We start from the raw sequence: 288358 nt of genomic DNA, 5'->3' as shown, positions 1-288358 counted from the left end.
TGCATATATAAACAATGCAGAGCTAGGTATAGATCTATAATTATATATACAAATTTCACATATGCATTTCCCTCTGAAACATTTGCAAATCCTCTCTTTCTATATATGCATTTCCCTCCTGCAATATTTGCAAGCCCTATATATCTATGCTTATATCTAGAGACATCTCTCTCTGTATATATATATATGTGTGTGTGTGTGTGTATGTGTGCATTTCCCCTGTGATATTTGTAAGCCTTATATATCCATGTTTATATCTATCTAGGCATCTCTCTCTGTATATATATGTATGTGTGTGCATTTTCCCTGCAGTATTTGCAAGCCTTATATATCTATATTCATATCCATCTAGACATGTCTGTATATATTTGTGCATTTCCATCTGCAATGTTTGCAAGCCCTGTATATCTATATTCATATATCTATCTATCTAGACATCTCTCTATATATAGATAATTATATAGGATTTGCAGAGCCTTGCAAACATGTGAGGGGTAAATTCATATATAAAAATAATGTATACATATAGATACAAATACACAGATACATGGAAGTCACTAGATATCTATCTATCTATCTATATAGGATTTTCAGAGACTTGCAGACATGTGAGGGGAAAATTCATATATAAAAATAATGTATACATATAGATACAAATACACATGGAAATCACTAGATATCTATCTATAGGATTTGCAAAGACCTGTAAAGATATGAGGGGAAAATTCATATATAAAATTCATATATAAAATTAATGTATATAGATAGATAGATATACAGGTACATGGAAATCTCTAGCTATCTATATGTATATAGGATTTGCAAAGACTTGGGGGAATTCATATAGAAAATTAATGTAGATAGATAGATACAAATATAAAGGTACATAGGGATTGCAAAGGCTTGCAGGGGGAAATGCCTAAATATTTGTAGGAGAGATTAACAAATATTTCAGGGGAAATACTTTTATAAGATCAATGGATTTTTTTCTTCTTCTTCCTGACTTGCAAGGGCTTCTCTCCCTCTCCTTTCCCTCTTGGTTAAGAGCGAAGGAGGCTTTGGAAAAGAAAACACACTGATAAGGGAGGGGAAGAGGAGAGGGGAATATATTGTATAGTGCAACCAAATGGCCCCTAGGCTCCGCTGCATGGCCTTGACCCCATTATAAACCAAGGGAGGCTTTTTCAGCTCAAAAAAAGTGCTGAAAAACTTGCTTATCTTTGTGTATATACAGTAAATTAAAAAAATGCTAAGCATTCTGTTGTCTGTTTTGCAGAGGAAACTGCCTGAACAGGACATTGCGCAGGGATCTTACATCGCCCTACCGCTGACGCTGCTGCTTCTTTTGGCTGGTTACAACCATGATAAGGTAACACATTTGAGGGAAGCGGGAGATTATTTTTTTGCTTCACCCAACCCATAACATGTTAGTATTCGTGCTGAGAGTACAAGCTGGATTTCGGATGCCCAAAGTGGTATGCGGAGGGAGACAAGTAAAGTAGTTCTGACCTTGTGGTTAATATCTTCTGTAAGAAAGTAATACTGCAAATATAAGTAAAACATTTGCAAATCCTCTCTTTCTATACATGTATTTCCCTCCTGCAATATTTGCAAGCCCTATATATCTATGTTTATATCTAGAGACATCTCTCTATCTGTATATATATATATATATATATATATATATATATATATATGTGTGTGTGTGTGTGTGTGTGTGTGTGTGTGTGTGTGTGCATTTCCCCTGCGATATTTGCAAGCCTTATATATCCATGTGTATATCTATCTATAGCTATAGTAGTTGCACAGGCCATCTCTTTGATTTGAAACACTGCACTTTATTCCTCTGCCCCAAAGCATCTTAGAATATAACATTGCATTTTAGTTCTAGTGGCCCCTCCAGGCCACCCTCTCCTCCATCCCAGTGGTCTTTTTTCTTTTCAGATTCATGTTATTTGAGTGATTATATTCCTTCTGTTTATGTGATTATTTTAGTCAATTGTTATTTTTTTGTTTTTGTTTTTAATTCTTATAGCGTTGTATAGTGTTTTCAGTGTTTTATTGTACAAAGTTTTATGCTGATTTTATATTGGAAACCGCCCTGAGTCCCTTTCGGGAGAGAGGGCGGTATACAAATAAACTTTTACTTACTTACTTTTCTATCTAGGCATCTCTCTCTGTATATATGTATATGTGTGTGTGTGTGTTTGTTTGTGTGTACATTTTCCCTGTAGTATTTGCAAGCCCTATATATCTATATTCATATCCATCTAGACATGTCTGTATATATTGCTTTTTTGACTTTGTGTTGTACTGTACATTATTATTTATTGTATTGTTTAATTGTATTGTGATATGTTGTTTTATATTTTGCTATACTGTATTGTCCTGGGCATGGCCCCATGTAAGCCGCCCCGAGTCCCCGTTGGGGAGATGGTGGCGGGGTATAAATAAAGTTTTATTATTATTATTAATATTATTATTATTATTATTATTATTATTATATTTGTTTGTGCATTTCCACCCATAGTATTTGCAAGCCCTGTATATCTATATTCATATATCTATCTAGACATCTCTATATAGATAATTATATTGGATTTGCAGAGACTTGCAAACATGTGAGGGGTAAATTCATATATATATCTCGAGTATGTATGGTATATCCAGAGCTACTGCTCCTGATGGCCAAAGGGCAGCTTCTCCTTGTTGGAGACCAAAAAAAGGATGCGGAGGGAGGCAAGTAAAGTAGTTCTGACCTTGTGGTTAATATCTTGTGTAAGAAAGTAATACTGCAAATATAAGTAAAACATTTGCAAATCCTCTCTTTCTATATATGCATTTCCCTCCTGCAATATTTGCAAGCCCTATATATCTATGTTTATATCTAGAGACATCTCTCTCTCTGTATATAAAGTTGTCTTCCTTTTCACCACTACTACATGGGTGCAGTGAAAAAGTAGAGAGAAAAGACTAGGTTGGGTTCGAAATCGTGTTCCTGTTGTGTGGTTGGGTGTGGCTTTCGAGTGTGACAACGAGTCCGCCTTTGCTTCTTCTCCTCTAGTTAATTCCTTTGCTGCTGCAGCTGACAAGCCGGCTGCAAGGGGTGCGCTCCCTGGGTCAGGCGGGCTCCGACGCCGCGGGGCTGGAAGATGCCAAGAGGCAAGCCAAGAAACAGAAGACCAGGCGGACGTGAGGCAAAGGAACTCCGGCTCATTTGTTTTCCATTGGCAAGGCTGCTGGAAAGAACCCAACCTAAGACGGGCTTTATTTGAGCCCTTGACTCATTGTTGTTCCATCAATATTTCATGGGGTTGACAGAGCATCGCAGCTGATTTCAAACATCACTCAACTCTTTTTGTGTCATAGAAAAAAAAATGGGTTTGGGGACGGTACATTGTTATTGTCCATTTGAGCCTGGCTAAGAGAATGACCAATAAAATTTGATCTCGCCTCCCAATTTGCGTTGAGATGGTTTTAATATTTGTCTCTTAACTTTGCAGCTCTTTCTGTACCTTTCATGACATTCCTTCCTGTTAATGTGGGATTTGTGTATTGATAGTGTTTAAATGCAATTTGTTTCTTGCCTGTATTGCATCATCCAGCGTGTACTATAGTCTGGAAAGAGTTAATTACTTAGAAGCTGTGTTGACCTTGATGTGTGGCTGGAACTAGGGAGTATCCAGACACAAGTGTGTGTGCATACTGATTGCGTCGGTTCAGTCGAGATCTGTCTGCTTAGGAGTTGAGTTCTGTCTGCCTAGAGTTCAAGTCCGGTGTTTATTTATTTATTTATTTACAGCATTTATATTCCGCCCTTCTTTCTCACCCCGAAGGGGACTCAGGGCGGATCACATTACACATATAGGCAAACATTCAATGCCTTTTAACATAGGACAAAGACAAACAACATAGAACCGAGCGGGCCTCGAACTTATGACCTCCTGGTCAGTGATTCATTGCAGTTAATTGCACTGGCTTGCTCTCCCGTCTGCGCCACAGCCCCGGTGTTCATCTGTCGTCTTTTGTGTTGATTCAGTAAAACTTTGTAAATAGTTTTACCAACGTCACTGAGTGTCTCTTCGTTCTGCCTTGCCTGTATTGCAACTGATTGCATCATCCAGAGTGTACTATAGTCTGGAAAGAGTTAATTACTAAGAAGCTGTGTTGACCTTGATGTGTGGCTGGAACTAGGGAGTATCCAGACACAAGTGTGTGCATGCTGATTGGGTCGGTTCAGTCGAGTTCTGTCTGCCTAGAGTTCAAGTCCGGTGTTCATCTGTCGTCTGTTTGTGTTGATTCAGTAAAACTTTGTAAGTAGTTTTACCAACGTCACTGAGTGTCTCTTCGTTCTGCCTTGCCTGTATTGCAACTGATTGCATCATCCAGAGTGTACTATAGTCTGGAAAGAGTTAATTACTAAGAAGCTGTGTTGACCTTGATGGGTGGCTGGAACTAGGAAGTATCCAGACACAAGTGTGTGCATACTGATTGGGTCGGTTCAGTCAAGATCTGTCTGCCTAGAGTTCAAGTCCGGTGTTCATCTGTCGTCTGTTTGTGTTGATTCCGTAAAACTTTGTAAATAGTTTTACCAACGTCACTGAGTGTCTCTTCGTTCTGCCTTGCCTGTATTGCAACTGATTGTATCATCCAGAATGTACTATAGTCTGGAAAGAGTAAATTACTAAGAAGCTGTGTTGACCTTGATGTGTGGCTGGAACTAGGGAGTATCCAGACACAAGTGTGTGTGCATACTGATTGCATCGGTTCAGTCGAGTTCAGTCTGCCTAGAGTTCAAGTCCGGTGTTCATCTGTCGTCTGTTTGTGTTGATTCCGTAAAACTTTGTAAATAGTTTTACCAACGTCACGGAGTGTCTCTTCGTTCTGCCTTGCCTGTATTGCAACTGATTGCATCATCCAGAGTGTACTATAGTCTGGAAAGAGTAAATTACTAAGAAGCTGTGTTGACCTTGATGTGTGGCTTGAACTAGGGAGTATCCAGACACAAGTGTGTGTGCATACTGATTGGGTCGGTTCAGTCGAGATCTGTCTGCTTAGGAGTCGAGTTCTGTCTGCCTAGAGTTCATCTGTCGTCTGTTTGTGTTGATTCAGTAAAACTTTGTAAATAGTTTTACCAACGTCACTGAGTATCTCTTCGATGGTTTCGATCCATCGAAAGATCTTAAAGTTGCAAGTGAATTAATAACCAGAGATATCAGGCCTCACATGGCTAACAAATGAACGTACTTATTAGATATGATGAGACAGCTCACCTTGTAATAACTTGAGAGTGCGATCATTGGAAATGTTTCTTTTTGATCGAGACATAAGATACTAAGCTCAGAAGACATTGGTTCAAGAAGCATGTTTCTAGTTTCCTTTTTCTGAGTGTGAATTACAGCAGAAGTCATATCTGCCACGTGAAGTCATTTGTCAGAGCAAAGCATAGCAAATTAAAATTAGACACCTTCTCTTTCCCAAGAATTGACGCTCCCGACACGGAGTGAGGTTTGTTTTCAATCAAAGCACAGAGTCCTGTTCTCAGGGGAAGGAGATCCACTCTTTTCTGTTCTGGGGAGAGATCGATTTGACAGCCATAGAAAACCATTGACTTTTCTTTTTTGCAGAACAGATGGAGAACGTCTGCTGAGATGTGGACGCTTTTTCGCAGGCATATACCGTATATACTTGAGTATAAGCCGAGGCACCTAATTTTACCATAAAAACTGGGAAAACTTATTGACTCGAGTATAAGCCGAGGGCGGTAAATTTCAGAAATAAAAATAGATACCAATAAAATTACATTAATTGAGGCATCGGTAGGTTAAATGTTTTTGAATACAGTAGAGTCACACTTATCCAACATTCACTTATCCAACGTTCTGGATTATCCAACACATTTTTGAAGTCAATGTTTTCAATGCATCGTGATATTTTGGTTCAAAATTTGAACCAATTACAGTAATTACTACAGAGCATTATTGCGTATTGAACTACTTTTTCTGTCAAATTTGTTGTATAACATGATGTTTTGGTGCTTAATTTGTAAAATCATAACCTAATTTGATGTTTATTAGGCTTTTCCTTAATACCTCCTTATTATCCAGATATTCGCTTATCCAAGCTTCTGCTGGCCCGTTTAGCTTGAATAAGTGAGACTCTACTGTGCTGTTTACATAAAGCTCAAATTTAAGATAAGACTGTCCAACTCTGATCAAATCATTATTCTCATCTTCTTCAATGTAAATGTGCTTATGTATCCTTTGAATAATAATGGAGTAAAATAATACATGTAATAATAATAATTATTATTATTATTATTACAGGAAAATAACATGTAATAATAAATAGAGTAAAATAATAAATGCAATAATAATAATAATATCAGAGTGAAATAATAAGTGTATTAATAATAATAATAATAAAAATAGAGTAAAATAAATGTAATAGTAGCAACAATAATACATAAAAATAATAAATGTAATAATACCAATAATAATAGAGAAAAATAATTAATGTACCACATATTCTCGAGTATAAGCTGACCCAAATATAAGCTGACCAGGACCCTCACCCGAGTATAAGCCGAGGGGCTTTTTCAGTCTAAAGACTCGAAAGAACATGAAACGGGTGCTTCCACACAGCAGCCTGGACATCCTCAAAGCATATTTGATTAACAGCTCTCGCGCATGGCTTTATTTTCATTATACAGTCATCCAAGCAAGCGGTAATAAGCCAACGACAAAGCCCGGCTTGCATCGACCAAACTAAACAACGCGTTCGAGTTGAGATATGCTAATGACCCACTTGAGAGGAGAACGCATTCATCTCCTATCAACTCCCCTCTTCCCCAGCGCCGAAAAATAGCTGGGCGTAATGAACATTTGTCAATAGGAAGATGACAAGGGAATTCGTGGCGTCGTCGTCTCCGGAATTAGCCGTTTTGCTCGCTTGTTTACTCTACAAAATGCAAAACAATGATCAGTCCCACTACATTAACTGTGTTGCAATTAACTGATCAAGAAGATAGGGGATTGGAAGCTCACGGCAAATTCTGCATTTCGAAGATAAAGTAGAACAATGACAATAATACCAATTAGAAAAGCTCTGGATAGCGCGAGAGCAACGACGGTGAAAATAATATATATATATATATATTAGGCATGTCCGATCAATGAAAAAAAATGTTTCAATTCTCGTTTCTAAAGTAGGGGGCGCTGGCGCTTCGATATAGAAAGTATTTCCGATTTTTTCACCCAAAAAATTTAGATATTTCCAAAAATTCGTAATGATTCTAAATGCTTCTAAAATGGCGGACGCGCATGCGCAATCGCCCCCAAAAGAAAGGAACCGGGGGGACTTTTACAGGGCTCTCCCGCCCTCATTTCTTGAGCTATCCTTATCAACCTTACCCCCACCTTTGCATCCATCGTAGAAGCTTCTGATTGGCCGGGGCGCAGCAGCCATGTTAGGCTGCTCTAAGCTCCCATTCTAGGTAGCTTGCAGAAACAAAATATTTTTTAAAATATTTTTAAAAATATATTTTAAAAATTTGGGGGGGGGGGGAAATTAATGAAACATTAAGAGACAATTAGAGAATGGGCCAACAATGGTTCGAATTACATTGCTGGTTGCGCTGTGAGACAAATGTCTCGGAATGCGTATCAAAAAGTGAGAACAATCCGAAATAATTCCGATATACGATTCAAAACGATTTTTTTGGACATGTCTAATATATATATATACTGTAAGAGGGCCACTAAGCACCATGCGCCACATGTTCCCTGCCACAGAGCAGAAGGTACCTGTAATTGTACCATTGCTGCATTTGTACTCTACCAGATTTGCATGTTTTTTCAACATTCAGAATAATGCCATTATCGCCACCCTATTTGTCCCATGGACAGAGGCGGTCCAACAATGAGGCGAAATAGGCAGTCGCCTGTGGCGCAAAACATACAGGGGCGCAGTCTGCTTCTGAAGCGTGGCCATAAAGCCCGGAAAACTTACAATAACCCATAGGAGAGATAGTTTGTGAATGGGTAGGAAGGATGGATGAATGGATGGATAGAGCGACAGAATGGATAGCAGTACCTACAACTCCCCAATGTCCAGACCAATTCCCATCAAAACCCACCAGTATTCTGTACAAATTGTCGGATCCTCTTCTCCCAGTTGTGCTGTGGGTCAGTCTTCCACCAGAAAAAGCACCAAGACACACGCTGGTAGATTCCAGCAGGTTTTATTGTACAGAATACCAGAATCCACTCTTTGGCCCATTTATATAGGGGCTCTCACATACCAGAGGGAGATGTCAAAGATCGGAGATCATGACATCATGTTCCAGAAGTATTCTTTCTTGACAATTCGTCCACATCCTCTGAGGATGCCTGCCACAGGTGTGGGTGAAACGTCAGGAGAGAATGCTCCTGGAACATAGCCACACAGCCTGGAAAACATACAACAACCCTGAAAGCCTTCGACAACACATAGATCCACTTTAACGGCCTGGGTTCAATGCTATGGAGTCCTGGGGGTGTCGTTTTGCAACTCTTTTGTGTCTCCCATGCCAAAGAATGCGGGTGCCTTATCAAACTACAAATCCAAGGATTGCATAGCATCGAGCGATTAAATGAAATAAACACCGTAAAGCATTGATCCACGGCCATTAAATGTGAGACGAGGTCCCTCGTTGTCGGTTTCTCTTCTCCCAGTTGTGCTGTGGGTCAGTCTTCCACCAGAACAAGCACCAAGACACAACACTGGTACATTCCAACAGGTTTTATTGTACAGAATACCAGAACCTTCTCTTTGGCCCATTTATATAGGGGCTCTCACATACCAGAGGGTCATTGAGGTTTTATGGATTGTAAGGTTCTCTTCTCCCAGTTGTGCTGTGGGTCAGTCTTCCACCAGAAAAAGCACCAAGACACAACGCTGGTAGATTCCAACAGGTTTTATTGTACAGAATACCAGAACCTTCTCTTTGGCCCATTTATATAGGGGCTCTCACATACCAGAGGGTCATTGAGGTTTTATGGATTGTAAGGTTCTCTTCTCCCAGTTGTGCTGTGGGTCAGTCTTCCACCAGAAAAAGCACCAAGACACAATGCTGGTAGATTCCAACAGGTTTTATTGTACAGAATACCAGAACCTTCTCTTTGGCCCATTTATATAGGGGCTCTCACATACCAGAGGGTCATTGAGGTTTTATGGATTGTAAGGTTCTTTTCTCCCAGTTGTGCTGTGGGTCAGTCTTCCACCAGAAAAAGCACCAAGACACAATGCTGGTAGATTCCAACAGGTTTTATTGTACAGAATACCAGAACCTTCTCTTTGGCCCATTTATATAGGGGCTCTCACATACCAGAGGGTAATTGAGGTTTTATGGATTGTAAGGTTCTCTTCTCCCAGTTGTGCTGTGGGTCAGTCTTCCACCAGAAAAAGCACCAAGACACAATGCTGGTAGATTCCAACAGGTTTTATTGTACAGAATACCAGAACCTTCTCTTTGGCCCATTTATATAGGGGCTCTCACATACCAGAGGGTAATTGAGGTTTTACGATAAATAAATAAATAATATTCAAAATATATTGACTTTAGAAAACTGCCTGGAAGCAATACGTTCCGAAACGTATGATACCAACAAGCCTTTTAAAAAATGTGACATGATGATGATATCCTTCAGAGTCTATGACGTCCTATGCTAATGATTTGGAACGGTTGGGTTCATCACCATCAGTGCTATTTTCATCTGAGAGCTCGTTTTGGATTGACGCCTGTGACTGAAATGTGATGCTATTTGTTCATGGTAAAATATACATGATATGCAAAGCGACACATGCCAACTCCGTTTTGGGTTGCAAACGGATCCTGTAAAATAGATGACGGTGATGAATATTAATGAAGGTTAACTTTGAAGGGAATCGCTATAAATATAAAACGGCGGAAGCTGGGCGCAAAGGGCTTGCATAGAAATGACGAAAATAAACAAAACCTTTTCATCAACTAGCTATTAATTATTCACCGCCGGCTTGAAACGAAATGACTGGCTTTTACGACATTGACTTTATGAGATTCTCTGATTACTTCGTGATGCAAAAGATCATTCTCTGTGACTCGGTCTGATACTAGGGTTGGCTTTGTTCTTGGATAGACACTAGGCATGTCCGATCGATGAAAAAAATGTTTCAATTCTCTTTTCTAAAGTAGGGGGCGCTGGCGCTCTGATATAGAAAGTATTTCCTATTTTTTCACCCAAAAATTTCAGATATTTCCGAAAATTCGTAATGATTCTAAATGTTTCTAAAATGGCGGACGCGCATGCGCAATCGCCCCCCCAAAAAAGGAACCCGCCCTCATTTCTTGAGCTATCCTCATCAACCCTAGCCCCCACCTTTGCATCCATCATGGAAGCTTCTGATTGGCTGGGGAGCAGCAGCCATGTTAGGCTGCGCTAAGCTCCCATTCTAGGTAGGTTGCAGAAACAAAAAAAAATTTTTTTTTTAAATATTTTAAAAAATATATTTACATTTTTTGGGGGGGGGGGAAATTAACGAAACATTAAGGGACAATTAGAGAATGGGCCAACAATGTTTCGAATTACATTGCTGGTTGCACTGTGAGACAATGTCTCGCAATGCGTATCAAAAAGCGAGAACAATCCGAAATAATTCCGATATACGATTCAAAACGATTTTTTGGACATGTCTAATAGATACATGACATAGGCAAGCTGATAGATAGGAGCACACAGCATAATAATAATAATAATAATAATAATAATAATAATAATAATGGAGCCTCCGGTGGCCTAGGGGATAAAAGCCTTGTGACTTGAAGGTTGGGTTGCTGACCTGAAGGCTGCCAGGTTCGAATCCCACCCGGGGAGAGCGCGGATGAGCTCCCGCTGTCAGCTCCAGCTCCATGCGGATCCAGCCGTCCCCTGGGCAACGTCCTCGCAGACAGCCAATTCTCTCACACCAGAAGCGACTTGCAGTTTCTCAAGCCACTCCTGACATGAAAAAAAAATTAACGAATTAATTATGAATATTCCAAATTTTCGTAAAGTTTCGAATTTTTGTGTTTCAAAAACTGGAAATGATTTTAGAAACGAAGCGCCAGCGCCCCCGACTTTGGGAGCGAGTATTGAACCATTTTTTTTTCAATGTTTCAAATTTCTCAATTTTCATGCCTAATTTCCTATGTTCGGCACGTCCCGTCTCATGTCGTCTTTTGGCTTCAGTAACAGAAATTTTAAAAAAAATCAGTCGTGTCTGGGCAAGGAGAGGATATTTGAACATTATTAGCAGACAAATGTTGTTTAATCAGCTACACAAAGGGATCACACAGCCACTCTGATCAGATGGAGAAAGGAGACGTTGGTGGCAGTTGTGCGGCTTCAAAGAGAGCAACAGATGCGTTACGAGAAGGTTGAGAATAAAATCAAAAGCGTCCCATTCTGTGTAATGTATTCAGCTTGGTATGCTTTTGTAATCCAATTTGCCGTATGTCACGGGGTATGAATTTTCCGGATGTATTCGGTGTTGTTTCTTGTTTTATAACCCAACTAGCTGTGCCCGGCCACGCGTTGCTGTGGCGAAGTATGGTGGTATATATTACAGTAGAATTTCACTTATCCAACATTCGCTTATCCAATGTGCTGGATTATCCAACGCAGTCTGCCTTTTAGTAGTCAATGTTTTGTAGTCAGTGTTTTAAATTCATTGTGATATTTTGGTGGTAAATTTGTAAATACAGTAATTACTACATAGTATTACTGCGCATGGAACTACTTTTTCTGTCAAATTTGTTGTATAACATGATGTTTTGGTGCTTAATTTGTATAATGATTACCTAATTTGATGTTTAATCAGCTTTTCCTGAATCCCTTCTTATTATCCAACATATTCACTTATCCTGCCGGCCTGTTTATGTTGGATAAGTGAGACTCTACTGTATATTGATAATCTTATATTATTTGCTTAGAACTGGATTATATGAGGCCCCTTCTTCACAGCTGTATAAAATGCACACTGAAGTGGATTATAGGGCAGTGTGGAGTCAAGATAATCCAGTTCAAAGCAGATAATATAAGATTATAAATGGGTTATATAGCTGTGTGGAAGGGCCTTGAGTCTACACTGCCATATAATCCAGTTCAAATCTGATAATCTGTGGAAGAAGCCTAAGTGAGGCCTAACTCTGCCTGTCCCCGGGCTGAGTGGGTTGCTAGGACACCAAATGGGCAGAGATTAGCCCTCTAACTGGCAGCAATTGGATAAAAACAATTATTAATTTCCCTCTAATTAGGACTTTAATTTTCTTTTCTTTTTGTTGTATCAACCTAGAGGCATGGATGATGGGTTGTGTTGTCAAATTTCGACATTGTGGGGTGTTTACTTTTGTTGTTTTGTCCGCTGCCGTGATGCCATCACTCTTTTATATATATAGATGAATATATGTACACAAATGCTACCACGTACTTTAAGAGAAACCCTGGGATTGGTTGAGAATTATGCAAAGAATTAACCTGAAACTAGTTGGCAGGAGAGATGCAAAAGAGATCGAAATCCTTTAGCACAGGAGTCAGAAAAAGTGAACGGCTTTTGGTGTGTGTGTGTGTATGTGTGTGTGTATGTGTGTGTAAAATGCATGTTTGCAAGGACACATGGTTTATTCTTAACCTGATAATTCATTTTATGAGATTAGGAACACAGAAATATTTGTGCCAAGTTTGGTCCAGATCCATCATTGTTTGAGTCCACAGTGCTCTCTGGATGTAATAATAATAATAATAATAATAATAATAATAATAATAATAATAATAATAATAATAATAATAAGTTTATTTATTAGGCATGTCCGATCGATGAAAAAAATGTTTCAATTCTCATTTCTAAAGTAGGGGGCGCTGGCGCTTCGATATAGAAAGTATTTTCGATTTTTTCACCCAAAAATTTCGGATATTTCCGAAAATTCGTAATGATTCTAAATGCTTCTAAAATGGCAGACTCGCATGCGCAATCGCCAAAAAAAAGGAACCCGGGGGGGGGGGGACTTTTACAGGACTCTCCCGCCCTCATTTCTTGAGCTATCCTCATCAACCCTAGCCCCCACCTTTGCGTCCATCATGGAAGCTTCTGATTGGCCGGGGAGCGGCAGCCATGTTAGGCTGCGCTAAGCTCCCATTCTAGGTAGCTTGCAGAAACAAAATATTTTTTTAAAATATTTTTAAAAATATATTTTAAAAAATTTGGGGGGGGGGCAAATTAATGAAACATTAAGAGACAATTCGAGAATGGGCCAACAATGGTTCGAATTACATTGCTGGTTGCGCTGTGAGACAATGTCTCGGAATACGTATCAAAAAGCGAGAACAATCCGAAATAATTCCGATATACGATTCAAAACGATTTTTTTGGACATGTCTAGTACCTACTGGTGAATTTCAAAATAAAAAAAAAACCATAGGCTCCCATTACTGGCCTAAATCCATTCTGTTCTTTCCCCCATTTGGGCCATTATAGAAGCCAGGTGACCCCTTCCCATGTATTTATCACAGCTCACGAAACCATCTCCAGTCGAACGAACATACTAACCATAAAACTTTCCAATTAATTCATAACTTCCTCGCATCAAATATAAATTACTTCCTTTAATTGCCTTATATGAATGCATAACTGAAGTGTTTTGACTTGCCCAGAACTAATCATCTGTCAAAGAGATATTTTGCAGCCAAGCAGATAGCTTAATTGGATATTTAATTTAACTGTGGGGCTTTTGTTCTTCCATATTTCATGTTTTGTTGCTTGATATTTTCTTCCGCAGCCCATCATTTCATTGTCTGCCTCTCTGTGAATGTTTTGTCATTCTCAGGAAACAAGCCTGTGTGTTATTGGCTTTTAGCTGCTCTGTGTAATTTTTTTTTCTCAGCCTCCTAAAATGTATGATAGACAGGTGAGGAAAAGCACGTTAATTAGACTCTTTTTGAAAATATTTGAACGTATACTCAAGGATGAAATATGCATGTGGCTACTGTGTAAGGCAACGATGGGCAACCTTTGTGCTTGGTGTGTCAAAATTCACCAAAAAACCTAGCATGACTTGGGTGGTGTGTCACTTCGAGGAAAAAAAACGATTTTTTGGACATGTCTAATAGATACATGACGTAGGCAAGCTGGTAGATAGGAGCACACAGCATAATAATAATAATAATAATAATAATAATAATAATAAAACATAATTTCGCAATATGTATAGTTTAAATAACAAAAAATGTATAATTGTAATATATAACTATTTAATAAATCAAAAACTATTTACTACCATTATTTCCATGTACAACAATCTATGGTACCACTTGCAATTTCCACGCTGATTTCTCTCTATTCTAGTTTCAATGTAGTCATGAATAATGAATAATATAATACAGCAGAGTCTCACTTATCCAACATAAACAGGCTGGCAGAATGTTGGATAAGTGAATATGTTCGATAATAAGGAGAGATTAAGAAAAAGCCTATTAAACATCAAAATAGGTTATGATTTTACAAATTAAGCACCAAAACATCATGTTTGACAGAAAAAGTAGTTTATTACACATTAATGCTACGTAGTAATTACTGTATTTACGAATTTAGCACCAAAATACCATGATATATTGAAAACATTGACTACAAAAATGCGTTGGATAATCCAGAATGTTCGATAAGTGAGTGTTGGATAAGTGAGACTCTACTGTAATATACTACAATAATAATCGTACTGCATTTTCCAACCTCGGCTTATACTTGAGGCAATAAGTTTTCCCAGTCTTTTGTGGTAAAATTAGGTGCCTCGGCTTATATTCGGGTCGGCTTATACTCAAGTATATACGGCAAGTTCAGGGTCTTCTATTTTTCCAAATCTCTTCTAATTTCTCCTCGTGGTGCTTTTCATAGGGATTGTTTGGATGTAACTGGGGAACCCGGCTGTGGCGCAGGCGGGAGAGCAAGCCAGCTGCAATGAACTGCAATGAATCACCCTGACCAGGAGGTCATGAGTTCGAGGCCCACTCGGAGCCTATGTTTGTTTGTCTTTGTTCTATGTTAAAAGGCATTGAATGTTTGCCCTGAGTCCCCTTCGGGGTGAGAAGGGCGGAATATAAATGCTGTAAATAATAAATAAATAAATAACACCAAAATCCGAGGGCCCTTTTTTCTTCCCAGCAAGACGTATCCATGATTTGTATTCTTGACGTTTTCAATGGGTTTTCTCCGGCACCTTCGGCCGCCTTGATTGATTTCGTGCACGGGAACGCTCCGCAAAATGATACAGCGTAGATCAAAAGCATGGAAGATAATTTTCACTGAAATGTGTGAAGCTGAAGATGAGTTATGAATCTTTGCTTCACAGTTTACGGAGCACAATTTCATTTAAAGCCCAAATCTGTCACTCCAGGCGTTGTTCATCACAAGGCGTCCAATAGACCCAAGAAGATGAACATTGTCAAGTCAAAAGGAGCAAAGGCGATAAAACAAAAACAACCAAAAAGCACTACAGAGATGTTATCTCAAATACTTAAGAATAAGCTAAACTCGAAACACTTGTGAGCCATAGGAACATTTTCCCAAAACGATGCAGACGAAACTCGCAAGAAAGCTATTTGTTGGTAAGTTACGATGCAACAAGCCATAGAAGGTGCTGTGATATCGAGGCCGAAATGAATACTCGATGCATATAATAATAATAATAATAATAATCTTTATTTTTATACCCCGCCCCATCTCCCCGAAGGGACTCGGGGTGGCTTACATGGGGCCTAGTCCGATAAAACAATCAAATATCAGTAACACAATAATAAAACAATTATACCAATAAAACATCAATATCAGTAAAACAATCGTTAAAATCGACAAGAAGCATACAAGAAGCATACAATATTAAAACAGGAGACTAATTCATAAAACCCTTACATTCCACAGGCTTAGGAATTACTTTTGCTCCTCATAAATCCATATTTGATTACTGTGCTTGATTTGCAGATAAAGAAAGAGATAATTGCAAACATGATCTAATTTGTTTGAAGCCTTTTTTTTTCTTTGCCACTATCACCTCTTTCAAAAGAAGTGAATTAATTTTAAAGTGTTGGCTTGGATGCATAGCGGATGAGTTACGGCTGCCTTTCATTCAAACCAACCAGAGACAATTGTTAGTGTTATTGTAATATGGAGTGAAATGGTTAATCTATTATTGCTGTGAAAGTGTACGTATTCCAGCAATCAAGAGGTTAATTGCAGCGAGCCCTGATTGATTGCTGAAAGGGCAAACAGCAAAGACTTCCGTTTGTGCTACTTGACAGGAAGATACATCACAAGCTGTGGAATGTAGAGGAGGTGCTACAGTGCAGAGAGAACGGACTTTGTGAGAGACGGACGTGCTCCATGTTTGTACGTGTGGATGCAACATGTGTCCTGAAAGCTTTGGCCAATTAGCACTGTAAATAATGTAAATAAAGCTTCAGTGCTGCTGGCTTCAGCAGAGAAAAATAAGTGAAGTTGTCGTTCTTGGTCGGTGCCACTTTCACCATTTGCAAAGTGGTCTGATAGGTGAGCTGAGGTGGGACCTGTGGGTTGCAATTGTCTGAGAACGTGTGTGAAAGGACTGTAAATCCCATCATTCCTAGTCCATTGTGTTACCAGGTGAGAGTATAGCGGAATCAGTAGCATCCAGTTAACGCCATGTGCAAAAGACTCAGACCAGGCAGAGGAATTGAAATGAACAAAGGAACTTTACTCTTGCTTGTTGAGTTGAAATCAAATAACCCAGTTTTGCAATCTTACAATGTCCATGTAGTTGCATAAGATCAATAACCAATCAATCAGCATCAATATATACAGCATAGCATATACAAAATACTACTTGACCGTAGCTAAAGAGAGACTGCCTTTTTCTGTGCTCTCTCTTCAAGCTCAAATTCCAACTGACAATCCCAGCCACCTGCCATCAAACAGATACATTGTTTTAGGCGTGGCCTTGCCTCTGCACAGCTGAGCTCTTTCGCAGAGTTCCCTTTTGCAAACCAACTTTGCAAGGATTTCTTTACACACACACACATATAGCAATTTGGCGCAATACATTGTTCCCTCAAACCATAGTAGGGCGTAAAGTGGGTGATGGAGAGTATGTTTTCCAAGTTTGATTTTGATCAGTCATTGGTGTGGGTTACAATTGTCTGAGAAAGTGTGTGAAAGGACTGTAAATCCCATCATTCCTGGTCCGTTGTTCCCTCAAACGGCAGGAGGATGTAAAGTGGGTGATGGAGAGTATATGTGCCAAGTTTGGTCTTGATCAGTTGTTGGTGGGGGTCACAGTGCTCTCAAGAAGTGAGTGAAGGTACTGTAAATCCCATCATCCATGGTCTGCTGTCCCTCAAACCATAGTAGGGTGTAAAGTGGGCGATGGAGAGTATGTTTTCCAAATTTCCAACTGCCATCCCAGCCACCTGCCATCAAACAGATACATTGTTTTAGGCGTTGTTGATCAGTTGTTGGTGGGGGTCGCAGTGCTCTCAAGAAGTGAGTGAAGGTACTGTAAATCCCATCATCCATGGTCTGCTGTCCCTCAAACCATAGTAGGGTGTAAAGTGGGCGATGGAGAGTATGTTTTCCAAGTTTGATTTTGATCAGTCATTGGTGTGGGTTGCAATTGTCTGAGAAAGTGTGTGAAGGGACTGTAAATCCCATCATTCCTGGTCCGTTGTTCCCTCAAACCACAGGAGTTTTTATCGGAGATAAAGCAGTATATAAATAAAGTATTGTTGTTATAGTAGTTGTTGTTACTAAACAGTTTCCTGATGAAGCAAAATGAATGACGGGCGGAAGTCTGTCTCCATCATTTGAAGGGCTCCGTGATGCTACGTTATTATTATTATTATGTTGTTATTGTCATAATAATAGTAATAACGTAGCATCACGGAGCCCTTCAATGTTGTTATTGTCATTAACAACGTGGTTTGCGTGTGACGAGGTCCAAAGAAAGAGAAAGATTATAACGTAAGTGACACCTGTTGAGCAGAAGTGTTCTCAGAAGAAAACTCAGCCTTGAGCAAGTCAAGTGTCGTAATGCCAAGCCACTCCGACGTATAATTTCCTTGCTTCCTTTATCACACACAAGATGAAAAGCCTCGTTGCCAGTGATGTGAAGAACAAAAGCGAAAAGCAAACAATTCCTGAACCCAGCAGAAGAAGGAGTGTCAACACACTTCAGCACAAGGGGGAGAAATCCACAGAAGAGGCATTTTCCTCGTTGCAAAAATAAATATGCTCGTTAGCCTGTCAACACTCATATTCATTTCAGGGATGGTTGATTACAGAGAAGTCAAACAAATGAGAGACCGCGTTAAACGGAGACGCAAGGCTAAGAAGGAACGTTTTCTCTCCATAGATGATGCCTCACTGGAAACAAAATTTGATTATTACTGTGCCTCAAACCCCATGTGAAACTATTTTAAAAATCAGCGTGCGCTATCGCTCTTTTTTTGTCATGATACAAAAAGGGAAGAAAACGGAATTACGCCTTCGCTTGAAATGATTCCAAGGCTCTTGCAGTAGTTTTTGTTAGCAGATGTGTGTATAGCGGAACCAGCAGCGTCCAGTTAACACCATGTGCAAAAGACTCAGACCAGGCAGAGGAATTGAAAGAACAAAGGAAAACTTTACTTGTTGAGTTGAAGTCAAATAAACAGTTCAGCAATCGTTCAATGTCCTTGTAGTTGCACAGGATCAATAACTAATCAATCAGCATTGAATATATCCAGCATAGCAGATTTAAAACTGCTACTTGACCGTAGCTAGAGAGCCTGTCTTTTCTGTGCTCTCTCTACAAGCTCAGATTTCCAACTGACAAACCAAGCCATCTGCCAGCAAACTGATACATTGTTTGAGGCGTGGCTTGCCTCTGCAAAAAGCTTAGCTCCCTTTTTGCAGAGATCTCATGCAAGCAACTTTGCAAGGATTTCTCTACACACACACACATAGCAATTTGGCGCAATAGTTTTTAGGGCATATGTCTGTATCTGACAGCAAGAGACTTCGGAACTTAATTTCCAATGTTTGACTTGAGAGTTGAGAGAGAATTGTCCTGAATCAATCTGTCAACCTTTTGCTTGTGAAACTCAGTGGTTGCTGTCACAGGACGTCCGACTCTTTGTTTGTCACACAAGTCAGATGTTCCCACCTCAACATCTTTAGACTTACTCGCCCAACGACGCACAGGACTCACATCAACACAATCACCATAAACATCTTGCATTCTCTAAGGAATCTCCTTTGGGGCGACATCTTCTGTTGTCAAGAATTCAATGACGGCACATTGCTTAAGTGGCATTGACCGGCCATACTTTGCACTTTAACAACACAACCATTCAATGCTAAGGCTTCCCGTCTGCGCAGGGTTCTGGTGACACTTTATTGTTTGGCCATTAGACATATTTATGCCCTCACTTTCAATGATTTTTCATTTCTTCAATGCCACAGTCGAACATTTGTGTGCTTTTGCCTTTGTCCTGATGTCTTGCTCCTGGGCTGCAAGGATCAGGCCTTCTGTCTCCTTCTTCAGGGTCCCATTCATGAGCCAGAGCCAGGTCTTCTCCTCATCAGCTTTTCCTTCAATTTTGTCAAGGAACTTTCCATGCAATGTTTTGTTGTGCCAGCTGTCAGCTCTAGTTTGTAGTGCGGTTTTCTTGTACTGGTTTTTTGTCTGCTGTGCTTTGAGGAGTTTCTGATTTTTGACTTCAATCCAAGCAGGTTCTTCACTTTGCTTTCCATCTTCTGCCAGGGCATGTTCTTCTTCTTCTTCTGCTTGTTTGACTTGTAGGAGTCCTCTGCCCCCAGATCTTCTAGGCAGATATAGCCACTCAACATCCCTGCGAGGGTGCAGTGAATGATGAATGGTCATGAGTTTTCTTGTTTTTCTGTGCAAATTGTCCAGTTCCATCTGTGTCCAATTTATGATGCCAGCAGTATATCTTATGACAGGTATGGCCCAGGTGTTTATGGCCTTGATGGTGTTGCCTCCATTGAGCTTGCTTTTGAGAATTTTTCTGACCCTTTGTGTGTTCACATGTTCATGCTTGATGTTGTCCAGCTGTAATATGCCCAGATATTTATAGGCCTCTGGCTGGTGACACTTTATTGTTTGGCCATTAGGCATATGTATGCCCTCACTTTCAATGATTTTTCCCTTCTTCAATGCCACTGTCGAACATTTGTCCAGACCAAACTCCATGCCGATATCAGTGCTAAAAATTTGGACAGTGTTGGTCAGAGACTGAATTTCAGTTTCCATTTTCCCATACAGCTTCAGGTCATCCATGTACATCAGATGCGAAATTTTGTGAGATTTCTTAGATGTTTGATAGCCGAGATTTGTTTGTTGTAAGATTGTTGACAGAGGGATCGTGACAATAATGAAAAGCAGCGGGGACAATGAGTCTCCCTGGAAAATTCCTCTTCTGATTTTCACAAGTCCATAGCTTTCATTTCCAACAAACAGTTCAGTTTTCCAGTGCACCATCATTATTATTACTTTAACAACACAACCGTTCAATGCTAAGGCTTCCCCATCTGCGCAGGGTTCCATACTTCGCCCTTTAACAACACAACCGTTCAATGCTAAGGCTTCCCTGTCTGCGCAGGGTTCCATACTTCGCCCTTTAACAACACAACCGTTCAATGCTAAGGCTTCCCCGTCTGCGCAGGGTTCCATACTTCACACTTTAACAACACAACCGTTCAATGCTAAGGCTTTAACAACACAACCGTTCAATGCTAAGGCTTCCCCGTCTGCGCAGGGTTCCATACTTCGCCCTTTAACAACACAACCGTTCAATGCTAAGGCTTCCCCGTCTGCGCAGGGTTCCATACTTCGCCCTTTAACAACACAACCGTTCAATGCTAAGGCTTCCCTGTCTGCGCAGGGTTCCATACTTCGCCCTTTAACAACACAACCGTTCAATGCTAAGGCTTCCCCGTCTGCACAGGGTTCCATACTTCGCCCTTTAACAACACAACCGTTCAATGCTAAGGCTTCCCCGTCTGCACAGGGTTCCATACTTCGCCCTTTAACAACACAACCGTTCAATGCTAAGGCTTCCCCGTCTGCGCAGGGTTCCATACTTCGCCCTTTAACAACACAACCGTTCAATGCTAAGGCTTCCCCGTCTGCGCAGGGTTCCATACTTCGCCCTTTAACAACACAACCGTTCAATGCTAAGGCTTCCCCGTCTGCGCAGGGTTCCATACTTCGCCCTTTAACAACACAACCGTTCAATGCTAAGGCTTCCCCGTCTGCGCAGGGTTCCATACTTCGCCCTTTAACAACACAACCGTTCAATGCTAAGGCTTCCCTGTCTGCGCAGGGTTCCATACTTGGCACTTTAACAACACAACCGTTCAATGCTAAGGCTTCTCCGTCTGTGCAGGGTTCCATACTTCACACTTTAACAACACAACTGTTCAATGCTAAGGCTTCCCTCCAAATGGAACTGTAGAGGAGAGTCTACTGAACAAGCCAGGAACTGCCTCAGACCAGGACTGCCATCTGTTGAGTTATGAAGGTGGAGGCATTACTTTTCATCCAACCCTCTTATTGTTGCATCCAACAGGATTGAAATAGTGACTTTCTTGCTTGCTTTACATTCTGCGGATGGAAGCCCCAGGGAACCTGTTGTTTGGCCAACCTCAGTGAACATGGGTCGTGTTCATAGAAATTATTACATTTGCAATCTTTTCAGGCAATTGGAAACAGGCGGAAATGGAGGTTTTCACCCCAATGCAATAGTCTCCTTCCCTCCCACCGTGTTTGCTTTCTTGCCTTCAGTTTCCCCAGAAATGCTCGCTTGAAAGCCCTTTGGAAATTGAGTGTAGTTGAGGATGTTGCTGGCAGGAGAGAAGAGCTCCCATAGTAGAGAGTATTGTCTATATTGTTTAGAAAAGAGGAGCTTTTGATTGTCTCCCCTGAGTCTATACCGTTATGGAAATTAGTTCCTCACCTTGGCTCTGAAAAGCCGCAATTTATCATCTATGAAGACGCAATGCTTAGGCTGTTGTTATGGAAACTGTCTTACTTTTCCCGGCGTACTCAGATCCCCGTCTCTTCATCATTCTTGCTTTCCGATTGCGGGGATGGTGAAGGGCTGTGGAACTTCTGAGAATTTCCAGAAGCTTGGAGGAGACGGAAAAGAGGCATTATCGCCCTCTCCAAATATCTGAAGGACTGTCATATACTTATTCTTGGCTGTTCCAGGACAAGAACCATAAGAAGGAACTGCGGAAAAAATAGATTTCAATGTAATTGATTTCATCCAGAGAGATCTCCTAACAGGGAGATTTGTTCAATAGCGGAACGTGAGTGCTTGAGATGTTTGTTGACTCTTTATTAGTAGCGCTTTAAGCAGGTTTGGGAATGTCCCATCCAGACAGTGCCTTTATCCTAGGAGCTCCCGCATCAAAATGGAAGTTTTCCCTGAAAACGCAGGAGCAAATGCTACAAAGGCCAAAAAACACGAGATTTTAGGTGTGGGGATATCCCGATTATGGGCGGAAAATGCGGATATACGAATCTCTGTATGTCCCTACACTAAGAAAATACGGGATTTTTTTATGTTGGTTTGTTCCTGGGTTATACAAGTCGGTTCATTGCTGCCTAGCAACACGACCCGGGCTTCTCCAAGGTGCCGGGCACTTGCGAAAGGGAAGCACCCAGTATAGAGAAACCTGGGCCACGCTGCTGCCTAGTAACGTGGCCCGGGCTACTCCAAGGTGCCAGGCACTTGTGGAAGGGAAGCTCCCAGTTTAGAGAAGCCTGGGCCACGCTGCTGCCTAGTAACGCGGCCCGGACTTCTCCAAAGTCCCAGGCACATGCGGAAGGGAAGCACCCAGTTTAGAGAAGCCTGGGCCACGCTGCTGCCTAGTAACGTGGCCCGGGCTTCTCCAAGGTGCCAGGCGCTTGTGGAAGGGAAGCTCCCAATTTAGAGAAGCCCGGGCCACGCTGCTGCCTAGTAACGCGGCCCGGGCTTCTCCAAGGTGCCAGGCACTTGCGGAAAGGAAGCTCCCGGTTTAGAGAAGCCTGGGCCACGCTGCTGCCTAGTAACGCGGCCCGGGCTTCTCCAAGGTGCCGGGCACTTGCGGAAGGGAAGCACCCAGTTTAGAGAAGCCTGGGCCACGCTGCTGCCTAGTAACGCAGCCCGGGCTTCTCCAAGGTGCCGGGCACTTGCGGAAGGGAAGCACCCAGTTTAGAGAAGCCTGGGCCACGCTGCTGCCTAGTAACGCAGCCCGGGCTTCTCCAAGGTGCCGGGCACTTGCGGAAGGGAAGCACCCAGTTGAGAGAAGCCTGAACCATGTTGCTGCCTAGCAACATGGTCCGGGCTTCTCCAAGGTGCCGGGCGCTTGCGGAAGGGAAGTACACAGTTTAGAGAAGCCTGCGCCACGCTGCTGCCTAGTAACGTGGCCCGGGCTTCTCCAAGGTGCCGGGCGCTTGCGGAAGGGAAGCTCCCAGTTTAGAGAAGCCTGGGCCATGCTGCTGCCTAGTAACGTGGCCCGGGCTACTCCAAGGTGCCGGGCACTTGCGGAAGGGAAGCACCCAGTCTAGTGAAGCCTGGTCCACGCTGCTGCCTAGTAACGTGGCCCGGGCTACTCCAAGGTGCCGGGCACTTGCGGAAGGGAAGCACCCAGTTGAGAGAAGCCTGGGCCACGCTGTTGCTTAGTAACATTGCCCGGGCTTCTCCAAGGTGTCAGGTGCTTGCGGAAGGGAAGCATCCAGTTCAGAGAAGCCTGGGCCATGCTGCTGCCTAGCAACGTGGCCTGGGCTTCTCCAAAGTGTGGGTTCTTGCCGAAGGGAAGAGTCTCGTCCCTCCGGCAAGCATGTTGGATAATACGGTACACCGGATAACCAGAAGTCGGTTAAGTAAAACTCTACTGTATACCCTTTTTCTCTTTCCTACACCTCTGTGACCATACATGTAAAGAGAAAGATAGAGCTACGTCACAAAAGGAGTGCAGTTATCTCTCATTATGTTACAATCATTACACAAGTTGTGATGCTTTGCTATTTGCCAAAAAGATTAAGTGTAAGGAACATGTTGTTTGTCGTTAGTTGACTCCATATTCTGATTGTTCCATATTGTTGTGTGGATTATTCTATTTATTTCAGAGAATGCGATCTGCCTTCTGTTGCCAGTTAATTCCCACCCATTGCCCCGTATGTTCCCATCTCTCAATGCACAAGCATAGCTTTGCTCATAATAATAATAATAGTAATAATAATAATGATAATGATGCCTCACTTCTGCACCAATCTATGAGGCAATGACGAAACCATCCCCCTTGCTTCCCAAATGTGAACAGCTGCGCACGGAAAGGGTACAATTGTTTTGCCAAGTTAATCTCCTATGATTTACTGCCTACGCCTAATCTCTTTGGAGGCTGCTATGAATATTGTAATACCGTTTTGCAAATTACCGATGGGTTGAAAACGGCTGAGGAAAAGTTGCTAGAAACTTTCTGGAACTTGCAAATTGCACACTTGCCTGGAGTAGAAGGAGGGAGGCACGGAGAGAGCGATTGAATAAATATTCTTGTTTTGTTCTAGGAATGACAAAAAGATTCAGTGCTTTTCTCCAATATAGTCCACTCTTTTCCTACTCTGTTATTTTTTGGAAGGCCGCCTTTGTTTGCTTTTGCCTTTGTCCTGATGTCTTGCTGCAAGGATCAGGCCTTCTGTCTCCTTCTTCAGGGTCCCATTCGTGAGCCAGAGCCAGGTCTTCTCCTTATCAGCTTTTCCTTCAATTTTGTCAAGGAACTTTCCATGCAATGTTTTGTTGTGCCAGCTGTCAGCTCTAGTTTGTAGTGCGGTTTTCTTGTACTGGTTTTTTGTCTGCTGTGCTTTGAGGAGTTTCTGATTTTTGACTTCAATCAAAGCAGGTTCTTCACTTTGCTTTCCATCTTCTGCCAGGGCATGTTCTTCTTCTTCTTCTGCTTGTTTGACTTGTAAGAGTCCTCTGCCCCCTGATCTTCTAGGCAGATATAGCCGGTCAACATCACTGTGAGGGTGCAGTGAGTGATGAATGGTCATGAGTTTTCTTGTTTTTCTGTCCAAATTGTCCAGTTCCATCTGTGTCCAGTTTATAATGCCAGCAGTATATCTTATGACAGGTATGGCCCAGGTGTTTATGGCCTTGATGGTGTTGCCTCCATTGAGCTTGCTTTTGAGAATTTTTCTGACCCTTTGTGTGCATTCTTTACTGACTACAGTCTCCACATGTTCATGCTTGATGTTGTCCAGCTGTAATATGCCCAGATATTTATAGGCCTCTGGCTGGTGACACCTTATTGTTTGGCCATTAGGCATATGTATGCCCTCACTTTCAATGATTTTTCCCTTCTTCAATGCCACTGTCGAACATTTGTCCAAACCAAACTCCATGTCGATATCAGTGCTAAAAATTCGGACAGTGTTAGTCAGAGACTGGATTTCAGTTTCCATTTTCCCATACAGCTTCAGGTCATCCATGTACGTCAGATGTGAAATTTTGTGAGATTTCTTAGATGTTTGTTAGCCGAGATTTGTTTTCTGTAAGATTGTTGACAGAGGGATCATGGCAATAATGAAAAGCAGAGGGGACATTATTATTATTATTATTATTATTATTATTATTATTATTATTATTATTAGCAGCAGCAGCAGCAGCAGCAGCAGCAGCAGCATTTCAGGGTATCTCTTGTCTGACCCCTTGTAATTGAAAACTAATTATTAATACGAGTACTTATCCACTAATTTGTCTCTGGGAACTCAGAGGGAAAGCGGAGATTCACAGTTCGTGCTCCTTCGAAACCTGAAGTGGGATGCCTTGGGCTTTTGTGTTTGACTCCTTCCCTTTTCATCGAAACAAAATGAGAACGAGTTCAAGGGGAAAAAACCCCCATCAGCCTGCCGACTGGGTTGGGGCTCATTAATTTTTAATCAACCTTTACTCACCATGGCTTTGGAAATGAACCGTTACTAATGGCCAGTCATATGTCAGTCTAATGAATAAGATACGGGCTTCCATTAAAATAATGAAATTAGCTTGTTTGGAATTTTGTTACATTTCCACGGCACATAGCCCCGGGTCATCACAGCGTAGCTACATTCACTTACATCCAAGTTCGGTTCATTTACCAAAAGCAGGACAGTCTGGAACCGCGGATGTCACCTTATTTTCTAAAAGTGGGCCCAGAGCAAGGCATGAGCAACGTATGGCTCTCCAGATGTTGCGGCATTAAACTCACACCGTCCTTCACCATTAACATTGATGTCTAGGGCGGATGGAAGCTGTGGCCCAGGAAGAACTGGAAAGCGACTACCAAAAGAGAGAAATGCCTGCAGATTCTCCAATCGCTGGGTTTCCCCGATATCCACCCCCTTTCCAGAAAAAAATACTGTTGGATTTTGGTTGTGTGTATATGAAATGTAAATCAAGTGTTTCTGCTGTTTTGCAAGTGTGTGTTTCAGCAATGAAACAGTTAACAGCAGGCCAGTTTGACTGACAGCCTGCTGTGACCTACGAGACATGATTTCCGGCCTTGGAGGTCGGAACTTCCTTCGGACTAAGGAATGTGTTTTCTTATCTCTTGTTGAACTGTGTGAGAGAAGAGCCGAGCCGAAGAATGCCGGCTTCTAGCGATGGACTTTGCTGTTTGTAAATATCTCTGTAAATATTAAATAGATGTTTAAATTTCAGACTGCAGATGTCTTTGAGTCTGACTTTGGAGGAATTGGTGAGGGCAGAAATTCACCAATTCATCAGGGTGCTGGTCCGGAGCATGATTGATCGATGGTGTTTGAAGAAACCCACTCAACACGCATCCTGACCCCTGGCACTGATCTTGACAAATATTACCTCAGGGCCAGTCCAACATGGAGGCCAAAGTAAGTGTCCGCTTGTGGTGCATTGTCCCTGGGGGCGCTGTTGAGGCGCCCCCACGACGGTCGGCGGCAGCGGGGACCATCGGCTCGCTGCCAAATGAGTAAGGCCTCACTCTTCTTGTGAGGTCTCACGAGGTTTCGCGAGGTCTCGCGAGAAGAGCGAGGCCTTCCTGGAGGCCTTACTCTTTGGGTGGAGAGCGAGCTCTCCAGCAGCTGGAGAGTGCGCATGCCGCCCAGAAGGTGGGCCCACACCTTCCGGGTGTCGTGTGCGCCTCGCCCACAGCTGCCAACCCCGGTATGTAGAAGCGGCGCATTTTTTGTGTGGGGGGGGGGGGTGGTGCGTGGCTACCAGGTTCGTGTACTAGGCAAAATTACCTAGGTCGGCCTCTGTGCCCCCTTGAAAGGAGGGCGTGGCTTAGAGGGGTGGGCGTGGCTCCTGCTCAAGAGGGCGGGGCTGAGCCCCTCCCTTAGTCCAAGATGCAGGGCTTGGAGGGGGAGGTGGGCGGGGCCACAAATGGGCAGCCAGGACTGGGATGGGTGGAGTTACGAGCTCTGAGGCAGGGCTGTGCTTTAACAACACAACCGTTCAATGCTAAGGTTTCCCCATCTGCGCAGGGTTCCATACTTCTCACTTTAACAACACAACCGTTCAATGCTAAGGCTTCCCCGTCTGCGCAGGGTTCCATACTTCGCACTTTAACAACACAACCATTCAATGCTAAGGCTTCCCGCCAAATGGAACTGTAGAGAAGAGTCTCCTGAACAAGCCAGGACCTGCCACAGGACTGCCATCTGTGAGGAGTTACGAAGGTGGAGGCATTACTTTTCATTCAACCCGTCGTAGTTAGTATAGTATAGTATATTATAAAAACAAGTCTCTTTCCATGTGTGGCTCTTTGCAACGGCTGCCACTTGCGCTCTTCCTGAAAGGCTACCATTCCCAACAATCCTGGAGGTGAAATTATATCAGATATCACAATTTTATTACAATGTCCATTACAGAAATATATAACCAATGTCCTAGGGAAAGGCACAGTTTCCTCCATTGGAGCGGAAATGTGTTTCACTGATTTGATGGTTTGTATCAATAATAACCCCAAAGAATGCAAAGCTGGAAGCTGATTTCCGCACGCTGAATGCGATTGAATCCTCCTGCTTGAGGGGAATTTTGACGAAAACGAGCCGATTTGCGCGACACAGCTATTAAGAAATTTGGAAGGCGAGGTGACCGAGATGTTGATCTCCTAATAGGCTAATAAACAGCAACAGGCCTGCCAAGCTCTCCGGTAAAGAGATAATTGTCAAAGAACAATGGCTATTTCAACCTCCAGCAAACATCTTTACTAGACTGAAAAATCATGCGCATATGTTGGGTTTCAGTAAGAATGCCAAATCAATTTTGTCTGTGCATTGAGCTTTGCGTTTCCTATTTTCTTGCATTAATTCCGAAAAGCCAGTCTGAATCCAATTTCAAGCAAAGCGCCAGGGAGGAATACTTTGCGAGGCCGGGACTGTTGTGCAATTGCGACTCTTCTCTAGGCATATTAAGATAGAACACCCTCTCTCCCATTTTAATATTTCACTTTTTAACGTGAGAAGCGGATCTTTGTTTTTTTAAATTTTGCGTTCCCTCTGGGAACGTTAGCTTGTCCGCCTCATATGCCATTGATCTAAATGTCATGTTTTTGCAGCATTGAAAATACTACGAAGCTCACCCTTTTCTGGCTCATCAAGTAGACTTGTTTTGGTTTCATTGTGCTTTCTTGTCTCAGATGGGGTTCTTTGCTTGTTTGGGGCCGGGCTGTGGCACAGCTGGTTAGTAGCCAGCAGCAATGAATCACCACTGACCGTGAAATCATTGGTTCAAAGCCCAGGTCGGGGTTAAAACCCCCGACTGTTAATAGCCTAGCTTGCTGCCCACCTAAGTAGCTCGAAAGCAGATAGTGAGGCCATTGGTTCGAAGCCCGGGTCGGAGTTAAAACCCCCGACTGTTAATAGCCTAGCTTGCTGCCCACCTAAGTAGCTCGAAAGCAGATAGTGAGGCCATTGGTTCGAAGCCCGGGTCGGAGTTAAAACCCCCGACTGTTAATAGCCTAGCTTGCTGCCCACCTAAGTAGCTCGAAAGCAGATAGTGAGGCCATTGGTTCGAAGCCCGGGTCGGAGTTAAAACCCCCGACTGTTAATAGCCTAGCTTGCTGCCCACCTAAGTAGCTCGAAAGCAGATGGTGTAGCCATTGGTTCGAAGCCCAGGTCGGAGTTAAAACCCCCGACTGTTAATAGCCTAGCTTGCTGCCCACTTAAGTAGCTCGAAAGCAGATGGTGAGGCCATTGGTTTGAAGCCCGGGTCGGAGTTAAAACCCCCGACTGTTAATAGCCTAGCTTGCTGCCCACCTAAGTAGCTCGAAAGCAGATAGTGAGGCCATTGGTTCGAAGCCCGGTTTGGAGTTAAAGCTCCCGACTGTTAATAGCCTAGCTTGCTGCCCACCTAAGTATCTCGAAAACAGATGGTGTAGCCATTGGTTCGAAGCCCAGGTCGGAGTTAAAACCCCCGACTGTTAATAGCCTAGCTTGCTGCCCACCTAAGTAGCTCGAAAGCAGATAGTGAGGCCATTGGTTCGAAGCCCGGTTTGGAGTTAAAGCTCCCGACTGTTAATAGCCTAGCTTGCTGCCCACCTAAGTATCTCGAAAACAGATGGTGTAGCCATTGGTTCGAAGCCCGGGTCGGAGTTAAAACTCCCGACTGTTAATAGCCTAGCTTGCTGCCCACCTAAGTAGCTCGAAAGCAGATGGTGAGGCCATTGGTTTGAAGCCCAGTTTGGAGTTAAAGCTCCCGACTGTTAATAGCCTAGCTTGCTGCCCACCTAAGTATCTCGAAAACAGATGGTGTAGCCATTGGTTCGAAGCCCGGGTCGGAGTTAAAACCCCCGACTGTTAATAGCCTAGCTTGCTGCCCACCTAAGTAGCTCGAAAGCAGATAGTGAGGCCATTGGTTCGAAGCCCGGTTTGGAGTTAAAGCTCCCGACTGTTAATAGCCTAGCTTGCTGCCCACCTAAGTATCTCGAAAACAGATGGTGTAGCCATTGGTTCGAAGCCCGGGTCGGAGTTAAAACTCCCGACTGTTAATAGCCTAGCTTGCTGCCCACCTAAGTAGCTCGAAAGCAGATGGTGAGGCCATTGGTTTGAAGCCCAGTTTGGAGTTAAAGCTCCCGACTGTTAATAGTAGACATGTCCAAAAAATCGTTTTGAATAGTATATCGGAATTATTTTGGATTGTTTTCGCTTTTTGATACGCATTCCGAGACATTCTCTCACAGCGCAACCAGCAATGTAATTCGAACCATTGTTGGCCCATTCTCTAATTGTCTCTTAATGTTTCATTAATTTTCCTCCCCCCAAATTTTTTCAAAATATATATTTAAAAATATTTTTTAAATTATTTTGTTTCTGCAACCTACCTAGAATGGGAGCTTATTTGCAAATTTGATGAGGATAGCTCAAGAAATGAGGGTGGGGGAGCCTGTAAAATTTCCCCCCCTCGGGTTCCTTTTTTTTTTTTTTTGGCGATTGTGCATGTGCGTCCGCCATTTTAGAAACATTTAGAATCATTATGAATTTTTGGAAATATCCGAAATTTTTGGATGAAAAAATCGGAAATACTTTCTATATCGAAGCGCCAGCACCCCCTACTTTTAGAAACGAGAATTGAAACACTTTTCCCATCGATCGGACATGCCTACTAACTCAACCTACTGGAGGCGTTTGAGGGGACTGACTCACCAGAGTGGGAGTTGTAGTTTACCCTCCAGCCAGAGAGCACACTCAACTCCACCAATATGCATCCAGAGCAAACTTGTCCAACGTAACCAACTTGAAGTAGTGATGGAGTCTCTTGGGGTTAACCAGGCATGATGTGAGTTGTAGTTTACTCACAACCTTATGCATTTTGTACCATTAAAAAATCGACTTTTTCAAATAACCCGGACGACGGACCCAAGCTAGTAATAAATAAATAAATACAAAAAGGGAGAACATTTTTCTGCGATGTAACTTGCACACATCTAGGTGGCAGTCTGACAACATCCATTCACCACCACAACACGTTGGAGACAAATTGAGTCGAGTTTTGCAAGATGTGAGTGTGAGAGTACGCAAATGACAGACTCACATGTGCTGAAGACAAGGGCTAGGTTGATAGTAAGTGAGCCTATAATCTCATAATAAGCTTTTTTAAAGGTAGAGAAATGGTTTCCCACAGCTTTCTCTGTTGCAATCAAAGTATATTGAGTAGAGATGTGCATGACATTTTTTCCTACATTTCCTTCTTGCTATCGTTTTGTTTCGACCGTTTGTCTACACAAAATGAATGATGACATTTTCGTAGGAAACGAGAGGAGACACGAAAACGAAAGCCACACAGTGACCGTGCTTGCTTTCGTTTTCCTTTCATTTCAGCCCCATAACAATAAACAGGTACTGACATTGCAGCTGATGTGTACCAAGGGGTGTCAATAATAATATTAATATAAATGGCGATAGTTATTCTGGGACCGTAAGCTGAGTCTGGGAGAGGAGTGCTTCCCCATTACATCAGATGTGTGCCAATGGGTCTTAATTATATATATATATATATATATATATATATATATATATATATATATAAACGATCGTTACTCTGAGAAACTAAACTTGTCTGGGATTTTTTCCCATCTTTTTTCCGATAGTTATTCTGCAACCCTGAGCTGACTCTGAGAGAGGAGTGCCTCCCCATTACATCTGATGTGAGCCAATGGGTCTTAATAATACGAGGGTTATCCAGAAAGTAGATTACGTTTTGGAATTAAAAATGAACAAAGTATAGGAGAAAACATTTACCATATGCAGTTGAAAGCCACACCCAAATACCACTTCTCAACATAATCGCCATTCAAATCTAGGTACTGATCATAGCGATGAATGAGCTTGGCAATTCCTTCCCCACCAAACTCTGCCACTTGCGTCCTCAACCAGCTGGAAACACAGCGTTTTGCCACACCCAAATACCACTTCTCAACATAGTTGCCATTCAAATCTAGGCACTGATCATAGCGATGAATGAGCTTGGCAACTCCTTCCCCACCAAACTCTGCCACTTGCGTCCTCAATCAGCCGGCAACACAGCGTTTTGCCACACCCAAATACCACTTCTCAACATAGTCGCCATTCAAATCTAGGCACTGATCATAGTGATGAATGAGCTTGGCAACTCCTTCCTCACCAAATTCTGCCGCTTGCGTTCTCAACACAGAGTTTTGGCGACGATGCGCAGCTGCGGGAAGGGGTGACCGGCTGGTTGAGGACGTAAGCGGCAGAGTTTGGTGGAGAGGGAGTTTCCAAGCTCATTCATCACTACGATAAGTGCCTAGATTTGAATAGCGACTATGTTGAGAAGTGGTATTTGGGTCTGGCTTTCAACTGCATATGGTAAACGTTTTCTCCTATAGTAGTTGGGAACCACTAGTACCCATAGCCAAATTCTTGCTGGGAGATTCTAGTAAGTGTAGCCCAAAAATAAGCTTTTCTTCTGCTTTGGAGAGCTATGCCAGCTTGAGTAGTTAATACAAGACTATAGGGACAAATCATGTGCCCAATTATAAGTCAACATCCAGTGTTGCTACTTGGGTTTGGATGGGAATATTTTAATAAATCACTCAGAAATAATCCTTGGAATGTGCTCTTTAACGACCACTATTCACTTTTCCACACAATCACCAGACAATGGGATACATTTCTGCCAGCAATGAACAAGTTTTCTGAAGCCGTCACGGAAGAAGTCGACACTCTGTTTCCGCAACCGGCGTCTCACAGGACCCATCGTGCACAGATCTTCCGACAGCCAAGCAAAGCAAGAATGTGACCCACACGTTCTTGTGAAATGCCGATGATGCTTGGAATTTCTCTCTGAGCGATACGACAATCGTCCTGAATCAATCTGTCAATCTTTTGCTTGTGAAACTCAGTGGTTTCTGTCACAGGACGTCCAACTCTTTGTTTGTCCTGCAAATCAGTTGTTCCCACCTCAACATCTTTAGACTTACTCGCCCAACGACGCACAGGACTCACATCAACACAATCACTGTAAACAGCTTGCATTCTCGGATGAATCTTCTTTGGGGTGACACCTTCTGTGGTCAAGAATTCAGTGACCGCACGTTGCTTAAGTTGCATTGACCGACTGACTGTGCAGGTTCCATACTTGGCACTTTAACAACACAACCGTTCAATGCTAAGATTTCCCCGTCTGCGCAGGGTTCCATACTTGGCACTTTAACAACACAACCGTTCAATGCTAAGGCTTCCCCGTCTGCGCAGGGTTCCATACTTCGCGCTTTAACAACACAACCGTTCAATGCTAAGGCTTCCCCGTCTGCGCAGGGTTCCATACTTCGCGCTTTAACAACACAACCGTTCAATGCTAAGGCTTCCCCGTCTGCGCAGGGTTCCATACTTGGCACTTTAACAACACAACCGTTCAATGCTAAGGCTTCCCCGTCTGCGCAGGGTTCCATACTTGGCACTTTAACAACACAACCGTTCAATGCTAAGGCTTCCCCATCTGCGCAGGGTTCCATACTTGGCACTTTAACAACACAACCGTTCAATGCTAAGGCTTCTCCATCTGCGCAGGGTTCCATACTTCGCACTTTAACAACACAACCGTTCAATTCTAAGGCTTCCCCGTCTGCACAGGGTTCCATACTTTGCACTTTAACAACACAACCGTTCAATGCTAAGGTTTCCCCGTCTGCGCAGGGTTCCATACTTTGCACTGTAACAACACAACCGTTCAATGCTAAGGCTTCCCACCAAATGGAACGGTAGAGGAGAGTCTACTGAACAAGCCAGGACCTGCCGCTTGTTGAGGAGTTACGAAGGTGGAGGCACTACTTTTCATTCAACCCTCGTACATCACTTTATTGTTTGGAAAGCCTCTCTTCCACCCGACATGTATTTCCCAGTCGACCCACTTCATCCTTCTTGAGCCACAACAATTGAGAGTTGATGCCACGGCTCTGTGTCTGGCATGCTTGGTCACAGGTCCTCCTGTGCTTTGATTCAATTTAGCAGCTAACTTTGTATAATTAGCCGCTAATAGCGAGAGCCGAGGCTCCTACGGTGCAAATTGTTTCTGTATTGATCCCAGCCTGCATTGTCAGCAGTCTGAAGAGACTGAACTTTAAGTGCTTAATTCAGCCGTATTCAGCCGATAATTTTGTCTCTCTCCTTCCAAACAAAAGTGCCCTTGCTTGCGCTATTTTTCGGCAAGTAATAAAATCAATTAAAACCATCGCCACCCCTATCGGAAACCCAAGACTTAGCTCCTGTCCAAGACATTTGTAAATGCCAAGGTGTCCCAAGAAAATGATTTCGGGTCCATTACTAGAGAAATGAAGGTCTCTTTGGGATAAATAAGGCAATCGCAAGATACCACAGGAGGGACAGTTCAGTCTATGAATCGGAGCACAGATATTCTCCTGATTTCCCAGTGGTTTTTGTGGTCTGCTCGGAAAACGTTCCTACAAACATCTTCGTGTTCAGAATAGGAATAACTGTTAGGGATAACTGTTAGGGGAGCAGGAAAGTGTTCATGAATCTGAGGGTGAGTTGGAATCCGAGGAGGAGATTTTGCAAGTACCTACATTTCAGGAAAGGCGAAAGGAAACAGAGCAGAGACGTCGTTCAGCTAGAATAGCTTCCAGAAATGCAGGTTCAGCCAGCTCTTGCTGGGAACAGACTGACTCTAATGCCTAAGCCTTCGCTCCCCTTGTGCCTGCTTTGAGTCTGCATCTGGGAAACAGCTCCTAGGGGAGCAGGAAAGTGTTCATGAATCTGAGGGTGAGTTGGAATCTGAGGAGGAGATTTTGCAAGTACGAGCCTAATATAAACTGAGGGACCTAATTTTACCACAAAAAACTGGGGAACCTTACTGACTCGAGTATAAGCCGCGGGTGGGAAATGCAGCAGGTTACTGGCAAATTTCAAAATGATAATAGATCCCAATGAAATTATATTGAGGCATCAGTAGGTTAAAGGTTTTTCAATATTTACCGTATTTCAAAGAAAAACAGTAAACTAGCTCTGTAAGTGGAAAAGTAGGGTCAAGAAAAACAATATGGTATGAACATAATAATAATAATAATAATAATAATAATAATAATAATAATAGTAAACTTCATTTGTACCCTGCCCTATCTCCCCATGGGGACTCAGGCTGGCTTCCAACATAGTAACAGGCAAACATTCAATGCCTACATAAACAATGCAGAGCTAGATATAGATCTATAATTGTAGATACTAATTTCACATATGCATTTCCCCCTGAAACGTTTGCAAATCCTCTCTCTCTATATGTGCATTTCCCTCCTGCAATATTTGCAAGCCCTATATATTTATGTTTATATCGATCTAGAAATCGCTATATGTGTTTGTGCATTTCACCTGCAATATTTGCAAGACCTATATATCTATATTCATATACAGTAGATTCTCACTTATCCAAGCTAAATGGGCCGACAGAAGCTTAGATAAGCAAATATCTTGGATAATAAGGAGGGATTAAGGAAAAGCCTATTAAACATCAAATTAGGTTATGATTTTACAAATTAAGCACCAAAACATCATGTTACACAACCAATTTGACAGAAAAAGTAGATCAATATACAGTAATGCTATGTAGTAATTACTGTATTTATGAATTTAGCACCAAAATATCACGATGTATTGAAAACATTGACTACAAAAATGGCTTGGATAATCCAGAGGCTTGGATAAGTGAGGCTTGGATTAGTGAGACTCTACTGTATATCTATCTAGACATCTCTCTCTATATATAGATAATTATATCTGTATAGGATTTGCAAAGACTTGCAAACATGTGGGGTGAAAATTCTTATGTATAAAAGAATGCATACACATAGATACAAATATACAGGTACATGGAAATCTCTAGATATCTATATGTATATAGGATTTGCAAAGAGGGGGGAATTCATATATAAAATTAATATAGATAGATAGATAGATATAAATATAAAGGTACATAGGCCGAAATTTCATTAGATTTTTCCACTTTTCCAGTATATTTTTTGAGAACGAAGAGGAAACCTCAAAATAGCCTGTCATACAAAGCACTGACGGTGATGAGAGAAGTTTTTGGAGTCTCCCAATTAGACTCTGTGAAAACTTTCTTCCTCGGTGTAATTTAATGATTGCATCGTTTCAGCCCCGTCTCTCCGTCCATCCGTCCCTTGGTCTTGAAAGGAGGTTTTTTTGGTAATCAAAAGTGAGGTGGCCGGCACAGCAGATGGTGCTCTTTCCATTATCTAAATGGTCCAAGAAGGTCACATTGGCATTGTGTTCCTTCTCGGTCTTTCTCCCTTTCTGAAAGCACAACGAGTTCCGAGGCTCAAAGCCTCTGCCCATTAAATAAATAGCACTTAGGGACTTGGAAAGGCTGCTGCAATTTGTCCGGAGGGAATCTTTTCTTCCTCGTGTATTTCTAAGGACAGGCCTTTCCTCCTTGGGTTCTCCACACAATGCTGCTGCCGTTCACAGTGAACTTTCAAAGGAGTCATTTTCTACTTAGTTTCCAAACCTTAGAGGCATGTGAAAGGTCTAGCAGAAAAAGGGAGAAAAAAAGAAATGCTTGAAAATAAGAAAAGTTCTGCATTCCCCAATCCAAAATGCAGACTGTGCAAGGAAACCGACGAAACCATGGATCATCTCCTCAGCTGCTGTAAGAAAATCGCACAGACAGACTACAAACAGAGGCACAACTACGTGGCCCAAATGATTCATTGGAACTTATGCCTCAAGTGCCACCTCCCAGCAGCAAAGAACTGGTGGGATCACAAACCTGCAAAAGTCTTGGAAAATGAGCACGCAAAGATACTGTGGGACTCCCAAATCCAGACTGACAAAGTTCTGGGACACAACACACCAGACATCACAGTTGTGGAGAAGAAAAAGGTTTGGATCATTGATGTTGCCATCCCAGGTGACGAAAAACAACAGGAAAAACTCAGCCGCTCTCAGGACCTCAAGAGTGAACTGCAAAGACTCTGGCAGAAACCAGTGCAGGTGGTCCCGGTGGTGATGGGCACACTGGGTGCCGTGCCAAAAGATCTCAGCCGGCATTTGGAAACAATAGACATTGAGAAAATCAGGATCTGGCAACTGCAAAAGGCCAACCTGCTGGGATCTGCACACATCATCCGAAAATACATCACACAGTCCTAGACACTTGGGAAGTGTTTGACTTGTGATTTTGTGATATGAAATCCAGCATATCTATCTTGTTTGCTGTGTCATACAATGTTGTTGTGTCAATAATAATAAGTGGCGCAGTGGGTTAAACCGCTGAGCTGCTGAACTTGCGGACTGAAAGGTTGGCAGTTTGAATCCGGAGAGCAGGGTAAGTTCCCATTGTTAGCCCCAGCTTCTACCAACCAACAGTTCCAAAACATGCAAATGTGAGTAGATCAATAGGTACCGCTCTGGTGAGAAGGTAGCGGTGCTCCATGCAGTCCTGCCAGTGGCCACATGACCTTGGAGGTGTCTATGGACAATGCCGGCTCTTTGGCTTAGAAATGGAGATGAGCACCAACCCCCTGAGTGTGAGTAGATCAATAGGTACCGCTCTGGTGGGGAGGTAAGGGCGCTCCATGCCGTCATGCCTGTGGCCACATGACCTTGGAGGTGTCTACGGACAATGCCGGCTCTTTGGCTTATAAATGGAGATGAGCACCAAGCCCCAGAGTGTGAGTAGATCAATAGGTACTGCTCTGGTGGGAAGGTAACGGCGCTCCATGCCGTCATGCCAGTGGCCACATGACCTTGGAGGCGTCTATGGACAACGCCGGCTCTTTGGCTTAGAAATGGAGATGAGCACCATCCCTCAGAGTGTGAGTAGATCAATAGGTACTGCTCTGGTGGGGAGGTAAGGGCGCTCCATGCCGTCATGCCTGTGGCCACATGACCTTGGAGGTGTCTACGGACAATGCCGGCTCTTTGGCTTAGAAATGGAGATGAGCACCAACTCCCAGAGTCGGACACGACTAGACTTATATGTCGGGAAAAACCATCTTCATGGCAAAAAGATAAGAAAGAAAGAAAACTCGTTTGAAGCCGTGCAATGTTAGGTTCCCATTGAATGCGTCCCGAGACGGCTCTATTACTCTCCGAGAATTGTCTGGTTTCGGGTATCGAGCCGGAATTGGCAACCATGATCAGGAAATCCATTTCTGACACAAAAGGGGTAATAAGGCTGTAAATCGGAAATGAATTGGAAAGGCAGATAATTGGATCGATGGGCTGCTAATGATGATATCGAACAGCAGCTTTCCTGTTGGCTCTGCGATATGATATATAAAGGAATGAAGCCTGTTCTGAATGGTCTGACACGGGCGGGATTGTTGCAACCCTGCAAAGTTGGAAGAGTTAAGATGTCTCAGGTCCCGTCTACTCTGCCAGATAATGCAGTTGGAAACTATATTATACTAGCTGTGCCCGGCCACGTGTTGCTGTGGCTGATGGGAATCCTTGGTTGGCCAGGTGGAATACCACTGAATAGCCTTGCAGCCTCAAAGCCTGGCCGTTTTCTCTCAATCCAAGAGCCTGGCTCCTTCCTTTGCAGGGGAATCCTTGTTTGGCCAGATTGAATTGCAATGAATAGTCTTGCAGCTTCAAAGCCCGGCCGCTTTCTACCTAAGGCCATCCTTGCTAGGCCAGGTTGAATGCGATGGAGAAACCTCGTTTTATCAAAGCCTGGGGGTTTTCCATCTAGTGGAAATCTTGGTTGGCCAGGTTGAACAGCACTGAATAGCCTTGCTGCTTGCAAGCCTGGCCGCTTTCTCCCTTGCGGAATCCTTGGTTGGCCAGGTTGAATAGCATTGAATAGCCTTGCTGCTTGCAAGCCTGACCGCTTTCTCCCTTGCGGAATCCTTGGTTGTTCAGGTTGAATAGCATTGAATAGCCTTGCTGCTTGCAAGCCTGACCGCTTTCTCCCTTGCGGAATCCTTGGTTGGCCAGGTTGAATAGCATTGAATAGCCTTGCTGCTTGCAAGCCTGGCTGCTTTCTACCTTGCGGAATCCTTGGTTGTTCAGGTTGAATAGCATTGAATAGCCTTGCTGTTTGCAAGCCTGGCCGCTTTCTACCTTGCGGAATCCTTGGTTGGCCAGTTTGAATAGCAATTAATAGTCTCGGTGTGGCACTGTGGCAGGTATGAATGCTTCAATTAGGCACCTTGATTAGCATTTAATGTCCTTGCAGCTTCAAAGTCTGGCTGCTTCCTGCCTGGGGGAAATCCTTTGTTGGGAAGTGTTAGCTGGCCCTGATGGTTTCCTTTCTGGAATTCCCAATTTCCCTGCTTTCAGAGTGTTGCTCTTTTATTGACTGTCCTGGTTTTAGAGATTATATTGTTCTGTATTTTTATACCACAGTAATTATTAGGCATGTCCAAAAAATCGTTTTGAATCGTATATCGGAATTATTTCTGATGGTTCTCGCTTTTTGATAGGCATTCCGAGACATTGTCTCACAGCGCAACCAGCAATGTAATTCGAACCATTGTGGGCCCATTCTCTAATTGTCTCTTAATGTTTCGTTAATCCCCCCCCCCAGTACCCCCTACTTTAGAAACGAGAATTGAAACATTTTTTTCATCGATCGGACATGCCTAGTAATGATTACATATTACATAGGAAGCTCTGGCGTGGAATGGTCCATGAGGTCACAAAGAGTCGGAGACGACTAAACGACTGAGCAGCAGTCGGTGAAGATGCACCTGAAGTATTGCTCTAGACATCTCCACATTAAAGGAAAACTTGCTTGGGATGAGCAGCTGGTCTTGGCTGTAAGTCATTTTTATGTCAAAACCCTGGCAAGTAATTGCTTTAAAATCCTACTTTATTGCCGGCTCATGGTTTAATCTCGCCGCGGACGTGAGGCACATCGGGAGCGGAGGCAGAAGGCACCTGGAAGCCTCGCCCTCCCCTCCCGCCCTCGACTTCGAGCCTCTTCCCAAGGGCAAAGCCTCCTCCCAGCTTTCACGTTTTGGTCGGCACACTCTAGCGGAATAATTTTTATACATTAAAAGCACATTCTTGGTATTGTGTGCTCTACTCGGACTCAGTTTATTGAAAGCGACGTTCGGTTTTCTGACGGCACATCTGGCATACCAATGGGGACAGACTGATGGAGAAAGGCAGCCATCTAAATCAGGGTTTGCAATGCTCTTGCTCCCGAGCAGCGGCTTTTACAGGAGGAGACGTAGATCATAAATTCTACGGAAAGAGAGCCGGGCGTTGACAGAGTCAGCGAGAGGAGATACTGCTGAGTGCAAAGCATTCATGACAAGAGTGCGCACTACAGGCTCGTGTGGAAATTAAGTCTTTGATTTACTGGAATGCTTTCATTCCCCATATGCCCAAAAGAATAAGGTTGGCTTTGACTCCCGATTTTATAAATTGCTTTGGCATTTTAACACACCAAGACGTCTGATTTTCGAAGCGAGCGCTTTGAAGCTGAGTCAAGAAAATATCACGTGGGAAAGGTGACTTGCAGATAGACTTGCAGATGACAGACGGACACAGGACTGTTCTGTTCTCCAACAGAACCTGACTCGAACTCTAGGCAGACAGAACTCAACTGAACTGACGCAATCGATATGCACAAACACTTGTGTCTGGATACTTCCTAGTTCCAGCCACACATCAAGGTCATCATAGTAGAGTTGCGCAGCAGAAGCGTGGTGGGCCCATAACCAAATTGTCAGAGTATTTGCAGCGCAGCAGTAGTTGGATGGAAGCAGTGGAACGCAGAACGAAGAGACACTCAGAGACATTGGTAAAACTATTTACAAAGTTTTACTGTATGCAGTAGTAATCAACACAAACAGACTTGCAGACAACAGACGAACACAGGACTGCTTTGTTCTCCAACAGAACCTGACTCGAACTCTAGGCAGACAGAACTCAACTGAACTGACGCAATCGATATGCACAATCACTTGTGTCTGGATACTCCCCAGTTCCAGCCACACATCAAGGTCATCACAGCTTCTTGGCAATTAACTCTTTCCACACTACGGTACATTCTAGATGACGCAATCAGTTGCAATACAAGCATGGCACAAATTGCATTTAAACACTATCAATACACAAATCCCACATTAACTCTAGGCAGACAGAACTCAACTGAACTGACGCAATCTGTATGCACAAACACTTGTGTCTGGATACTCCCTAGTTCCAGCCACACATCAAGGTCATCACAGCTTCTTGGCAATTAACTCTTTCCACACTATGGTACATTCTGGATGACGCAATCAGTTGCAATACAAGCATGGCACAAATTACATTTAAACACTATAAATACACAAATCCCACATTAACATGGATAAGGGTGAACTACAACTCCCAGATCTGAGTTCAATCACCCCCAAACCAGGCCTGTATGCACAGTTGGCCATGTTGGGTCTGTGTGCCAAGTTTGGTCGAGATCTGACGTCAGCTGGCTTCAGTGCTTTCTGGATGCAGGTGAACTATAACTCCCAAAATCAAGGCCCATTCCCACTACCCCCTGTAGTATGTTCAGTTGGTCATGGGGCAAGAGGGCGCACTACAGCCTCGTGTGGAAATTAAGTCTTTGATTTACTGGAATGCTTTCATTCCCCATATGCCCAAAAGAATAAGGTTGGCTTTGACTCCCGATTTTGTAAATTGCTTTGGCATTTTAACACACCAAGACGTCTGATTTTCGAAGTGAGCGCTTTGAAGCTGAGTCGAGGAAATATCACGTGGGAAAGGTGACGTGCCATGAAGTGGTGGCATCCTCACAGTGACCAAGGGACCATTGGCCAGTGGGGAACAAGTGTCTGTTGCTCCTGAAAACCACGCTGCAGCCCCAGACTATCAGCAGAGCAAGTCGTTTATTGAAGAATAGATGCAGTTATTGCTAACACTTAGAAACAGATGCAGTCATTGCTAATAGTCAACACGGATTTACCAAAAACAAGTCATGCCAGACTCATCTGATCTCTTTTTTTGATAGAGTTACGAGTTGGGTCGATACAGGGAATGCCGTGGATGTAGCGTACCTGGATTTCAGTAAGGCCTTCGACAAAGTCCCCCACGACCTTCTGGCAAGGAAACTAGTCAAATGTGGGCTAGACAAAAGTACGGTTAGGTGGATCTGCAATTGGCTAAGCGAACGAACCCAAAGGGTGATTCTCACCAATGAGTCGTCTTCATCATGGAAAGAAGTCACGAGTGGAGTGCCACAAGCAGGGCTCCGTCCTGGGCCCGGTTCTGTTCAGGATCTTTATTAACGACTTAGACGAAGGGTTAGAAGGCACGATCATCAAGTTTGCAGACGACACCAAACTGGGAGGGAGAGCCAACACTCCAGAAGACAGGAGCAGAATTCAAAACGATCTTGACAGACTAGAGAGATGATTGGCCGAAACGAACAAAATGAAGTTCAACAGGGACAAATGCAAGATACTTCACTTCGGCAGAAAAAATGGAAATCAAAGATACAGAATGGGGGACGATGCCTGGCTTGACAGCAGTGTGTGCGAAAAAGACCTTGGAGTCCTCGTGGGGAGGAAGGGGAACATGAGCCAGGAATGTGATGCGGCTGCTAAAAAAGCCAATGGGATTCTGTCCTGCATCAATAGGGGAATAGCGTCTAGATCCAGGGAAGTCCTGCTCCCCCTTATTCTATTCTGCCTTGGTCAGACCACGTTACCTGGAATCACACTGGGTCCAATTTTGGGCACCGCAGTTGAAGGGAGATGTTGACAAGCTGGAAAGCGTCCAGAGGAGGGCGACTAAAATGATTAAGGGTCTGGAGAACAAGCCCTATGAGGAGCGGCTTAAAGAGCTGGGCATGTTTAGCCTGCAGAAGAGAAGGCTGAGAGGAGACATGAGAGCCATGGACAAATACGTGAAGGGAAGTCCTAGGGAGGAGGGAGGGAGCTTGTTTTCTGCTGCCCTGCAGACTAGGACACAAGGGAACAAGGGCTTCAAACTACAGGAAAGGAAGGAGATTCCACCTGAACATCAGGAAGAACTTCCTCACTGTGAGAAGGGCTGTTCACCAGTGGAACTCTCTCCCCGGGGCCGTGGTGGAGGCTCCTTCCTTGGAGGCTTTGAAGCAGAGGCTGGATGGCCATCTGTCGGGGGTGCTGTGAACGTGATTTCCTGCTTCTTCGCAGAATGGGGCTGGACTGGATGGCCCAGGAGGTCTCTTCCAACTCTACGATTGTATGATTCTATGATTCAGGGGCGGTTCAACCGTAAGGCAATTAGGCAGTTGCTTAAGGCACCATCATCTGGGGGGCGCAGTTGGGGGGGAGCTTCGGTGAGGTACAGCAGTGAGCCTCAAAAAAGGTAGGGCCCTACCCTATTTTTTTATTTTTCAGTTATTTGTTTGGGTGCCATTTTTTTCCATTTCCGGCGTCTGGAGGCTGTGCTTGACTCCGGCCATGGGAGGTATTGTCACTCCATTGTCCACGCCGAGGAGCTTTGTTGTCCTTAGATTGGATAAAATTGCCTTATGGGTGCCTTTTATAACCTCCCCGCTTTTAAAAAGCGGTACCTATTTATCTACTCACATTTCTTCTTTCCATCTGATAGGTGGGTAGGGAGCTGAGGCTGATGGCAGGTGCTCACCCCGACCCGGGCTTGAACTGCCGACCTGTGAATGCTGAGTAAAAATGTAATTCCCCTTGGTTTGTTAGCCTGTGTAACTGTAGATTGTTTGTGGATTCAATGTAGTTATATGTTTGCATGTCCAACGTTGTTCTTTGTGCAAGTGTATACATTCTGATACCTATGCTTTAAAGTTATTTAAGTTATTCATAACAGAAGCTTGTCTGTGTAAATCAGTGATCCCCAAAGTGCGCGATACCGCCCCCGGTGGGCGCTGGAGAGATCCAGGGGGGCGGTGATGGCACCTATTAGGACACGGGGGCGGGGCCAGGGGAGGGGCGGAGCCTCTTCTCAAGAGCCTGAGACAGGGCTGAGCCTCTATACCTCTCCTGAAAGACCTTTTAGGACTAAAGGGCGGGGCTAGGGAAGGGGTGGGGCCTCCTTCCAAGTGCCAGAGACAGGGCTGAGCCTCTATATCTCTCCTGAGAGGCCTTTTAGGACTAAAGGGCGGAGCTAGGGGTGGGGGCGGGGTCTCTTCCCAAGAGCCTGAGACAGGGCTGAGCCTCTATATTTCTCCTGAGAGGCCTTTTAGGACTAAAGGGCGGAGCTAGGGGTGGGGGCGGGGCCTCTTCCCAAGAGCCTGAGACAGGGCTGAGCCTCTATATCTCTCCTGAGAGGCCTTTTAGGACTAAAGGGCGGAGCTAGGGGTGGGGGCGGGGCCTCTTCCCAAGAGCATGAGACAGGGCTGAGCCTCTATATTTCTCCTGAGAGGCCTTTTAGGGCTAAAGGGCGGAGCTAGGGGTGGGGGCGGGGTCTCTTCCCAAGAGCACGAGACAGGGCTGAGCCTCTATATCTCTCCTGAGAGGCCTTTTAGGACTAAAGGGCGGGGCTAGAGGTGTGGGCGGGGTATCTTCCTAGGAGCCCGAGACAGGGCTGAGCCTCTATATCTCTCCTGAGAGGCCTTTTAGGACTAAAGGGCGGGGCTAGAGGTGTGGGCGGGGTATCTTCCTAGGAGCCCGAGACAGGGCTGAGCCTCTATATCTCTCCTGAGAGGCATTTTAGGACTAAAGGGCGGGGCTAGGGGTGGGGGCGGGGCCTCTTCCTAGGAGCCCGAGACAGGGCTGAGCCTCTATATCTCTCCTGAGAGGCCTTTTAGGACTAAAGGGCGGGGCTAGGGATGGGGGAGGGGCCTCTGTAACAACACGGGGTGGGGTATAGAGGTTCAGCCCCGTCAGGCACTTGGGAAGAGGCCCCGCCCCCTCCTCTAGCCCCGCCCCCTGTGTCCTGGCAGGCACCACAGGACAGGGATAGAAGCTCAGCCCTACCTCAGAGCTCGTAACTCCGCCCATCCCAGTCCTGGCTGCCCATTTGTGGCCCCGCCCACCTCCTCTCGTAGCCTTGCATCTTGGACTAGGGAAGATGCTCAGCCCTGCCCTCTTGAGGAGCCACGCCCACTCCTCTAAGCCACGCCCCCTTTCCAGGGGCGCTGAGTCATATTTTTTCTGGAAAGAGGGCGAATAAGTTTGGGAACCACTGGTGTAAATGGACACCCCGCCACATACATGCATACAGATTTTCACTTTTATTATTATGTGTATAGATTTTAAAGCAATGCTTGTGTGCACTGAAACGAGGTGTCACCATCTCAGACACGTATGGAATTTGGAGCATTTCAAATTCCGGATAGAGAACGTTCAACTGTAATTAATTTTGGTTTAATACAGATTCTATTATTTAAAAGGAGGGAAGTTATTTCCAAATAACGCAAAAGAAAGATTGTTGAAAAACGGTGCCACAATCTTCTCCAAGTCCTTTGAGAACCTGTCTGTGCTTTGCAGTCAGCACGGCGGCCACACACTTAACCCTTCGGCTTTTGTCAAAACTTTCTTTCCTCCCTCTTTGTCGGCAGGGAAGATTAAAAGAACGGGAGAACAATGGCAGTGGAGAATAATTAAAGAAACTTTCTAGTTCACAGGGAACTTTTCTCCCAATTTCGGCAACCTTCGTTGATTAGCAATGACCTAACGCAGCCCGGTCTCCATAGCAGCAACGGCTGGATTCATTATTTGCAGGTGAAATTACAACCCCCTGCTTTCGGAAAAAAATGGAAAAACTGACAGTTTGGGTGAAATTATGAATAAGGAGATGTGGGAATTGATGCTTAACCCTTTCCTACCATTATCTTGTACGTTGCATTCTCTGAACTCCATGTGGATTAAAGATATGACTAAGTTAGAAAGAAACTCGCTAGGAAATTTGGAACAATTATCATTATTTTTTGGAACATGGAAATCTCCATCACTTTTTAAAATTTTTTTACTAGCTGTGCCCGTCCACATGTTGCTGTGGCTTATGGGAATCCTTTGTTGGCCAGGTGGAATAGCAGTGAATAGCCTTGCAGCCTCAAAGCCTGGCCGTTTTCTGGAGTAGCTGGTAGGCATGTCCAATCGATGGAAAAAGTGTTTCATTTCTCGTTTCTAAAGTAGGGGGCGCTGGCGCTTCGATATAGAAAGTATTTCCGATTTTTTCACCCCAAAATTTTGGATATTTCCGAAAATTCGTAATGATTCTAAATGTTTCTAAAATGGCGGACGCGCATGCGCAATCTCCAAAAAAAAAAAAACGAACCGGGGGGGGGGGACTTTTACAGGGCTCTCCCGCCCTCATTTCTTGAGCTATCCTCATCAAATTTGCAAAGAAGTTCCCATTCAAGGTAGGTTGCAGAAACAAAATAATTTTTAAAATATTTTTAAAATATATTTTTAAAAAAAATTTTTTTTGGGGGGGGGGAAATTAACGAAACATTAAGAAACAATTAGAGAATGGGCCAACAATGGTTCGAATTACATTGCTGGTTGCGCTGTGAGACAATGTCTCGGAATGCGTATCAAAAAGCGAGAACAATCTGAAATAATTCCGATATACGATTCAAAACGATTTTTTGGACATTTCTAGTATGTATGTCTATGTGCTAAATGTTTTGATACGGCTGATGGGCTAATCGATAAAATGTGATTGATTGATTGATTGATTGATTGAATTATATACACAACAAATAAATAGCGGAGGCTTGAAGAAGGTTGTGATTTCCAACATTATTATCCGTAACTATAAAGCCTGTGGGTGCTAGTTCTAGTTGACTACTGTTATTTGCATAAGACTACCAAGTCGCTTTTTGCACCTCGTTTTTAATGGGCATGGCGAGGAACGACAACTCAAAACACGTCTCTCCATCCTGGGAGCAGCTTTATTTGTTGAAGCTGACAGATGGCAGAGAACATTGTTCAGATCATTTTTGGAAAATAATACATCCCTTTTCTTTCTTTCTTTCTTTATAAATGGGTTGGAAAGAAAGCAATATTGACAGCTTTGTCCATCTCGAGTCCAAACTAAGCTCACGCCTTGAGGCGTTTTGGACGAGGAGGGATGAAGATACTGATGAGGATGTCAACTGTGGTCTAATTTTGGTTTGGAGAACAGAAGAAAAAACACAGCCATATGGAAGGTGTAAAGCTAAGATTCTGCCTTGGAGCGGAATGGAGTGAGCCAGAAATAGTGCTCGCTTGGGAGGAGACTCTTTGGCCCATAGTTTGCAACATATGCAGAAAAGGCCGGCGGAGAAATAATGCCCAGAAGATGACACTCAGCAAGAGGGCACTCTGATCTTTGTAAATTCACAAAATGCTTCTTCCCTTCATTGCAAGTGATCAAACCTGAACTGGGATATATATCATACTAGTGGGTCCCTTTCCAGGTGTTTTGGCCGACGACTCCCAGAAATCCCAGCCAGTTTACCAGTTGTTAGGATTTCTGGGAGTTGAAGATAAAAACTTCCGAGGATGTAAAATTCCAAAACTCCAAACTCCAAAACTCCGAACTCCAAAACTTGGAACTCCTAAACTCTGAACGCTAAAACTCCGAACTCCAAAACTCCAAACTCCAAAACTCCAAACTCCAAAACTCGAAACTCCAAAACTCGGAACTCCAAAACACGGAACTCCAAAACTCCGAACTCTAAAACTCGGAACTCCAAAACTCGGAACTCCAAAACTCGGAACTCCAAAACTCGGAACTCCAAAACTCCGAACTCTAAAACTCCAAACTCTACAACTCCGAACTTCAAAACTCGGAACTTTAAAACCAGGAACTCCAAAACTCGGAACTCCAAAACTCGGAACTCCAAAACTCCGAACTCCAGAACTCCGAACTCCAAAACTCCAAACTCCAAAACTCGGAACTCCAAAACTCAGAACTCCAAAACTCCAAACTCCAAAACTCTGAACTCCAGAACTCCGAACACCAAAACTCCAAAACTCCGAACTCCAAAACTCCTCACCCATGATGCCTTTTATTTTTTGCTACCATGAGCGCTGTTGGATCTTATGTTTAAGATGTATCCCATCGATCTCCATCCCACATTGTTGGCGGAAGTCTTAATTAAAGGCTTAACTGAAACATGCAGAAATTCACACGGTTATCGTGAAAATAAATGGCTCTTTGCCTCTGAGCCAACAGCTTTTTATCAAAGTCAGACAGAGAGGTCTTGGAGGTGCTCTGTTCGTGGAAAAAGTTCTTGCCCTCTCAAATTAATTTGGATAACAAATTAGGATTACAAACAGGGAATTATCCAGGAAAAGTTGCCACGGTGGATACAAGGTTTTAAAAGATAATTATGCCAGAGTGGCCGAGACACCACAGGTTAAGAAGCTAAATATGTTAATGTAAGATAAAGCTAAGGAGTAAAAAAAAAGTTGCTAGCTTGTATATATGTGTGTTCTTTGAAGTAGAGAGTGTTTGAGGATCGGGACATCCGTAGGGAGACCAAGGTGCTTGTTTACAAAGCTATTGTCCTCCCAACTCTGTTTTACACCTGCGAAATGACTACAGATGTCACACTGGATGGATGGCCCATGAGGTCTCTTCCAACTCTACGATTCTATGATTCTGTGAATCCTTTGTTGGGAGGTGTTAGCTGGCCCTGATTGTTTCCTTTCTGGAATTCCCAATTTCCCTGCTTTCAGAGTGTTGCTCTTTATTTACTGTCCTGGTTTTAGAGATTATATTGTTCCGTATTATTATACCACAGTAATTATTTCATATTATATTTATATTTACCATGAGGTCTCTTCCAACTCTACTATTCTATGATACTGGAGGGAGAAAGGGAGAAGAAGCTAACTCTGACCGGGATTACAGTAGAGTCTCACTAATCCAAGCCTCGCTTATCCAAGCCTCTGGATAATCCAAGCTTTACCTCTACTGTCTGTCTGTGTGTGTGTGTTGTATGTTTAATAATAGCATTGAATGTTTGCCATGTATATGTGCATTGTGATCCACCCTGAGTCCCCTTTAGGGTGAGAAAGAAGGGCGGAATATAAATACTGTAAGTACAGTAGAGTCTCACTTATCCAAGCCTCGCTTATCCAAGCCTCTGGATAATCCAAGCCATTTTTGTAGTCAATGTTTTCAAAACATCGTGATATTTTGGTGCGAAATTCGTAAATACAGTAATTACAACATAACATTACTGCGCATTGAACTACTTTTTCTGTCAAATTTGTTGTATAACATGATGTTTTGGTGCTTAATTTGTAAAGTCATAACCTATTTTGATGTTTAATAGGCTTTTCCTTAGTCCCTCCTTATTATCCAAGATATTCGCTTATCCAAGCTTCTGCTGGCCCGTTTAGCTTGGATAAGTGAGACTCTACTGTATTTACCATGAGGTCTCTTCCAACTCTACTATTCTATGATTCTGGAGGGAGAAAGGGAGAAGAAGCTAACTCTGACCAGGATAACAGTAGAGTCTCACTTATCCAAGCCTCGCTTATCCAACTTTCTGGATTATCCAACGCATTTTTGTAGTCAATGTTTTCAATATATCATGATATTTTGGTGCTAAATTCGTAAATACAGTAATTACTACGTAGCATGACTGCCTATTGAACTACTTTTTCTGCCAGATTTGTTGTATAACATGATGGTTTGGTGCTTAATTTGTAAAATCATAACCTAATTTGATGTTTAATAGGGTTCTCCTTAATCTCTCCTTGTTATCCAACATATTCGCTTATCCAATGTTCTGCCAGCCCGTTTATGTTGGATAAGTGAGACTTTACTGTATATACCCATTAATCTTATAAAAGCATTTCCCCCTGAAATATTTGTTAATCTCTGCTACAGATACATAGGCATTTCCCCCTGTAAGCCTTTGCAATCCCTATGAACCTTTATATTTCTATCTATCTATCTATCTATCTATCTATCTATCTATCTAATCTCTATATGTTTGCAAGTCTTTGCAAATCCTATATACATATAGATATCTAGAGATTTCAATGTACCTGTATATCTGTATCTATGTGTATACATTATTTTATATATGAATTTTCGCCTCATATGTTTGCAAGTCTTTGAAAATCCTATACAGATATAATTATCTATATATAGAGAGATGTCTATATTTATTTATTTTATTTACAGTATTTATATTCCACCCTTCTCACCCCGAAGGGGACTCAGGGCGGATCACATTACACATATAAGGCAAACATTCAATGCCTTAACATAGAACAAAGACAGAGACAAACACAGGCTCCGAGCTGGTCTCGAACTCATGACCTCTTGGTCAGAGTGATTTGTTGCAGTTGGCTGCAGCTGGCTGCTCACCAGCCTGTGCTACAGCCCGTAGGGCTTGTAAATATTGCAGGGGAAATGCACACACACACACATAGAGATTTCTAGATAGATATAAATATAAATATATAGGGCTTGCAAATATTGCTGCAGGGAAATGCACATGTATAGAGAGTGGATTTGCAAACATTTCAGGGGGAAATGCATATGTGAAATCAGTATATATAATTATTGATCTATATCTAGCTCTGACCGAGATTACCTTATGCATTTTGGACAATTAAAAATGGACTTTTCCAGTTTTTTTGGGGTTACCCAAGCGAGGCTTAAATGAAAAAAAAGTTGAGAATCGTCTTGTCTCCTTGTGTGATCTAGATTGTGGAGAACAGGGTCTCAGTCAATAACTATTAGTTCAAGAAGCGCTGGTTGTGTTAACCGCTTGCTTAATTTTATGTGTTTTCTTCCGCTGATGAACCCATAGGCTACGTAGTTAATCGGTTCCCTTAATTAAGCAAACCTCAGAAGGGAATCGTTCCTTGGGGAGAATTAGATATGGAGAACGACACCCTTGTAAATCAGAGAAGTAATAACCTCGGAAGACAGCGTGCCATGAGACGGGACGTTATTCCACCTCCGCCTTGGGTTTATAGATGCGACTTGTCACTTTTAACGTTGTTCTCTAACCTTAGTAATTTTCTCTCCATCTAATTTTTATTTCCCCAAGGGTTTGCCAAGGTTAAAGTGCTAGGACGGCAATGGCTGCTCTCTTTGCTAAAGGACAATAAATGGAGATCACTACCGTTGGTAGCAAGCAAGGCACCGGCCAGGACTATTTATATGTAAATAAGCAGAAGGCCTGATTGACTCTCATGTGATTATTAGCATCTCATTTCCAGTGAACCACATAAAATTAAAGGCCATTGGTGAAGTTGTGTGCCTGCCCGTGTCTATTTTTTTCTTTTTGCTTGCGGATTGCAAGAGAAAACCTGGTGTAACTACGTTCTTTACGTTCTTTATTCTAATTGGACTTTCTTCTTGTTTAAGGCAATTTAAAGCCAAACCTAATTGTTGCTGCTATTTATATTCCGGCAAGTTTTGGATGCTTCAGAAACATACCGGATATACTCGAGTATAAGCTGACCCTAATATAAGCAGAGGCACATAATTTTACCCCCCCCCCAAAAAAAAATCTGAGGAAACTTACAGACTCGAGTATAAGCCGAGGGGTGGGAAATGTGCATTTTCCTCCAGCAATATTTGCAAGCCCTATATATTGCAAGTAACTGAAAAGTAAACACTGATAAGGGAGGGTAAGATGAGAGATAAATTCATCAGATACTGCAAGTAACGTAAACACTGATAAAGGAGGGTAAGATGACAGATAAATAGATCATGTATTGCAAGTAATGGAAAAGTAAACACTGATAAGGGAGGGTAAGATGAGAGATAAATAGATCAGATACTGCAAGTAACGTAAACACTGATAAAGGAGGGTAAGATGACAGATAAATAGATCATGTATTGCAAGTAATGGAAAAGTAAACACTGATAAGGGAGGGTAAGATGAGAGATAAATAGATCATATATTGCAAGTAACGGAAAAGTAAACACTGATAAGGGAGGGTAAGATGAGAGATAAATAGATCAGATACTGCAAGTAATGTAAACACTGATAAAGGAGGGTAAGATGACAGATAAATAGATCATGTATTGCAAGTAATGGAAAAGTAAACACTGATAAGGGAGGGTAAGATGAGAGATAAATAGATCATATATTGCAAGTAACGGAAAAGTAAACACTGATAAGGGAGGGTAAGATGAGAGATAAATAGATCATATATTGCAAGTAACGGAAAAGTAAACACTGATAAGGGAGGGTAAGATGAGAGATAAATAGATCATATATTGCAAGTAACGGAAAAGTAAATACTGATAAGGGAGGGTAAGATGAGAGATAAATAGATCATATATTGCAAGTAACGGAAAAGTAAACACTGATAAGGGAGGGTAAGATGAGAGATAAATAGATCATATATTGCAAGTAACGGAAAAGTAAACACTGATAAGGGAGGGTAAGATGAGAGATAAATAGATCATATATTGCAAGCAACAGCTTCCAGGTTCCGCTGCCGGCTTGAACTTGACCCGATTATAAGCCGGGGAGGCTTTTCCAGCTCATAAAAAGGGCCGAAAAACTTGGCTTATCTTTGAGAATATACGGTATAGGGTGGGGTGGGGGGAGCATGGGTTGATGAAGTGGCTCCTTGGGCGCTGCTAGTTATATTACAATTAGGTTTAATTCTGTTACTGCTACGGTTGTATGATTTGCTTTATTGGATTTTAATGATGATTCTGTGTTGTTTCATATATATCATTAATGGGAAATTGTTTGTCACCTTGAGGTCTCATTGTGAGCCAAAGGAGAAAAATAAGGAGAAAACAATATTTAATGAAGAGGTGTTTTGTTTTGTTTTGTTTTGCTTTCCGCAAGGTAAGGTTTCAAATTGTCTGCAGCATCAGAGAGGGATGTTATTGCGGCTGAACTTGGGACCTGGGACTCTCTGGCAGGAGGGCCTCATTTCTGTCAAGTTGCAAATCTATATTATAATAATAATAATAATAATAATAATAATAATAATGCATTATATTTGTATTCCGTCTATAGAGGATTTTGTGGGAGAGGATTTTTAAAATAGCCAGAAATGCAAAGGCTTTTGTTTCTGCTGCCACCAAAAAGTAGAGGATTCGAACTCGCTACCTCTACCAGTGCTGCCACTAGGCATGTCCGATCGATAAAAAAATGTTTCAATTCTTGTTTCTAAAGTAGGGGGCACTGGCGCTTCGATATAGAAAGTATTTCCGATTTTTTCCCAAAATTTCCCAAAAATTTCGGATATTTCCGAAAATTCGTAATGATTCTAAATGTTTCTAAATTGGCGGATGCGCATGCGCAATTGCCAAAAAAAAAAAAAGGGAACCGGGGGGGGGGGACTTTTACAGGGCTCTCCTGCCCTCATTTCTTGAGCTATCCTCATCAACCCTAGCCCCCACCTTTGCGTCCATCGTGGAAGCTTCTGATTGGCCAGGAAGCAGCAGCCATGTTAGGCTGCGCTAAGCTCCCATTCTAGGTAGGTTGCAGAAACAAAAAAAAATTAAAGTTTTTTTTATAAATATATTTAAAAAAAATTGGGGGGGAAAAATTAATGAAACATTAAGAGACAATTAGAGAATGGGCCAACAACGGTTCGAATTACATTGCTGGTTGCGCTGTGAGACAATGTCTCGGAATGCGTATCAAAAAGCGAGAACAATCCGAAATAATTCCGATATATGATTCAAAAAGATTTTTTGGACATGTCTAATAGGCAAACATTCAATGTTGGGCTGTGGCACAGCTGGTTAATAGCCAGCAGCAATAGATCACTGCTGACGAAAGATCATGAGTTCAAAGCCCGTGTCAGATTGAGCACCCAACCGTTTAATATGTCAGAATATTTGCAGCGCAGCAGTAGTTGGAGCGCAGAACGAAGAGACACTACGAAACATTGGTAAAACTATTTAAAAAGTTTTACTGTATGAAGTAGTAATCAACACAAACAGACTTGCAGACGACAGACGAACACAGGACTGCTCTGTTCTCCAACAGAACTTTACTCGAACTCTAGGCAGACAGAACTCAACTGAATTGACGCAATCGGTATGCACAAACACTTGTGTCTGGATACTCCCTAGTTCCAGCCACACATCACGGTCATCACAGCTTCTTGGCAATTAACTCTTTCCACACTATGGTATATTCTGGATGATGCAATCAGTTGCAATACAAGCAAGGCACAAATTGTATTTAAACACTATCAATACACAAATCCCACATTAACAGAATAGCCTAGCTTACTGTCCACCTAAGGAGTTTGAAAACAGCTGCAGTTGTGAGTAGAGAAAATGTAGGGAGGTTAATTTAATTTACGACACCATAAAACTGCCGGCGAGCCAAGAACAAGGAGGAAATACTATGATAAAAAAGGACTTGACGTCATAATGAATGAAGCAACAGCTCCCCTTGTGGCTGGAATCGAGCATGACCCCCTGAAGCCGGAAATTGGAAAACGTTGAATTACCTCTACTGTCTGTCTGTGTGTGTGTGTTGTATGTTTAATAATAGCATTGAATGTTTGCCATGTATATGTGCATTGTGATCCACCCTGAGTCCCCTTCAGGGTGAGAAAAAAGGGCGGAATACAAATACTGTAAGTAAATAAATAAATGCCTTTGCAGTCATATACAGATTTCTTTTCTTTGGAGCTGATGCTACTCCTTTGTGAGCTCTTTTTTAACTTAAAGGAAAGATAAACTTTACATGCCATCGGTGCCCACACACTGTTTTCCAGCGTTAGCATGCCGGCTGGAATTGTGTTTATATGGAAATGTTGCCTACTTAAAGGAACCAGCTGTGAATGCACTCAAATTGCTTCTACAGGCAACTTGACGAGTAAGCTTATTTTCTCCAAAATATGTTTTGGATACAAGCTGGCCCAAAACGATTTCTTTAGAAAGTACAACAGCTAATAAAATTAGGACATGATTACGGGGTGGCGGAGCAGAAGACAGCCCGCAATATTGACACATCAGAGTTTACAAAATAAACTTCTGCATCAAAGCATCTAAGGCAGAAAATAATTCCGAACAGAAACCCACATTAGCAGGACACGACAGTTTGGTAAAATAAATTAAGAAGCAGTATGTGCCATTTGCTCTGTTTCTTGGATGCTGGAATGTAAATGGAATATTTCCAATCTGTGCACCATTGTTGGTTTCCCATAATTGTTCACAGATTTCAGTTAGAACTAAAAGTAAATTCTGTATAGTCTGCAGCTTGAAGGAGATCTATTGAAAGAAAGATCTATCTGTTCTTGGTGATTTATTATGGTTGGTTTAGCGTTTGTCTTTAGTTAATTTTTGATATTAATAAGAGTTCACGGTCTGTGCCACAATCTGCTCCTTGTCTTGATTCTGAAGAGAAGATGGAGCTTCTTCAGCTTCCAACTATGAAATCCATTTCTATGACAGCCATCAGGTGATGCCCATGTATATAGTCACTTCTTGGGTTGGAATGTAAATGGAATATTTCCTATCTGTGCACCATTGTTTGCTTTCCATATTTGTTCACGGATTTCAGTTAGAACTAAAAGTAAATTCTGTATAGTCTGCAGCTTGAAGGAGATCTATTGGCATGCCATCTGTTCTTGGTGATTTATTATGGTTTGTTTAGTGTTTGTCTCTTGCTAATTTTTGATATTAATAAGAGTTCACGATCTGTGCCACAATCTGCTCCTTGTCTTGATTCTGAAGAGAAGATGGAGCTTCTTCAGCTTCCAACTATGAAAGCCATTTCTATGACAGCCATCAGGTGATGCCCATGTATATAGTCACTTCTTGGGTTGGAATGAATAATGTTGGAAATAGCAACCTCCCAAGCCACTTACTATTTGTTTGTGAATGTGTATATTTGGTAACCTGAATTCTATGTGTATGTTGATTTGCCAGTTTATTTAACTCTTTGGTGTGGGAGGAGTTATAGATATGTGATTACAATGAGCATATGCAGACTCAAAATTCCATTTTGTATTCAGTATCTACGGACATCCTGACACCTTTTGTCCTTTGCTGAACGTAGCATTTATTGGATTTTCCTAGTGGGTCTTAGTGAAAGACTACGACAAAACATGTGGTCCTTCCAATGGGGGGAGCTGCGCATGCGTCAACGAGAGTAGACGTGCCTAATTGCTCTCCTAACTATAAAGGCAATTAAAGCCTCAAAAAGCCCATAAAGGGTCATAAATCTCTCCTTAACTGGAGTCCGGATCAAAGGAGAAAAGAGAGAAGGCTGGGAGGTCACAATCAAAGGTGACTGAAGCCATAAATCTCAGAATCCAAACAGAAGTTCGGACAACTGTGAGTATGGCGGACAGAAAGGAGAAGGAAGGGGAGGAAGAAAAATTGAACAAAATTATAGCTACATTGGAACATCTTAAATTAAACATGGAGATTTTAAGACAGGGAAATGAGCAGACAAGAGAGCAAATCACACAAATTAATAGCAAACTCGGGCTGATAGAGAATAAAGTGGAAGAATGCCAAGAAAAGTTTAAGGAGGCAGCAGCGGAGATCAGAAGACAAAAAGGTGAATTAATCACTCTGAGAGACATTAATAGAAAACTTCTAGATAAAGTTGCTGACCTCGAGGACAGATCCCGAAGAGCCAATCTGCGTTTGAGAGCAGCAGGAGAGAGTCTTCAGATAAAGGAGAATCTGAAGGGAGTTATAACTGAATGGCTTACAACAAATGCTCAAGTCCCATCGCAAGGAATCGAGAGGATACATTGGGCTTTCAGAGGAGGCAGGAAACCCAAGGATATTTTGATACGGTTCACAAGGGAGGCTGAAAGGGACATTGTTTATCGAAAATTGAGGAAAATGAAGAACCTGACCTTGGCTGGCAGTAAAGTATGGCCACTCCTGGATTTATCTTCAGAGACATTGGGAAAGAGAGCAGAAATGAGGGAAATTACAGGAACTTTGGAAAGGAAAGGACAACGTTATACCTGGGCTTTTCCAGCCACCCTAATTGTATATAAAGACAATAAATTATATAAAGCTTCCGACTTGGAAAGTGGGAGGAAAATGCTTAAACAGTTAAAACTGGATACAGATGGAAAAGAAACAGATGGTCTGGAGGAGGAATCAGATAAGACCAAGGACAAGCCGACTGGACAAGAAGCATCGAGGGAGCTGGAGACTGCAGAGAGAGGCGGACCAACAGAGACAGACTTACTTCAGAGTCTATTTGCAATGGGAGATCCAAAGGACAGGGAAGAAAAGAGAACTTTAAGGAATTTGAAGGACCTGGATTTAGAACAAATTAAATCTATAGAAAAACAATTAAGAGATCTTAAAAAACAGAAAATTAGAGAGGAGAATAGAAGAATTGAAACGAGATCTTGTACAGAGACTTAAGAATGAACAGCCTAACATTTGTGGAATAATGAAATTTGGACAAATGGGGTTAAAGGGGTAAAAGATGATGCAGGAGGGGAGAGCAGTGGATGGCAACGCAGTCACCGGTGGGAGGGAGTCTGGGAATGGAAGAGAACAAAGGGAAAACTCTTTCAGGTCTCCCTCTGATGGCAGGAGGGAGAGGTCTGGACTCTGGGGGGCATGGGGGAGGATGGGAAGACAAGCAGACAGGGGAAAGAAACTACAGGAGGGTAAATGCAAATAATACCTGGTTATGGGTGAAGTAGTAATAATGTCTCATAATGTTAATGGTTTATCAACTCCACAAAGAAGGGCAAAAGTTATGAAAATGGTAAAGGATTATAAAGTTGGCATTCTGCTTTTACAAGAATGTCATAAGAGAAAGGACCATACTCCATTATTTAATGATAGGATTTGGGGACAGGTGTATGAATCGAGAGGTTCAAATAGAGCACGGGGTGTGGCAATTTTAATTAAAAATACAATAGACTTCCAAGTGGAAATGGTAAAAAGGGATTCAGATGGGAGATGGGTAATGATTAAAGGGAAAATTGAAAAAATTAGAATCACTTTAGTGTGTATATATGCCCCAAACAAAAATCAAAAAAAGTATTTAAAAAAGCTATTTGGGGAAATTGATAAGTTTGCACAAGGAGAAGTGTATTGTGCAGGAGATTATAACCTGGAATTGGTAACAACAAGGCAAAATAGTAATAGAAAGTTAAATATAAGGGAATACAACATGAATGATTTATTAGAAGGGGAACCAGAGAATAATAGATGGACATATTACTCGGGAAGACATGACACATATAGCAAAATAGATTATATTCTGGGGAAAAATACAAACCAATCAGTGATTCTAGAAGCAAAAACACTTCCAATACATTTATCGGATCATGCACCATTAAGAGTAAAAGTAAAATTAGAAATAGAAAGAAAAGAAAGAACCTGGAGATATAACACAGTTTTAAACAGTAGAGAGGAAGAATATGAAACAATTAGGAAAGAAATAAATAAGTATTTTGAGACCAATGACAATGGACAAGTAACTAAAGATATAATTTGGGATGCAAGTAAGGCAGTGATAAGGGGTCACTGTATAAGTTTAGAGGTAAATCTTAGAAGAAGATGGAGGAATGAACAGGATAAGAGAATAAAAGAAATAGAAACCCTGCAAGACAAACATAAAAGGACTAAGGATAGACAGATTTGGAGAGAGCTAAAGGAGAAAAAAAACCAATTAGAAGCATTTGAGGAAAGGAATATAATAAATAAATATCTATACGTTAAAAGCTATTCCCAAAGTTGGAATATAAAATCAATGAAGAGGATGGCTTACTATTTGAAAAAGAAAAAAGAAAAAACATGGATAAAGAGATTGAAAGACGAAAATGGGAAAGAACAAGAGGAGCAAAGTAAGATTAGGGAGATAATGGCAAAATATTATAAAAATCTATATAAGGAAGAGAGGGTAATGCAAGGGAACTTAAATATCAGAGAAAAAATTGCAGAGGAAGACAGAGAGTTATTAAACCAACCAATAACACAAGAGGAAACAATAAGGGCAATTAAAGGGTTAAAGGGAGGCAAGTCACCAGGGCCAGATGGATTTCCAGCAGAATATTATAAAGCATTTATGGAAGAGTTGGCACCACACCTAACAGAATTGTTCAATGAAATATACACTAAGCAAAAAGTCCCCCTAACATGGAAAGTATCAGAAATTATAACTATACCCAAAAAGGGGAGAGATTTAACACAACCAGGGTCATACAGACCCATTAGTCTATGCAATCAAGATTATAAAATATTTACAAAAATTTTAGCAAAAAGATTGGAAACAATAATGCCAAAAATAATCAAAGAGGATCAATATGGATTTGTGAAGGGAAGAAAAATTGGGGATCCAATAAAAAATGTAGTAATTGCAATGAATCATGCAAATTCGAATAAGAAAAAAATGGGAATTCTCAAATTGGATGTTTACAAAGCATTTGATAAAGTCAATCACAATTATCTGTTAAGATTATGTCAACAGTTGAATATGGGGGAAAACTTTTGCAAAACACTGCAACAATTGTACAGCAACTGTAAAGCAAAAATAAGGGTGAATAATGGAAGGACAGGAGAGATACCAATTTTAAATGGTACAAAACAAGGTTGTCCATTATCCCCCACTTTATTTGTAATAGCGATAGAAATGCTAGCTGAAAGTATCAGGAATAGCACCAATTGGACAGGGTACAAAATAGAAAAGGAAGGAGGACAAAAGGAAGAAATAAGGCTTAATTTCTTTGCCGATGATGCAATGATTATTACAAGTCAACCGTTAATTATGGTAAAAGATATTATTAAAAAACTGGAAGAATTTAAAAATATATCAGGACTATTCGTTAATATTAAAAAGTCAGAGATACTATGTCTTAATACCCCACCAAGGGAACAACTGGAGATTAGGAAAATATCAGGGTTAAGATTAGGATTAAAGAAGCTGAAATACTTAGGAGTATGGATATATAAAAACCCAAAGAGTATAGTCAAGGGGAATTATAAACAAAAATGGAAGGTAATAGAGAAACAGTTTAAGAATTGGGAAGGAAAAACATTAACAAGAGTGGACAGAATAAGGGCACTAAAAATGTTTATAATACCAAAATTGACATATTTATTTCAAACATTACCGAACACAGTAGATAGGAAGACACTAAAGACATGGGACAGGAGAATAAGAAAATGGGCAGTCGGAGGAAAAAGGCCCAGAATAAGGGACAAATGGTTAAATGCAAAAGAGGAAGAGGGAGGCTGGGGGATTCCAAGTTTAGAAGTCTATCATGATGCGTTTCAAATCCAAAGATTATTGGAAATACAGTATACTAAAAAAAAATGGGCAAATATGGAGAAGATAATAAATAATACTAAAGAAAAAGAAATAATATTTAGGGAATGGAGTAGGAGAGAAGAAGCAGAATTTAAGGAACCTTTTAAAGGAACAATAAAAGTGTGGAAAAAAAGAAAGAAGAAGCTAAGTCCAGGCAATGAGAATAAGATGGCAACTATATGGCAAATTAATTACAATAACAACGAAATTATAGGCAGAACATTGAGATCAATTGAAAGTAGAGGGAAAAGGTTAGTGGAGGATTTGTACACAATAGATGGAGACCCTGTAGAACAAAAAGAAATTCAGAATTGGATAGGATCAGGGAATTGGATTCAAAGCTGGGCTATAAGACAGGAAATTTTTAGATTGAGAGAAAAAATTAGAGAACAGGACAGTCCGTTTGAGAAGGTGATTAGGAAATGTTTGAGAGAGGAAAAGAAGGTGGCAGGAGATCTGTATGAACAAATTATAACGGTAAAAGAAGAAATAGTAGAGGAAATTTTCCAAACATGGAGAATGGACATGGAAATTGAGAGGGAAGATATACAAAGGGAAATAAGTAATATAGCAAAAGAAAAGTACAATGTATTAAGGGAAGCAAGAAGGAAAATGTTACAAAAATGGTACAGAACTCCTGCACAACTTTCACGGTTTTTACCAGGGATGAAAGATAGGTGTTGGCACGGTTGTGAACAAAGAGGGGTGTTCAATCATATGATATGGGAGTGCGATCGGGTGCAAGAATACTGGAGAATGATTGAAGGAGAAATCAATAGAATGCTAAATCTACAAATAGTAATAGTTAATAGAAATGTACTACATGCAAGGATAACAGAAGTGAAGAATATACAAAAAGAAAAAATGATTGACAAATTAATAGCATGTGCACAAATTGTTTTAGTGAGCGGTTGGAAAGATAAAACAAAATGGACTCTGACGAATTGGTATAAGTATATAATTGATATGTTAAATGTAGAAATCACAAATTGCAAATGGAATAATATAGATAAAATTGAAAATATTGCAATAATCAAGGGGATGTGGGAACCAGTTAAGAACTATTTAGAGAATGTACTAAGATGTGGAGTGGAAAAATTAAGATTGAGATTGATATTTCAAATGTAACTTCTGTAGTTTGTTGTATAAAGTGTATGTACAAGGGGGGGAGGGTGGGAGGGTGGGAGTGGGATAAGATGACAAAACAACAATAAAAAAAATTAAAAAAAGAAAAAAAAAATGTGGTCCTTCCAATGTAGTTGGACCTCGACCCCATCATCCCTAGTAGGCAGCATAGCCAATGGTGAGGAATCCTTGACTTGACCGTCTATCATTTGGAGTTCTCTACTTCATGTTACACATTCTATTTATTTCCCTCTTTAGTTCCATAATATCTGCAATCACATTTAGAGACAATACAGAGTAGCACTTGTATATAATCCCCATCTTTTCTTATTGTAGTGTGTGCTTAGTCACAATTAAGCTATTATTGATGCAATGTTTAAATCATTTCTGCATGAATGCTGCCCAAGAGCGAGCTTCATAAAGCTCTTCCTGCTGATTGAAAGGGACAAAACAATGGAAGGGCATTTTATCACAGGCATAATTGTGTGTGGTTATTACAAAGATGAAACGAAGGACGAATGACACTTGCAGTTTTGGGTACATTTTTCCCGTTCTTCTAAAGCAGGCCTGGGCCAACTTGGGCCTTCCGGGTGTTTTCGACTCCAACTCCCACCATTCCTAACAGCCTCAGGCCCCTTCCTTTTCCACTCAGCCTCATACGAGGGTTGAATGAAAAGTAATGCCTCCACCTTCGTTACTTGGGTTTGGATGGGAATACTAGACATGTCCAAAAAATCGTTTTGAATCGTATATCAGAATTATTTCGGATTGTTCTCGCTTTTTGATACGCATTCCGAGACATTGTCTCACAGCGCAACCAGCAATGTAATTTGAACCATTGTTGGACCATTCTCTAATTGTCTCTTAATGTTTCGTTAATTCCCCCCCCCCAAAATTTTTTAAATATATTTTTAAAAATATTTTTTAAAATAATTTGTTTCTGCAACCTACCTTGAAAGGAGCTTAGCGCAGCCTAACATGGCTGCTGCTCCCCAGCCAATCAGAAGCTTCCATGATAGATGCAAAGGTGGGGGCTAACGTCCTCTGCGTCCACATGGAAGATTACCATACAAGCCTGGTGTGTAGCGATTGCGCATGCGCGTCCGCCATTTTAGAAACATTTGGAATCATTACGAATTTTCGGAAATATCCGAAATTTTTGGGTGAAAAAATCGGAAATACTTTCTATATCGAAGCGCCAGCACCCCCTACTTTAGAAACGAGAATTGAAACATTTTTTTCATCGATCGGACATGCCTAGGAATACTTTAATAAATCAAACGCAGAAATAATCCTTAGAATGTGCTCTTCAACTACCACTATTCACTTTCCCACATCATCACCAGACCATTGGATACATTTCTGCCAACAATGAACAAGTTTTCTGAAGCCGTCACGGAAGAAGTCGACACTCTGTTTCCGCAACCGGCGTCTCACAGTTCTCTCAACACCCGACAGCCAAGCAAAGCAATCATGTGACCCACGCGTTCTTATGAAATGCCGATTATGCTTGAAATTTCTCTCTGAGTAATACGATGATCGTCCTAAATCAATCTGTCAACCTTTTGCTTGTGAAACTTGTTAGTTGCTGTCACAGGACGTCCAACCCTTTGTTTGTCACGCAAGCCAGATGTTCCCACCTCAACATCTTTAAACTTAACTCGCCCAACGATGCACAGGACTCACATCAACACAATCACCATAAACAGCTTGTATTCTTTGATGAATCTCCTTTGCGGTGACACCTTCTGCCATCAAGAATTCAATGTCTGCACGTTGCTTAAGTCACATTGACCAACCGTCTGCGCAGGGTTCCATACTTCGCCCTTTAACAACACAACCGTTCAATGCTAAGGCTTCTCCGTCTGCGCAGGGTTCCATACTTCGCCCTTTAACAACACAACCGTTCAATGCTAAGGCTTCCCCATCTGCGCAGGGTTCCATACTTCGCCCTTTAACAACACAACCGTTCAATGCTAAGGCTTCCCCGTCTGCGCAGGGTTCCATACTTCGCTCTTTAACAACACAACCGTTCAATGCTAAGGCTTCTCCGTCTGCGCAGGGTTCCATACTTCGCCCTTTAACAACACAACCGTTCAATGCTAAGGCTTCCCCATCTGCGCAGGGTTCCATACTGCGCCCTTTAACAACACAACCGTTCAATGCTAAGGCTTCTCCATCTGCGCAGGGTTCCATACTTCGCGCTTTAACAACACAACCGTTCAATGCTAAGGCTTCTCCATCTGCGCAGGGTTCCATACTTCGCGCTTTAACAACACAACCGTTCAATGCTAAGGCTTCCCCATCTGCGCAGGGTTCCATACTTCGCCCTTTAACAACACAACCGTTCAATGCTAAGGCTTCCCCATCTGTGCAGGGTTCCATACTTCGCCCTTTAACAACACAACTGTTCAATGCTAAGGCTTCTCCATCTGCGCAGGGTTCCATACTTCGCGCTTTAACAACACAATCGTTCAGTGCTAAGGCTTCCCTGTCTGCGTAGGGTTCCATACTTCGCCCTTTAACAACACAACCGTTCAATGCTAAGGCTTCTCCATCTGCGCAGGGTTCCATACTTCGCGCTTTAACAACACAATCGTTCAGTGCTAAGGCTTCCCCGTCTGCGCAGGGTTCCATACTTCGCTCTTTAACAACACAACCGTTCAGTGCTAAGGCTTCCCTGTCTGCGTAGGGTTCCATACTTCGCCCTTTAACAACACAACTGTTCAATGCTAAGGCTTCTCCATCTGCGCAGGGTTCCATACTTCGCCCTTTAACAACACAACCGTTCAATGCTAAGGCTTCTCCATCTGCGCAGGGTTCCATACTTCGCGCTTTAACAACACAATCGTTCAGTGCTAAGGCTTCCCCGTCTGCGCAGGGTTCCATACTTCGCTCTTTAACAACACAACCGTTCAGTGCTAAGGCTTCCCCATCTGCGCAGGGTTCCATACTTCGCCCTTTAACAACACAACTTTTCAATGCTAAGGCTTCTCCATCTGCGCAGGGTTCCATACTTCGCGCTTTAACAACACAATCGTTCAGTGCTAAGGCTTCCCTGTCTGCGTAGGGTTCCATACTTCGCCCTTTAACAACACAACCGTTCAATGCTAAGGCTTCCCCATCTGCGCAGGGTTCCATACTTCGCCCTTTAACAACACAACCGTTCAATGCTAAGGCTTCTCCATCTGCGCAGGGTTCCATACTTCGCGCTTTAACAACACAATCGTTCAGTGCTAAGGCTTCCCCGTCTGCGCAGGGTTCCATACTTCGCTCTTTAACAACACAATCGTTCAGTGCTAAGGCTTCCCCATCTGCGCAGGGTTCCATACTTCGCCCTTTAACAACACAACCGTTCAATGCTAAGGCTTCCCCATCTGCGCAGGGTTCCATACTTCGCCCTTTAACAACACAACCGTTCAATGCTAAGGCTTCTCCGTCTGCGCAGGGTTCCATACTTCGCCCTTTAACAACACAACCGTTCAATGCTAAGGCTTCCCCGTCTGCGCAGGGTTCCATACTGCGCCCTTTAACAACACAACCGTTCAATGCTAAGGCTTCTCCATCTGCGCAGGGTTCCATACTTCGCGCTTTAACAACACAACCGTTCAATGCTAAGGCTTCCCCATCTGCGCAGGGTTCCATACTTCGCCCTTTAACAACACAACCGTTCAATGCTAAGGCTTCTCCATCTGCGCAGGGTTCCATACTTCGCGCTTTAACAACACAACCGTTCAATGCTAAGGCTTCCCCATCTGCGCAGGGTTCCATACTTCGCTCTTTAACAACACAACCGTTCAATGCTAAGGCTTCCCCATCTGCGCAGGGTTCCATACTTCGCCCTTTAACAACACAACTGTTCAATGCTAAGGCTTCTCCATCTGCGCAGGGTTCCATACTTCGCGCTTTAACAACACAATCGTTCAGTGCTAAGGCTTCCCTGTCTGCGTAGGGTTCCATACTTCGCCCTTTAACAACACAACCGTTCAATGCTAAGGCTTCCCCATCTGCGCAGGGTTCCATACTTCGCCCTTTAACAACACAACCGTTCAATGCTAAGGCTTCCCCATCTGCGCAGGGTTCCATACTTCACCCTTTAACAACACAACCGTTCAATGCTAAGGCTTCCCCATCTGCGCAGGGTTCCATACTTCGCCCTTTAACAACACAACCGTTCAATGCTAAGGCTCCCCCATCTGCGCAGGGTTCCATACTTCGCACTTTAACAACACAACCGTTCAATGCTAAGGCTTCCCCATCTGCGCTGGGTTCCATACTTCGCCCTTTAACAACACAACCGTTCAATGCTAAGGCTTCCCCATCTGCGCAGGGTTCCATACTTCGCGCTTTAACAACACAATTGTTCAGTGCTAAGGCTTCCCTGTCTGCGCAGGGTTCCATACTTCGCGCTTTAACAACACAATCGTTCAGTGCTAAGGCTTCCCCATCTGCGCAGGGTTCCATACTTCGCGCTTTAACAACACAATCGTTCAGTGCTAAGGCTTCCCTGTCTGCGTAGGGTTCCATACTTCGCCCTTTAACAACACAACCGTTCAATGCTAAGGCTTCCCCATCTGCGCAGGGTTCCATACTTCGCCCTTTAACAACACAACCGTTCAATGCTAAGGCTTCCCCATCTGCGCAGGGTTTCATACTTCGCCCTTTAACAACACAACCGTTCAATGCTAAGGCTTCCCCATCTGCGCAGGGTTTCATACTTCGCCCTTTAACAACACAACCGTTCAATGCTAAGGCTTCTCCATCTGCGCAGGGTTCCATACTTCGCGCTTTAACAACACAATCGTTCAGTGCTAAGGCTTCCCTGTCTGCGTAGGGTTCCATACTTCACACTTTAACAACACAACCGTTCAATGCTAAGGCTTCCCTCCAAATGGAACTGTAGAGGAGAATCTACTGAACAAGCCAGGACCTGCCGCAGACCAGTTACGAAGGAGTTACGAAGGTGGAGGCATTACTTCTCATTCAACCCTCATATTTGGCAAAGAGAACCAAATCTGTCCATCCACACTTGCCTCAAACAGACAAGAGTTCTCTCTCCCACCCTGGACTTTCTAAGTAAAGGCTCACTTGCTGTGAGCTAGATGCTCAACTATAAGTATCCTTTTTTTGTATTTTGGATGCTCTGTATTTTTGTGTAGTTTTCATCAGTTCTAGCAAATGGTGACGCAACTTCTGGAGGGTCATGCAAATCCGACTCCTGGGCTAGTCAATAACGCACTGCCCCTTTGTGCCGATTTCTTGTATTTCTTTTATTTGAGCGAACCTGAGGTTCTCAGATTGTTTGCTTCTGTCTGCAGCAGAATATTTGTTTAATACAGGAGAGCCTGAAGAGAACATGCAGCGAGCGTGGCCATGAAGTCCTATCATATATTTAACCACTCATTTCTTTATAGTCAAGAAAAAACATAAATTACAGCATGGCTGAAATAGCCACTATAGATCCCAAGTTGTGTTTTTTCCCCTTAATGGATTATAATTTAGAGAAGGAACATACTTTGCTATATAATTAATGGAAATTTAAATTTACCATTTTAAAGTTTCCTGTGGGAAATTTTCCATGTCAAATCAATTTGTAGATGGGACCCACAAGGCAGAAAATTGCAACCACTTCAATCCATTTTTTTGCGACAGTTGCCGGAGGTTTAATTTTCAGCCGCTTTCTTTGATGGCTTTGATCTTCAGTGACAGTGTTAACTCCATTTGGTCCTCAGAACTGCATTGATTTTAAGCAGCCTTTTGAGATAACCACACTAATTATTTTGCTGGAAGTTTAATTAAATCTTTTCACCGAGGAGTGAAATTTCAGCTCCTCCCGCCCCTTCTTTCTTTTTCTGGAAAAGTGTTAAACATGATAAGGCATGTAATCTGAGAAAAAAAGACAAGGGGACAATGAAAGCGGTACAAAAATGCATATATTGATATATATTAATTATATTAATATACGCTGACCCGCAGTGAAATTTTGAGAGGAAGAGGCCTAAAGACAAGGAAGAAGGCCAACTTTGTCATTAGGTCAAGCAAGGCAGCGTCTCCTAAAACAGAAAATCCCTAACAGGGCTGATACTAGGCATAGCTTTCAACATCAGATGGGACTTAGTGCCTTTAGATTTCTTAGGACCTTCAAGATGTTTTAGTGTAGATATTAGGTATGAACAGAAAAGTTGGAATCATTGTTAATCATAAATTCGTATCTTTTTGGGTTCTGAATGGAGTTCTGAAGTGGTTTGACCCTTCCGAATTGATCTTCTTATTCGAAGTGTTGCAGCCCATTTATTTAATGGCCTCAGAAAACCTTCAGATATACGATCGAGGGCACTTCTGCCTGGGAAGGGAAGGAGACGGAAGGAAAGGTGAACGTTTTCCCAACTGTGTAGTTAGAACAGGGCTAACCCTCATAGGAAGAAACAGCAGGCCGTCTTGAGACAGCATGGTGTCTCAAAACAGCCCACTGGTGTACTGGTTTGAGAGTTAGACTACGATTGTGGCTTGATTCCCACTCAGCCATGGAAACCCACTGGGTGATCTTGGGCAAGTCACACACTCTCAGCCCCAGAAAACCCAATGAAACAGGAAATAACACTTCCAAACCAGGATCAGATTTTTGTTATTATCAAAAATGATTTTTTAATAAAAATTTTGAAAATTTGCCAAAAATCTGAGTATAAGTCAAATGTTCTTAGATTTGGTGAGCTAACAGTGGTAAATGTGTTGTACCACTGTAGCAAATTTCATTAGGATAGGTCAAAATCATGAGGGAGAGAGAAGCCCTTCAAGTTTCTCCATTGACAATAATGTTTCCCTTCATGCACATCCGCCATTAACAAGGTACATACAAAGAATCTGAACTTTTGGAAAGTTTTGAACTTTTGCTTCAAAATTCGGAAATGACTTTAGAAACGAAGTGCCAGCACCCCCTACTTTCGAAGCGAGTATTGAACCATTTTTTTCATGGATCGCACATGTCTAGTAGATATAACAGGGACCTGGCAAAGGAAGACTACATGTTGCAAAGACCTCAGCTTGAAAACAGGGTGAGAAAAAGCTTGTTTTAGGACCACAGTGGATCTGTATAGAGTTTTCTTCGGCTGAAGGTTAAAAGATTTGAATAATTAAATTAACTGAGGAAGTTATGCTAACACTCTGTGTCAATGTATTCCTAGGGAATGATAAACAGAACAAACAGTGTTCCTTCTTTAATTCCAGGCCCATGCCCTTGTTTGCATTTCTCTAATACTCGAAGTGGAGCTATAATGCTGTCGTGGCTTCTTTTTTATTTACTTCTATTTACACCAGTAATTGTTTTAACACTTAATTAAAATGGAACCCAAATCATTACAAAAGAAAGGGGATTAAGCACTGCAAATTCCACAAAACTTCAGAGTATTTTTAAAGACCTACTTCTATATCCTTTACGCATTACTCAGTACTGAACAAGTATAATAAAAAGTTACAAAAACAAATTCTTGATCACTTGATGAAATGTGTTCTATTAAGCGAAAGCTTCAGAACATGTTTTGGTCAAATGGATTAAATGATGGGCATCAGTTATTGGTTGTAGCACGACTTCTTTTGAAGCGCTCTAATGAATCGTTTTCTCATGAGAGAAAGAGTTTTCTCATGAAAGAAAGACCTTGGATTTTCCTTAAATGCCTGGTCCTTCTCTGCTATGAGCCTGAGATTGGGCCCATTCAGCCAAGTCATTGTCCCTGCACCTGCTTTGCCAGAGGACTCTGAGTTTGGGCCTGAGATAGAGCCAGAGTCTGTTCCAGTGGATTCTGGGACCAGAGACAGAATGGCTGCAAGCAGGCATCTTGAAGCACATTCTTCTCCACAATCAAGACCACTTCTCCAGGTGCCAGATGGACATTCTAGTTTAGAGGAGGATAATGTGTTTGACAGGAGGGAGGCGATAACTCACCGAAGGAGGGAATGAGAATGTTTACAGAAAAATAAACGACTTCTTTTGAAGCTCTCTAATGAATAGTTTTCTCATGAGAGAAAGAATTTTCTCATGAAAGAAAGACCTTGGATTTTCCTTAAACGCCTGGTCCTTTTCTGCTATGGCAGAGGTGGCAACTTTGCAATTCAAGAGAGAAAGATCTTGAACTGAAGACCTGGATGTTTAGGTTGGCCTTTGGTGAGACAGTCACTGGATGACCAGCCCTAGTTGGCATTATAACTCTATCCTGAATTTTATTAGGTCCCTTTTATTCTGGTATTTTAACTGATGATGTTATTTTTATATTGCTGCTGCAGTCCCCCCACCAATGAAGTCAACTGAATCGTACTTGGTGGTTGATTGATTTACTGCTGTATTAACTCTTGTTTTATTGTCTTACTATGTTTTATTTTTATTTTTATTGTATATTGTTCAATGTATTTATGCTGTTGTCTTTGTAAATTGTGCAAGTTGGGCCTTGCCCCATGTGAGCTGTCCCGAGTCCCCGTGAGGAGATGGTGGCGGAGTATAAATAAAATATTATTATTATTATTATTATTATTATTATTATTATTATTATTATTATTATCCTTGCTCCGTGTTCCTGTATCTTTGGATTTTGCTTCAAGTTCCAGCCTTGTTTGCCTTTGAATCCAGTTGAAGGTTCCAGTAACTTTGCCATTTGGATTTCTATTACTTTGGATTATTTGGGAGTTTGATCCTGCATTTCCTGTGGTTCCACTTTGTTTCATGCCTTGGAATTGAATCTTGTTTGGACTATTCTTGATGCTTTTCGTGGGACTGAGTTCGATATCTGGTTTGGACTATGTTTTTTTGAGTGACTTTCCTAGACTCTTGCTTTAGGATTTCAAGTATAAATCCTTAGGAGCAGTTTCCCAGATGCAGACTTGAAACAGGCACAAGGGGAGCGAAGGCTTAGGCTTTAGAGTCAGTTTGTTACCAGCAAGAGCTGGCTGCACCTGTTTCTGCTTTATAGCCCCGAGTCCCCTCACAGCTGCATTTCTGGCAGCTATTCTAGCTGAATGACGTCTCTGCTCTGTTACCTTTCGCCTTTCCTGAAATGTGGGTACTTGCAAAATCTCCTCCTCAGATTCCAAGTCACCCTCAGTTTCATGAACACTTTCCTGCTCCCCTTCCTCTTCTGAAGAAGAGGAATCCCTAACAAGGAGTGACTTGCAATTCCTATGATGGAGAGAATAGGAGAAGAGCATTGCTACTGCTCTTTTAGCGAGATAAGCAACTCAGCATCTACATGATGCTGCTACTAATTATTAATTTGGAAGCCCTAGGTGTGCTTTGCTGAATGAAAGAGAAAAGCATTCTTTTCCTCCCGGGAGGTTAGTTCATACCTACTGCCACGAGTCTCTTAATAAAATTATCTGAAATTAATTAGCTAATGCCACCTTAGTTCTTTCAACTATAATCCCGTATCATAAAAGCATCATATTCAATCTGGCACCAAGCTGTTCGCAGGAGAAGCCTGGATCTAAATTAGCATGTAAATCACTTCTCAGCCCCTGAAAAACGGTCGTATCCTGGCTTGTTTAAAGTCATTGCTAATGATCGGCGTGCATGCGATGCTATGCTAGCGCCTGCCAGAAACAAGCATGTTTTCACAGTAGCAGGATATTGCATGCCTTCCTGGCATTTCCAAAAGATCCGAGGGAGACATTTCCACTAAAATTACTAGTGAGCTATTTTCAGTTGTCAGTGGGTGAATCCAAAGAAGAAGAACATATGCTTCCTATAGTTGTGAGAGAGTGGAACCACACTCTTTAAAATGTTAAATGGATGTTCTAGTTAGCTCTCAGGAGGGGAAATCATTTTTCTGTCCTCCACTTCACTTGCTCTTCTTATTAGTTTTCTTAATGGGGGAGTGATGAAGATCATGAACAGTCCTGTGTGATGTTCCCATGGGTATGCACATTTTAAGGAAGGGTTAGAGAGATATCTCTGTATTTCCATCTTTTCACTATGTGCCGTCGCGCCTGGGGCTATAACTCTTAGCGAGAGAGGCATGGACGTGACATCTTTCCCCAGGGGATTGCTTCTTGCCTTCCTTTAGGGAAACTGGAACTCCCAAGGACCAAAACACGGTAGATAACTCAAAACTGGTTTTATTGTCCATAAAAAGTTATCCCAATAAGCTGGAGGTTTCAAAGGGGTAAAGGAAAGTATAAATTACAGTCTTTGGTTGTCTTAAGTCCAAGGAGCTCTGCAGCTGAGAAGCTTTTCTAGGTCCCTGTCTCTCAATGGCTGTGAATGCTGGAGCAATCCTCAGCCTCAGTCCAAATGGTCTATGTTTGAAGACACAGTCAGTCTCTGATTGTCTTGAGTCCAAGGAGCTCTGCAGCTGAGAAGCTTTTCTAGGTCCCTCTCTCTCAATGGCTGTGAATGCTGGAGCAATCCTCAGCCTCAGTCCAAATGGCCTATGTTTGAAGACACAGTCTTCCTCTGATGCCAAAGGACTGATTTGAAGGTGCTTGAGACTCCTCAACGTCGTCCAGGTTGGCCCTGGACATGAAGCATAAGTCTCAAGGGTAAGAACCTCAGAATTGGTGCTGAGAGGTAACTTAATCAAGGGCTTTTAGAGCCAAGTCTCTCTCTCACGTCCATCTGGTAGAAAGCTTGATGGTGGAATGAAAAAGGAAACACTGTCCTACTCCAGGAAGAGGTGGAGCCAACAATTGAGCTGAGGGAGCAATATAACTGGTGCAAACAACATTGACTGACAGTTATAAATAACCAATCAATCCAACTACATTTACAGGGCAAAGGCAAAACCAGGCATGATACAACAATTCAAATCTTGCAACTTACAGTTCGACATATAGATGGTGCCACTTGTGCCGTCACAGATTGGCTCTTTGAACTGACTAACCACCGGTTTTCATTCTTCCTGCCACTGGAATCCCCGCTTGTAGGCTGTGATGTCAAGGGAAATCCCGGCCAATCCGGGAGCAGATCCTAGCCTTCCTTGTTTTCAGCCAATCAGGAGAGGGAGCGGGAAGTCTGAATAGCTGTCAGAACTGTATACAATGTTCTGCATTTCTCTTTACGTTTACGCTTGTACATTTTGAAGCAAATTGCTTGTTCTTGCATTCTTCTGGGTTGAATCATAATAAACCTCCAAGTGGGGAGCATGTTTCTCTGTCCTGGCTGATTTGGTTTAACAGATGGATCTATTCACTGCGGTCCTTGCCAAAATCACTACAATTTAAAAACGAGAGTCCAGCTTTTTCTTCAGTCAAAAACCTTGCGGGATAAATTTGACAGAGCAGATAGACCTGTTGCCAATGTAAAGTTGTACGTGGGCTCCAAGCCAACCTTCTCCTTTGATGCCACAAGCATGCATTTTGCTGCCCCGTTTCCCCGAAAATAAGACAGTGTCTTATACTAATTTTTGCTCCCAAAGAGACGCTAGGTCTTATTTTCAGGGGATGTCTTATTTTTCCACAAAGAAGAATTCACATTTATGGTTGAAGTTTTAAAAAATGAAAATGTATTATCTACTGTACAGTAGTTGTCATCACAAAGCAGCATAACCAAACTGTGAATCCTTTCAAGAATTTCTATATTATATTTTATTGCTATACTGTTTTAAATTTCTGTTAGTATGTAAATGTATGTTGTTGTTGGGCTTGTCCCTGTAGAAGGTGCCCTGAGTACCTTCTGGGACATGGAGGTGGGATAGACGAATAAAGTTATTATATTCTTATTGACACAACGACGTTGTATGACACAGCAAACAAGATAGACATGCTGGATTTCGTCTCACAAGTCGAACACTTCCCAAGTGTCTAGGACTGTGTGATGTATTTTCGTGCAGATCCCAGTCGGGTGGCCTTTTGCAATTGGCAGATCGTAATTTTGTCAATGTCTATTGTTTCCAAATGCCGGCTGAGATCTTTTGGCATGGCACCCAATGTGCCCATCACCACCGGGACCACCTGCACTGGTTTCTGCCAGAGTCTTTGAAGTTCAATCTTGAGGTCCTGATAGCGGCTGAGTTTTTCCTGTTGTTTTTTGTCAATGCGACTGTCACCTGGGATGGCAACATCAATTATCCAAACCTTGTTCTTTTCCACAACTGTGATGTCTGGTGTGTTGTGTTCCAGAACTTTGTCAGTCTGGATTCGGAAGTCCCACAGTATCTTTGCGTGTTCATTTTCCACGACCTTTGCTGGTTTGAGATCCCACCAGTTCTTTGCTGCTGGGAGGTGGGACTTGAGGCATAAGTTCCAATGGATCATTTGGGCCACATAGTTGTGCCTCTGTTTGTAGTCTGTCTGTGCAATTTTCTTACAGCAGCTGAGGATATGATCAATGGTTTCGTCAGCTTCCTTGCACAGTCTGCATTTTGGGTCATCAGCTGATTTTTCGATCTTGGCCTTAATTGCATTTGTTCTGATGGCTTGCTCCATCATATATTATTATTATTATTATTATTATTATTATTATTATTATTATTTCTTGTTACTACCTTTATTTCCATGTACAACAATCTATGGTATGTACATTTACCGATCCTGCATGCTTCCAAACAAAATCTTTACTAGGTCTTACTTTTGGGGAGGCCTTATATTTAGCAATTCAGCAAAACCTCTACTAAGTCTTATTTTCTGGGGATGTCTTATTTTCAGGGAAACGGGGTAGCTGCAGAAAATGAAACTTGGGACGTAGCTCAGTTTCCCTTTGTTAAGTTATCTTTGTGACAACTGCCCTCTAAATGGAAGTTGAAGCAGCATTCTATTTAACTGCTCATGGAAGCATTCAACTGTGAATCCTTGGGACGTCTCAGCCTGTGAACTATTGATGTTTTGCCATATTTCATTATGATCAATGAACTCATGTGCAAACAACGAATTCTGAAATCCTCCAGAAAAAAAGGCAATCTGTTTTGACAGTCGAAGAAGAAGGGAGTGGGCTGAAGGATTGCAAATACAAACACAGTCTGCTGCATCATGATTGAAGGGCCTTCTCCGTAGATTATACAGTGACCTTCAAAGGTCTCTGTATAACTAATAAGCACCTGTTTTAAAGTCAGCGGCAGAGGTTTGCTGTTATGCTGTTTTTTCTGTCTTTCTGACATTTTGGCTGGACAACTTTGACACTGCTGCTGATGTATGAGCATCATATATACACAAAACAATTGGAATATGAATTATTTTAGAAAGAAATGGGTTATTTGTTAAAAGCAAGTTCAATTACAGCTTAAGGATCTTCAGTTTCTTATTCTTCTAGATCAGGCATGGGCAAAGTTTGTTGGTGGCTGGGTGTTAGGGATTCCTCTTTCTGCAGGAAAGTGTTCATAAATGTTGGAAAAATGTCATCTTGTACTGCTTAAGTCTCTATGGTTAGATTTTTTTTTTTCCGTGTCAGGAGCAACCGGGGTTGCTTCTGGAGTGAGAGAATTGGCCGTCTGCAAGGACGTTGCCCAGGGGACGCCCGGATGTTTTGATGTTTTTACCATCCTTGTGGAAGGCTTCTCTCATGTCCCCGCATGGAGCTGGAGCTGATAGAGGGAGCTCATCCACACTCTCCCCAGGTGGGATTCGAACCTGGCAGCTTTCAGGTCAGCAACCCAACCTTCAAGTCACTTAGTCCACTACGCCATCTGGGGGCTCCTATCTATGGTTAGATAGGAAGCCTAGAAAAAGAGTTAGGGACTTTTGGAATGTTTATGGCCCTAGAGAAGAAGCAACCCATGAGGCTTGGTCGCCATTCCTACTTCCTGCTTTGTTCCAGAGAGAGGACGCACTCTGTCCGCTCTTATAGTCAAGATGTAGCTATCTATACCTTTGTTATTTTGATCCGGCTATGTGTATTAGAACAGGATAGATTAGCTAGTTAGTTCCGAACCTTTTCTATCGACCAATGGATTTCTTTTTACCTCAATAATTGCTTTTAAACTTTAAAGCTAACTTTGCATTCCTTTGCCTTCCTGAAGACACAGAGGCCTTCCAAAACTCACACCGCATAAGTCTCACCGCTGCATTTTTCTCTGCTATTTTAATGGGAATTTACCTGTTCTAGATGTATGTTTAGTACATCAATCACATAACTAATACACTTTAATAATACCCTTTATTCATTTGTACTATATCCAGTATTCTTATTATCCACTCTTCGGGGGTTGGGAGTCTTTTTCCTTTCCAGATCTTTGCAATTGTTAATCTTGCCGCTGTGCTTAAATAAAAAAAAATATTTTATGGACAAATCTACACAAAAAATAAGAGAAGGGAAAAATAAAACAGACTGGACAAACTTTACAAAATTTCTAACAAAAAGAAGAATGGATTTTTATGATAGACCTGTCTAATGTATAAAGCAGATTAAACGGAATACATAAAGACACAATTAACAAAAGAGACAACTCCGAAGCCAAGATGGGAAGTATAATCCGACATAGGCAAATATTCAAATATTCAATGCCTTTGCAGTCATATATAATGGGACAGACAAACACAAACAAAGGCAAAGGCTTCTCCTTTCATTTCTGGCTTCTGGAGGTGTTTTCCTCTATTTTCAAGCCGAGGAGCCTACGTTGTCATCTCCTGGTCGTGTGGCTGGCAAGATTGCTTGGAGCGTCTCTTTGCCTTTTCCTGCCAAAGCAGTACCTATTTATCCACTCACATTTGCATGCTTTCAAACAGCTAGGTTGGCAGGAGCTGCAGCTGACAGATGGGTGCTCACTCTGTCTGCGGATTCGAATTGCCAACCTTTAGGTTCAGCAGCACAAAAGTTTAACCCATTGTGCCTGCGGCACCAGTAAACTAGATCCCTGAGACCTTTTTTGTTTGTTTGTTTCACAGTTGCATTCAACATTTTTAATTTGCTAATGTAATGCATTTCAGTGCTGTTTTCACTAATATCTGCATGAAATTCTTGTTAATGCAAAAGCTTTTAGGCATTTCGTTAGACAACAAAGTGTATTCGCAACATAACCGCTTATTTTGGAAAGTGGCGGATGGTCGTTTTTGCATTTTTAAACATTTGTTCCCCATTTACCTAATTACAATTCCTCCCTTCCAAATGCGTATTAGCTTGGTTGGCTTAAAATATGGCACAATGGAGCTGATAAATAAGGGAGTGGGACTAAAAAAGCCTGCTTCCAGCAGATTAAACACCAGTTGGATCACCACTTTGGAACATCGTTCAATGCGTTTTTCTCTCTCCCTAACACTCTCCTTTCTTTTCCATGCGTGTGTTTACTGTCAGAAGCAATGTGATTATTACACAGTTGCTCATCTTACTCGCATATTACATGGAAACAGAGCAAAGAAGTGTCTAGAGATCTGCCAAAAGGCATGACAGATGACGGTCGCTTTTGGCACCCCGAGGGCCTTCCGCAATCCACATGACCTTGTAATTCCACCCTGAAGTCAATATGTCAGCAAGGAGACGAAGTGACAGACACTCTGTTGGTCTGAAGATAGAAATCAAACCTCTGTCAATACTGCTCTGTTCCTATTGCAGCCTGATTGTTTTGGGAATTGGGAGTCTCATAAATAAAGGTCAGAGATTACATTTCTTCTGTTGAAACAAACATCTTATTTTAGCAACATCATGGAGTGGTTGTTGTGGTTCAGTCCGATGATGAAGGGGGATTTGGGTTTCAGCAGGTTGACCAAGGAAATGTTGAAGGCTCTGAAGTGTTAGAAAGGCCATAGGCTAGCAGGGAAACTGAAGTTAGTGATAATCTTTTCACAGGATTTTGAATATCAACAAAGTCCAGGTGGCTCTGGCAGCGAGGCAGAGGAGTCTTCCTTAGATAGAAACACAAGATTAAGGTTAAGAGTTTATCCCAGATGTGCTGTGAGAATTGCTAATAAACAGGTGGGAACCAAAGCTCAGATGAATGTTTTTCTAGCTTGTAAGCATGGTTAAAAAGGGTGAAACAGGGAAAGATTTCAGACGGAGCAACGTTGATTTTGGAAGCTTAACTCCTGCCTTGTCTCTGCTCATGGAAATAAATCCTCGCTTTGGTTCCTGCCTAGATTCTATGTTTGGATTGTATTTTGATACTGTGGGACTTCCGAATCCAGACTGACAAAGTTCTGGAACACAACACACCAGACATCACGGTTGTGGAAAAGAAAAAGGGTTGGATCATTGATGTCACCATCCCAGGTGACAGTCGCATTGACGAAAAACAACAGGAAAAACTCAGCCGCTATCAGGACCTCAAGATCGAACTTCAAAGACTTTGGTAGAAACCAGTGCTGGTGGTCCCGGTGGTGATGGGCACACTGGGTGCCGTGCCATAAGATCTGAGTCGGCATTTGGAAACAATAGCCATTGACAAAATTATGATCTGCCAACTGCAAAAGGCCACCCTACTGGGATCTGCACGCATCATCCGAAAATACATCACACAGTCCTAGATACTTGGGAAGTGTTTGACTTGTGATTTTGTGATATGAAATCCAGCATATCTATCTTGTTTGCTGTGTCATAATAAAATAATAATAATAATAATAATAATAATAATAATAATAATAATGGGATCTGCACGCATCATCCGAAAATACATCACACAGCCCTAAACGCTTCGGAAATGTTTGACTTGTGATTTTGTGATACGAAATCCAGCATATCTACCTTGTTTGCTGTGTCATATAATAATAATAATAATAATAATAATAATAATAATAATAATAATAAGTAAACCAAGCAGTCAAAGAAGAAGAACATGCCCTGGCAGAATATGTAAAGCAAAGTGAAGAACCTGCTTTGATTGAAGTCAAAAATCAGAAACTCCTGAAAGCACAGCAGACAAAAAATCAGTACAAGAAAACCGCACTACAAACTAGAGCTGACATCTGGCACAACAAAACATTGCATGGAAAGTTCCTTGACAAAATTATAAAATAATAATAATAATAATAATAATAATAATAATAATAATAATAATAATAAAAATCTGGACTGCTAAACGAATAGACGAATGAAACAGATGAAACATATACCGTGCACATCACTACTAGCTACCTATGTGGGTTCTTCTTTTCCCATTTACAACACAAGAGACCAAAACTGTTTGCAGGCTAGGACTCGGCTCTTTGGAGAGCTCCTTAAAGCTCTGCTAGTCAACCAGAGTGGATTCTCCATCCCACAGAAACTGTTCACTACCACCATCCTCCGTTATATAAGCCATCTTTTCCATCTGTAATATTGCGCAAGTTGGAAGACAGAAAACAACAGTGGTCTCTTCTGAGGAATGTTATGAGGTGACCTTTCAGACCTCTCGAAGGTTCGTAAGTGCTGTTATTGAATATCTGGAAGGGAGACGCACTCTCCGACAGGCTCGGAAGTGCTGTGTTCATTGACAGCTTAGCACAATCAGCGCCGTCCCCGCTGGGGCGTTCTTTCAAAAGGTCATGTATGAGCTGACAAGGCTGTCGCTCAGCTCTTGAGAACAGTCGGAACCAGATCTTATCATGACTACTTGGCAGAAAAATCTATGAGCTGTTTGGGAGCGTAATATTCTTATTGCCGCCTGGGGCTGCGGGTGCTGGAAGGCTGGAGTGGGGGCGGGAACATAATAAGAACGGGATGGCAAGAAGGTGTCGGGAAGGATGTTAATGTGGGATTTGTGTATTGGTAGTGTTTAAATGAAATTTGTGTCTTTCCTGTATTGCATACAGATTGCATCATCCAGAGTGTGCTATAGTCTGGAAAGAGTTAATTACTAAGAAGCTGTGTTGACCTTGATGTGTGACTGGAACTGGGGAGTGTCCAGACACAAGTGTGTATGCATTACTGATTGCATCAGTTCAGTTCTGAGTAGAGTTGAGTGCTGTCTGCCTAGAGTGAGAGTCAAGTCCTGTGTTCGTCTGCAAGTCCATTTGAGTTATTACTGCTTAGAGTAAAACTTGTATATAGTTTTACCAACGTCTCTGGGTGTCTTTTTGTTCTGCGTTCCACTGATTCCATCCAACTACTGCTGTGCTGCAATTACTCTGACAAAAGGATGTGTCCTCAGGGAAGGCTTTGACTTTAAGCCAGGGATCAGCTACGCACGTCGAGGTGTTCACTGTTGGCGAAAATCATCCCTACAAAGCAGAGCAGCGTAAAAACACACCAACACAAACTAGACAAATGGAAAGAAGTAGATCCCAATATCATTGGCACACTACATGGTTTGGATTCAGGCATCAGCCAACTTGCCTGTTAACCAAGTTGAAGCCGATGAAGCCAAGTATGAAGCCGATGTATCGCTCTGATATCAGAACCTTTGGAGGTGATGTGGAATAATGCTCTGAGCTGATGCCTCCCATGCAAGACCCTTGTAGTGCGGGAAAGCCCCCCTCCCCAAAGAAGGGAAAGAACTCTCCACATCGTCCCACCGGCTTCTCAATTCCCAATAATAATAATAATAATAATAATAATAATAATAATAATAATAATAATAATAATAACAACAACAACAACAACAACAACACAGCAGACAAAGAATCAGTACAAGAAAACCGCACTACAAACTAGAGCTGACAACTGGCACAACAAAACATTGCATGGAAAGTTCCTTGACAAAATTGAAGGAAAAGCTGATAAGGAGAAGACGTGGCTGTGGCTCACGAATGGGACCCTGAAGAAGGAGACAGAAGGCCTGATCCTTGCAGCCCAGGAGCAAGACATCAGGACAAAGGCCATTAATAATAATAATAATAATAATAATAATAATAATAGAAGACCTGGCTCTGGCTCACGAATGGGACCCTGAAGAAGGAGACAGAAGGCCTGATCCTTGCAGCCCAGGAGCAAGACATCAGGACAAAGGCAATTAATAATAATAATAATAATAATAATAATAATAATAATAATAATAATAGAAGACCTGGCTGTGGCTCACGAATGGGACCCTGAAGAAGGAAGGAGACAGAAGGCCTGATCCTTGCAGCCCAGGAGCAAGACATCAGGACAAAGGCAATCAAGGCCAAGATCGAAAAATCAGCTAGTCCCACTTGCTGTCTACTGCAAATCCTCCAGTCTGCCACATCTTCCTTGGATTTCAATATGTTCTATCCCTCAAATTGTTCTTCCATCCAAAAGCCAAGGCCCACCTGTTGGCCCCATTTTAGGAGGCAACCCCTGGCGGTGAGACCAGGGAGAAGCCTGTTGGCAGAAACCCAGGCAAATTATCAGCCTGAGCTTCCTATTGTGAGTGAGTCCCTGCTGTGGCGAGCATACAGATCAGGCCCAATTGAAATCAGCCAGCAAGCAAGGAGAGAAGGTGATTTTCAGCCAAGGAAGATTTTATTATCTGCAGATAAGATGCTAGCTAGTGATTCATTCACAAAGTGGATAGCATACAGAATACAGTTTCACAGCACTTTTTATACACAAACTGGCACAGGCTGCAGCCAAGCCTCTCATTCCAACCAGTCACAGAGAGGGGCTTGGCTCACTGGCCAGCGTGGACTGGGACAAGGGATGGTTAAGTGTCGATAAATGAGGTTCCTTTTACTGAACAGAAAAAATAACAAAGTGATTGAGGGCATTTCTGTCCCTACTCAAGAAGGCTATTGTCTTATGAGATGAACATGACCTGGCCCATTAGGAGGGCTGGCCTGGCCATTCCAGAAAAACAAAACATCATATATTAATACAATCATGCAAAAAATGACAGAGGATGGGTTTTGGCTGTAGACATTCAGATTCCTTCCAATGTGAGAGGTCCCATTCATCAAAGGCGCAGGGTGGTGAATGGCTCTTTCCCCAAGGGGCAAGGGAGAGGATTTCCCCCGCCTAAATAGAAGTATTGTGTTGCAATGTCCAGGTAAAGTCCAAAAATATAGGTGAAACCGGGAACTTGATGAAGAAGTTCCCAGCTTAGTTTGTTTTTCCCAGGCTATACAATTGTGTGGGATGGAAGACATCTTTGCGTTCAGGAAGGCTAATCAAGGTGGACAATTGCAACATTCACACTTGCTTCAAACAGACAAAGGTTCTTTCTCCCAACCTGGACATTAGTCCACAGGTATATTCACTTGCCTCATTCCCACAGATCTCTGAACAAACCTCTGAAGATGCCATTATCCACAAATGGAGGTGAGACATCAGGAGAGAATGCTGCTGGAACATGGCCATACAACTCGGAAAACTCACAGCAATCCAGTGATTCCTGCCATGAAAGCCTTTGACAAAACAATGATAATATAAATTACTAGCTTTGCCCGGCCACGCGTTGCTGTGGCTTATGGGAATCCTTTGTTGGCCAGGTGGAATAGCAGTGAATAGCCTTGCAGTCTCAAAGCCTGGCCGTTTTCTGGAATAGCTGGAGCTTTTTGTTGTATGAACATAGAGGCATGGATGAGGGGTTGTGCTGCCAAGTTTAGTGTTTCTGGGATGTGTAGTTTTGTTGTTTTGTCCTAGGCCGAAATTTCATTACCCTTTTATAGATATACTAGCTGTGCCCAGCCACGCGTTGCTGTGGCAAAGTGGTGGTGGTATTGGTTAAAAGTTGTTGTGGGATTTTTATTTGACGTTATTTGTATTTTTTTAATTAATTTTATTGTAACTTATCTTTTTTATTTATTATATTTTATTATTTTGTTGTATTATTTTTAGTTATTTTGTCACAGTATTTTATTGTATTAATTTTTTAGTGTTTTTAATTATTTTTATTGTATTATTTGTATTTATTTTATTTTTTATTCTTTTATTAACACTGGGCTGAGTGGGTTGCTAGGAGACCAAGTGGGCAGAGCTTAGCCTTCTAAGTGGCAGCAATTGGATAAAAACAATTATTGCTCTCCCTCTAAGTAGGACTTTATTTTTCTTTTCTTTTTGTTGTATCAACCTAGAGGCGTGGATGATGGGTTGTGTTGTCAAATTTCGAGGTTGGGGGGCCTGTAGTTTTGTTGTTTAGTGGGTCGCCGTGATGCCATCACTCATTTATATATATAGATAGATAATTAAATATTTGTAAATATTCAAGTGGGCGTCTTTGGATGAGATATTATTGTACATGAATCAAATAATAAAATAAGAAAAGATTGTTGCACATGAATAAATGTAGATGGTTGAACATGAAAAAAGTTACACCCCCCCGAACATAAACCCTAATGGAGCAGAAATTATTATAAGACCCGGTCTTATTTTAGGGGAAATACGGTAAAATGCCGATTGATCAGCTCTGCCCTGACAATTCCCTCCTTATGAGGCTTAGATTCTTGTATTAAAATGATCCATTCAAACTCGATGAAACAGATAGAGCAAAGTTTCTAAAGACCTGCCTGCCATTTGCAGGAGCGATAGAAAGGAGCTCGGCAATGTATAATTTACGTGGCTCAAAGCAGAGGCTATTGAGTGTCATTCCACCCAAGACGTGACGTGCAAAATCCCTTGAGTGACATGAAAAGACCTGTCAGAGCTGCGTCTTCCTTTGGAATGTGACGGGTTTCGGGCAAGATCGCGCAAAAGCTTTTTTGCTTCATGAAAAGGTGTCAAGCACACTTGTCAGGCCCGGCACATCTGCTGCGCATTTTAATAGGCCTCTTTTTCATACGAACCTGTCGTTTCGCAGAGATGTTGTGACAGGGCGATGAACTGTTAGACAGATTAACATTTTTGATGATGACTTCATTCCCTCCGACAACCCTTTCTTGCATGATGGCTTCACTTTCTGTGGGGGATTTTCCTTTCTGAATAGAAGAACAAACCCTAACTATCTTCTTATGCTCAATAGGATCTACTAGGCATGTCCGATCAATGAAAAAAAATGTTTCAATTCTCGTTTCTAAAGTAGGGGGCGCTGGCGCTTTGATATAGAAAGTATTTCCGATTTTTTCACCCAAAAAAATTGTATATTTCCGAAAATTCGTAATAATTCTAAATGTTTCTAAAATTGCGCATGCGCAATCACCAAAAAAAAAAAGGAACCGGGGGGACTTTTACAGGGCTCTCCCGCCCTCATTTCTTGAGCTATCCACCAAGTGCCGGGTGCTTGCCAGGAGGTAAAAGTCTGCACCGGTCGCGTCTCATCCCTCCTGACAAGCATTCGGCTTGGAGAGGCCTGCTGCTGCCTAGAAAAACAGCTGTTTTTCTAGGCAGCAATGCGCAGGGGGCCTCTCCAAATGCCAGGTGCTTTCCAGGAGGGAGAAGTCTGTACTGGTCAAGTCTCGTCCTTCCTGGCAAGCACCCGGCTTGGAGAGGTCTGCTGCTGCCTTGAAAAATGGCTGCTTATTTAGGTAGCAATGCGCAGGGGGCCTCTCCAAGTGCCGGGTGCTTGCTGTGAGGGAAAAGTCTGTGCCGGTTGCGTCTCGTCCCTCCCGACAAGCACTCGACTTTGAGAGGCCTGCTGCTGCCTAGAAAAACAGCTGCTTTTCTAGGCAGCAATGCGCAGGCGGCCTCTCCTAGTGCCGGGTGCTTTCCAGGAGGGAGAAGTCTGCACTGGTCAAGTCTCGTCCTTCCTGGCAAGCACCCGGCTTGGAGAGGCCCACTCCGCATTGCTGCCTAGAAAAAGAGCAACATGCAGCAGGCCCCTCCAAGTGCCGGGCACCTGCCAGGAAGGGTGAGATGTTGGCGTGTCGGCACTCGTGGAGGACTCGGAAGAGGGGGCGGGACTTGTGGAGGACTTGGCAGAGAGGGCAGGACTCGTGGAGGACTCAGAAGAGGGGGCGGAACCCGTGGAGGACTCGGAAGAGGTGGCGGGACTCATGGAGGACTTGGAAGAGGGAGCGGGACTCGTGGAGGACTCGGAAGAGGGGGCAGGACTCGTGGAGGATTTGGAAGAGGGCGTGGAACCCGTGAAGGACTCGGAAGAGGGGGCGGGACTCATGGAGGACTCAGAAAAGAGGACGAGACTCGTGGAGGTCTTCGCCCCTCTTCCGAGTCCTCCACGTTTCCTGGCATGGCCCAGCTGGAGCAGCAGGAGAAGCTGGACCTGGCGAGCGAAGAGTAAGAACAAAATACTACGATCAAAAGGACTTGGCGTCATAGTGGATAAAGCAACAGCTCCCCCTGTGGCCAGAATTGAGCATAACCTCCTGAAGCCGGAAGTTGGAAAATGTTGAATTACCTCTGTTGTCTGTCTGTCTGTGTATTGTATGTCTAATAATGGCGTTGAATGTTTGCCATGTATATGTGCATTGTGATCTGCCCTGAGTCCCCTTTGGGGTGAGAAGGTCAGATATAAATACTGTAAATAAATAAATACATAGATTGGGGGGTGGGATTGAACCCCTAAACGGCCCCCTTAGCTACAGGCTTGCATGGGGGAGAAATGGAACACTCTTCATGCTCCTGTCTTTAGATATCTGCCCATTTGCATGCAGACCCAACGTTTGAGATGTCTAGAGTCCTGGTTAAACAACTGGGATGGCTGCCATTTGGGCTGCAATTCACTGTTATGTGATGTGAATGTTGCTGTGAAATGCCTCAAGGAGCCCGCAGCTAATCGTTTTACTTTCTTTCATTAGCTCTGTTGTAATAGAGTGAGTTTATGCAGTCATTGTCTAGTTAAGATTCCACAGTCCTTTAGCTGCATTATTTTGCCGTGGAAAAAACCCACATTCACTTCTGCCGTGAAAGTTAGATGTGGAAATAATTCCCCATTCTCATGCATACTCATGCTTTCTTGAGCAGTACCAGGGGGCTGGGATATTACTGTGCTGTTAAATAGGCTTAAGATCATTAAAGAATTGCTTGCTTGCATCCTTATTTTATAAAGCCTGAGAAGGAAAACATGCAGCCAATGTTGGAAGTCTCTGGATGTGTTGGACTACAAGGCCCGTCATCCTCAGGCAACAAAGCCATATTGGAGGGGTTGTCGATACTGTAAAGCCACTCCAGTTGCAACTGGGTAAAGTTAGCTTGGTTTTGTCAAGATCAGTGCCAGGGGTCAGGGTGCGTGATGGTTGGGTTTCTTCAAACACCATTGATCAATCATGCTCCGGACCAGCACCCTGATGAATTGGTGAATTTTCTGCCCTCACCAATTCCTCAAAGACATCTGCAGTCTGAAGTTCAAACATCTATTTAATATTTGCAGAGATATTTACAATTGCAGTTCAACAGAGAGATAAGAAGGCACATTCCTTAGTCCGAAGGAAGTTCCGACCTCCAAGGCCGGAAATCATGTCTCATAGGTCACAGCAGGCTGTCAGTCAAACTGGAATGCTGTTAACTGTTTCATTGCTGAAACACACACTTGCAAAAAAGCAGAAACACTTGATTTACATTTCATATACACACAACCAAAAATCCAGCAGATTTATCATGGCTGAAATTGGGAGTGGCTTCAGTTCAGGCAACCACAAAATCCATAACACTATGCGTGAAGTCTTGGCTCTGCCTTTTCCTCTCCTTTGCTTTAGTTTCCCCTGTTTATAGGTTTCCCCAATAGTGTTCCGAATTTGGAAGCAAAAAGTTCAAAACTTTCAGAAAGTTCCGATTCTTTGTATGTACCTCGTTAATGGCGAATGTGCATGCGCATGAAGGGAAACATTATAGGGAAACCTGAGAGGCCCTTCTCTCCCTTATTTTTTGACCTATCCTAATGAAATTTGCTACAGTGGTACAACACATTTACCACTGTTAGCTCACCAAATCTAAGAACATTTGACTTATCCTCAGATTTTTGGCAAATTTTCAAAGTTTTTATTTAAAAAACCCATTTTTTAATAATAACAAAAATCTGTTCCTGGTTTGGAAGTGTTATTTCCTGTTACATTGGGTTTTCTGAGACTGAGAGTGTGTGACTTGCCCAAGATCACCCAGTGGGTTTCCATGGCTGAGTGGGAATCAAGCCACAGTCGTAGTCCAACTCTCAAACCAGTACACCAGTGGGCCGTTTTGAGACACCATGCTGTCTCAAAATATCCTGCTGTTTCTTCCTACGAGGCTTAGCCCTGTTCTAACTACCCAGGAGAGAAAACGCTCACCTTTCCCTCCGTCTCCTCTTCCCTGGCGGAAGTGCCCTTGATCGTATATCCGAAGGTTTTCTGAGGCCATTAAATAAATGGGTTCCAACACTTCAAATCAGAAGGTTAATTCAGAAGGGCCAAACCACCTTGGAACCCCATTTGGAACCCAAAAAGATACGAATTGTTTTACGATTAACGACAATTCCGACTTTTTCGCTCATACCTACTGATTATTGTCTGGTAACCCTAGGCCCAGGCAATCCAAAGCAGGCATCCTTAGCACCTGAATTCAGCAGTATTCTTAAACCACAAGTAATAATAAATGTAATAATACTAATTAATAGAGTAAAATAACTAATGTAATAATACCAATAATAATAGAGAAAACTAATAAACTAATAAACTAATAAAACTAATAAAACTATCTCTTATTTATTTCACTAAATCTATCTATACTTTATTATTGTAATGGTAAATCAATTTGTTTTTGAATTAATAAATAGAAGCTGGGTTAAAGGTCAGGAGTTCACCCTGACCCGGGCTTCGAATTCTCAATTTTCCAGTTGGCAAGATTTATTGCAACTTCTTTATTGGCAGATTAATTTTTATATATATATACTCTTTATTAAGATTTACCATTACAATAATAAAATATTGTGGGAGGGCTATCACCCTGCTCTAGTTTTTCAATGAATATCTCATTGAGCAATGAGCAATATTTTGCTCTAGTTTTTCTCATTGAGTCCAAACCTATTTAGCATAGTTTGCGTCACAAAAAAGAAGTGTCAGGAGGAGAACAACTACTTTCAAAGTAAGTACAGGAAATAACACTTTCAACCCAAGAACAGAACATTTCACCAATTTTTGTTACATAATGTAATCTAGGCCAGGGTTGGTTCACGAATAAAAAAATTAAGGCAATGAGCAAAAGGTCTCCATGTGTAATAAAACACGAGGTTGCCCCACGTTATGACGGCTATAGATCTTCACATATTATGCCATCTTTCAGAGCACGGGTCGGAATCCAAAATTATGCCATTAATGTTCCCATAAATATTACATTTCTCATTTCTCGCGGAAAACAGAGGGCCTTGCTTGTGCCGATAATGTTGCTGGGACCAAAAAGCATCTACTCCCCGAGGCAACAAAGGATTGAGGAAGATCATAAATCAAAAGTTGTCACTAGATGTGGTGTTTCAAAATCACTTTAATCTTCACATTAGCATTTTTGTTATTAACTTGTACGTCATCATGTCTAGTGTAGGTTTTTTTTAGAAACAATTTATCATAAAGTCCAAAGCACAGCTGGCTCCTAAATTATACTTTTTGGCCCAGAATCTGAACGCAGACAGGTAGCCCCATGTTTGCCTTCATAATCTGTCAGAACGAAAAATATGGCTATCCTGAGACGTCTTTCTCTACAACTGGTATCATCTCCAACGCCAATGACAGGAAAAGGTCAGTCTTCCCAAGAGCCCGAGACAGGGCTGAGCCTCTATATCTCTCCTGAGAGGCCTTTTAGGACTAAAGGGCGGGGCTAGGGGTGTGGGCGGGGCCTCTTCCCAAGGGCCTGAAACAGGGCTGAGCCTCTATATCTCTCCTGAGAGGCCTTTTAGGACTAAAGGGTGGGGCTGGGATGGGGGTGGGGCCTCTTCCCAAGGGCCTGAAACAGGGCTGAGCCTCTATATCTCTCCTGAGAGGCCTTTTAGGACTAAAGGGCGGGGCTGATTTGGGGGCGGGGCCTCTTCCCAAGGGCCTGAAACAGGGCTGAGCCTTTATCTCTCCTGAGAGGCCTTTTAGGACTAAAGGGCGGGGCTGATTTGGGGGCGGGGCCTCTTCACAAGGGCCTGAGACAGGGCTGAGCCTCTATATCTCTCCTGAGGCCTTTTAGGACTAAAGGGCGGGGCTAGGGGTGTGGGCGGGGCCTCTTCCCAAGGGCCTGAAACAGGGCTGAGCCTCTATATCTCTCCTGAGAGGCCTTTTAGGACTAAAGGGCGGGGCTGATTTGGGGGCGGGGCCTCTTCACAAGGGCATGAGACAGGGTTGAGCCTCTATATCTCTCCTGAGAGGCCTTTTAGGACTAAAGGGCGGGGCTAGGGGTGTGGGCGGGGCCTCTTCCCAAGGGCCTGAAACAGGGCTGAGCCTCTATATCTCTCCTGAGAGGCCTTTTAGGACTAAAGGGCGGGGCTGATTTGGGGGCGGGGCCTCTTCACAAGGGCATGAGACAGGGTTGAGCCTCTATATCTCTCCTGAGAGGCCTTTTAGGACTAAAGGGCGGGGCTAGGGGTGTGGGCGGGGCCTCTTCCCAAGAGCATGAGACAGGGCTGAGCCTCTATATCTCTCCTGAGAGGCCTTTTAGGACTAAAGGGCGGGGCTAGGGGTGTGGGCAGGGCCTCTTCCCAAGAGCATGAGACAGGGCTGAGCCTCTATATCTCTCCTGAGAGGCCTTTTAGGACTAAAGGGCGGGGCCCCATCTCCGGCACTTGGGAAGAGGCCCCGCCCCTCCCCTCCCCTGGCCCCGCCCCCAAATGCACCAGTGGCCATCACCGCCCCCCTGGATTGCTGCAGCGCCCACCAGGGGGCAGTAGCGCCCACTTTGGGAATCACTGGTGTAGACGAACAGTCGAAACGAAACGATAGCACAAAGGAAACGAAGGAAAAAAATTCGCGTACATCTCTAATTACTACCATGGCTAAAGTGAGGTATTTTCTTGCTTTCTGACCAAATCTGTGAAAGCATCTCATTTTCCCAGCCCGTCAATAGGGCCGTGCGGTTTGTGAGGCTATTTGCGCACAGCTGCTTTGAATGCCTAGTGTTTGGGGAGTCAAAGGGGGAATGCAACAATCAATGTAGCAAGCGCTTTGGAATCAGCAGGTGTTTGCATCACAAAAGCATTTGTTTGTTGTTTGTGTTGACCCAGGCCACTTCCCTCAAATGCCAATCGTCTTGTTTTCAGGTTTTTCCAAAAGTCCCTGAATCGGGTCAGCTAACCTGTTGATGGTGTTGCTATGGAAGCCATTATGGGAAGAGAGATCATAGCATTTCAAAGCATAATAAATCCCCTTTGCCTGATTTGTGATCTGTATCCTTGTTTCTCCCCATTATATAATTTATAGCATTGCCAACCAGTAACCTCTAACTTGTAAGATAACAGAGGGGCAGAAAAGAAATCAAGATCTCCCCATGCCTAACAGGCATTTTCTAGAACTGATGTTCTAGAGCAGTGATTCCCAAAACGGCCGCTACCACCCCCGGTGGGCGCTGGAGCGATCCAGGGGGGCGGTGATGGCACCTATTAGGACACGAGGGCGGGGTCAGAGGAGGGGCGGGGCCTCTTCCCATGTGCTGGAGACAGGGCTGAGCACCTGAGCTGCCTGTTAGGACACAGGGGGCGGAGCTAGAAGAGTGGGCGTGGCTTCTTCCCAAGAGCCCGAGACAGGGCTGAGCCTCTATACTTCTCCTGAGGCGCTTGTTGGGGACACAGAGGGCGGAACTAGGAAAGGGGGTGGGGCTGCCTTCCAAGTGTCTGAGACAGGGCTGAGCCTCTATATCTCTCCTGAGACAGGGCTGAGCCTCTATACCTCTCCTGAGACAGGGCTGAGCCTCTATACCTCTCCTGAGACAGGGCTGAGCCTCTATACCTCTCCTGAGACAGGGCTGAGCCTCTATACCTCTCCTGAGACAGGGCTGAGCCTCTATACCTCTCCTGAGACAGGGCTGAGCCTCTATACCTCTCCCGAGACAGGGCTGAGCCTCTATATCTCTCCCGAGACAGGGCTGAGCCTCTATACCTCTCCCGAGACAGGGCTGAGCCTCTATACCTCTCCTGAGACAGGGCTGAGCCTCTATACCTCTCCTGAGACAGGGCTGAGCCTCTATACCTCTCCTGAGACAGGGCTGAGCCTCTATACCTCTCCTGAGACAGGGCCGAGCCTCTATACCTCTCCTGAGACAGGGCTGAGCCTCTATACCTCTCCTGAGACAGGGCTGAGCCTCTATACCTCTCCTGAGACAGGGCTGAGCCTCTATACCTCTCCTGAGACAGGGCTGAGCCTCTATACCTCTCTTGAGACAGGGCTGAGCCTCTATACCTCTCCTGAGACAGGGCTGAGCCTCTATACCTCTCCTGAGACAGGGCTGAGCCTCTATACCTCTCCTGAGACAGGGCTGAGCCTCTATACCTCTCTTGAGACAGGGCTGAGCCTCTATACCTCTCTTGAGACAGGGCTGAGCCTCTATACCTCTCTTGAGACAGGGCTGAGCCTCTATACCTCTCTTGAGACAGGGCTGAGCCTCTATACCTCTCCTGAGACAGGGCTGAGCCTCTATACCTCTCCTGAGACAGGGCTGAGCCTCTATACCTCTCCTGAGACAGGGCTGAGCCTCTATACCTCTCCTGAGAAGCCTTTTAGGACTAAAGGGCGGGGCTAGGGGCGGGGCCTCTTCCCAAGAAATTCTGTATACCTCCCTGCGGTGCTTGTTAGAACACAGGGGTGGGATATAGAGGCCCACCCGCTCCTCTAGCCCCGCCCCCTGTGTCCTGGCAGACGCCACAGGACAGGGATAGAAGCTCAGCCCTGCCTCAGAGCTTGTAACTCCGCCCATCCCAGTCCTGACCACCCATTTGTGGCCCCGCCCACCTCCCCCTCCCAGCCCTGCATCTTGGACTAGGGGAGAGGCTCAGCCCCGCCCTCTTGAGCAGGAGCCACGCCCACCCCTCTAAGCCACGCCCCCTTTCCAGGGAGCGCTGAGTCATATTTTTTCTGGAAAGGGAGCGGTAAGCTAAATAAGTTTGGGAACTACTGATCTAAAATATCAAGGATGGCAATTTTTACAGCAATTTTTACAGCCCCCCGCCCCTCCCGTCAGTTGCAAATTTGAGACTAATTCTGTTTCTAATGGAAACAGCAAGATTAATACAGGCTCAGGTGAACTCGGCAGGGAAATGACATTTTCATTATTGATTTACTGGGTGTGAAATTTCTACCATGGTGAACAAGTCATGAACAGCATGCTTTTCTCCCGTTCTCCATAAATATCCTCCCTGCCAATTAATAGCAAGGCACAGATGGAATTGAGCATCCACAGATCAAAATTGCTTGAGTTTTCAAAGAGGGATTCTGTAGCACTTGCTTAGAACATATATATATATATATATATATATATATATATATATATATATATATATTCTATTATTCTATTATTATTGTAGTATATTATCATATTATTACTATTATATTATTATTATATTATTCATTATTCATGACTACATTGAAACTACAATAGAGAGAAATCAGTGTGGAACTTGCAAGAGGTACCATAGATTGTTGTACATGGAAATAATGGTAGTAAATAGTTTTTGATTTATTAAATACAGTTATATATTACAATTATATATTTTTGTTATTTAAACTATATATATTGTGAAATTATGTTGTTGTTTTTTTCTTGAAGTGACACACCACCCAATTCATGCTAGGTTTTTTGGTGAATTTTGATACACCAAGCGCAAAAGCTTGCTCATCATTGTTCATTTGGACTGAGGCTGAGGATTGCTCCGGCATTCACAGCCATTGAGAAAGAGGGACCTGGAAAAGCTTCTCAGCTGCAGAGCTCCTTGGACTCAAAACAACCAGAGACTGACTCTGTGTCTTCAAACATAGGCCATTTGGACTGAGGCTGAGGATTGCTCCGGCATTCACAGCCATTGAGAAAGAGGGACCTGGAAAAGCTTCTCAGCTGCAGAGCTCCTTGGACTTAAGACAACCAAAGACTGTAATTTATACTTTCCTTTACACCTTTGAAACCTCCAGCTTATTGGGATAACTTTTTATGGACAATAAAACCAGTTTTGAGTTATCTACAGTGTTTTGGTCTTTGGGAGTTCCAGTTTCCCTAAAGGAGGGCAAGAAGCAATCCCCTGGGGAAAGATGTCACATCCATGCCTCTCTCGCTAAGAGTTACAGCCCCAGGCGCGACGGCACATATATTGCAATCTGCCCTGAGTCCCGCTCAGGATGAGAAGCGCAGAATATATATACAGTAGAGTCTCACTTATCCAACACTCGCTTATCCAATGTTCTGGATTATCCAACGCATTTTTGTAGTCAATGTTTTCAATACATCATGATATTTTGGTGCTAAATTCGTAAATACAGTAATTACTACATAGCACTACTGTGTATCGAACCATTTTTTCTGTAAAATGTGTTGTATAACATGATGTTTTGGTGCGTAATTTGTAAAATCATAACCTAATTTGATGTTTAATAGGCTTTTCCTTAATCCCTCCTTATTATCCAAGATATTTGCTTATCCAACATTCTGCCGGCTCGTTTACGTTGGATAAGCGAGACTCTACTGTACTGTAAATAAAGAAATAAATAAATGCACCGTCTTCTAAAAGTTTAGCTGCAGGCTATGGATCTGGGTTCTTGACGGAAGCAACCCAGAAGCTAAGAAAAAGCAAACCTCCGTCGATCCTTGTGTCTGCTTTAACCAAAGCCCAAAAAATCACATCAAACCTGGCGAGAGAAATGCAGCACGGCCGTGAACGGATCGACGGGAATGAAATGACAAAGGAGACGCTGTTTTTAATTTAAATTGGGATTGATCTCGGTAATGAGAAGCAGGGAGCAAAAATAAATAATATAAATGGACTTAATCAGGATGCAAAAGGAGTAAAGCAACCTTGTACAGGTCAAACTGATTTAGCAACTCCTCGCCCAAGGCAGTCGGGATAATATATCCTTGGCGAAATTAAAAATAAGAGGCCGCAGAAATGTTCGTGCTCGTTCTGGTCGTTCTTTAGGTTTCCGACAAGAAGAAGGAATAGAACTGTATCTGGTGGAATCGGATTTGTATTTGGTGAGGTGCCGATTCTATTTATCAGAGAAGATCTTGTAAAACTACATCTCCTGTGATGCCATAGCAATGAGTCATAGTAGTTAAAGTGATGTCGAACTGCGTTCACTCTGCAGGACCGAAAAGTGGGAAAGAAAATGAATTCAGCGAAACACAAATTTGCAAATCCAATTTGCATAATTTACTGTCGGGATTTTTTTTCTTCATTTCTTGATGTGAAAAGCAGGTATGGATGCAAATGCACATACCCAAATAGCTCTAACAAAAGCCTATAATCTTGCATATTTTATGAATTTCATTTTTTAAAAAAATGCACAAAGCTTAACTCTTTTTTATCCAAGAAGAAGGAAGTGTTTTGCGTGCAGGAAAAGTAAAAATACATCACTATCTGGGATGCATTTACAGCAGGCATGAGCAAACTTGGGCCCTCCAAGTTTATTTCTACAAGTATATGTCGAAATTAATTTATAGAAGCTTTACCACAGTTTCTGAATCAAGGTAAACCCTGCAGTATAATAAAGCGTCACTCAGGCTTCTGTAACAGTATCTTTACTTGGACTTTGTTGAGGGTTGTAGAAATAAATATATAGAAGCTTTACCACAGTTTCTGAATCAAGGTAAACCCTGCAGTATAATAAAGCGTCACTCAGGCTTCTGTAACAGTATCTTTACTTGGACTTTGTTGAGGGTTGTAGAAATAAATATATAGAAGCTTTACCACAGTTTCTGAATCAAGGTAAACCCTGCAGTATAATAAAGCGTCACTCAGGCTTGTGTAACAAGTAACAGTATCTTTACTTCAGTTCAAAAGTTCAAACAGGGCAACAAAATATATAGCAGTCTTTCTGAATTTACACAGAGAACATAGGGAATAAACAGTCCCTTTAAATATGCCTCATTTGCCTTATAAATAATCAGGCTTCAGAGAGTATGGCAGCCATTTCCTCCCTGACCATTTTCAGTCAGAGCTCTTTTCTCTCTCCAAGATGAAAGTGGCAGTTAAAACCATTTGTCTCAGCACCAAGCTAGAGACAGCAGCCAATCAGAATTCTGGCTCCTGGCTGGTTCAGCCAATCAGCTGTCGACACATGTCCTTTCCCGTTAACTCAGCACATCATGATGCCTCTTTTACAAATCCTCACAGATTTCAGCTCCCACAATTCCTAATTGCCAATGTTTGCTAAATGCATGATCTGACTGGCCTCGAACTCATGACCTGTTGGTCATAGTGATTTATTACAGCCGGGTGAGATTTCATGATTGGGAACATTGGGTTTAGCTTCTTCGTCTCGCCAAGTGCACAGATACACAGGCAGCCTGTTGCCGATATCAGCCACCCGCCTAACGCGACTCGGTATCCACACTTTTGGTTTCGTTATCCGTTGATGTTTTACTCAAAAGGTGGGGAATCCTGAGCTGCTGAACTTGTTGATGAAAGGTCGGTGGTTCGGATCCGGGGAGCGGAGTGAGTTCCCGCTGTTAGCTCTAGCTTCTGCCAACCTAGCAGTTCAAAAACATGTAAATATGAGTAGATCAATAGGTACTGCTCCGGCAGGAAGGTAACGGCTCTCCATGCAGTCATGCCAGTGGCCACATGACCTTGGAGGTGTCTAGGACAACGCCGGCTCTTGGGCTTAGAAATGCTGCATATACACAGACCATTCTTTGTAGTTATGGTCATTTAACTTCTCAATCATCGTTAATGAGTTTGAGGCAGCCATCCTCTCACCTTCCGGAGACCCTCGCTCTCGAGTTTCAGCCCAGTCACTGATGGTTCCACACTTTCAGTAGCTTCTGGCAAGTCCCCCTCAAGCTTCAAGATTTGTGGCTCCACTTCTCACTTCTGGCTATTAATCAGTCAGGCTCCAGCACGCCCCGCTTGCAGCTCTGCTTCTCCAGGAATCAATCTTCCACCAAAGACGCTCCAAAGCAGGCTCACCAGAACAGCGGGTCCCGTCTCTGGTCACACTCGCAGCTCCAACTTTTTCTCCACTCCAAACTCCAGAATCAGGTCCAGTCTGTGAGAAAAGACTCCGGGGAAGGGGAGTGAGATAGGGCAGAAGGACAACCGGATAGGGTTGAGATGGGTAGCTTAATTCTACTAGTCAGAGGAGATGCTGAAAGCTTTTAATCTCAAGTCCTTGTTCAAATACCCACTTGGTATTGCTTGCGTGCTTTAAAGCCAGTGTTGGTCACCAAAGGATTAGAAGTTTGAGTATTTAAAAAATACAGGCGGTCCTGTCTCCTGTGTCAATATAACAATATAATAGTATTGTTAACAGGCTTTCGGAGACTGAGTTCCCCATCTCCATTATAGTCTTTGTATCTACGACCATTTCCTCATCTGTTGTACTTTATTACACCCCACCTATTTATTATAGTCACATGGTCCACCCCATCCCAAGTTGCTTCCCTATTGACGGTAGCACCGTTTAACTACAGTAGAGTCTCACTTATCCAAGCTAAACAGGCCGACAGAAGCTTGGATAAGCAAATATCTTGGATAATAAGGAGGGGTTAAGGAAAAGCCTATTAAACATCAAATGAGGTTATGATTTTACAAATTAAGCACCAAAACATCATGTTATACAACAAATTTGACAGAAAAAGTAGTTCAATACACAGTAATGTTATGTTGTAATTACTGTATTTACGAATTTAGCACCAAAATATCATGATATATGAAAAAATTGAATACAAAAATGGCTTGGATTATCCAGAGGCTTGGATAAGCAAGGCTTGGATAAGTGAGACTCTACTGTATCTTGTTTACAATACTCACTTACTGCACTTTACCCAGTTCGTTTTATCCTTTTTACTTGAGTGCCAAATCCATGTTTTTATGATGTTTATTATTTTTATATTTTAAAATGTTCATTTTAATTTTTGTGTTGTATTTTTTTATGTTGTTTTATTTTGCTTTGTTACATGGGCTTGGCCCCATGTAAGCTGCCCCGAGTCCCCTAGGGGAGATGGAGGTGGGGTATAAAAATAAAGTATTATTATTATTATTATTATTATTGACACAACGATGTTGTATGACGCAGCAAACAAGATAGATATGCTGGATTTCGTTTCACAAAATCACAAGTCGAACACTTCCCAAGTGTCTAGGACTGTGTGATGTATTTTCGGATGATGCGCGCAGATCCCAGCAGGGTGGCCTTTTGCAGTTGGCAGATCGTAATTTTGTCAATGTCTATTGTTTCCAAATGCCGGCTGAGATCTTTTGGCACAGCACCCAGTGTGCCCATCACCAGCGGGACCACCTGCACTGGTTTCTGCCAGAGTCTTTGAAGTTCAATCTTGAGGTCCTGATAGCGGCTGAGTTTTTCCTGTTGTTTTTCGTCAATGCGACTGTCACCTGGGATGGCGACATCAATTATCCAAACCTTGTTCTTTTCCACAACTGTGATATCTGGTGTGTTGTGTTCCAGAACTTTGTCAGTCTGGATTCGGAAGTCCCACAGTATCTTTGCGTGTTCATTTTCCACGACCTTTGCTGGTTTGTGATCCCACCAGTTCTTTGCTGCTGGCAGGTGGTACTTGATGCATAAGTTCCAATGGATCATTTGGGCCACACAGTTGTGCCTCTGTTTGTAGTCTGTCTGTGCAATTTTTTTTTATTATTATTATTATTATTATTATTATTATTATTATTATTATTATTATTATCTGGTCCAGTCTAGGATCAGGCCAGTCTAGGAACTGGTATCTGGGCCCATAACCAATGTCAGACACCAAACCCCAGAGTCAGACACGACTGGACTTAATGTCAGGGGAAAACCTTTACCTTTACCTTACGGCTTGTAAAGACCACAAACACGTCCTTCAAAATGCAAAATGAATGTAGACAACACGTAGAGGGAAGTATTGATTTAAGAGATTTCAACAGCAAAACCCTTGCCCAGATCCTTTGGTGTGCTTTGCAATAATTAAAAAGGCAACGGCAGTCGAAGAACAGAGAGAAAATAACAAGGGAAAGTTAATAAAGAAAATAAAAGATTAATATGGCTAGTTTTGTAAGGTTTGGAAATACAAAGCAGCTGAAATGAATTTCTTTCAGATAAAAGTTTTTTTAAAAAAGGAAAGACAAAGGAGTAATTTCGTCTGAAGGCCACACAATATAAATCAAAAGGCAACCGTGTTAAGGCAGGAACAAGTGGAGCAGGATGAGAAACAGCCTGGAAATATATGGCAGGGATCAATAAGGGGGGAAACGAGAACCCGAATCAAGCATTTTGCAGACTCGATAGAATCAAACAGATGGATTTCAGCATTGAGCCCGAAATTAAAACGGCCAAAGGAACTTGAGTGAAGCATGGATATGAAAGATTATTTATCAAAATAACTCCCAAGTGATGCATTTGGGAGCAGGATAAAAAAAAGAGTAGCATAATTGAAAGGATAGAAAAATGGTTTGGAAAAGGAAGAGTAGAGCCGAGGGGGGAAAGAAAGGAAACGGTTGCTGTTGTCAGGATGCTCTCTGGGCATATATGGTATATTTATAATTTTTCTCTATTATTATTGGTATTATTACATTTATTATTTTTCTCTATTATTATTGGTATTATTACATTTATTATTTTTCTCTATTATTATTGGTATTATTACATTTATTATTTTTCTCTATTATTATTGGTATTATTACATTTATTATTTTTCTCTATTATTATTGGTATTATTACATTTATTATTTTTCTCTATTATTATTGGTAATATTACATTTATTATTTTTCTCTATTATTATTGGTATTATTACATTTATTATTTTTCTCTATTATTGTTGCTACTATTACATTTATTTTACTCTATTTTTATTATTAATAATAATACATTTATTATTTCACTCTGATTATTATTGCATTTATTATTTTACTCTATTATTACATGTATTAATTTCTTGTATTTATTATTATTTTATTATGACACAGCAAACAAGATAGATATGCTGGATTTCGTATCACAAAACCACAAGTCGAACACTTCCCAAGTGTCTAGGACTGTGTGATGTATTATTATTATTATTATTATTTTATTGTATGACACAGCAAACAAGATAGACATGCTGGATTTCGTATCACAAAATCTCAATTCGAAAACTTCCCAAGTGTCTAGGACTGTGTGATGTATTTTCGGATGATGCGCGCAGATCCCAGTCGGGTGGCCTTTTGCAGTTGGCAGATTGTGATTTTGTCCATGTCTATTGTTTCCAAATGCCGGCTGAGATCTTTTGGCACAGCACCCAGTGTGCCGATCACCACCGGGACCACCTGCACTGGTTTCTGCCAGAGTCTTTGAAGTTCAGTCTTGAGGTCCTGAGAGCGGCTGAGTTTTTCCTGTTGTTTTTCGTCAATGCGACTGTCACCTGGGATGGCAACATCAATGATCCAAGCCTTTTTCTTTTCCACAACTGTGATGTCTGGTGTGTTGTGTTCCAGAACTTTGTCAGTCTGGATTCGGAAGTCCCACAGTATCTTTGCGTGCTCATTTTCCAATACTTTTGCAGTTTTGTGATCCCACCAGTTCTTTGCTGCTGGCAGGTGGTACTTGAGGCATACGTTCCAATGGATCATTTGGGCCACATAGTTGTGCCTCTGTTTGTAGTCTGTCTGTGCGATTTTCTTACAGCAGCTGAGGATATGATTAATGGTTTCGTCGGTTTCCTTGCACAGTCTGCATTTTGGGTCATCAGCTGATTTTTCGATCTTGGCCTGAATTGCCTTTGTCCTGATGTCTTGCTCCTGGGCTGCAAGGATCAGGCCTTCTGTCTCCTTCCTTCTTCAGGGTCCCATTCGTGAGCCAGAGCCAGGTCTTCTCCTTATCAGCTTTTCCTTCAATTTTGTCAAGGAACTTTCCATGCAAGGTTTTGTTGTGCCAGCTGTCAGCTCTAGTTTGTAGTGCGGTTTTCTTGTACTGGTTTTTTGTCTGCTGTGCTTTGAGGAGTTTCTGATTTTGACTTCAATCAAAGCAGGTTCTTCCCTTTGCTTTACATCTTCTGCCAGGGCATGTTCTTCTTCTTTGACTGCTTGTTTGACTTGTAAGAGTCCTCTGCCCCCTGATCTTCTAGGCAGATATAGCCGCTCAACATCACTGCGGGGGTGCAGTGAATGATGAATGGTCATGAGTTTTCTTGTTTTTCTGTCCAAATTGTCCAGTTCCACCTGTGTCCAATTTATAATGCCAGCAGTATATCTTATGACAGGCATGGCCCAGGTGTTTATGGCCTTGATGGTGTTGCCTCCATTGAGCTTGCTTTTGAGAATTTTTCTGACCCTTTGTGTGTATTCTTTGCTGACCACAGTCTTCACATGTTCATGCTTGATGTTGTCCAGCTGTAATATGCCCAGATATTTATAGGCCTCTGGCTGGTGACACTTTATTGTTTGGCCATTGGGCATATTTATGCCCTCACTTTCAATGATTTTTCCCTTCTTCAATGCCACTGTAAAACATTTGTCCAAGCCAAACTCCATGTTGATATCAGTGCTAAAAATTCGGACAGTGTTGGTCAGAGACTGGATTTCAGTTTCCGTTTTCCCATATAGCTTCAGGTCATCCATGTACATCAGATGCGAAATTTTGTGAGATTTCTTAGATGTTTGATAGCCGAGATTTGTTTTTTGTAAGATTGTTGACAGAGGGATCATGGCAATAATGAAAAGCAGAGGGGACAATGAGTCTCCCTGGAAAATTCCTCTTCTGATGTTGACAAGTCCATAGCTTTTATTTCCAACAAACAGTTCAGTTTTCCAGTGCTCCATCATGTTTTCAGTGAAGGTGCCAACGTTTTTACTAATCCCGATGGCGTCCAGGCACTTGATGATCCAGCTGTGTGGGAGTGAGTCAAAGGCCTTTTTGTAGTCAATCCACGTCATGTGAAGATTATTATTATTATTATTGTTGTTGTTGTTGTTGTTACGGTCTTGGGAAGTCCAGGGGCTCCGCTGCCCTTAGGCCCTGAGGCTCCTCGTCCTATCTCATCCTTTGCGAACGTGATGTCCAAGCCCAGCCGCACAAAGCGGGATCATGGGATGGTGTGTCGGGAGGCAGGCGCTGTGCCTGTTCAGTTGACGTCTGTAGCCAGTAATGGGGGCCTTGCCTGGCCCGGCTTTCCAAGACGAATGAACAGTCGGGAGGCCTTTGAAAAGAAAGTGCTAAGTACTATTAAGAGAAATCAAACCTGACAAAAAGAGCAGCCCACGCATAATTTCTTTGAAAGCTGACAAAGCCATGGCTGTCACGGTCAGCAGATAAAATGACAAACAATTCCGCCACATTATAAGTCTGGAGAGCAGTTCATTTTCGAACGGCGAAGTGTCATTAAAGTTGCCGTCTCTCCCCTCTTCCCTGCCATTCTCCTTTGAACTGTCACTTCTACTTAAACTTTTATCTCCGCTCCCGCCACAGTATTTTTATAAGAGGAGAGGCATCCAACAAGTCATTATGACTAACTAGCTGTTTGCTTTAGATAAATAATAATTACAATGACTAACAAAAGGAGAATATTGAAATATATTAATCATTTTAGAGTACGATACCCATTTATTTTGTCTCCCACCTCTTCCAGCTGCTCTGATGCATCTGTGTATACAGTAGAGTCTCACTTATCCAACATTCACTTATCCAACGTTCTGGATTATCCAACACATTTTTGTAGTCAATGTTTCAAATATATCGTGATATTTTGGTGCTAAATTCATAAATACAGTAATTACAACATAACAATACGGTGTATTGAACTACTTTTTCTGTCAAATTTGTTGTATAACATGATGTTTTAGTGCTTAATTTGTAAAATCACAACCTAATTTGATGTTTAATAGGCTTCTCCTTAATCTCTCCTTATTATCCAACATATTCGCTTATCCAACGTTCTGCCGGCCCATTTATGTTGGATAAGTGAGACTCTACTGTATTTGCACATAATCCTATTAGTACTATCATTATTTTATACAGATGTCAGTAGGTTTTCATGTTGCTTTATTTTGTTAAACCACTGAGCTGCTGAACTTGCTGACTGGAAGGTCAGTGGCTCGAATCTGGGGAGTGGAGTGAGCTCCCACTGTTAGCTCTAGCTTCTGCCAACCTATCAGTTGAAAAACATTCAAATTAATATGGCACTGCAAATGAGAGATATATGCTGGATTATTATTATTATTATTGACACAAAGACACAGTATGGCATAACAAATGAAATATATATTCTGGATTATTATTATTATTATTATTATTATTATTATTATTGACACAAAGACACAATATGGCACAGCAAACATGTTAGATTATTATTATTATTATTGACACAAAGGCATAGTATGGCACAGAAAACGAGATATATATGCTGGATTTATTATTATTATTATTATTATTTTTATTGACACAAAGACACAGTATGGCACAGTAAACAAGATATTATATGTTAGATTATTATTATTATTATTGACACAAAGACACAGTATGGCACAGCAAACGAGATATATATTCTGGATTATTATTATTATTATTATTATTGACACAAAGACACAATATGGCACAGCAAACAAGATATTATATGTTAGATTATTATTATTATTGACACAAAGACACAATATGGCACAGCAAATGAGATATATATGCTGGATTATTATTATTATTATTATTATTATTATTATTATTGACACAAAGACACAGTATGGCACAGCAAATGAGATATATATGTTGGATTATTATTATTATTATTATTATTATTATTATTATTATTACTATTGACACAAAGACACAATATGGCACAGCAAATGAGATATATATGCTGGATTATTATTATTATTATTATTATTATTATTATTATTATTGACACAAAGACACAGTATGGCACAGCAAATGAGATATATATGTTGGATTATTATTATTATTATTACTAGCTGTGCCCGGCCACGCGTTGCTGTGGCAAAGTGGTGGTGGTGTTGGTTAAAAATTGTTGTGTAATTTTTATTTGACCTTATTTGCATTTTTTAATGTTATTGTAAGTTATATTTTTATTTATTATATTTTATTATTTCCTTGTATTATTTTTAGTTATTTTCTGTTATTATAGTATTTTATTGTATTAATATTTTAGTGTTTATTATTATTATTATTATTTGGGTTGCTAGGAGACCAAGTTGGAGGAGCTTAGCCTTCTAACTGGCAGCAATTGGATAAAAGCAATTATTCCTCTCTCTCTAATTAGGACTTTATTTTTCTTTTTGTTGTATCAACCTAGAGCCGTGGATGATGGGTTGTGTTGTCAAATTTCGAGGTTGGGGGGCCTGTAGTTTTGTTGTTTTGTGAGTTGCCGTGATGCCATCAACCTTTTATATATATAGATTATTGACACAAAGACACAGTATGGCACAGAAAACGAGATATATATGCTGGATTATTATTATTATTATTATTATTATTAGCATCATCATCACATTGTGAGCCTTCGCCTGTAGTACAGCAATGTCCCAGCTAACTGCCTTTTGTCTTGAAAAGTCCTTCATGTGCCCAGCCAAAAGAAACCATAAAGTACAACTCGTCCTGGAAGGAAATGCTAAAAATGTTCAAGCCAAATGACTCACACCCTCTCTTCATTCCCTGGCAAAAACAGAATGTGCTGAGCCAATCCATTCTGTCTTGCTTTGAAATGTTTAAAGAGCCTCCCTTGTGGCTTAGCAAGCAGGTATGGTTCTATAATCAGGCCTCGTCTGTGTTATTTTGAGGCTGGAAAGAGTTATGTCCAGAAAGCAAGAAAAAGCTGGCCGTCTTCAGGTCTTTGAGTGGCAGGTTGGCGAAGGACATTCCTCCATATGACATTGGAAATAAGATGGGACTTCTACCTAGTTCGCCAACCTGAATTTTAAAAAATCGTTGAAGTCTTAGGAAACAAGAACAAGGAAAAATAAGGACACGAATACTGGAAAGGGAAAGAATATCGAGAATATTCAGTGGATAAAAGAATGACAACACCAAAAATTAAGATGGTCAAAGAAAAGGACCAAAAAGGCCTAAAAAGGAAAAGGTCGCTAACGGAAGAATTTAACATAAAAGATGTTATAAGAGAAATACGAAAATTACAAACCGAAGTACAAAAAATACAAGAGAAACAAGATAAGCAATACAATATAATTAAGGAAGAGATGATAGAAATGAAAAAAATAAAAATAAAAGAAGAGTTACGAATGATCGTGAAGGAAGAATAAGATTTTTCTGCAATCTTTCATGGCTTACAATGGGAGTGAGTCTCATTGAAATGAATGAGGGTTCGGTAAAGGTAAAGGTTTTCCCCTTGACATTAAGTCCAGTCGTGTCCAACTCTGGGGGTTGGGGTTCATCTCCATTTCTAAGCCGAAGAGCTGGCGTTGTCCATAGACATCTCCAAGGTCATGTGGCCACTGGCATGACTGCATGGAGCACCGTTACCTTTCTGCAGAAGCAATACCTATTGATCTACTCACATTGGCATGTTTTCAAACTGCTAGGTTGGCAGAAGCTGGGGCTAACAGCGGGAGTTCACCCCGCTCCCCGGATTGGAACTGACAACCTGTCCCTTGTGATATGCGTGCATTTGAAAAACAAACTACTGTACTTGGCCAAGCCAAGAGTTCCTTTGCTTACAAAACCAAAATGATTAACATATATATATATATATATACACTAGACATGTCCAAAAAATCGTTTTGAATCGTATATCGGAATTATTTCGGATTGTTCTCGCTTTTTGATACGCATTCCGAGACATTGTCTCACAGCACAACCAGCAATGTAATTCGAGCCATTGTTGGCCCATTCTCTAATTGTCTCTTAATGTTTCGTTAATTTACCCCCCCCCCATTTTTTTAAAATATATTTTTAAAAATATTTTAATTTTTTTTTTGTTTCTGCAACCTACCTAGAATGGGAGCTTAGCGCAGCCTAACATGGCTACCGCTCCCCGGCCAATCAGAAGCTTCCACGATGGATGCAAAGGTGGGGGCTAGGGTTGATGAGGATAGCTCAAGAAATGAGGGCGGGAGAGCCCTGTAAGAGTCCCCCCCCCCGGGTTCCTTTTTTTGGCGATTGCGCATGCGCGTCTGCCATTTTAGAAACATTTAGAATCATTACGAATTTTCGGAAATATCTGAAATTTTTGGGTGAAAAAATCAGAAATACTTTCTATATCGAAGCGCCAGCGCCCCCTACTTTAGAAACGAGAATTGAAACATTTTTTTCATCAATCGGACATGCCTAATATACACATACATATACATACATATATATATATATATTAAAAACTCAGTAGTGTAGCAATTCATTTCCTTCGCCACACCCTGTATAATTACATTTTGTTGTTGAATCACATCATTTGGTGCTTAACTTTCCAAATGACGGGTGGCAAAGGCAGAAACAATATGTTCTTCTCTGGAAAGCCTTGACACCTAATTCTAGATTTTTTGGATTGGTTGTGGTTTGGCTTCTTCATGGTGAAGGAAAAACAATAATAATATGTTTTATTATTGATTCCTCATCCCCAGGCCGATGTGGATATTTCCAACGAAATAATGAGGTTTGCTGAATGCAGGCACACATCAAATGTCACATCTTTTCGGCCCTCGTTTGAAAACCTCCCCGATTTCGACGTCCGAGCCATTTTTGCCTTCTCTCCTGTTCCCAAATTGCTTGATGTGTCCTTCTGAACGAGAAGGAGAGAGAGGGAGGGAGGGAGGGATGCCCTTGTAAAACTCGAAAAGTCCTTAATGTGGAAGAGAAGTTGCAAGATAGGCCAATCTCCCTTAAGGGCTCTTAACGAAATACTTGAAATCATTCATGCTTGGTTATCTCCTCAGAGGTCACCTCGGATCTTAAATAGCGTTTGCTTTTGAGATTTACCTGAACTAGTTTGGGTTTCAAATGAGGGAAGGAGAGACAGACACAGAGAGAGAAATCCTTGCAATTTTTTTGTTATTGATTTTTTTTAAAAAAAATCACTGATAAAGTATTGATTTTTAAACCTTTCTAATCCTCAGTTGCTTGACTCTTAAACCGAAATGGAAGAAATCATCTGATACGGCTGGTGGTGTTTGTATGTTTGATCAGCACCAATCTTGCTACCTGTTCAAGCAAAAGAGGAGGCCTGCTCTTGTCTATTCATTACGATGGATGGGTCCTATTCTTTGGTCTGGTGTTACTGGGATAATCTGCTAGTACGTTTGGGTTACAGAAGAACCCACCAAGGTCAAGGTGGCAGGAAGGAACACGGCTGCTATTGGGGCTAAGCAAAACCTCTTCAGTGTTAGGGATTCCTCTTCTCCAGAAGAGGAAGGGGAGCAGGAAAGTGTTCGTGAATCTGAGGGTGAGTTGGAATCTGAGGAGGAGATTTTGCAAGTACCCACATTTCTGGAGAGGTGAAAGGAAACAGAGCAGAGACGTTGTTCAGTTAGAATAGCTGCCAGAAATGCAGCTGAGTAATTGGGAACTGCCCTAGCAGCTGAGAGGAGACTCAGGGCTATAAAGCAGAAGCAGGTGCAGCCAGCTCTTGTTGGGAACAAACTGACGCTTCGCTCCCCTTGTGCCTGCTTCAAGTCTGCATCTGGGAAACTGTGTTATTAAAGTGCGAAGTATGGAATCCTGTGCAGACGGGGAAGCCTTAGCATTGAACGGTTGTGTTGTTAAAGTGCAAAGTATGGAACCCTGCGCAGACGGGGAAGCCTTAGCATTGAACGGTTGTGTTGTTAAAGTGCGAAATACGGAACCCTGTGCAGACGGTCAGTCAATGCGACTTAAGCAATATGCAGTCATTGAATTCTTGAGAGCAGAAGGTGTCACCCCAAAGGAGATTCATCAGAGAATACAAGATGTTTATGGTGATTGTGTTGATGTGAGTCCTGTGCATCGTTGGGCGAGTAAGTTTAAAGATGTTGAGGAGGGAACATCTTACTTGCGTGGCAAACAAAGAGTTGGACGTCCTGTGACAGCAACCACCGAGTTTCACAAGCAAATGGTTGATAGACTGATTTGGGACGATTGTCGTATCACTCAGAGAGAAATTTCAAGCATAATCGGCATGTCACAAGAACGTGTGGGTCACATGATTGCTTTGCTTGGCTATCGGATGTTGAGAGATCTGTGAGACGCCGGTTGCGGAAACAGAGTGTTGACTTCTTCCGTGACGGCTTCAGAAAACTTGTTCATCGTTGGCAGAAATGTATCCAATTGTCTGGTGATTGTGTGGAAAAGTGAATAGTGGTCGTTAAAGAGCAAATTCGAAGGATTATTTCTGTGTTTGGTTTATTAAAATATTCCCATCCAAACTGAAGTAACGAAGGTGGAGGCATTACTTTCCATTCAACCCTCGGACTTTATTTGGTCCAAGAAGTCCAGCCTCACTTTGACGGTTGGAGAAGCATTCATGGAATGATGTAAATCACCTGGACAAAACATGGCTTTCCCCCCCAAAAACCGAAGCACGAGTTGTCTCACCGGTGAGGGAAGAAATAAGAAAGTTTCCGGACTCGGTGGGAATCGTTTTGTTCGAAAGAGAAGAATAGAAGAAGAGAAGAAGAGAAGCGGGAGCTTGTCATCATCCAAACTTCAATATTTCCCCCACAAAATGTTACATGTCACATCCTTCTCGGTGACAATGTCAAAATAAAATAATTTCATGCATGAGGAAGAATTCTGACTGCCATATTTTGGTTTCCGAGAGCGTCTTGTGAAGCTTTATTTTTTTTTTTGGAAAGCGGAATTGAGTGCAATGATTTGCAAGGCTGCTGTTGTTTATTGTTCCACTAAATTTAGCTGATAGAAACAGTCAGGTATGGAAATCTCTTCTTCCAAACGTGAAAGTGGGTTTTTTTGGAGGCGAGCGGAGTTGGAGAGGCAGGTATCCGAGCATCTAAGGCAGTGGTTTGGAGGGACTGATTTTGTCATTTGGGAGTTGTAGTTGCTGGGATTTATCGTTCACCTACACTCAAAAAGTATTCTGAACTCCACCAATGATGGAATTGAACCAAACTTGGCATACAGAACGTGTGGGGATTTGTAAAAAGCACCATGATGTAATGGGTTGACTGGAAAGGCATGTGTCAGCAGCTGATTGGCTAAGCGTACCAGAAGCCAACATTCTGATTGGCTACTGTCTCTGGCTTGCTGCTGAGAGAAATGGTTTGAGTGGCCATTTTTTTTACCTCAAAGAGTTAAGAGAGCGCTGACTGGAAACAGCCAGGAAGGAAATGGCTTCCGATTCTCTGAAGCCTGATCATTTTTAAGGCAATGAGGCATATTTAAATACTTCTTTATTCTCTCTGTTCTCTGTAAGAACAGAGACTACTGTAATATACTGTTGTTCTGTTTGATCTCCTCAAGTGAATTAAAGTTACTGTTACTTGTTTCACAAACCTGAGTGGCATGTTATTCCACTGCAAGGTCAACTCTGGTTCAGAAACAGTGGTAAAGGTTCTATTTATTTACATCTACAATCTCCAACAGAACTCCCAAGACCAACATAAAATACAATCAAAGAACATTCTGAACTCCACCAACGATTGAATCAAACCAAACTGGGCACACAGAACTTGTGGGGATTTGTAAAAAACACCATGATGTAATGGGTTGACTGGAAAGGCATGTGTCAGCAGCTGATTGGCTAAGCGTACCAGGAGCCAACATTCTGATTGGTTACTGTCTCTGGCTTGCTGCTGAGAGAAACAGTTTGAGCTGGCATTTTTTTTTACCTCAGAGAGTTAAGAGAGTGCTGACTGGAAACAACCAGGAAGGAAATGGCTCAGAGGTTGTGAGGATGCCTGCCACAGATGTGGGTGAAACGTCAGGAGAGAAAACTTCTGGAACATGGCCCTACAGCCCAAAAGATTCACAGCAACCCAGACCTCACAACCTCTGAAGATGCCTGTCAGATGTGAGTGAAACGTCAGGAGAGAATGCTTCTGAAACATGGCCAGAAAACTCACAGCAATCCGGTACACTCCACTTGCCTCACTGTGATGACTCATGGGCCTTGTAGTCCTGTTCCTAGTACTATTGTGGCAGATGAAGATGAAAACATGGGGTTTTCGCCGGTTCAACAAGAACTGGAGTCTCTTCACCTGCAGGATGTTGATGTTTGCCCACAAGAATTCAGCCAAACAAGCCTTGGGCAGAACTCCCCTCCGTTTCCCAGGAAGGAAATTTATTCTAGAGAAAGGGGAGTCAGGGAAGCTAATCGGAGAAGCCTAAGAATCGCTGCCAAACAATTAGCTGATTAGGTCTGCTTCCCTTGGGAAATTCTAAGGAGTCATGCATCTGGACAGAGTTGGGTTTCGCTTCTCGTTCTCTAGGGAAAGAGTTCTGTTGGCGGGAAAACGAGACCCAATATAGGTGTTTTGCGCGAGGGATACTTTGCGGAGTCAATTGATCAGCTTGAGGAGAGAGATCGTGTGTGGACTTCGTAATCCCAGTTCCTTGCTTCCCGGATCAAGCTTCAAGCCTTGCCCTGTCTCACGGTTTTACCACGGACTCTGTTTCATGCTTCAGGTTTGCCTCGTCTTCAGTCATGAATCTAGCCAAGAATCAAGTTTATTTCCAGCCTTGTTGTCAAGCTTCATTGGACTCTAAGACTCTGTTATTTCCCCACACTATTGCTTGGCAAAGTGTGTGTTTCAGTCAAGTGGATTAAAACTTTGAACTCTAATATCTTATATTGGACAATACATTTCTGGACTATATTTGACCTCATCTGAAAGGTCTGCTTCTGAACTATATTCTTCACTTGTTTTTATTGATTTTATATATTTCTTTAATAAAGATATTAGATAGATTCTGGCCTCTGTGTAAGGTTATTGGTGCTCTGCAGCCAGGGACCTGACACTCACTTCCAACAGACCTCTGAACAAGCCACTGATGCAGATGAAACATCAAAAAAGAATGGTACTGGAGCGTGGCCATACAGCCCAAAAAACTCACAGCATCCCTATCCAGTGAAGGATTCTTGTTCTTGTTCCTTTCTTGCCGAAGCGAGCGCTTCTCTTCTTTGGCACACAGCCACCATTTTACAAAGTTGCCGTCGTGATGGATGTGGCCAGAGTGATCTTTTGGATGGAACAACGCACAAAACCTATCCTTACAAAATGATATTCTTGTATTTAGTCCTCCGGGAGTTGCTCCTCGGAGCCCTGTCACACTTGAAAGTGATTGATTGCTCACTCGCCCGGAGTGCCTCGCGTACAAGACAGCCTTGTATGTGGATCATATTGCGCCAAATTGCTATGTGTGTGTGTGTAAAGAAATCCTTGTAAAGAAATCCTTGCAAAGTTGGTTTGCAAAGGGAGCTCTGCAAAAGAGCTCAGCCTTTTTTGCAGAGGCAAAGCCACGCCTAAAACAATGTGTCTGTTTGATGGCAGGTGGCTGGGAATGTCCGTTGGAATTTGAGCTTGCAGGGAGAGCACAGAAAAAGTCAGGCTCTCTTGCTACGGTCGAGTAGCTGTTTTGAATATGCTATGCTGTATATATTGATGCTGACTGATTAGTTATTGATCTTATGCAACTACATGGACATTGTACGATTGCAGAACTGTTTTATATTTCAACTCAACAAGCAAGAGTAAAGTTTCCTTTGTTCTTTTCAATTCCTCTGCCTGGTGTGAGTCTTTTGCACATGGTGTTATCTGGATGCTACTGATTCCGCTGCTATACTCTCACCTGGTAACAGATCCTTTTCTGGTCTCTCGCAAACATCAGCATCTTGGGATCTTGGGATTCGGCCCTAAGTGTACCTTGGGACACCGGACTTGGCCATGGTAGTCCACACCTCCATCAGTACGTAAAGTTTGTTATGTTGGGCAAGTTTGCTGTGGATGCATCATTCGTGGGGTTCGATGTGCTCTCTGTCTGTCGGATAAACTACAACTCCCGCTATGCTGAGTCAGTCCCCTCAAACCCATCCCGTAGGTTGAGCTCGTCATGAGGATTTTGTGTGCCAAGTTTGGAGACATATATATACAGTAGAGTCTCACTTATCCAACACTTGCTTATCCAACGTTCTGGATTATCCAACACATTTTTGTAGTCAATGTTTTCAATACATCATAATATTTTGGTGCTAAATTTGTAAATATAGTAATTACTATGTAGCATTACTGCGCATTGAACTACTTTTTCTGTCAAATTTGTTGTATAACATGATGTTTTGGTGCTTAATTTGTAAAATCATAACCTAATTTGATGTTTAATAGGCTTTTCCTTAATGCCTCCTTATTATCCAACATTCTGCCGGCCCGTTTATGTTGGATAAGTGAGATTCTACTGTACTTAATTTATGGTCCGCGTTGCTGTGGCGTCGTCCTAAGTGGAATTCCTAGGGGAATCCTTTGTTGGGAGGTGTTAGCTGGCCCTGATTGTTTGCTGTCTGGAATTCCCTTGTTTTCAGAGTGTTGTTCTTTATTTACTGTCCTGATTTTAAAGATTATATTGTTCTGTATTATTATACAGTAGAGTCTCACTTATCCAACACCCGCTTATCCAACATTCTGGATTATCCAAGCCATTTTTGTAGTCAATGTTTCCAATACATCGTGATATTTTGGTGCTAAATTCGTAAATGCAGTAATTACAACATAACATTACTGTGTATTGAACTACTTTTTCTGTCCAATTTGTTGTATAACATGATGTTTTGATGCTTAATTTGTAAAATCATAACCTAATTTGATGTTTAATAGGCTTTTCCTTAATCCCTCCTTATTATCCAACATATTCACTTATCCAACGTTCTGCTGGCCCGTTTACGTTGGATAAGTGAGACTTTACTGTATATATATATACATATATATATATATATACAGTAGAGTCTCACTAATCCAAGCCTCGGTTATCCAAGCCTCTGGATAATCCAAGCCATTTTTGTAGTCAATGTTTCCAATATATCGTGATATTTTGGTGCTAAATTCGTAAATACAGTAATTACTACATAGCACTACTGCGTATTGAACTACTTTTTCTGTCAAATTTGTTGTATAACATGACGTTTTGGTGCTTAATTTGTAAAATCATAATCTAATTTGATGTTTAATAGGCTTTTCCTTAATCCCTCCTTATAATCCAAGATATTCGCTTATCCAAACTTCTGCCGGCCCGTTTAGCTTGGATTAGTGAGACTCTACTGTGTGTGTGTGTGTGTGTGTGTGTGTGTGTGTGTATATATATATATATATATATATATATATATATATATATGATAGAGTCCAACGGAGTCCGTTTAGCTTGGATTAGTGAGACTCTACTGTGTGTGTGTGTGTGTGTGTGTGTGTATATATATATATATATATATATATGATAGAGTCCAACGGAGTCCGTTTAGCTTGGATTAGTGAGACTCTACTGTGTGTGTGTGTGTGTGTGTATATATATATATGATAGAGTCCAACGGAGTCCTGGTGACACAGGCTTGGTTCCTAAGCCAATATTAGAAAACGCCCCTTGTTTTCCCTTTCTTTGTTTTCTCATTTATCTATCGGATGCTTCTTGGCAGCAGAGAGTCCATTGGTGAGGAAGCTGGCACGACTTGCAGGAACAGCAGCCCAGATCAAGTCATTACAATAAACAGCTTTATTGTGGTAAGCTGTTGCATCTCTCCAAATAACGTGGCTAGCCGAGGAAGCCATAGCAGAACGTTTCTATGAACAATTCACACTTAATGGGTTCAGTGCAACGGTATTAAACGTTGCCAAGGAAGAGCTTAGTGCAGGTCCCGGAGCCGAATTGCAAGGCACTTCCTCTGCATGCAGAAAGCCCGGGTTCGTGTGAAAGGTGAGAGCTGAGAAAGCGACACAATGCAAGGGCCAACATTTATTTATTTATTTATTTATTTACAGTATTTATATTCCGCCCTTTTTTCTCACCCCGAAAGGGACTCAGGGCGGATTACAATGAACACATATAGGGCAAACATTCAATGCCAACAGGCAAACAACATACAGTATAGACAGACACAGAGGCATTTAACTTTTTTTTTTTCCAGCTTCACGATTCCGGCCACAGGGGGAGCTGTTGCTTCACTGTCCACTAGTGGCTGTACTTCCTCATTCCTTTCCTCATGTTTTGCTGGCAGTTTTTATGATGTTGTAAATTAGTTAAATTAGCCTCCCGCATAAAGCGTGCCTAAATTTCCCTACTTGACAGATGCAACTGTCTTTCGGGCTGCATAGGTCAACAGCAAGCCGGGCTATTTAATGGTCGGAGGCTTATCCTGACCCAGGCTTCGAACTCATGACCTCTCAGTCAGTAGTGATTTACTGCAGCTGGTTACTAGCCAGCTGCGTCACACCCTGCCATATTTTAAATACACCATATTTTCCGGCGTATAAGACGACTGGGCGTATAAAACAATCCCCAACTTTTCCAGTCAAAATATAGTTTGGGATACAGTAGAGTCTCACTTATCCAACACTCGCTTATCCAACGTTCTGGATTATCCAACGCACTTTTGTAGTCGATGTTTTCAATACATCGTGATATTTTGGTGCTAAATTCGTAAATACAGTAATTACTACATAGCATTACTGTGTATTGAACTACTTTTTCTTTCAAATTTGTTGTACAACATGATGTTTTGGAGCTTAATTTGTAAAATCATAACGTAATTTGATGTTTAATAGGCTTTTCCTTAATCTCTCCTTATTATCCAACATATTCACTTATCCAACGTTCTGCCGGCCCGTTTACGTTGGATAAGCGAGACTCTACTGTACATTCGCCGTATAAGACTACACCTCTTCCAATACACAACAAATATTTTTTTTAAAAAACAAACATCAGATTTGATTTCAATATGGTAATTTTAATTCAAATACTTATGACATGCAGGTAGTTAGCAGGAAAACTGTCTCCAAGACTAGAGAAATCAGCCATAGCAGAGCATTTGATGAACCAGCCTGGACACAGAATACGATTTGAGAACACAAAAATGCTGGACCATTCCAACAACTATCATGTCAGACGACACAGAGAAGCCATTGAAATCCACAAGCATGTGGACAACTTCAACAGAAAAGAAGAAACCATGAAAATGAACAAAATCTGGCTACCAGTATTAAAAAACTCAAGAATCAGAACAGTAAATAAAAAGCAATACTCTGAAAACAGAGGATTTCCAGACATGAATCAACCTAGGGCAGTTAACGACTCTAAACAAAGGACGCCCCAGAGGCAGGAAGAAGACAGCAGATAAGCTTTTCAATGCTAATTAAAGTGATTAACTACACAACATTCACACTGACCTCTCTCACCCTAGACTTTCCACAGATATATATTTACCTCTTTGCTTAGTTTTCTCCATACCTCACAACCTCTGAGGATGCCTGCCATAGATGTGGGCGAAACGTCAGGAGAGAACGCTTCTGGAACATGGCCACACAGCCCGAAAGACACACAACAACCCTGTGATCCTGGCCATGAAAGCCTTCGACAACACATTGTCTCCAAGACTATCAGTGTGGTAGCGCAAATGCGCCTCTTTCACCCGTCTCTGCCTCTCAGATCACACCAAAAGCCTCTCTCTTCCTTCGCCCAGCCTTCCTTATGGTCCAGCTCTTGCATCCATAGGTGACGACAAGGAAGACCATTGCTTTCAGTACGCAGATCTTTGTTGCCAGTGTGATGCCTCGACTCTTCACTCTTTTATCACCAAGGTTGGTCCTTGCTCTCCTCCCAAGAAGGAAACCTCTTCTGATTTCCTGGCTGTAGGAATTTTTGCGCCTAGAAAGACAAAGCCTGTCACGGACTCTACATTTTCTCCTTCTATTTGCCAGTTATCAGTCAGTCTGGTTGCCCTCATCTTGGTTTTCTTGATGTTTAACTGCAACCCAGCTTAGAATCATAGAATCATAGAATCGTAGAGTTGGAAGAGACCTCATGGGCCATCCAGTCCAACCCCATTCTGCCAAGAAGCAGGAAATCGCATTCAAAGCACCCCCGACAGAGGGCCATCCAGCCTCTGCTTAAAAGCCTCCAAAGAAGGAGCCTCCACCACGGCCCGGGGCAGAGAGTTCCACTGGTGAACAGTCCTTCTCACAGTGAGGAAGTTCCTCCTAATGTTCAGGTGGAATCTCCTTCCTTTCCTGTAGATTGAAGCCCTTGTTCCCTTGCGTCCTAGTCTGCAGGGCAGAAGAAAACAAGCTCCCTCCCTCCTGCCTATGACTTCCCTTCACGTATTTGTACACGGCTATCATGTCTCCTCTCAGCCTTCTCTTCTGCAGGCTAAACATGCCCAGCTCTTTAAGCCGCTCCTCATAGGGCTTGTTCTCCAGACCCTTAATCATTTTAGTTGCCCTCCTCTGGACGCTTTCCAGCTTGTCAACATCTCCCTTCAACTGTGGGGCCCAAAATTGGACACAGTGTGATTCCAGGTGTGGTCTGACCAAGGCAGAATAGAATGAGGGGGAGCAGGACTTCCCTGGATCTAGACGCTATTCCCCTCTTGATGCAGGACAGAATCCCATTGGCTTTTTTAGCAGCCGCATCTCATTGTTGGCTCATGTTCCCCTTCCTCCCCACGAGGACTCCAAGGTCTTTTTCGCACACACTGCTCTCAAGCCAGGCATCGTCCCCCATTCTGTATCTTTGATTTCCATTTTTTTCTGCCGAAATGAAGTCTCTTGCATTTGTCCCTGTTGAACTTCATTTTGTTAGTTTCGGCCCATCTCTCTAGCTTTTGCACTTTCTTCTTCCACCTTGGTTATGGGGCTCCTCTTCGCTTTCGGCCACCAGAGTGGTATCATCTGCATATTTTGTTGTTCATGTTTCTTCCAGCAATTTTAACTCCAGCCTTGGATTCCTCAAGCCGTGCACATACGGCGCACGATATGTTCTGCGCGCAAGTTGAATAGGGAGGGTGAGAGGATACAGTCCTGATGTCCATACGCCTTTCCCAATCTTGAACCGGTTTCCTGTTCCGTTGTCTGTCCTGGAGACAGACAAGGTGACTTGGTCTCCCCAGACCACCAAGAACTTCCCATAATTTATTATGATCCACATATTCGAAGGCATTAGAATAGTCAACAAAGCAGAAACCCCCTGCCTTCCTCCATTATTGTTAGGGATTCTTCTTCTTCAGAAGAGGAAGGGGAGCAGGAAAGTGTTTATGAATCAGAGAGGCATTTGGAATCTGAGGAAGAGATTTTGCAAGTACCCACAGTTCAGGAGAGGCGAAAGGAAACAGAGCAGAGACGTCTTTCAGCTAGAATAGCTTCCAGAAATGCAGCTGAGTAATTAGGAATTGCCCCAGCAACTGTGAGGGGACTCAGGGCTATAAAGCAGAAGAAGGTGCAGCCAGCTCTTGCTGATAACAAACTGACTCTAAAATGCCTAAGCCTTTGCTCCCCTTGTGCCTGCTTTGAGTCTGCATCTGGGAAGCTACTCCTAAGGATTTATTGCTGTTTCTTTGTCTGAAGTAAGACTGCTATTTGATTTGGGAAGTTATCAGAGACTAAGAACTGTGCTTGCTCTAAGACTTCCTTGCTTCCTTTTGCATCATTCCACTGGGTGTGCTGTACTTTAGCTTTTGCTGAAGTAAAGCAGTTTTCATTTACTTACCACAGTGTTTTAAAGCTGTTCTTGAAAGACAAAACGAGACAATTATCCAGCATCCGGATATTGGCAATTTGATCTCTGGTTCCTCTGCCTTTTCTGAACCCAGCTTGGACATCTGGCAGCTCTCACTCCATGTCTTGCTGGAGTCTTCCTTGCAGGATCTTGAGCATTACTTTACTGGCATGGGAAATGGATGTTTGAGCATTCTTTAGCGTTTCCTAATTTGATTTTTCCTAATCTGATGCCAATTCTTGTGTTTTCCATATTTGCTGGCATATGGCATGCATCACCTCGGCAGCATCATCTTTCAAGTTTCCATTCTTAGAGATGCGAACATGAAAGGAACAGTTGTTGTCAATGAGTACAAATATGGTGCTGGTTCCTGGCAAAGTGTCCTCCACGTCAAATCGCTGAAGAAGAAGCACCAGTGTTAAAAGATGTGGTTGTATCACAGCCCCTGGCTCTATCCTTGAAAGTTCTCGCGCCCTTCTTAATTCGTCGTCTTCAGTCAAGACGGACATCAAAGCCTCCATTAAAGAACCCTACAATGATCAGAAACCATTTCAATCTGAGGATCTCATCTTAGTCTGAACAGGCTTGGTCATAATATGGGCTATTAAATACATGGTCCATTACCCGGCTGGGACATTACGGTAACATAAAGCGTGCTTCTTCTTTTTTGGGGTGATATTGTCAAGTCACCAAATTGCCCTTCCCTTCAATGGCAGGAACTGTCATAATAACTGGGCTGCGTTTCTCATTCGAAAACCCTTGAAACTTTCGCAGGCTGGTTCCCAGGGCAGGTACGTTCCATCAGGCAAGGATGCTTTGGGACCTTTCAGTCTCGTAGTCCAAAAGACTCGTTGTATCCATGCTCGACACTGGCATCATCTAAAACTCCTTGAACTACTCACAGCCAGAAACTACAATCTAGATAATAGACATGTCCAAAAAATCGTTTTGAATTGTATATCGGAATTATTTCGGATTGTTCTCGCTTTTTGATACGCATTCCGAGACATTGTCTCACAACGCAACCAGCAATGTAATTCGAACCATTGTTGGCCCATTCTCTAATTGCCTCTTAATGTTTCGTTAATTTTTTTTCCCAATTTTTTAAAAAAATATATATATTTAAAAATATTTTTAATTTTTTTTGTTTCTGCCACCTACCTAGAATGGGAGCTTAGCGCAGCCTAACATGGCTGCCACTCCCCGGCCAATCAGAAACTTCCATGATGGACGCAAAGGTGGGGGCTAGGGTTGATGAGGATAGCTCAAGAAATGAGGGCGGGAGAGCCCTGTAAAAGTCCCCCCCCCCAGGTTCCTTATTTTTTTTGGCGATTGCGCATGCGTGTCCGCCATTTTAGAAACATTTAGAATCATTACGAATTTTTGTAAAATATCCGAAATTTTTGGGTGAAAAAATCGGAAATACTTTCTATATCGAAGCGCCAGCGCCCCCTACTTTAGAAACGAGAATTGAAACATTTTTTTCATCGATCGGACATGCCTAGTATCCAATTGTCTGGTGATTGTGTGGAAAAGTGAATAGTGGTTTCACTGATTCGCCTTCTTATTGTCATTATTGTCATTTCTAGTACTTTAATGACTATGTCAATTACGTAACTACCTCCCCCCGATTTGACACATTCGCCCTTTGGCCTAGACTTGTGTTTTTTATCTGTTTTTAACGCTTTTTCCTGCAATATTGTTTTTATGATAGTTTTACTGATATTGTTGATTTATTGTTGTAAATTTATGTGTTTTGATTCGTTTTTATATTGTGATGTTGGGCAAGGCCCCATGTGAGCCTCCCCGAGTCCCTACGGGGAGATGGGGCGGGATACAAGAATAAAATTATTATTATTATTATTATTATTATTATTATTATTATTATTATTGACACAACGACGTTGTATGACACAGCAAACAAGATAGATATGCTGGATTTCGTTTCACAAAATCACAAGTCGAACACTTCCCAAGTGTCTAGGACTGTGTGATGTATTTTCGGATGATGCGTGCAGATCCCAGCAGGGTGGCCTTTTGCAGTTGGCAGATCGTAATTTTGTCAATGTCTATTGTTTCCAAATGCCGGCTGAGATCTTTTGGCACGGCACCCAGTGTGCCCATCACCACCGGGACCACCTGCACTGGTTTCTGCCAGAGTCTTTGAAGTTCAATCTTGAGGTCCTGATAGCGGATGAGTTTTTCCTGTTGTTTTTCTTCAATGCGACTGTCACCTGGGATGGTGACATCAATGATCCAAACCTTTTTCTTTTCCACAACTGTGATGTCTGGTGTGTTGTGTTCCAGAACTTTGTCAGTCTGGATTCGGAAGTCCCACAGTATCTTTGCGTGTTCATTTTCCACGACCTTTGCTGGTTTGTGATCCCACCAGTTCTTTGCTGCTGGAAGGTGGTACTTGATGCATAAGTTCCAATGGATCATTTGGGCCACACAGTTGTGCCTCTGTTTGTAGTCTGTCTGTGCAATTTTCTTACAGCAGCTGAGGAGATGATCAATGGTTTCGTCAGCTTCCTTGCACAGTCTGCATTTTGGGTCATCAGCTGATTTTTCAACCTTGGCCTTAATTGCATTTGTTCTGATGTCTTGCTCCTGGGCTGCAAGGATCAGGCCTTCTGTCTCCTTCTTCAGGGTCCCATTCGTGAGCCAGAGCCAGGTCTTCTCCTTGTCAGCTTTTCCTTCAATTTTGTCAAGGAACTTTCCATGCAATGTTTTGTTGTGCCAGCTGTCAGCTCTAGTTTGTAGTTTGTAGTGTAATTATTATTATTATTATTATTATTATTATTATTATTATTATTATTATATTAGTGGTAGTTGAGGAGCACATTCTATGGATTATTTCTGCATTTGATTTATTAAAATGTTCTCATCCAAACCTAAGTAACGAAGGTGGAGGCATTACTTTTCATTCAACCCTCCTATCTTGAACGAGCTTTGGAAAGCGTTTAGCTGGCTTCGGAATCAAGTGCCTCGTTTTCCTTGTTTGTGTGTCGTTCGTAGCGGACCATCTCGCTGCTGTCGGCCTTTGGATACACCATTTTTCAAACCAACGCAACGCACTAATTTTCCGAGGATGAAGATCAAGTATTTTCCATTCTGGAAGTACCTAGCGGGCGGCCGACTCAAGTTAAATATACCGAAGCAGAAAGGACAGAACGTCAATTGACATTCTAACAATATGTCATCTCTGAGAATCAAATAAGCAATTACACCAGGCTAAATTGGATTTATTTCAATACAGGATTTCTAGCCCACTCGTGTGTGTGTTTTCCGCCCAATGTGATTGAGATAAAATACTCTGCCATTTTATATAGTAAACATGCTCTCATATCAGAATGTCTTGGTTGGCAGCTTAAACGCTATTTTAAAATTTTTATTTGAAATATATATTCTACATGTTGTGAGTTGTTGTGTGCCTTGAAGTCATTTGATGTATTTCCGGATGATGCGTGCAGATCCCAGTCGGGTGGCCTTTTGCAGTTGGCAGGTCATGATTTTGTCAATGTCTATTGTTTCCAAATGCCGGCTGAGATCTTTTGGCACGGCACCCAATGTGCCCATCACCACCGGGACCACCTGCACTGGTTCCTTCCAGAGTCTTTGAAGTTCAGTCTTGAGGTCCTGGTAGCGGATGAGTTTTTCCTGTTGTTTTTCACCTGGGATGGCGACATCAATCATCCAAACCTTTTTCTTCTCCACAACTGTGATGTCTGGTGTGTTGTGTTCCAGAACTTTGTCAGTCTGGATTCAGAAGTCCCACAGTCTCTTTGCGTGCTCATTTTCCAAGACTTTTGCAGGTTTGTGATCCCACCAGTTCTTTGCTGCTGGGAGGTGGTACTTGAGGCATAAGTTCCAATGGATCATTTGGGCCACATAGTTGTGCCTCTGTTTGTAGTCTGTCTGTGCGATTTTCTTACAGCAGCTGAGGAGATGATCAATGATTTTGTCAGCTTCCTTGCACAGTCTGCATTTTGGGTCATCAGCTGATTTTTCGATCTTGGCCTGAATGGCCTTTGTCCTGATGTCTTGCTCCTGGGCTGCAAGGATCAGGCCTTCTGTCTCCTTCTTCAGGGTCCCATTCGTGAGCCAGAGCCAGGTCTTCTATTATTATTATTATTATTATTATTATTATTATTATTATTATTATTAATGGCCTTTGTCCTGATGTCTTGCTCCTGGGCTGCAAGGATCAGGCCTTCTGTCTCCTTCTTCAGGGTCCCATTCGTGAGCCAGAGCCAGGTCTTCTATTATTATTATTATTATTATTATTATTATTATTATTATTATTATTAATGGCCTTTGTCCTGATGTCTTGCTCCTGGGCTGCAAGGATCAGGCCTTCTGTCTCCTTCTTCGGGGTCCCATTCGTGAGCCAGAGCCAGGTCTTCTATTATTATTATTATTATTATTATTATTATTATTATTATTATTATTAATGGCCTTTGTCCTGATGTCTTGCTCCTGGGCTGCAAGGATCAGGCCTTCTGTCTCCTTCTTCAGGGTCCCATTCGTGAGCCAGAGCCAGGTCTTCTATTATTATTATTATTATTATTATTATTATTATTATTATTATTATTAATGGCCTTTGTCCTGATGTCTTGCTCCTGGGCTGCAAGGATCAGGCCTTCTGTCTCCTTCTTCAGGGTCCCATTCGTGAGCCAGAGCCAGGTCTTCTCCTTATCAGCTTTTCCTTCAATTTTGTCAAGGAACTTTCCATGCAATGTTTTGTTGTGCCAGCTGTCAGCTCTAGTTTGTAGTGCGGTTTTCTTGTACTGGTTTTTTGTTTGCTGTGCTTTGAGGAGTTTCTGATTTTTGACTTCAATCAACGCAGGTTCTTCACTTCGCTTTACTTCTTCTTCTTCTTCTTCTTCTTCTTCTTCTTATTATTATTATTATTATTGTAGCTGCTTTGTAGTGCGGTTTTCTTGTACTGGTTTATTATTATTATTATTATTATTATTATTATTCAGCCTGCCCGTTTATGTCGGATAACCGGAACTCTACTGTACTTGGAAATGAGTCTAGCATTCCAGGGACCCAAATGTGTGTTGGCCAATGTAATAGGAGAGTGTTGTACAGAAACAGGCTCAGTTCTTGAGAAGCATGTTCCAGGACCAAAGTGTGGGAAGAAGAAATGGCGTGTACCAAAGGATCGGAGGCAGGCACTATATGTCAGTTCCGAAAAGGATGGCTGCTCCCGCGTCAGAAACGATTACCGACTATTGCTGTCGCAGAGCATGGGATCGATGGCGATGCCGTTTGCCACTTGTGTTAATCTGGCCTTGCTCCTCCGAGGGCTGCGCACATCCATCTCTCCAAACCAGGCTCCGTCCCCAGACACCAAGAGGCGAGAACAAGCCACCTGGCATTGGTTCCAAGAACGTAACCTTTCCTTATCCACTAACAACAGCAGCAGCAACAAGAAACCACAGATATTACAAGTTGGCGACACCAATAACAAGAGCTTAAACACCTTAGAGGGGGTGGATTATACAAATCCTGTGCAAAAGTTTCTTAATGCTCGACACATGAAAAGAACGGCCACTATCTCGCCGGTTTCAAATCTCCGCAGCTCGGCTTGCCAGGAATCCTTTCGGAAGCAAGCGAGAAGGATTGCACCTTGTGCAGAGAAAGAGCAGCTGCTTGGTGTTCGCTTTTCCTAATATAGATGCATTTAAATCCTGTTGCTGTGCTGTAGAAGGGCGTCAAGAGAATCTGGATACGTACCGTATATACTCGAGTATAAGCCGACCCGAATATAATCTATATATATAAAAGAGTAATGGCATCACGGCGACCCACAAAACAACAAAACTACAGGCCCCCCAACCTCGAAATTTGACAACACAACCCATCATCCATGCCTCTAGGTTGATACAACAAAAAGAAAAGAAAAATAAAGTCCTATTTTGAGAGAGAGGAATAATTGCTTTTATCCAATTGCTGCCAGTTAGAAGGCTAAGCTCCAACTTGGTCTCCTAGCAACCCAATAAAAATAATAAAAAACACTAAAAATAATTAAAAACACTAAAAAAATTAATACAATAAAATATTATAATAACAGAAAATAACTAAAAATAATACAAGAAAATAATATAATATAATAAATAAAATAACTTACAATAAAAATAATAAAAAATACAAATAACGTCAAATAAAAATTACACAACAATTTTTAACCAATACCACCACCACTTTGCCACAGCAACGCGTGGCAGGGTACAGCTAGTATAATATATATATAATATATAAGTGGTGCTTTCCAGATCTGTGGGACAATTTCTATGGTTATAATATATCCAGAGGAGGCCATGCATTTAATAAAGTGTCTAGAATGAGGCACCATTGGCTTAATCGTAAACATCTTGGTTTCTTGTGCAGAATTTGGAATTTAAATAATAATAGGCGTAATTTTCCTTTCTAACGTTACCCGCTTCCTTGCTTGCAAAGCGTTTATAGCAAGTACATAATTTCGTGTGAAATGAAGGCAAAGCTTGGAAGGAAACAGGGAGATGGATTTGTTTTGTGGAATAAACAAGCATGCCCCGAAGTGATTGCTCCATGTTCATAAAATAATTCCCTTTTAAGCCCCCGACTCTAAATCTCATCGTGCAAAATGCTTTGGAGAAAACCATGGATCTTACAAATCACTGCTGTACAAAGCAAACAATCTATTTCCTAAATGTTATATTATTCCCTTTACGGTCAAACACAAATGTGCTCGGAAGACACGCACACTAACAAAACATTTCAGCTCCACGGGAGATTCCTTAGCTAAATATTAGACATGTCCAAAAAATCGTTTTGAATCGTATATCGGAATTATTTTGGATTGTTCTCGCTTTTTGATACGCATTCTGAGACATTGTCTCACAGCGCAACCAGCAATGTAATTCGAACCATTGTTGGCCCATTCTCTAATTGTCTCTTAATGTTTCATTAATTCCCCCCCCCCCCCAAATTTTTAAAATATATTTTTAAAAATATATATTTTAAATATTTTGTTTCTGCAAGCTACCTAGAATGGGAGCTTGGAGCAGCCTAACATGGCTGCCGCTCCCCGGCCAATCAGAAGCTTCCACGATGGACGCAAAGGTGGGGGCTAGGGTTGATGAGGATAGCTCAAGAAATGAGGGCAGGAGAGCCCTGTAAAAGTCCCCCCCCCCAGGTTCCTTTTTTTTTGTGATTGCGCATGCGCGTCCGCCATTTTAGAAGCATTTAGAATCATTACAAATTTTCGGAAATATCCGAAATTTTTGGGTGAAAAAATCGGAAATACTTTCTATATCAAAGCGCCAGCGCCCCCTACTTTAGAAACGAGAATTGAAACATTTTTTCATCGATCGGACATGCCTACTAAATATTCTCCTTTAACAATAAATACAAATTTTTTCTCATGTCAGGAGAAATTGCAAGTCACTTCTGGTGTAAGAGAATTGGCTGTCTGCAAGGACGTTGCCCAGGGGATGTTGCCCGGTGTTGAACCTCTCCTTGCTCTTAACACACACTCCATGACAGCAGACTAGGTGTAAACAGTTTATTGATAAAACATAGCAAGGTCTGAATAAAAAGCAGTAAAGAAAGCAAACATCCAAAAGCAATGGCAGTCAATAAAAAGCAATATTTCAAATGCAAAGGCTGTCAGTCAAAAGGCTATAATCCAGAGGTAAAAGCAATTTGCAGAATATAAATCCAAGTCTCTGATATAGGAAATTAGTCCATGAACTTCTGAGTAAAATGCAAAACACAGTTTCCAGGCATGAACATAAACGAGAATCCTTTTCCGTGAGCTTAGACAAGGCAGGAGATGTGCTTCCAAAAATCAACGTTGCTTTGTCTGAAATCTCTCTTTGTTTCTCCTGTATTTACCCATGTTTACAAGCCAAAAAGGCATTTCTCTGACCTTGAGTTCCCATGCGTTTGCCAGCTATTCTAAGGGAACGTCTGAGGCAATGAACCTTTAACCTTAACCTCATATCTCTATCTAAGGAAGACTCCTCTGACTCACTGCCCGAAACACCTGGAACTTGTTGATGTTCTAAATCCTGTGAAAGGTCACCCTCATCATTAGTTTTTGTTTCCTCGCTAGCCTGCGGCCTCTCTGACAATTCAGAGCCAGAGTTGTGATGTGAGTTGTAGTTATGCATTTTGTACAATTAAAAATAGATTTTTTTTTCAAATAATCAGGGCAATGCCGGGTACCTAAGCTAGTATTAAATATTTTAAACACAGCCAAGCTAAAATATACTAGAAGGAAGCCCAACTTTAGAGTAGTATTTCTCTTTGTCAGTAATGTCCATCTACTCCACATTTCAGGTTGAGTGGGATAATTTCTGTATCCAAACAATACCAATTATGACAAAAATATGTAACACAACCATAATAACAAAGGCATACCTGTTAGTGTATCTTTGGAGCCAGACTTTTCTCTCCGCCTCTTCATGCTGCAATGACTTCTGCGTATAGTCAATTGTGATTTTGCCCTCTGTGAACTGAGCAAAATATTCTCCCACCTTTTGCAATCAATATGTTCTCGCAACCTTTGTTTTCCTCATAGAACAAGCTTCCCTTAGCTGTGCAACAGTGATTTCGGATTTGAAAGTGTTGTTAATCACTTGGGGAGAGGCCTTAACAAGTAAAATTGTGCTTCCCCGTAAGTTTCACTCTAGGAAGAGAAAAGGAAAGAAACTATACATTTGTTGTGTTTGAAATATTTGCTTTACCTAATAATGTCAGTGTATGGTTCAAGATCAAAACCTGCTGGCTGGGCGATCCATTTGGACACAAACATATCTCACCACTGAATTCCCTCACCACTAAGATTTCTCATAGGATTGTCCGCAGATCCTTTGAAAGAGTGCAAGTTTGTTGGTGTGGTGCAGGCCTGGGAGAGATAGCCACACACGCCTGCCTCCAGCACCACTCCTCTAGAGCAGACAGTTTAAGAACAAGAAGCCTATTAAAGCTCACACCTGCCTGCAGCTGAGCGCCCCTCCTCTAGAGTAATATACAGCTTTAAGAACTTGCCTCCTTTAAATGCCTTGGAAAGAGTGCGTGTGGCATGCAGGCCTGGAAGAGAAAACGTGTGCCTGCCTGCAGCTGAGCACCTCTTCTCTATTGTAGAAACAGGTAAGAAGCTTCCGTAAAGTGTGTACCTGCCTGCAGCTGAGCACCTCTCCTCTACAGTAATATACAGCTTTAAAAACTTGCCTCCTTTAAGTGCCTTGAAAAGAATGCATGCAGCATACAGGCCTAGAAGAGAAAGTGTGTGTCTGCCTGCAGCTGAGCACCTCTCCTCTAGAGTAAGATATGGCTTTAAGAACTTGCCTCCTTTAAATGCCTTGGAAAGGGTGCATGTGGTGTGCCAGCCCGAGAGAAAGCCTGTGCCTGCCTGCAGCTGAGTGCCTCTCCTCTAAAGTAGAAACAAGTAAGAAGACTCCATAAAGCTCGCACCTGCCTGCAGCCGAGCGCCTCTCCTCTAGAGTAGAAACAGGTGAGAAGCCTCCTTAAAGCTCATGTGTGTCTGCCTGCAGCCAAGCGCCTCTCCACTATTGTAGAAACAGGTAAGAAGCCTCCTTAAAGCTCGCGCCTGCCTGCAGCCGAGTGCCTCTCCTCCAGAGTAGAAACAAGTAAGAAGCCTCCATAAAGCTCGCACCTGCCTGCAGCTGAGTGCCTCTCCTCCAGAGTAGAAGCAAGTGAGAAGCCTCCTTAAAGCGTGTGCCTGCCTGCAGCTGAGCGCCTCTCCTTCAGAGTAGAAACAAGAAGCCTCCTTAAAGCGTGTGCCTGCCTGCAGCTGAGTGCCTCTCCTCTAGAGTAGAAACAGGTGAGAAGCCTCCTTAAAGCGTGTGCCTGCCTGCAGCTGAGCGCCGAGCGCCTCTCCTCTATAGTAGAAACAGCTTAAATGCCTAAAATTACAGGAAGGGGAGCCTGGGAAGCTCTTCCCCTATAATGGGCTGATAGAAAATGGATCCCCCCCCCCCCGCCCAAAGCGAAAACAGATATCTGCCTTCCCGATTTCGGAAAGCTCCAAAAAAACAGATCGGGGCCTTCACGGAAAGCCAGGACACGAAACGAGTCAAGGTTTACTCGGAGTGCACATGCCTAATTTCCCAAGACTTTCACTCAGGTTGGTAGCAGCTAGGCAAGCAAAAACTGCATAGAAACTATGGTGAAGAGGGGAGAAAGCTCATGGGAAGAGGATCTCTGAAACATGTATGTATTTCCACATGTGTGCAGCCCCTGACTCCTAAGCCATCATCTCACGGAGCCCTTGGAGCCAAAAACGTGGCTTATCTCTGCACCAGAGGCACTTTCTTTACCGAAATCCCATTCTTATAAAAATGCTTGGAGTGGAATATATATATATTTCATAGAGAATGTAAAATCACACACACGAGGAGGAGTCAAAAACGTTATAAATGAGTAGAACACCGTTGACTGTTGTGCCATGTTTGGCCTAAAGGTGGCATCTGGAGAAGAGGCTTTCAGAGGCGAAATTGAAGGAGATCTTATGATTCGTTGTATCCGGACTTGGTTTGCTGCACGTCAATCAGCAAACAGTGCAAATGATCAAGGTTATAACCGTCCCCACACTTGAACAGCTTCAGCACTCCACTTCTGCAGTGATTAAACCACTCTGGATGTTTTTCAGTGGAGGCTGGATGGCCATCTGTCAGGAGGGCTTTGACGGTGCATTCCGGCCTGGCTGATGAAGAGGTTGGACTAGATGCTCTTTGGGGGTGCCTTCCAATATTGGTGAAGTACAGACTAGCTGGAGGCTGGACTAGATGGCCCATGGGGTCTCTTCCAATTCTGATATAATAATAATAGAAGTTGGATGATCATCTGTCAGGGGGGCTTTAGTTGCTCTTTTCCTGCATTAAGAAGCTGGACTGGATGGCTCTTGGGGTCTCTTCCAACGATGATTCAATAATAATAATAATAATAATAATAATAATAATAATAATGAGGCTGGATGGCCTCTTTAAAGTGTGTGCCTGCCTGCAGCTGAGCGCCACTCCTCTAGAATAAGATACGGCTTTAATAAATTGCCTCCTTTAAATGCCTTGGAAAGAGTGTGTTTGGCATGCACGCCTGGGAGAGAAAGCATGTGCCTGCCTGCAGCTGAGCGCCTCTCCTCTTGTGTAGAAACAGGTAAGAAGCCTCCTTAAAGCTGGTGCCTGCCTGCAGCCGAGCGCCTCTCCTCTAGAATAAGATACGGCTTTAAGAACTTGCCTCCTTTAAATGCATTGGAAAGAGTGTGTGTGGCATGCACGCCTGGGAGAGAAAGCATGTGCCTGCCTGCAGCTGAGCGCCTCTCCTCTTGTGTAGAAACAGGTAAGAAGCCTCCTTAAAGCTGGTGCCTGCCTGCAGCCGAGCGCCTCTCCTCTAGAATAAGATACGGCTTTAAGAACTTGCCTCCTTTAAATGCCTTGGAAAGAGTGTGTGTGGCATGCACGCCTGGAAGAGAAAGCATATGCCTGCCTGCAGCTGAGCGCCTCTCCTCTTGTGTAGAAACAGGTAAGAAGCCTCCTTAAAGCTGGTGCCTGCCTGCAGCCGAGCGCCTCTCCTCTAGAATAAGATACGGCTTTAAGAACTTGCCTCCTTTAAATGCCTTGGAAAGAGTGTGTGTGGCATGCACGCCTGGAAGAGAAAGCATATGCCTGCCTGCAGCTGAGCGCCTCTCCTCTTGTGTAGAAACAGGTAAGAAGCCTCCGTTAAATACTTCGGAAAGAGTGCTGCAGCCGAGCGCCTCTCCTCTAGAGTAAGATATTGCGTCCTTTAAATACTTCGGAAAGCGTGTGGGTGGTATGCAGGCCTGGGAGAGAAAACGTGTCTGCCTGCAGCCGAGCGCCGAGTGTGGGTGGTGTGCAGAACAAGAAGCAGAGGCTGGAGGATGGCTAGCCTACTCTCTGTGGGGCCTTTGGTTGCTTGTTTCCTGTGTGTAGGCAGCAGACAGGACTTGGAGGGGATGGAGGGAGGTGTGGGAGAAGCAGGAGCAACAGCAGGGGCGAAGACTAGGAGGAGAAGGAGGATGAGAAGGAAGAGAGAGAGGAGGAGGAGGAGGAGGAGGAGGAGGAGGAGGAGAACCATTTATTTATTTATTTATTTATTTATTTACAACATTTATATTCCGCCCTTCTCACCCGAGGGGACCCAGGGCGGCTTACAAAAATTGGCAAAATTTAATGCCCAAAATACAATCATAAAAACAAAACAATAAGAGATCTATTAATAACATTGTTAAAACACATTATAAAACCTTAAAAACGTATATATAATTAATACCATTCGTCCCGAGATCCTCATTCTACATCCTTAAATCAGTCCATGTCAACTTTGCCATTTACTCATCAAAAGCTTGGGCGCATAACCATGTTTTCACGGCCCTTCTGAATCCCAGCAGGGTAGGAGCCTGTCGGATATCTCCGGGGAGGGCGTTCCACAGTCGGGGAGCCACCACCAAGAAGGCCCTGCCCCTCGTTCCCACCAGCCGCGCCTGTGAGACAGGTGGGACCGAGAGCAGGGCCTCCCCAGACGATCTTAGTGATCATCTGGAGAGGCTTCAAACGACAGGAAAGGAGATTCCACCTGAACACCAGGAAGAACTTCCTCCCTGTGAGAAGGGCTGTTCAGCAGTGGAACTCTCTGCTTTGGAGGGAGTGTGGTGGAGGCTCCTTCTTTGGAGGCTTTTCAGCAGAGGCTGGATGGCCCTCTGTCGGGGGTGCTTTGAATGCGATTTCCTGCTTCTTAGCGGGGGGTTGGACTAGATGGCCCTTGAGGTCTCTTCCAACTCTATGATTCTATGATTCTATGAGAAGGAGAGAGCGGAGGAGGAGGAGAAGGAAGAGAAGAAGGAGGAAGGCGAGAAGGAGGAGGAGGAGAAGAGAAGAAGAGAGAAGGAGAGGGAGGAGGAGGAAGAGAAGGAAGAGAAGGAGGAGAAGGAAGGGGAGAGAGAGGAGGAGGAAGAGAAGAAGAGAGAAGGAGAGAGAGGAGGAGGAGGAGGAAGAGAAGGAGGGGAGGAGGAGGAGAAAGAGGAGAAGAAGAGGAGAAGGAGAGAGAGGAGGAGGAGGATGAGAAGGAGAAGAAGAGGAGGACGACGAGAAGGAAGAGAGAGAGAGGAAGAAGAGAAGAAGGAGGAGAAGAAGAAGGAGAAAGAGAGAGAGGAGGAAGAGAAGGAAGAGAAGGAAGAGAAGGAAGAGGATTGGAGGAGAAGGTGGAGGACGAGAAGGAAGAGAGACAGAGTGAGAGAGGAGGAGGAGGAGAAAGAGAGAGGAGGAGGAGGAAGGCAGAAGAGGAGGAGGAAGAGAAGAAGAGAGAAGGAGAGAGAGGAGGAGGAGGAGGACGAGAAGGAAGAGAGAAGGAGAGAGAGGAGGAGAGGAGGAAGGGGAGAAGAAGAAGAAGAAGAAGAAGAAGAGGAGGAGGAAGAGAAGGAGGGGAGGAGGAGGAGAAGAAGAGAGAAGGAGAGAGAGGAGGAGGAGAAGAGGAGGAAGGGGAGAAGAAGAAGAAGAAGAAGAAGAAGAAGAAGAAGAGAAGGAGGGGAGGAGGAGGAAGAGGAGGAGGAGGAAGAGAAGGAGGGGAGGAGGAGGAGAAGAAGAGAGAAGGAGAGAGAGGAGGAGGAGAAGAGGAGGAAGGGGAGAAGAAGAAGAAGAAGAAGAAGAGGAGGAGGAGGAGGAAGAGAAGGAAGAGAAGAAGGAGGAGGACGAGAAGGAGAGAGAGGAGGAGGAGAAGAGGAGGAAGGGGAGAAGGAGAAGAAGAAGAAGAAGAAGAGGAGGAGGAGGAAGAGAAGGAAGAGAAGAAGGAGGAGGACGAGAAGAGAAGGAGAGAGAAGGAGAGAGAGGAGGAGGAGGAGGAAGAGAAGGAGAAGAAGAGGAGGAGGAGGAGGAGGAGGCGCGAGAGAGGGAGGGGCGGGGGGGTCTGCTCCTGCTCGGGCCCCTCCCCTTCTTGCCTCCCCCTCCCCTTCCTCCCTGTGACGTCTCTCTGCCTGAAAGACAGAGAGGCGGCGGCGGCGGTGCTGGGCGCTGCGAGAGCCTCCTCCTCCTTCTCCTCTGCTGGGCTCCGGCTGCGAAGATGGTCCTCTCCTCTTCTTCTTCTTCTTCTTCTTCCTCCTCTTCCTCCTCTTCTTCCTCTTCCTCGCCCTGCGCCCGCCGCCTGGCCCGCGGCTCTCCGTCGGCGCTGTTCGTGGCGCTCTCGGTGCTTCTCCTCCAGAGCCTGGTGGTCTGGAATTTCAGCGGCCTCGAGGAGCGCGCGCGGCGGGAGGAGCCCGGGCCCTTAGCCGGAGGCTTCCGGAGCAGCAGCAGCAGCAGCAGCAGCAACAGCCGGCAGCGGAGGGAGAAGCGCAGCCCCGGGGCCCGCGCGGGGAAGGCCCAGGTCAGACTCATGGATTGATTGACAGGCGCCCCCAGCTGTGCTCCAGGCGCCAGCTTCAGCCTTCCCTCCAGGTGTTTTGGACTGCAACTCCTACCATTCCTAACAGCCGCTAGGCTGTTAGGAATGGTAGGAGTTGCAGTCCAAAACACCTGGAGGGAAGGCTGAAGCTGGCCCATCTGAATCCCGATGCAGAAGAGAATTATTATTATTATTATTATTATTATTATTATTATTATTATTATTATGAAAGGGATGCCATAAGGAAGAGAGCTGTGAGAGCTGTTCAGCAGTGGAACTCTCTGCTGTGGAAGGGAGATGGGGTGGGATAGGGAAGGCTGAAGCTGACCCATCTGAATCTCTATGCAGAAGAGAATATATATATATATATATATATATATACATATATATTATAATTATTATGAAAGGGATGGCATAACGAAGAGAGCTGTGAGAGCTGTTCAGCAGTGGAACTCTCTGCTGTGGAAGGGAGATGGGGTGGGATAGGGAAGGCTGAAGCTGACCCATCTGAATCTCTATGCAGAAGAGAATATATATATATATATATATATAATTATTATAATAATAATATTATTATTATTATTATTATTATTATTATTATTATGAAAGGGATGCCATAAGGAAGAGAGCTGTGAGAGCTGTTCAGCAGTGGAACTCTCTGCTGCAGAAGGGAGATGGGGTGGGATAGGGAAGGCTGAAGCTGACCCATCTGAATCTCTATGCAGAAGAGAATATATATATATATATATATATATATATACATATATATTATAATTATTATGAAAGGGATGGCATAACGAAGAGAGCTGTGAGAGCTGTTCAGCAGTGGAACTCTCTGCTGTGGAAGGGAGATGGGGTGGGATAGGGAAGGCTGAAGCTGACCCATCTGAATCTCTATGCAGAAGAGAATATATATATATATATATATAATTATTATAATAATAATATTATTATTATTATTATTATTATTATTATTATGAAAGGGATGCCATAAGGAAGAGAGCTGTGAGAGCTGTTCAGCAGTGGAACTCTCTGCTGCAGAAGGGAGATGGGGTGGGATAGGGAAGGCTGAAGCTGACCCATCTGAATCTCTATGCAGAAGAGAATATATATATATATATATATATATATATATATATATATATTATTATATTATTATTATTATTATTATTATTATTATTATTATTATTATTATTAAAGGGATGCCATAAGGAAGAGAGCTGTGAGAGCTGTTCAGCAGTGGAACTCTCTGCTGTGGAAGGGAGATGGGGCGGGATAGGGAAGGCTGAAGCTGACCCATCTGAATCTCTATGCAGAAGAGAATATATATATATATATATATATATATATATATATATATATATATTATTATTATTATTATTATTATGAAAGGGATGGCATAACGAAGAGAGCTGTGAGAGCTGTTCAGCAGTGGAACTCTCTGCTGCGGAAGGGAAATGGGGTGGGATAGGGAAGGCTGAAGCTGACCCATCTGAATCTCTATGCAGAAGAGAATATATATATATATATATATATATATATATTATATTATTATTATATTATTATTATTATTATTATTATTAAAGGGATGCCATAAGGAAGAGAGCTGTGAGAGCTGTTCAGCAGTGGAACTCTCTGCTGCAGAAGGGAGATGGGGTGGGATACAAAAATAAAGTTGTTATTATTATTATTATTATTATTATTTTAAGGAATGGCATAAGGAAGAGAGCTTTGAGAAAAAAATATATATATATATATCCATATACAGAGACATCCTAGTCCACTCAGGGAGATGGGGTGGGATATAAAAATAAAGTTATTTTATTATTATTATTATTATTTTAAGGAATGGCATAAGGAAGAGAGCTTTGAGAGAATATATATATATATATCCATATATAGAGACATCCTAGTCCACTCACAGAGATGGAGCGGGATATAAAAATAAAGTTATTATTATTATTATTGTTATTATTAAAGGAATGGCATAAGGAAGAGAGTTGTGAGAGCTGTTCAGCAGTGGAACTCTCTGCTGCGGAAGGGAGATGGAGTGGGATATAAAAATAAAGATATTGTTATTATTATTATTATTATTTTAAGGAATGGCATAAGGAAGAGAGCTTTGAGGAAAATATATATATATATATATATATATATATATATATATATATATATATATATATCCATATACAGAGACATCCTAGTCCACTCAGGGAGATGGGGTGGGATATAAAAATCAAGTTATTTTATTATTATTATTATTATTTTAAGGAATGGCATAAGGAAGAGAGCTTTGAGAGAATATATATATATATATATATATATATATATATATCCATATCCATATATAGAGACATCCTAGTCCACTCAGGGAGATGGGGCGGGATATAAAAATAAAGTTATTTTATTATTATTATTATTATTATTATTATTATTAAAGGAATGGCATAAGGAAGAGAGCTGTGAGAGCTGTTCAGCAGTGGAACTCTCTGCTGCAGAGTGTGGTGGAGGCTCCTTCTTTGGAGGCTTTGAAGCAGAGGTTGAGCTAAATGGGCCGGCAGAACCTTGGATAAGCGAATATCTTGGATAATAAGGAGGGATTAAGGAAAAGCCTATTAAACATCAAATTAGGTTATGATTTTACAAATTTAAACACCAAAACATCATGTTATACAACAAATTTGACAGAAAAAAGTAGTTCAATACGCAGTAATGCTATGTAGTAATTACTGTATTTACGAATTTAGCACCAAAATATCATGATGTATTGAAAACATTGACTACAAATATGGCTTGGATAATCCAGAACCTTGGATAAGCGAACCTTGGATAAGTGAGACTCTAATATAAAATATATAATTAATATTATTACAGTAGAGTCTCACTTATCCAAGGTTCGCTTATCCAAGGTTCTGGATTATCCAAGACATTTTTGTAGTCAATATAAGCATTCAAGGACTATATTGTACTATATCATTAGACGGTAATATTTTTAGTAATATTACATTTAATATAAAATATATAATTACAGTAGAGTCTCACTTATCCAACACTCACTTATCCAATGTTCTGGATTATCCAACGCATTTTTGTAGTCAATGTTTTTAATACATGGTGATATTTTGGTGCTAAATTCGTAAATACAGTAACTACTACATAGCATTACTGCGTATTGAACTACTTTTTCTGTCATATTTGTTGTCTAACATGATGTTTTGGTGCTTAATTTGTAAAATCATAACCTAATTTGATGTATAATAGGCTTTTCCTTAATCTCTCCTTATTATCCAACATATTCGCTTATCCAACGTTCTGCTGGCCCGTTTACGTTGGATAAGTGAGACTCTACTGTAATATTATTACAGTAAATGTAATATTACTAATAATATTACCGTATAATGATATAGTACAATATGACGAAAGCTCCACCGAGTTGTGTTTGTAAACAAAGGATGTGAATTTTGGTTTGTTGACAAAGCACGGAGGTTTATTTTGAGAAATGAATCAATTACTTTTGGCTTGTTACTGTTTCGAAACTACCGTTATTCTTTGCTTGTTTCAGTCATCCTCGAAGAGCAATAAGTAAATGTAATATGTGTTGTCGAAGGCTTTTATGGCCAGGATCACTGGGTTGTTGTGTGTTTTCCGGGCTGTCTGGCCATGTTCCAGTAGCATTCTCTCCTGATGTTTCGCCCACATCTATGGCAGGCACCCTTAGAGGTTGTGTGGTCTGTTGGAAACTGAAACATGATTATTTTCCTTTAGCTAAACACATTACATTTAGGTTGCTGAGAGTCTTCCAGGCTGTCTGGCTGTGTTCCAGAAGCACTCTCTCCTGACGTTTCACCCACATCTATGGCAGGCATCCTCAGAGGTTGTGAAGTCTGTGGGAAACTAGGCAAATGGGATCTATATCTATCTGTAGGGAAAAAAAACTGGCCGAGGCAAGTGTGAAGGTTGCCATTGGCCAGCTTGATCAGCAATGAATAGCCTTGCAGCTTCAAAGCCTGGCTGCTTCCAGCCTGGGGAAAATCCTTTGTTGGGAGGTGTTACTTGTATTGAATTCCCTTGTTTTCTGAGTGTTGTTCTTTATTTCCTGTCCTGATTTTATAGATTTATAATACCGTTACCCAGATTTTGTTCATTTTCATGGTTTCCCACGGCACTGGTCAGTTGTTGGATTATTGAATTATGATTTTCGATGCTTTTATATATATATATATATATATATATATATATATATATATATATATATATAATGTCTTAAGTTTGGAATGATATGGATCACTGTTGTTTTTAGGGCTTGGTCCCCATGTAAGCTGCCCCGAGTCCTTTCAGGGTGATGGGGCAGGATATAAGAATAAAGATATTATTATTATTATTATTATTATTATTATTATTATTATTATTATATGACACAGCAAACAAGATGGATATGCTGGATTTCGTATCACAAAATCACAAGTCGAACACTTCCCAAGTGTCTAGGACTGTGTGATGTATTTTCGGATGATGCTGCAGATCCCAGTCGGGTGGCCTTTTGCAGTTGGCAGATCGTAATTTTGTCAGTGTCTATTGTTTCCAAATGCCGGCTGAGATCTTTTGGCACGGCACCCAGTGTGCCCATCACCACCGGGACCACCTGCACTGGTTTCTGCCAGAGTCTTTGAAGTTCAATCTTGAGGTCCTGAGAGCGGCTGAGTTTTTCCTGTTGTTTTTCGTCAATGCGACTGTCACCTGAGATGGCGACATCCATGATCCAAACCTTTTTCTTCTCCACAACTGTGATGTCTGGTGTGTTGTGTTCCAGAACTTTGTCAGGCTGGATTCGGAAGTCCCACAGTATCTTTGCGTGCTCATTTTCCATGACCATTGCAGATTTGTGATCCCACCAGTTCTTTGCTGCTGGGAGGTGGTACTTGAGGCATAAGTTCCAGTGAATCATTTGGGCCACATGGTTGTGCCTCTGTTTGTAGTCTGTCTGTGCGATTTTCTTACAGCAGCTGAGGAGATGATCCATGGTTTCGTCGGTTTCCTTGCACAGTCTGCATTTTGGGTCATCAGCTGATTTTTCGATCTTGGCCTGAATGGCCTTTGTCCTGATGTCTTGCTCCTGGGCTGCAAGGATCAGGCCTTCTGTCTCCTTCTTCAGGGTCCCATTCGTGAGCCAGAGCCAGGTCTTCTATTATTATTATTATTATTATTATTATTATTAATTGCCTTTGTTCTAATGGCTTGCTCCTGGGCTGCAAGGATCAGGCCTTCTGTCTCCTTCTTCAGGGTCCCATTCGTGAGCCAGAGCCAGGTCTTCTATTATTATTATTATTATTATTATTATTATTATTAATTGCCTTTGTTCTAATGGCTTGCTTCTGGGCTGCAAGGATCAGGCCTTCTGTCTCCTTCTTCAGGGTCCCATTCGTGAGCCATTGCCAGGTCTTCTATTAATTATTATTATTATTATTATTATTATTATTAATGGCCTTTGTCCTGATGGCTTGCTCCTGGGCTGCAAGGATCAGGCCTTCTGTCTCCTTCTTCAGGGTCCCATTCGTGAGCCATTGCCAGGTCTTCTATTAATTATTATTATTATTATTATTATTAATGGCCTTTGTCCTGATGGCTTGCTCCTGGGCTGCAAGGATCAGGCCTTCTGTCTCCTTCTTCAGGGTCCCATTCGTGAGCCATTGCCAGGTCTTCTATTAATTATTATTATTATTATTATTATTATTATTAATGGCCTTTGTCCTGATGGCTTGCTCCTGGGCTGCAAGGATCAGGCCTTCTGTCTCCTTCTTCAGGGTCCCATTCGTGAGCCATTGCCAGGTCTTCTATTAATTATTATTATTATTATTATTATTAATGGCCTTTGTCCTGATGGCTTGCTCCTGGGCTGCAAGGATCAGGCCTTCTGTCTCCTTCTTCAGGGTCCCATTCGTGAGCCATTGCCAGGTCTTCTATTAATTATTATTATTATTATTATTATTATTATTAATGGCCTTTGTCCTGATGGCTTGCTCCTGGGCTGCAAGGATCAGGCCTTCTGTCTCCTTCTTCAGGGTCCCATTCGTGAGCCATTGCCAGGTCTTCTATTAATTATTATTATTATTATTATTATTAATGGCCTTTGTCCTGATGTCTTGCTCCTGGGCTGCAAGGATCAGGCCTTCTGTCTCCTTCTTCAGGGTCCCATTCGTGAACCACAGCCAGGTCTTCTCCTTATCTGCTTTTCCTTCAATTTTTGTCAATTTTGTTGTGCCAGCTGTCAGCTCTAATTTGTAGTGCGGTTTTCTTGTACTTGTTATTTTTTTTTGGTCTGCTGTGCTTTGAGGAGTTTCTGATTTTTGACTTCAATCCAAGCAGGTTCTTCACTTTGCTTTCCATATTCTGCCAGGGCATGTTCTTCTTTTTTGACTGCTTGTTTGACTTGTAAGAGTCCTCTGCCCCCTGATCTTCTAGGCAGATTTTATTATTATTATTATTATCATTCTCCTGCAAAGGTGAAGGCTCCCCCACTTTACACTTAACAACACAACCGTTCAATGCTAAGGCTTCCCTCCAAATGGAACTAACTGTAGAGGAGAGTCTACTGAACAAGCCAGGACCTGCCGCAGACCAGGACTGCCACCTGCTGAGGAGTTACGAAGGCGGAGGCATTACTTTTCATTCAACCCTCGTCTGTTCCTGTGACGGGTTTTGCCGGAGACCTTCCACCGGACTGTTTCCTTTCAAAGGCCCGGCACTCAATTCCTGAGGATCCACATAATGAGCAACCCTACGGTACAAATGAAACAGTACTTTGCAAATGAAATGGCGCTGTGACGGGTGAATAATGACAAATGAAATAATGCAATATTGTAATTTTGAAATTACAGTCATTTTACCCGGAGACGCTGAATGCAAACTGCCAAGGGATTTGGGAGAAATAGAGAACAATTCTGTCACCGAGCCGAGGGGCAGGAGTCTGTGGTTCTACATGTAATTACATTTACATGATCCCGCCCACTGCCTCTCCCTTAACCCTTTCCTACCCTTTCCTATGGCACACAGTTCACAGAGGAATTGATCAGCAAGTGAACAAGAGGTTTGGGGAGAATTCAGCATGATTGACAGGAGTTGTACTTGACCGACATCCAGAGAGCACTGTTGACCCAACCAAGGATGGATCTGGACCACACTTGCCACGGATGATGGGACTCGCAGTACTGTGACCCCCACCAAGAAAGGATTGTGAACAAGAGGTTTGGGGAGAATTCTGCATGATTGACAGGAGTTGTACTTGACCGACATCCAGAGAGCACCGTTGACCCAACCAAGGATGGATCTGGACCACACTTGCCACGGATGATGGGACTTGCAGTACTGTGACCCCCACCAAGAAAGGATTGTGAACAAGAGGTTTGGGGAGAATTCAGCATGATTGACAGGAGTTGTACTTGACCGACATCCAGAGAGCACTGTTGACCCAACCAAGGATGGATCTGGACCACACTTGCCACGGATGATGGGACTTGCAGTACTGTGACCCCCACCAAGAAAGGATTGTGAACAAGAGGTTTGGGGAGAATTCAACATGATTGACAGGAGTTGTACTTGACCGACATCCAGAGAGCACTGTTGACCCAACCAAGGATGGATCTGGACCACACTTGCCACGGATGATGGGACTTGCAGTACTGTGACCCCCACCAAGAAAGGATTGTGAACAAGAGGTTTGGGGAGAATTCAGCATGATTGACAGGAGTTGTACTTGACCGACATCCAGAGAGCACTGTTGACCCAACCAAGGATGGATCTGGACCACACTTGCCACGGATGATGGGACTTGCAGTACTGTGACCCCCACCAAGAAAGGATTGTGAACAAGAGGTTTGGGGAGAATTCAACATGATTGACAGGAGTTGTACTTGACCGACATCCAGAGAGCACCGTTGACCCAACCAAGGATGGATCTGGACCACACTTGCCACGGATGATGGGACTTACAGTACTGTGACCCCCACCAAGAAATGACTGGGACCAAACTTGGCACAGAGAAGTCCATGACCAACTGAACATACTGCATGGTTTAGTGGGAATGGACCTTCACTTTGGGAGTTATAGTTCACCTACATCCAGTGAAAATGTGACCCCGACTGACAACGGACTTGGTACAGAGAAGCCTCATGACCAACTGAGGATACTGCAGGGATTGCTGGGAATTGCCCTTGATTTTGGGAGTTGTAGTTCACTTGCATATCCAGAAAGCACTGAAGCCAGCTGACGTCAGATCTGGACCAAACTTGGCGCCCAGACCCAACATGGCCAACTGTGCATACAGGCCTAGTTTGCGGGTGATTGGCCTCGGATCTGGGAGTTTTAGTTCACCCTTTTCCATAGAGCCCTGTGTCAGAGCGCGCGGTTTGGATAAACACACATGCAGCGGAAGTTCAACGAAGAATCACTGGCACCGATAATGAGGCTCTCTGGCTCTCTGCCTCTCTGCACTCTGTCTGTATATATCGTCTTGAGAGTTTTCCATTTGTTAGTAAACTTTTGTAGATAGCCAAACAGGCTTCAGCCTCGTTATTGGTGCCAGTGATTCTTCGTTGATCTTCACCCTGAACCCAAGCAACGACAGATCTGGATTAAATTTGGTACACAGACCAAACATGGCCAACAGCGAATACTGGCAGAGTTTGAGGGTGATTGGGAGTTGTAGTTCACCTGCATCCAGAAAGCACTGAACCCAGCTGATGTCAGATCTGGGCCAAAATTGGCACACAGACCCAACATGGCCAGCTGTGGATACAGGCCTGGTTTGAGGGTGATTGACCTCGGATCTGGGAGTTGTAGTTCACCCTTATGCAGACAGCACTGAATTCAGCCAATGATGGATCTGGACCAAACTTCAGTGATATTACCTAACATCCCAAAACAAACAATGCCTTCTTGTAATAACATGGGCACTGCTGCGTCCCTAAGCTAGAATATTCTTGTTATTATTTTCCTGTATTTATTTTATTATGACACAGCAAACAAGATAGATATGCTGGATTTCGTATCACAAAATCACAAGTCAAACACTTCCCAAGTGTCTAGGACTGTGTGATGTATTTTCGGATGATGCGCGCAGATCCCAGTCGGGTGGCCTTTTGCAGTTGGCAGATTGTGATTTTGTCAATGTCTATTGGTTCCAAATGCCGGATGAGATCTTTTGGTACGGCACCCAATGTGCCCATCACCACCGGGACCACCTGCACTGGTTTCTGCCAGAGTCTTTGAAGTTCAATCTTGAGGTCCTGAGAGCGGCTGAGTTTTTCCTGTTGTTTTTCATCTATGCGACTGTCACCTGGGATGGCAACATCAATGATCCAAACCTTTTTCTTTTCCACAACTGTGATGTCTGGTGTGTTGTGTTCCAGAACTTTGTCAGTCCGGATTCGGAAGTCCCACAGTATCTTTGCGTGCTCATTTTCCAATACTTTTGCAGGTTTGTGATCCCACCAGTTCTTTACTCCTGGGAGGTGGAACTTGAGACATAAGTTCCAATGAATCCTTTGGGCCACATAGTTGTGCCTCTGTTTGTAGTCTGTCTGTGCGATTTTCTTACAGCAGCTGAGGATATGATCAATTGTTATTATTATTATTATTATTAATAATATTATTATATTATAATAATAACTTTATTTTGTACCCTCCCTCCATCTCCCTGAAGGGACTCGGGGAGGCTTAGATATGGCACAAGGTGCCTAAAACAATGCATAAAATAAACACAGAGTACAACACAAAATAAAACCACTAGTATATAACCACTGGTATTGAACTCTGTGTCTCCATAACTGGCCCGTAAACTGAGTATTGATACTAGTTTTATTTTTCATTGTTGGATCGTGTGTTGTGTATTTATGTTTGTTACTTGTATTATTTTTAAATGGTTGATTGGGGACTCACAGGTTGAGAACCACTGGTATAGGTTCTGTCGGAACAGATACTATGTGTGTGTGTGTATATATGTTTGGCCGTTAATGCAATCCAGTGCACATTTTTTATCCGCATTTTAGGTCCTGTGTAAAAGCGCCCTTAAACTCTGTTCTACCGTCTCTGTTTCTACCGTAACAGACACAACAGAAGACTGGATTTTGCCCTTAATGAGATTATTGCCGGTTGGTACTGACACGATATGAGTGGCTCTAATAATAATGCCGAAGGGGCAATGGAAGCATTCGGCAAAGTTGGGGGCGGGGGAAGAGAGACGGGAAAGACGGCATTTTTCGGTGTCAAGGGACGGGGTAATCGTGTTACAAGGCCCTCCCTTAACCAGGCTCTGCTTAATAAAACAAACAAATCCTTGTTGGCCTTGGAGCTAATTTATGCATTATTTAATACAGTGTTAAAAGGCAGAAGCCTGAATGGATAGCCTCTTGTGTCATATATCTCTTTCAGTCACTCCGATACTTTTTATTCGACTTTTTTATAGCCCACCGCAGACTGGAGTTGGAGTATGATTATGTCCTTATTTAGTTCATATGGAAACATCTCTGCTGGGTCGGGAAGTTTTGAGTATTTCACTTTTCAAGTTATGAAATACTTTAAGATCTCGAGGTTATCTGTACTATAGAAACCTGAAAGCAGATTTCAAACGGTTTAATGCTGGCTAATAATAATAATAATAATAATAATAATAATAATAATAATAATAATAATAATAATAGGCAAAATTACGATCTGCCAACTGCAAAAGGCCACCCTGCTGGGATCTGCGCACATCATCCGAAAATACATCACACAGTCCTAGACACTTGGGAAGTGTTCGACTTGTGATTTTGTGACATGAAATCCAGCAGATCTATCTTGTTTGCTGTGTCATAATAATAATGATAATGATAATAATAATGATGATGATTATGTAAAGTAAAGTGAAGAACCTGCTTTGGTTGAAGTCAAAAATCAGAAACTCCTCAAAGCACAGCAGACAAAAAACCAGTACAAGAAAACCGCACTACAAACTAGCGCTGACAGCTGGCACAACAAAACATTGCATGGAAAGTTTCTTGACAAGATTGCGATACTACACTTGATCTTAGCCAAAAGGCCGAGAAGATTGAAGGAAAAGCTGAATAGGAGAAGACCTGGCTCTGACTCACGAATGGGACCCTAAAGAAGGAGACAGAAGGCCTGATCCTTGCAGCCCAGGAGCAAGACATCAGGACAAAGGCCATTAAGGCCAAGATCGAAAAATCAGCTGATGACCCAAAATGCAGACTGTGCAAGGAAACCGACGAAACCATTGATCATCTCCTCAGCTGCTGTAAGAAAATCGCACAGACAGACTACAAACAGAGGCACAACTCTGTGGCCCAAATGATTCATTGGAACTTATGCCTCAAGTACCACCTTCCAGCAGCAAAGAACTGGTGGGATCACAAACCTGCAAAAGTATTGGAAAATGAGCACGCAAAGATACATTGGCTACAAAAATGTGCTGGATAATCCAGAAGGTTGGATAAGCGAGTCTTGGATAAGTGAGACTCTACTGTATCCCCCTTTTAGTGCACATCCACCTGTTTTATAGGAGGAAAACTTAGATGATGTTTGCCAAGTTAAATTACACCTCCTCAGCCTTCCCGGCTATCTCTCCTCTGCTTGTTGCTCCAAATACTTGTTACCCAACTCGCCCTTTTATTGAACTTTTTTGTGCTGAAATGCCTTTCAGTTACTGTTATAATAACAGGTCCTAAAACCATATTGCTTTGTGTTTCAAGTAGCTGCCTCCTGGTAGCAGCAGAGCTCTTGTGTAAATGAAGTAAACAAAGCTGTTAGCATGGACACCCGGAGAATAATAATAATAATACCTTGCGGTCCTGCAGTGCTTCAAAATTGCTTACACCTTGGCATTTTGCCTCAGCTGAGCTTCGTGGCACGGCTGCAGGTAGATAGACAGCCAAAATTTCAGTACGTTTGACACTAAGGAATCTCTCCTCCTCCTTCTCGTAACCTTGGCGGAGTGAAGATTCCAGGATGTCTATAGGACTTAAAGTCACAGATTCAGATGAAAAAAATACATATAATATCTAAATTCTTGTCAGGTTAAGCCTTAAAACATTTAGGTTTGTATCTTTAACTTATAATTTTATAACTTATATTTTTTAACGGTCTCTTCAAAATTATATTGCTCTTTACAGCTCTCTTTTTTAACTGTCTATTTCCAAGAAAACCCAAGCCTCAACTGACTTCTAACTTCTAACATGGGCTTCGGCACTCAAACAGACTCAAGCCTCAACTGACTTCTAGCTCCTAAGACTGGCTTCTGTATATTGGTCTGTACAGCTCTCTTTTATAACCGTCTATTTCCAAGAAAACTCAAGCCTCAACTTGACTTCTAACTTCTAACACTGGCTTCTGCACTCAAACAGACTCAAGCCTCAACTGACTTCTAGCTCTGAACACTGGCTTCTGCACTCAAACAGACTCAAGCCTCAACTGACTTCTAGCTCCGAACACTGGCTTCTGCACTCAAACAGACTCAAGCCTCAACTGACTTCTAGCTCCGAACACTGGCTTCTGCACTCAAACAGACTCAAGCCTCAACTGACTTCTAGCTCCTAAGACTGGCTTCTGTATATTGGTCTGTACAGCTCTCTTTTATAACCGTCTATTTCCAAGAAAACTCAAGCCTCAACTTGACTTCTAACTTCTAACACTGGCTTCTGCACTCAAACAGACTCAAACCTCAACTGACTTCTAGCTCCTAACACTGGCTTCTGTATTCAAACAGGCTCAAGCCTCAATTGGTTTCTGGCTCCCAACACTGGCTTCTGTATTCAAACAGGCTCAAGCCTCAACTGGTATCTGGCTTCTAATACTGGCTTCTGCACTCAAACAGACTCAAGCCTCAACTGACTTCTAATTGTCATCCTTCTAAAACTGAACATTCTTTTAAAAAATTATTGAAAGTATTTCAGTTTTAGTATACAGTAAAATTGGATGGGAAAGATATCCCTTATCTATTCCCAATCTTTATTATATCTTTCCCGACCCCAGGAATCTTAAGGGCAAGCTGGCTGTCAAGTGACATGGGTCCCGTCCCGTTTTGACACCCACAAGCCACGTGTGTGGAGCCATCCGCCACCAACGGCATAGCTTTGGAGGCTTTTGAAGTGCCGGAATAATTCCGTAATGAGTATTCATCATCACCCGTCAGATAACATCCTGTCGATCCAATTCCATTTGATCTATTTCTGGAGCATACAGCGTTGGGGAGAAAAACGAGAGAGAACGTTAGAATTTCGTGGCAAAGTGCAGAATTCGCCCAAAGACTGGGTTCGAGGGACACGTCCTTTCCCGTCCCCTTTCACCCAGATATCACACGAGTATTATTCCGTGGGCTGTCCTCTCTGGGATGAAACGGCTCAAATCCTTTCAGTTAAGCTTCAGAAGCTCTCTCTGCATTTCATATTTTGGGAGCAGCTGGGCCTTCTTCTGCCGGTTGTATTTGTTCTGGAGGTGAAATGGGTCAGCTTTCGCTTAATGATGTCTGGTACAAACGCTTTTGCAAAAAAACTCGTCAGAGTTCAACTTGACACCAGTTTTGAGTCCTACATTCAGGTTATTTTGGGTACCTTTCATCGTTCCCTTGTGTGATCTCAAGCAGAACATATGATTTCCCTTGGTGATCCTTGTCACCATCTTGTGAGGTGGGTCAAGTGGAGGGCTCAGGTCACCCGGTGGGTTTCTTGGCTGAGGGAGAACTGGACCTCCCAAGCCGCAGCCCGCTTCATGATCTACAGTGCCTCTTCCATCCCCATTAGCAGAGCCGGCCCTAGGTAATTTTCAAGCGTAAGCGAACAGAATTTTAGCACCCGCCCCAAACTAATCACTGAAAAATAAAAGCATTGGATAAGCAAAAATGTTGGATAATAATAAGGAGGGATTAAGGAAAAGCCTATTAAACATCAAATTACGTTATGATTTTACAAATTAAGCACCAAAACATCATGTTTTACAACAAATCAACAGGAAAATTTATTTATTTATTTATTTACAGCAGGGGTCCCCAAACTAAGGCCCGAGGGCCGAATGCGGCCCTCCAAGGCCATTGACCTGGCCCCCGCCCTCAGTTTTAGACTTAGGCTCGCCCAAAGTCTGAAATGAATTGAAGGCACAACAACAACAATCCTACGTGATTATCTCATTGGCCAGAAGCAGGCCCACACTTCCCACTGCAATCCTGATAAGTTTACAGTATGTTGATTAAAATTATTTTTATTTTTAAATATTGTATTGTTTTATCATTTACCAATATTGTAAATGAAATATTGTAAATGAATGATATGGTAATAATATAATATATTATGTATACATATAATAATATTGTATAATATAATAATATTAATTATATATTATATATTAAATGTAATATTACTAATAATATTATGGTATAGTGGTATAGTGCAATATAGTAATATATAATGCTAATATTGTGCTATGCTAATAATATAATATATTGTATGTACATACAATTTGTAAGCCTCTCTGAGTCCCCTTCGGGATGAGAGAGGGTGGGGTAGAAATGTAATAAATAAATAATTGTTGCTGGGGGGGGGGATTTGCACTACAAATAAGACATGTGCAGTGAGCATAGGAATTTGCTCGTTTTTTTTTTTCAAATGATAATTCGGCCCCTCAACAATCTGAGGGACCATGAACTGGCCCTCCACTTAAAAAGTTTGAGGACCCCTGATTTACAGTATTTATATTCCGCCCTTCTTTCTCACCCCGAAGGGGACTCAGGGCGGATCACATTACACATATAAGGCAAACATTCAATGCCTTAACATAGAACAAAGACAGAGACAAACGCAGGTTCCGAGCTGGCCTCGAACTCATGACCTCTTGGTCAGAGTGATTTGTTGCAGCCGGCTGCTCACCAGCCTGCGCCACAGCCCGGGCCTGAAAAGCAGCTCAATACATGGTAATGTTATGTAGGAATTACTATACAGTGTTCCCTCACTACTTCGCGGTTCACTTTTCCCGGATTCACAGTTTTGCGGTTTTTCAATAAACTCTAAAAGACTATTATTAATCAGAAAAATTACAATTTACAGCCTCAGGAAGGGAGGAAGGAGAAGCCGAAGGGAGTGAAAAGGAACCCAAGTGGCAACGGGAAGAGAAGGAGGCGATTTATCAACACACGACTGGTTAATAAAGACTTAAAAATAGTGTATAATTACTAAAATAATTTATAAATATTAAAATAAATATAGTGTCCCTACTTTGCGGATTTGGAAGCAGGAGATGTGCTTCCAAAGATCAATGTTGATACGTCTGAAATCACTTTCTGTTTCTCTTGTATTTAGCCATGTTTACAAGCCAGAAAGGCATTTCTCTGCCCTTGAGTTCCCATGCGTTTGCCAGCTATTCTTGCCTGAAATTCCCTTGTCTTCTGAGTGTTGTTCTTTATTTTCTGTCCTGCTTTTAGAGTTTTTTTAAAAAAATACTGGGAGCCAGATTTTGTTCATTTCCAATGCTGTATGTGTGTCTCGTGTCAAATCATGGTGTGAGGTTGTGGGAGAGGACTTTCTCATCCCAATGATCAACATTGATTTATTGGGTTGCTGTGACTTTTCCGGGCTGTCTGGCCATGTTGCAGCAGCATTCTCTCCTGACGTTTCATCCTCGGAGGTTGTGAGGTCTGTTGGAAATTTAGCAAGTGGGAGAAAGAATTCTTGTCTGTTGGAGCCAAGTGTGAATGTTGCAATTGGCTACCTTGATTAGCATTGAATGGCCTTGTAGCTTCAAAGCCTGGTTTCCTCCTGCCTGGAGAGGGGGGGCTTTATATATCTGTGGAATGGTGTCCAGGGTGGGAGAAAGAACTCTTGTCTGTTGGAGGCAAGTGTGAATGTTGCAATTGGCCACCTTGATTAGCATTGAATGGCTTTGCAGCTTCAGAATATCTGAAAAATATGCACCACGATAAAGGTTCAAAGCATAGAACACAATATGTATATTAGAGCATCACATACATAATAATGTTAACAATAATAATACAAATAATAATACAACTCATGACCAAATTCTGTCAGCTGTAGTGGCACACAGTTGTAACTTACAGAGTATAAAGATTTATAAATTGCAATCATCCAGATTTAAATGCTACACAGAGCAGTTTTCAGTATAGAACGTATATCAGACATATATCAAGACTCCAACTAAAATTTGTTAGCGACACAGTATGTGTACATTCAGTCTCTCCAAAATGGTATGTAATATGCTGTGAAACTAAATATATCAGTATACAAATCAATTGGCTCAAACCTGGCTTGGAGTCAAAATAAATCAAAGTCTCTGTAGTCTTGAAGCAGTTCTATAGGACTCCTCGGGTTGTAAATGCTGTCAATTAGCCGTAGCTTCAGTTTGTTGACAATAAATTCAGTTTTTCTGAGATACGCTTCCAAATAGGGGAAAAGATGTTGCAGTCCTTTACAGTTCCCAGCCAGGATAACATCAAATAGATGTTATTTTAGAGTGGCTGGCTGTGAGCCGAAGTAAGCCGTTTACATAAGCCGTTTACTACTGGTTCCCAGGTTTACTCCAGTTTTAGTTAACCATCTGGTAAGCGGCAATGTTTTGAATATCTGTATTGTTGGCTCAGCTTCAAGTTTTCTTAAAAACATATTTTAGAGTGGCTGGCTGTGAGCCGAAGTAAGCCGTTTACACAAGCCGTTTACTACTGGTTCCCAGGTTTACTCCAGTTTCAGTTAACCCTTCATCTGGTAAGCGGCAATGTTTTGAATATCTGCATTGTTGGCTCAGCTTCAAGTTTTCTTAAAAAGATGTTATTTTAGAGTGGCTGGCTGTGAGTCTGAAGTAAGCCATTTACATAAGCCGTTTACTACTGGTTCCCAGGTTTACTCCAGTTTCAGTTAACCCTTCATCTGGTAAACGGCAATGTTTTGAATATCTGCATTGTTGGCTCAGCTTCAAGTTTTCTTAAAAAGATGTTATTTTAGAGTGGCTGGCTGTGAGTCGAAGTAAGCCGTTTACATAAGCCGTTTACTACTGGTTCCCAGGTTTACTCCAGTTTTAGTTAACCATCTGGTAAGCGACAATGTTTTGAATATCTTTATTGTTGGGTCAGCTTCAAGTTTTCTTAAAAAGATAAAAGGAAAATGGTCTAATATAGTGCTCTTTATAAGATATCACATATGATTTATATAGACCTGGTGAAAATAGACAGATCAACAAATGCTATATTGCAGCTTCATAGCCTGGCTGCTTCCTGCCTGGGGGAATCCCCACTTTCCAGGTTTCAAGGCAGCCAGGCCATTTCCCTGAATGGTCGACTTCCTCCCCAAGCCTTCTTCTCCTCCTCCTCCTTCTCTTTGGTCTTCTCCTCCGAACTTCAGCCTGCGTCTTGTGGCAACTCAGCAGTCTCGGTTCCCATTGAGCTCTTTCGGGAGATCCCCATCCCCACCCTTAGATTTTTTTTTTTGCCCACTTCTGCAAACGTCGGGCTTTCCGGCAAGGGTGTGGACACTTCCCTCATCTGTGTCAGTGGTGTCATTTTGAATAATACACAAAGAGAATTTGTCCGGAAATGAACAAGTTTTCATGAACAAGTATCTATGTTTTTTTGAGATTGTCTAGATGGTCTTTGAGGGTCCCTTTCCTTATCTATGGTCTTCTGATGGCCTGATGAGATCATCCAGATGGCCTTTGAGGGTCTCTTTTCTTACCTATGGTCTTATGAGATCGTCTAGATCAGGGGTCCCCAAACTTTTTAAGCAGAGGGCCGGTCCACAATCCTTCAGACTGTTGAGGGGCTGAATTATCATTTGAAAAAAAAAATACAAACAAATTCCTATGCACACAGCATATGTCTTATTTGTAGTGCAAAACAACAACAACAATGAAAGAACAATACAATATTTAAAAATGAAAACAATTTTAACCAACATAAACCTATCAGGATTTCAATGGAAAGTGTGGGCCTGCTACTGGCCAATGAGATAGTCAAGTTAATTAGGATTGTTGTTGTTGTTGTTGTTGTTGTTGTTGTGTGCCTTCAAGTCATGTCAGACTTTGGCCGAGCCTAAGTCTAAAATTAATTATTTATTTACTGCATTTATTTACTGCATTTATATCCCGCCCTTCTCACCCCGAAGGGGACTCAGAGCAGCTGTAGGTACATACAATATATTATATTATTAGCATAACACAATATTGGCATTATATATTACTATATTGAACTATACCACTATACTGTAATATAATATGTAATATATACCATATAATTAATATTATTATATGGTATTATTATTAGTATTATATTGTATAAAATGATAATATTATTATCAATATCATATGTATATACAATATACTATATTATTAAAACTGATATAAAAATATTATATTATAAATGAGGGTGGGGGCCAGGTAAATGACCTTGGAGGGCCGCATCCGGCCCCCGGGCCTTAGTTTGGGGACCCCTGGTCTAGATGGTCTTTGGAGGTCTCTTTCGTTACCTATTTTTTTGAGATTGTCTAGATGGTCTTTGAGGGTCCCTTTCCTTATCTATGGTCATATGACATCATCTAGATGGTCTTTGGAGGTCTCTTTCCTTACCTATGGCCTTATGAGATCGTCTAGATGGCCTTTGGAGACCCATTTCCTTTGCTATGTTTTTTTTGAGATTGTCTAGATGGCCTTTGAGGGTCCCTTTCCTTATCTATGGTCTTCTGATGGCTTTATGAGATCATCTAGATCAGGGGTCCCCAAAACTAAGGCCCGGGGGCCGGATGCGGCCCTCTGAGGTCATTTACCTGGCCCCCGCCCTCAGTTTTATAATATAATATATTGATAATAATATTATAATGTAATACAATATAACACTAATAATAATACCATATGATAATATTAATTATATATTCTATATTACATATAATATTATTAATAATATTACAGTATAGTTCAATATAGTAATATATAATGCTAATATAGTGCTATGGTAATAATATAATATATTGTATGTACATATAATTTGTAAGCCACTCTGAGTCCCCTTTGGGGTGAGAAGGGTATGATACAAATGTAGTAAATAAATGTAGTAAATAAATAATAAATAAATAAATACATTTTAGACTTAGGCTCGCCCAAAGTCTGAAATGACTTGAAGGCACACAACAACAACAACAACAACAACAACACTAATTAACTTGACTATCTCATTGGCCAGAAGCAGGCCCACACTTCCCATTGAAATACTGATAAATGTATGTTGGTTAAAATTGTTTTTATTTTTAAATATTGTATTGTTCTTTCATTGCTCTTGTTCTTCTTGTTGTTGTTTTTGCACTACAAATAAGACATATGCAGTGTGCATCGGAATTTGTTTGTATTTTTTCAAATGATAATCCGGCCCTTCAACAATCTGAAGGATTGTGGACTGGCCCTTGGCTTAAAAAGTTTGAGGACGCCTGATCTAGATGGTCTTTGGAGGTCTCTTTGCTTACCTATGGCCTTATGCGATCGTCTAGATGGCCTTTGGAGGTCTCTTTTGTTACCTATTTTTTTGAGATTGTCTAGATGGTCTTTGAGGTCCCTTTCCTTACCTATGGCCTTCTGGTGGCCTGATGAGCTCATCTTCGGCAGAAAAAATGGAAATCAAAGATACAGAATGGGGGACGCCTGGCTTGACAGCAGTGTGTGCGAAAAAGACCTTGGAGTCCTCGTGGAGAGGAAGATGAACATGAGCCAGGAATGTGATGCGGCAGCAAAAAAAGCCAACGGGATTCTGGCCTCATCAATAGGGGAATAGCGTCTAGATCCAGGGAAGTCCTGCTCCCCCTTAATCTATTCTGCCTTGGTCAGACCACGTTACCTGGAATCACACGGAGTCCAATTCTGGGCACCACAGTTGAAGGGAGATGTTGACAAGCTGGAAAGCATCCAGAGGAGGGCGACTAAAATGATGAAGGGTCTGGAGAACAAGCCCTATGAGGAGCGGCTTAAAGAGCTGGGCATGTTTAGCCTGCAGAAGAGAAGGCTGAGAGGAGACATGATGAGGGCCATGTACAAATACGTGAAGGGAAGTCCTAGGGAGGAGGGAGGGAGCTTGTTTTCTGCTGCCCTGCAGACTAGGACGCAAGGGAACAAGGGCTTCAAACTACAGGGAAGGAAGGAGATTCCACCTGAACATCAGGAAGAACTTCCTCACTGTGAGAAGGGCTGTTCGACAGTGGAACTCTCTCCCCGGGGCCGTGGTGGAGGCTCCTTCCTTGGAGGCTTTTAAGCAGAGGCTGGATGGCCATCTGTCGGGGGTGCTTTGAATGCAATTTCCTGCTTCTTAGCAGGGGGTTGGACTAGATGGCCCATGTGGTCTCTTCCAACTCTACTATTCTATGATCTAGATGGCTTTTGAGGGTCGCTTTTCTTACCGATGGTCTTATGAGACCATCTAGATGGTTTTTGAGGGTCCCTTTCCTTATCTGTGGTCTTCTGGTGGCCTGATGAGATCATCTAGATGGCCTTTGGGGGACCCTTTTCTTATCTATGGTCTTATGACATCATCTAAATGGTTTTTGAGGGTCCCTTTCCTTATCTGTGTTCTTCTGGTGGCCTGATGAGATCATCTAGATGGCCTTTGAGGAACGCTTTCCTTACTGATGGCCTTATGAAACCAACTAGATGGTCTTTGGAGGTCCCTTTCCTTATCTATGGTCTTCTGGTGGCCTGATGAGATCATCTAGATGGTCTTTGGAGGTCCCTTTGCTTATCTATGGTCTTCTGGTGGCCTGATGAGATCATCTAGATGGTCTTTGGAGGTCCCTTTCCTTATCTATGGTCTTCTGGTGGCCTGATGAGATCATCTAGATGGTCTTTGGAGGTCCCTTTCCTTATCTATGGTCTTCTGGTGGCCTGATGAGATCATCTAGATGGCCTTTGGAGGTCCCTTTGCTTATCTATGGTCTTAGGAGATTGTCTACGTTATACCGTAATAGTTTTCTGCCCCTTGGTTTGGCGCCTGTATGAATGTGTCATCTTGGGCACTTTGATGTAACGTTGAGTTGAGAAGAAACCCGCTCTGTCTGCCTTGGGCCTCTCCTGGAGGTCCCATGGCTGCTTCATTAATGGGCTTCTTTCATAAGAAGTGTAAAACCTGGACCTCCGTCAAGTTTGGAAAGGCACGTTGCAAGCGGGACTGTGGTTTGGGCGCCCAATGCCGTGGGTTTTCCTCTCTGAGGAGGGTCAACTCTTCCAGAGCCGTCTGCTTCCAACAAGGGCCTCATTGTGAGCCATGGAGACACCTTCCTCGGCCTCAAAGTCTTCTGCCACTGAGCCAGACGGCTGCTTGAGGTTCTTTCACATTTCCTCTGAAGCAACTGGTTAATGTCGTATGTGCCCAAATGTGGAAGGAAGTGATTTGTAGTTGACTGCTTACAAGCCGTTTCCTTCTGAAGAAATTTGTTTTGATGACATGGCTATTTTATACGGAAAAAGCAGCAGCAAGCTGGCTCCATATAGTTCTCAGGAAGGAGGAAGCGTCAATCAAATTGAGCAGACCCCAAATTATTATAATTATTGTATTATGACACAGCAAACAAGATAGATCTGCTGGATTTTGTATCACAAAATCCCAAGTCGAACACTTCCCAAGTGTCTAGGACTGTGTGATGTATTATTATTATTATTATTATTATTATTATTATTATTATTATTATTATTATTATTACTATTACTATAACACAGCAAACAAGATAGACATGCTGGATTTTGTATCACAAAAATTATTACTATTATTATTATTATTACTACTATTATTATGACACAGCAAACAAGATAGATATGCTGGATTTCATATCAAAAAATCACAAGTTGAAAATTTCCCAAGTGTCTAGGACTGTGTGATGTATTATTATTATTATTATTATTATTATTATTATTATTATTATTATTATTATATTATTATTATGACACTGTAAACAAGATAGATATGCTGGGTTTCGTATCACAAAATCACAAGTCGAACACTTCCCAAGTGTCTAGGACTGTGTGATGTATTATTATTATTATTATTATTATTATTATTATTATTATTATTATTATCTTATTATTACACAGCAAACAAGATAGATATGCTGGATTTCGTATCACAAAATCACAAGTCGAGCCCTTCCCAAGTGTCTAGGACTGTGTGATGTATTTTCGGATGATGCGTGCAGATCCCAGTCGGGTGGCCTTTTGCAGTTGGCAGGTTGTAATTTTGTCAATGTCTATTGTTTCCAAATGCCGGCTGAGATCTTTTGGCACGGCACCCAATGTGCCCATCACCACCGGGACCACCTGCACTGGTTTCTGCCAGAGTCTTTGAAGTTCAATCTTGAGGTCCTGATAGCGGCTGAGTTTTTCCTGTTGTTTTTCATCAATGCGACTGTCACCTGGGATGGCAACATCAATGATCCAAACCTTGTTCTTTTCCACAACTGTGATGTCTGGTGTGTTGTGTTCCAGAACTTTGTCAGTCTGGATTCGGAAGTCCCACAGTATCTTTGCGTGCTCATTTTCCAATACTTTTGCAGGTTTGTGATCCCACCAGTTCTTTGCTGCTGGCAGGTGGTACTTGAGGCATAAGTTCCAATGAATCATTTGGGCCACATAGTTGTGCCTCTGTTTGTAGTCTGTCTGTGCGATTATCTTACAGCAGCTGAGGATATGATCCATGGTTTCGTCGGTTTCCTTGCACAGTCTGCATTTTGGGTCCTCAGCTGATTTTTCGATCTTGGCCTGAATTGCCTTTGTCCTGATGTCTTGCTCCTGGGCTGCAAGGATCAGGCCTTCTGTCTCCTTCTTCAGGTCCCATTCGTGAGCCAGAGCCAGGTCTTCTATTATTATTATTATTATTATTATTATTATTATTATTATTATTATTATTATTATTAATTGCCTTTGTCCTGATGTCTTGCTCCTGGGCTGCAAGGATCAGGCCTTCTGTCTCCTTCTTCAGGGTCCCATTCGTGAGCCAGAGCCAGGTCTTCTATTATTATTATTATTATTATTATTATTATTATTATTATTATTAATGGCCTTTGTCCTGATGTCTTGCTCCTGGGCTGCAAGGATCAGGCCTTCTGTCTCCTTCTTCAGGGTCCCATTCGTGAGCCAGAGCCAGGTCTTCTATTATTATTATTATTATTATTATTATTATTATTATTATTATTAATTGCCTTTGTCCTGATGTCTTGCTCCTGGGCTGCAAGGATCAGGCCTTCTGTCTCCTTCTTCAGGGTCCCATTCGTGAGCCAGAGCCAGGTCTTCTCCTTATCAGCTTTTCCTTCAATTTTGTCAAGGAACTTTCCATGCAGTGTTTTGTTGTGCCAGCTGTCAGCTCTAGTTTGTAGTGCGGTTTTCTTGTACTGGTTTTTTGTCTGCTGTGCTTTGAGGAGTTTCTGATTTTTGACTTCAATCAAAGCAGGTTCTTCACTTTGCTTTACATATTACAGTTAGATGATGGTCCCCAATTCTACACACACTGCCAGTCCAGTTTCATACTTGTTTGACATGACTGCCCCTTCCAGCATTGATTTTCACCAGCAGCCTACATCTCTTCTTCACCCACTTCCACTGCTTGTTGCCTTCCATAAAGTATTAAACTCTTTAAAAAAAAAAAAACATGTGGCTTGAAAAACGCATTTAAAATGTTGTTAAAGTGCGTGCCATGCTAATGGGCTTAAAAATAATTCCCCCCTGAGGAAGGATTGGGCAGCGTTGATTAAAATGCCGTGCTCTGGCTGCAAGAATGATATTTTATACTCTCAAGCAGCTTGGCAGAAAGGAAAGCTGAATTGACATATCTATAAACAACGTATTACTTCAGTGGCAGGATAATGGGTTCGGAAAACGGTCTAACTTCTGGTCTTTTGGGGTTTTTAAAAGGCGGTGCTTTGCATAAGGCGATTTGGTGCATACAACAATGGCCAGTGAAGTGGGATTTTTTGAGAAAATGTTATTTAGGAAAACGCTTTCTCACTATAACGTATGTTTAGTAGGCATGTCCGATCGATGAAAAAAATGTTTCAATTCTCATTTCTAAAGTAGGGGGCGCTGGCGCTTCGATATAGACAGTATTTCCGATTTTTTCACCCAAAAATTTCGGATATTTCCGAAAATTTGTAATGATTCTAAATGCTTCTAAAATGGCGTGCACACATGCACAATCGCCAAAAAAAAAAAAAGGAACCGGGGGGACTTTTACAGGGCTCTCCCGTCCTTATTTCTTGAGCTATCCTCATCAACCCTAGCCCCCACCTTTGCATCCATCGTGGAAGGTTCTGATTGGCCGGGGAGTGGCAGCCAGTTTGGCTGTGCTAAGCTCCCATTCTAGGTAGCTTGCAGAAACAAAATATTTTTTTTAAAATGTTTAAAAAAATATTACAAAAAATGGGGGGGGGGGGGGGATTAATGAAACATTAAGAGACAATTAGAGAATGGTCCAACAATGGTTCGAATTACATTGCTGGTTGCGTTGTGAGACAATGTCTCGGAATGCGTATCAAAAAGCGAGAACAATCCGAAATAATTCCGATATACGATTCAAAACGATTTTTTGGACATGTCTAATGTTTAGTCAAAATTTTATGCTGAGTGCTGCCAGGAAAATCCAGTTGCAACAACAACGTGAATGTACAGTAGAGTCTGGGTTATCCAACTTCCAGTTATCCGACACTCTGTATTATCTGAATATTATTCTATTATTATTGTAGGATATTATCATATTATTACTATTATATTATTTTTATATTATTCATTATTCATGACTACATTGAAACTACAATAGAGAGAAATCAGCGTGGAAACTGCAAGAGGTGCCATAGATTGTTGTACATGGAAATAAGGGTAGTAAATAGTTTTTGATTTATTGAATACAGTTATATATTACAACTAGCTGTGCCCGGCCATGCGTTGCTGTGGCGGTGTCTGGTGATGTTGGTGAGAAATTGTTGAGGTAGTGGTGGCATCAAATGTCTGTTGTATGGTTGTCTTTATGTTTAGTATGCATTTGGTTGTTTGTGTACTGTGAAAGTGGTGAGGGTAGAGGGAGTCTATGTCCCTGTGTAGGATTGTATAGTATTTATACGTTGTCCATATGTTGTGAATGCTTGGATTGTGTCCTGCTGCATAGTAGAAAGGGTTGGGCTGGGTGGCCCTTAGGGGTCTCTCCAAACTCTTGGATTCTATGCTTCTATTATTATTATTAGTATTGTTATTATTATTATTATTATCATCTTCTTCATCATTATTATGTAGAGGCTGGATGGCCATCTGTCAAGATAATATAAGATTATAAATGGGTTAAATAGCTGTGTGAAAGTGCCTTGAGTCTACATTGCCATATAATCCAGTGCAAATTAGATAATCTGTGGAAGAGGCCTAAGTGAGGCCTAACTCTGCCTGTCCCCTGGGCTGAGTAGGTTGCTAGGAGACCAAGTGGGCGGAACTTAGCCTTTTAACTGGCAGCAATTGGATAAAAACAATTATTCCTCTCCCTCTAATTAGGACTTTATTTTTCTTTTCTTTTTGTTGTATCAACCTAGAGGCGTGGATGATGGGTTGTGTTGTCAAATTTCGAGGTTGGGGGGCCTGTAGTTTTGTTGTTTTGTCCGCTGCCCTAATGCCATCACTCTTTTATATATATAGATTATATATTTTTGTTATTTAAACTATACCTATTGCGAAATTATGGTTTGTTTTTTTTTCTCAAAGTGACACACCACTCAAGTCATGCTAGGTTTTTGGGTGAATTTTGACACACCAAGCGCAAAAGCTCGCCCATCATTGTCCTGGCTTCTTCTCCCCTCTTTGCCTCCTTCTTTTCCTCTGATTGCTTTGTGTTAGAAACCAACGGGCAGTCCTATTGTGTTTGGATGCTGGCCAGTTTGAACTGAGAACAGGATCCAGCTGTGAATTTGCTGCTGTCTCTCCGTGGGAGGTTGCCGAAAAGGAGCCGCACTTCTCAAACACTTTGAATTACTTCTCTCTCTTTTTTTCTGAAGAAAGGTTATTGTTTTCTCTCTCTCTTTCAAAAGGAATCATCCTTATCACTTAAAAAATTTCAGCACATCCATTGATCCCCTTTGCTGTTTGGTGCTCTTTCTAACCCAACTCTTTGCAGTGTCTCCGTCTCTTACTCTTTGCTCATCCGACAGGTTTGTTTGCATTTTCCCATCGCGTTAATAAAATAATAATAATAATAATAATAAAACTTTATTTATATATCGCCCTATCTCCTGGATGGGACTCAGGGCGGTTTACAGTCATAAAAGCAAACACAAACATTACATAACAAGATAATACACATTATTAAACAAAGTAAAATAATACAATTATAACAATAAATCACACTTACATGACCAGATCAAGGGGACGGGAACCATAAAACCAATATATTAAAATGTATCATTTTAGGCTAGGGAAATCTTGTGCGTTGATATTGCTTTTGCACCGATATTGTTGTTATGGCTCCTGGCCAAGCTAAATGGACTTACGTGGTAATCCCTAAATTCAGCGATGTGGGAGTAACTAACTACAGTGTTGTATTGTTACCAAGTTTGCCAGTATACAGTAGATGTAAACAAATTAGTCTGTGTTAGGTCTGGAGGAATAATAATATATACTGTATATACTTGTGTATAAGCTTACCCGAATATAAGCCGAGGCACCTAATTTTACCACAAAAAAACTGGGAAAACATTGACTCCAGTATAAGCCGAGATACCAATAAAATTACCGTATATACTCAAGTATAAGCTGACCCGAATATAAGCCGAGGCACCTAATTTTACCACAAAAAAACTGGGAAAACATTGACTCCAGTATAAGCTGAGATACCAATAAAATTACATTACTGTATATACTCAAGTATAAGCCAACCCGAATATAAGCCAAGGCACCTAATTTTACCACAAAAAAATTGGGAAAACATTGACTCAAGTATAAGCCAAGAGTGGTAAATTTCAGAAATAAAAATAGATGCCAATAAAATTACATTAATTGAGGCATCGGTAGGTTAAATGTTTTTGAATATTTACATAAAGTTCTAATTTAAGATAAGACTGTCCAACTCTGATCCAATCATGATTCTCATCTTCTTCAATGTAAATGTGCTTATGTATCCTTTTAATAATAATACAGTAAAATAATACATGTAATAATAATAATAATAAATACAGGAAAATAATACATGTATTAATAAATAGAGTAGAATAATAAATGTAATAATAATATCAGAGTGACATAATGACAGAGTAAAATTAATGTAATAGAAGCAACAATAATAGAGAAAAATAATAAGTCTCATAATAACAATAATAATAGAGAAAAATAATACCTGTATCATATATTGTCAAGTATAAGCCGACCCAAATATAAGCCAAGGCACCTAATTTTACCACAAAAAAACCTGGGAAAACCTTGACTCCAGTATAAGCCGAGGGTGGTAAATTGAAGTTGTCCACATGTTTGTGGATTTCAATAGCTTCTCTGTGTAGTAAATAAGGAGCAGCAGTCTGAAAACAGAAGAATTCCGGACAGGAATCAATCAGGGGACGGCTAACAACTCTGAACAAAGGATTCTCCCAGGCCAGGATGTGAGGCTGGGAAGGCCATTTAATGCTAACAAAGGTGATTAATTACAACATTCACACTGGTCTCCAACAGACAAGAGTTCTTCCTCAGATATTATAAACCTCCGGTGTCCGAGGTTCTCCCTCCGTCCTAGTCCAATCCCAAGTGACATTTGAAATTCCACAGTATTGATTTATACTATCCAGTCGGCCCTCTGCTTCCACATTTCCACACACCCAAATCCCTTGAAATTCTGCTTTTAAAAAACCGTGTACAGCATTAATCTCTCGAGTAAAATGCCACCTGCTCTTTTTTCCCCTTCTATTTTAAGTGCTCCTGCAGGCACCCTGCAGATTAGTAAAATCCATCAACATCAGTGACGGGAGAACTAAGCAAAGTCTCTCCCAGATGTATTTGCCACTCACCTCCTCCGAGTTGAAAACATGACACAGCTGCCCACTGGAGACCCTTGAACTCCTCGGTTACAAGGCCAGACGTGTTGCGTAACTGGTTACAGGGGAAACAATCCCTAAGGCTTTATTTATTCATGAATCGGTCTTATTTTCAAGAGCGATACTCGGTGTAACAGTTGTCAAAGTATAATGTTCTTGACAATGATACATCCTTCCCATCTTTAGGTCTATCGAATGCAGTTTTGTGTTGGAAATAGCAACCTTCTTCAAGCCTCCGCTAGTTGTTTGTTATGTATATAATTCAGATTGCTTAGTGTATTGTATATGTATGTATTGGTTTGCAGTTTTTCTTTAACTCTTTGTTGTGGGAGGGGCTGCAGACCGTGTGATAAGGTCTGGGCTTGTTCAGGACTCAGACTTTATTTTAGTAGCAGTTGTGGTAGTTCAGTCTGAGCCTCAGATTCGGCCCATTCAGCCAGTCATTGTCCCTGCACCTGCTTTGCCAAAGGACTCTGGGTTTGGGCCTGACTTGCAGCCAGAGCCAGAGTTTGTCCTAGTGGATTCTGGGACCAGCGACAGAATGGTTGCAAGCAGGCATTCTGAACCACATTCTTCTCCTTGGTCAAGGTTAGTTCTCCAGGTGCCAGATGGATATTCTAGTTTGGAGGAGAATGATGTATTTGACAGAAGGGAGGAGTTCACTCACAGCAGAAGGGAGAGGGAATGTTTACGAAGGAGTAAACGACTGTTTTTGAAGCATGCGAATGAATAGTTTTCTCATGAGAGAAATAGTTTTCCCATGGGAGGATAGCCTTGAATTTTCCTTAAATGCCTAGTCCTTTCTCTGTATGGCAGAGGTGTCAACTTTGCCATTCAAGAGAGCAAGATCTTTGCTCCGTGTTCTTGTATGTCTTGCAGCCATGGATTTTGATTCAAGTTTCTGCCTGATGCCTCAATTAATGTAATTTTATTGGTATCTATTTTTATTTCTGAAATTTACCGCCCTCGGCTTATACTGGAGTCAGTGTTTTCCCAGTTTTTTATGGTAAAATTAGGTGCCTCGGCTTATATTCGGGTCGGCTTATACTCGACTATACAATAATAATAAATATTATTATTATTATTGTTATTATTATTATTTTATTCTTGTACCCTGCTTCTATTTCCCCGCAAGGACTCAGGGCGGCTTACAAATGCAAAAGAGTATACATACAAAAACATCAAATACCGAAAACGCACAAATGAAAAATTAAAACATAGGATTAAAATCAAACCATTAATAAGACAAAATTAAAACACATCAATAAAAACGTAAGGATGGGCTTACATACGGTAAACCTCACTTGCCTAGCAGAGCCGGTCCAACAATGAGGCGAATTAAGCGCTTCGGGCGCAAAACATATAGGGGCGCAGTCAAGACTGCTTTTTCTGTTGATTTGTTGTAAAACATGATGTTTTGGTGCTTAATTTGTAAAATCTGAATGTAATTTGATGTTTAATGGGCTTTTCCTGAATCCCTCCTTATTATCCAACATTTTCGCTTATCCAACACTTTTATTTTTCAGTGATTGGTTCCGGGGGGAGGCGCCAAAATTCTGTTCGCCTACACTTGAAAAATACCTAGGGCCGGCTCTGTTGCCTAGTTTCCAACAGACCTCAAAACCTCTGAGGATGCCTGCCAAAGATGTGGGTGAAACGTCAGGAGAGAATGCTTCTGGAATCAGACAGTGATTTAGCTTGGAATCGCAAAGAACGCAAGGTTTCAAAAATGCCCTCCATACATCAGCGGTGTCAGCGTCACATTCCTAGCAACTGGTTCTTTCTATTCATCTCTCTTAGTGGTGCACTTTTCCTTCCCAGAATCAAAGCTGTTGGAATAAAAGGAAGGGAGAGGAGCGGGTTAGTGGGTTGCGCCAATAGTATGCCTTTGCTCCCCGTTCTCGAAAAGCTTCTATTCTGCCTCTGAAGTGTATTTTTCTTCCAGCTGCTCCTTAGCAGTGGCCTTGTTCCTCCTCCAGCCTTCCTGTCTGTCGCCCGAGCGAGGCCTCCTTTTGTGCCAAGAACATTCATAATAATGGCAGCGCTGAACCCGTGCCTGTTTCCATTTGGCCTGGAAGCTGTGATAACTTCCGCTTTGACAGCCGCGCAGACGATTGCCGCCTCTGTTTGCCGCACATTCGACAGGAAACATCAAGACTCTCTCAGCACTGGTTCGCCTTGCTCTCCGCCCCAGCAGGCTAGGTTTAAACAGTTTATTGATAAAAGATAGCAAAGTCTGAATAAAAAGTAGTAAAGAAAGCAAACATCCAAAAGCAATGGCAGTCAATAGAAAGCAATATATTCCAAAAGTAAAAGCAATTTGCAGAATATAAATCCAAGTCTCTGATATAGGAAATTAGTCCTGAAAACAAAGCACCACGAACTTCAGAGTAAAATCCAAAACGCGGTTTCCAGGCATGAACATAAATTTATTTATTTATTTATTTACAGCATTTATATAAATGAAAATCCTTTTCCATGAGCTTAGACAAGGCAGGAGATGTGCTTCTAAGAATCAACGTTGCTTCGTCTAAAATCTCTCTCTGTTTCTCCTGTATTTACCCATGTTTACAAGCCAAAAAGGCATTTCTCTGCCCTTGAATTCCCATGCGTTTGCCAGTTGTTCTAAGGGAACGTCTGGGGTGAACTTTTAATCTTAACCTTGTATCTCTCTCAAAGGAAAGACTCCTCTGAGTCACTGTCAGAAACACCTGGAACTTGTTGATGTTCGAACTCCTGGGAAAGGTCACCCTTATCATTAGTTTCTGTTTCCTCGCTAGCCTGTGGCCTCTCTGACAATTCAACATGGCTTCTTTCTCCCACTCTCATCATTCCACAGATATATAAACCCCACTGGCCTCGTTTTCAACAGACCTCACAACCTCTAAGGATGCCTGCCATAGATGTGGGTGAAACATCAGGAGAGAATGCTTCTGGAACATGACCAGACAGCCTGGAAAACTCATAGCAACCCATGGCCTTAATGTTATCCTATGGGGAGTTCAATAGAAGAGTCCCCATGTGCTCAAAGTGATGAGTTTTGAGAAATGAGACCATTTCCTTTTCAGCAGGAGGGAAAAGGATTTGAATGGGCGAGCGTGGGTGAAGCGTCAGGAACATGCTTCTGGAACATGACCAGACAGCCCAGAAAACTCACAGCAACCCATAGTCTTAATGTTATCCTATGGGGAGTTCAATAGAACTCCCCCAAACTTGACCAGGACATGAGGTGGGTCATTGGTATTCCGTGGGCCAAGTCTGGTCCAGGTCTGTCATGGGGGCTCTGTGTGCCAAGTTTGGTTCTGATCAATCATTGGTGGTGGTCGCAGTGGTCTGTGGGAGGCAAAGTGATTGAAAGTACTGCAAATCCCATCATCCGTGGTCTGTCCTCCCCCAAACTTGACCAGGACATGAGGTGGGTCATTGGTATTCCGTGGGCCAAGTTTGGTCCAGGTCTGTCATGGGAGCTCTGTGTGCCAAGTTTGGTCCTGATCAATCATTGGTGAGGGTTGCAGTGGTCTGGGGGAGGCAAAGCGATTGAAAGTACTGCAAATCCCATCATCTGTAATCTATCCTCCCCCAAACTTGGTATTCCGTGGGCCAAGTTTGGTCCAGGTCTGTCATTCGTGGAGGTCACAGTGGCCTGTGGAAGTGGCAGCTAATCAGAAAGCTGCCACATACATACATACATACATACAAACATACAGACTTACAAACATTGACTTTTATTATATGTGCTCAAAGTGATGAGTTTGTGCCTTGTGTGCAATGAGACCATTTCCTTTTCAGCAGGAGGGAAGGGGATTTGAATGGGCTAGAGGGGCATGTCTAGAAGATGGCTGGGTTGAGGAATACTAGGACTATGTGTATATCTAGATAGTAGACATGGCCAAAAAATCGTTTTGAATCATATATCGGAATTATTTCGGATTGTTCTCGCTTTTTGATATGTATTCCGAGACGTTGTCTCACAGTGCAACCAGCAATGTAATTCGAACGATTGTTGGCCCATTCTCTAATTGTCTCTTAATGTTTCATTAATTTTTCCCCGCAATTTTTTAAAAATATATTTTAAAAAATATTTTTTTAAAATATTTTGTTTCTGCAAGCTACCTAGAATGGGAGCTTAGCACAGCCTAACGTGGCTGCCGCTCCCCGGTCAATCAGAAGCTTCCATGATGGACACAAAGGTGGGGGCTAGGGTTGATGAAGATAGCTCAAGAAATGAGGGCGGGAGAGCACTGTAAAGTCCCCCCCCCCCCCAGGTTCCTTTTTTTTTTGGCGATTGCGCATGCGCATCCGCCATTTTAGAAGCATTTAGAATCATTACGAATTTTCGGAAATATCCGAAATTTTTGGGTGAAAAAAATCGGAAATACTTTCTATATCGAAGTACCAGCACCCCCTACTTTAGAAACGAGAATTGAAACATTTTTTTCATCGATCGGACATGCCTACTAGATAGACCCTTTGGGACTGGAAATAATCAATTTTTCCTCTCTATTCTTGCAGGACCAACCTCTCAATCCTTACAAAGGCTTAGAAACCCAGGTGAGTACTTTTTTGTGAGATTTCTTTTAAAACTTGTCCTTTGTGTTGCTGGATTTCCTGGCCGGCCCCTTCCCATGAAAGCCCCTGACGGTCGCTTGGCTCTGTCATTCCCTCTCGCCTTGAAAGGAGTACGTTTTGTCAGATCGACGGACGTCATTTCCACCTTGGAGGCGAACGCAAACTATTTATACTCCACTCTCTTGCGTCCCCTTTTTTTGTTCGCCTCCCCAGACAGATGCTTCGCCAGGAAGCAAACGGTGGTGTGTGTTTTTGCAGGCTTCTTCCGAAAACATAAAAAATGCATGGTGTGTCAGACAAGGCTGTCACTTCAAAGGTCAGAGCTTTGGGAGAGGATTTGACAAAGTCGCCGGGAGACAGCTTCGATTTGTGCTCCTTTGCATGGTGACGTCATTGACTTCCCATCTACTTTTTGACTTTTGTGGGCCGGGAGAGCAGTGGTAGTTAGTAGACATGTCCAAAAAATCGTTTTGAATCCCCTCCCAACCCCAACAGTATTCAAAGTTGGGCACCATATCGGGTATTTGTGCCAAATAATAATAATAATAATAATAATAATAATAATAATAATAATAATAATAATAATAATAATAATACATCACACAGTCCTAGACACTTGGGAAGTGTTCGACTTGTGACTTTGTGATACGAAATCCAGCATATCTATCTTGTTGGCTGTGTCATAATAAAATAATAATAATAATAATAATAATAATAATAATAATAATAATAATAATACATCACACAGTCCTAGACACTTGGGAAGTGTTCGACTTGTGACTTTGTGATACGAAATCCAGCATATCTATCTTGTTGGCTGTGTCATACAATGGAACTTTCCATGCAATGTTTTGTTGTGCCAGCTGTCAGCTCTAGTTTGTAGTGCGGTTTTCTTGTACTGGTTTTTTTGTCTGCTGTGCTTTGTGGAGTTTCTGATTTTTGACTTTAATCAAAGCAGGTTCTTCACTTTGCTTTCCATATTCTGCCAGGGCATGTTCTTCTTCTTTGACTGTTTGTTTTACTTGCAAGAGTCCTCTGCCCCCTGATCTTCTAGGCAGATATAGCCGGTCAACATCACTGTGAGGGTGCAGTGAGTGATGAATGGTCATGAGTTTTCTTGTTTTTCTGTCCAAATTGTCCAGTTCCGCCTGTGTCCAGTTTATGATGCCAGCAGTATATCTTATGACAGATGTATATGTATATCTTATGGCCCAGGTGTTTATGGCCTTGATGGTGTTGCCTCCATTGAGCTTGCTTTTGAGAATTTTTCTGACCCTTTGTGTGTATTCTTTGCTGACCACAATTTTCACATGTTCATGCTTGATGTTGTCCAGCTGTAATATGCCCAGATATTTATAGGCCTCTGGCTGGTGACACTTTATTGTTTGGCCATTAGGCATATTTATGCCCTCACTTTCAATGATTTTTCCCTTCTTCAATGCCACTGTCGAACATAATAATAATAATTATTATTATTATAGTGACCCAGAGTATGCTTTTATTGTGCTTTTCATGCATGGCAGAAGGGAGTTGGACTGGACGGCCACTGGAGTTATTATTATTATTATTATTATTATTATTATTATTATTATTATTATTATAGTGACCCAGAGTATGCTTTTATTGTGCTATTCATGCATGGCAGAAGGGAGTTGAACTGGACGACCACTGGGGTTGTTATTATTATTATTATTATTATTATTATTATTATTATTATTATTATTATTATTATTATTGCTCGGTGGCCATCTATAGTCCGGCCCTCCAACGGTCCAAAGGATTGTGAACTAGCCCCCTGTTTAAAATGTTTGGGGACCCCTGCTCTACTGTATCTATTTTTATTTCTGAAATTTCCCACCCTCGGCTTATACTGGAGTCAACGTTTTCCCATTGGTAAAATTAGGTGCCTCGGCTTATATTCGGGTCGGCTTATACGGTAATACACTGTATGGAAATATTATTTGTAAGCCGCTCTGAGTCCCCTTTCGGGGTGAGAAGGGCGGGATATAAATGTAGTAAATAAATAAATGCAGAAGCCAAGATTGGGTTGGCCTTACTTGGGAGACAGAACCAGATTGATTTTCATCTTGTGTTATTGCAAAAGGCCCCCCAAGAGTTGGGATTATGGGTGTTGTTGCCGGCTCTTGATGGCCATGTTTCTCATATTCACATCTGGCAGCGGGAAAGAAAAGCCAGGCACTGTTGGCGTCCATGGCTCTCGCACAATCCCTGGATCCAGTCCAGATTGCAACAGCTGCACACTTGTCTGTCGGGGTGCTTTGAGAAGCATCCGGTTGTTGCGTAAACCTTTGCCAGTTTTGCAAGGTTGCTCGATAAATAAGTAGATACAAGAGGAAGGGCCATAAGCCTGCTGCCGAGGAAGGAGATTTATTTATTTATCGTGTCGGAAGCAAATTGAGAATACAGTTAGAATGTATAGAAAAACCACAAACAAAGTTAAAAACTTGGCATTATATTAAATGTCCTTTGAGTGGCAGCTGGCCACTCCCTGTGTCCATGCCTTGTGCCCGTGGGTATTTTCATTCCAGGACTTCTTTCGTTAATAGCAGGACACGATTAGTTCACATTCCTTTAAGCGGGCTGACAATGAGCAATAGCTGCAACATGCACATGGTGCAATTGTGCATGCCACAGCAAAGAGCCGGGAAAACTATGAGGGTTGAATGAAAAGTAATGCCTCCACCTTCGTAACTCCTCAATGGATGGCAGTCCTGGTCTGCGGCAGGTCCTGGATTGTTCAGTAGACTCTCCTCTACAGTTCCATTTGGAGGGAAGCCTTAGCATTGAACGGTTGTGTTGTAAAAGGGCGAAGTATGGAACCCTGCGCAGACGGGGAAGCCTTAGCATTGAACGGTTGTGTTGTTAAAGGGCGAAGTATGGAACCCTGTGCAGACGGAGAAGCCTTAGCATTGAACGGTTGTGTTGTTAAAGTGCGAAGTATGGAACCCTGTGCAGATGGGGAAGCCTTAGCATTGAACGGTTGTGTTGTTAAAGTGCGAAGTATGGAACCCTGTGCAGACGGGGAAGCCTGAGCATTGAACGGTTGTGTTGTTAAAGTGCGAAGTATGGAACCCTGTGCAGATGGGGAAGCCTTAGCATTGAACGGTTGTGTTGTTAAAGTGCGAAGTATGGAACCCTGTGCAGACGGGGAAGCCTGAGCATTGAACGGTTGTGTTGTTAAAGTGCGAAGTATGGAACCCTGTGCAGATGGGGAAGCCTTAGCATTGAACGGTTGTGTTGTTAAAGTGCGAAGTATGGAACCCTGTGCAGACGGGGAAGCCTGAGCATTGAACGGTTGTGTTGTTAAAGTGCGAAGTATGGAACCCTGTGCAGACGGGGAAGCCTTAGCATTGAACGGTTGTGTTGTTAAAGTGCGAAGTATGGAACCCTGTGCAGACGGGGAAGCCTTAGCATTGAACGGTTGTGTTGTTAAAGTGCGAAGTATGGAACCCTGTGCAGACGGGGAAGCCTGAGCATTGGACGGTTGTGTTGTTAAAGTGCGAAGTATGGAACCCTGTGCAGACGGAGAAGCCTTAGCATTGAACGGTTGTGTTGTTAAAGTGCGAAGTATGGAACCCTGCGGAGACGGAGAAGCCTTAGCATTGAACGGTTGTGTTGTTGAAGTGCGAAGTATGGAACCCTGCGCAGACGGAGAAGCCTGAGCATTGAATGGTTGTGTTGTTGAAGTGCGAAGTATGGAACCCTGCGCAGACGGGGAAGCCTTAGCATTGAATGGTTGTGTTGTTGAAGTTTAGGGTGATTGTGTTGATGTGAGTCCTGTGCGTCGTTCGGCGAGTAAGTTTAAAGATGTCGAGGTGGGAACATCTGACTTGTGGGACAAACAAAGAGTCCTGTGACAGCAACCACTGAGTATCACAATGAAAAGATTGACAGATTGATTCAGGACGATCGTCGTATCCCTCAGAGAGAAATGTCAAGCATCATCGGCATTTCACAAGAACGTGTGTGTCACATGATTGCTTTGCTTGGCTATCGGATGTTCAAAGAACTGTGAGACGCCGGTTGCGGAAACAGAGTGTCGACTTCTTCTGTGACGGCTTCAGAAAACCTGTTCATCGTTGGCAGAAATGTATCCAATGGTCTGGTGATGATGTGGAAAAGTGAATAGTGGAAGTTAAAGAGTACATTCTGAGGATTATTTCTGTGTTTGATTTATTACGATATTCCCAAACCCAAGTAACGAAGGTGAAGGCATTACTGTTCATTCAGCCCTCGTATTGAGCAGGGATACAAGGCATGGCATGCTTTGCAGAAGAACTAGTGAGATTTGGGCCCCGGGGAAAAGGATGGCAGCAGATGGGGAGAAATGGGGGAGAGAGCAGCTTCTGTCACCTTCTTATTTGCTCAGGATCCATCGCTACCCATCCTTAGCCATAGCTAATTGCGCCTCTGGGCAAGGAAAGCCGCCTAAACAGGTTGGTTCGGGCTGCCTAAAAAGACATTAAAGATAACAGTGAAAGCGAGAGCTTATAGTGTTGCAGAGGCCAATATTTATGAAATGTGTTATTTTCCACAGCTGCTTCTAGCTGACACTCAAAATGAACTTAAGAAGCATCCAAACTTTCAAAGACTTGCAGCTGGAAAAATTGCACCGGCTAGTAGGACCAGCTTTAGTATGTTCAGTTGCTGATCAATTCCTCTGTTTGCTGTGTGCCATAGGAAAGGGTAGGAAAGGGTTAAGGGAGAGGCAGTGGGCGTGTTCATGCTGTAGTTCCCAGTGCTGAGGAGCCACCAAGTCACTCTGTCCCAGGACATTGCAGGTTACAGCGAACACGTCCCACTGTTCCTTTCTCTCACTATTTGCATGATCCCACCCACTGTCTCTCCCTTAACCCTTTCCTACCCACACAGCAAGCATGATCCTGCCCACTGTCTCTCCCTTAACCCTTTCCTACCCACACAGCAAGCATGGTCCCACCCACTGTCTCTCCCTTAACCCTTTCCTACCCACACAGCAAGCATGGTCCCGCCCACTGTCTCTCCCTTAATCCTTTCCGACCCACACAGCAAGCATGATCCTGCCCACTGTCTCTCCCTTAACCCTTTCCTACCCACACAGCAAGCATGATACCGCCCACTGTCTCTCCCTTAACCCTTTCCTACCCACACAGCAAGCATGATCCTGCCCACTGTCTCTCCCTTAACCCTTTCCTACCCACACAGCAAGCATGATACCGCCCACTGTCTCTCCCTTAACCCTTTCCTACCCACACAGCAAGCATGATCCTGCCCACTGTCTCTCCCTTAACCCTTTCCTACCCACACAGCAAGCATGATCCCACCCACTGTCTCTCCCTTAACCCTTTCCTACCCACACAGCAAGCATGATACCGCCCACTGTCTCTCCCTTAACCCTTTCCTACCCACACAGCAAGCATGATCCTGCCCACTGTCTCTCCCTTAACCCTTTCCTACCCACACAGCAAGCATGATCCCACCCACTGTCTCTCCCTTAACCCTTTCCTACCCACACAGCAAGCATGATCCTGGCCACTGTCTCTCCCTTAACCCTTTCCTACCCACACAGCAAGCATGGTCCCACCCACGGTCTCTCCCTTAACCCTTTCCTACCCACACAGCAAGCATGGTCCCGCCCACTGTCTCTCCCTTAACCCTTTCCGACCCACACAGCAAGCATGATCCTGCCCACTGTCTCTCCCTTAACCCTTTCCTACCCACTCAGCAAGCATGGTCCCACCCACTGTCTCTCCCTTAACCCTTTCCTACCCACACAGCAAGCATGATCCTGCCCACTGTCTCTCCCTTAACCCTTTCCTACCCACACAGTAAGCATGATCCCGCCCACTGTCTCTCCCTTAACCCTTTCCTACCCACACAGCAAGCATGATCCCGCCCACTGTCTCTCCCTTAACCCTTTCCTACCCACACAGCAAACATGATCCTGCCCACTGTCTCTCCCTTAACCCTTTCCTACCCACACAGCAAGCAGAGGAATTGATCAGCAACTGAACAGACTGGAGAAGCTTGGGGAGATGTCTAGATAGATATAAACATAGATAAATAGGGCTTGCAAATATTGCAGGAAGGAAATGCACATATATAGAGAGAGGATTTGCAAACGTTTCAGAGGAAAATACATATGTGAAATTATTATAAATAATTATAGATCTGTATATAGCTCTGCATTGTTTTTATAGGCATTGAATGTTTGCCATTTACTATGTTGGAAGGCAGTCTGAGTCCCCATGGGAGATAGATAGGGCAGGATACAAATGAAGTACAGTAGAGTCTCACTTATCCAACATTCGCTTATCCAACATTCTGGATTATCCAACACATTTTTGTAGTCAATGTTTTCAATATATCATGATATTTTGGTGCTAAATTCGTAAATACAGTAATTACAACATAACATTACTGCGTATTGAACTACTTTTTCTGCCAAATTTGTTGTATAACATGATGTTTTGGTGCTTAATTTGTAAAATCATAACCTAATTTGATGTTTAATAGGCTTCTCCTTAATCCCTCCTTATTATCCAACATATTCGCTTATCCAACATTCTGTCGGCCCATTTATGTTGGATAAGTGAGACTCTACTGTATTATTATTATTATTATTATTATTACTACTAAGTTATTGTTGATACCATATTGTTTTTGTTGACCCTCCTTTTCCACTTATAGAGCTACTTTGCTGTTTTTCTTTGTAATATGGTAAATATTCTAAAACATTTAACCTACTTATGCCTCGATTAATGTAATTTTATTTTATCTATTTTTGATTTTGAAACTTACCAGTAGCGGCTGCATTTCCCACCCTCAGCTTATACGCGAGTCAATACTGTTAATGTGGGATTTGCGTATTGATACTGTTTAAATGCAATTTGTGCCATGCTTGTATTGCAACTGATTGCATCATCCAGAATGTACCATAATGTGGAAAGAATTAATGGCCAAGAAGCTAGGATGACCTTGATGTGTGGCTGGAACTAGGGAGTATCCAGACACAAGTGTTTGTGCATAACGATTGCGTCAGTTCAGTTGAGTTCTGTCTGCCTAGAGTTAATGTGGGATTTGTGTATTGATAGTGTTTACATGCAATTTGTGCCATGCTTGTATTGCAACTGATTGCATCATCCAGAATGTACCATAATGTGGAAAGAGTTAATTGCCAAGAAGCTGTGATGACCTTGATGTGTGGCTGGAACTAGGGAGTATCCAGACACAAGTGTTTGTGTTTAACGATTGCGTCAGTTGAGTTGAGTTCTGTCTGCCTAGAGTTAATGTGGGATTTGTGTATTGATAGTGTTTACATGCAATTTGTGCCATGCTTGTATTGCAACTGATTGCATCATCCAGAATGTACCATAATGTGGAAAGAGTTAATTGCCAAGAAGCTATGATGACCTTGATGCGTGGCTGGAACTAGGGAGTATCCAGACACAAGTGTTTGTGCATAACGATTGCGTCAGTTCAGTTGAGTTCTGTCTGCCTAGAGTTCAAGTCAAGTTCTGTTGGAGAACAGAACAGTCCTGTGTTCGTCTGTTGTCTGCAAGTCTGTTTGTGTTGATTATTGCTGCACACAGTAAAACTTTGTAAATAGTTTTACCAACGTCTCTGAGTGTCTCTTCGTTCTGCATTCCACTGCTTCCATCCAACTACTGCTGCGCTGCGAATACTCCGACAAATACGTTTCCCCAGTTTTTTTGTAGTAAAATGAGTTACCTTGGCTTACATTCGGGGTCAGCTTATACTCAAGTATATATGGTAATTCAGTATTCGACTGCAACAGAGTATCTAAGGTTGAGAAAATTAGTTTTTTTTTTAAGGGCAACAACTCCTCGAAACCCCCTGCCAGCATCAATGTTTGTTGTTCTTTAACACTTGAAAATAACTTTTGTGGAAAGTTAAAAGACCTCAGCAATAAAATGGCAACAAAATCAATTAAGTGTTATCAGTAAGGTCCAGATCAGCTTCCTGGTAGGTAACCTTTCAAAACTGCAATTTTTTTTCCTTTTTGACTTTGAAAACTTACACAAAACTATCGTTTGAGAGCTGGGAGAAATGGAAGTGGACACCTTTGATTTCTTGGCATCCAACCGATGACTGGCATCGTGGGGGTTCTCCCTCCCGCCCGCCTTGCCGGATTCATTTATCCCGATCCACGAGTCTGAGCACATACAGCATTCCTCTCAGTTTGACCTTTTAAAACTGTCAGGCTGATATTAAACTGTGAACATTATCATCTTATTTCGACTTGCGAGAATCGAGATGCCGTTTAAATCCTGCTTTGAGCTTTGGTGGCTTTTAATGTGACCTTTGGCAAGTCACTGCTCCTGAACTGACACCGACCGGAATACCATTATCTGTTCCGTCTCCCAGGAGTTTGATTTGCATTCTCCCATGGTTGTAGGGAATAGCACCCTTTTTTTGCATTTTTTCCAGGGTTGCCACAGACTCAGCAGCACTCTGACAGTTAGCCATTAGCAGAGGTTTGTTACCATTCTGCAAGGCCTTTGCTGCTGAAAGCTTGCCACGTATCCTTCTGTTCTTGAGACTGCCCCTTTTCCTGGGGATGAAATCTTCACTTTATTTTATTTACTTCACTTCACTTTATTTCTTAATTAGTCGCTCTCCACCAGAGTGCTCCGAGCGACTTACAATTTACAATATCATTCCACAATATAAAAAACATTCAACCTAAAAACAGTCAACCTAAAAACATTCAACCTAAAAAAATTCCACCTAAAAACATTCCACCTAAAAACATTCCACCTAAAAACATTCCACCTAAAAACATTCAACAGTGACTATTTGGCAAATTAGATCTGATTTACTTAAATGCACAACCAAACAGCCAAGTCTTGAGCGCTTTTACAAAAGGTCGCAACTCCGACATTGCTCTAAAATATGGAGGCAATGAGTTCCACAGAATTGGAGCATAGGCCGAAAAGGCTCTACGCCTTGTAGCTTCCAGGCGTACCTCCCTAGGGCCCGGTACATATAGGAGATTTTCCTGGGAGGATCGAGGTGACCACTGATGGTCCCTAAGATATAATGGTCCTTGGCCATTTCGAGCTCTAAATGTCAGGAGCAGTATCTTGTAAGAGATCCAATGTTCTGTTGGTAGCCAGTGCAGTTGTTTCAGAATCGGTGTAATATGGGATCCTATAGATGATCCCGCTAGCAGCCTGGCCGCTGCATTTTGGACCATTTTCAAAATCTCTATTTTGAAAAGCCTTTTTGCCTTTTTGCAGAAGAGAAAGGATCTCAGATGTGCTTGTGGTCAAGGTAGACCAGCTCAGACAAGCCATCATAAGTACTGACCTCTTGCCTTTGAAACGTGCTGAGCTTAGATAGGGAAAGACCTGCTCTTTCTAATATAGCAACTCAGCACTGGGGCAGAGAATATCTCAGGATTTCTCTGCCATTGGAAGAAGCTCCAACTACTTCGTCTCCAAGCTAGCTTTGAGCTTAGATAGGGAAAGACCTGCTCTTTCTAATATAGCAACTCAGCACTGGGGCAGAGAATATCTCAGGATTTCTCTGTCATTGGAAGAAGCTCCAACTACTTCATCTCCAAGCTAGCTTTGAGCTTAGATAGGGAAAGACCTGCTCTTTCTAATATAGCAACTCAGCACTGGGGCAGAGAATATCTCAGGATTTCTCTGCCATTGGAAGAAGCTCCAACTACTTCATCTCCAAGCTAGCTTTGAGCTTAGATAGGGAAAGACCTGCTCTTTCTAATATAGCAACTCAGCACCGGGGCAGAGAATATCTCAGGATTTCTCTGTCATTGGAAGAAGCTCCAACTACTTTGTCTCCAAGCTAGCTTTGAGCTTAGATAGGGAAAGACCTGCTCTTTCTAATATAGCAACTCAGCACCGGGGCAGAGAATATCTCAGGATTTCTCTGTCATTGGAAGAAGCTCCAACTACTTCATCTCCAAGCTAGCTTTGAGCTTAGATAGGGAAAGACCTGCTCTTTCTAATATAGCAACTCAGCACTGGGGCAGAGAATATCTCGGGATTTCTCTGTCATTGGAAGAAGCTCCAACTACTTCGTCTCCAAGCTAGCTTTGAGCTTAGATAGGGAAAGACCTGTGGGCCCATCTTCACTGTCATACAATACAGCTTAAAATTGCATTATATGACTAGTGTATATTCATAAAATGTCATTTAAATGCATCGAACCTGTGTCTTTGTGACCACCCCTGCTTTCAACAACAATAATTTGTTCTTGAGCTCGGGTTGATGGTTCCTGTGCCCCGCTCCCCCTCCCTGGTTATCAATCAGTTGAAAAAGTCCCTTTAAGTGCAATTGTGTAGACTACCAAGTGTTAGTATCATTTGTGTTTGCAGTTTAATCAGCATGATCCAGATGCCTGCGCGAGGAAACCAGAGCCTGGGTTTTTAATTATCCCTGCTTTGCTTCGGTTAGGATTTCCCAGTGGAGCTGCCTGCGAAAAAAGATGCCAAAACCCGCATTGTTCTTTAATTAGCTGCCGTAATTGTTTCAATCTAATTTGCATGATTAGCGGCAGCATTAAATACAGCAGTAAGAATAGACCTGCCCTCTTTGTGCTGCCCTAGGAAACAGATGCCTCTCCCTTCTAGGAAAGGGCTCCCTATACAATCAATTAGGTGACAGCTCGTCTTGATTGGGGACGCGATAAAGCTGAGCTACCGTGAAGCCTGGCTGCTTCCTTTGTAGGGGAATCCTTGGTTGGCCAGATTGAATTGCACTGAATAGCCTTGCAGCTTAAAAGCCTCTCCGCTTTCTACATAAGGCATCCTTGCTAGGCCAGGTTGTCGAATCCTTGGTTGGCCAGGTTGAATAGCATTGAATAGTCTTGCTGCTTGCAAGCCTGGCTGCTTTCTCCCTTGCGGAATCCTTGTTTGGTCAGGTTGAATAGCATTGAATAGTCTTGCCGCTTGCAAGCCTGGCTGCTTTCTCCCTTGCGGAATCCTTATTTGGTCAGGTTGAATAGCATTGAATAGTCTTGCTGCTTGCAAGCCTGGCTGCTTTCTCCCTTGCGGAATCCTTATTTGGTCAGGTTGAATAGCATTGAATAGCCTTGCTGCTTGCAAGCCTGGCTGCTTTCTCCCTTGCGGAATCCTTGTTTGGTCAGGTTGAATAGCATTGAATAGCCTTGCTGCTTGCAAGCCTGGCTGCTTTCTCCCTTGCGGAATCCTTATTTGGTCAGGTTGAATAGCATTGAATAGCCTTGCTGCTTGCAAGCCTGGCTGCTTTCTCCCTTGCGGAATCCTTGTTTGGTCAGGTTGAATAGCATTGAATAGCCTTGCTGCTTGCAAGCCTGGCTGCTTTCTCCCTTGCGGAATCCTTGTTTGGTCAGGTTGAATAGCATTGAATAGCCTTGCTGCTTGCAAGCCTGGCTGCTTTCTCCCTTGCGGAATCCTTGGTTGGCCAGGTTGAATAGCATTGAATAGCCTTGCTGCTTGCAAGCCTGGCTGCTTTCTCCCTTGCGGAATCCTTGTTTGGTCAGGTTGAATAGCATTGAATAGCCTTGCTGCTTGCAAGCCTGGCCGCTTTCTACCTTGCGGAATCCTTGGTTGGCCAGGTTGAATAGCATTGAATAGCCTTGCTGCTTGCAAGCCTGGCTGCTTTCTACCTTGCGGAATCCTTGGTTGTTCAGGTTGAATAGCATTGAATAGCCTTGCTGCTTGCAAGCCTGGCTGCTTTCTCCCTTGCGGAATCCTTGGTTGGCCAGGTTGAATAGCATTGAATAGCCTTGCTGCTTGCAAGCCTGGCTGCTTTCTACCTTGTGGAATCCTTGGTTGGCCAGGTTGAATAGCATTGAATAGCCTTGCTGCTTGCAAGCCTGGCTGCTTTCTCCCTTGCGGAATCCTTGGTTGGCCAGGTTGAATAGCATTGAATAGCCTTGCTGCTTGCAAGCCTGGCTGCTTTCTCCCTTGCGGAATCCTTGTTTGGTCAGGTTGAATAGCATTGAATAGCCTTGCTGCTTGCAAGCCTGACTGCTTTCTACCTTGCGGAATCCTTGGTTGGCCAGGTTGAATAGCATTGAATAGCCTTGCTGCTTGCAAGCCTGGCTGCTTTCTACCTTGTGGAATCCTTGGTTGGCCAGGTTGAATAGCATTGAATAGCCTTGCTGCTTGCAAGCCTGACTGCTTTCTACCTTGCGGAATCCTTGGTTGGTCAGGTTGAATAGCATTGAATAGCCTTGCTGCTTGCAAGCCTGGCTGCTTTCTACCTTGTGGAATCCTTGGTTGGCCAGGTTGAATAGCATTGAATAGCCTTGCTGCTTGCAAGCCTGGCTGCTTTCTCCCTTGCGGAATCCTTGGTTGGCCAGGTTGAATAGCATTGAATAGCCTTGCTGCTTGCAAGCCTGGCCGCTTTCTACCTTGCGGAATCCTTGGTTGGTCAGGTTGAATAGCATTGAATAGCCTTGCTGCTTGCAAGCCTGGCTGCTTTCTACCTTGTGGAATCCTTGGTTGGCCAGGTTGAATAGCATTGAATAGCCTTGCTGCTTGCAAGCCTGGCTGCTTTCTCCCTTGCGGAATCCTTGGTTGGCCAGGTTGAATAGCATTGAATAGCCTTGCTGCTTGCAAGCCTGGCTGCTTTCTCCCTTGCGGAATCCTTGTTTGGTCAGGTTGAATAGCATTGAATAGCCTTGCTGCTTGCAAGCCTGGCCGCTTTCTCCCTTGCGGAATCCTTGTTTGGTCAGGTTGAATAGCATTGAATAGTCTTGCTGCTTGCAAGCCTGGCTGCTTTCTCTTTTGCGGAATCCTTGTTTGGTCAGGTTGAATAGCATTGAATAGCCTTGCTGCTTGCAAGCCTGGCTGCTTTCTACCTTGCGGAATCCTTGGTTGGCCAGGTTGAATAGCATTGAATAGCCTTGCTGCTTGCAAGCCTGGCTGCTTTCTACCTTGCGGAATCCTTGGTTGGCCAGGTTGAATAGCATTGAATAGCCTTGCTGCTTGCAAGCCTGGCTGCTTTCTACCTTGCGGAATCCTTGGTTGGCCAGGTTGAATAGCAATTAATAGTCTCGGTGCTGCAGGTATGACTGCTGCAATAATAATAATAATAATAATAATAATAATAATAATAATAATAATAATTTTATTTTTGTACCCCGCCACCATCTCCCCAGAGGGACTCGGGGCGGCTTACAGATATAAAACCAGCATACAGTATACGGTTTTACAAAAAACACACAAGTAAATTTAAAGGCATTAAAGGCATTAAAAAATCACGATCATTATAATTAGCCACCTTGATTAGCATTTGATGGCCTTGCAGCTTCAAAGCCTGGCTGCTTCCTGCCTGGGGGAATCCTTTGTTGGGAGGTGTTAGCTGCCCCTGATTGTTTCCTTTCTGGAATTCCCAATTTCCCTGTTTTCAGAGTGCTGCTCTTTGTTGCTCTTTGTTTACCGTTCTGATTTTAAAGGTTACATTGTTCTGTTTTATTACACCACTGTAATTTTTTTTTACATATTATATTTATAATCTTATATCATCTTCTTAGAAGTGGATTATACGAGGCCCCTTCTACACAGCTGTGTAAAATCCACACTGAACTGGGTTATATGGCAGTGTGGACTCAAGATAATCCAGCTCAAAGCAGATACTGTGAATTATGTGCCTTGGCATTCTGGGTAAGATAGCTGTATGGAAGGGCCTTGAGTCTACACTGCCATATAATCCAGTTCAAATCAGATAATCTGTATTGTATAGGCAGTGTGGATGAGGCCTAAGTGAACTCTGCCCATCCCCTTGGGCACCATTGTGGCTGAGGCGGTTGCTAGGAGACGAAGGGGGCAGGGCCTAAAGGCAGCAGGGCCTACCTTTCTGACAGGCAGCCAGGGGTAAAACGGCTCTTCCTCATCCTCTGTAATTTGGACTATTTTTCTAGATTTTTTTCTTATTGAAAGGCATAGATTAGATGACTATGTTTTTTGGGTTTAGTGGTTTTGTTGTTTACTGCATGCGAAAAGTGCACATTACATTTTTTATAGATAGATACAGTAGAGTCTCACTTATCCAAGACTCGCTTATCCAACGTTCTGGATTATCCAAGCCATTTTTGTAGTCAATGTTTTCAATATACAGTAGAGTCTCACTTATCCAACACTCACTTATCCAACGTTCTGGATTATCCAACGCATTTTTGTAATCAATGTTTTCAATAAATCGTGATATTTTGGTGCTAAATTCGTAAATACAGTAATTACTACATAGCATTAATGTGTAATGAACTACTTTTTCTGTCAAATTTGTTGTCTAACATGATGTTTTGGTGCTTAATTTGTAAAATCATAACCTATTTTGATGTTTAATAGGCTTTTTCTTAATCTCTCCTTATTATCCAACATATTCGCTTATCCAACGTTCTGCCGGCCCGTTTATGTTGGATAAGTGAGACTCTACTGTATCATGATATTTTGGTGCTAAATTCGTAAATACAGTAATTACTACAGAGCATTACTGTGTATTGAACTACTGTTTCTGTAAAATTTGTTGTATAACATGATGTTTTGGTGCTTAATTTGTAAAATCACAACCTAATTTAATGTTTAATAGGCTTTTCCTTAATCTCTCATTATCCAACATATTCGCTTATCTAGTGTTCTGCCGGCCCGTTTACGTTGGATAAGCGAGACTCTACTGTTGCTATATTCTCAATTTGCTTCTGACACAGTAAATAAATAAATCACAACACTGTGTTTGATTTAAAATAATGTAGCCAACTTCAACCTTGAAAGCGGGAAGGGAAGGAGTACTTGTGCACATAAAACACCATATTGATATGAATTTTAGTTGTAGAGTCAATTCTACATTTGTACATAAGTAAAACAATTCTGACGGCAAAGGATGTCATAGAATCATAGAATAGTAGAGTTGGAAGAGACCTCATGGGCCATCCAGTCCAACCCCCTGCTAAGAAGCAGGAAATCGCATTCAAAGCACCCCCGACAGATGGCCATCCAGCCTCTGCTTCAAAGCCTCCAAGGAAGGAGCCTCCACCACAGTCCGGGGGAGAGAGTTCCACTGTCAAACAGCCCTTCTCACAGTGAGGAAGTTCTTCCTGATGTTCAGGTGGAATCTCCTTCCTTTCCTGTCGTTTGAAGCCCTTGTTCCCTTGCGTCCTAGTCTGCAGGGCAGCAGAAAACAAGCTCCCTCCCTCCTCCCTGTGACTTCCCCTCACGTATTTGTACATGGCTCTCATGTCTCCTCTCAGCCTTCTCTTCTGCAGGCTAAACATGCCCAGCTCTTTAAGCCGCTCCTCATAGGGCTTGTTCTCCAGACCCTTCATCATTTTAGTCGTCCTCCTCTGGACGCTTTCCAGCTTGTCAACATCTCCCTTCAACTGTGGTGCCCAGAATTGGACACAGTGTGATTCCAGGTAACGTGGTCTGACCAAGGCAGAATAGAATAAGGGGGAGCAGGACTTCCCTGGATCTAGACGCTATTCCCCTCTTGATGCAGGACAGAATCCCATTGGCTTTTTTAGCTGCCGCATCACATTGTTGGCTCATGTTTAACTTCTTCCCCACGAGGACTCCAAGGTCTTTTTCGCACACACTGCTGTCAAGCCAGGCATCGTCCCCCATTCTGTCTCTTTGATTTCCATTTTTTCTGCCGAAGTGAAGTCTCTTGCATTTGTCCCTGTTGAACTTCATTTTGTGAGTTTCGGCCAATCATCTCTCTCGTCTGTCAAGATCGTTTTGAATTCTGCTCCTGTCTTCTGGAGTGTTAGCTATCCCTCCGAGTTTGGTGTCATCTGCAAACTTGATGATCGTGCCTTCTAACCCTTCGTCTAAGTCGTTAATAAAGATCCTGAACAGAACCGGGCCCAGGACGGAGCCCTGCTTGTGGCACTCCACTTGTCACTTCTTTCCATGATGAAGACGACGCATTGGTGAGAATCACCCTTTGGGTTTGTTCGCTTAGCCAATGACAGATCCACCTAACCGTAGTTTTGTCTAGCCCACATTTTACTAGTTTGTTTGCCAGAAGGTCGTGGGGGACTTTGTCGAAGGCCTTACTGAAATCTAGATATGCTACATCCACGGCATTCCCTGTATCGACCCAACTCGTAACTCTATCGAAAAAAGAGATCAGATGAGTCTGGCATGACTTGTTTTTGGTAAATCCGTGTTGACTATTAGCAATGACCGCATTTGTTTCTAAGTGTTCACAGATGTCTATATGTCTTTTACTATATGGAATGCAGTATTCTTGCAAAGGGGTCCGCGATTATTTTAAGATGCTTTTTGACATCTTAAACGGTTGCTGCTGCTCTTTGACAATTATAAATCCATTATACTCAAAATGTATTTGCCTGATGAATGTGACGTTAATAAGAGCAGCGTGGGTGCAAGTGGTAGCTGTTCCTGGGGATATAAATCTTTATTATCCAGATCTAGCACCTTCGCGGTCCACTGTTGCAATAAACCCATTAACCAAAGTCCTTATTAACCTGAAAGCATGCGCTGACCCGAGGATGCCCGTTCCAATGATGTCTCTTTATGGTGTGAAGATCCCTAGGGTCTGACGTCACTTCGCTATCGCTTGATTCAGTACTAGTCATAGTAGTAGTAGTAGTAGTAGTAGCAGTAGCACTACTACTAAGACAGGATGGCCATCTGTTGGGAGTGCTTTGACTGTCCTTTTCCTGCATGGCAGAAGAGGGTGGACTGGATGGCCTCTGGGGTTTCTGTTATTATTATCACTACTACTACTACTACTAAGACAGGATGGCCATCTGTTGGGAGTGCTTTGACTCTGTTTTTCCTGCATGGCAAAAAGAGGTTGGACTGGATGGCCTATGGGGTTTCTGTTACTATTACTACTACTATTACTACTACTACTAAGACAGGATGGCTATCTGTTGGGAGTGCTTTGACTGTCCTTTTCCTGCATGGCAGAAGGGGGTTGAAGTGAATGGTCTCTGGGGTTTCTGTTACTACTACTACTACTACTACTACTACTATGACTAGTACCAAGACAGGATGGCCATCTGTTGGGAGTGCTTTGACTGTCCTTTTCCTGCATGGCAGAAGAGGGTGGACTGGATGGCCTCTGGGGTTTCTGTTATTATTATCACTACTACTACTACTACTACTACTAAGACAGGATGGCCATCTGTTGGGAGTGCTTTGACTGTCCTTTTCCTGCATGGCAGAAGAGGGTGGACTGGATGGCCTCTGGGGTTTCTGTTATTATTATCACTACTACTACTACTACTACTACTAAGACAGGATGGCCATCTGTTGGGAGTGCTTTGACTGTCCTTTTCCTGCATGGCAGAAGAGGGTGGACTGGATGGCCTCTGGGGTTTCTGTTATTATTATCACTACTACTACTACTACTAAGACAGGATGGCCATCTGTTGGGAGTGCTTTGACTCTGTTTTTCCTGCATGGCAAAAAGAGGTTGGACTGGATGGCCTATGGGGTTTCTGTTACTATTACTACTACTATTACTACTACTACTAAGACAGGATGGCTATCTGTTGGGAGTGCTTTGACTGTCCTTTTCCTGCATGGCAGAAGGGGGTTGAAGTGAATGGTCTCTGGGGTTTCTGTTACTACTACTACTACTACTACTACTACTATGACTAGTACCAAGACAGGATGGCCATCTGTTGGGAGTGCTTTGACTGTCCTTTTCCTGCATGGCAGAAGAGGGTGGACTGGATGGCCTCTGGGGTTTCTGTTATTATTATCACTACTACTACTACTACTAAGACAGGATGGCCATCTGTTGGGAGTGCTTTGACTCTGTTTTTCCTGCATGGCAAAAAGAGGTTGGACTGGATGGCCTATGGGGTTTCTGTTACTATTACTACTACTATTACTACTACTACTAAGACAGGATGGCTATCTGTTGGGAGTGCTTTGACTGTCCTTTTCCTGCATGGCAGAAGGGGGTTGAAGTGAATGGTCTCTGGGGTTTCTGTTACTACTACTACTACTACTACTACTACTACTACTATGACTAGTACCAAGACAGGATGGCCATCTGTTGGGAGTGCTTTGACTGTGCATTTCTTGCATGGCAGAAGGAGGTTGGATCTGATGGACACTGGGATCTCTGCTATTACTATTATTACTACTACTAGTAGTAGTAGTAGTACTGCTATGACAAAGGCTGGATGGCCATCTGTTGGGGTTGCTCTGATTGTGCTTTTCCTGTATGACAGAACGGGTTGGACTGGATGGACACTGGGATTTCTGCTATTATTATTGTTACTACTACTACTATGACAAAGGCTGGATGGCCATCTGTTGGGGTGGCTTTGATTGTGCTTTTCCTGCATGGCAGAAGGGAGTTAGACTGGATGGACAGTGGGATTTCTGGTATTATCATTATCATTATTATTACTACTACTATTAATATTATTACTAGTAGTAGTAGTAGTAGTACAACAAAGGCTGGATGGCCATCTGTTGGGGTGGCTTTGATTGTGCTTTTCCTGCATGGCAGAAGGGGGTTAGACTGGATGGACACTGGGATTTCTGCTATTATCATTATTATTATTACTACTATTACTATTATTATTACTAGTAGTAGTAGTAGTAGTACTAGTAGTACGACAAAGGCTGAATGGCCATCTGTTGGGGTGGCTTTGATTGTGTCAAAAGGGCGTAGGACTGGATGACCATTGGGATTTCTGCAATTACTATTATTATTACTATTGTTATTATCATTCGTGGCAAGTTTGGTCCAGATCCGTCGTTGGTTGGGTTCACAGTGCACAACTCCTGTCAATCATGGTGAATTCTCCCCAAATCTCTTGTTCAGTTGCTGATCAATTCCTCTGTGAACTGTGTGCCGTAGGAAAGGGTTATGGGAGAGGCAGTGGGCGGGGTCATGCAAATGAAGGATCCCTGGGATGTCCATTCTGGAGGAAAAACAGAACATCTAGGGTGAAATTGTCCCACATGAAAGCCTTCCCTTGGGTGGTGGGCAGGATGGTATTTGTGGGGGACACGGGGCAGGGTTTGAGTGACATGTTCATGGCTCTCGCTCTAACCTGCACTTTGCCAAACGTGCCGAGAGCCCAAAGTGCTGCATTTGGCTGCTTCCCTTCCGTAGTCTCTCGATTACATCCTCGCCGGAACTAATCTGCCCACTTGCTTGAGTGCTAGAGAAAACCAGCTGTGGGCCATATGGATACATGCTAAGCTCTTTTGCATTCTGTGAAGTGTGATTTAATGTCCGCGCACGTGAGAGGAGAGCATTAGGACGGCTATGGGATGACCTACATAATGAGGGAGACAGGAGTGGCCAGCTGCCCACGGTCCTAGGGCCAAGTCCTATGTTAGCTTCAGTGCCACGAGGTCTAGCTGCCCAGCTCTGTTTTATTTACAAAGTTGTGCTGTTAAAGTGAGAAGTATGGAACCCTGCGCAGACGGAGAAGCCTTAGCATTGAACGGTTGTGTTGTTAAAGGGCGAAGTATGGAACTCTGCGTAGATGGAGAAGCCTTAGCATTGAACGGTTGTGTTGTTAAAGGGCGAAGTATGGAACCCTGCGCAGACGGGGAAGCCTTAGCATTGAACGGTTGTGTTGTTAAAGGGCGAAGTATGGAACCCTGCGCAGATGGGGAAGCCTTAGCATTGAACGGTTGTGTTGTTAAAGGGCGAAGTATGGAACCCTGCGCAGACGGGGAAGCCTTAGCATTGAACGGTTGTGTTGTTAAAGTGCGAAGTATGGAACCCTGCGCAGACGGGGAAGCCTTAGCATTGAACGGTTGTGTTGTTAAAGCATGAAGTATGGAACCCTGCGCAGATGGAGAAGCATTAGCATTGAATGGTTGTGTTGTTAAAGTGTGAAGTATGGAACCCTGTGCAGACGGGAAAGCCTTAGCATTGAACGCTTGTGTTGTTAAAGTGAGAAGTATGGAACCCTGCGCAGATGGGGAAGCCTTAGCATTGGACGGTTGTGTTGTTAAAGGGCGAAGTATGGAACCCTGCGCAGATGGAGAAGCCTTAGCATTGAACGGTTGTGTTGTTAAAGGGCGAAGTATGGAACCCTGCGCAGACGGGGAAGCCTTAGCATTGAACGGTTGTGTTGTTAAAGGGCGAAGTATGGAACTCTGCGCAGATGGAGAAGCCTTAGCATTGAACGGTTGTGTTGTTAAAGGGCGAAGTATGGAACCCTGCGCAGACGGGGAAGCCTTAGCATTGAACGGTTGTGTTGTTAAAGTGCGAAGTATGGAACCCTGCGCAGACGGGGAAGCCTTAGCATTGAACGGTTGTGTTGTTAAAGCATGAAGTATGGAACCCTGCGCAGATGGAGAAGCATTAGCATTGAATGGTTGTGTTGTTAAAGTGTGAAGTATGGAACCCTGTGCAGACGGGGAAGCCTTAGCATTGAACGCTTGTGTTGTTAAAGTGAGAAGTATGGAACCCTGCGCAGATGGGGAAGCCTTAGCATTGGACGGTTGTGTTGTTAAAGGGCGAAGTATGGAACCCTGCGCAGATGGAGAAGCCTTAGCATTGAACGGTTGTGTTGTTAAAGGGCGAAGTATGGAACCCTGCGCAGACGGGGAAGCCTTAGCATTGAACGGTTGTGTTGTTAAAGGGCGAAGTATGGAACTCTGCGCAGATGGAGAAGCCTTAGCATTGAACGGTTGTGTTGTTAAAGGGCGAAGTATGGAACCCTGCGCAGACGGGGAAGCCTTAGCATTGAACGGTTGTGTTGTTAAAGTGCGAAGTATGGAACCCTGCGCAGACGGGGAAGCCTTAGCATTGAACGGTTGTGTTGTTAAAGCATGAAGTATGGAACCCTGCGCAGACGGGGAAGCCTTAGCATTGAACGGTTGTGTTGTTAAAGGGCGAAGTATGGAACTCTGCGCAGATGGAGAAGCCTTAGCATTGAACGGTTGTGTTGTTAAAGGGCGAAGTATGGAACCCTGCGCAGACGGGGAAGCCTTAGCATTGAACGGTTGTGTTGTTAAAGTGCGAAGTATGGAACCCTGCGCAGACGGGGAAGCCTTAGCATTGAACGGTTGTGTTGTTAAAGCATGAAGTATGGAACCCTGCGCAGATGGAGAAGCATTAGCATTGAATGGTTGTGTTGTTAAAGTGTGAAGTATGGAACCCTGTGCAGACGGGAAAGCCTTAGCATTGAACGGTTGTGTTGTTAAAGCATGAAGTATGGAACCCTGCGCAGATGGGGAAGCCTTAGCATTGAACGGTTGTGTTGTTAAAGGGCGAAGTATGGAACCCTGCGCAGACGGGGAAGCCTTAGCATTGAACGGTTGTGTTGTTAAAGGGCGAAGTATGGAACTCTGCGCAGATGGAGAAGCCTTAGCATTGAACGGTTGTGTTGTTAAAGGGCGAAGTATGGAACCCTGCGCAGACGGGGAAGCCTTAGCATTGAACGGTTGTGTTGTTAAAGTGCGAAGTATGGAACCCTGCGCAGACGGGGAAGCCTTAGCATTGAACGGTTGTGTTGTTAAAGCATGAAGTATGGAACCCTGCGCAGATGGAGAAGCATTAGCATTGAATGGTTGTGTTGTTAAAGTGTGAAGTATGGAACCCTGTGCAGACGGGAAAGCCTTAGCATTGAACGCTTGTGTTGTTAAAGTGAGAAGTATGGAACCCTGCGCAGACGGGGAAGCCTTAGCATTGGACGGTTGTGTTGTTAAAGTGAGAAGTATGGAACCCTGCGCAGACGGAGAAGCCTTAGCATTGAACGGTTGTGTTGTTAAAGCATGAAGTATGGAACCCTGCGCAGACGGGGAAGCCTTAGCATTGGACGGTTGTGTTGTTAAAGTGCGAAGTATGGAACCCTGCGCAGACGGGGAAGCCTTAGCATTGAACGGTTGTGTTGTTAAAGCATGAAGTATGGAACCCTGCGCAGATGGAGAAGCATTAGCATTGAATGGTTGTGTTGTTAAAGTGTGAAGTATGGAACCCTGTGCAGACAGGAAAGCCTTAGCATTGAACGCTTGTGTTGTTAAAGTGCGAAGTATGGAACCCTGCGCAGACGGGGAAGCCTTAGCATTGAACAGTTCAGAAATACTGGTCTAGGCAAATCAATGCAAACGGGTGGAACCGAATATTTTGTTTTGGCCAGATGCTGAAATGTTGACCATAAAGTACAAAGAATGAGATTTAATTGCGTCAGGAGGGACAGCAAAGCCTGCCGTTTTCACCTTGGGATGCCTCCGCCTCCGCCTCCTCCTTCTCCATCCTCCACCCCCAACACCGTTTGCTTTGTAAAGGCGGTCCCAGCCCTGTTTGTGAAACACGATAATTTGATGCTAATGCCGAATAAGAAAGCCCAGGAAATTTCAGACCTGCTGACAATAATAAGCGAGGCTGACTTTTTATAAATGATATCAACCTACGGCTTGGTTTGTTCTTCCCCGGCGAGAGGGAGCTTTATTATCCTGAGTGCCGATCGCGGAGATTACGATGCTCGGAATTGCAATGTGGTCGATCCCTGGCTGTTTATTTCCTTCGTGACAAGAGTTGTTTCCCCCTCCGCTCACTGTCTCTCAAACAGGCGCAGCGTTGTGAAGCCTTGCTGCCTGGCCACATTGGTATTCCAGCCAACGTGCTTCTGAGCAAACATTTCTCGGCCTCGCCTTTGCAAAGCCGCCGTTGCCTGTGGCTTCCAGACAAGGACACGGAAGGGAAACCGAGTCAGAAGGGTCTTTAGCGATCACGGCGAGAAAGAACAACTATCTACGACCTGCTGAAATAAAAGCAGACCAAGAAGGGCGCTTTCAGTTGAAGACAATTGATCTAGACAGCAAAAAAACATTACCGTATATACTCCAGTTTTTCAGCCCTTATATATGAGCTGAAAAAGCCTCCCCGGCTTATAATCGGGTCAAGGTCAAGGCCGGCAATGGAGCCTTCATGTGATCTATTTCTCTCTTCTCCTCCCTTATCAGTATGTTTTCTTTTGCAAAGCCTACAGGCTATTGCTTGCAATATGTGATCTATTTCTCTCTTCTCCTCCCTTATCAGTGTGTTTTCTTTTGCAAAGCCTGCAGGCTATTGCTTGCAGTGTGTGATCAATTTCACTCTTCTCCTCCCTTATCACTGTGTTTTCTTTTGCAAAGCCTCCCTCGCTCTTAATCAAGGGAATGCTTTGAAAAGAGAAAGACGCCCTTGCAAGTCAGGAAGAAGAAAAATATATATTCATTAACCTTACGACTAATTAAGATTATGATTAATCTTATGACTAATTAAGATTATGATTAATCTTATGACTAATTAAGATTATCCAGACTGCAGCCAGGAAATCAGAAGACATCTACTTCTTGGAAAGAGAGCCGTGGCCAACCTTGACAAAATAGTGAAAAGCAGAGACATCAGACTGGCCACGAAGGTCCGCATAGTCAAAGCAATGGTATTCCCTGTAGTAACCTGCTGAAATAAAAGCAGATCAAGAAGGGCGCTTTCAGTTGAAGACAATTGATCTAGACAGCAAAAAAATATTACCGTATATACTCCAGTTTTTCAGCCCTTATTTATGAGCTGAAAAAGCCTCCCCGGCTTATAATCGGGTCAAGGTTGGCAAAGGAGCCTGCAGGCTATTGCTTGCAATATGTGATCTATTTCTCTCTTCTTCTCCCTCATCAGTGTGCTTTCTTTTGCAAAGCCTGCAGGCTATTGCTTGCAATATCATCATCATCACCATCATCATCATAATCATCATCATCATTTAATTACTTATTAATCGCCCTCCATCCACGATGCTCTAGGTGATTTACAAGATAAAATTGTAAAGGATAAAAATACATACATACATACAAATATTGATAAATATTACCGTCTATACTCCAGTTTTTCAGCCCTTATATATGAGCTGAAAAAGCCTCCCCAGCTTATAATCGGGTCAAGGTTGGCAAAGAAGCCTGTAGGCTATTGCTTGCAATATGTGATTTATTTCTCTCTTATCCTCCCTTATCAGTGTGTTTTCTTTTGCAAAGCCTGCAGGCTATTGCTTGCAATATGTGATCCATTTCTCTCTTCTCCTCCCTTATCAGTGTGTTTACTTTTGCAAAGCCTGGAGGCTATTGCTTGCAATATGTGATCTATTTCTCTCTTCTCCTCCCTTATCAGTATGTTTACTTTTGCAAAGCCTGCAGGCTATTGCTTGCAATATGTGATCTATTTCTCTCTTCTCCTCCCTTATCAGTGTGTTTACTTTTGCAAAGCCTGCAGGCTATTGCTTGCAATATGTGATCCATTTCTCTCTTCTCCTCCCTTATTAGTGTGTTTTCTTTTGCAAAGCCTGCAGGCTATTGCTTGCAATATGTGATCTATTTCTCTCTTCTCCTCCCTTATCAGTATGTTTTCTTTTGCAAAGCCTACAGGCTATTGCTTGCAATATGTGATCTATTTCTCTCTTCTCCTCCCTTATCAGTGTGTTTACTTTTGCAAAGCCCGCAGGCTATTGCTTGCAATATGTGAGTTATTTCTCTCTTCCCCTCCCTTATCAGTGTGTTTTCTTTTGCAAAGCCTCCCTCGCTCTTAATCAAGGGAATGTTTTGAAAAGAGAAAGACGCCTTTGCAAGTCAGGAAGAAGAAAAATATATATTCATTAATCTTATTCATTTATTTATTTAGTTTATTTATATCCCACCTCCATCTCCTCCGAAGGGGACTTGGGGCAGCTCACAGAAATATCAAATAAAAGCAATAACAGTATACAATAATTCAATAAACAAAAACATACACCAATGATAAAATCTGAACGTTATCATATGATATAAAAACACGCTTAATAAAACATAGAATTAAAACCAGTGAGGTTGCAGTCCTAGATAAGCTAAAGTGCACACGATAAGTTGTACATTCAGGATGACAAATAAAGTGCAGTAAATTCGTACCCATAATATTTCCCCTTTACCATATTCCAAAGTCAGCCACATTGATTTTGGTGGGTGTTTTTTCCCTCTCTCTCCAGAAAACAGTTAAACAAATCATGTGTGATTTGCTGACCTTCGCTTAATAGTTCTCATTGCGGGTGCCCCAAATCGGAAGCAAATTTAGCTTCCACATCAAGCTCTCCTTGAGGCCTGTCATTTGCTTATTTTTAGCCTTGCCATTTCTAAAACTGGAGACGGCGTATTGCGTTTGGGACAGGCCCTTAATGAAATCAGACACAAGGAAAGACAAGATGGAGAAAGTGCTACAAGAGAGCGAGAAGAAAAAAAAATGCCATGGCTCTGCAGGAATAATTTAAATCGGAGTCCCCATGGTGCAGCAGGTTAAACTGCTGATCTGCTGAACATGCTGACCGAAAAATCAGCGGTTTGAATCCGGAGAGTGGGGTGAGCTCCCACTGTTAGCCCCAGCTTCTGCCAACTGAGCAGTTTGAAAATATGCCAATGTGAGTAGATCAATAGGTACCGCTCCGGCGGGAAGGTAACTGCGTTCCATGCAGTCATGACCTTGGAGGTGTCTACGGACAACGCCGGCTCTTCAGCTTAGAAATGGAGATGGGCACCACTCCACAAGACTTAATGTCAAGAGGAAAACCTTTCTATATATATAAAAGAGTGATGGCATCACGGCGACCCACAAAACAACAAAACTACAGGCCCCCCAACCTCGAAAATTGACAGCACAACCCCTCATCCACGCCTCTGGGTTGATACAACAAAAAGAAAAGAAAAATAAAGTCCTAATTAGAGGGAGAGGAATAATTGTTTTTATCCAGTTGCTGCCAGTTAGAAGGCTAAGCTCCGGCCACTTGGTCTCCTAGCAACCCACTCAGCCCAGGGGACAGGCAGAGTTAGGCCTCATTTAGGCCTCTTCCACACTGCCTATAAAATACAGATTGTTTGATTTTAACTGGATTATATGGCAGTGTAGACTCAAGGCCCTTCCACACAGCTATATAACCCATTTATAATGGACTTAATGTCAGGAGAAAACCTTTACCCTTGACCTTAACTACCACCAATTCTTCAAGACTTTATTTCCCATACCACCGTACTTCGCCACAGCAACGCATGGCCGGGCACAGCTAGTGTTATATAGTAACTAGCTGTGCCCAGCCACGCGTTGCTGTGGCAAAGTGGTGGTGGTATTGGTTAAAAGTTGCTGTGGAATTTTTATTTGACGTTATTTGTATTTTTTAAATTAATTTTATTGTAACTTATCTTTTTTATTTATTATATTTTATTATTTTGTTATAGTATTTTATTGTATTGATTTTTTAAGTGTTTTTAATTATTTTTATTGTATTATTTGTAATTATTTTATTTTTTATTCTTTTATTAACACTGGGTGTTAATAAAAGAATTTTATTATTTTTGTGTTTTTTATTATTTTTTATTGGGTTGCTAGGAGACCAAGTGGGCGGAGCTTAGCCTTCTAAGTGGCAGCAATTGGATAAAAACAATTATTCCTCTCCCTCTAATTAGGACTTTATTTTTCTTTTCTTTTTGTTGTATCAACCTAGAGGCGTGGATGATGGGTTGTGTTGTCAAATTTCGAGGTTGGAGGGCCTGTAGTTTTGTTGTTTTGTGGGTCGCTGTGATGCCATCACTCTTTTATATATATAGATTACTGTATTTATGAATTTAGCACCAAAAATCACAATGTATTGAAAAGATTTGACTACAAAAACATTGACTACTAAAAGGCAGACTGCGTTGGATAATCCAGAACGTTGGATAAGCCAATGTTGGATAAGTGAGACTCTACTGTATCAAGATAGAAGATATTTCTTCCCACTGCCTACATTTGTCATATTCTGTCACAAATGTGTTGCTATTCATCCGCTCTTGATATTCATCATCGGTGCCAAACGGATGTGCTTCTGATAAGGAGGCTATAAATGGTTTGACCCGAGAGATTCAAACTGCTCCGGTTTGAATGGGATTGGAATCTCATTTCTCACCGTTGTGGCCTGATTCTGACCCTATCCAACTGGGAGAATAAAAAATATCGAAACAACAATCATAATGCTGGCCAACACACCGTTGTTATTTATTTATTTACAGTATTTATATTCTTCCCTTATCAACGGTGGATTACAATGCACATATCCATGGCAAATATTCAATGCCATTAGACATACAAACATATATAGACAGACACAGAGGCAATTTAACATTTTCCAGCTTTCTGGCTTCATGAGGGTCTGCTCGATTCCGGCCACTTCATCGTCCACTTGTGACACTGAGTCCTTATAATAATAATATAATAATAACTTTATTTTTATACCCCGCCCCATCTCCCCGAAGGGACTCGGGGCGGCTTACATGGGGTCTTGCCCGATAAAACAATCAAATATCAAAACACAGCAATAAAACAGTTATCCAATAAAAACATCAATTACAGTAAAAACAATCGTTAAAATCAACATAAAACATACAATATCAACGCTGGAGACTAACTGATGATAGTACTTCCTCATTCCTTTCCGCACGCTGCTGGAAGTTTTTACGGTGTCGCAAATTAGTTAAATTAGCCTCCCCACATAAAGCGGTACCTAAATTTTCTATTTGACAGATTTTATTTATTTATTTATTGGTAGTATCCTTTCTCACCCCGAAAGGGACTGAGGACGGATTACAATGCACATATGCATGGCAAACATTCAATGCCATTAGACATACAACATATATAGACAGACACAGAGGCAATTTGACATTTTCCAGCTTTCCGGCTTCATGAGGGTCTGCTTGATTCCGGCCACTTCATCGTCCACTTGTGACACCGAGTCCTTGATGGTAGTACTTCCTCATTCCTTTTGCACACACTGCTGGAAGTTTTTACGGTGTCGTAAATGAGTTAAGTTAGCCTCCCCACATAAAGCGGTATCTACATTTTCCACTTGACAGATTTATTTATTTATTTATTTATTGGCAGTATTCTTTCTCACCCCGAAAGGGACTGAGGACGGATTACAATGCACATATACATGGCAAATATTCAATGCCATTAGACATACAACATATATAGACAGACACAGAGGCAATTTGACATTTTCCAGCTTTCCGGCTTCATGAGGGTCTGCTCAATTCCGGCCACTTCATCGTCCACTTGTGACACCAAGTCCTTGATGGTAATACTTCCTCATTCCTTATCCGCACGCTGCTGGAAGTTTTTACGGTGTCGTAAATTAGTTAAATTAGCCTCCCCACATGAAGTGGTACCTAAATTTTCTACTTGACTTATTTATTTATTTATTTGCAGTATTCTTTTTCACCCCGAAAGGGACTGAGGACGGATTACAATGCACATATACATGGCAAATATTCAATGCCATTAGACATACAACATATATAGACAGACACAGAGGCAATTTGACATTTTCCAGCTTCCGGCTTCATGAGGGTCTGCTCGATTCTGGCCGCTTCATCGTCCACTTGTGACACTGAGTCCTTGATGGTAGTACTTCCTCATTCCTTATCCGCACGCTGCTGGAAGTTTTTACGGTGTCGTAAATAAACTTTTGTAACTGCTTCCCTTCTTCTTTCCGCAGGACGGCTACCTGTCCCACAGGCCCAAGGAGAAAACGCGGACAGACAGCAACAATGAAAACTCAGTTCCCAAGGACTTTGAAAACATGGACAATAGCAACTTTGCTCCCAGGACGCAGAAGCAGAAACACCAGCCGGAACTGGTGAAGAAGTCCGTGAGTAGACAGAAGGAGCGCTTGAGGAGGAAGCTGGAGCAGGAGGAGAAGGCCAAGGAGAAAAATCCCAACGAGGTTCTGCGGGAGGGCCACCCGATCCCACGGAAGGACACCCACCCCTCGGCCCGGGAGCACCCGTGGAAGCCGGGGGGAAACGGCTCCCCGGAACCGGGATACGAGCCATCCTGGCCCAAGTGCGAGATCTCGGGCAAGGAGGCGCTCTCCGCGCTGTCCAGAGCCAAGTCCAAGCCGTGCCGGCAGGAGATTGCAGAGACGTACTGCAGGCACAGGCAAGGGAAGCTCATGCCGGAACAAGTGACGCGGCTCTGCCCACTCCAAGGTACGTGGAACAAGCAAACAAACGGGGTTGAAGGGGTGATTGATTCCTGGCATAGGCCAACTTTGGCCCTCCTCCGGGTGTTTTGGACTTCAGCTCTCATCGTTCCTAACATCCAATCGGCTGGGTTGTAGTGTGTTTTCCAGGCCATGTTCTGGAAGCATTCTCTCCTGACGTTTCACCCACATCTATGGCAGGCATCCTCAGAGGTTGTGAGGTATATTGGAAACCAGGCAAGGAAGGTTTAGATATCTATGGAAAGTCCAGGGTAGGAGAAGAACTCTTGTCTGTTGGAGGCCAGTGTGAATGTTGCAATTACCGTATATACTCGAGTATAAGCCGACCCGAATATAAGCCGAGGCACCTAATTTTTACCACAAAAAAAAGGGAAGACATTTGACTCCAGTATAAGCCCCAGAGCGGTAAATTTCAGAAATAAAAATAGATACCAATAAAAGTACATGAATTGAGGCATCAGTAGGTTAAATGTTTTTGAATATTTACATAAAGCTCACATTTAAGCTAAGACTGTCCAACTCTGATCAAATCATTATTCTCATCTTCTTCAATGTCAATGTGCTTTTGTATCCTTTTAATAATAATAGATTAAAATAATACATGTAATAATAATAATAATAATAATAATAATAATAATAATAATAATAATAAATGCAGGAAAATAATACAAGTAATAATAAATAGAGTAAAATAATAAATGCAATAATAATAATAATAATAATAATAATATCAGAGTGAAATAATAAATGTTTTAATAATAATAAAAATAAAAATAGAGTAAAATAAATGTAATACTGTATCTATTTTTATTTCTGAAATTTACCGGTCCTGGCTTATACTGGAGTCAAATGTTTTCCCAGGGTTTTTTTGTGGTAAAATTAGGTGCCTCGGCTTATATTCGAGTCGGCTTATACTCGAGTATATACGGTAATTGCGACATTCACACTGGCCTCCAACAGACAAGAGTTCTTCTCCTTCCCTGAGCTTTCCATAGATATATATAAACCTTCCTTTCTTAGTTTCTCCATACCTCACAACTTCTGAGGATGCCTGCCATAGATGTGGGCGAAACGTCAGGAGAGAATGCTGCTGGAACAAACATACAACAAGCCTGCAATCCGGTTGTGTTTAGTATTCCTTCCCTTTTTCTTTGGCACCTTATGGGATCTTTATGCTCTTTCAATTGGTCCCATTGCTGAGGATAAATGTTCGTCCAGAAAACCGGCGAGAGTGTAATATTCCAAATTTATCCCCGCTCTCATGCTGATAGCAAATTAACTTTGCTAAACTCGATCATATGTCCTCAGCAGGCACATATGTAATTAAAAGCAACACACGGTGCGCTCACAGTCGCGCTGCAATCCGCCTGCTGTAAAAGGTCCATATGCCCCGATGGAAATGCATGCTGGTTATTATGATGACACTAAATACTTGTTAATTTTTTCCCAAAGCAATTTAATCCGAGGCATGGTTAACCCTTCCTTTGCCATAATGGGGATGTTCTTTCGAATGCGCTTGCCTTAATCGCCGTTATTGGTAGACTCGAAACAACTAGTTTGATGTAAGCAAGAGACCGCCGAATCGTTTTATTAAGACTAGCTTGGGAACCCGGCGGTGCCCGGGTTATTTGTATTTGAATGTTAGGTATTCTCAGCTTGAAGTGGGTGAACTACAATTCCCAGAATCGTGGGTCAATCCTCCCCAAACTCTGCCAATATTCTGTCAGGGTATTGTGTATTGTGAAATGTTAAAATCAATCTGGGTTATTAGAAATGCCTTATGTGTTAGTTTTTCGGCAAGGCATTTCAGCAGTTATGGAGTTAATGAGAGTCTGCTATGATTGACGTATCACAGGACCAATGGGGTCAAGTTTGTTTTGACCGGGACTTTCTTTCTTGTCCTGTGGAATGCAGAGGAGTGTCTTCAGAAGAGCAGTGTGTGTGTGTGCATGAGTCGCTTCGGCAAGAGCACTCATGGAGGAAGGACTGATTTGCTCTGTTTGTATATAGTCATGTAAATAAAGATATATTGCCGTTGGATTTCCAACCGAACCCTTGTCTGCTGGAGTGTGTTTGTCCAGTGCTGTTTTTCCACACCGGGAGACAGTCTGGAGAAGGAGGTGAAGACCGGGATGGTGAATTTTTGGATTACACTCTGCTACCCATCATCCCCTGACATATTCAACATTGGCCATTTTGGGTCTGTGTACCAAGTGTGGTTCAGATCCGTTGTTGGATGGATTCAGTGGTCTTTGGATGCAGGTGAACTACAACTCCCAAAATCAAGGCCCATTCCCATAAACCCCTTCAGTATGTTCAGTTGGTCATTGGGCTTCTCTGTGCGAAGCTTGATCCCGGTCCATTGTTGGTGGGAATCACTGTTTCTCTGGATGCAGGTGAACTATAACTCCCTTTCCACCAATCTTGTCCAATATGTTCTGTTGGTTATGGGGGCTCTGTGTGCCAATTTTGGTCCTGATCCGTCATTGGTGGGAGTCGCAGTGGCCTGTGGAGGTGAGTGAAGGTACTGCAAATCCCATCATATGTTATCCATCCTCCCCCAAACCACACCAGGATGTAAAGTGGGTCATGGTGTGTGTGTGTGTCAAGTTTGGTCCCGGTCAGTCATTCGTGGGGGTTGCAGTGGCCTGTGGAAGTGGCCACCAATCAGAAAGTTGCCACATACACACATACGAACACTGACTTTTATTATATAGACTAGCTTGGAGACCCGGCGGTGCCTGGGTTATTAGTAGAGGGCATTGAGTTGCTTTGGGATGTGAGGAAATATCACTTCATTTTGGTCCGGATCCGTCGTCAGCTGGGTCCAGTGCTGTCTGTATAAGGGTGAACTACAACTCCCCTAGAGCAAAGTTCAATCACCCCGAAACCCTGCCTGTATGCACAGTTGGGCATGATCGGGCTGTGTGCCAAGTTTGGTCCAGATCCGACGTCGGCTGGGTTCAGTGCTGTCTGTATAAGGGTGAACTACAACTCCCAGAGCAAGAAGTGAGTGAAGCTACTTGGTCCATCCTCCCCCAATCTGCCCCAGGACGGAAAGGGGTTCATGGGGGTTCTGTGGACCAAGTTTGGTCCAGCTCCGTCACTGGTGGGCATCGCAGTGGCCTGTGGGAGTTGTAGTGATTGAAAGTACTACAAATCCCATCACTCATGGTCCATCTTCCCGCAAATGGCACCAGGACATAAAGTGCATCATGGGGATTAAGTGTGTCGAGTTTGGTCCAGATCCGTCACTGGTGGGCACTGTAGTGGCCTGTGGGAGTTGTAGTGATTGAAGGTACTACAAATCCCATCACCCATGGTCCATCTTCCCGCAAATGGCACCAGGACATAAAGTGCATCATGGGGATTAAGTGTGTCGAGTTTGGTCCAGATCCGTCACTGGTGGGCACTGTAGTGGCCTGTGGGAGTTGTAGTGATTGAAGGTACTACAAATCCCATCACCCATGGTCCATCTTCCCGCAAATGGCACCAGGACATAAAGTGCATCATGGGGATTAAGTGTGTCGAGTTTGGTCCAGATCCGTCACTGGTGGGCATTGCAGTGGCCTGTGGGAGTCGTAGCGATTGAAAGTACTACAAATCCCATCACCCATGGTCCATCGTCCCGCAAACGGCACCAGGACATAAAGTGCGTCATGGGGGTTAAGTGTGTTGAGTTTGGTCCAGATCCATCATTCCTGGTGGACACAGTGGCCTGTGATAGTGGCGGCCAATCAGAAAGCTACCACATACCTTTTTTTATGTTGTTGTTGGCTGTTTTGTTTTGTTTCTCTTTGTGGGGTGTTTTTTTTCTTCTCACTGTCTGTTATAGTTATGTCATGTCATTGTAATCACAATATTATAAATGTTTGCAATAAAAATTTACTTAAAAAAAAAAAAGAAAGCTTCCACATACCCAGATACATACATACATACATACCCGCATACAAACACTGACTTTTATTATATAGATAGATTTTTTCCCCCGGTTACTGTGTATATATTATTATTGTTTTTGTTCTCTGATGTTTCATATTTTATTTTGTATTGTTTTGTATCCGATTTTGCTGTAAGCCGCCCCGAGTCCCTTTCGGGGGAGATGGAGGCGGGATATAAATAAACTTCTTCTTCTTCTTCTTCTTCTTATTATTATTATTATTATTATTATATAGATATAGATCTCGGGCAATTCAAAAAGGCAGGAAAACACCCTTGGAAATATGTCATATTAATGAGTGGCTAGTTGATGCAGAGCAAATCACATTGAAGCGTGGCATTTGAGATATGATTTCCTGTGAGCTTTAATTGGATTAGCGGGGATCACATTAAAGATAGACCAACTATGCAATGTTTAGAGGATTATTGAAGCATGTGTGCGTGTGTGTGCTTTTGTGTATCATCTTCTCTAATCCCTTTAGTCGGGGAGTGTTATAGAACAGGATTGAGTCAGGCAAGCAAGACACAAGTGCAGCTCCCATGTACTTCTAGAGCATCTTGCATTTGGACACAACAACAACAAAGCCACCATGCACAGTTGGCTTTGCAGCTTATCCGGCAATACTTGCCTTGATTAGTAGGCATGTGCAATCCATGAAAAAAAATGGTTCAATACTCGCTTCGAAAGTAGGGGGCGCTGTGGACCAAGTTTGGTTCAGTTCCGTCACTGGTGGGCGTCGCAGTGGCCTGTGGGAGTCGTAGCGATTGAAAGTACTACAAATCCCATCACCCATGGTCCATCGTCCCGCAAACGGCACCAGAACGTAAAGTGCGTCATGGGGGTTAAGTGTGTCAAGTTTGGGCCAGGTCCGTCATTCCTGGTGGTCACAGTGGCCTGTGATAGTGGCGGCTATCTAAAGTCATTTCTGAATTTGGAAGGAAAAAATTCAAAACTTTCCGAAAGTTCCGATTCTTTGTATGTACCTCGTTAATGGCGGATGCACATGTGCATGAAGGGAAACATTATTGCCAATGGGGAAACTTGAGGGACTCTTCTCTCCCTCATTTTTGAGCTAACCTAATGAAAATTGCTACAGTGATAGAACACATTTCCCACTGTTAGCTCACCAAATTTAGGAATATTTGACCTATCCTCAGATTTTTGGCGAATTTTCAAAGTTTTTATTAAAAAAACATTTTTAATAATAACAAAAATCTGGTCCTGGTTTGGAAGTGTTATTTCCTGTTTCATTGGGTTTTCTGGGGCGGAGAGTATGTGACTTGCCCAAGATCACCCAATGGGTTTCCATAGCTGAGTGGGAATCAAACCACAATCATAGTACAACTCAAACCAGTACACCAGCAGGCCGTTTTGAGACACCATGAGAGTGAGGAGTATCTAGAATGAGAGAGTTTCAAGTCTTCCATCTAAATGTTCTGCTATGGAGTGAAGCAAATCTAGAATGAGAGTGAAGAGGATCTAGAATGAGAGAGTTTCAAGTCTTCCAAACAAATGATAATGGAGTGAGGCAGATCTAGAATGAGAGTGAGGAGGATCTAGAATGAGAGAGTTTCAAGTCTTCCAAACAAATGATAATGGAGTGAGGCGGATCTAGAATGAGAGTGAGGAGGATCTAGAATGAGAGAGTTTCAAGTATTCCATCCAAACGTCCTGCTATGGAGTGAGACAGATCTAGAATGAGAGTGAGGAGGATCTAGAATGAGAGAATTTTAAGTCTTTCATCCAAATGTTATGCTATGAGAGAAGCAAATCTAGAATGAGAGTGAGGAGGATCTAGAATGAGAAAGTTGCAAGTGTTATTTCCTGTTTCATTGGGTTTTCTGCTGCTGAGAATGTGTGACTTGCCCAAGATCACCCAGTGGGTTTTCATGATCTAGAATGAGAGAGTTTCAAGTCTTCCATCCAAACATCCTGCTATGGAGTGAGACAGATCTAGAATGAGAGGGAGGAGGCTCTAGAATGAGAGAGTTGCAAGTATTTCATCTAAATGTTCTGCTATGGAGTGAGACAGATCGAGAATGAGAGTGAGGAGGATCTAGAATGAAAGAGTTTCAAGTGTTATTTCCTGATTCATTGGGTTTTCTGCTGCTGAGAATGTGTGACTTGCCCAAGATCACCCAGTGCGTTTTCATGACCTAGAATGAGAGAGTTTCAAGTCTTCCATCCAAATGTTATGCTGTAGAGTGAAGCAAATCTGGAATGAGAGTGAGGAGGATCTAGATTGAGATAGTTTCAAGTGTTATTTCCTATTTCATTGGGTTTTCTGCTGCTGAGAATGTGTGACTTGCCCAAGATCACCCAGTGGGTTTTCATGATCTAGAATGAGAGAGTTTCAAGTCTTCCATCCAAATGTTTTGCTATGGAGTGAGACAGATCTAGAATGAGATTGAGGAGGATCTGGAATGAGAGAGTTGCAAGTCTTCCATCTAAATGTTTTGCTATGGAGTGAGACAGATCTAGAATGAGAGTGAGGAGGATCTAGAATGAGATAGTTTCAAGTGTTATTTCCTGTTTCATTGGGTTTTCTGCTGCTGAGAATGTGTGACTTGCCCAAGATCACCCAGTGGGTTTTCATGACCTAGAATGAGAGAGTTTCAAGTCTTCCATCTAAATGTTCTGCTATGGAGTGAGACAGATCTAGAATGAGAGTGAAGAGGATCTGGAATGAGAGAGTTTCAAATCTTCCATCGAAATGTTCTGCTATGGAGTGAGACAGATCTAGAATGAGAGTGAGGAGGATCTGGAATGAGAGAGTTTCAAGTCTTCCATCCAAATGTTCTGCTATGGAGTGAGACAGATCTAGAATGAGCGTGAGGAGGATCTAGAATGAGAGAGTTTCAAGTCTTCCATCCAAACGTTCTGCTATGGAGTGAAACAGATCTAGAATGAGCGTGAGGAGGATCTAGATTGAGATAGTTTCAAGTGTTATTTCCTATTTCATTGGGTTTTCTGCTGCTGAGAATGTGTGACTTGCCCAAGATCACCCAGTGGGTTTTCATGATCTAGAATGAGAGAGTTTCAAGTCTTCCATCCAAATGTTTTGCTATGGAGTGAGACAGATCTAGAATGAGATTGAGGAGGATCTAGAATGAGAGAGTTGCAAGTCTTCCATCTAAATGTTTTGCTATGGAGTGAAGCAAATCTGGAATGAGAGTGAGGAGGATCTAGAATGAAAGAGTTTCAAGTCTTCCATCCAAATGTTCTGCTATGGAGTGAGACAGATCTAGAATGAGAGTGAGGAGGATCTAGAATGAGATAGTTTCAAGTGTTATTTCCTGTTTCATTGGGTTTTCTGCTGCTGAGAATGTGTGACTTGCCCAAGATCACCCAGTGGGTTTTCATGACCTAGAATGAGAGAGTTTCAAGTCTTCCATCTAAATGTTCTGCTTTCGAGTGGGGCAGATCTAGAATGAGAATGAGGAGGATCTAGAATGAGAGAGTTTCAAGTGTTATTTCCTATTTCATTGGGTTTTCTGCTGCTGAGAATGTGTGACTTGCCCAAGATCACCCAGTGGGTTTTCATGACCTAGAATGAGAGAGTTTCAAGTCTTCCATCTAAATGTTCTGCTTTCGAGTGGGGCAGATCTAGAATGAGAATGAGGAGGATCTAGAATGAGATAGTTTCAAGTGTTATTTCCTATTTCATTGGGTTTTCTGCTGCTGAGAATGTGTGACTTGCCCAAGATCACCCAGTGGGTTTTCATGATCTAGTATGAGAGAGTTTCAAGTCTTCCATCCAAACGTTCTGCTATGGAGTGAGACAGATCTAGAATGAGAGGGAGGAGGATCTAGAATGAGAGAGTTGCAAGTCCTCTATCCCAATATTTTAGTTTTTTTCGAGAGGCAGATCTAGGATGAGATAGCTGCAAACCATCCAGATATTTTGCTATGGGGCCATGGACCAATCTCGAGTGAAAGAGGTGCAAATCTTCTCTTCAAATGGAGCGATTGTGAGCAGTTGGGTGCCGTATCATTTGCTTCCTGTAGAGAGGTTATGTGTTAAACAGAGATTATTGATATGATTTTATTTGTTTGTTGGTTAAAGAAAAAATAAAAGTTATATATTAGCAAGGAAAAGCCTAGCGTAGAAGCAGTGTTGGGTAGGTTGCTATGGTAACGCAGCTTCCCTTGGGAGAGGAAAGGGGGCGTGGCTAAGTTGACAGTTGGAGCATATTCCCTTTTTTAAAAAAGTTCAGTTGCTGATAGGGTTTTGAGAGGATCTGTTGCTGTTAGGTTTTGAAAAGATTAGGAGCTGTGGGAATCAGCTAAGGACGGCGGCTTATATTGACTTTTATGACTGTTTTTAATCATGTTGAAGTTTTACTGCTCGGTTTAATGTTTTATCTGATTTGTGCTGTCGTGTCTGGGCATGGCCCCATGTAATCCGCCCCGAGTCCCTCCGGGGAGATGGGGCGGGATATAAGAATAAAATTATTATTATTATTATTATTATTGTTCACTCACGGGAAAGGCTGGTGATATAAGTTGACCGGGTGTTTTATTTACTGTTCGAAGAGAAGTTATTTAAGATAAATCCATTCAAGAAAGACTACATTGTAACTTAAGATCCGGAACGTTTACTGATTGAAACCACACGCTTATGTACCAAAATAAACTTGAGTTTTATTGTTCATAAAGATCAGTCTCCTTGCCTCTCTGTAAGCTCTGAAGGAAGACCATTACCTCACGTTGGTGGCAGTTACCGTACCTATCTATATAAGTTACCGTACTTTTCTATATAAGTTACCATCTTTACTCATTTAAACCCATCAGTTCTGTTATCCTTCCTTATCCACTAAATCCTCCCAGTCATACATTCACACATCCTTCATCCCTCCCTCTTACACGCACGCACATCTCCTCAATTGGAGGCAGTGGTGGGATTCAAAAAAAGGATTTCCCCTGCCTGAGTTGAGTTTCACAAATTGGGCCTCTCTTCACTTCCCTTCTCTCCAAAAGCGACTATTGTTATATATCTTATCTTCCCGCCAAGTCTGTGCAGGGTTACTATATCCAGCAAATACATTTTTATCATTAGCCTTGAGCTGTAGAGACTTTCTGCCTGCTAGGCAAGGTAGAAATGCGTGTGAGGAGGTTTTGCTATTTTCTTTTGTGTGCGCCGTTGGTTTTGTATTAATTTGTTATTGTAACCCTCTGGTACACAGACACACACCCTATGAGTAATCTTCTAAAGCCTGCCAAAAGCACCCGTGTTAATTGCTTGGGCTAGAATGTATTTGCTGTTGAAAATGTCACAACATAAATTATAGTTCATTTCTCTATTTGACATGTAATATATTCCAAGTAAATTGGTCCTGCTTCCACTCTTCTCCTGCTTCTTTGACGTTAAATTTATTGGTGGCATCGTTCCGTGGTCGTCTGGGCGCCTCATTATTATTATTATTCCTCTTTTTTTTTTTGAATTGCAAAAACTAATCAACATTAAAATAACTCATACATTATGAACAACAAGGCCAAAAAAGAGATTAGAAGTGTAATTGGCAGAAGCAGTTCAAACAGGATGGTGCAATTGGGTGGGATTTCTTCACAATTAAAAATAGACTTCAAATTGATGTACAATTTTTCCAGTTTCGGGATCGAGGGAAAGGTGCCACACTCAATAATGGATCATCGTGGGTTAAACCACGGAGCTACTGAATTTGCAGGATAGGAGTGAGCTCCCGCTGTCAGCTCTAGCTTCTGCCAACCTATTTATTTATTTTATTTACATTATTCCACCCTTCTTTCTCACCCCGAAACGGACTCACAAGGCACATATACATGGCAAACATTCAATGCCATTAAACATACGACATATCTAGACAGACACAGAGGCAATTTAACATTTTCCAGCTTCCTGCTTTATGAGCGAATGCTTGATTCTGGCCACAGGGGGAGCTGTCGCTTCACTGTCCACTTGTGACACCGAGTCCTTGATGGAGTACTTCCTCATTCTTCCACATGCTGGTGGAAGTTTTTATGGTGTTGTAAATTAGTTAAATTAGCCTCCCGCATAAAGCAGTACCTACATTTTCTAGTCGACAGATGCAACTGTCTTTCGAGCTGCATAGGTCAGCAACGAGCTAGGCTATTAATGGTCAAGATCTCACTCCAACCTGGGCTGGCTTCGAATTCATGACCTCTCAGTCAGTAGTGATTTATTGCAACTGGCTACTAACCAGCTACACCTAGCAGTTTGAAAACATGCAAATGTGAGTAGATCAATAGGTAAGGTAACGGCGCTCCATGCAGTCATGCCAATGGCCACATGACCTTGGAGGAGTCTACGGACAACGCTGGCTCTCCAGCTTAGAAATGGAGATGAGCACCAAAGTCCCAGAGTCGGACACAGTCGGGAAACCTTTACCTTTTACTTAAAGATTTTTCTTTTTTCTCTTTTCTTCTCTCTTTTTTTATCATATATGGAAAACCTTGAGCTGTAGAGACTTTATGCATATAGCCAATAAAGATGATTTTTTTAAAAAAGGTTGGGAACCACTGCTTTAGAAGCCGTCGCGCCTGGGGCTGTAACTCTTAGCGAAAGAGGCATGGACGTGACATGTTTCCCCAGGGGATTGCTTCTTGCCCTCTTTTAGGGAAACTGGAACTCCCAAGGACCAGAACACTGTAGAAAACTCAAAAACTGGTTTTATTGTTCACAAAAGGTTATCCCAATAAGCTGGAAGTTTCAAAGGAATAAAGGAAAATATACATTACAGTCTTTGGTTAAGTCCAAGGAGCTCTGCAGCTGAGAAGCTTTTCCAGGTCCCTCTTTCTCAATGGCTGTGAATGCCGGAACAATCCTCAGCCTCAGTCCAAATGGCCTATGTTTGAAGACACAGAGTCAGTCTCTGGCTGTCTTAAGTCCAAGGAGCTTTGCAGCTGAGAAGCTCTTCCAGGTCCCTCTTTCTCAATGGCTGTGAATGCTGGAGCAATCCTCAGCCTCAGTCCAAATGGCCTATGTTTGAAGACACACAGTCAGTCTCTGGTTGTCTTGAGTCCAAGGAGCTTTGCAGCTGAGAAGCTTTTCCAGGTCCCTCTTTCTCAATGGCTGTGAATGCCGGAGCAATCCTCAGCCTCAGTCCAAATGGCCTATGTTTGAAGACACAGAGTCAGTCTCTGGTTGTCTTAAGTCCAAGGAGCTCTGCAGCTGAGAAGCTTTTCCAGGTCCCTCTTTCTCAATGGCTGTGAATGCAGGAGCAATCCTCAGCCTCAGTCCAAATGGCCTATGTTTGAAGACACAGAGTCAGTCTCTGGTTGTCTTAAGTCCAAGGAGCTCTGCAGCTGAGAAGCTTTTCCAGGTCCCTCTTTCTCAATGGCTGTGAATGCCGGAGCAATCCTCAGCCTCAGTCCAAATGGCCTATGTATGAAGACACAGTTTTCCTCTGGTGATAAAGAACTGATTTGAAGGCGCTTATGACTCCTCAACTTCGTTCAGGTTGTATGCGATGAAGTCACAAGTCAGTGACATTTTGGGGAGAGAAAGTTTTCAAGGAGAGCAAGTTTTCAAGGAGAGCCATTTCCCACAAAATAAAGAAGTGGTTTTTTTGCCTGACAAGCCTTTCCATCCCTTCAAGAGAAAGCACCGCAATTCTCTGAATTTCTGCCTGGAAAGACACCTTCTGAATCAGATAAATAGATAATCCTTGCAAAGCAGTTTAGTATTCCCGGTGACAGCATTGATTGTGATGAACTAATTAGCGGTTAAGTGGTGCGATAACTATTTTTAATGGGGAATTCATTCTCATGCTCGCCTAATGAATGTACGGTTACTTTTTGAGTGCGGTTTGTTTATGCGCATGAGTCGATCAGGAAGACGGGGGAAACACGCTCCGACAAAGCAAGGCAATAATAATTGCGATTTGTCTCCGAGGAATGATAGCGTCTTCATAATTAGAAATGTCAAAAAAAGCAAGTTTTCTATTAAGATTATTGGCCTGGCAAGATAGTTATCATAGTAAATTAGATTCAGGATCAGTGTTTTCTCGCTGGAATGTGTCGCGTGGCCGTGTCCTGGCTGTTAGGCATTGATTTGTAAAACACAGAAATGATTTCAGTAATTGCTCATAGACTTCTCAACAAAGAAATACGGGTTTTTTTTAATGGGCATAAACTGGTATTGTGCCACCAGCAATGCAATTTGATATACAATGCAATCTGTTTATAAACAACTGCAGCTGAGAGAGTGGTGTATTCACAACAATGGTATGAATTGACATCTTGATCAGACTCTCAGTGTTAAAAAAGGAAAAGAAATAACCTCGTTTTTATATACCCCGTTTCCCGTATTTGAACAATCTGAACACCATACATCTGTAAAGGAGTGACATCCTACATACATTACATTTATATATATATATATATATGGATGTAAACAACAAAACCACCGAACCATATCACACCAAATTTGGCCACAAAAGACATACGTTACATATATATATACTAGCTGTGCCCGGCCACGTGTTGCTGTGCCAAAGTGGTGTGGTATTGGTTAAAAATTGTTGTGTAATTTTTATTTGATGTTATTTGCAATTTTTTATTAATTTTATTGTAAGTTATATTTTTATTTATTATATTTTATTATTTTCTTGTATTATTTTTAGTTATTTTCTGTTATTATAGTATTTTATTGTATTAATTTTTTAGTGTTTTTTATTATTTTTTATTGGGTTGCTAGGAGACCAAGTTGGAGGAGCTTAGCCTTCTAACTGGCAGCAATTGGATAAAAGCAATTATTCCTCTCTCTCTAATTAGGACTTTATTTTTCTTTTCTTTTAGTTGTATCAACCTAGAGGCGTGGATGATGGATTGTGTTGTCAAATTCGAGGTTGGGGGGCCTGTAGTTTTGTTGTTTTGTGGGTCGCCATGATGCCATCACTCTTTTATATATATAGATATATAGATGGATGTAAACAACAAAACCACTCAACCAAATCACACCAAATTTGGCCACAAAAGACATACGTTACATTTTTATATATATAGATGGATGTAAACAACAAAACCACTGAACCAAATCACACTAAATTTGGCCACAAAAGACATAGCGATCCAATCTATGTCTTTCAATTTAAAAAAAACCTAGAAAAATACAGTTCAAATTATATGATGAGGAAGAGCCGTTTTCAATCCTGGCAGCCAGTCAGAAGGGTAGGCCCTGCCCCCTTTAGGCCCCGCCCACTTCATCTCCTAGCAGCCAGGGTTCGGTTGGGCCGCTTCCACGCTTCCTATAAAAGACAGATTATCAGATTTGAACTGGATCATATGGCAGTGTAGACTCAAAGCCTTTCCACAGAGCTATATAACCCAGAATGCCAAGGCAGATAATCCACAGTATGTGCTTTGAACTGGATTATCTTGAGCCCACACTGCCATATAATCCTGTTCAGTGTGGATTTTATACAGCTGTGTAGAAGGGGCCTCATAGTATAATCAAGTTTGAAGCAGATAATATAGGATTATAAATATAATATATAATTATTACTGTGGTATAATAATACAGAACAATATAATCTCTAAAATCAGGACAGTAAATAAAGAACAACACTCTGAAAACAGGGGAATTCCAGACAGGAAATATTCAGGGCCAGCTAACACCTCCCAACAAAGGATTCCCCTAGGAATCCCACTTAGGACGACGCCACAGCAACGCGTGTGGGCTCAAGATAATCCAGTTCAAAGCAGATACTGTGGCTTATCTGACTTGGCATTCTGGGTTATATAGCTGTGTGGAAGGGCCTTGAGTCTACACTGCCAGTTCAAATCAGATAATCTGTATTTTATAGGCAGTGTAGAAGAGGTCTAACTGAACCTCGGTTGTCCCTCGGCGCCATTGTGGCCGAGTGGGTTGCTAGGAGAAGAAGTGGGCAGGGCCTAAAGGACCTACCCTTCTGACTGGCAGCCAGGGTTGAAAACGGCTCTTCCTCGTCATCTAATTTGGACCTTATTTTTCTAAGTTTTTTTATTGAAAGACATAGATTGGATGGCTATGTCTTTTGTGGCCAAATTTGGTGTGATTTGGTTCAGTGTTTTTGTTGTTTACTCAGTCCTACAAACGTACATTACATTTATATATATAGACTAGCTGTGCCCGGCCATGCGTTGCTGTGGCTAGGACTTTATTTTTCTTTTCTTTTTGTTGTATGAACGTAGAGACATGGATGAGAGTTTGTGCTGTCAATTTTCAAAGTTGTGGGGCATTTAGTTTAGTTGTTTTGTCCGGTGTCGTGATTCCATTACCCTTTTATATATATAGATCGATAGATCTATATATCCAGCTCCTTGGCAAACGCTGACCGCAAAACTTGGCTTCTTCAGATTTGTTCATGTTCCTGAATTTGACACTTCTGCGCCAGACGAAAGAGGAGCTTTTCCGAGACATGACATAATCTAGTGGCGGGAAAGAGGGGATTACAGATGTGTGGCATTACGACAGGCTCAAGGGACAGACGGATTGGCGTTTGTGTGGAGAAGAATATTATTCGCAAACATACCATGTTGTCATTGTACTGCTGAGTGCACAGAGGGGATATTAGACCTATTTGGACATGCTAAGCTGGGTTGACACTGCCGTGCTGCTGAAAAGGTTCCGTTTTGCAAACAACCTGGACATCCTGCTTGCTATATTCCAGAAATATAGCATTGGGTTTCAGTCTTGCAGCCTAGTATTTCAGAATAAGGTTTTTGATTTAGTTATTTATTTTGTGCCAAAAGCATTGCATAAATAAATAAGTATAACACTGATGAAACTGAGGGACCAGAAGCAGCTAAACAGGTTCAGACCAGTGATTCCCAAATGCCAGAGACAGGGCTGAGCACCTGAGGCGCCTGTTAGGACACAAAGGGGGCGGAGCTAGAAGAGTGGGTGTGGCTTCTTCCCAAGAGCCCGAAACAGGGCTGAGCATCTATACGTCTCCTGAGGCGCTTGTTGGGACACAGAGGGCGGAGCTAGAAGAGTGGGCGTGGCCTCCTTCCAAGAGCCCGAGACAGGGCTGAGCCTCTATACCTCTCCTGAGAGGCCTTTTAGGACTTAAGGGTGGGGCTAAGGGTGGGGGCGGGGCCTCTTCCAGAGAGCGTGAGACAGGGCTGAGCCTCTATACCTCTCCTGAGAGGCCTTTTAGGACTAAAGGGCGGGGCTAAGGGTGGGGGCGGGGCCTCTTCCAGAGAGCGTGAGACAGGGCTGAGCCTCTATACCTCTCCTGAGAGGCCTTTTAGGACTAAAGGGCGGGGCTAAGGGTGGGGGCGGGGCCTCTTCCAGAGAGCGTGAGACAGGGCTGAGCCTCTATACCTCTCCTGAGAGGCCTTTTAGGACTAAAGGGCGGGGCTAAGGGTGGGGGCGGGGCCTCTTCCAGAGAGCGTGAGACAGGGCTGAGCCTCTATACCTCTCCTGAGAGGCCTTTTAGGACTTAAGGGTGGGGCTAAGGGTGGGGGCGGGGCCTCTTCCAGAGAGCGTGAGACAGGGCTGAGCCTCTATACCTCTCCTGAGAGGCCTTTTAGGACTAAAGGGCGGGGCTAAGGGTGGGGGCGGGGCCTCTTCCAGAGAGCGTGAGACAGGGCTGAGCCTCTATACCTCTCCTGAGAGGCCTTTTAGGACTAAAGGGCGGGGCTAAGGGTGGGGGCGGGGCCTCTTCCAGAGAGCGTGAGACAGGGCTGAGCCTCTATACCTCTCCTGAGAGGCCTTTTAGGACTAAAGGGCGGGGCTAAGGGTGGGGGCGGGGCCTCTTCCAGAGAGCGTGAGACAGGGCTGAGCCTCTATACCTCTCCTGAGAGGCCTTTTAGGACTAAAGGGCGGGGCTAAGGGTGGGGGTGGGGCCTCTTCCAGAGAGCGTGAGACAGGGCTGAGCCTCTATACCTCTCCTGAGAGGCCTTTTAGGACTAAAGGGCGGGGCTAAGGGTGGGGGCGGAGCCTCTTCCCAAGGGCATGAGACAGGGCTGAGCCTCTATATACCTTTCCTGAGGCACTTGTTAGAATACAGGGGCGGGGTATAGAGGCTCAGCCCCGTCAGGCACTTGAGAAGAGGCCCCGCCCCCTCCTCTAGCCCCGCCTCCTGCATCCAGGACAGGGATAGAAGCTCAGCCCTGCCTCAGAGCTCGTAAATCCGCCCATCCCAGTCCTGGCCGCCCATTTGAAACTGGTGAGGTGGTAGTCCTTTGTGATAATATAAATTATTCCTGAAACATGTGATTTCAGCTTTGGACTGTAACTTTACAGACTAGATCTAAATCCCTACTTGGTGATAAAAACCCATTGGGTGGATCACTCTGTTTCTCTCAGCTTCAGAAAAACGCAACGGCAAATGCGGTCTGAACAAAGCATGTCAAGAAAACACTGTGATAGATTCACCTTCAGATCAGCGTAGTAATGACGTGAAGGAACAAATAAAAAGGGATTCTCAATGTCTTGTTTCGGCAGTGATTGTTTCCAATCAGATACTCTGACTGTGTTTTGTTTCCCAAACAGGCAAAGCCAGCAACAACGTCCAGTGGGATGAAGACTCCGTCGAATACATGCCGGCCAACCCCGTCCGGATCGCCTTTGTCTTGGTTGTCCATGGCAGAGCGTCTCGGCAACTGACACGCATGTTTAAGGCTATTTACCACAGAGACCATTTTTACTACATTCATGTTGACAAGGTAAAATATGTCACAGATTGTGCAATGTTAGTCTCGCCATCTGTTGTCCTTGTCTAGTCACCAACACAGGTATTACTCCTTGGAGTTCCCATGCCTACCTCTTGACTGTCTTCATTCGTCCTTCTTATGTTTCCTGCCCATAATTGTTATCTGTTCTGCTGTGATAACTAATAAAATAAGAGAGAACACAATTTCTAGACCAGAAGACATCAGAGCCCTGGCTAGGTATACAACAGGCCTTGGCCAATTTTGGCCCTCCAGGTGTTTGGACTGCAACTCCCACAATTCCTAACAGCCTCAGGCCTTTTCCTTTTGCCTCTCAGCCACTTAAGCGACATGCATCCATCTCCACTGAGGTGTAAAGCAGACTGACTACAAAATGGAGTTCTGAGCCCGAACATGCTCAGTACAATCAAATGTCTATAACGCCTCCCACACCACACACTTACTCCACGGAGGTGTAGAGCAGACTGACTACAAAATGGAGTTATGAGTCGGAACATGCTCAGTCCAATCAAATATTTATAACCCCTCCCACACCACACACTTACTCCACTGAGGTGTAAATCAGACTGACTACAAAATTGAGTTCTGAGTCTGAACATGCTCAGTCCAATCAAATGTCTATAACCTCTCCCACATCACACACTTACTCCACTGAGGTGTAAAGCAGTCTGACTACAAAATGGAGTTCTGAGTCTGAACATGCTCAGTCCAATCAAATGTCTATAACCTCTCCCACATCACACACTTACTCCACTGAGGTGTAAAGCAGTCTGACTACAAAATGGAGTTCTGAGTCTGAACATGCTCAGTACAATTAAATGTCTATAACCTCTCCCACACCACACGCTTAAGTGTGGGAGTGTGCTGCAAGTGGCACAATGGGTTAATCAAACTTGTGCTGAAGGTTGGAAGTTTGAATCCGCGGGACAGGGTAAGTACCCACTGTTAGCCCTAGCTCCTTCCAACCTAGCAGTTCGAAAACATTCTAATGTGAGTAGATCAATGTATTATGTTCAGCAGTTGGTGATGGAAGGGGTTAATATCGCTGTCTGGTTTAGTTGCATGTCTGCAACCGGACGGGACTCTACCTGAACATGTCTCTCTCTTTTTCCTTCCCCGTCCAGCGTTCCAATTACCTGCATCGGCAAGTGCTCCAGTTTGCAAGCCAGTATCCCAATGTGAGAGTCACGTCTTGGCGCATGGCAACTATCTGGGGAGGAGCAAGCCTGTTGTCCACTTACCTGCAAAGCATGCAGGACCTCTTGGAGATGAAAGACTGGCAGTGGGACTTCTTCATCAACCTCAGTGCTGCCGACTATCCCATCAGGTAGGGTGACTAATAAGCCTGTTCACACAATGGAAACAATGTTTCAGTACTCATTACGAAATTTAGGCAAAATCATTTCTAAAGTGTTTCTGAAATTGGACAGGGTCCCTATCCCTAACTAATTTTTCGTTACTTTTCCTTAAGTGATTGTGCCAATGGGCAAAATTCAAGGGCTTCTTTCTCCTTCGTTGTTAGAGCTATTAGGCTCGGGCTGTGGCGCAGGCGGGAGAGCAAGCCAGCTGCAATTAATTGCAATGAATCACTCTGACCAGGAGGTCATGAGTTCGAGGCCCGCTCGGAGCCTATGTTTGTTTGTCTTTGTTCTATGTTAAAAGGCATAAAATGTTTGCCTATATGTGTAATGTGATCCGCCCTGAGTCCTCTTCGGGGTGAGAAGGGCGGAATGTTGGTTCTCGCAGAAGCAGAGGCAGCAGGAGGACATTTTTGCTCCCTGGCTTCAGGTAGGATTTGGCTAAGATTTGAAACTGAGTGTGGGCTTGGCTCCTGTGGTCAAAGTCTAACTGTTGTGTTGAAAGAGAGCCAGGTACTTAAGTTGATTGACAGCAGGCATTGTCCCCTGTTAATTGAGTTCCTGGGAAAGCTTTATTTGCCAGAGGCTGATCTCAGGAGGGCAGTTGGTTCTCGCAGAAGCAGAGGCAGCGGCAGCAGGCGGACATTTTTGCTCCCTGGCTTCAGGTAGGATTTGGCTAAGATTTGAAAGTGAGTGTGGGCTTGGCTCCTGTGGTCAAAGTCTAACTGTTGTGTGACTGTTGTGTTGAAAGAGAGCCAGGTACTTAAGTTGATTGACAGCAGGCATTGTCCCCTGTTAATTGAGTTTCTGGGAAAGCTTTATTTGCCAGAGGCTGATCTCAGAAGGGCAGTTGGTTCTCGCAGAAGCAGAGGCAGCAGGCGGACATTTTAGCTCCCTGGCTTCAGGTAGGATTTGGCTAAGATTTGAAACTGAGTGTGGGCTTGGCTCATATCATACTATTCTATGATTCTATGATTCTATGAATATAAATGCTATAAATAAATAAATAAATAAATAAATTGGCATGAAACTTGCTACAATTATAGAACACACTAGCTGTGCCCGGCCACGCGTTGCTGTGGCTTATGGGAATCATTTGTTGACCATAGAATCATAGAATCGTAGAGTTGGAAGAGACCTCACGGGCCATCCAGTCCAACCCCCTGCAAGAAGCAGGAAAATTTCATTCAAAGCACCCCCGACAGATGGCCATCCAGCCTCTGCTTAAAAGCTTCCAAAGAAGGAGCCTCCACCACACTCCATGGCAGAGAGTTCCACTGCTGAACAGCCCTTCTCACAGTGGGGAAGTTCTTCCTGATGTTCAGGTGGAATCTCCTTTCCAGGTGGAATAGCACGGAATAGCCTTGCAACCTCAAAGCCTGGCCATTTTCTGGAGTAGCTGGAGTATTTTATTTTTATTTTTGAAATTTACCCGTAGCTGCTGCATTTCCCACCCTCGGCTTATACTCGAGTCAATAAGTTTTCCCATTTTTTTGTGGTAAAACTAGGTGCCTCAGCTTATATTCAGGTCGGCTTATACTCGAGTATATACGGTACCTTCAATGGGTCCTGGCTCAGGAGGGAAATCAGGCAGAAAACCCAGTCTCGTCAGAGATGCAAAAAGGAAAGTTTATTTTCACCATAGCTATGAGAAGGCAGAACAGCCGTACCATGCAAATGGCTGCTGCAAAAGCATGTCGCAACAAACAAAGAATATATACCTTGGCTTATCTAAAATTGACCAATGGCTGAGGGTCTTCCTCACTTTCCACGCTTACTTTGGCATAAGTGATACCGGTGACCTCACTTGTTGATTTCAAGCTAACTTTTGGTCTTGGAACTTCCTGGAGAAAGGCACCAGCTCACAGGAAGGGACGGGCATGTGCAGAGGCAAAGCCACATTTGCAAAAGTTTACTATTTTCTGGTTTATGGTCCCTTCAGTATATACAAAACTTATGAAACTTAGGGTTTTAATGGCATGTTTTATATTGTATTTGATGGTCTGGCTTTTGTGTATTTGTTTGTTTGTCTTGCATGCGAAAGACCTATGGTCTAAGCATTAAATAAATTTGAAATTTGACTTACAATTTAGATACAATCTAAATCAGGTGCTAAATGGGAGCACCTGATGGCACAGCGGGTTGAACTGCTGAGCTGCTGAACTTGCTGATTAAAAGATCAGCGGTTCGAATCCAGAGAGCGGAGTGAGCTCCCGCTGTTAGCCCCAGCTCCTGCCAACCTAGCAGTTCGAAAACATGCAAATGTGAGTAGATCAATAGGTACCACTCTGGCGGGAAGGTAACGGCACTTCATGCAGTCATGCCAGTGGCCACATGACCTTGGAGGTGTCTACGGACAACGCTGGCTCTTTGGCTTAGAAATGGAGATGAGCACCAACTCCCAAAGTCGGGCACAACTAGACTTAACATCAGGGGAAAACTTTTAGTTACGATAAAAAAAAAGGAAGATTTGGAAGCCCCTAGTAAGTAATAAGCTCTGCTGCCAATCAGAGTAAATAATACTGACCTGGATGGAAAAATAATCCTGATCTAAAGCAGCATTTTTATATCCAGGTGCTACACAAACCACCTTTGCAGTTCATCGGGGGACAACACGGGTATGAAACAGTTCATAAATTGTTCGGGTTGTTTTTTAATGTCGTCCAGATGGGCTCGATAGAAACCGACTGCCAACAAGCTAATGGCTGGTCTTTAAAGAAAGGTCAGACCAAATAATATGCAAGTCATGGGAGTTGTTTAGCACTGTCATAAGATGCATTTACTTATTAGCTATGCCCCAGAGTACAAGCTTCTCTGTGTTCTGCACTGTGGATTTTCTGGCAAGGAGGAATGTTCTTGTTTGGTCTAAATTGATTTAAACTGCACCCTGAGGTCTGGATCAAGGAGGCTATTATTTGGTCCTTTCCCTTTTGCTTCTCCTCAAAAGGGAGGTGGTGGGACAAGGGTGGGGAGAAGCACCAAGGCAAAGCATGCCTCATGGGAGGATTCCAACCATGACTTATTCCTTCCAGAACTCCAGGCAACTCACAAAAGTTAAAGCAAACAAAATAGACTGGAATGGACTCTAGATCGGGAAGAGGCCACTTGCAGGATGTCGGGGGAACATCTCATTTTCCTGAGGCCCCTTCTTCACTGCCATATAATCCAGATCTCATCAGACCATAAGTAAGCCAAGAGACCTCCAAAGGCCATCTAGATGATCTCATAAGGCCACCAGAAGACCATACATAAGGAAAGGGACCCTCAAAGACCATCTACATGGTTTCATAAGACCATAGATAAGGAATCAGACCCTCAAAGGCCATCTAAATGATCTCATCAGGCCAGCAGAAGACCATAGATAAGGAAAGGGACCTCGAAGACTATTTGCAGTTTCATAAGACCATAGGTAAGGAAGGGGACCCTCAAGGATAATCTAGATGATCTCATCAGGCCATCAGAAGACCATAGATAAGGAAAGGGACCCTCAAAGACCATCTAGATGGTCTCATAAGACCATAGGTAAGGAGAGAGGTCCCCAAAGGCCATCTAGACAATCTCATAAAACCATAGGTAAGGAAAGGGACCCTCAAAGACCATCCAGATGGTTTCATAAGGCCGTAGCTAAGCAAAGAGACCTCCAAAGACCATCTAGATGGTCTCATAAGACCATTGGTAAGGAGAGAGGTCCCCAAAGGCCATCTAGGCAATCTCATAAGACCATAGGTAAGGAAAGAGACCCTCAAAGACCATCCAGATGGTTTCATAAGGCCGTAGCTAAGCAAAGAGACCTCCAAAGACCATCTAGATGGTATCATAAGACCATTGGTAAGGAGAGAGGTCCCCAAAGGCCATCTAGACAATCTCATAAGACCATAGGTAAGGAAAGAGACCCTCAAAGACCATCCAGATGGTTTCATAAGGCCGTAGCTAAGCAAAGAGACCTCCAAAGACCATCTAGATGGTCTCATAAGACCATTGGTAAGGAGAGAGGTCCCCAAAGGCCATCTAGACAATCTCATAAGACCATAGGTAAGGAAAGAGACCCTCAAAGACCATCCAGATGGTTTCATAAGGCCGTAGCTAAGCAAAGAGACCTCCAAAGACCATCTAGATGGTATCATAAGACCATTGGTAAGGAGAGAGGTCCCCAAAGGCCATCTAGACAATCTCATAAGACCATAGGTAAGGAAAGAGACCCTCAAAGACCATCCAGATGGTTTCATAAGGCCGTAGCTAAGCAAAGAGACCTCCAAAGACCATCTAGATGGTCTCATAAGACCATTGGTAAGGAGAGAGGTCCCCAAAGGCCATCTAGACAATCTCATAAGACCATAGGTAAGGAAAGAGACCCTCAAAGACCATCCAGATGGTTTCATAAGGCCGTAGCTAAGCAAAGAGACCTCCAAAGACCATCTAGATGGTCTCATAAGACCATTGGTAAGGAAAGGGACCCTCAAAGACCATCTAGATCAGGGGTCCTCAAACTTTTAAAGCAGAGGGCCGGTCCACGATCCTTCAGACTGTGGAGGGGCCGGATTATCATTTGAAAAAAACAAAAAAAACAAATTCCGATGCACACTGCACATGTCTTATTTGTAGTGCAAAAACAACAACAAGAAGAAGAAGAACAATGAAAGAACAATACAATATTGGGCCTGCTTCTGGCCAATGAGATAGTCAAGTTAATTAGGATTGTTGTTGTTGTTGTTGTTGTTGTTGTGTGCCTTCAAGTCATTTCAGACTTTGGGTGAGCCTAAGTCTAAAATGTATTTATTTATTATTTATTTATTTACTGCATTTATTTAGTACATTTGTATCACAGCCTTCTCACCCCAAAGGGGACTCAGAGTGGCTTACAAATTATATGTACATACAATATATTATATTATTAGCATAGCACAATATTAGCATTATATATTACTTTATTGAACTATACCACTATACTGTAATATTATTAGTAATATTATATGTAATATAGACTATATAATTAGTATTATTATATGGTATTATTATTAGTGTTATATTGTATTACATTATAATATAATTATCAATATTATATGTATATACAATATATTATATTATAAAACTGAGGGCGGGGGCCAGGTAAATGACCTTGGAGGGCCGCATCCGGCCCCCGGGCCTTAGTTTGGGGACCCCTGATCTAGATGATCTCATAATCTAGTTTTTAATTCTGTTTGTGGTTTTTCTATACATTATAAGTGTATTTTCAATTCACTTCTGACACAACAAATAAAACAAGTTCAAAGTAGATAATGTGCATGATCTGTTTTGATAATCTGGGTTATATGGCAGTGTAGACAGGGTCTTGGGCCAGCCCCACTTTCTCTGCTTCGGAGGAAGGCTAACGTATTCTGAGCAAATTCTGCTCGGAAAATCCTTTGTGATAGGGTTGCCATAAATCAGAAATGACCCGAAGGCCCACTGAATCTCCTTTATAAATATGCATAATTCAAAACCTTCTGTGTATTTCATAGAATCATAGAATCATAGAATAGTAGAGTTGGAAGAGACCACATGGGCCATCCAGTCCAACCCCAATCTGCCAAGAAGCAGGAAATCGCATTCAAAGCACCCCCGACAGATGGCCATCCAGCCCCTGCTTAAAAGCCTCCAAAGAAGGAGCCTCCACCACTGTCCGCGGCAGAGAGTTCCACTGGTGAACAGCCCTTCTCACAGTGAGGAAGTTCTTCCTGATGTTCAGGTGGAATCTCCTTCCTTTCCTGTAGTTTGAAGCCCTTGTTCCCTTGTGTCCTAGTCTGCAGGGCAGCAGAAAGGAAGCTCCCTCCCTCCTCCCTAGGACTTCCCTTCACGTATTTGTACATGGCTATCATGTCTCCTCTCAGCCTTCTCTTCTGCAGGCTAAACATGCCCAGCTCTTTAAGCCGCTCCTCATAGGGCTTGTTCTCCAGACCCTTCATCATTTTAGTCGCCCTCCTCTGGACGCTTTCCAGCTTGTCAACATCTCCCTTCAACTGTGGTGCCCAAAATTGGACACAATATTCCAGGTGTGGTCTGACCAAGGCAGAATAGAATAAGGGGGAGCAGGACTTCCCTGGATCTAGACGCTATTCCCCTCTTGATGCAGGACAGAATCCCATTGGCTTTTTTAGCTGCCGCATCACATTGTTGGCTCATGTTTAACTTCTTCCCCACGAGGACTCCAAGGTCTTTTTCGCACACACTGCTGTCAAGCCAGGCATCGTCCCCCATTCTGTATCTTTGATTTCCATTTTTTCTGCCGAAGTGAAGTATCTTGCATTTGTCCCTGTTGAACTTCATTTTGTTAGTTTCGGCCAATCATCTCTCTAGTCTGTCAAGATCGTTTTGAATTCTGCTCCTGTCTTCTGGAGTGTTAGCTATCCCTCCCAGTTTGGTGTCGTCTGCAAACTTGATGATCGTGCCTTCTAACCCTTCGTCTAAGTCGTTAATAAAGATCCTGAACAGAACCGGGCCCAGGACGGAGCCCTGCGGCACTCCACTTGTCACTTCTTTCCATGATGAAGACGACGCATTGGTGAGAATCACCCTTTGGGTTCGTTCGCTTAGCCAATTGCAGATCCACCTAACCGTAGTTTTGTCTAGCCCACAGTTTACTAGTTTCCTTGCCAGAAGGTCGTGGGGGACTTTGTCGAAGGCCTTACTGAAATCCAGGTACGCTACATCCACAGCATTCCCTGTATCGACCCAACTCGTAACTCTATCGAAAAAAGAGATCAGATGAGTTTGGCATGACTTGTTTTTGGTAAATCCATGTTGACTATTAGCAATGACCGCATTTGTTTCTAAGTGTTCGCAGACCACTTCCTTGATGATCTTTTCCAGAATTTTGCCTGGTATTGATGTGAGGCTGACCGGACGGTAATTGTTTGGGTCGTTCTTTTTTCCCTTCTTGAAGATAAATAGGGACCACATTCGCCCTCCTCCAATCTGCTGGGACTTCTCCCGTTCTCCAAGAACTCTCGAAGATAATTGCCAGTGGTTCTGAAATAACTTCCGCTAGTTCCTTCACTACTCTTGGATGTAGCTGGTCTGGCCCTGGCGACTTGAATTCGTTTAGAGTGGCCAGGTGTTCCTATTTGCTGAAGTAAAGTATTGTTCTGGCCAAATCCGCCTGGGCCTTGTTCGTAAGATATTTTGGCTGAGTTTAAAAGATGCAAAACTCTCTGGCAAAGCATAGATAAGCTCTGAATAAGCACTGCGGCTTCAGGTGTTTATCCAAAACACACACCATGTCTTTGAGTGTTGTTGTTTTTTTCTTATATTAAGAGCTGCAGAAAAACGCCAGCAGCCCCGTTGTAAATATCACAATGCGGTGTGTGGCTGTTAAGTGGGTCCAAGGCCCTTCTTGCAGCGACTGATACGGAAACCTTTCTGCCTTTGTTTTGCCCGAGTGTGTGCTTCCTTCTCATCACTTCACATCCTTCACTCTGCTGAGAAGGATGCGAGGAATACATTTGGCGGTGCAATTATTCTCTTGTTTGCAATGCCGAATCAGAAAGGGCTTCTCTAGCCCTTATCGGAGTCCTACAGATGTGTAGCAACACATGACCACGGTGTTGTATGCGCTGGCTGTGAGACTACTTCAGGTAGGGAAACATTGTAAGACGTTTTTGTGCATTGCGAGCGAGGCACCGTTCGACCAACGTCCAAGTTACACAGAGGGAGAACTAGTGAGCCATTGCGCCTAGGGCTATAACTCTTAGCGAAAGAGGCATAGATGTTACATCTTTCCCCAGGGGATTGCTTCTTGCCCTCCTTTAGGGAAACTGGAACTCCCAAGGACCAAAACACTGTAGATAATAGACATGTCCAAAAAATCGTTTTGAATCGTATATCGGAATTATTTCGGATTGTTCTCGCTTTTTGATACGCATTCCGAGACATTGTCTCACAGCGCAACCGGCAATGTAATTCGAACCATTGTTGGCCCATTCTCTAATTGTCTCTTAATGTTTCGTTAATTCCCCCCCCCCCCAAATTTTTAAAAAAATATATTTTTTAAAATATTTTTTAATTTTTCTTTTGTTTCTGCAAGCTACCTAGAATGGGAGCTTAGCGCAGCCTAACATGGCTGCCGCTCCCCGGCCAATCAGAAGCTTCCACGATGGACGCAAAGGTGGGGGCTAGGGTTGATGAGGATAGCTCAAGAATGAGGGCGGGAGAGCCCTGTAAAAGTCCCCCCCCCCCGGTTCCTTTTTTTTTGTGATTACGCATGCGCGTCCGCCATTTTAGAAACATTTAGGATCATTACGAATTTTCGGAAATATCCGAAATTTTTGGGTGAAAAAATCAGAAATACTTTCTATATCAAAGCGCCAGCGCCCCCTACTTTAGAAATGAGAATTGAAACATTTTTTTCATCGATTGGACATGCCTAGTAGATAACTCAAAACTGGTTTTATTGTTCACAAAAACTTATCCTTTTAAGGCAATAAGCTAGAAGTTTCAAAGGGATAAAGGAAAGTATACATTACAGTCTATGGTTGTTTTAAGTCCAAGGAGCTCTACAGCTGAGAAGCTTTTCCAGGTCCCTCTTTCTCAATGGCTGTGAATGCCGGAGTAATCCTCAGCCTCAGTCCAAATGGCATATGTTTGAAGACAGTCTTCCTGCCAAAGGACTGATTTGAAGGCTCTTGAGACTCCTCAACATCGTTCAGGTTGGCCCTGAAAAATGAAGCATAAGTCTCAGGGTAAGAACCTCAGAATTGGTGCTGAGAGGTAACTTAATCAAGGGCTTTTAGAGCCAAGTCTCTCTCTCACGTCCATCTGATAGAAAGCTTGATGGTGGAATAAAAAAGGAAACACTGACCCACTGATCCAGGAAAGGGTGGAGTCATATATATATATATATATATATATATATATATATATATATATATATATATATATGTGCATTTCCTTCCTGATATATTTGCAAGACTTACATATCTATATTCATATATATCTATCTAGACATCTCTCTATATATAGATAATTATATCTGCATAGGATTTGCAAAGACTTGCAAATATGTGAGGCGAAAATTCATATATAAAATAATGTAGACACACAGATAAAGATATACAGATACATGGAAATCTCTAGATATCTATATGTATAGAGGATTTGCAAAGACTTGCAAACATGTGAGGGGGAAATTCATATATAAAATTAATGTAGCTAGCTAGATAGATAGATAGATAGATAGAAATATAAAGGTACATAGGGATTGCAAAGGCTTGCAGGGCGACATGCCTATATATCTGTAGCAGAGATTAACAAATGTTTCATAGGAAAATGCTTTTATAGGATTAATTAGTATACATATATATATATATATATATATATATATATATATATATTCTTCCTGACTTGCAACGGCTTCTTTCCCTTTTCAAAACATTCCCTTGGTTAAGAGCGAGGGAGGCTTTGGAAAAGTAAACAATGATAAGGGAGGGTAAGAGGAGAGATAAATAGATCATATATTGCAAGTAACGGAAAAGTAAACACTGATAAGGGAGGGTAAGATGAGAGATAAATAGATCATATATTGCAAGTAACAGAAAAGCAAACACTGATAAGGGAGGGTAAGATGAGAGATAAATAGATCATATATTGCAAGTAACAGAAAAGCAAACACTGATAAGGGAGGGTAAGATGACAGATAAATAGATCATATATTGCAAGTAACAGAAAAGCAAACACTGATAAGGGAGGGTAAGATGAGAGATAAATAGATCATATATTGCAAGTAACAGAAAAGTAAACACTGATAAGGGAGGGTAAGAGGAGAGATAAATATATCATATATTGCAAGTAACAGAAAAGCAAACACTGATAAGGGAGGGTAAGATGAGAGATAAATAGATCATATATTGCAAGTAACAGAAAAGTAAACACTGATAAGGGAGGGTAAGAGGAGAGATAAATATATCATATATTGCAAGTAACAGAAAAGCAAACACTGATAAGGGAGGGTAAGATGAGAGATAAATAGATCATATATTGCAAGTAACAGAAAAGCAAACACTGATAAGGGAGGGTAAGATGAGAGATAAATAGATCATATATTGCAAGTAACAGAAAAGTAAACACTGATAAGGGAGGGTAAGAGGAGAGATAAATATATCATATATTGCAAGTAACAGAAAAGTAAACACTGATAAGGGAGGATAAGATGAGAGATAAATCATATATTGCAAGTAACAGAAAAGCAAACACTGATAAGGGAGGGTAAGATGAGAGATAAATAGATCATATATTGTAAGCAACGGCCTCCAGGCTCTGCTGCCAGTTTGACCTTGACCCGATTATAAGCCAGGGGAGGCTTTTCCAGCTCATAAAAAGGGCTGAAAAACTCGGCTTATCTTCGAGCATATATACGGTACATATAGTCTGTTTATTTTAAATGGTCCCCTTGTTTTACAGGACAAATGATCAGCTCGTCGCCTTCCTGTCCCGATATCGAGATATGAACTTCTTGAAGTCACATGGAAGAGATAACGCAAGGTAATGGAGTTTCCTCTGTATCTTGATAGGATGGTTCAAACCATAGTATTTATTAAAATATTCCCATCCAAACCCAAGTAATGAAGGTGGAGGCATTACTTTTCATTCAACCTTCGTAGCTGGCTACTAATCAGCTGAGCCACAGCCCGGTCCATTCAGTTGTATAGTGGTACTCAAAGTTTGATCTTCCGGGTGTTTTGGGTTTCAGCGCCCAGAATTCCCAACTAGGCTGGCTGGTGCTTTTATAGGGGCCGGGCTGTGGCGCAGCTGGCTAGTAACCAGCTGCAATAAATCACTACTGACCGAGAGGTCATGAGTTCGAAGCCCAGGTCGGGTTAAGCCTCCGACCATTAAATAGTCCCGGCTTGCTGTTGACCTATGCAGCCCCGAAAGACAGTTGCATCTGTTAATTAGGGAAATTTAGGGACGCTTTATGCGGGAGGCTAATTTACAACACCATAAAACTGCCAGCAAAACATGAGGAAAGGAATGAGGAAGTACAGCCACTACTGGACGGTGAAGCAACAGCTCCCCCTGTGGCCGGAATCGTGAAGCTGGAAAAATGTTTAAAAAATGCCTCTGAGTCTGTCTAATGTATGTTGTTTGTCTGTTGGCATTGAATGTTTGCCATATATGTGTTCATTGTAATCCGCCCTGAGTCCCCTTCGGGGTGAGAAAGAAGGGCGGGATATAAATACTGTAAATAAATAAATACTGTAAATAGGAACAGAAGTTCTTTGCAGCGTTGAGGTGGAATCTCTTTTCTTCTAAACTGAAATATCCAAATCGTTGTCGCTACGAAAGCGAGTGTCCCTCGTGTTCCGACAAGGCCTGCTAGTATGAAAAGAAGGGCTGTTTGTTGTGTTTGCATCTGGAAAACTACTGATGCAACAACACTGGGCTCCTGTTAGGAAACCAAAAGGTGGAAACCGAAAGATAAATAGAGCTGAATGGAGTTTTTGTGAGTATTTCATTCTCGTCAGTACAGTATCTTCTTTTAGAGACTGAGTCAAGCCGACCTGAGAAAGCCTCTTCTTTCAAGAGACTCGGACCGGGACAGAGCAGCCTTTTCCATTCATGTCCTGGAAAAAAATACTGATTTTTTTGGTACTGAAAGCGCCTCTTCGCTCCAAAATAGATGGCCTTTCAAGCCTTATGCTGAAAGTAAACACTGACAAATGGTTTGTGAGTAAATACGACCAACAAATCACTTGCTTGTTAATTTTAAGGAAGACAAGAGAGTGTTGCCATTTAGACTTCGCAATTTCGGGATGTCGTTATAATGATTAATGTTTAGATTAATGGGCAGAGCCGGTTTCGTGGCCCTCGTTCTCCCATTTTTCATTTCAGGATACTTCTCGAGAGTGAAATTTCAAAGTTTTCTTTCCCTTTTTTAAAAAAAATCAGTTTCAGCGAGACGTAATGAGTCCCATGGGTGATATTGCGGAGTCAGGAGTGGGATTTAAGCGATTCCCAGAAGAGCCATTTGACTTGTCTTTCGGGCTTTGAATACGGGGGTGTTTCTCCCAGCAGAGCACGTTATTATAATAATAATAATAATAATAATAATAATAATAATAATAATAATAATGATAATAATACAAATGGGACCCTGAAGAAGGAGACAGAAGGCCTGATCCTTGCAGCCCAGGAGCTCAAAGGAACTCCTCAAAGCACAGCGGACAAAGAATCAGTACAAGAAAGCCGCACTACAAACTAGAGCTGACAGCTGGCACAACAAAACATTGCATGGAAAGTTCCTTGACAAAATTGAAGGAAAAGCTGATAAGGAGAAGACCTGGCTCTGGCTCACAAATGGGACCCTGAAGAAGGAGACAGAAGGCCTGATCCTTGCAGCCCAGGAGCAAGACATCAGGACAAAGGCCATTAATAATAATAATAATAATAATAATAATAATAATAATAATAATAGAAGACCTGGCTGTGGCTCACGAATGGGACCCTGAAGAAGGAGACAGAAGGCCTGATCCTCGCAGCCCAGGAGCAAGACATCAGGACAAGGCAATTAATAATAATAATAATAATAATAATAATAATAATAATAATAATAATAGAAGACCTGGCTGTGGCTCACGAATGGGACCCTGAAGAAGGAGACAGAAGGCCTGATCCTTGCAGCCCAGGAGCAAGACATCAGGACAAAGGCCATTAATAATAATAATAATAATAATAATAATAATAATAATAATAATAATAATAGAAGACCTGGCTCTGGCTCACGAATGGGACCCTGAAGAAGGAGACAGAAGGCCTGATCCTTGCAGCCCAGGAGCAAGACATCAGGACAAAGGCCATTCAGGCCAAGATCGAAAAATCAGCCAGTGACCCAAAGTGCAGACTGTGCAAGGAAACCGACGAAACCATGGATCATATCCTCAGCTGCTGTAAGAAAATTGCACAGACAGACTACAAACAGAGGCACAACTATGTGGCCCAAAGGATTCATTGGAACTTATGCCTCAAGTACTACCTCCCAGCAGCAAAGAACTGGTGGGATCACAAACCTGCAAAGGTTGTGGAAAATGAACACGCAAAGATACTGTGGGACTTCCGAATCCAGACTGACAAAGTTCTGGAACACAACACACCAGACATCACAGTTGTGGAAAAGAACAAGGTTTGGATCATGGATGTCGCCATCCCAGGTGACAGTCGCATTGATGAAAAACAACAGGAAAAAATCAGCCACTATCAGGACCTCAAGATTGAACTGCAAAGACTCTGGCAGAAACCAGTGCAGGTGGTCCCGATGGTGATGGGCACACTGGGTGCCGTGCCAAAAGATCTCAGCCGGCATTTGGAAACAATAGACATTGACAAAATCCTGATCTGCCAACTGCAAAAGGCCACCCGACTGGGATCTGCACACATCATCCGAAAATACATCACACAGTCCTAGACACTTGGGAAGTGTTCGACTTGTGGTTTTGTGAAACGAAATCCAGCATATCTATCTTGTTTGCTGTGTCATACAATAAAATAATAATAATAATAATAATAATAATAATAATAATAATAATAATAATAATAATAATAATACAAATGGGACCCTGAAGAAGGAGATAGAAGGCCTGATCCTTGCAGCCCAGGAACTCAAAGGAACTCATCAAAGCACAGCAGACAGAATCAGTACAAGAATATCTATATCTATATATATATATATATATATATATAGGTAATGAAATTTCAGCCTAGGACAAAACAACAAAACTACACATCCCAGAAACACTAAACTTGGCAGCACAACCCCTCATCCATGCCTCTACGTTCATACAACAAAAAGCTCCAGCTACTCCAGAAAACAGCCAGGCTTTGAGACTGCAAGGCTATTCACTGCTATTCCACCTGGCCAACAAAGGATTCCCATAAGCCACAGCAACGCGTGGCCGGGCAAAGCTAGTATATATATATAATCATTCTATTATTATTGTAGTATATTATTATATTATTACTAGTATATTATTATTATATTATTTATTATTCATGACTACTTTGAAACTAGAATAGAGAGAAATCAGCGTGGAAACTGCACGAGGTCCCATAGATTGTTGTACATGGAAATAAGGGTAGTAAATAGTTTTTGATTTATGAAATACAGTTATATATTACAATTATATATTTTTGTTATTTAAACTATACATATTGCGAAATTATGGTTGTTGTTTTTTTTCTCAAAGTGACACACCACCCAAATCATGCTAGGTTTTTTTGGTGAATTTTGACACACCAAGCGCAAAAGGTTGCCCATCATTGATCTATGCTGACGATCGTGCCATCACCGCCCAAGCAGAGAGCTTTGAAATGGTTGAACCGAAGCTCTCTGAAGCTTTAGGTGCTCTTACTGCCTATGACAAGGAAACCAGCTGATTCTGAATCCATCTAAAACGCAGACGCAGAGTTTCATCTATGGTGATGATCGTGCCATCACCGCCCAAGCAGAGAGCTTTGAAATGGTTGAACAACTCTCTGAAGCTTTAGGTGCTCTTACTGCCTATGACAGGGAAAACCAGCTGATTCCAAATCCATCTAAAACACAGACACAGAGATTAATCTCGCTTTAGCAGAGAGCTTCGAAATGGTTGAACAGAAGCTCTCTGAAGCTTTAGGTGTTCTTACTGCCTATGACAGGGAAAACCAGCTGATTCCAAATCCATCTAAAACACAGACACAGAGATTAATCTCGCTTTAGCAGAGAGCTTCGAAATGGTTGAACAGAAGCTCTCTGAAGCTTTAGGTGCTCTTACTGCCTATGACAAGGAAACCAGCTGATTCTGAATCCATCTAAAACGTAGACGCAGAGATTCATCTATGGTGACGATGGTGCCATCACCGCTCAAGCAGAGAGCTTTGAAAGGGTTGAACAGAATCTCTCTGAAGCTTTAGCTGCTCTTACTGCCTATGACAAGGAAACCGGCTGGTTCCGAATCCATCTAAAAGACAGACGTGTGCTTTTCATCTTAAGATTAGACAAGCATCTCGAGCTCTGAGGATGACCTGGGAAGGAATCGCACTGGAGCATTGCAGCACAACAACATACCTTCGAGTCACTTTAGACCAGGGGTCCCCAAACTAAGGCCCGGGGGCCACATGCGGCCCATCGAAGCCATTTATCCGCCCCCCACGGTGGCGGCCCCCCCCTCCTCCACATGCCTTTCCCACCTCCTCCCTGGCCTGGTGCATGCCTTCCAAAGCTTTGCTTGTTTATAATTGTATTTTAATTATTATTTAATTAATTATTAGGGGTGCTTTTCTAGTGCTTTTGGTGCACAAAGGCTGAAGGGGATTAGACTAAATGGCCCAAGGGGATCTCTTCCAACCTTCTTTACTACTACTACTACTACTACTATTATTATTATTATTATTGACAGAAGGACACAGTATAACACAGCAAACGAGATATATATAAGCTGGATTTCCTATCACAAAATCACAAGTTGACCACTTCCCAAGCATTTAGGACTGTGTGATTTATTATTATTATTATTATTATTATTATTATTATTATTATTTATTAACAACATTGAGGCTGGGTGGCCATCTGTCAGGGGTGCTTTGCTTGTGCTTTTGGTGTACAGAGGCAGAAGGGGATTGGGCTCAATGGCCCAAAGGGTCTCGTCCAAACCTCTTTATTATTATTATTATTATTATTATTATTATTATTATTATTAACATTGAGGCTGGGTGGCCATCTGTCAGGGGTGCTTTGCTTGTGCTTTTGGTGCACAGAGGCAGAAGGGGGTTGGGCTCAATGGCCCAAAGGGTCTCGTCCAAACCTCTTTATTATTATTATTATTATTATTATTATTATTATTATTATATTATTAACATTGAGGCTGGGTGGCCATCTGTCAGGGGTGCTTTGCTTGTGCTTTTGGTGCACAGAGGCAGAAGGGGATTGGGCTCAATGGCCCAAAGGGTCTCGTCCAAACCTCTTTATTATTATTATTATTATTATTATTATTATTATTATTATTATTATATTATTAACATTGAGGCTGGGTGGCCATCTGTCAGGGGTGCTTTGCTTGTGCTTTTGGTGCACAAAGGCAGAAGGGGGTTGGACTCAATGGCCCAAGAGGTCTCTTCCAACCCTTATTATTATTATTATTATTATTATTATTATTATTATTATTTAACATTGAGACTGTATTTGTTCCCGTTTTGTTTTTTTACTTCAAAATAAGATATGTGCAGTGTGCATGGGAATTTGTTCATGGTTTTTTAAAAAAACTATAGTCCGGCCCTCCAGCGGTCTGAGGGACCGTAAACTGGCCCCCTGTTTTAAAAGTTTGGGGACCCCTGCTTTAGACCATGCCTTGACTTACAAGAAGCCCTGCTTGACCATCAAGCAAAAAGTGGGTGCGAGAAATAACATGCGGGTGTGGAGACTAAGCCACAGACCACCGACTACAATGCGGTCTGAGCCCTGCCACATAAACACAACCAATGCGCATAAAATGTGAAACTGTGGACAACCTATCCTTCCCCTAAAAATAATCTATGGAAACAGTCCATATTTATTCCAGAGTTCCCCCAATAATGGAAGTAAATGATTGAACCTTTCCTGCGCATGAATATTTAATTTGGGAGAGAATTGCGTCAATATCGTATTTGGAGATTCTAGAACGCCACATTAAAATTGCAAGACGTTTCCATTATCTCTTTGTAATAGAATGTGAAATTAGAAGCTCGTCTGTGGAAAGGTTGTTTTTTTTTTTTTTCCAAATCCCGCTTTTGTCTTCTTGACATAGCAAAGAGGCATCACAGTTGCCGTGTCCGGGTTTCGGTTTTTTCCATTTAATTAGATCCATGACGTGGTTCAGTTTCTTTCCCCAGCTCTGTGTTATTTAAAAGGAATTGTAATCAAGGAGGGAGCTCCTAATTGATCAAGAGCCACGGCTTTGTCCGAACCAAGGAGGCTTTGCAAAAATATGGGGTGCAGTGTAGATGCTAGGCATGTCCGATCGATGAAAAAAATGTTTCAATTTTCGTTTCTAAAGTAGGGGGCGCTGGCGCTTCGATATAGAAAGTATTTCCGATTTTTTTCACCCAAAATTTTTAGATATTTCCGAAAATTCGTAATGATTCTAAATGTTTCTAAAATGGCGGACGCGCATGCGCATCGTTTTGAATCGTATATCGGAATTATTTCGGATTGTTCTCGCTTTTTGAGACGCATTCCGAGACATTGTCTCACAGCGCAACCAGCAATGTAATTCGAATCATTGTTGGCCCATTCTCTAATTGTCTCTTAATGTTTCGTTAATTTCCCCCCCCCCCCTTTTTAAAAAAATATATTTTAAAAATATTTTTTAAAATTTTTTGTTTCTGCAACCTACCTAGAATGGGAGCTTAGCGCAACCTAACATGGCTGCCGCTCCCAGGCCAATCAGAAGCTTCCACGATGGACGCAAAGGTGGGGGCTAAGGTTGATGAGGATAGCTCAAGAAATGAGGGCGGGAGAGCCCTGTAAAAGCCCCCCCCCCGGTCCCTTTTTTTTTTTTTGGGCGATTGCGCATGCGCGCCCACCATTTTAGAAGCATTTAGAATCATTACGAATTTTCGGAAATTTCCGAAATTTTTGGGTGAAAAAAATCGGAAATACTTTCTATATCGAAGTGCCAGCACCCCCTACTTTTGAAACGAGAATTGAAACATTTTTTCATCGATCGGACATGCCTAGTAGAAACTATAGCTGTTTGTGGAGGCGAGAGGCTATCTGTGTAGGTGGACATTTTTCACTTTTATTATGTGTATTGATAGAGATAGTGGTGATGGACTTCTGCCCACTTTAGCTGAACAATGTTGTTAGATTGCTCTCCTATGAGATTGAGTCTCATAGACTCAGCCATGATGATATAATCGCCACATCGGTTTTAATGCTTCTTTTTCTTTCCCAGGTTCATTCGAAAACAAGGTCTGGACCGGCTTTTCCTGGAGTGCGACACCCACATGTGGCGCCTCGGGGACCGCAAGATCCCAGAAGGCATCGCTGTCGACGGCGGTTCGGACTGGTTTCTGCTGAACAGGAAGTTTGTGGAATACGTCACGTTTTCCAACGACGACCTGGTGACGAAGATGAAGCGGTTCTACTCGTATACTTTGCTTCCGGCTGAAGTGAGTAATCCGGCAATCCCGCCTTCGGTCTGCTAGGTGGGAACACATACACACGCAACACACATTTCCTGCATGTATGCTTCATGGCTTTGACTCGATGATTCAAGCATAAAATCCAAATTCACTGGGCTGTCAGTTAACATTAAAAGTGGGGAGCAAGGGGATTGTCTGGGGGGAAGCGGAGAGGTCAACCAGACTAATGCTATTTAGAGTATTTATAGATTTTCCTGTCTATGTTTCTATATCTATATCTCTATATTTATATCTATATATATAATAAAAGTCAATGTTTGTATGTATGCGGGTATGTATGTATTAGACATGTCCAAAAAATCGTTTTGAATCGTATATCGGAATTATTTCGGATTGTTCTCACTTTTTGATACGCATTCCGAGACATTGTCTCACAGCTCAACCAGCAATGTAATTCAAACCATTGTGGGACCATTCTCTAATTGTCTCTTAATGTTTCGTTAATTCCCCCCCCCCCATTTTTTTAATATATTTTAAAAAATATTTTTTAAATTTTTTTTGTTTCTACAACCTACCTTGAATGGCAGCTTAGCGCAGCCTAACATGGCCAATCAGAAGCTTCCACAATGGACGCAAAGGTGGGGGCTAACGTCCTCTGCGTCCACATGGAAGATTGCCATACAAGCCCGGTGTGTAGCGATTGCGCATACACATCCACCATTTTAGAAACATTTAGAATCATTACGAATTTTCGGAAATATCCGAAATTTTTGGGTGAAAAAAATTGGAAATACTTTCTATATCGAAGCGCCAGTGCCCCCTACTTTAGAAACGAGAATTGAAACATTTTTTTCATTGATCGGACATGCCTAGTATGTATGCAGTGGTGTATGTGGCAGCTTTCTGATTGGCCACCACTTACACGGACAAGTACAACCGCCACGAATGACGGATCTGGACCAAACTCAACACACTTAACCCCCATGACGCACTTTATGTCCTGGTGCCGTTTGCGGGACGATGGACCATGGGTGATGGGATTTGTAGTACTTTCAATCGCTACGACTCCCACAGGCCACTGCGATGCCCACCAGTGACGGATCTGGACCAAACTCGACACACTTAATTCCCATGACGCACTTTACGTCCTGGTGCCGTTTGCGGGAAGATGGCCCATGAGTGATGGGATTTGTAGTACTTTCAATCACTACAACTCCCACAGGCCACTGCGATACCCACCAGTGACGGAACTGGACCAAACTTGGCACACAGAACCCCCATGAACCCCTTTCCGTCCTGGGGCAGATAGGGCGAGGATGGACCGAGTAGCTTCACTCACTTCTTGCCCTGGGAGTTGTAGTTCACCCTTATACAGACAGCACTGAACCCAGCCAACTTCACATCCTGACCAAACTTGGCACACAAATTTCTCAAATTACCCGGGCATTGCTAAGGCTTCCCCGTCTGCGCAGGGTTCCATACTTCACGCTTTAACAACACAACCGTTCAATGCTAAGGCTTCCCCGTCTGCGCAGGGTTCCATACTTCACGCTTTAACAACACAACCGTTCAATGCTAAGGCTTCCCCGTCTGCGCAGGGTTCCATACTTCACACTTTAACAACACAACCGTTCAATGCTAAGGCTTCCCCGTCTGCGCAGGGTTCCATACTTCGTACTTTAACAACACAACCGTTCAATGCTAAGGCTTCCCCGTCTGCACAGGGTTCCATACTTCACACTTTAACAACACAACCGTTCAATGCTAAGGCTTCCCCGTCTGCACAGGGTTCCATACTTCATACTTTAACAACACAACCGTTCAATGCTAAGGCTTCCCCGTCTGCGCAGGGTTCCATACTTCGCCCTTTAACAACACAACCGTTCAATGCTAAGGCTTCCCCGTCTGCGCAGGGTTCCATACTTCACGCTTTAACAACACAACCGTTCAATGCTAAGGCTTCCCCGTCTGCGCAGGGTTCCATACTTCGCCCTTTAACAACACAACCGTCCAATGCTAAGGCTTCCCCGTCTGCGCAGGGTTCCATACTTCGCCCTTTAACAACACAACCGTTCAATGCTAAGGCTTCCCCGTCTGCGCAGGGTTCCATACTTCCCTCTTTAACAACACAACCGTCCAATGCTAAGGCTTCCCCGTCTGCACAGGGTTCCATACTTCATACTTTAACAACACAACCGTCCAATGCTAAGGCTTCCCCGTCTGCACAGGGTTCCATACTTCATACTTTAACAACACAACCGTTCAATGCTAAGGCTTCCCCGTCTGCACAGGGTTCCATACTTCACACTTTAACAACACAACCGTTCAATGCTAAGGCTTCCCCGTCTGCGCAGGGTTCCATACTTCACGCTTTAACAACACAACCGTCCAATGCTAAGGCTTCCCCGTCTGCGCAGGGTTCCATACTTCGCCCTTTAACAACACAACCGTTCAATGCTAAGGCTTCCCCGTCTGCGCAGGGTTCCATACTTCACGCTTTAACAACACAACCGTTCAATGCTAAGGCTTCCCCGTCTGCGCAGGGTTCCATACTTCGCCCTTTAACAACACAACCGTCCAATGCTAAGGCTTCCCCGTCTGCGCAGGGTTCCATACTTCGCCCTTTAACAACACAACCGTTCAATGCTAAGGCTTCCCCGTCTGCGCAGGGTTCCATACTTCGCACTTTAAGAACACAACCGTCCAATGCTAAGGCTTCCCCGTCTGCGCAGGGTTCCATACTTCGCACTTTAAGAACACAACCGTCCAATGCTAAGGCTTCCCCGTCTGCGCAGGGTTCCATACTTCACGCTTTAACAACACAACCGTTCAATGCTAAGGCTTCCCCGTCTGCGCAGGGTTCCATACTTCGCACTTTAAGAACACAACCGTCCAATGCTAAGGCTTCCCCGTCTGCGCAGGGTTCCATACTTCGCACTTTAAGAACACAACCGTCCAATGCTAAGGCTTCCCCGTCTGCGCAGGGTTCCATACTTCGCACTTTAACAACACAACCGTCCAATGCTAAGGCTTCCCCGTCTGCGCAGGGTTCCATACTTCGCACTTTAAGAACACAACCGTCCAATGCTAAGGCTTCCCCGTCTGCGCAGGGTTCCATACTTCGCACTTTAAGAACACAACCGTCCAATGCTAAGGCTTCCCCGTCTGCGCAGGGTTCCATACTTCGCACTTTAAGAACACAACCGTCCAATGCTAAGGCTTCCCCGTCTGCGCAGGGTTCCATACTTCGCACTTTAAGAACACAACCGTCCAATGCTAAGGCTTCCCCGTCTGCGCAGGGTTCCATACTTCACGCTTTAACAACACAACCGTTCAATGCTAAGGCTTCCCCGTCTGCGCAGGGTTCCATACTTCGCACTTTAAGAACACAACCGTCCAATGCTAAGGCTTCCCCGTCTGCGCAGGGTTCCATACTTCGCACTTTAAGAACACAACCGTCCAATGCTAAGGCTTCCCCGTCTGCGCAGGGTTCCATACTTCGCCCTTTAACAACACAACCGTCCAATGCTAAGGCTTCCCCGTCTGCGCAGGGTTCCATACTTCGCACTTTAACAACACAACCGTCCAATGCTAAGGCTTCCCCGTCTGCGCAGGGTTCCATACTTCGCACTTTAAGAACACAACCGTCCAATGCTAAGGCTTCCCCGTCTGCGCAGGGTTCCATACTTCGCCCTTTAACAACACAACCGTTCAATGCTAAGGCTTCCCCGTCTGCGCAGGGTTCCATACTTCGCACTTTAAGAACACAACCGTCCAATGCTAAGGCTTCCCCGTCTGCGCAGGGTTCCATACTTCGCACTTTAAGAACACAACCGTCCAATGCTAAGGCTTCCCCGTCTGCGCAGGGTTCCATACTTCGCCCTTTAACAACACAACCGTTCAATGCTAAGGCTTCCCCGTCTGCGCAGGGTTCCATACTTCGCCCTTTAACAACACAACCGTTCAATGCTAAGGCTTCCCCGTCTGCGCAGGGTTCCATACTTCGCACTTTAAGAACACAACCGTCCAATGCTAAGGCTTCCCCGTCTGCGCAGGGTTCCATACTTCGCACTTTAACAACACAACCGTCCAATGCTAAGGCTTCCCCGTGTGCGCAGGGTTCCATACTTCGCCCTTTAACAACACAACCGTTCAATGCTAAGGCTTCCCCGTCTGCGCAGGGTTCCATACTTCGCACTTTAACAACACAACCGTCCAATGCTAAGGCTTCCCCGTCTGCGCAGGGTTCCATACTTTGCCCTTTAACAACACAACCGTTCAATGCTAAGACTATTGAAGCCAGGCATCCTTTATGTGTGTGTGCATTTGCTTTCTACACAAGGAAATCTGTCTGTGCAAATCCGAGCCTTGCTTTGTGCCTCTCTTTTCCACGTTTTCCCTCTGTGCGTAATTTGCGGCCCTTCCTCGGATGCCCCCGGGTGACGCTTGTCGGTGTCCATTAGGCCGGGTTTACATAACAGCCGAAATTGGAGTGATATAATGAGAAAGCCCCGACTGGGATTCCTCGCCGCCTTGAATTGGCAGATAAAGACTTAACCATTTTGGAAATAATTGCAGGAGACAGATTGTCCTTCTGTTGCCTTGCGGGCGAGATGTGCGTTTCAGTGGGAGGTCATTTTCAGCTCCCAGCGCATCGCAACCGTTTGGGTAGGAAGCGGAGCACTGGCTTGGACAGTTGTGTGTACATGGAATCGTGTGCTTTTTGTTGTCAAAGGCTTTCACGGCCGGAATCACTGGGTCGCTGTGAGTTTTCCAGGCTGTCTGGGCATATTCCAGAAGCATTCTCTCCTGACGTTTCGCCCACACCTATGGCAGGCATCCTCAGAGGTTGTGACGTTTGTTGTCAAAGGCTTTCACGACCAGAATCACTGGGTTGCTGTGGGTTTTCCAGGCTGTCTGGCCATATTCCAGAAGCATTCTCTCCTGACGTTTCGCCCACACCTATGGCAGGCATCCTCAGAGGTTGTGAGGTTTGTTGTCAAAGGCTTTCACAGTCAGAATCACTGGGTTGCTGTGGGTTTTCCAGGCTGTCTGGCCATATTCCAGAAGCATTCTCTCCTGACGTTTCGCCCACACCTATGGCAGGCATCCTCAGAGGTTGTGACGTTTGTTGTCAAAGGCTTTCACGACCAGAATCACTGGGTTGCTGTGGGTTTTCCAGGCTGTCTGGCCATATTCCAGAAGCATTCTCTCCTGACGTTTCGCCCACACCTATGGCAGGCATCCTCAGAGGTTGTGACGTTTGTTGTCAAAGGCTTTCACGACCAGAATCACTGGGTTGCTGTGGGTTTTCCAGGCTGTCTGGCCATATTCCAGAAGCATTCTCTCCTGACGTTTCGCCCACACCTATGGCAGGCATCCTCAGAGGTTGTGAGGTTTGTTGTCAAAGGCTTTCACGACCAGAATCACTGGGTTGCTGTGGGTTTTCCAGGCTGTCTGGCCATGTTCCAGAAGCATTCTCTCCTGACGTTTCGCCCACACCTATGGCAGGCATCCTCAGAGGTTGTGAGGTTTGTTGTCAAAGGCTTTCACGACCAAAATCACTGGGTTGCTGTGGGTTTTCCAGGCTGTCTGGCCATATTCCAGAAGCATTCTCTCCTGACGTTTTGCCCACATCTATGGCAGGCATCCTCAGAGGTTGTGACGTTTGTTGTCAAAGGCTTTCACGGCCGGAATCACTGGGTTGCTGTGGGTTTTCCAGGCTGTCTGGCCATATTCCAGAAGCATTCTCTCCTGACGTTTCGCCCACACCTATGGCAGGCATCCTCAGAGGTTGTGACGTTTGTTGTCAAAGGCTTTCACGACCAAAATCACTGGGTTGCTGTGGGTTTTCCAGGCTGTCTGGCCATATTCCAGAAGCATTCTCTCCTGACGTTTCGCCCACACCTATGGCAGGCATCCTCAGAGGTTGTGAGGTTTGTTGTCAAAGGCTTTCACGACCAGAATCACTGGGTTGCTGTGGGTTTTCCAGGCTGTCTGGCCATGTTCCAGAAGCATTCTCTCCTGACGTTTCGCCCACACCTATGGCAGGCATCCTCAGAGGTTGTGAGGTTTGTTGTCAAAGGCTTTCACGACCAAAATCACTGGGTTGCTGTGGGTTTTCCAGGCTGTCTGGCCATATTCCAGAAGCATTCTCTCCTGACGTTTTGCCCACATCTATGGCAGGCATCCTCAGAGGTTGTGACGTTTGTTGTCAAAGGCTTTCACGGCCGGAATCACTGGGTTGCTGTGGGTTTTCCAGGCTGTCTGGCCATATTCCAGAAGCATTCTCTCCTGACGTTTTGCCCACATCTATGGCAGGCATCCTCAGAGGTTGTGACGTTTGTTGTCAAAGGCTTTCACGACCAAAATCACTGGGTTGCTGTGGGTTTTCCAGGCTGTCTGGCCATATTCCAGAAGCATTCTCTCCTGACGTTTCGCCCACACCTATGGCAGGCATCCTCAGAGGTTGTGAGGTTTGTTGTCAAAGGCTTTCACGGCCGGAATCACTGGGTTGCTGTGGGTTTTCCAGGCTGTCTGGCCATATTCCAGAAGCATTCTCTCCTGACGTTTCGCCCACACCTATGGCAGGCATCCTCAGAGGTTGTGACGTTTGTTGTCAAAGGCTTTCACGGCCAGAATCACTTTGTCGCTGTGAGCTTTCCAGGCTGTCTGGCCATATTCCAGAAGCATTCTCTCCTGACGTTTCGCCCACACCTATGGCAGGCATCCTCAGAGGTTGTGACGTTTGTTGTCAAAGGCTTTCACAGCCAGAATCACTTTGTCGCTGTGAGCTTTCCAGGCTGTCTGGCCATATTCCAGAAGCATTCTCTCCTGACGTTTCGCCCACACCTATGGTGGGCATCCTCAGAGGTTGTGACGTTTGTTGTCAAAGGCTTTCACAGCCAGAATCACTTTGTCGCTGTGAGCTTTCCAGGCTGTCTGGCCATATTCCAGAAGCATTCTCTCCTGACGTTTCGCCCACACCTATGGCAGGCATCCTCAGAGGTTGTGACGTTTGTTGTCAAAGGCTTTCACGGCCAGAATCACTTTGTCGCTGTGAGCTTTCCAGGCTGTCTGGCCATATTCCAGAAGCATTCTCTCCTGACGTTTCGCCCACACCTATGGCAGGCATCCTCAGAGGTTGTGACGTTTGTTGTCAAAGGCTTTCACGGCCAGAATCACTTTGTCGCTGTGAGCTTTCCAGGCTGTCTGGCCATATTCCAGAAGCATTCTCTCCTGACGTTTCGCCCACACCTATGGCAGGCATCCTCAGAGGTTGTGAGGTTTGTTGTCAAAGGCTTTCACGACCAGAATCACTGGGTTGCTGTGGGTTTTCCAGGCTGTCTGGCCATGTTCCAGAAGCATTCTCTCCTGACGTTTCGCCCACATCTATGGGTTTATATATCTGTGGAATGATGTCCAGGTTGGGAGAAAGAACTCTTGCCTGTTGGAGGCAAGTGTGAATGTTGCAATTGGCCAGCTTGATTAGCACCGAATAGCCTTGCAGCTTCAAAGCCTGGCTGCTTCCTGCCTGGGGGGGAAATCCTTTGTTGGAAGGTGTTGGCTGGCCCTGATTTTTTTTCCTGTCTGGAATTAAATAAGAACACTCAGAAAACAGGGGGATTCCAGACAGGAAACAGCCAGGGCCAGCTAACACCTCCTAACAAAGGATTCCCCCAGGCGGGAAGCAACCAGGCTTTGAAGCTGCAAAGTTATTCAATGCTAATCAAGGTGGCCAATTGCAACATTCGCACTCATATGTTCACGGCACCTGACGATTAGCTATTGGTTTTGAGTATGTTTTAATGAATTATATGTTTATGATTTTATAAGTTTTAAACATATTTATGTGGTTGTATTTTGATCGGGCTTGGTCCCTATGTGAACCGCTCTGTGTCCCCTTGAAGAGATGGAAGCTGGTTATAAATTTTAAAATTATTATTATTATTATTATTATTATTATTGTGTATTGCTGGGCTTGGTCCCCATGTGAGCCGCCCTGAGTCCCTTCGGGGAGATGGGATGAGATATAGAAGAAAGTTGTTGTTGTTGTTGTTGTTGTTGTTGCCTCAAACAGACAAGAGTTCTTTCTTTCTTCCACCCTGGACATTCCACAGGGAAAGTCTGTCCAAACAGACTTGGCTGTTTGGTTGTGCATTTCAGTAAATCAGATCTAATTTGCCAAATAGTGACTGTTGAATGTTTTTATATTGTGGAATGATATTTTAAATGGTAAGTCGCTCGGAGCACTCGGGTGGAGAGCGACTAATTAAGAAATAAAGTGAAGTGAAGTGAAGATATATAAACCCCACTTGCCTAGTTTCCAGCAGACCTCACAACCTCTGAGGATGCCTGCCACAGATGTGGGCGAAACGTCAGGAGAGAATGCTTCTGGAACATGGCCAGACAGCCTGGAAAACCCACAGCAACCCAGTGATTCTGGTCGTGAAAGCCTTTGACAACAAACCTCACAACCTCTGAGGATGCCTGCCATAGGTGTGGGCGAAACGTCAGGAGAGAATGCTTCTGGAACATGGCCAGACAGCCTGGAAAACCCACAGCAACCCAGTGATTCTGGTCGTGAAAGCCTTTGACAACAAACCTCACAACCTCTGAGGATGCCTGCCATAGGTGTGGGCGAAACGTCAGGAGAGAATGCTTCTGGAACATGGCCAGACAGCCTGGAAAACCCACAGCAACCCAGTGATTCTGGTCGTGAAAGCCTTTGACAACAAACCTCACAACCTCTGAGGATGCCTGCCATAGGTGTGGGCGAAACGTCAGGAGAGAATGCTTCTGGAACATGGCCACACAACCCGAAAGACATACAACAACCCAGGAGATAAGCTGTTATGGCAAAATGGGCTCGGAAGGGAATTATTTTTCCAGGGTTGCTGTGAGTCTTCCGGGCTGTGTGTCCATGTTCCAGAAGCATTCTCTCCTGACGTTTCGCCCACATAGATGTGGGCGAAACGTCAGGAGAGAATGCTTCTGGAACATGGCCACACAACCCGAAAGACATACAACAACCCTGTGATCCCGGCCATGAAAGCCTTCGACGACACAGCTTCTCTCCTCCTGTCCAGCTCTGTTTGTGCCTTGATTCTTCCTAGTTCATCTTGGTGTGGATTTGTGTGTCTTTTCACAGTCTTTCTTCCACACGGTCCTGGAGAACAGCCCTCATTGTGACTCCATGGTGGACAACAACCTGCGCATCACCAACTGGAACCGCAAGCTGGGCTGCAAGTGTCAGTACAAGAACATTGTGGACTGGTGTGGCTGCTCTCCAAACGACTTCAAGCCGGCCGATTTCCACCGGTTCCAGGTACGGGGCGGGAAAAGGGAGCCTGGCGGAGTCAAGCCAACACCGAGTAAAGGCACCGAGTTGCACGGCTGGATCGGCTTGGCAGCGCCCTTTTTATCCAGGGAAATTATCATTGTCTTCTCAAAGGCTTCCATGGCCGGAATCACTGGGTTGCTATACATTTTGGGAGCTGTATGGCCATGTTCCGGTAGCATTCTCTCCTGATGTTTCACATGCATCTGTGGCTAATGGCATCTTCAGAGGTCTGTTGGAAATGAGGCAAGTGGAGTTAAATGAAATACATATATATGCAACGGAACTTAAAGAAAATTGGTTAAAAGTAATTCACAGATGGTATCTGACTCCAAAAAAAAAAAAATAGGACTAATGTGGAAAAAGGCAAATAATAACTGCTGGAGGTGTAAAGAACAAGTCGGTTCCTACTTCCATATGTGGTGGAATTGTAAAAAAGTAACTACCGTGTTTCCCCAAAAATAAGACAGTGTCTTATATTAATTTTTGCTCTCAAAAATGCTCTAGGTCTTATATTTAGGGGATGTCTTATTTTTTTCATGAAGAAGAATTCACATTTATTGTTGAACAAAAAAATGAACATTTATTATATACTGTACAGTAGTTGTAGACAAACTGAATCCTATCAAGAATTTCTTGTTATTACCACTATTTCCATGTACAACAATCTATAGTACGTACATTTACCAAACCTACATGTTCTGGTGTTCTATTTGGTGGGCATGCTTCCAAACAAAACCTTTTCTAGGTCTACTGGCAAGCGATGGGGTGCATCTCACACAAGTAGGAAAACATCTTTTTGCACACAGACTCACAAACCTCATCAGGCGCACTTTAAACTAAATCCACTGGGGGAGGGGAACAACAGCCTGGCGAACACTATATTACCCACGACCACAGGGAACCGCCGTAAGGCTAAACGGAGGGCTGCACAAACACAGCAAGGACCAAGTACAGAGAGCACAATAATCCCAAATAAACAGTTCGAGGGGAGGTCACAGGGGCTTACATGTCTTTACACTAATGCTCAGAGCATGGGAAATAAGCAAGACGAACTCCAACTCCTAGCACAGCACCACACATACGATGTCATAGGCATCACTGAAACCTGGTGGGATGACTCCCATCACTGGAATTTAACCATTGAGGGCTATAACCTCTTTCACAGAAATAGAACAAAGGGGAGAGGAGGGGGAGTAGCTTTATATGTCAAAAACAGTTACGTTGCAGAAGAAATGCAAGACTGTAATCCGGGAAACCAGCTTGAAAGCATCTGGATAAGAATCAAGGGAACCGGGACTCAAAAAGATCTTGTCGTGGGTGTCTACTACAGACCTCCGAGTCAGGATGAAGGACTTGATGAAGCCTTCTGTCAACAGCTGACCAAACAGGCACAAAGAAGAGATATAGTAGTCATGGGCGATTTCAATTATCCCGATATCTGCTGGAAAACAAACTCAGCCAAGAGTACAAAGTCCAACAAATTCCTCACTTGCCTTGCAGATAATTTTATGGTCCAGAAGGTAGAAGAGGCAACAAGGGGATCAGCAACTCTTGATCTAATCTTAACAAATGTGGAAGACCTGATCAATACAGTTGAAGTGGTTGGATCCTTAGGGGCAAGTGACCATGTGCTCCTGCAGTTTGCAATACAAAGGAATGCTGAAACTAAGACAAGTCAAACACGCATTCTGGACTTTAAGAGAGCTGACTTCCAAAAAATGAAGGAATTACTGAGCGGCATTCCATGGACGCCGATATTAAAAAACAAGGGAGTTAAGGATGGATGGGAGTTTTTCAAAAGTGAAATACTCAAGGCGCAAATGCAAACAGTGCCAACAAAGAAGAAAAATAAGACAAGTGCAAAGAAGCCAGAATGGATGTCCAAAGAACTTCTAACGGAGCTAAAGCTCAAAAGTGACATGCACAAGAAGTGGAAAAGGGGAGAAATCACCAAAGAAGAATTCAAACGTATAGCCAACTCCTGTAGGGAAAAGGTTCGCAAGGCTAAAGCGCAAAATGAGCTCAGGCTTGCCAGGGACATAAAAAACAACAAAAAAGGTTTTTTTGCTTATGTTGGTAGAAAAAGGAAGAAAAAGGAGGCGATAGGGCCACTGCAAGGAGTAGATGGGGTGATGGTGACAGGGGATAGGGAAAAGGCAGAACTGCTTAATGCCTTCTTTGCCTCGGTCTTCTCACAAAAAGAAAGCCATCTTCAACCTCAGCAACATGGAATGGACGAAGGTTTGGGGGAAATCCAACCCCAAATAGGGAAACAAGTTGTCCAGGAACACCTGGCCACTCTAAACGAATTCAAGTCCCCAGGGCCAGATCAGCTACATCCAAGAGTATTGAAGGAACTAGCGGAAGTTATTTCAGAACCACTAGCAATTATCTTCGAGAGTTCTTGGAGAACGGGAGAAGTCCCAGCAGATTGGAGGAGGGCGAATGTGGTCCCTATTTATCTTCAAGAAGGGAAAAAAGAACGACCCAAACAATTACCGTCCGGTCAGCCTCACATCAATACCAGGCAAGATTCTGGAAAAGATCATTAAGGAAGTGGTCTGCAAACACTTAGAAACAAATGCGGTCATTGCTAATAGTCAACACGGATTTACCAAAAACAAGTCATGCCAGACTAATCTGATCTCTTTTTTCGATAGAGTTACGAGTTGGGTCGATACAGGGAATGCCGTGGATGTAGCATATCTAGATTTCAGTAAGGCCTTCGACAAAGTCCCCCACGACCTTCTGGCAAACAAACTAGTAAAATGTGGGCTAGACAAAACTACGGTTAGGTGGATCTGTAATTGGCTAAGTGAACGAACCCAAAGGGTGCTCACCAATGCGTCGTCTTCATCATGGAAAGAAGTGACAAGTGGAGTGCCGCAGGGCTCCGTCCTGGGCCCGGTTCTGTTCAACATCTTTATTAACGACTTAGACAAAGGGTTAGAAGGCACGATCATCAAGTTTGCAGATGACACCAAACTCGGAGGGATAGCTAACACTCCAGAAGACAGGAGCAGAATTCAAAACGATCTTGACAGACTAGAGAGATGGGCCAAAACTAACAAAATGAAGTTCAACAGGGACAAATGCAAGATACTTCACTTCGGCAGAAAAAATGGAAATCAAAGATACAGAATGGGGGACGATGCCTGGCTTGACAGCAGTGTGTGCGAAAAAGATCTTGGAGTCCTCGTGGACAACAAGTTAAACATGAGCCTGCAATGTGATGCGGCAGCTAAAAAAGCCAATGGGATTCTGTCCTGCATCAATAGGGGAATAACGTCTAGATCCAGGGAAGTCCTGCTCCCCCTTATTCTATTCTGCCTTGGTCAGACCACACCTGGAATACTGTGTCCAGTTTTGGGCACCGCAGATGAGGGGAGATGCTGACAAGCTGGAAAGCGTCCAGAGGAGGGAGACTAAAATGATTAAGGGTCTGGAGAACAAGCCCTATGAGGAGAGGCTTAAAGAGCTGGGCATGTTTAGCCTGCAGAAGAGAAGGCTGAGAGAGAGGAGACATGATAGCCATGTACAAATATGTGAAGGGAAGTCATAGGGAAGAGGGAGCAAGCTTATTTTCTGCTGCCCTGCAGACTAGGACACGGAACAATGGCTTCAAACTACAGGAAAGGAGATTCCACCTGAACATCAGGAAGAACTTCCTCACTGTGAGGGCTGTTCGGCAGTGGAACTCTCTCCCCCGGGCCGTGGTGGAGGCTCCTTCTTTGGAGGCTTTTAAGCAGAGGCTGGATGGCCATCTGTCGGGGGTGCTTTGAATGCGATTTCCTGCTTCTTAGCGGGGGGTTGGACTAGATGGCCCTTGAGGTCTCTTCCAACTCTACTATTCTATGATTCTATGATTCTATGATTCTTACTTTCGGGGGAGGCCTTATATTTAGCAATTCAGCAAAACTTCTACTAGGTCTTATTTTCTGGAGATGTCTTATTTTAGGGGAAACAGGGTAGTTATTGGAAGGTAATACAAAAAGAATGTAATAAAATCTTAAAATTAAATTTGGAGCTGAAACCAGAAATCTTCCTATTAGGCCTTGCAGACCCAAAAGAAAAATTGGACACAAGCAAAGACAAACTTTTCACTTATTTTATAACTGCAGCGAGAATCATAATCGCCAAATATTGGAAATCGGATTCTCCACCTACAAAAGATCTGTGGATAGATAAAATTGTAGAGATAAAAGACATGGACAGATTAACCTTTTTAGTTAAAGAAAATACAGATAATAGAATGAAGAAAACTGACTGGATCTAGAAGATTATCTAAAGGAAAACTATACGTAAGAGAAACCAGAAAACTGGAAGAAAGAAGAAAGGAAGTCAACCATATCACTTAAGTTTGGTCCAGATCCATCATTAGCAGGGTTAAGTGCTGTCAGGATAAGGGTGAACTACAACTCCCAGATTCCCAGGGCAATCACCCCAAAACCGTGCCAATATCCACAGTTGGCCATGTTGGGTCTGTGTGCCAAGTTTGGTCCAGATCCATCGTTGGCTGGGTTCAGGGCTCTCTGGATGTAGGAGAACTATAACTCCCAGATCCAAGATCAATCGCCTCCAAACAAAGCTTGTGTGCTGCATCAGCAATGTTGGGTCTGTGTGCCAAGTTTGGTCCAGATCTGACGTCAGCGGGGTTCATTTTCCTCCCAACAAAGGATTCCAGACAGGTAACAATCAGGGCCAGCTAACACCTTCCAACAAAGGATTCCCCCCCCAGGCAGGAAGCAGTCAGGCTTTGAAGCTGCAAGGCCATTCAATGCTAATCAAGGTGGCCAATTGCAACATTCACACTTGCCTCAAGCAGTTCTGTCTCTCAACCTGGACATTATTCCATCTATATATATAAACTAGCTGTGCCCGGCCACACGTTGCTGTGGCAAAGTGGTGGTGGTATTGGTTTAAAATTGTTGTGTAATTTTTATTTGACGTTATTTGTATTTTTTTAATTAATTTTATTGTAAGTTATCTTTTTATTTATTACATTTTATTATTTTATTGTATTAATTTTTAGTGTTTTAAATTATTTTTAGTGTTTTTTATTATTTTTTATTGGGTTGCTAGGAGACCAAGTTGGAGGAGCTTAGCCTTCTAACTGGCAGCAATTGGATAAAAGCAATTATTCCTCTCTCTCTAATTAGGACTTTATTTTTCTTTTCTTTTTGTTGTATCAACCTAGAGGCGTGGATGATGGGTTGTGTTGTCAAATTTCGAGGTTGGGGGGCCTGTAGTTTTGTTGTTTTGTGGGTCGCCGTGATGCCATCACTCTTATATATATAGAAGAGTTATGGCATCACGGCAGCGAACAAAACAACAAAAGTAAACACCCCCCAACCTCGAAAATTGACAGCACAACCCCTCATCCATGCCTCTAGGTTGATACAACAAAAAGAAAAGAAAAATAAAGTCCTAATTAGAGGGAGAGGAATAATTGTTTTTATCCAATTGCTGCCAGTTAGAAGGCTAAGCTCCGCTCACTTGGTCTCCTAGCAACCCACTCAGCCCAGGGGACCCTTTACCTTAACTACCACCAATTCCTCAATACTTTATTTCCCATACCACCATACTTTGCCACAGCAACGCGTGGCCGGGCACAGCTAGTCTATATATATAAAAGAGTGATGGAATCCTGGCACCGAGCAAAACAACAAAACTAAACACCCCCCAACCTCGAAATTTCACACACAATCCATCATCCACGCCTCGAGGTTGAAACCACAAAATATCACGTCATGAACCTCCACAGGGCCTAAAAAAAAAAACCCATAAACCGGAGCTATTCAGTGCAATTCCTATGGGCCACAGCAACACGTGGCAGGGCACAGCTAGTATATATATATATATATAAAAAACCCCACTTGCCAACAGTTTCCAACAGACCTCACAGCCTCTGAGGATGCCTGCCATAGATGTGGGTGAAATGTCAGGAGAGAATGCTGCAGCAACATGGCCTGGGAAACTCACAGCAACCCAGTGATTCCGGCCATGAAAGCCTTCGACGACACATGATAGTCATGTTTGAAAGGATATCACATTCTTTAAAATCGGCAGCTTCTCCTCTTGTTGACGTTCGTTTCGTGTCCTTCCAGCAAACGGCGAGGCCGACCTTCTTTGCGCGCAAATTTGAGGCGGTGGTGAATCAAGAAATCATCGGCCAGTTGGATTCCTACTTGTACGGCAACTATCCCTCCGGGATGCCCGGCCTGCGGTCCTACTGGGAGAACGTCTACGACGAACCCGACGGCACCCACAGCATCAGCGACGTTGCACTGAGCATGTACCACTCGTTTTCCCGTTTGGGCCTCCGGAGAGCGGCAACCTCGTTCCACACCAACGGCGACAACAGCTGCCGGTACGTTTATGAGTTGTTTCAGTGCTATTATCCATCCATCTCCCGTCTTTTTTCCAATTATTTTTCCATTCTACTACACTCCTCTTCCTCCAAATTACACTTCTCTGTCCTGGTATGCAGGAAAACTAAAATTCCCAAAAATCTTGGACCAACCCTCCCCAACCTCCGCTAGTATTCACAGTTGGCCATGTTGGGTCTGTGTGCCAAGTTTAGGCAAGATCTCTCATCTGCTGGATTCTGGATTCTCTTAATACGGGAGAACTATAACTCTCTGATGCCAAGGTCAATCACCCACAAAGCCTGCCAGTTAGCCATGTTGGGTCTGTGTGCCAAGTTAGTTCCCGGTCCATCGTTGGTGTGGTTGAGAGCGCTCTTAGATTGCAGGTGAACTATGCATCCCAGCCCCTGTCAGAATGTGGATGATAGATGTGAGGCGGATATTAGACATGTCCAAAAAATCGTTTTGAATCGTATATCGGAATTATTTCGGATTGTTCTCGCTTTTTGATATGCATTCCGAGACATTGTCTCACAGCGCAACCAGCAATGTAATTCAAACCATTGTTGGCCCATTCTCTAATCGTCTCTTAATGTTTCGTTAATTTTTTTCCCCCCAATTTTTTTTAAAATATATTTTTAAAAATATTTTTTAATTTTCTTTTGTTTCTGCAACCTACCTAGAATGGGAGCTTAGCGCAGCCTAACATGGCTGCCGCTCCCCAGCCAATCAGAAGCTTCCACAATGGACGCAAAGGTGGGGGCTAGGGTTGATGAGGATAGCTCAAGAAATGAGGGCGGGAGAGCCCTGTAAAAGTCCCCCCCTCCCCGGGTTCCTTTTTTTTGGCGATTGCGCATGCGCGTCCGCCATTTTAGAAACATTTAGGATCATTACGAATTTTCGGAAATATCCGAAATTTTTGGGTGAAAAAAATCGGAAATACTTTCTATATCGAAGCGCCAGCGCCCCCTACTTTAGAAACGAGAATTGAGACATTTTTTTCATCGATCGGACATGCCTAGCGGATATATTGAGACACTTACAGACTTCCGTCTCAATGCTCCCCTCCGTTCGGCAAACGAACAAACAAGACTGCATAGCTGTCAGCCAATCCCGGCGGTAATGAATATTTATTGTACAACTATTTACATAGATAGTAGCCAGAGCTGCTCGGACACATGTTGCTCTGACAGATTAATGGCGACTGAAAGAACTCTTATCAGTAAAGAATAACTCCTCCCAAATTCCATCCACAGTGACATGTTTCCTTCTACGTAGGCAAAAGCGGAAGTTTCATTCCTTTCTCTCTAGGCAATAAATCATTGCTCTATGCAGTTAACTACAAATAAAACTGCATAGCTGTCAGCCAATTCCGGCGGTAATGAATATTTATTGTACAACTATTTACATAGATAGTAGTTAGAGCTGCTCGAACACATGTTGCTCCAACAGAAAATTAACGGCGAATGAAAGAACTCTTATCAGTAAAGAATAACTCCTCCCGAAGTTTCATTCCTTTCCCTCTCAGCAGCAAATCATTGCTCTATGCGATTAACTACAAATAAGACTGCATAGCTGTCAGCCAATTCCGGCGGTAATGAATATTTATTGTACAACTATTTACATAGATAGTAGTCAGAGCTGCTCGGACACATGTTGCTCTGACAGATTAATGGCGACTGAAAAAACTCTTACCAGTAAAGAATAACTCCTCCCAAATTCCATCCTCAGTTTCCTTCTACGGAGGCAAAAGCGGAAGTTTCATTCCTTTCCCTCTCGGCAGTAAATCATTGCTCTATGCAATTAACTACTTCAGTCCTGGATTGCTCGCTGAAGCAAACTTACACACTTACAATGGCTTGAACATTTCACTACATTTAACCATTACCTTGACACGCCCCAAATAACCAAACTGAATCTAAAGTTGATCAAAAACTGATTCGTAACCCTTTTGCTACTAGTGTTGGAGAGTGGTCCCCGGTCACAAAAAGGTTGGGAACCATTGCTTTAGGAGTAAAAAAAATCTTGTTCTTCCTTTGAGCGGCTTATCAACCTCTTCCCAAGCCATGTTTTGTCTTTTTCCAGGTACTACGCAATGGGGCACCCCATTTCCGTCCACCTCTACTTCCTTGCGGACCATTTCCAGGGTTTCCTCGTCCGGCACCATGCCACCAACCTGGCGGCCAGTCGGCTTGAGACCTTAGAGACGTGGGTGATGCCCAAGAAAGTGTTCAAAATTGCAAGTCCGCCGAGCGATTTTGGAAGGCTGCAGTTCACAGAGGTATGTTCTGCCGTATTAGGATGATTACACTCTGCAACATGATTTTTGTTCCTGGACGATAAATGTCATTTCCTAATTGTTTCTGTAATAAAAACAGGGTGGATCACAATGAACGTATACGTGGCAAACATTCAGTGCCAATAGACATATGACATAGAGACAGACACAGAAGCAGTTTAACATTCTCCAGCTTCATGAGGCTATGCTCGCTTTTCAAAACATTCCCTTGGTTAAGAGCAAGGGAGGCTTTGGAAAAGTAAACACTGATAAGGGAGGGTAAGAGGAGAGATAAATGTCATATATTGCAAGTAACGGAAAAGTAAACACTGATATGGGAGGGTAAGATGAAAGATAAATAGATCATATATTGCAAGTAGCGGAACAATAAACACTGATATGGGAGGGTAAGATGAAAGATAAATAGATCATATATTGCAAGCAACGGAAAAGTAAACACTGATAAGGGAGGGTAAGATGAGAGATAAATATATATTGCAAGTAGCGGAAAAGTAAATACTGATATGGGAGGGTAAGATGAAAGATAAATAGATCATATATTGCAAGCAACGGAAAAGTAAAGACTGATAAGGGAGGGTAAGATGAAAGATAAATAGATCATATATTGCAAGCAACGGAAAAGTAAACACTGATAAGGGAGGGTAAGATGAGAGATAAATAGATCATATATTTCAAGCAACGGAAAAGTAAAGACTGATAAGGGAGGGTAAGATGAGAGATAAATATATATTGCAAGTAGCGGAAAAGTAAATACTGATAAGGGAGGGTAAGATGAAAGATAAATAGATCATATATTGCAAGCAACGGAAAAGTAAAGACTGATAAGGGAGGGTAAGATGAGAGATAAATATATCCTATATTGCAAGTAACGGAAAAGTAAACACTGATAAGGGAGGGTAAGATGAGAGATAAATAGATCATATATTTCAAGCAACAGCCTCCAGGCTCCGCTGCCGGCTTGACCTTGACCCGGTTATAAGCCAGGGGAGGCTTTTTCAACGCATAAAAAGGGCTGAACAACTCAGCTTATTTTTGAGTATATATGGTAATTGCTTCTGATTTCTAGAGAAGACTGATCTACCATTAAGCTCAGCTTCCTTGCCCTTTGTGATAACCACGTTGCAGTCTGAGCTGCTTCCCAAGATCTCTAGAAATGCCTCCCACATGAATGCCGGGACCCCGCTTGCACTCACAACGAGCAGCCGCCTTGCTCCTGACTCAGTTCTTACGATGCAAATATCTCTGGTTCCAGCTCCTGCTTGGCCTTGCATTTAAACCTGCTGCCCAAGACAAATAATTGTGCCTCGATTGCTAGTTTGTGTCTCATTGCTCACCACAAACAGGAACCATTAGATCCACGCAGCAGATGCTAATTGCCTGCCGCCTAGTTAATTTTGTCCTTGGTGATTAATTGCAACTGCTAACGGGGCCAGCAAACAAACCTTTCTGGAGTTGAACCGATACAGCATTTCCGCAGAAGTCTCTGACTCTCCCATTAAATCAAATGTTTTTCTATTCTCCCCAACTGGCGAGGCTCGCCGAAGCCCTCTTTCTTAAGAAAAGCTATAGATACCAATAAAGTTACATTAATTGAGGCATCAGTAGGTTGAATGTTTTTGAATATTTACATAAAGCTCAAATTTAATCTATCTACATTAATTTTAGATATTTCCCCAAGTCTTTGCAAATCCTATATACATATAGATATCTAGAGATTTCCATGTACCTGTATATTAGACATGTCCAAAAAATCGTTTTGAATTGTATATCGGAATTATTTCGGATTGTTCTCGCTTTTTGATACGCATTCCGAGACATTGTCTCACAGCGCAACCAGCAATGTAATTCGAACCATTGTTGGCCCATTCTCTAATTGTCTCTTAATGTTTCGTTAATTTTTTCCCCCAAAATTTTGTTTTAATATATTTTTAAAAATATTTTTAAATTAAATTATTTCTGCAACCTACCTTGAATGGGAGCTTAGCGCAGCCTAAAAGGCTGCCGCTCCCCAGCCAATCAGAAGCTTCCACGATGGACGCAAAGGTGGGGGCTAGGGTTGATGAGGATAGCTCAAGAAATGAGGGAAGGAGAGCCCTGTAAAAGTCCCCCCCCCCCGGGGTTCCTTTTTTTTTTTTTTTGGCGATTGCGCATGCGCGTCCGCCATTTTAGAAACATTTAGGATCATTACGAATTTTCGGAAATATCTGAAATTTTTGGGTGAAAAAATCGGAAATACTTTCTATATCGAAGCGCCAGCGCCCCCTACTTTAGAAACGAGAATTGAAACATTTTTTTCATCGATCGGACATGACTAATATTTATCTCTCATCTTACCCTCCCTTATCAGTGTTTACTTTTTCGTTACTTGCAATATATAATATATTTATATATTTTTTATATATGAATTTTCACCTCACATGTTTGCAAGTCTTTGCAAATCTTATACAGATACAATTATCTATATATAAAGAGATGTCTAGATAGATAGATATCAATATAGATATATAAGGCTTGCAAATATTGCAGGAGGGAAATGCACATATATAGAGAGAGGATTTACAAACATTTCAGGGGGAAATGCATATGTGAAATTAGTATAGATAATTATAGATCTATATCTAGCTCTGCATTGTTTATGTTGGCATTGAATGTTTGCCTGTTATTATGTTGGAAGCTGGCCTGAGTCCCCATGGGGAGATAGATAAGGCAGGGTACAAATGAAGTTATTATTATTGTTATTATTATTATTAAATTATTGTTAATACCATAATGGGTTTTTTTACCCTACTTTTCCACTTACAGAGCTAGTTTACTGTTTTTCTTTGAAATACGGTAAATATTTAGAAACCTTTAACCTACTGATACCTCAATATAATTTCATTGGGATCTATTTTCATTCTGAAATTTATCATTAGCTGCTGCATTTTCCACGCTCGGCTTATACTAGAATCAGTAGGTTTCCCCAGTTTTTTGCGGTAAAATTAGGTGCCCCAGCTTATATTAGGGTCGGCTTATACTCGAGTATATACGGTATTTTCATTTTGAAATTTACCAGTAGTTGCTGCATTTCCCACCCTCAGCTTATATTCGAGTCAATAAGTTTCCCCAGTTTTTTGCGGTAAAATTAGGTGCCCCGGCTTATATTCAGGTTGGCTTATACTCAAGTATATATGGTAACTAGCTGTGCCCGGCCACGCGTTGCTGTGGTTAGGATTTTATTTTTATTTTATTTTTGTTGTATGAACGTAGAGGCATAGATGAGAGGTTGTGCTGTCAATTTTCGAGGTTGTGGGGCATTTAGTTTAGTTGTTTTGTCCGGTGCCGTGATTCCATTACCCTTTTATATATATAGACTAGCTGTGCCCGGCCACGCGTTGCTGTGGCAAAGTGGTGGTGGTATTGGTTAAAAATTGTTGTGTAATTTTTATTTGACGTTATTTGCAATTTTTTATTAATTTTATTGTAAGTTATATTTTTATTTATTATATTTTATTATTTTCTTGTATTATTTTTAGTTATTTTCTGTTATTATAGTATTTTATTGTATTAATTTTTAGTGTTTTTTATTATTTTTTATTGGGTTGCTAGGAGACCAAGTTGGAGGAGCTTAGCCTTCTAACTGGCAGCAATTGGATAAAAGCAATTATTCCTCTCTCTCTAATTAGGACTTTATTTTTCTTATCTTTTTGTTGTATCAACCTAGAGGCGTGGATGATGGGTTGTGTTGTCAAATTTCGGGGTTGGAGGGCCTGTAGTTTTGTTGTTTTGTGGGTCGCCGTGATGCCATCACTCTTTTATATATATAGATTAGAGATAGGAATATTTAAATGTACAGCTTTAATAGCACAGTAGCTTTACATGGTTCATTTGATTTTTTGCTCTAAAAAGAAAACCTATCAAACAAATAATTTCAGCCTAATGAATGTCTGTGAGTCGAAATGTGCACGCTTTTAAATATTAGTGTTTTGATAACCGAAACATCAGTTGGGCCTAATTAGTAAATGGCATCAGCCTGGGAAATATGAAAAATCTCTTTAATCAGAAGGCAAGACTTGTATTTGTCGAGATTAGAGGACGCCGGTTTGGGTCATTAGTGAAACGTTTCAATTAAGCGTCCGGTTAGATCCGATGCTCTAATATTCTCTAATATTATGCAAGTGGTTTAGAAAGAACTGGCAAGAAAGGCTGTTTTCTTAAGAGCTGGGAAAATAGCCAGAATCCACATTTGGATCCAAAATTGGGAACAGTTATTCCAAGTCTGTCGCAGCCATTTTCCACGCAAATAAGACTTGGTTATATAGCCATTAAATAAATACAGAGATTCGATATAAGATGGTTGCCTTGTGCATTGTTAAGTTTAATGTTGGATGGATTGCTTGTGAAAATAACTCGGATCACAGTGCACATATACATAGCAAACATTCAATGCCGTTAGGCATACAACATATATAGACAGACACAGAGGCAATTTAACATTTTCCAGCTTTCTGGCTTCATGAGGGTCTGCTCGATTCCATTGTCCCCTGTGACACCCGAGTCCTTCATGGAGTGCTTCCTCGTTCTTCTGCACGCACGCTGCTGGATGTTTTTATGGTGAACGTAAATTACCCTATATACTCAAGTATAAGACGACCCGAATATAAGCCGAGGCACCTCATTTTACCACAAAAAAAAACTGGGAAAACATTGACTCCAGTATAAGCCGAGATACCAATAAAATTACATTAATTGAGGCCTCGGTAGTTTAAATGTTTTTGAATCTTTACATCAAACTATAATTGAAGACATGATTAAATCATGATTTTCATCTTCTTCAATGTCAATGTGCTTATGTATCCTTTTAATAATAATAGAGTGAAATAATAAATGTCATAGTAATAATAAATGCAGTAAAATAATAAATGTAATAATAAATAGAGTAAAATAATAAATGTATTAATAATAATAAAAATAGAGTAAAATAAATGTAAAAGTAACAACAATAATAGAGTACAATAATAAATGTAATAATAATAATTAATAGAGTAAAATAATAAATGTAACAATACCAATAATAATAGAGAAAAATAATAAATATACCATATATACTTGAGTATAAGCTGACCTGAATATAAGCCCACCAGGACCCTCACCCGAGTATAAGCCAAGGAGGGTTTTTTCAGTCCTAAAAAAGGGCTGAAAAACTAGGCTTATACTCGAGTATATACAGTGGTTAAATTAGCCTCCCTGCATAAGTGGTCCCTAAATTTTCCTACTTGACAGATGCAACTGTGTGATGTATTTTCGGATGATGTGTGCAGAATCCAGCAGGGTGGCCTTTTGCAGTTGGCAGATCAGGATTTTGTCAATGCCTATTGTTTCCAAATGCTGGCTGAGATCTTTTGGCACGGCACCCAGTGTGCCCATCACCACCGGGACCACCTGCACTGGTTTCTGCCAGAGTCTTTGAAGTTCGATCTTGAGGTCCTGAGAGCGGCTGAGTTTTTCCTGTTGTTTTTCGTCAATACGACTGTCACCTGGGATGGCCACATCAATGATCCAAACCTTGTTCTTTTCCACAACTGTGATGTCTGGTGTGTTGTGTTCCAGAACTTTGTCAGTCTGGATTCAGAAGTCCCACAGTATCTTTGTGTGCTCATTTTCCGATACTTTTGCAGGTTTGTGATCCCACCAGTTCTTTGCTGCTGGGAGGTGATACTTGAGGCATGTTCCAATGGATCATTTGGGCCACATAGTTGTGCCTCTGTTTGTAGTCTGTCTGTGCAATTTTCTTACAGCAGCTGAGGATATGATCAATGGTTTCGTCAGTTTCCTTGCATTTTGGGTCACCAGCTGATTTTTCGATATTATTATTATTATTATTATTATTATTATTATTATTATTATTATTATTATTATTCGATCTTGGCCTTGATTGCATTTGTTCTGATGGCTTGCTTCTGGGCTGCAAGGATCAGGCCTTCTATCTCCTTCTTCAGGGTCCCATTTGTGAGCCACAGCCAGGTCTTCTCCTTATCTTCACTTCATTTCACTTCACTTCACTTTATTTCTTAATTAGTCGCTCTCCACCAGAGTGCTCCGAGCGACTTACAATTTAAAATATCATTCCACAATATAAAAAAACATTCAACATAAAAACATTAAACCTAAAAACATTCAACAGTGACTATTTGGCAAATTAGCTTTTCCTTCAATTTTGTCAAGGAACTTTCCATGCAATGTTTTGTTGTGCTCTAGTTTGTAGTGTAATCAGTTTTCTTGTACTGATTCTACTCTAGTTTGTAGTGCGGTTTTCTTGTACTGATTCTGCTCTAGTTTGTAGTGCGGTTTTCTTGTACTGATTCTGCTCTAGTTTGTAGTGCGGTTTTCTTGTACTGATTCTGCTCTAGTTTGTAGTGCGGTTTTCTTGTACTGATTCTTTGTCTGCTGTGTTTTGAAGAGTTTTTGATTTTTGACTTCAATCAAAGCAGGTTCTTCACTTTGCTTTACATATTCTGCAAGGGCATGTTCCTCTTCTAATATTATTGTTCTTGTTGTTGTTACTTACTCATGTTTACTCTTCATCACCTAATACACTGTGTGATATTACTCTCCCGTCCCTTTCAGATCGGAACAGATTGGGATGCCAAAGAGCGGATTTTCCGGAATTTTGGGGGCATCCTCGGGCCAATGGACGAGCCCGTCGGTATGCAGAAGTGGGGGAAAGGCCCCAACGTCACCGTCACCGTCATTTGGGTGGACCCCGTGAACGTCATTGCAGCGACTTACGACATCCTGATCGAGTCCAGCGCGGAGTTCACTCACTACAAGCCGCCGTTGAATCTGCCTCTCCGGCCCGGGATCTGGACGGTGAAAATCCTGCACCATTGGGTTCCGGTGGCCGAAACCAAGTTCCTCGTCTCTCCTCTGGCGTTTTCCAACAGGCAAGCCATCAGGCAAGGTGAGTCCTTTTATCTAGGTGTTTTTTGGTGTGCCTCAATAGTGATGTGCATTCGTATGGAATTTTCATATTTTCATATCCGAGGCTCATCTCCTTCAGTTTTTGGGCTAGACCAGGGGTCCCCAAACTAAGGCCCGTAGGCCGGATGCGGCCCTCTAAGGTCATTGACCTGGCCCCTGTCCTAAACTTTAGACTTAGGGTTGACCTCAGTCTACCTGGTCCTTGGAGGTCTCTTTGCTTACCTATGGTCTTATGAGACCATCTAGATGGCTTTTGGAGGTCACCTTCCTTACCTATGGTCTTATGAGATCATCTAGATGGTCTTTGAAGGTCTCTCTGCTTACCTATGGTTTTATGAGACCATCTAGATGGTCTTTGGAGGTCACCTTCCTTACCTATGGTCCTATGAGATCATCTAGATCAGGGGTCCCCAAACTTTTTAAACAGGGGGCCAGTTCACAATCCTTCGGACCATTGGAGGGCCGGACTATAGTTGGCCACCGAGCAATAATAATTATTATTATTAATAATAATAATAAAAACAGCAATAATAATAAAAAGAGGGTTGGAAGAGACCCTTTGGGCCATTGAGTCCAATCCCCTTCTGCCTTTGTGCACCGAAAGCACAAGCAAAACACCCCTGACAAATGGCCACCCAGCATCAATGTTAATAATAATAATAATAATAATAATAATAATAAAAACAGCAATAATAATAAAAAAGAGGGTTGGAAGAGACCCCTTGGGCCATTGAGCCCAATCCCCTTCTGCCTTTGTGCACCGAAAGCACAAGCAAAACACCCCTGACAGATGGCCACCCAGCATCAATGTTAAATAATAATAATAATAATAATAATAATAATAATAATAATAATAATAATAATAATAATAATAAAGAGGGTTGGAAGAGACCCCTTGGGCCATTTTGTCCAACCTCCTTCTGCCTCTGTGGACCAAAAGCACAAGCAAAGCACCCCAGACAGATGGCCACCTGGTCTTAATGTTATTATTATTATTATTATTATTATTATTATTATTATTATTAATGGTTGTAAGAGAAGAAGAGAACCCTTGGGTCATTTAGCCCAACCCCTCTCAGCCCTTGTGCCGTGGGGGCCGGATAAATGGCTTCGGTGGGCCGCATCCGGCCCCCGGGCCTTAGTTTGGGGACCCCTGATCTAGATGGTCTTTGGAGGTCTCTTTGCTTAGCTACGGCCTTATGAGACCATCTAGATGGTCTTTGGAGGTCTCTTTCCTTACTTATGGTCTTATGAGATCATCTAGATGGTCTTTGAGGGTCTCTTTCCTTACCTATGGTCTTATGAGATCGTCTAGATCCGGGGTCCCCAAACTATGGCCCTCCAAGGTCCTTGACCTGGCCTCTGTCCTAAACTTTAGACTTAGGGTTGACCTAACTCTGAAATGACTTGAAGGCACACAACAACAACAACAATCCTAAATTTGGACTATTTCATCATAGTCTGGCCCCCCAACAATCTGAGGGACCGTGAACCGGCCCCCCACTTAAAAAGTTTGAGGACCCCTGGGCTAGCGGGATGAAAATCGCCCAGTGTGGGTTAAAGAAATAGGCAACAAAAGTTGCGACAGATTTCCACTTACAAAACTCTGCTGGTTTGGCAGCCACAAATTAGCCTGGCTTCCCTTCTGGAAATTGTGACGGAGAGTCGGAGATGATCAATGCTTTCAGCAGCTTCCTTGCACAGTCTGCATTTTGGGTCATCAGCTGATTTTTCAATCTTGGCCTTAATTGCATTTGTTCTGATGGCTTCCTCCTGGGCTGCAAGGATCATTATTATTATTATTATTATTATTATTATTATTATTATTATTATTATTATTATTATTATTATTGTGTGTTCTCGTCTTGTTTTGTTCTTCAGAAGAAGCCCGGCGGCTGCACGGTGGGCCCCCCAAGAACGCCTACATGGAGCAGAGCTTCCAAGGCCTGAACCCGGTTCTGAGCATCCCCATCAACCCCGCGCAGGTCGAGCAGGCGGCAAGGCACGCGGGGCTGGACGGCACGAGGCTGGAGGGCTGGCTGGACGCCCTGGCCGGAGCGCTGTGGTCGGCGGGCGGCGTCTGCAGCGCGGGCCCCACCTCCTGCCCGGTCCTGCAGCCTTGCAGCCAAACGCCCTGGAGCTCGTTCAGCCCGGACCCCAAGTCCGAACTGGGCCCCGTGAAGCCCGACGGGCGCCTGAGGTAGCACCCGTTGCGCCTGAAAGGGATTCGAACTCCGGGCTCTTGCGTGGCGCTGGCTGCACTTCCGCGTCTCCCTTGACTTGGGTCGGTTTTACCAGGAAAGACCTGCAGTTGGATGTGTTCTCATGGCCGGAATCACTGGCCATGTTCCAGCAGCACTCTCTCCTGACGTTTCGCCCACATCTATGGCAGGCACCCTCAGAGGTTGTGAGGTCTGTTGGAAACTAGGCCAGTGAGGTTTATCTATCTGTGGAATGATGTCCAGGGCGGGAGAGAGAAAGAACTCTTTATCTGTGTGAATTGATTCAGTTGGCCACCTTGATTAGCATCGAATGGCCTTGCAGCTTCAAAGTCTGGCTGCTTCCTGCCTGGGGGGGGGGTATCCTTTAAAGTGTGAAACGTTACAATTGGTCACCTTGATTAGCATTGATTGGCCTTGCAGTATCAAAGTCTGGCTGCTTCCTGCCTGAGGGGTATCCTTTAAAGTGTGAAACGTTGCCATTGGCCACCTTGATTAGCACTGAATGGCCTTGCAGCTTCAAAGCCTGGCTGCTTCCTGACTGGGGGGCATCCCTTAAAGTGTGAAACGTTGCCATTGGCCACCTTGATTAGCATTGATTGGCCTTGCAGCTTCAAAGCCTGGCTGCTTCCTGCCTGGGGGGGGGGTATCCTTTAAAGTGTGAAACGTTGCCATTGGCCACCTTGATTAGCATTGATTGGCCTTGCAGTATCAAAGTCTGGCTGCTTCCTGCCTGGGGGGTATCCTTTAAAGTGTGAAACGTTGCCATTGGCCACCTTGATTAGCACTGAATGGCCTTGCAGCTTCAAAGCCTGGCTGCTTCCTGACTGGGGGGCATCCCTTAAAGTGTGAAACGTTGCCATTGGCCACCTTGATTAGCATTGAATGGCCTTGCAGCTTCAAAGCCTGGCTGCTTCCTGCCTGGAGGGAGGGGTAATCCTTTGTTGGGAGGTGTTAGCTGCCGACACAGAGAAGCCACTGAAATCCGCAAGCATGTGGACAATTTCAACAGAAAGGAGGAAACCATGAAAATAAACACCACCTGGATCCCAGTATTTAAAAACTCCAGAATCAGGACAGTAAATAAAGAACAACATTCAGTAAAGAAGGGAATTCCAGACAGGAAATAATCAGGGCCAGCTAACACCTCCCAAGGAGCCCCCGGTAGTGCAGTGTGTTAAAGCGCTGAGCTGCTGAACTTGCGGACCGAAAAGTCGCAGGTTCAAATCCGGGGAGCAGGGTGAGCTCCCGCTGTTAGCTCCAGCTTTTGCCAACCTAGAAGTTAGAAAACATACAAATGTGAGTAGATGAATATGTACTGCTCCAGCAGGAAGTTAACTCTGTGCAGTCATGCCAGTGGCTACATGACCTTGGAGGTGTCTACGGACAACGCCGGCTCTTTGGCTTAGAAATGGAGATGAGCACCAACCCCCAGAGTCGGACACGACTGGATTTAACGTCAGGGGAAACCTTTACCTAACACCTTCTAACAAAGGATTCCCCCAGGCAGGAAGCAGCACAGGCTTTGAAGCTGCAAGGCCATTCAGTGCTAATCAAGGTGACCAATTGCAACATTCACACTTGCCTCAAACAGACGAGAGTTCTTTTCTCCACCCTAGACATATATAAACCCCACTTGCCTAGTTTTCCAACAGACCTCACAACCTCTGAGGATGCCTGCCACAGATGTGGGCGAAACGTCAGGAGGGAATGCTGCTGGAACAGGGCGATACATCCCCGAAAACTTACAGCAGCCTACAACACACAATGAAACAGGAAATCACACTTTTAAACCAGGAACGGAACCTTTTTTGCAAAATGCGTTACAATAGTGACTCCCTTGCAAACAACCTGTCATGACTCCCTTCCTTCTCTTCCTGCGAATTCAAGTTTTTTTGGAACGAGGAAGAGAGAAGACGGAAGCAGATTTTAAAATTGTGTCTTTTCGTAGCACAAATGTAGCATCGCTGAATTTGAAAATCCCATCCCATCGATTCCCAGCTCTTTGCAGTATTATTTCACAAAAATGACCTGATGGCGAAAGCTGAAATTTGCCATCACTTTCCAAAGCGTTTCTCATAGAAAACATCTAGGCCAAGCCGGAATTTCAGCCGCAGGATACAGGGCGGTCCCATTTTCTCATTATTATTATTATTATTATTATTATTATTATTACTTTTTAAAGCCTCTCCTCAACCCACTAATATTTGCTCTTAGACCCATAGCTCCATACAATGTATTCCGGGAGAGTTTATCTCCGGGGATTACAGTATAGAGGCAAACATTCAATGCCTTTTACACAAAGTGACAGTTGGAGCCAGGGAGCCAGGAAATTTTTGTTCAGTTTAGGGTTTGGAAATCAGTCTGTTAGGAGTTGGTTTTTGGAATTCATTCAGCTGGGAACTGTGTTTTGAAAAGGAAGCCTCTTTGAGGAAATATAGTTAAAGTCTTCAGGAAAGGAAGGGCTGAGAAGAACTATATTGGTGAACTCTATAGTGAACAACAACAAACATTCAATGCCTTTTACACAAAGTGACAGTTGGAGCCAGGGAACCAGGACATTTTTGTTCAGTTTAGGGTTTGGAAATCAGTCTGTTAGGAGTTGGTTTTTGGAATTCATTCAGCTGGGAACTGTGTTTTGAAAAGGAAGCCTCTTTGAGGAAATATAGTTAAAGTCTTCAGGAAAGGAAGGGCTGAGAAGAACTATATTGGTGAACTCTATAGTGAACACAACAACATACAATGCCTTTTACACAAAGTGACAGTTGGAGCCAGGGAGCCAGGGAATTTTTGTTCAGTTTAGGGTTTGGAAATCAGTCTGTTAGGAGTTGGTTTTTGGAATTCATTCAGTTGGGAACTGTGTTTTGAAAAGGAAGCCTCTTTGAGGAAATATAGTTAAAGTCTTCAGGAAAGGAAGGGCTGAGAAGAACTATATTGGTGAACTCTATAGTGAACACAACAACATACAATACTCAGACGAAGGTAAAGGCCTTCCCCTTTCATCTCCGACATCTGGAGGCAATACTCAACTCCAGCCACGGCAAAACCAGGTAACAAGAAATAGGTGGATTCCCAGCTACAGCGGCGGGACTCTAAATCTGGTGAACCCGACGGCTTTCTGATCTATTTTCTCACCATCTTCTTTGGTTCAAAGCAATTCCCGTTTGCTTTGGACTTTGGAAATTATGGCATCAGCTGTACTGGCTTGAAGGCAGAGCTGTAGACGTTGAGCTGGCACTAGGTATTTATTTCTGTTCTAGTCAATTCCCAGCCAAAATGCCAAGCATTTAAGGATGAAGAGAGTTGTTGTCCAAGAGGATACAGGCTCCAAGGATCAGGAACTGGATAAACCGAGTTTCCCATTGTTCGAAAAATAGAAGTGCGGGCTCTATATCCAAGCTGGAGCAGCATTTCTTATATTTCAAGTTGTCCTATCCATCCGTCCATAGCTCTATTCTGGTATTCAGAATATAGTAAATAATAATAATAATAATATTTTTGTGTGTGTGTCCGGAGTGACTTGAGAAACTGCAAGTTGCTTCTGGTGTGAGAGAATTGGTCATCTGCAAGGATGTTGCCCAGGGGACATTGCCTGGATGTTTTGAAGTTTTTACCATCCTGTTGGAGGCTTCTCTCATGGCCCTGCATGGGGAGCTGGAGCTAACAGAGGGAGCTCATCTGTGCTCTCCCCGGATTCGAACCACCGATCTTTCAGCCAGCAGTGCTGCCAGCACAAGGGAGCATAAGGGGGTTCCAAATTATTATTATTATTATTATTATTATTATTATTATTATTATTATTATTTCTGTTTCTGTTTTTTTCTGAATTTCTGTTTCTAATTTTCCGCAAAGCTTTAGATCATCCATGTACAGCAAGTGGGAAATTTTTGGTGAATTGATTTATTGGTAGCCCAGGTTTGTTTTCTGTAGAATTACTGACAGAGGGACCATTGCAGTGATGAACAGCCGTGGTGATAGTGAGTCGCCCTGGAAAATTCCTCTCTGGATGTTAACAGTTCCATAGCTTTCGTTGCCCACGAACAACTCAAGCTTTCCATTGTTTCATTGCAAATAATAATAATAATAATGATATTTATGTTAACAGTTCCATAGCTTTCGTTGCCCACGAACAACTCAAGTTTTCCATTGTTTCATTGCAAATAATAATAATAATAATAATAATAATATTTATGTTAACAGTTCCATAGCTTTCGTTGCCCACGAACAACTCAAGTTTTCCATTGTTTCATTGCAAATAATAATAATAATAATAATAATATTTATGTTAACAGTTCCATAGCTTTCGTTGCCCACGAACAACTCAAGCTTTCCATTGTTTCATTGCAAATAATAATAATAATAATAATATTTATGTTAACAGTTCCATAGCTTTCGTTGCCCACGAACAACTCAAGTTTTCCATTGTTTCATTGCAAATAATAATAATAATAATAATAATATTTATGTTAACAGTTCCATAGCTTTCGTTGCCCACGAACAACTCAAGTTTTCCATTGTTTCATTGCAAATAATAATAATAATAATAATAATATTTATGTTAACAGTTCCATAGCTTTCGTTGCCCACGAACAACTCAAGTTTTCCATTGTTTCATTGCAAATAATAATAATAATAATAATAATAATATTTATGTTAACAGTTCCATAGCTTTCGTTGCCCACGAACAACTCAAGTTTTCCATTGTTTCATTGCAAATAATAATAATAATAATAATAATAATAATATTTATGTTAACAGTTCCATAGCTTTCGTTGCCCACGAACAACTCGTTTTCCATTGTTTCATTGCAAATAATAATAATAATAATAATAATATTTATGTTAACAGTTCCATAGCTTTCGTTGCCCACGAACAACTCAAGTTTTCCATTGTTTCATTGCAAATAATAATAATAATAATAATAATAATAATAATAGGCTATATTTATATTCTGCCCTTCTCCCCTCGGGGACTCAGAGCAGATTTCAGCATTTACAGCAGACATAGGCAAACATTCAATACCTTTATCTTTCTTTCTTTTTCGTATCAGGAGCAACCGGAGTTGCTTTAATACCTTTATAATCACACTAGCTGTGCCCGGCCACGCGTTGCTGTGGTGAAGTATGGTGGTATGGGAAATAAAGTATTGAGGAATTGGTGGTAGTTAAGGTAAAGGGTCCCCTGGGCTGTGTGGGTTGCTGGGAGACCAAGTGAACAGAGCTTAGCCTTCTAACTGGCAGCAATTGGATAAAAACAATTCTTCCTCTCCCTCTAATTAGGACTTTATTTTTCTTTTCTTTTTGTTGTATCAACCTAGAGGCATGGATGAGGGGTTGTGCTGGCAAGTTTCGAGGTTGTGGGGTGTTTACTTTTGTTGTTTTGTCCGCTGCCGTGATGCCATCACTCTTTTATATATATAGATGCAATGAGACACACAGACACAAACGAAGGCAAAGGCTTCCCCTTTCATCTCCGCCTTTCTGGAGGCAGTGGCCAACTCTGGCCATGGGGTACCTATTGATTTACTCACATGCTAGGTTGGCCGGAGCTAGGACTAACAGCAAGAGCTCACCCCGACCCGTGGTCAGCAGATTCAACAGTTCAGTGGTTGAACCCATTGCACCGCCACAACCCCTACATCCACCAGGACCCCTTTTCCCCCTTTTCGGTACACACATCCCGATTCTTTCCCGTTTTCCCTTGATTACCTTCTTTTGCTCACGAGTGTGACCAAAGGTGCTACCTCACTAATACTTGCAAACGCCGGAAAGGAAACAAGAATGGGGAGGAAGGAAGGACAAATCTCCTCTGAAATGAATGTACAATCTATGCAAATTCTATTTCTCTCTTTCTTTCTCTCTCGGTAATTAAAAGGAAAAAAAAAAGATGAAGAAAGAAAACGTATTAAGTATTAGACTCGTAACCTTGCCAAATAAACAGCAAGATACTGTACAGGTGCCTCTGATCGCAGAGCCGTTTTAATACCCGGCGCAGTTCGTTTGTGCCGCCTTTGTATATTATAAATGACGTGTCTTTGATTCTGTTTGTGGTTCGAATCCCCCTTGATGGACACAAGGGGATCCCATCGCTTGTAAGAACAGCGCCTTCCGTTTTGCTGAGAATATCGATGCCAGGTGAGGTAGGACCCAGAAGATGCCACCGACAAGAACAAAGGACCAACTCCTCGTTCCAGAGGTTAAATCCTATGTAGGCGGTTGGTTGGTTGCGAGATTTCGCTATATGCACAGATGTCTATTATATACAGCAAAAAGGAAAACAAAAAAGGAAAAGTATGGTATATAATATACTAGCTGTGCCCAGCCACGGGTTGCTGTGGCGAAGTATGGTGGTATGGGAAATAAAGTATTGAGGAATTGGTGGTAGTTAAGGTAAAGGGTCCCCTGGGCTGAGTGGGTTGCTAGGAGACCAAGTGCTTAGCCTTCTAACTGGCAGCAATTGGATAAAAACAATTATTCCTCTCCCTCTAATTAGGACTTTATTTTTCTTTTCTTTTTGTTGTATCAACCTAGAGGCATGGATGAGGGGTTGTGATGTCAATTTTCGAGGTTGTGGGGTGTTTACTTTTGTTGTTTTGTCCGCTGCCGTGATGCCATCACTCTTTTATATATATAGACTTTAAAGTAAGTTATAGTTCTATATTTCCTCAAGTGATATAACCACATATATTATTATGATTGTAATATCAGTTTATATTTTCCAACTGTACAGATAAGTACATATTTCAATGTCCAATTTTAACAAATATAATCTTGATAATGTTCTCAGGGTTTGTAATACTCTTCTTCAAAATCGATCATTCAAAGTAAATCAAAGTTCCATGTCAATAGTAACTCATTCAAAGTAAATCAAAGTTCCATGTCAATAGTAACTCATTCAAAGTAAATCAAAGTTCCATGTCAATAGTAACTCATTCAAGGTAAATCAAAGTTCCATGTCAATAGTAACTCATTCAAAGTAAATCAAAGTTCCATGTCAATAGTAACTCATTCAAAGTAAATCAAAGTTCCATTGTCAATAGTAACTCATTCAAGGTAAATCAAAGTTCCATTGTCAATAGTAACTCATTCAAAGTAAATCAAAGTTCCATGTCAATAGTAACTCATTCAAAGTAAATCAAAGTTCCATTGTCAATAGTAACTCATTCAAGGTAAATCAAAGTTCCATTGTCAATAGTAACTCATTCAAAGTAAATCAAAGTTCCATGTCAATAGTAACTCATTCAAAGTAAATCAAAGTTCCATGTCAATAGCAACTCATTCAAAGTAAATCAAAGTTCCATTGTCAATAGTAACTCATTCAAAGTAAATCAAAGTTCCATGTCAATAGTAACTCATTCAAAGTAAATCAAAGTTCCATGTCAATAGTAACTCATTCAAGGTAAATCAAAGTTCCATATCAATAGTAACTCATTCAAAGTAAATCAAAGATCCATGTCAATAGTAACTCATTCAAGGTAAATCAAAGTTCCATGTCAATAGTAACTCATTCAAAGTAAATCAAAGATCCATGTCAATAGTAACTCATTCAAGGTAAATCAAAGTTCCATGTCAATAGTAATTTATTCAAAGTAAATCAAAGTTCCATGTCAATAGTAACTCATTCAAAGTAAATCAAAGATCCATGTCAATAGTAACTCATTCAAGATAAATCAAAGTTCCATGTCAATAGTAACTCATTCAAAGTAAATCAAAGATCCATGTCAATAGTAACTCATTCAAGGTAAATCAAAGTTCCATGTCAATAGTAATTTATTCAAAGTAAATCAAAGTTCCATGTCAATAGTAATTTATTCAAAGTAAATCAAAGTTCCATGTCAATAGTAACTCATTCAAAGTAAATCAAAGTAACATGTCAATAGTAACGACTGGTCTCCCGGGTATGCATCCAGTTTTGGTGAATGAGTTACTATTGACATAGAACTTTGATTTACTTTGAATGATCGATTTTGAAGAAGAGTATTACAAACCCTGAGAACATTATCAAGATTATATTTGTTAAAATTGGACATTGAAATATGTACTTATCTGTACAGTTGGAAAATATAAACTGATATTACAATCATAATATATGTGATTATATCACTTGAGGAAATATAGAACTATAACTTACTTTAAAGTATATTATATACCACACTTTTCTTTTCTTTTTTTCCCTTTTTGCTGGTTGAGAGATTTCCCTATGGGTAAATCCGTTGGTTGGCCGGGACTCGTTCCAACTGGACCTGGACTATTCCATGCCGTGGCATCCTATGAGTTGCCCTGTTTAGAGAAAGCCTTAAGTTCCTTCATTGTCTTTTCAATGTGGCCTTAAAACCGTATTTGGAAATTTGAGCTGTTGTATGTTCTGTCTCTCTCAACTATGGTCAAATGTATTAAAAAACAAAAGCACCTTGAGACTTCTGTGAGTTTTTAAACATATACACACACACACATACACACGAGGGTTGAATGAAAAGTAACGCCTCCGCCTTCGTTACTTCGGGTTGGATGGGAATACAGTAGGGTCTCACTTATCCAACATAAACGGGCCGGCAGAATGTTGGATAAGCGAACTAGCACTTTTGGCCCAGTTCCTCTGGATCCAATCCAAGATTGGATTATCCAACACTCACTTATCCAACGTTCTGGATTATCCAACACATTTTTGTAGTCAATGTTTTCAATATACAGTAGAGTCTCACTTATCCAACATAAACGGGCCGGCAGAACATTGGATAAGCGAATATGTTGGATAATAAGGAAGGATCAAGGAAAAGTCTAATAAACATCAAATTAGGGTTGAGCAAAAAAGTCGGAATCATCGTTAATCGTGTATATATATATATATATATATATATATATATATATATATACACAGTAGAGTCTCACTTATCCAACATAAACGGGCTGGCAGAACGTTGGATAAGTGAATATGTTGGATAATAAGGAGAGATGAAGGAAAAGCCTGTTAAACATTACATTAGGTTATGATTTTACAAATGAAGCACCAAAACATCATGTTATACAACAAAATTGGCAGAAAAAGTAGTTCAATACACAGTAATGCTATGTAGTAATTACTGTATTTACGAATTTAGCACCAAAATATCATGATATATTGAAAACATTGACTACAAAAATGCATTGGATAATCCAGAACGTTGGATAAGTGAGTGTTGGATAAGTGAGACTCTACTGTATCGTGATATTTTGGTGCTAAATTTGTAAATACAGTAATTACTACATAGCATTACTGCGTATTGAACTACTTTTTCTGTCAAATTTGTTTTATAACATGACGTTTTGGTGCTTAATTTGTAAAATCATAACCTACTTTGAAGTTTAATAGGCTTCTCCTTAATCTCTCCTTATTATCCAACATATTCGCTTATCCAACGTTCTGCCGCCCCTTTTATGTTGGATAAGTGAGACTCTACTGTATATAACAGTTATATGGGTTACTTTTACTTCTGTTAATACTGCTGGTAAAACACTTGTTACTCTATGTTTTGTTTTAGATAATAGTTCATTGTTGCTGAGTATACCAACTCCCGAAGAAGGGGATTTTCTCCCCGAAACAGGGTACAAAAATACCTGGGAACCCCTGTAGACTTGGACCTTTATTTGGACTTTACTTACGAAGACTTTCTTGAGAGCGGTGCCCCATCTTTATTTTCTTCATTCCAACATGACCAACCATCTGTTTACTTTGTTTGGAAGATATGCTCATTGAGTACTGTGTTTCCCCGAAAATAAGACAGTGTCTTATATTAATTTCTGCTCCCAAAGATGCTCTGGGTCTTATTTTCAGGGGATGTCTTATTTTTCCATGAAGAAGAATTCACATTTATTGTTGAACAAAAAAAAAAAGGACATTTACAGTACTTGTCATCACAAACCAGCATAACCAAACTGTGAATCCTATCAAGAATTTCTTATTACTACTAATATTTCCATGTACAACTGATATGTACATTTACCAATCCTGAATGCTCTGGTGTTCTGTTCGTTGGGCATGCTTCCAAACAAAACCTTTTCTAGGTCTTACTTTCGGGGGAGGCCTTATATTTAGCAATGCAGCAAAACTTCTACTAGATCTTATTTTTTGGGGATGTCTTATTTTCGGGGAAACAGGGTATGTCTCCCTGCAGCCTATATACATTGGAACCAATATCAGACTTGGATAATTTTTGTGTTAGAGCTGTTGCTCCTTTTCATTTTGTCTGGTACGGCCAAATTGAGCTTTGTACGGGGAACTTTAATAATACTATATGCTACTAGCTGTGCCCGGCCACGCGTTGCTGTGGCGAAGTCTGGTGGTATGGGAAATAAAGTATTGAGGAATTGGTGGTAGTTAACGTAAAGGGTAAAGGTGTGGAGTCCAGATAATCCAGTTAAAGCAGATAATATAAGATTATAAATGGGTTATATAGCTGTGTGGAAGGGCCTTGAGTCTACACTGCCATATAATCCAGCTCAAATCAGATAATCTGTATTTTATAGGCAGTGTGGAAGAGGCCTAAGTGAGGCCTAACTCTGCCTGTCCCCTGGGTGAGTGGGTTGCTAGGAGACCAAGTGCACGGATAGCCTTCTAACTGGCAGCAATTGGATAAAAACAATTATTCCTCTCCCTCTAATTAGGACTTTATTTTTCTTTTCTTTTTGTTGTATGAACGTAGAGGCATGGATGAGGGATTGTGCTGGTAAGTTTAGCGTTTCTGGGATGTGTAGTTCTGTTGTTTTGTCCTAGGCCGAGATTTCATTACCCTTTTATATATATAGATTTGGACATATTTTCTTTGTGCATAGACCATCTTGTGTTTGAGTTGACCATGGGAACACATAGGCAAGGAGGCACACAGACAAGAGACTCTATAGGGATGTGGCCCAAAGACGAGGAGGAACATGGGCAAGGAGGCTGTAGAGGGAAGTGGAACTTGCAGACACACAAACAAGGAGAATGATCACAGAGTCTCAACGGCAAGGCGGCGCATGGGTACAGAGGTTCTATGGGGCACTGACCATAAGTGTTTGTGGATGTTCATAGGTGTGTCCCAGAGGTAAGGAGACACCTTGGGGACACTGACCATAGCTAGTCCACCATTCGGCAACCACCCACAAAATTGTGTTATGGTCAATGTGGCCGAGGTGTCTCCTCAGCTCCTTAGTCCAATCTAACTGTTTGCACAAGCCATATTGGAACCAGGCTGGCACAACTGGAGGTACGGGTCGGAATATGTTTTTACAGTGACAATATGTTGAGGGATACAGAAAAAATTGATCTTTTCTCAGCGGGTTTTCTTCTGTTTGGATAGTAATTGCCTCCTATTAATGGCAGCTGAGATTCTCTAAGACGCTCACCAAGTCAATGTGGCTGGGTGACAGTCGTTCCCCGTTCGGCTCGGGAAAACGGGGAGAAACTTGGCCGCATCTCAGTTCGGCTAATGAATAAACTTATTTGGTGCCTGTCGGGTCCCCTCCAGAGAAACAGCCTCACTTTCATAAAGAGGACAAGACAAGGCGGCCGGGATGGATGTCCGTATCATTTAGTCACGGGTGCCGCTGAGCAGAATTGGCAAGCGCTTTCGGAAGAAAGAGAAACAAACCTGCCAAATGTTCAAAAAAGGCACATAAGGGACATGGGCACACATGATGCGAAGTCAATCATAATCACTTGTGACAAGAAGCAGCGGCTGGAAGGAAAGCAATGCAAAGCAAGCAGAAGTTGGAAGGAATCTGCACAAGGTGAGACGGCAGACTCGGCAAGGAGGCCAAAACGTTGCCTCTTTGTGCTTCTTATACCTTTTCCACCCAAAAAATATTGACAAGACCCCAATGAGTGTATAAAATAGGTAGAAAAACCAAACACTGACTGATAATAAACCAGCATTTGCAAGGCTTGCTAAACATGCTGATTTTCCTGTTTTGTGGAGTACAGCTGAAGCAGTTACTGCAAGGTCCATTGTAAACACTAGGGTTGAGCAAAAAAGTCGGAATCATCGTTAATCGTGTATATATATATATATATATATATATATATATATATATATATATACACAGTAGAGTCTCACTTATCCAACATAAACGGGCCGGCAGAACGTTGGATAAGCAAATATGTTGAATAATAAGGAAGGATCAAGGAAAAGTCTAATAAACATCAAATTAGGTTATGATTTTACAAATTAAACACCAAAACATCATGTTATACAACAAATTGGACAGAAAAAGTAGTTCAATAAACAGTAATGCTATGTAGTAATTACGATATTTACGAATTTAACACCAAAATATCACAATGTTTTGAAAACATTGGCTACAAAAATGTGTTGGATAATCCAGAACGTTGGATAAGTGAGTGTTGGATAAGTGAGACTCTACTGTAGGTAGAAAAACCAAACACTGGCTGATAATAAACCAGCAAGGCTTGCTAAACATGCTGATTTTCCTGTTTCGTGGAGTACAGCTGAAGCAGTTACTGCAGAATCCATTGTAAACACTAGGGTTGAGCAAAAAAGTCGGAATCATTGTTAATCATAAAAAAATGTATCTTTTTGGGTTCTGGATGGGATTCTGAGGTGGTTTGGCCCTTCCAAATCAACTTTCTAATTCAAAGCATTGGAGCCCATTTATTTAATGGCCTTGGAAAACCTTTGGATATACGGGTGAGGGTGCTTCTGCCTGGGAAGGGAAGGAGACGGAGGGAAAGGTGAGTGTTTTCCCAACTGTGTAGTTAGAACAGGGCTAAGCCTCATAGGAAGAAACAGCAAGCCATTTTCAGACAGCATGGTGCCTTAAAACGGCCCACTGGTGTACTGGTTTGAGAGTTGGACTACGATTGTGGCTTGATTCCCACTCAGCCATGGAAACCCACTGGGTGATCTTGGGCAAGTCACACACTCTCAGCCCCAGAAAACCCAATGAAATAGGAAATAACACTTCCAAACCAGGAACAGATTTTTGTTATTAATAAAATATGTTTTTAAATAAAAACTTTGAAAATAAGGCTTCCCCGTCTGCGCAGGGTTCCATACTTCGCACTTTAACAACACAACCGTTCAATGCTAAGGTTTCCCCATCTGCGCTTCCCTTGTAGAATGGGGCCGATAGTTTTGTCACATTGTTAAGGAACCAGTGGTATAACTGTTCTTCCAGTCGTTCAGATCTGAAATGCATGCTGAGCGGTAATCGTAAGTGAAGGATGCGATAATCGTAATTAAATCACTTAGTGGCTTTTAATTATGCCTATTTCCTGCAGTGCCATCTCCATGCGGGGTGGAATGCTGCAAAGGTGCCGAGTTGCATTACCTGTGATAAATTAGCCATAGCACTCCCTTCCTGCGAGCGCCTTCCAGCCATTGCTAAATAGAGGAAACGTCCCTTCTTGTGCCTTCCCGAGCGACGTGAAACCACATCTGTGCTCATGTCACCCGCTCCATGGCTGCTCCGTCGTTGTTTTGCTCAACTTTGCACATGAATGCCTCTCTGACTCCGGCGGCACCGGGAGCAGCTGGCGGCAAGGTATCTTCCAGTAACCACGCGAACCTATTTTTATAGTCTGCTATCACGAGCATAAGACAAAACAGCTGTCTTACAAGGACCCGTCAATTACAAAAAAGAAGACAATGGTTTTGTTTTAATGTTGCGCGATGTTTGGGAGCGTTCTAGGGCTTCCACGTCATTTGCTCACTTAATAGGAACCAGAAGTGTCATCTCAATATCCAGTACAATTTAGGCTCCATTTACTCTGCCAGACAAAACAACAAAACTAAAGGCCCCCCAACTTCGAAATTTGACAACACAACCCATCATTCACGGCTCTAGGTTGATACAACAAAAAGAAAAGAAAAATAAAGTCCTAATTATAGGGAGAGGAATAATAGTTTTTATCCAATTGCTGCCAGTTTGAAGGCTAAGCTCCGCCCACTTGATATCCTAGCAACCTACTCAGCCCAGGGGACAGGCACAGTTAGGCCTCACTTAGGCCTCTTCCACAGATTATCAGATTTGAACTGGATTATATGGCAGTGTAGACTCAAGGCCCTTCCACACAGCTATATAACCCATTTAGAATCTTATATTATCTGCTTTGAACTGGATTATCTTGACTCCACACTGCCATATAATCCACTTCAGTGTGCATACTAAACATAAAGACAACGATACAACAGACATTCAATACCACCACTACCTCAACCATTTCTCACCAACACCACCAGACAACGCCACAGCAACGCGTGGCCGGGCACAGCTAGTCTATATATATAAAAGAGTGATGGTATCAGGGCAGCAGACAAAACAACAAAACTAAAGGCCCACCAACCTCGAAATTTGACAACACAATCCATCGTTCACGGCTCTAGGTTGATACAACAAAAAGAAAAGAAAAATAAAGTCCTAATTACAGGGAGAGGAATAATTGTTTTTATCCAATTGCTGCCAGTTTGAAGGCTAAGCTCCACCCACTTGGTCTCCTCTAAACTGGCAGCAATTGGATAAAAGCGATTATTGCTCTCCCTCTAATTAGGACTTTATTTTTCTTTCTTTTTGTTGTATCAACCTAGAGGCGTGGATGATGGGTTGTGTTGTCAAATTTCGAGGTTGGGGGGCCTGTAGTTTTCTTGTTTTGTGGGTCGCCGTGATGCCATCACTCATTTATATATATATAGATTATATGTACATACAACTTGTAAGCCGCTCTGAGTCCCCTTCGGGGTGAGAGAGGGTGGGGTATAAATGTAGCAAATAAATAAATAAATTGTTGTTGGGGAGGGGGGTGTTTACAATACAAATAAGATACGTGCAGTGTGTATAGGAATTTGTTCATTTTTTTTTCAAATGATAATTTGGCCCCTCAACCATCTGAGGGACCATGAACCGGCCCTCCACTTAAAAAGTTTGAGGACTCCTGATTTAGCCCAACGTCCTAATGTAGCAGCTCTTGAATATTTTATTTAAAGACCCTAAAAATCCCTTACCTAGATGACCCTTACTCAAAAATCTTGTTTTTCCATGAAAGTGTTAACGGGACATGTTCTGCTTGACATTTGCTCTTTGCTCACAATATAAGGTCATGCCAACTGCAGTAATGATTTGGCTGCTGGATGATGCATACGTGGGATGAACTATGAACATGTCACCTGAGGATAGTGCATACGTGGAGCAAACTAGGGACACTTCACCTGATGTGATGAGTAAGGAGTTATATAAGTTACAAGGCAACTACGCATGTCCAAAAGGATTATAATAGTCAGCAAATTCCATTGTCAGTTAGCTTTCTGCGCATGCTTCTGTAAAATTGTATAAATTGGAAAGCCACTACAGGCAAGGGGTGGCATTGCGTTTTCTTGGCATTAGTTAACATTGTCACCTGCTCTTGGCCACAAGTAAACTATCTTGAAGACAACTTCTGCTGTCGGTCTGCTTTCTTCACCCGCGTCCAAACGAAATTCCACAACAGTCCTTCTGCTTTTGTGCTGTGGGGGCCGGATAAATGGCTTCGATGGGCCGCATCCGGCCCGCGGGCTGTAGTTTGGGGACCCGTGGTCTACACTGTGGATCCAAACTGCGTTCTATGGCTCGTAGGTGAGCTCTTAGAAGACGCCCAGAAGTCGTAATCGGAGGATTCGGAGGATTTAAGTATGCAGCCTGAGGCACTTGAATTTTCAAATGTGCATAGAAAAGCTCGTTCTCCCTTTCAAATCTGCATATTTATGGGGCCGACAATGGCTGTGCTTTGTGTCTTCGAGTCCTGCTGCTACTAATTCCGACGACGGGCAAAACCGGATGCTTCGAACACGGCAAAGAGATCACAAGAGCTTTGAAGTCCAAGACACATTCCTTGGAAATGATTTCTTTCCGCTCCGATGAAAGCGGAACAAGACAGAGGCCTTGATTGAACCAGCTTGTTGTTACACGACCCATGATGAAGAGCGGGGACAACGGAGGACTCTCAGGGCTTTGAAGGGCTTCTTGATCCGAATTTGTCCTACGCTCGGGATGATCAGATGAAACGGCAACCACGTTCTGTCCAAAATGAAATCCGGGACCTTTGCCCTCTTCGCTCCTCTGTAGCATCCGTTGCTGCCATCTCTTCTACGGCCTTTTTTTCCCGACTGGAGAGACAAATGTGTTGGATAATCCAGAACATTGGATAAGCGAATGTTGGATAATGTATTTAAAAAAACCTCTAAAAGCAGGACAGCAAATAAAGAACAACACTCAGAAGACAAGGGAATTCCAGGCAAGAATCTATATATATAAAAGAGTGATGGCATCACGGCGACCCACAAAACAACAAAACTACAGGCCTCCCAACCTCGAAATTTGACAACACAACCCACCATCCACGCCGCTAGGTTGATACAACAAAAAGAAAAGAAAAATAAAATCCTAATTAGAGGGAGAGGAATAATTGCTTTTATCCAATTGCTGCCAGTTAGAAGGCTAAGCTCCTCCAACTTGGTCTCCTAGCAACCCAATAAAAAATAATTAAAAACACTAAAAGATCAATACAATAAAATACTATAACAGAGAATAACTAAAAAATAATACAAGAAAATAATAAAATATAATAAAAAAGATAACTTACAATAAAATTTATAAAAAAAATACAAATAACGTCAAATAAAAATTACACAATTTTTAACCAATACCACCACCACTTTGCCACAGCAACGCGTGGCCGGGCACAGCTAGTAGCTAATAAATGAGTGGGGAGCCAAGGGCAGAGAAATGCCTTTCTGGCTTGTAAACATGGCTAAATACATTGGATAAGTGAGACTCTACTGTATAGGGAAGCAGTTTTGCAATAAATAACAATTAACCTATCCCTTTATCTTGAGTTTACAACTTATAACAAAGTGCACTTTAGCTAGTCTATTGCTCAACTTCGCTGTTTTTAATTCCGTGTTTATCAAGTGTGTTTTCATTTTCATAGGTTAATGTTTAAATTTTATACAATAGAGTCTCGCTTATCCAAGCCTCGCTTATCCAAGCCTTTGGATTATCCAAGCCATTTTTGTAGTCAATGTTTTCAATACATCGTGATATTTTGGTGCTAAATTTGTAAATACAGTCATTACAACATAACATTACTGTGTATTGAACGACTTTTTCCGTCAAATTTGTTGTATAACATGATGTTTTGGTGCTTAATTTGTAAAATCATAACCAGCTGTCAGCACTAGTTTGTAGTGCGGTTTTCTTGTACTGGTTTATTATTATTATTATTATTATTATTATTATTATTATTATTATTATTATTATTATTTAAAAATGACAAGGATAAGGATGGAAGTCATCCCTCCTTATTATCCAAGATATTTGCTTATCCAAGCTTCTGCCGGCCCGTTTAGCTTGGATAAGTGAGACTCTACTGTAATTGGTGTATGTTTTTGTTTACTGATGTACTGTTTATTGTCAATGTTTTATCTATTATTATCTGTGAGCCACTTCAGGGGAGATGGAGGCGGAGTAAAAATAAAATAATAATAATTATTATTAATTATTATTATTATTATTATTATTATTATTTTATTGTACAACACAGCAAACAAGATAGATACGCTGGATTTCGTATCACAAAATCACAAGTCGAACACTTCCCAAGTGTCTAGGACTGTGTGATGTATTATTATTATTATTATTATTATTATTATTATTATTATTATTATTATTATTATTATTTTATTATGATACAGCAAACAAGACAGATATGCTGGATTTCGTATCACAAAATCTCAAGTCGAACACTTCCGAAGTGTCTAGGACTGTGTGATGTATTATTATTATTGTTATTATTATTATTATTATTATTATTATTATTATTATTTTATTATGATACAGCAAACAAGACAGATATTCTGGATTTCATATCACAAAATCTCAAGTCGAACACTTCCCAAGTGTCTAGGACTGTGTGATGTATTTTCGGATGATGCGTGCAGATCCCAGTCGGGTGGCCTTTTGCAGTTGGCAGATCGTTTTCAAACTGCTAGGTTGGCAGAAGCTGGGGCCAACAGCGGGAGCAGTACCTATTGATCTACTCACATTGGCATGTTTTCGAACTGCTAGGTTGGCAGAAGCTGGGGCCAACAGCGGGAGCAGTACCTATTGATCTACTCACATTGGCATGTTTTCGAACTGCTAGGTTGGCAGAAGCTGGGGCTAACAGTGGGAGCAGTACCTATTGATCTACTCACATTCACATGTTTTCGAACTGTTAGGTTGGCAGAATCTGGGGCTAACAGTGGGAGCAGTAGGGTGGCCTTTTGCAGCTGGCAGATCGTAATTTTGTCAATGCCTATTGTTTCCAAATGCAATGTTTTGTTGTGCCAGCTGTCAGCACTAGTTTGTAGTGCGGTTTTCTTGTACTGGTTTATTATTATTATTATTATTATTATTATTATTATTATTATTATATTATTATGACACAGCAAACAAGGTAGATATGCTGGATTTCATATCACAAAACCACAAGTCGAACACTTCCCAAGTGTCTAGGACTGTGTGATGTATTTTCGGATGATGCTGCAGATCCCAGTCGGGTGGCCTTTTGCAGTTGGCAGATCGTGATTTTGTCAATGCCTATTGTTTCCAAATGCAATGTTTTGTTGTGCCAGCTGTCAGCACTAGTTTGTAGTGCGGTTTTCTTGTACTGGTTTATTATTATTATTATTATTATTATTATTATTATTATTATTATTATTTATTAAAAATGACAAGGATAAGGATGGAAGTCAACCAAATATTTTTTTTCTTCTTTTCCTTTTTTTTCTTCCTTTTTTCCTCTTTTTCTCTTACCTTTTCCTTTCCTACTTTCCTATTTGACCACATTGTTCTCCCACTTTTATCATAACTCTTTGCTTATATAAATACAACTATAAAAAAGCAGCTTTAGGGATGTTTAAGTCGTCAAGGTCTCGGGATCGAAATGAAACTGTTAATAAATTAAACAGAACGAGACTCCCTTTCAGTCCCGCCTTATTTTTATTCCGCAACCGTTTCTTGTCAATCTTCTGTTATCCTTCCCTCGGCTTTCGCCGTCTTTCATTAAAAAAAGGAGCCGTTTCTTATTCATTACAGTTCATTAAAATGAAATAAAAACGGCATCAACATGAGAGAGAGAGAGTTGCTCGCGATTAGCATACAAATGGCCACGGACACAAAATCACCGGCGTTCTTTATGATCATCGCACACAAAATTAATTCCGAGAGCCTTTTGTGAACTGGCCTAAAAATAATGGAAAAAAAATCACATTTGCTTGAGAAAAAAAAAAAACCAACATTCATGGCGATTCACACCAATTTTGAGATAATGAAACAATTAAAAATACACGGATTGAAGATCTTATCGTGGTTTTTTCCTCCGGCCCCATTTCTACATTATTCATGAAGGGATGTAGGTTTAATCCGGAACCGTAATTGCAGATGAATCTGGTACAAATTGTTCCTTATATTCCGTGGCCTCTTTCAATTTAAGCAACGGGAGAAAGAAAGGCAAAAGGCACATATGTGTTGCGGGTTGTAGACAGATGAACGGCAGGACATCTGCTTTGGCATGGAGCGCTGTTACTTTCCCGCCGGAGCCGTACCTATTGATCTACTCACATTGTCCATAGACACCTCCAAAGTGATGTGGCCGTTGCCATGACTGCATGGAGGGCCGTTACCTTCCTGCCAGAGCAGTACCTATTGATCTACTCACATTGTCCGTAGACACCTCCAAGGTCATGTGGCTATTGCCATGACTGCATGGAGCGCCGTTACCTTCCTGCCAGAGCCGTACCTATTGATCTACTCACATTGTCCATAGACACCTCCAAAGTGATGTGGCCGTTGCCATGACTGCATGGAGCGCCGTTACCTTCCTGCCAGAGCAGTACCTATTGATCTACTCACATTGTCCGTAGACACCTCCAAGGTCATGTGGCTGTTGCCATGACTGCATGGAGGGCTGTTACCTTCCTGCCAGAGCCGTACCTATTGATCTACTCACATTGTCCACAGACACCTCCAAGGTCATGTGGCCATTGGCATGACTGCATGGACCACTGTTACCTTCCTGCCAGAGCCGTACCTATTGATCTACTCACATTGTCCGTAGACACCTCCAAGGTCATGTGGCCATTGGCATGACTGCATGGAGCACTGTTACCTTTCCGCCGGAGCCGTACCTATTGATCTACTCACATTGTCCATAGACACCTCCAAAGTGATGTGGCCGTTGCCATGACTGCATGGAGCGCCGTTACCTTCCTGCCAGAGCAGTACCTATTGATCTACTCACATTGTCCGTAGACACCTCCAAGGTCATGTGGCTGTTGCCATGACTGCATGGAGGGCTGTTACCTTCCTGCCAGAGCCGTACCTATTGATCTACTCACATTGTCCACAGACACCTCCAAGGTCATGTGGCCATTGGCATGACTGCATGGACCACTGTTACCTTCCTGCCAGAGCCGTACCTATTGATCTACTCACATTGTCCGTAGACACCTCCAAAGTCATGTGGCCATTGGCATGACTGCATGGAGCACTGTTACCTTCCTGCCAGAGCCGTACCTATTGATCTACTCACATTGTCCACAGACACCTCCAAGGTCATGTGGCCATTGGCATGAATGCATGGAGCGCTGTTACCTTTCCGCCAGAGCCGTACCTATTTATCTACTCACATTCGCATGTTTTCGAACTGCTAGGCTGGAAGAAGCTGGGGCTAACGGCGGGAGCAGTACCTATTGATCTACTCACATTTGCATGTTTTCGAACTGCTAGGTTGGCAGAAGCTGGGGCTAACAGTGGGAGCAGTACCTATTGATCTACTCACATTCGCATGTTTTCGAACTGCTAGGCTGGCAGAAGCTGGGGCTAACGGCGGGAGCAGTACCTATTGATCTACTCACATTGGCATGTTTTCGAACTGCTAGGTTGGCAGAATCTGGGGCCAACAGCGGGAGCAGTACCTATTGATCTACTCACATTGGCATGTTTTCGAACTGCTAGATTGGCAGAAGCTGGGGCTAACAGCGGGAGCAGTACCTATTGATCTACTCACATTGGCATGTTTTCGAACTGCTAGGTTGGCAGAATCTGGGGCCAACAGCGGGAGCAGTACCTATTGATCTACTCACATTCGCATGTTTTCGAACTGCTAGATTGGCAGAAGCTGGGGCTAACAGCGGGAGCAGTACCTATTGATCTACTCACATTGGCATGTTTTCGAACTGCTAGGTTGGCAGAATCTGGGGCCAACAGCGGGAGCAGTACCTATTGATCTACTCACATTCGCATGTTTTCGAACTGCTAGATTGGCAGAATCTGGGGCTAACAGTGGGAGCAGTACCTATTGATCTACTCACATTCGCATGTTTTCGAACTGCTAGATTGGCAGAATCTGGGGCTAACAGTGGGAGCAGTACCTATTGATCTACTCACATTCGCATGTTTTCGAACTGTTAGGTTGGCAGAAGCTGGGGCTAACAGCGGGAGCAGTACCTATTGACCTACTCACATTCGCATGTTTTCGAACTTTTAAATCAAAAAGACTGGAAGTATTGGGAGAAGAAAAGAAAACACACTCTTGAAATAGATCGTGTCTTTTGTTTTTGAGGCAAGAAGAGAGGAGATCAGTGCAAGGAAAGCATGTAAATAGTAAACAAAGCCATCCGAGGACAAGAAAGGGGAGAAGAACAAAGCGTTTAAGTCTATTAATTCCATCAGAAGCATTTGTTTGAGGCAACAATGGGGTTTGCGGAAGCTTGAGAGCGCTTTTGTTTTAATTCTGGTTTTAACAGAGCGAGAAGTGTTCAGATGTTTGGCTCGCTCGAGGAAACAAGAGGCCGTTCTGTTTTAATCAGCGTCGGACAATGTCTTTTTCAGAAATATGCAAACACAAGACTCCCAAAGATGGACTGACATTTCCATTTGGAGAAGGAAGAAGGTTATACAGGGTTGTTGTATGTTTTCGAGGCTGCCTGGCCATGTCTCCAGAAGCATTCTCTCCTGACGTTTCGCCCACATCTATGGCAGGCATCCTCAGAGGTTGTGAGGTCTGTTGGAAACTAAGCAAGGAAGGTTTGACTACCAGTATTAAAAAAACTCAACACTCTGGAAACAGAAGAATTCCAGACACGCATCAATCAGGGGGCAGCTAACAACTCTGAACAAAACTCTAGAAACAGAAGAATTTCAGACAGGCATCTATCAGGGGGCAGCTAACAACTCTGAACAAAACTCTGGAAACAGAAGAATTCCAGGCAGGCATCAGTCAGGGGGCAGCTAACGACTCTGAACAAAACTCCGGAAACAGAAGAATTCCAGACAGGCATCAATCAGGGGGCAGCTAACGACTCTGAACAAAACTCTGGAAACAGAAGAATTCCAGACAGGCATCAATCAGGGGGCAGCTAACGACTCTGAAGAAAACTCTGGAACAAAGGATTCCCACCCAGGCAGGAAGAAGCCAGGAGATGAAGCTATTCAATGCTAATTAAGAATATACAATCAAAGCCCTCCAGACAGAGAACTCCACAACACACTTCTCAGACAACATATTCTACCACCAAACGGCTCTTTCCAATGTTTAGATGGAATTCTAAATTCTAAATTGCTTTGATTTGAGTATTGGCTCTCATCAAGTGAGTGTAAGCATGCACTTGAGGAACCCACCTGGACACAGGATATTATTTGAGGACACAGAAATGCTCGATCACTCCGACAATTATCATGTCAGACGACGCAGAGAAGCCACTGAAGTCCACAAGCATGTGGACAACTTCAACAGAAAGGAGGAAACCATGAAAATAAATAGTATTAAAAAAATCCAAAATCAGAACAGTAAATAAGAAATAAAAAAGAGCAGCACTCTGAAAACAGAACAATTCCGGACAGGAATCAATCAGGGGGCAGCTAACGACTCTGAACAAAGGATTCCCCCAGGCCAGGAGGTGACGCTGGGAAGGCCATTTAATGCTAATCAAGGTGACTAATTACAGTAGAGTCTCACTTATCCAACATTCGCTTATCCAACATTCTGGATTATCCAACTTATTTTTTGTAGTCAATGTTTTCAACACATCGTGATATTTTGGTGCTAAATTCGTAAATACAGTAATTACAACATAACATTACTGCGTATTGAACTACTTTTTCTGTCCAATTTGTTGTATAATATGTTTTGGTGCTTAATTTGTAAAATCATAGCCTAATTTGATGTTTAATAGGCTTTTCCTTAATCCCTCCTTATTATCCAAGATATTTGCTTATCCAAGGTTCTGCCGGCCCGTTTAGCTTGGATAAGTGAGAGACTACTGTAATACAGTAGAGTCTCACTTATCCAACGTTCTGGATTATCCAAGGCATTTTTGTAGTCAATGTTTTCAATACATCGTGATATTTTGGTGCTAAATTCGTAAATACAGTAATTACAATAGAGTCTCACTTATCCAAGCTAAACGGGCCGGCAGAACCTTGGATAAGTGAATATGTTGGATAATAAGGAGGGATTAAGGAAAAACCTATTAAACATCAAATTATGTTATGATTTTACAAATTAAGCACCAAAACATCATGTTATACAACAAATTGGACAGAAAAAGAAGTTCGATACACATTAATGCTAAGTAGTAATTACTGTATACGAGTTTATGTTGGATAAGTGAGACTCTACTATATTAGCCCCGAGTTTATGTTGGATAAGTGAGACTCTACTATATTAGCCCCGGGTTTATGTTGGATAAGTGAGACTCTACTATATTAGCCCCGAGTTAATGTTGGATAAGGGAGACTCTACTATATTAGCCCCGAGTTTATGTTGGATAAGGGAGACTCTACTATATTAGCCCCGAGTTTATGTTGGATAAGGGAGACTCTACTATATTAGCCCCGAGTTTATGTTGGATAAGGGAGACTCTACTATATTAGCCCCGAGTTAATGTTGGATAAGGGAGACTCTACTATATTAGCCCCGAGTTTATGTTGGATAAGGGAGACTCTACTATATTAGCCCCGAGTTTATGTTGGATAAGTGAGACTCTACTATATTGGCCCCGAGTTTATGTTGGATAAGGGAGACTCTACTATATTAGCCCCGAGTTTATGTTGGATAAGGGAGACTCTACTATATTAGCCCCGAGTTTATGTTGGATAAGTGAGACTCTACTATATTAGCCCTGGGTTTATGTTGGATAAGTGAGACTCTACTATATTAGCCCTGGGTTTATGTTGGATAAGTGAGACTCTACTGTATTTCATTTTTTTCTACCAAAAGTGAGATGTGCAAGGCACTCAAAATGGATAGAAATCAAGACACAAGCAGGTATAGTATCAGAACACAATACAAATGCAATAGAATTAGAAACAACTTTAGAACATCAGGATAGCAAGATGCAACTCCTACCTCTTAAAAAGCAAGGAAGACTGGCCAGAAAAGGGATTACTCCATGTATTCTATGGAAGAGGAGTTTCTTCCCTTCTCTCTCCAGAAGTTGCCATCAGGCCTTAGGAGCAAAGAAGGTGGAGTGGAAACACCTGTGGGAATTGGGATTGGGATCACCTGCCGTAGAACAGTCATAAGAAACCCTGCAAGGAATTTCATCCTGGAAAAAAGTGACTGTGAGATGCCATGAAGAAAGAAGGCTCCGTCCTGGGTGAATTAATGACTCGGGTGAAGCTTTAGAACAGGAGTCACCAAACTTTTAAAACCAGGGCCAGTTCACGGTCCCTCAGACCGTTGGAGGGCCGGACTATAATCATCATCATCATCATTTTAAATAATAGTTTTGAAAATACTATGAACAAATTCCTATGCACACTGCACATCTCTTATTTTGGAGTAAACCAACAAAACGGGAACAAATACAGCCTTAATGTTATAATAATAATAATAATAATAATAATAATAATAATAATAATAATAATAATAATAATTGTGCGGTTTTCTGGCATTGTATATTTTTGCCGCTTCTGTGACTGTTCATTTGGGTTTTGATGATTCCGTAGCCCACTTGTCGATGGATGTCCAGAATCAGCAGCATCCACCGCGGTCCTTTTTATCCTGGGCGACGACCGAGCCAGTATAGACTTCGTTTGGGTTTGATTCTCCATAATGCGAATGGGTGAGGTGCTCTTGGTTGTGCTCCTCAGCTGAGGCCTCTCTGGCTTGGTTGGACCTGCCCGTAGTTACACTCCTGCCAGCACAGCCCTCAGTCATCATTGGGGCAGCTAAGCCCCCCCACCACGTCAAGGTGGCACCTGCGGCAACCTTGCTCCTGGGTTGCAGCCCAGGAGCAAGCCATCAGAACAAATGCAATTAAGGCCAAGATTGAAAAATCAGCTGATGACCCAAAATGCAGACTGTGCAAGGAAACCGACGAAAGCATTGATCACGTCCTCAGCTGCTGTAAGAAAATCGCACAGACAGACTACAAACAGAGGCACAACCATGTGGCCCAAATGATCCATTGGAACTTATGCCTCAAGTCCCACCTCCCAGCAGCAAAGAACTGGTGGGATCACAAACCTGCAAAAGTCTTGGAAAATGAGCACGCAAAGATACTGTGGGACTTCCGAATCCAGACTGACAAAGTTCTGGAACACAACACACCAGACATCACAGTTGTGGAAAGGAAAAAGGTTTGGATCCTTGATGTTGCCATCCCAGGTGACAGTCGCATTGACGAAAAACAACAGGAAACACTCAGCCGCTGTCAGGACCTCAAGATTGAACTGCAAAGACTCTGGCAGAAACCAGTGCAGCTGGTCCCGGTGGTGATGGGCACACTGGGTGCCCTGCCAAAAGATCTCAGCCGGCATTTGGAAACAATAGACATTGACAAAATCACGATCTGCCAACTGCAAAAGGCCACCCTACTGGGATCTGCACGCATCATCCGAAAATACATCACACAGTCCTAGACACTTGGGAAGTGTTCGAATTGTGATTTTGTGATACGAAATCCAGCGTATCTATCTTGTTTGCTATGTCATAATAATAATAATAATAATAATAATAATAATAATAATAATAATAATAATAATAATAATAATAAATACATCACACAGTCCTAGACACTTGGGAAGTGTTCGACTTGTGATTTTGTGATACGAAATCCAGCGTATCTATCTTGTTTGCTATGTCATAATAATAATAATAATAATAATAATAATAATAATAATAATAATAATAATAATAAATACATCACACAGTCCTAGACACTTGGGAAGTGTTCGACTTGTGGTTTTGTGATACGAAACCCAGCATATCTATCTTGTTTGCTGTGTCATACAATAAAATAATAATAATAATAATAATAATAATAATAATAATAATAATAATAATAATAATAAATACATCACACAGTCCTAGACACTTGGGAAGTGTTCGACTTGTGGTTTTGTGATACGAAATCCAGCATATCTATCTTGTTTGCTGTGTCATAAAATAATAATAATAATAATAATAATAATAATAATAATAATAATAATAATGACTTTATTTTTTGTATCCCACCTCCATCTCCCCGAAGGGACTCGGGGCGGCTCACATGGGGACTAGCCGAGACAACAACAGATTAAAATACAAACCAATAAAAAAAATACATAAAAACATAAACAACATCAACTTCAGTTGGCGATGACGGAAAAAGAGCCTGCCTCAGGGGAGTGTGCTTGTTCCATCCATGTGCAACATTGACACAAATGTCGAGACACTGAGAGAAGGGACAGAGAGTTTCATCTATGCTGACGATGGTGCCATCACCGCCCAAGCAGAGAGATTTGAAATGGTTGAGCAGAAGCTCTCTGAAGCTTTAGGTGCTCTTACTGGCTGTTACAGGGGAAAACAGCTGATTCCAAATCCATCTAAAATGCAAACATGCATTTTTCACCTTAAAAACAGACAAGTTTCCTCCGGGGAGATGGGGCGGGGTATAAAAATAAAGTTGTTATTATTATTGACACAACGACGTTGTATGACACAACAAACAAGATAGACATGCTGGATTTCTTATCACAAAACCACAAGTCGAACACTTCCCAAGTGTCTAGGACTGTGTGATGTATTTTCGGATGATGCGTGCAGATCCCAGCAGGGTGGCCTTTTGCAGTTGGCAGGTTGTAATTTTGTCAATGTCTATTGTTTCCAAATGCCGGCTGAGATCTTTTGGCACGGCACCCAATATGCCCATCACCACCGGGACCACTTGCACTGGTTTCTGCCAGAGTCTTTGCAGTTCAATCTTGAGGTCCTCACAGCGGCTGAGTTTTTCCTGTTGTTTTTCGTCAATGCGACTGTCACCTGGGATGGCGACATCAATGATCCAAACCTTTTTCTTCTCCACAACTGTGATGTCTGGTGTGTTGTGTTCCAGAACTTTGTCAGTCTGGATTCGGAAGTCCCACAGTATCTTTGCGTGCTCATTTTCCAATACTTTTGCAGGTTTGTGATCCCACCAGTTCTTTACTCCTGGCAGGTTGTACTTGAGGCATAAGTTCCAGTGAATCATTTGGGCCACAGAGTTGTGCCTCTGTTTGTAGTCTGTCTGTGCGATTTTCTTACAGCAGCTGAGGAGATGATCCATGGTTTCGTCAGCTTCCTTGCACAGTCTGCATTTTGGGTCATCAGCTGATTTTTCAATCTTGGCCTTAATTGCATTTGTTCTGATGGCTTGCTCCTGGGCTGCAAGGATCAGGCATTATTATTATTATTATTATTATTATTATTATTATTATTATTATTATTATGTATCTCGAGTTCTGAGGATGACCTGGGAAGGAATCCCGCTGGAGCATTGGCTGCACAACCAAATACCTGGGAACATCTAACTTGCATTCCTACATAGCCTTGCGTCACCAACCGGACACATGCCAATCGTCTTGAACACAACTGAGTCTGAGAACAAGAGCAGCATTTTGCGCTGCTGGTTATGACAACCGTGTTCTCTTCTTGGGAACACTTTATGCTCTTGTTATGTTCTGCCACTAAGTTTTTAAAGCATTAAGAAAATCGCCATGGTGATAAGCGGAATTATAAACGTCGATATTTCAGAGATAAAGAGGGACGCGGGGAAATGTTATCGCCGCTCAAGAGTTGTGACAACCGCGTCAGGCTGAATGCATGCCATTTTCTCGACAAAGCGGGTTGCAAAATAATCATCATAATTTGGTGGTGAGGGGGTGGCGGGGGCTGGTGAAGAAGTAACAATGCCAGCGTGCCCGTGCGCCTATTCGGACAGAATTTTCATCTGGCTGACAAAAAAAAAAAGGAACAATTTTCGGACCACTGCCTGCAATGGGAGGGCTTAACCCAACCCGGACTTCGAACATGCATGGCAAACATTCAATGCCGTATGAACATAGAGATAGAGACAGAGACACAGAGGCTATTTAACTTCCCCAGCTTCCAGCCACAGGCGGAACAGCTGCTTCATCATCCACTGTGACGCCGAGTCTTTGAGGGATACTTCCTCATTCCAAACACTGCTGGACGATTTTTATGGTGCCATACATTAGCTAAATTTGCCTCCCTAAATTCCTACTTGACAGATGCAACTATCTTTCGGTTGCTTAGGTCAACAACGGTTATTTTGTATTTTAATTGTCAGGTGCTCACCCTGACACAGGCTGGCTTCGAACTCATGACCTCTTGGTCAGAGTGATTTATTGGAGCTGGCTACTTAACCATAACAATAACAATAATAATAATAATAATAATAATAATAATAATAATAATAATAACAACAACAACAACAACAACAGTCCTAGACACTTGGGAAGTGTTTCACTTGTGATTTTGTGATATGAAATCCAGCATGTCTATCTTGTTTGCTGTGTCATACAATATAATAATAATAATAATAATAATAATAATAATAATAATAATAATAATAATAATACATCACACAGTCCTAGACACTTGGGAAGTGTTTGACTTGTGATTTTGTGATATGAAATCCAGCATGTCTATCTTGTTTGCTGTGTCATACAATATAATAATAATAATAATAATAATAATAATAATAATAATAATAATAATAATAATAATACATCACACAGTCCTAGACACTTGGGAAGTGTTTGACTTGTGATTTTGTGATATGAAATCCAGCATGTCTATCTTGTTTGCTGTGTCATACAATAAAATAATAATAATAATAATATTGAGGCTGGGTGGCCATCTGTCAGGGGTGCTTTGCTTGTGCTTTTGGTGCACAAAGGCAGAAGAGGGTTGGACTAAATGTCCCAAGGGGTCTCTTCCAACTCTCTTTATTATTATTATTATTATTATTATTATTATTATTATTATTATTATTATTATTATTATCGACATTGAGGCTGGGAGGCCATCTGTCAGGGGTGCTTTGCTTGTGCTTTTGGTGCACAAAGGCAGAAGGAGGTTGGGCTAAATGTCCCAAGGGGTCTCTTCCAACTCTCTTTATTATTATTATTTTATTACGACGCAGCAAACAAGACAGATATGCTGGATTTCGTATCACAAATCCTTTGGGGGAATCCTTTGTTCAGAGTCGTTAGCCGTCCCCTGATTGATTCATGTCTGGTATTCTTCTGCCTGCTTACACTCACTTGATGAGAGCCAATACTCAGGTCAAAGCAAAGCAATGGAATTCCATGTAAACATTGGAAAGAGTGGTTTGGTGGTAGAATATGCTGTCTGAGAAGTGTGTTGTGTAGTTCTCTGGATGGCCATCTGTCAGGAGGGCTTTCATGGTATATTCTTGGCGGGCCCTTGGGGTCTCTTCCAACTGGACGATGAGTCTATGATCCTATTTGAGCACTGAACCCCTATGAAGGTGTCCTACTCTTCCTTTCTAGTTCATTAGAGAATAAATCGGTGGTAAGTAAAGTAAATTAGATTCAGTGACATTCTGCTAATTGAGTCGTCCTGCCTTCTGCATGGCTTGGCTGAGTTTTTAATTGCCAGCTAATCTCATCAATATGGTGGATGGATGGCAACACCGAGATCCCTGTATTCTCGCAACCGTAGTGAATTAGGAGAAGAGATTTACGGCTCATTGCTTGACCCTGGGCTTGCTTGTCATGCGCACTGGAATGAATGGGGCAGAGATGGTCGTCAACTGACCTGAAACGAGAAGAATACCAAGGCTAATTCATTCCTTCGCGAAAAAGTGGGAGAAAGAGAGCATTGGAAGAGCAGCCGTGGATTGTGAAGACTGGGAAAGTGCCACACGTGAGAGACGGACGACCAAGGAAACGTCGTTTTGTTTTCTTGTGCGAAGTATGGAACCCTGCGCAGATGGAGAAGCCTTAGCATTGGACGGTTGTGTTGTTAAAGTGCGAAGTATGGAACCCTGCCCAGACGGGGAAGCCTTAGCACTGAACGGTTGTGTTGTTAAAGGGCGAAGTATGGAACCCTGCCCAGACGGGGAAGCCTTAGCACTGAACGGTTGTGTTGTTAAAGTGCGAAGTATGGAACCCTGCCCAGACGGGGAAGCCTTAGCACTGAACGGTTGTGTTGTTAAAGTGCGAAGTATGGAACCCTGCCCAGACGGGGAAGCCTTAGCACTGAACGGTTGTGTTGTTAAAGTGCGAAGTATGGAACCCTGCCCAGACGGGGAAGCCTTAGCACTGAACGGTTGTGTTGTTAAAGTGCGAAGTATGGAACCCTGCCCAGACGGAGAAGCCTTAGCATTGAACGGTTGTGTTGTTAAAGTGCGAAGTATGGAACCCTGCCCAGACGGAGAAGCCTTAGCATTGAACGGTTGTGTTGTTAAAGTGCGAAGTATGGAACCCTGCCCAGACGGGGAAGCCTTAGCATTGAACGGTTGTGTTGTTAAAGTGCGAAGTATGGAACCCTGCGCAGACGGGGAAGCCTTAGCATTGAACGGTTGTGTTGTTAAAGTGCGAAGTATGGAACCCTGCCCAGACGGAGAAGCCTTAGCATTGAACGGTTGTGTTGTTAAAGTGCGAAGTATGGAACCCTGCCCAGACGGAGAAGCCTTAGCATTGAACGGTTGTGTTGTTAAAGTGCGAAGTATGGAACCCTGCGCAGACGGGGAAGCCTTAGCATTGGACGGTTGTGTTGTTAAAGAGCGAAGTATGGAACCCTGCGCAGACGGGGAAGCCTTAGCATTGGACGGTTGTGTTGTTAAAGAGCGAAGTATGGAACCCTGCGCAGACGGGGAAGCCTTAGCATTGGACGGTTGTGTTGTTAAAGAGCGAAGTATGGAACCCTGCGCAGATGGGAAAGCCTTAGCATTGGACGGTTGTGTTGTTAAAGAGCGAAGTATGGAACCCTTTGCAGACGGGGAAGTCTTAGCATTGGACGGTTGTGTTGTTAAAGAGCGAAGTATGGAACCCTTTGCAGACGGGGAAGCCTTAGCATTGGACGGTTGTGTTGTTAAAGAGCGAAGTATGGAACCCTGCGCAGATGGGAAAGCCTTAGCATTGAACGGTTGTGTTGTTAAAGTGCGAAGTATGGAACCCTGCGCAGACGGGGAAGCCTTAGCATTGAACGGTTGTGTTGTTAAAGTGCGAAGTATGGAACTCTGCGCAGACGGGGAAGCCTTAGCATTGAACGGTTGTGTTGTTAAAGTGCGAAGTATGGAACCCTGCGCAGACGGGGAAGCCTTAGCATTGAACGGTTGTGTTGTTAAAGCATGAAGTATGGAACTCTGCGCAGACGGGGAAGCCTTAGCATTGAACGGTTGTGTTGTTAAAGTGCGAAGTATGGAACCCTGCGCAGACGGGGAAGCCTTAGCATTGAACGGTTGTGTTGTTAAAGTGCGAAGTATGGAACCCTGCGCAGACGGGGAAGCCTTAGCATTGAACGGTTGTGTTGTTAAAGTGCGAAGTATGGAACCCTGCGCAGACGGGGAAGCCTTAGCATTGGACGGTTGTGTTGTTAAAGTGCGAAGTATGGAACCCTGCGCAGACGGGGAAGCCTTAGCATTGAACGGTTGTGTTGTTAAAGTGCGAAGTATGGAACCCTGCCCAGACGGAGAAGCCTTAGCATTGAACGGTTGTGTTGTTAAAGTGCGAAGTATGGAACCCTGCCCAGACGGAGAAGCCTTAGCATTGAACGGTTGTGTTGTTAAAGTGCGAAGTATGGAACCCTGCGCAGACGGGGAAGCCTTAGCATTGGACGGTTGTGTTGTTAAAGAGCGAAGTATGGAACCCTGCCCAGACGGGGAAGCCTTAGCACTGAACGGTTGTGTTGTTAAAGTGCGAAGTATGGAACCCTGCCCAGACGGAGAAGCCTTAGCATTGAACGGTTGTGTTGTTAAAGTGCGAAGTATGGAACCCTGCCCAGACGGAGAAGCCTTAGCATTGAACGGTTGTGTTGTTAAAGTGCGAAGTATGGAACCCTGCCCAGACGGGGAAGCCTTAGCATTGAACGGTTGTGTTGTTAAAGTGCGAAGTATGGAACCCTGCGCAGACGGGGAAGCCTTAGCATTGAACGGTTGTGTTGTTAAAGTGCGAAGTATGGAACCCTGCCCAGACGGAGAAGCCTTAGCATTGAACGGTTGTGTTGTTAAAGTGCGAAGTATGGAACCCTGCCCAGACGGAGAAGCCTTAGCATTGAACGGTTGTGTTGTTAAAGTGCGAAGTATGGAACCCTGCGCAGACGGGGAAGCCTTAGCATTGGACGGTTGTGTTGTTAAAGAGCGAAGTATGGAACCCTGCGCAGACGGGGAAGCCTTAGCATTGGACGGTTGTGTTGTTAAAGAGCGAAGTATGGAACCCTGCGCAGACGGGGAAGCCTTAGCATTGGACGGTTGTGTTGTTAAAGAGCGAAGTATGGAACCCTGCGCAGATGGGAAAGCCTTAGCATTGGACGGTTGTGTTGTTAAAGAGCGAAGTATGGAACCCTTTGCAGACGGGGAAGTCTTAGCATTGGACGGTTGTGTTGTTAAAGAGCGAAGTATGGAACCCTTTGCAGACGGGGAAGCCTTAGCATTGGACGGTTGTGTTGTTAAAGAGCGAAGTATGGAACCCTGCGCAGATGGGAAAGCCTTAGCATTGAACGGTTGTGTTGTTAAAGTGCGAAGTATGGAACTCTGCGCAGACGGGGAAGCCTTAGCATTGAACGGTTGTGTTGTTAAAGTGCGAAGTATGGAACTCTGCGCAGACGGGGAAGCCTTAGCATTGAACGGTTGTGTTGTTAAAGTGCGAAGTATGGAACCCTGCGCAGACGGGGAAGCCTTAGCATTGAACGGTTGTGTTGTTAAAGTGCGAAGTATGGAACTCTGCGCAGACGGGGAAGCCTTAGCATTGAACGGTTGTGTTGTTAAAGTGTGAAGTATGGAACCCTGCGCAGACGGGGAAGCCTTAGCATTGAACGGTTGTGTTGTTAAAGCATGAAGTATGGAACTCTGCGCAGACGGGGAAGCCTTAGCATTGAACGGTTGTGTTGTTAAAGTGCGAAGTATGGAACCCTGCGCAGACGGGGAAGCCTTAGCATTGAACGGTTGTGTTGTTAAAGTGCGAAGTATGGAACCCTGCGCA

General features: G+C 42.6%; 2 protein-coding genes and 1 non-coding gene across 3 annotated transcripts in view; 2 read left to right on the top strand and 1 right to left on the bottom strand.

Annotated features, from left to right (window-relative positions):
* LOC100566831 (BOS complex subunit NOMO1) overlaps window positions 1-3460 on the top strand; it is a 42974-nt gene extending 39514 nt beyond the window's left edge. Inside the window, exons 30-31 of the mRNA XM_062964221.1 lie at window positions 1277-1369; window positions 3065-3460. Coding sequence (XP_062820291.1) covers window positions 1277-1369; window positions 3065-3196 — 225 coding nt within the window. The 3' untranslated portion in view covers window positions 3197-3460. The remainder of the gene's footprint in view (window positions 1-1276; window positions 1370-3064) is intronic.
* Window positions 3461-129699: 126239 nt separating this feature from the next.
* xylt1 (xylosyltransferase 1) lies at window positions 129700-263290 on the top strand. Its single transcript, XM_062964580.1, has 12 exons — window positions 129700-129999; window positions 162582-162620; window positions 191100-191592; window positions 208028-208200; window positions 209331-209533; window positions 219996-220076; window positions 227498-227714; window positions 236839-237015; window positions 243138-243400; window positions 245484-245679; window positions 252304-252637; window positions 254539-263290. Exons 1-12 carry the CDS (start codon window positions 129700-129702, stop codon window positions 254859-254861), a joined length of 2799 nt encoding a protein of 932 aa, XP_062820650.1. The 3' UTR covers window positions 254862-263290.
* LOC134294251 (U2 spliceosomal RNA) lies at window positions 140920-141103 on the bottom strand. The gene has a single exon (XR_010001216.1). It is a non-coding gene; the product is annotated as a U2 spliceosomal RNA (small nuclear RNA).
* Window positions 263291-288358: the final 25068 nt, after the last annotated feature.

This window comes from Anolis carolinensis, unplaced genomic scaffold (genome assembly GCF_035594765.1).
Source record: "Anolis carolinensis isolate JA03-04 unplaced genomic scaffold, rAnoCar3.1.pri scaffold_13, whole genome shotgun sequence".
Lineage (NCBI taxonomy): Eukaryota > Metazoa > Chordata > Lepidosauria > Squamata > Dactyloidae > Anolis > Anolis carolinensis.
This window is presented reverse-complemented; position numbering and strand designations above follow the sequence as displayed.

Bases quoted from the DNA above. Each gene is read 5' to 3' on its own strand.
- xylt1 (XM_062964580.1), top strand. From the start codon at position 129,700: ATGGTCCTCTCCTCTTCTTCTTCTTCTTCTTCTTCCTCCTCTTCCTCC. The intron at 130,000-162,581 runs GTCAGACTCATG...CTATTCTTGCAG, and splicing joins CCCGCGCGGGGAAGGCCCAG to GACCAACCTCTCAATCCTTA. The intron at 243,401-245,483 runs GTACGTTTATGA...GTCTTTTTCCAG, and splicing joins AACGGCGACAACAGCTGCCG to GTACTACGCAATGGGGCACC.